Genomic DNA, 288,358 nt, shown 5'->3' on the forward strand with positions numbered 1-288,358 from the left:
GCTGTGCTATCCCAGGCTTCCACTGATATTGGCCTGGAGGTTTCCACACCTTCTGCCTATAAGTAGGATTGGCTTAATGACTCTACACAGGGCAGAAAAAGGTGGCTAAACCCTTTTTCCCTAATCCCTTTCTTCTCTTAAACAAGGAAATCAGGCAAGGATGAAGAGCATATTTTACTACCTAAGCCTCAAGCTTCTTCACTCTCACCTTCCATGTTGGGAAAGCCAAGAGGTACACATGTATCTCCCAAGTGTAGAAGGCCATTGTCAACCTCTGGCCACAAAGTGCCTCTGCTTGGTGGAGCCATCTGCAGCTCCTTTTCAAGGTGTACATTTTTACATCTCTGAATGCCAGATCTTAAATTGCTGTGGGCTAGGCCACCTCAGACTTGAGCTATGACCATGTATACCTTGTCTACCAAGCCCAGGTCTTGGCTGAGCTGCACAATTGAATTTCCTCCCCAGGGGTCATACCACCAATTACGGTGTCATGCATTCATTGCTTGCCAGGGATGTCAATGTCCACTAGTGGTCCAGGATTGCAATTCTCTTACGTCAACACTGGCGAGCTGGCTGCAGAGTATGGACTGCTTGCTCTTGTCAGCCTCTCTGTGGCATCCTGGGAGCAAGGTAAGTGCTTCTTCCCAGGTCAGACCCTCTCACTTTGCTTGCTGCCCATAGTTGATTCATGAGTGATTGCTCCACTGGTGCTCCTTGATCAGGCTCTTGCAGCTTGGTAAATGCTGCTCAGCCCTTCTCATTGGCTCATCCGACTTGGCTGTGCAATTCAGTTCATCAGACGTCCTCCCAAGTTCAAGGGCATGTATTTCACTACTGTGCAAACCAGACCAGCCACTGTCTTGATGATCAAATTTCTGTTCTCTTGGGGAAGGATGAATTTGAGCTGATCCCTCAAGCCAAGACAATGACAACCAATCCTGTTTTTTTGTAAAGGTGCATTCAGTGGCAGTTTCTGGCTCATGGGTTGGTGTATTTTGAATTACTATCTTATGAACAAGATGCCATTCAAAATGATCAGAGAGAAAAGATGCATTCGTGCTCAAGACTGGTTTCCAGTTTTGACCTGAAGGACAAGTGTTTTCATATCAAAATTTTATTTTTTTTTTGTCACAGACAGCTGCTTAGAACTGTGTTCGGGGGTCAGACATGACCGTACAACGTCTCACTTTGACTCCACAGGTCATCAGAAAGGTTGTGGAGGGTGCTTTCTTTTGGAGGGGGCATCAGCATCCTCAATTATCTTGGTGTCTCGCTGATTCTAGCATGGTCACAGGAGCAAATGTTCATGCTTCTTCTCAGCTTAGGTCTTCATTTAAAGCACATGTGTCAAACTCAGTTCCTGGAGGGCGGCAGCTCTGTACAGTTTAGTTCCAACCCTAATTAGCAGGATTGGAACTAAAATCTGCGGCTCTCCAAAAACTTTAGCAGTCAAAGAGTTTGACACCTCTGATATAAAGGAAAATGGTATACTTGTCCCCATGCAGAGCATATCTCTTTTTTTTTTGGATTGGAGATGGATTCCATTACTACAATGGCAAAAAAAGTGGAAATAAAAAATTTTTGTTGCTTTTGTAGGCAAAATCAGATGTAACAGATGTGACAGTACAGATCTTTGTTTATTCTCCACAACACTATGAACAAGAAACATTTTATTGAGCAACATCATTACTCTCAGCATTGTGCAAAAAGCAGGCTCCCATAATGATGACCCACACTAACGTCATCACTACTTTAACATGTCGTTTTTGACATGACAAAAAAAGAAAAAGGACTGTAGCAGAAATAACACTCCAGCTTAAAGCATCTTCTTGCTGTATTTAAAATCAAGGGCAAATGAAATCTACACAAAATCTTCACAATACATGAACCTCAACAACTGAAAATGAAACTGATTAATAACACACTCTAAATATAAACTTACAACCAGCAATTGTACAAATTGCCCACTATAGTCCCTATAAGAGCTTTCAGGCTTGTTGAGAGAGCCATAATTTGAAACAATGGGCTTGATGTGATTATCACTGTGTTACAGTCTATCTGCCCTGTGAACCACACACACCTCCTATCACTGTGTTTCACTGACTATAGAATGGTTTCATGTCATGACACTCACAATTTGTAGATGTATTGCGTTTTGCAAAACCTGTCATTGTTACAGTAAGTGACAGCGCAAAATGTATGTGGATATTGCTAAACAAATACTAAATGCTATTTTAATTAAATTATATATTAAATATAAATATAATGCATAATTGGACATTCCCACAATTGAGGGTTAGCCAGAACTAGACAATATTCGAAGTCATTTTTTAATGAATATGTCTAATTTCTCCAATTCTCTGACATTTATAATAATTACAATATATTGAATTTGGAGAAATCATGAGCATACTCATCACATCTCTCTTGAGACTCACTCAAAAATGTTGAATCTTAAGATGAACCTCCTTAATGTTTTGAACTATATTCAACAAATCGCTATTAACACCTTAAATCATATCATCCTAGAAAGTACTGTGCCAAAGCCCATGTTTTGTTCTGTGTCATTGTCCTCTTTTGTTCACACACTTTCCCCTCAGGCATAATTATTCACAAAAGATGGACACGATCTACAGCAGGAAAAAAAAGAGCTGTAATTATATTAACTTGGCTTCACCTACAAAACCTGAGATAAAGTTACAGTCTTCTTTTTTCCCACCACAGAACAAGGGCTCATTTTATCAAACAGCATTTTCAGGCTGAAATTAATAGGCCAGAAAATAAGTTGCTCTTGAGATTAATACATCCATTATGCGGCTTTTTCATAGCTCATTTATCCCAGCTTCTCTCTTTTCATCAGTTCAGTTTTTCCTCGCTTTTTTTCTGAGCATGACACATTAAAATAACAGTTTATCATGACATGCAGTTTTATAATCCAGAGCTAATCAGCTCATTTTCAGCCACAGCCAAAAGTACAAAACAACAGTGTTTATTTTATGCAGTAGACAACCTGATAATTCAGAGGTCTGCTGGACTAAAAGATTTTTGCATAACATGGACATGAACTGACCTATAAAAGTTGGCTTATATATATATATATATATATATATACATATTTAATAATGCATTAGTAAATATTGAACTATGATAAATAAATGCTGCACACACATCGTTCTTTATATTTACACTAATTAAACCTAACTCTAAAGTGACTGTTAATTGTATTCAATGTGCACTAATTTGTATAATCTATCACAAAATTCTGAATGTAAAATGCAATAATTTGATTTAATTCAATTTATTAATAGTGCTCTGATTCATGTTTATATGCGTTTATGTTTAGTTGTGTACGTTTGTTGATTTCACCCCTACTCTTTTGTTTGTAATGGTTTGCTCCACCCTTGTTTGACTGTTTAAGTTATATTACGATATAGAAAACGAAAGAAAGAAAGAAAGATGGAGCAACACAGTCTTTTGACCGGAGTTTATTGTTATGCTGATTGAAATTTCAGTAAACATCTTTAAATGGAAAGAAACCAGAGTCAATTTACTGCCTGAAAGATTTTGAAATTCTGACAGTACACTGAATAATTCAGGTTTACAATTTTGGTAGTTTTTTATACAGTCAAAGGGGTTTTACAGAGGGGTCTGTGCATCTCTATGACTTAATAATTCAGAAAATGCTGTAAACAATTAGAACAGGGTTTCTGCAAGTCAAATTTAAGACTTTTAAAGACCGTTTTAAGACTATGAAGAATGAAATTTCAGACATGTATAGGGTTAAGCTCTAAGGATTTTTTTAAAAAATTGCCCATTAGAAAAAAAAAAATTACTTACCAGATGAAAAAAATATTCAAATTCATTCTAGTTAATTTTTTGCTACATATTTTAAATAAAGTGTCAAAACAAGTATTAATACATTTTTTTTCAACATACCAAAAACATAAATAAAAATCTTTAAAAAATAATTGTATGCACAACAGGCACTTATATTATTAGTTATGGATATACAGTTCATCCAGAAAGTATTCAGAGCGCTTCACTTTTTCCACATTTTTATGTTACAGCCTTATGCATTATAGTTTTGCTTTTATTGAGATGTACTGTTAACAATTGGATGCATGTTGGATCGATTGGGTAGCTTTACATACACAAAGGAAAATTAAGACCCATTTAAAATTATTTAAGACCTACATGACAATATTTCAGTAAATCTATGAGTTTTTAAGGCCTAAAATTTTGTTTTTGAAATTTCAGACATTAAGATGCCGTGGACACCCTGTAGAAAAAAAATTAAAAAAAATCGAATGATAGGCAAATTATGTAATAGGCATATTTCTCAATCAGAGATATGAATAAAACTGTTAAACTATTAACTAATAGTTATTAACTATTAATTTTGACAAACAATATGTTATTTAATTCAAGGCATAAATTGATGAGTACACTTTTAAAAAAGAAAATTTTGGATGTTTTCTTTAGATTAGAAAACTAAAAAAAATAAAATTATAATAATAAATAAAAATAATAATAATAAAACTATGAAAAGTCAAAAAGCCTCAAACCTCTCTGGTTAATTGATATAACTTAAAGCTTGTGCTACTATTCATAACTTTGTTGTTGTTGTAGAATAGTAACACATTACGCAAGAGACACTTCTAATCATATGCCACTCTCCAGAGGAGATTTTAATCCTTTGGGATTGTTCAATAAATGAAGCGAGGTGCACATTTAAAGCGAATAACACAGGTGTCGTATTCAAAGAGGGAAAACAACTGACACAGCCTTCCCGGGGTGGATAAATATATCAACACTACAGAGCAGCTCGCTCGCTAGCTTTGTTGTTAATAAATTCAGACCCCATCAATCGCAGTTTGCAAGAGTGCCGAGGCTTTTTTTGGTAAGACACAAACCTGGAGAACAGTTTATCCATTAAGCAAATGCATTTCCTGTGGAACTGACGGCTGCTTTTCCGTTTTCAAATGGCGTGTGACATCATCCCACTGCTAAATGGCCATGGTTGTATTGTTGTCAGTGAAAAGGAGATTTTAAAATAAAAGCATGTATGAATGGAATGACGGTAAACAGAAAACCGTCCTTTCTTTTGAAACATCCTTGTTATTGATTAGACATGATGATGTATTGTTTGCAGCATGAGGTTATACCTGTACACAAAATGCCACTTGAGAAGATAAATTTTCCACAAAGACAGTTTTGAAACACAACAGTGCACCTTGAACACACTTAAAGATGAACAGATAGAGAATAAATTCATAATACACCTTCTTTAAACTAGTCTACGAGATGTTCAAGTTCAAGTCAGTTTCTTTTCAAGTGTCTTTCAGTTTGCCCATAATTGTACTGTAAAATGCTACTTAAATAAAAAATAATGTTATATGTATTAATATATATTATAGTTTCATATAAATGCCATTTTATTCATTTGTAAAAATATAACTAATGCATTAAATGCCAACATTTAATATATACAAGTTCAATTAAATGTATATTGATTAACCTTGGGCCGTTCATTCCACGTGTGGTGACCCCTGATTAAGCAGGGACTACGCTGAAGGAAAGTGAGAGAGTGAGTAATTAACCTAGAACATTCACATTAAAATGTCCAATAGGGCTGCACAATATATCGTTTCAGCATCAATATCGCAATGTGCAAATCTGCAATAGTTACAGTGCATCTGGAAAGTATTCATAGCGCTTCACTTTTTCCACATTTTTTTGTGTTACAGCCTTATTCCAAAATGGATTAAATTCATTTATTTCCTGTGTCACCTCTTGGTGATTCTATGCTCTTTGGCCTTATAATTTTAAAATGTCAGCAAAATCACCTGTGTCATCACTTTAGACATTACGCTAGAGCATAATTCAAGTACTAGCTCTAAAGTGACATTTGTGAAGTAGCAACGGTTTCTGTAGTTCTGACATCTGCTGCAGATGTAATAGTGGAAGAAAGTAGTTCCTCATACAAAAGGATTTTTAGACTCTGTGTTTGATTATCTTTTTATATACACAATTATGCAGGAAAACTGTTGCATAAATGCAATATCACACTTGTAGCAGTCCAATATGGCTGTATATTGTCACTGGTGGGACACAAAGGCACGCCTTTCACCAGTGCCAATATACAGCCATATTGCACTGCTACTCGTGTGATATTGCTCAATTCTAAACCCAAACCTACTTGATTACGAACCTTTCCTAACCCAAACCTATGACACACCTACTTGATAATAGATCACAGACACCATTAAGTTGTTTTGTGGTATTCATTTGGTGCTGTGCATAAAAATGATCCTTTATATATTGATAACATGTCCCTGTAAATATCATTAGTGTAAAACAAAACAAAACTTTTAGGCATCATACTGCCCCGTAGCCTCCATTTTACATACAAACTGCAGTAAAACGTGTTTAATTAACTTTTGCAGTTTCACAAATAATGTAGGCTAAATGATGTATTTACAATGAGCCTGTTTACTGGAAAAATACATGTATTTGCTAAAATTTAATATTTAAAAATATCTAAATATAAAAAATCTAATCTAAGAGAGTCCATTTACACCACAGTCAGAAAGCAACATCTCCACATGCATTAAAAGAACTCTGAGATTTTCCTCTCAGCTGTTCATCGATTCTGGTGCAGATAATGAATCCCAACCTCACAGGCTAATTTAATCACAAAAACGTGATTTAATCTGGAGGCCTGAACAAATAAGGTTCACGCCACTAAACAAAACAGCCGAGACTGATCTATCTCCCAGGCACATCCCTTTGGATACTGACAAATGATCTTTGAAAGGTACAAAACACAAGGCAAAGAACAAAAACACAACAGATTAGACTAACAATTAAAAACAAACCTAGATAATACAAGAATGCTTTTCATTTAGATTAAATAACCAAGAAATTAATAAGAGGTTAAATAAAATAAGATTCCAATACGATGCAATGAATGGAGGGAGATCAGACAGGATTAACTGATTAATTACAATCTAATTAATCTTAAATAATTTTGTCCTGTTTTACATTAAAGCCTGGTTTATACTTCTGCGTCGAGTGATCAACATGACCCACGGCGCATGCCTTGCGCATTGCATTGCATTTATACTTCTGGGCGCTGTTTGTGTTGCTCTGCAATAACACATGTGAAATGCTAGGTGGCAGTGAGATTTTTATGAGTTTCTTCACTGGTGTTTTGTTTTTTCTAAAGGCTACTTTAATGTACAAGTGGCTAAAACTCACTGATTTTGAGGCGGGAAATGGCGGACGTGCAACAATTTTAATCAGAAGGTAAATACTAAACAAAACTTTTTACCTCACCTATAGCTCCTTCACGGGACTCGACACTTGTACACACACTCCAACAGGTTCACGTGGCTCTCGGTCCCATCCACACTCGTCAGCGCTACCAAGCCGACCAATCACAGAGCTAACGCTACCTGTCATTGCAATGTGAAGTTACATTTTTTTGAGAGGTGCATGTCAGGGTCGGCGTCAGCCACAATGAGGGCTTTGCGACATCGCGGAGGCTGCGCCGGAACATATGCATGCGCTTGACGCAGAAGTATAAATCAGCCTTAAATGGCCTTAATTCCTATTTACTTCAATCAGAAAGAGATACAATGAGCTTATTGTGTTCATGTAGTATTGCACAACACTTTTGGTGGTCTTAAAAGTGGGATATGGCTAAGGTTAGTGACAAGTCTGGGGTGTTAGGGTAGGTTTAAGGTAAGGGATGGATCAACAGTGTAATTCTAAATGTAATTACAGAAATTAATTGCAGATTTAATTACAAGCATAATTTTTTTAAATATTAGAACAATGTAAAAACATGTACAGTTGAAGTCAGAATTAGAATCTTCTTTAAAAATTTCTCAAATGATGTTTAACAGAGCAAGGAAATTTTCACAGTATGTCTGATAATATTTTTTCTTCTGGAGAAAGTCTTATTTGCTTTATTTCAGCTAGAATAAAAGCACTTTTGAATTTATTAAAAAACATTTTAAGGTCAAAGTTATTAGCCCCTTTAAGCTACATTTTTTCCGATAGTCTACAGAACAAACCAGCGTTATACAATGACTTGCCTAATTACTCTAACCTATTAAGGCCACTTAATATACTGTAAAGTGGGACCAATCATTATTTTAAACATATGATCAAGCAGTATAGACAAGTTTACATGTCACACCTGTCTGTCTGTCCAATTGTGATGCGGTCTCATGGCATTTGGTATCTGCTGATCTTTGACTGCTGACTCATGTCTTCAGAAATTGCTTTGTCAAAAAGGGTCGCAGGTTTGTTCTGATGGGGTCGTGGTCTGCAGGGAACACAACAATGGTAAATGTAAATACCTTCCTACTTTTCCACTGACTGCGGTCAGACAGAAAGAAACACTAAGAACAGAAAACCAAACAGACATGGTCTTACATATGCTTATTTATTGCATGTATCTATACATCCTAATGGAATGCAGTGTAACATTCAGGCTAGAGATTGTGCCTTCAGAGGAGCAGATGAGCATAGATTTCAAACCTGATGTTTTACATATAAAGACATTGTTTACACTAGTATATTAGAGAAGTTCATACCAACCTGGTTCTGAAATGTGCCGGATAAGTTGAAACCTAGATCTGAAGTATTGCTGGAGAATCTTAATTGTTCACTTTCAGCACAAACAGGTTGTTTAAAGTCAGGACAAAGAGTCTTTCGTTAGTGGCCCTGAATCCCAGTACAGGGTCATTGGTGTCTAGATTGGCTACCTGCTGCTTGGCAACCTGACCAACCTGGCGACCCTGCTTCCGGTTGAAGAGCACCGTGTCGACCGGCGAGGGCTGGCGATAAATGAAGACGCGTCTGAGGCACTCACAAAGGGCAGCGTAGGAGAAGTCGGGGGCACAGGTGGCAAACTTTTTATCACGTTTTGAAGCCTGAACATAACCTAATGAGAGAACAGATTAAAGAATGAAGATTCACTGTATATGATGAGATGGGTGGAAAGACAAGACCAGATTTATCTCGCATTTCAACATAAAATGTCCAGGTAATGATTCGCATTCATTAAATAATTACTTTGTATAGCTTTATTTTATACATTCCTAGGGAATTAATTATATATTCAAAATCCATGATTCACAATATTATAGATAAACAATAAAACATTAAAGAAACAGAAAGATCCAATTCCTCATTTATTCCTCTTGTGATTTTAATGCAAGTGATTTTAATTAATGAATACAGAACACTTCTCTTTGAAATAATCTTTTATTCAGATAACCTTCTCTATAAGACTCAAATACTTCCTCGACTCCTATACATTCTAGCTGTTTAACATCATGTCCAAAATCTATAAAATGTCTTGCTACGGCCGTAGTTATATTTTGTCGTCATTTACTTGATTTATGTTCACTAATTCGCAACCTCAACTGATGTGATGACTTCCCTATATATATATATATATATATATATATATATATATATATATATATATATATATATATATATATATATATATATATATATCTTTTGGCACGGACATTTTAACATATAGACCACATTACGAGTAGAACAAATAATACAGGTTTATTTTAATATTTTTACCTGTTACTGGATTCAAAAATTCCTTAGACTTTACTAAATTCTGGCATGCGGCACTTAACATAAAAAGTGTTAAAAAATACTGTCAAGATTTATTAAAGATGCAGAGAACTACGTTGCTTTGATCTAGCAATTTTATGTATTTGAAGCAGATTCCCTTTCAGATGCAGCATTTATGTGAGAATAAAATTTAAATGAATTATGCAACAACACCTGTTAAAGGGATAGTTCACACAAAAATGAACGTTTACTCAACAGTGGTTCCAAAACACTTGGGGCCCTATCATACACCCGGCGCAATAAGGCACAAGACGTGTTTGTCTTGACGTGTTGCTATTTTCAGACCATTGCAACCTTAATTTTCACGTTTTCCGCCACGTTGTTTAAATAGCAAATCTATTTGCTAGAAAGGAGGTGTGTTAAGGCGCATTGTTGGCGCATTGCTATTTTGAGGCACTGAAATAGACAATTGACCGCAATTGACCAGCTGAAAGCAGGTCTAAAGTCCAGCACAGAGCACATTAGTTGTGCGACTCGGATACACATTGCTTAAAACACGCAGGATGTACAGCAATACGCAAATATCTTTACAAATGAAAAAGAATTAAAGGAATAAAATATTACAAAAATGATAATTTCTACATAAATATAAAAAAACACTTCCATGTTTTCTTCATCTCGGGGGGCTTTTTTCAGTTTATTCATGACAACTTGTTTTTGTATAATGTTATTATTATTATTATTAATTTTATACATATTTATATTTGTTTTATTAAAAACAAACTTAGATTAGTCCACCTGTAGGGTTTTGGACCATATGGGGCATAGGACGTGTGTTTTTTGACCACACTTCCTTATTATTGTTCATTTATTCAATTGCTGGAAATTAGAACTGAATTTAGAAATAGTTTTGAAACAAATCTTTCCGCTTAACAAACAAAATTAATTATGTAGGCTAATGGATGTCTTCAGTGGAGTGTACAACACCATTTCCTTATCCACCAAAGAGAGAAACAGAAAGTGAAAGTAAAGGCTGATTGGAGGAAGCTCGTTCTTTATCCTCGCGCAGATGGACTGTTTAACTGTTTTCTCGCTAGTGAAGCATTCAGTTTTTCCACTTACAAAGTCCACCATGTAAATAGCAAATGCGCCAATAGCATATGCTTAAATCACACCCATAACTCAAGAGAATAAGCACAACCCTGTTAGACCATGCACCGCGGTGCAAAGCGTATTTTTCAGTCCTTAAAATAGCAAAAGTGGATTCGGATACGCCCTTAATGCTTTTGCGCCATGCGCTTTAGAATCGTCTTTAAAAACAAATGTTTACCAGTATCAAGTTTCTTTATATTATATATAAATATAATATTATAAATATTTTTTATTCGTGTTCAACAGAATAAAGAAAGTTAAGCAGGTTTGGAATAAGCGAAAGGTAAATATACGATTTCACCCATTTTTAGTTTTTGGTTGAACTATCCTTTTAGCCCTGGTGGTAGTACATTTACTGGTATTTGTGTCAATTTTTTACATGGTAAAAAAAAAATGGCGCAAATTGGCACATATATTTCATTACTTTATATTAACATTGTAACTTAAAATGAATACAAAGTTGCATGTTCTTAACAAACATATTTACTTTCATTCCCTAAAGCTATTGACCTTATTTTTTAATGCGGAAGAGAGCTCCTTTTTGCGATTGTTTAGAACTTCCGATTCAGTTGCCTAGGGAGAAATGACTAGGAATAATAAATGGCAGAGAACGGTCAAACTACTAGCTCTACAAAAAGGTGTGTTGATGACTATACATAAAAATCAGACTAAAATAATTATAAAAATATCAGTTTGCGACAAAGCAGCATAACAAGCTGTTTTTAATGTCTAAAAATCAATGGAAGTGAATGACACCAGAAGTCTCAAGCCAAAAAGATTTGTGTGTTTAAAAATGAGGGAAATTCAACCAACAAATTGAATCTCCTGCATTTTGAGTACGTAAAATAAGTATAGACCAATCGGGGACAGCTTTACAGCAGAAGCGTGCTTGGATTTGTTTGACTGTTCTGATTGACAGCTCCTGCATTTACCGTTCACCACAGCATAGAAGCACAGAATTCCACTATATTTTTCTACTACATTTAGTGTCACATTTGATTGAGAGAACCAGTCATTAATCTGAGTGGACCTGTGGTACCCTGGGCATTACATACTTAGTCATTAATATCCCATCTTGCAACTGTATAGTTTAAAAATGATCGCAGAATCATGTCAGAGAGCAAAGACTTAACTTGTAAGTTAATTTACTTAAATTAATAGTGATTAGCTGATTAGCAATCATGAACAACTGGGTCTAATCGGGTTTGTTTTTTTCCATTTGGGTCCATATTTAAATTAATAGAGTTCAAGGTAGCACAATTATAGCATTTCATTGTGCTATATGGGTCCAGGTCCAACTTTCAAACAGGTTTTTTTTAGGGTATTACATTTCCATGTCTCTTTGAGTTTGGCCAATTACTTTGAAGACCCCTTGAAGATTTTTAACTTGCTTTGTTCAAGGTAGATTGTATTAGCCATTGTCGAAATGAGCTGCTGTGTTTGTGTTCATTCATTTGCACACTCACAGAACCTGCCATTCCTATCTTTAAAAGAGATTTACAGGTGTTAATAGGATTTTAAGGTGTTTCACAAAAAATAAAAAGGCCTTACCGAGTGCATTAAAAGTAGAAATGTGCTCCCAGATATTGTTGTCCTGACCAGGACGGGGCTGCCAGAGCAATGCATCAACGTCATGCCGTAAGCAGAAAGCAGGCGTCTCGGAGGGGTCGATGTGCACAGAGAAAAGAAACTGATTGCTTCCAAGGCTCACCTAAAAGTCAAGAAAATGCAAACCATTTTTTAATGTAATTTTTCAGATTTCATTGTCATGTGATCCATCAGAAATCATTCTAAAATGCTGATTTTGTACAATTAATGTTAAAAACTATTTGCTTAATATTTCTGTTCTAAGCATTTTTCAAGATTGTGTGATGAATGGAAAGTAAATAACAGCTTTTAAGTGAGAACAATAAGTCTATGGAAGAGTGCTTTCAGATTTCATTTAAAATATCCTAATTTGTGTTTCGAATATAAATGAAGGTCTCAATCGATTGGAATCACATGAGAGTGAGTAATTAATATAGCAGAATTAAATATTTTGGGTGAAGTAACCCTTTAATAAATGTGGTAAAACAACTGTCTATAGAGAATTGAGTGCTTTAGGATTTCATCTAAAATATCTCAATTTGTGTTCAGAAAATAAATGAAGGTCTCAGGGGATTGAAAAGACATGAGGGTGAGTAATTAATAACAGATTTTCCATTTTTGGGTTAACTAACCCTTTAATAAATGTGGAAAAACAACTGTCTATGGAGGATGAGAGAGCTCTAGGATTTCATCTAAAATATCCTAATTTGTGTTCTGAAGATCGACAAAGGTCTAAGGAGACTGAAACAACACAAGAGTGAGTAAATAAAAACAAAATAAATTTTTGGGTGAACTAACCCTTTAATGAATGTTGTAAAAAGTGTCTATGGAGGATGAGAGAGCTCCTGGATTTCATCTAAAATATTTTCATTTGTGTTTTGAAAATGAATGAAGGTCTAAGGAGATTGAAACAACATGAGAGTGAGTAATTTAAACAGAATTTTCATTTTTGGGTGAACTAATCCTTTAATAAATGTGGAAAAACAATTGTCTATAGAGGACAAAAGAGCTCCAGGATTTCATCTAAAATATCCTAATTTGTGTTCCAAAGATGAACGAAGGACTCAAGGGATTGGAACGACATGAGAATACGTAATTAACAACATAATTTTCATTTTTCTGTGAACGAACCCTTTAATGAATGTGGTAAAAATAACAGTCTACGGAGGATGAGAGAGCTCCAGGATTTCATCTAAAATATATGAATTTGTGTTTTGAAGATGAATGAAGGTCTAAGGAGATTGAAACGACATCAGAGTGAGTAATTAATAACAGAATTAAATTTGTGGGTGAACTAACCCTTTAATGAATGTGGAAAAACAGCTGTCTATGGAGGATGAGAGAGCTCCAGGATTTCATCTAAAATATCCTAATTTGTGTTCTGAAGATGAACGAAGGACTCAAAGGATTGAAACAACATTAGAGTGCGTAATTAATAGCAGACTAAAAAAATTGGGTGAACTAACCCTTTAGTAAATGCTCCCTTACATAATATATTTATATATATATATGTGTTACATTTCAACTAGATAGACATTACTTTCTTTATATTTAGACTTTTGTATCTTGTTCAGTACAATGATTTTGTATAATTTATATATTATGTACATTTACATAATTCAATTTAAATCATAAGATCACCCACAACTGAATACATTCACTCTGTGCGTTTGCCTCTAAGTCTTCAAATTGCATCTTCTCAATAGAGACGAAGGCTGGCAAGCAGAATGGATATGAAATGGATATTGAATTCTTTTGAGTCCATTTTTCATTGTGCGGTCTGCCTATTATGTCATCAATCTAGCAGAAAATGACATGAGAAAGAAAAAAGATCTCCACACATATTCTCATAAAAAGATCCAATCATGGTGCAACCATCTGAAATGACAGCAGGATTGAAGCGTCAAGAGTAAACAACAGCAAAAGCAAAGATGGTGGCAGCTGTATAAGCCAACCAGCATCATCGTCACATCCACATGATGTAATAGACCTCTCTTATTACAAATCACAGCCATTTTCTTGTTACACTGAAAAATCCTAAGTGTTATGGCTCCAATTCTCAGTAATGTTTGCAGCTCTGCTTTTACACTTCAGCAAATGGATTTTAGAACATTTCCTTTAAAATGCCATTCATGGAAGCTCATCTACCTCTTTTCACTGGACTAACTGCACATTAAATTCAGAGCAATATGTTTGGGCCGTTAATTATGACTGATGGCAGTCTCACATGCTCAAATGTCTCTTCAAATTGCCAGCACTGTTATTTAGATGTAAAATACAGCTGAAATTCTTCAATATGTCACTCTCTATAGATCAGCTTTTCGAATTAGATTTTCACTCGATTTGAAAAAACATGTTAGTTTCTAAAGAGAATAAATGATGAGACTTTATGTAATACTTTAGATGTCAGAAATTGAAAGCAATTCCTGGACACAGAGGAAATCGCAGCATTTTAACTGAACATCAGATGTAGAAAATACATTCATAAATCTTGAATTAAAATGTATAATTTCTAAAGTCTGAATAAATATTTAAAATTTTTATATGTCAATTATATAAATATCAAATATTACTAGGCATGATTAAAAAAATTAAAATTAAACACTAATAAATACAGATATAGTACTACAATTTTTACTGTGGATCAATGTTTTATATCAATTTGTAAACAGTTCTTTGCAAGTTATAAGAAATTCAGCATTTTATTTATCAAGATTGTAATAATATTGATCAAGAATTTATTTTAATAAATACATTATCAATTAAAGGTTGTCATGTTTTTCACAAAAATTAAGCCTTTGACATTGTCGACATTCACAATAATTAAAAGTTGTATAGCCTTATACAGGTGAGTGGTCTTGACAACCTGTAGAAAACACACTCTTATCTCTCTGACACTGACTGACACTTGCACCAGTTTTGAGCCTATAACACATATGTTAAGGCAATGCAAAGACATGATTAGACATCCTGCCGCGCTATTGAGTTTTTCAGGCATTTGACACAATTACCGCAAGATTCACGCAACTCTCTTGGTTTGATAAATCTGAACTTTGGCAGACATTATCACCCATTAAATGATTCTTATGAATTAGAATGTTGTTCGCATGAATAAGCATGTTGTTAGCATGTTTCTTGAATGGCTTAGCATGCTTCTAGCATGAATTAGCATGATATTAGCATACATGTATTAGCATGTTTTAGTATGAACTAGCTTGTTGTTATGTTAACAAATCGGGTGCTTGCTGTAGTAGGGGTGTGATTTTGACATAGCACCTGTTGTTGGTTCCCTGAAGGGAAATCCTCCTGCAGACACAGGACAACAGCTCATCAAACTGGGACCGGTTCAGTCGGAAGTACCGCTGAGCTGGCACAGCTTCTGGAGGTGTTTATCGACACCATTTTTCAGCCTTCCTAATTCACATAAAGCACAGCTACCCTCTTGATAAAATCCATGTCAGCCATTTAGCAACAAAACTGGATGACATGAATCTGCCTCTATTATGAAGTGAATTTCAGGTGCAAATGAAGCGAATTTGATGTGAAAATGAAGCGAGTAAGCTCAAAATGTTCACACGTCGAATTACTTTTGATGAGTAATGTAGTTACTTTGATTTATTTGTGCAAGCCGCATCTGGTGTGAACACCCCATTACAATCACTCCATGTCTAAAAAAAAAATAAAAAAACTTTGTGCATTCATGGATTGTGCTTCACAGAGGTGAGTGGGCTTGACAAACCACCTGTAGAAACACTCTTCTCTTCTATTGTATATATGCCGACAGCTAGCTTTCTGCAACTCTCACATGGTCGCCCACTGAAGCTAGTCAGTACCTGGATGGGAGACCACATGGGAAAGCTGGGTTGCTGCCGAAAGTGGTGTTAGTGAGGCCAAAAGGGGGCACCCAACCTGCGATCTGTGCGGGTCCTAATGCCCCAGTATAGTGACGGAGACTCTATACTACTCAGTTCGGATGAGACGTTAAACCAAGGTCCTGACTCTGTGGTCGTTAAAAATCCCAGGATGTTCTTCGAAAAAGAGTAAGGGTTTAACCCAGATATCCTGGCCAAATTTGCCCACTCTGTCCATCATGGCCTCCAAACCATCCCCATATCATAATTAGCTTCATCACTCTGTCTCCTCTCCACCAATCAGCTGGTGTGTGGTGTGTTGTCTGGCGCAATATGGCTGCCGTCGAGTCATCCAGGTGGATGCTGCACACTGGTGGTGGATGAGGAGATTCCCACCAATGTGTAAAGCGCTTTGAGTGTCCAAAAGTGCTATATAAATGTAAGGAATTACTATTATTATTATTACTATATGCAGCAGGCCCTTAAACTCCTTACTCTAGCACTTAATTCTCTGAGCACTAACAGTCCCTTTATAGAATTAGCACTTCTTGTGTGTATTGCCTCTTTTTATTAAATTTCTGAATGCCTCCTCAATTCTAAGCTGCTTTGGATAAAAGCGTCGGCTAAATAATTGAACAAAAATGTCTTTAAAACATTACATTTTCATGTTTCAGCACACAAACATCTCCAAATGATTCCACTAGACTATTTTTAGTGATACATCTCAGCAGTGAATGTTTATATCTAAATGTATTATAGCTGGCATTTCTATTATTGTCTCAAGAATTACACATATAATGCTGTAAGACTTCAGTTCTCTTTAATGCATTTTGTTGCCTACATTTAGGAGCAACATATCAGGCTTTAAAAGTGTTCCTACAGTATGTCAATTACAGTTTGCACTCATTTGATGATAAGTCGCCTACAAAGCCAACTCGTCACTGCACTGTAATTACGAGGGGATCCTGAAATGCGTTCCTGTATTGTTTATGGGAGCGAATGTACTGTAAGTGATCCCAGCGATGTGCGCATTTATGGCGTCAACCGCAGCACACAAAGCGAACAGGAGGACTGATAATGAAACACATCTTAAAATAAAAGACCCGTAAAACCTCTGTTTCATTATGTTCAGAGTTGCACTTGCTGGCGGCTGGTCTCTCGGCGAGAGGTCGAAATGTTTATGACTCTGCACAAATGGGCACCTAGCTGTGCCAGCACTGCTTCACAAGAACATCACACAGTCGCATGTTTAATTCATGAACACAGCGGTCGCGGAGAGCTCAACAATAAAGATTTCTTCTATGCTGGCAACAAAAAAAAAAAACTAACACAATTACATGCATGACAGCCAGACAAGTTTCCCTTTGTGTAAACAAAAAAATACAATTAAAGGGTCAGTTCACACCCACAACACAAATTCTGTCATTTACTCACACTTGTGTTCACTAAAAAAATTATTGGATTTACTACATTTTTTAAGGTAAGAGGTTGCAAACAATGTATATGGGCTGAATTTAAACAAATACATTACATTTAGTAATGTTTAACTTCATTTGTTTGTTTAAATGTGCCAATATAAATAGTTCACAACCACTTACTTTAAAAAATGTAGTAAATCCAATAAATCTTTCTTCCAGTGTTGTTCTGAACCAATTCAACACAAATTAAGATATTTAACTTTTTAAATATGTTTTAATTTGCAAAATGTCAGCCAATCATACAAAAGCTTGCATTTACTGCAGAGTTTACAATCCAATGAGGGGGTCAAAACAGGGAAAGAAAATAGGGTGTAATTTCTAAATAAGATTTTGATGTGATAAAAATAAATAAATAATTATCATATGAACTCTTGTTACATGAGAGCAATCTTCGTTGTTTTTTTTGAATCTCAATATGCTGCTCTGACACCCAGAAACATAAAAAGCTTGCCTCCATCTCCATGTCAGAGCACTTTTAGCTTAGCTTAGATCATTGAATCAGATTAGAGCATCAGCATCTAACTAAAGTTAGAATCTAAAAAAAGTTTCAATGATTTTAATATTTAAAGCTTGACTCTTCCGTAGTTGAAATTTGGATTTTGTAGTCCTGATCATGTATTCGCAATCATAATCTTTAAGCGCAGCAAGTCATTCCTGTTTGCATGAATTCTGTGCTCGTAATGTTGGACAGTTTATATCCTAAGTTAACAACTTAATTTATGTGGAAAATGAAACTAGTTTAGCTCTTTTATTGTTCCTTAATAAATAAGTTGTGCATTAGAGCATGCAAAATACACACAGAAGCACTAATATGTGATTGTCACAGATCAGATACAATAGACCGTTGTGAGAGCTATTTCTACAAATTTACATTACTGATTAACCTTTGCTTTTAGATTTCATAAAATAAGTGCAGTAGTGTTTTATGTGAATTTTGCCTTTTGCATGAAGTGCTTTTAACTAATGCTGCATTCCAAAATGTATCTGAAAACATATGGATGGGTCAAATTCTCAAATTATTGATTAATTAATAAAAAAATATTGTTCAAGTAATGAATTTAATTCCATTTTTCAATTCATTTTGTATTTGTCACATACAGTCATACACAGTATGATATGCAGTGAAATGCTTAAAGGTTCAAGACACCCTGGAGTACTTTTTTTCAGATTTTAACAGATTTGTGTGTGTTGAGCAGTTAAGACACGGCACCAGTCAGCTTTAATTGTGGGGAAAAGTGGATAATTTTGAGCTTTTATCAGCAAATTTCATCTTCCGGGTTTAAAATAATTATTGGGGCGGGATCAAAATCGGTGACGTAGCACGACTCTGCTAGTGGAGTAATGGCACGTCGGTTTCTCATTATTATTCATAGCTGAGTTTTCTTATCCTATGAGAAGAACCTGCTTCTTAATTATTCATGAGAGCATGTGCTTTCTGAAGGCAAGGCAGACCTGCCAAGCTGTGAGACCCAGTGACTGGGCGAAACCGCATCCGCATCTGGCACGGGTCGTATGTGTTTGTTTCCATGATTCACAGTGTTTGTTGCATGTTTTTCACCACAATGATATATTAATATATATAAAAAAGTCGTTACTGCATGTTTTAGTTGAATAGATTGAAAATAGATAAAACTCAACTGTTTAACTTGTAAAATGAGCCCTTTGCCAAAATAAATAAATAAATAAATGTGTAGTGTTAATGGTATTTAGGTATTCAGGTTTTAAGAAAACTTGCCCTGGCCTTAAAAACATATTTTGCTTCCCTTGAATAAAGTCACTCAAACAAGAAGAAAAAAAGACTTCCCTGAACCCAACATAGGCTCTTTCTGAAAACGTAGCCCTATTTATATTTCTGGAGATGTAGTCAGAGGATCGTATAGCTTCATTTTGTCTTTAAAACAAACACTAGGGGGCAGTATAATGAAGTTCCTTTTTGCGCTTACTAACTGACCACTTACCTCCGCATGGATGGTTTTTCAGCTGTTACCAGTAGCTCGCCATGTACGTCGGCGGATTTGAGACACAGAGCGTGTCAAACAAAAACAAAAGACAACAAATAAAACCAAAAAAAACAACAAATAAAACAAACAAGTAATTAACAGGATGTAGTAAAATCTGAAAACATGGTAAAAATCTAGAGGCTGTGAGGGCTTTTCTTTTTCTGGATTGCTTTTGGAAAAAAAAATGTTGGTTGGGTTTAGGAAAGGTTGGGTCTGTCTGTCGGTCAGTCAGTCAGTCGACAACGGTCTCTGGTGGATTTACGTGAGAACAGCAGTCATGAAAGGCACTTGTGAGAGAAATTTGATATCTTAAAATGCGGAATGATATCTGGCGGATTTGCAAAAACAAAAAGTGCAAAAAAAACAATGGCTCCTGGGACTTATTTGTCGATCTCACGAAATGTTTACAGGGGTACATTATCAGAAAGAGCCTGGGTTGACTGAACCACATGAATTCAAAAGTGACAAGTGACAGCAGAAAGGTTAAACATTAACTTAACCATACCAACTACACAAGCAGCTTCTGAACAATGCATATATAACAGTGAGAAATATGAAAATAACCATCCATCACCGCAAGTATTACTCTATCTCTGCTTATCAAAAAGCCCTTTAACCCATCTCAAACGGCTTTCGAGATACACCTCATTCGCATATACAGTAAATGTCAGCCCTCTCCCTCACTTGTGGCTCGAGACAAAAGATGAGTGCATGTCTCGAAGGAAAGGTGCCACTCGTCAGTAACACAAAAAAGAAATACAAGTTCTTTCTCCAGCTGAGGGACACAGACACACAATCCGAATCAACATGGGAAAGGCTCTTCTCACAACATAGAGAGAGGCAATCTGTGAGCGAGTGCACTCTGGAAAGGTCAGTGTGTTTCGCTGCATCAATGTAAGTGATTTAGAAGTGAGAGGAAGAGAGGAAATGAAAGAGAGAGGAGCAGGTGGAATTTTATTCTATGACAAAAAAAAAAAAACACATCTGAAAGCCTTTGCAAAATGGACTGCATGTATGCAGACAAAAGCAAAATTTTCAATGAGAAGAGCTCCTTTGAGGTGCACATAAAAGGTGTGCGATGATGATGATGATGCATAAAAAATAAAAATAAAACAAACAAACAGGAGCAAAAAAATAATAATTATAATTATTGCCCAAATTATTTTCACTGAATATCCATTTAACATTCAGCAGGATAACATATTTTTCTCAGACTTATTACAATTTATATGATAATTTCACTACTACTACTTCTATAAATAATAGTAATATTAATAGAACATTTTAATTGAAGTCAAGTGGATTTGAAAGCTTATTTATTTACTATGATGATCCAGATATAATTGTAAGAATAATTTCATATCCATGTCTTTCATGTAATTTATAATATTTTTTATAATATAATTATTATATAATAATAATCATTTAAAGTAATACTTACTTTCTAATGCTAACACTTTTATTTATTATGTCTATATTATACAATCACCAGCCTCTTTATTAGGTACACATTACTAGTACCAGGTTGGACCCTCTTTTGCCTTCAGAACTGCCTTAATCCTTTATGGCATAGATTCAACAATGTACTGGAAATATTCCTCTGAGATTTTGGTCCATATCGACATGACAGCATCCCGCAGTTGCTTCAGATTTGTCTTCTACACATCCATGATGCGAATCTCCCGTTCCACCACATCCCAAAGGAGCTCTATTGGATTGAGGAGCTGGTGACTGTGGAGGCCATTTGAGTACAGTGAACTCGCTTACGTTCAAGAAACCAGTCTGAGATGATTCACATTTTATGACATGACGTGTTATTTGGATGGAATTGGCCATCAGAAGATGGGTACACTGTGGTCATAAAGGGATGGACATGGTCAGCAACAATAATCAGGTAGGCTGTGGCATTGACACAATGCTCAATTATTATGCTAAACTAATGTGCCCAAAGTGTGCCAAGAAAATAGCCCCCACACCATTACACCACCACAACCACCAGCCTGAACCGTTGATACAAGGCAGGATGGAGCCATGCTTTAATGTTGTTGATGCCAAATTCTGACCCTATCATCAGAATGTCGCAGCAGAAATCTAGACTCATCAGATCAGGCAACGTTTTTCCAATCTTCTATTTTCCAATTTTGGTTAGCCTGTGTAAATTGTAGCCTCAGTTTCCTGTTCTGAGCTGACAGGAGTGGCACCTGGTGTGGTGTGGTGTTCTGCTGCTGTAGCCCATCCGCCCCAAGGTTCCACGTGTTGTGCGTTCACAGATGCTCTTCTGCATACCTCAGTTATAGTAAGTGGTTATAAAGACTTTGTCTTTCTAACAGCTCGAATCAGTCTGGCCATTCTCATCTGACCTCTGGAATCAACAAGGCACTTGCACTTTACTCTTTTTTGGACCATTCTCTGTAGACCCTTGAAATAGTTGTACATGAAAATCCCAGTAGATTAGCAGTTTATGAAATACTCAGACCAGCCGATCTGGCACCAACAACAATAGCACGTTCAATATCACTTAAATCAATTTTTTTCCCCATTCTGATGCTCTGTTTGAAATGCAGCAGATCATCTTGACCATGTGTACGTGCCTAAATGCATTGAGTTGCTGACATGTGATTGGCTGATTAGACATTTGTGTTAATTTGGACAGGTGTACCTAATAAGCAATACCTAATGAGCAGTTGGACTTTACCTAATAAAATGGCCGGTGAGTGTCCACACACATACTTTATTATTACTTCAATCAAAATTTCTTTTCTATTAATTTTTTAATCTTCTTTAAAAAATTATAATTATATGACCTTTTAACAATGCCTTTCTCTAGTTATCATGTTTGTTTACTGCATTTGACTAATTGGAAATTTGTCAAATTATTCACAAATTTTGTTCTGTTGTTGCTTTGATTACTCATGATCATCTGTAAGTCGCTTTTGATAAAAGCATCTGATTAAATGTAAATGTAATGCAATAATAATAAAAGCTTGTAAAAGTTTCTGCCAAATAAATATATGATAGTGGTAACAAATGTTTGTCTGTGTAATTTAAGTGCCATGTGAGTTTGAAACCAATTATTATGTTCAATTAACCACAAATGAGGATCCTGCTATAAATGGAAGGCAGCAGATCATGCATACAACAAATAATTTTACATAATTTAACAATCTTCCAAGCAGGGATCAGTATTAACATGTCATCTGTGAATGACACATAGGCCTGCTGTGCCATTTGTCATTAACTATACAGAATTCAAATGAATATTTAACATTCCCAAAGACATAAATTGTATTTGAACTGTAGTGTGCATTTACATATTTACATATAATTTAAATATTAATTTAATTATGAAAAATGCTATTCATTTTTGGTGCTTGGTAGCAGGTTTCTCAAAATCATTTGTGCTACATCAACAACATAACAACAAGCTAATTCATATTAAAACATGCTAAGAACATGCTAATTCATACCAGAAGCATGGTAACAACATGCTAATTCATACTAGGATCATGCTAACAACATGGTAATTAATATTATAACTAGAATTATGCTAAAACATGCAAATGCACACAAGATACATGCAAATCCATGCTTAAAACAATGCTAATAACATGCCACTTAATGCTAAAAACATGCTGGTTAAAAAGGAGTGCTAAAAACATGGATTTTTCAAGCCACCATACATTTTGTCTTCAAACTTTAATATCTAGATATATTCAATTCAACTGAAATAATAATTTAGGTAGAAGATCACACATACAAGGGATTTTACATAATATAACTATCTTCCAAGCAGGGATCAGTATTAACAAGTCATCTGTAAGACATATAGGCCTACTGGGCTATTTGTCATTAACTAAACTGCAGAATTCAAATGAATTTTCAACATTCCCAAGCACATAAATTGTTTTTAAACTGTAATGTGCAATTACATATTTACTTATGATTTAAATCATTGCTAGCAGGTTTCTTAAAATAATTTGTGCTACATCAACAAAATAACAACAAGCTAATTCATTATAAAACATGCTAAGAACATGCTAATTAATAGTAGAACTAGAATCACACGAAAACATGCAAATTCACACTAGATACATTCTAATAGCATGATAATTTACACTAAAACAATGTTAGCGACATGCTATTTCATGCTAAAAACAAGCTTGTTTAAAAGTAATGCTAATAAATTGGATTTCTCAAGCCACCATAAAGTTTGTCTTCAAAATTTAATATCTAGTATCTTCTATTCACCACAAATCATTCAGGCAGAAGATCATGCAAGTAACAAATAATGTTACATAATTGAACAATATTTCAAGCAGGGTTCAGCATTAACATGTCATGAATGACACACAGGCCTGCTGAGCTATTTGTCATTAACTATACTTTACAGAATTGAAATGAATATTCAATATTCCCAAACACATACTTTATATAAACTGTAGTGCGTATTTACGTATTTACATATAATTCAAATATTAATTTAATTTTGAAAAATGCTATTCATTTTTGGACCTCGCTACCAGGTTTCACAAAATAAGTTGTGCTGTATCAACATAACATGTTAATTCATACTAAAATATGCAAACAACATGATAATTTATGCTAGAAATTTGCTAAAAAATGCAAGATTCATGCCAACAACAGGTTAATTCATACTAGAATCATGCTAACAAGCTAATTCATTCTAGAAACATGCTAACAACATGCTAATTCATTCATGTTAACAAAATGCTAAATTCATGCCAACAACAAGCTAACTCATGCTAGAAACATGCTAACAACATTCTATTTCATATTAGAAACACGCAAACAACATGCTAATTCATACTAGAACCATGCTAACAGTATGGTTTCCGCTACATTCATTCTTCCATGGCAGGCTGCTATGCCAAGATTCATCCCGCCACGGCTACATTACAGCTTCGCATTCAAAACATTTGATTTTTTTAATAGCGGGTGATAATCGCACCAAAACGTACTAAAAGGTAAGTGAATTATAACAGCGCAAACTTTTCTGTAACCGTAGTAGTGCTATGCGTCATTTGTTTAACCCTTTAAGGTTACGTGCTGACTGACTGTTTGGCTGACTGTGACAGGTGCGTGATGCGTGAGGCCAGCAAACACGACGTATAGTCGTTTTACTTTATTTCAGGACGCATTAAAACTGGAGGCATTTACATAAACAAAGGCTATTACATGCTAATTCATACCAGAATCTGGTTAACAACATACTTCATACTAAAAGTATGCAAACAACATATCATACTAGAATCATGCTAACAACACGCAAGCTTATTTTATAATCATGCTACCAACAGGCTAGATTCATGCTAACAACATGTTAATTCATACTAGAATCATGTTAACAACATACTACTTCATACTAGAAACATGCAAATGACATGGTACTTCATAAAAGAATCACGCTAACAACATGCTACTTCATTCTAGAAACATGCTAATACCATCCTAATTTATTCTAGATCATGCTATCAACATGCTAAAACGATGACAGTGACATGCTATAAACATGTTAGGCAATGCTCTAAACATGATAACTACATGGCTGTCTAAAATTTGTCTTTAAACTTTAACACCTAGTGATTTAATCTAGTAATATAAATTTATTTTAGAACTTGCTGCCAGGTTTCTCAAAAACAATTTGTGCCATAATCAACAACAAAACATATTTATTCATACTAAAACAATGTAACTTGTTAATTCATACAAGAAACATGCTAACAAAATGCTAGATTAATGCCAACAACATGCTAAATCATACTAGAATCATGCTAACAAGCTAATTCATACCAGAATCATGTAAACAACATGCTATTTTATACTAGAAACATGCTAACAAGATGGTAATTCATACTAGAAATATGCTAACGGCATGCTAATTCGTTCTAAAACTAGAATCATGCTAAAACATGTAAATCATACTAGCTACATGCTAAAACAATGCCAGTGACATGCTATTTGATGCTCTAAACATGCTAATAACATGGCTTTTTTCAAGCTACCACAAAGTTTGTCTTCAAACTTTAACATCTAGTAATTGAATCTAGAAACATCAATTCAGTTTGGAACTCTCTACCAGGTTTCTCTAAATAATTTGTGCTATCAACTCTACTACTATTATTTTTTGCATTAAACATTAGGCATATGACGGTTTTAAATGATCTTTTAGCTTTTATCACGGTAAATTTGGTATCATCAAGATATGAACCTATGCTGCAAAAAGCTTAAAGGTTAATCAGCAAAAGTAAGACAAAAGCACTCGAAAAATGTGGAAAAAATATTAAAAAGCCTTTACTTTCATGGCTATTCCTAACTTTAACAGGTATAATAACAAAAATTACTAACTGTATTACTTTATAGTATATACACATGTTCAGAGTAAAGAAATGCTTCAACCAAATAAAATTGGAAAAGACTTTTAAATTACAAAAAGGTAACACTTTAAATGTCTCATTAGTAAATGCTAGTTTATGGATTAAAATCAACTATTACAGTTACTAGGTTAATATAAGTTAAAATACAACTGATTTTTATTAGCTTAAATCATTTTGATAAAATAAAGAAGACGACTTCGATTTTAACATGTTGTTAGGCATCAACTAAGAAATCAACATTACCTAAGATTAATAAAAGCTTTTGTAGTTTTCATTGTGAGATGAAATTAATAAATGTTAACTACTGAAGGCTTATTGCACAGTGTTATCATACAATAGCCCTATAAGTAGTCACAGAATTTTCAAATCAATATTTCACCACGTAGACCAGACTAACATGTGAATTTGTACAGTATTAAACTAACCAATCATGTCTCTAAACATTTGGCCCCATTATAAACACCACTAAAAGTTTAAACACTAAATAATTATCCACTGTATTCTGAAGTGCCCATGATATCAATATTCATTACCACAATCTATGAATAATGACATATGACTATTACAGAAAAAGTACCTGTGATTCAAAAGCCATCATTTACACACTATTCATAATCAGGTGTAATTAGTCACTCATTCTTTCCTGTATGAATAGGTCCAGCATATTCAATCTATATACTAAATAACTAGAATAACCTGACTTGATTAGCACAGCTGGCGCAACAATTAAAGTCATTATTTGAGGGGTTTAAAAGGGAAATTGATTAAACATTGATATTTGTGGCATGACAGACCTATTGAAATTCATCATAATATCACTGACTCGCTTTCAGCTGTTTCACTATAGACAAGTGATCCTTTTATGACTGCTTGTGAAAAGAGAAACAGTCAGAGACGTGGCAAAACATCAAGTGCAAGAATGTTACTCGCAGCTCGAGATGCAAACAGAGAAAAATCCATATTGCGGTTATGCACTCGCTCCATTACAGCACAGCTTAATTCAAAACGCATTACAGCTCAAGATAACAGCACCGATCCTGAGCATCATACCGATTTTAAAAAGACAAATTAGTTAGCAATAAGCAATTCAAACATTGATCCGAAAGAGGTTCAATCATTTTTGTTGCTTTTTATATAAAAATTGCTACCACAATGTTCACAAGCAGGGGTCCGTTCTCTGTTCCTAACTTAAACAATCTAATACGATTTGACTTGTAATCTTGATACCTTTTATTGTTTTTCAAACAAGTTTGCGAATCTGATTCAAATATCTGTATGAACTGATCTGAGATTACTGCGCGTGCTCTTGATTGTTGTGAAGGGTAGATTTATCAATCTTCGAAACTCTTATCAGCAATGCAGCGACAAACAGGTCGGCATCAAGACAGCAGCGTTATGATGCCATCACTTCATTAATATTCAATTATTAGCCAGATGAGCATAAAATGACATAAAATGAGTAGTAAATTAAACTGTTTGTTAAATGATACGCAATTTATACAGGCTTTACGCTTTGTCAATACTATTGTTTTGTAACAATTTATTTAGTTTTATTGTTAGTGCAGATTTTCTATGAGACAACTTTCAAGTTTCTAAATTAGAAATATATTAGAATATAGAAAAAAATAGTCTGCTTCTCCTGCACTTCATCAATACATAAGCATATTGGCTGTCAACGTTGCACACATATTATATTATTCAATCCTGTTAATTTTCCTTTTAACAAAAATAAATAACAATTTCTTAAGCCTTAAACTGACTGTTAAATTCATTTAAAAAAAATACCGTTTTAAATAATGGTTTACACTACACAGCATTGTTGGTTTACAAAAAAAAACAAAAAAAACAAAAAAAAAAACAAGATAGCAAATGAAAATAAATGAGAATCTGAAATATTTTAATGCATACTTGTAAATGAAGATGATTTGGTAACAAAATGTTTTATTTTGATTATGTTTTTAAATAAATTGGTCTTACACTTCATATTTTTTTTATTTTTCATAGTATTTGTATTTGCTCCGGTATTTTTATTATAAACCAACATATCAACCATTTGGTAGAGGTTGATATTTTAGAAATTATGGGATGTGTTGGAAAAAAATGCATTGAGTGTGTTAACTAGCAAGAATAGAAGTTAAGAAATGTTTTTCTTGGTGGGGCAGTTAAAGGGTCAATATCTATGTTCCTCTCCACCTACTTTTATGCTCAATTTGAAATATTAAAATGCTTAGTGGAAAGATGAATGTACAGTGCATCTGGGAAGTATTCATAGCGCTTCACTTTTTCACATTTTTTGTTACAGCCTTATTCCAAAATGGATTAAATTCATTTATTTCCTCAAAATCCTACACACAATACCCCATAATGATTTAAAATGACCCATAATTAATTAAAAATAAAAAACCTGAAAAATCACATGTACACAAGTATTCACAGCCTTTGCCATGAAGCTCTAAATTGAGCTCAGGTACATTCTGTTTCCACTGATCATTTTTGAGATGTTCCCGCAGCTTAATTGGAGTTCACCTGTGGTAAATTCAGTTGATTGGCCATGATTTGAAAAGGCATACACCTGTCTTTATAAGGTCCCAGGGTTTACAGTGCATGTCTAAGCACAAACCAAGCATGAAGACAGAGGAATTGTCTGTAGACCTCAGAGACAGGATTGTCTCGAGGCACAAGGCTGGAGAAAGTTACAGAAAAATTTCTGCTGCTGCTTTGAAATTTCCAATGAGCACAGTGGCCTTCATCATCCGTAAGTAGAAGATGTTTGAAACCACCAGGACTCTTCCTAAAGCTGCCCGGCCATCTAAGCTGAGTGATCGGGGGAGAAGGGCCATAGTCAGGAAGGTGATTAATAACCCGATGGTCACTCTGTCTGAGCTCCAGCGTTCTTCTGTAGAGAGAGGAGAACCTTACAGAAGGACAACCATCTGTGCAGCAATCCTATTGAACATCTCTGAGAGATCTGAAAATGGCGGTACAATGTCACTTCCCATCGCTCCAACCTGACAGAGCTTGAGAGGTACTGCAAAGTGGAATGGGCAAAAATTCCCAAAGACAGGTGTGCCAAGCTTGTGGCATCATATTCAAAAAGACTTGAGGCTGTAATTGCGGCCAAAAGTGCATCAACAAAGTATTGAGCAAAGTATTGAGCTATGACTACTTTCCGGATGCACTGAACATTTTAAAAATGAACATGATTGAATATTATAAATTACAGGTAGATTAAAAAAACCTGAGGATTCTCTTCAACTCATTGGACTAAAAATTTTTTATTTGCAAATGTTTTACGCTATATTCTAGTTTTGCGCATAATTCTAACTTGCATCTTTGGTTTGAAACACAGCTAATGAAGATATTGGCCATGCCTATAATCATACACTCTCAGAGATTGTACTAAATCTATGAAAGTATCTTCTCAAAATTCACATTAGTATCTAACAGGTCTGTATTGGCATCTTAAGAATTGGTAGTTAAAGTGTACGTAAAATAACAAATATGTGAAAAGATCCAAAAGTACCTTGAAAAGGTACACCCCCCCGTGACAGTTCTTGTACTTTTTATTTTAGTGTAGGTCACATAATAGTTTTTAAAAATTCAGATTTAAAATTTAATACAGTACTAGTATTACTAGTAGTACTAGTAGTATCTATCTATCTATCTATCTATCTATCTATCTATCTATCTATCTATCTATCTATCTATCTATCTATCTATCTATCTATCTATATATATATATATATATATATATATATATATATATATATATATATACATATATAAATCTGCAGTTGGTACATACTTTCAAGAGCACCTTCATTTGAAATTATACAATCTAATCCTGTTTATTTGAAATAAACCTGCTCCCAACCATGCTTGAACTTAAATTTTTTTTTTAGATATGAGAACAAATTCTAGATTAAAAATATAACTATATCGTGTCAAAAATTCAATAATCAAATCCAGCTATCAGAGTAATCCACATATAAAGAACAGTCCTAAAATCAGATTTTTTTCCCCGTACAATCTAGGTTGAAGTTACTTGTGCATATCATTTTTGCATAAATTAATGTGCCCTTTTATTATTTCCTTCATGCAAACCACAACAATCCAACAAGCCCATTAAATCAAATGGAGTCCTATATTTGCATCCTACAACCTTCTACTTCAATAGATGAAAATACTAGAAAATACTATCATGGCTTCTGTATAATGCCAACTATAATGTTCAGTTCAAGCTAATAACAAAACACTAGGCTCAGAAATGAACAGTGACTTAAGAAAGTGCCAACAAGAAAATAAAAAAAAGCTAATTCAAAATTTAACATTTTTTTTTTACAGCTGTCAAGATTAAAATAAAATGTGGAAATATAAATCTCAATTTGTATTATTTCAATGCATTTGTTTTTGTAACCGTGAGCATTATAACCAATCATTTGAGTTTCTGAACACAGCAGCAAATCATGTAAGGCATAAGATTAGCCGTCAATGAAAATGCTGGGGTTTTGTTTTCACACACTGACTGAATTCTAAACAAATTGTCTTATCATAAACTCAAAAATTTTTTGAATTTTGCAGCAAAAACGGCATATTCACTTACTATAGGAGAAAAATAGTTCACAGTCTGCACTTACAGTACTTAAAATAATAGTAAATATACAGTAAATCATCAAATTAATTTCTGAAAACTCCAAATGGGATGAATACAGTTTTGTCAATGCAAACTAAAAACCTAAATATGCACAGACCTCAATATAAAGATACATTTGCCACATGCTTTTTCAAAATATAACTAAATAATAATAATGAAAAATATACTTGATAAACAACAGACACCCTTGACTAATTTTAATTCTACCTACTTACCACATTGTTGGGCTTCAGAGTTGCACCATCAAAGTGCATCAGTGTGGAGCTGTCCTCCGGAAACATATCACAGTCCTCCAGTTCCTGTGCATTACAAGGCGGCTTGTCCTTCTCTGGGTTTGGATTCTATAAAATAAGAAACAAATTTGGAGTATTGTCAATGTCTTTTTTATTATTTATGTCTTAGTCATATTTCAAAGTATCCTAACAGGAGCAAAATAAGCCATTTTACATGTCAAAATGGGTGAAGCTGAAAACATTGAACTAATGAAATGTACAGACCAGAGTCCTGAACTAAGCCCGACTGAAAAATTTGTATGAAAATACTTCCTAAACTTGAAAAAATAAGAAAGTTCGCCATAAAGATATTCATATATTTACAAGTATGACAATCTAAAATAATGTAAAATACACAGAAGAACTCTATAAAATACAATAATTTGAAAAAAAAAAAAAAAACTGACCAGGTCCTCAGAAGTGAGATACGAGAGCCTCTGCTGGAGCTGTGATTTCTGTTCATCATTCATCAGATACTCTCCCCTCCGGTCCCCCAAAACCACCTCGGACCACAGCGGGCCTTCACTTCGCTTCTGTAGACTGACTTCCAAGCTACATACAACAACAGCAAAAAAATTACAAAGAAACTTTTGTCATAGTGTACGACAAATACAATAAGATAAATTATTCAGACTTTATCGCTTCTGAATGAATTTTAAATGACTTCCTATTACACAAATGACTAAATAAGAAATTTTTTGCTGCAAGTTGTTGACACAGTCTTAAACACAAGCTTCCCACTCTAAGCCAAATGTCAAATTCCCTGACTTTTACTGACTAAAAATCTGAATTTCCATGACCTATAAATCAACTAGTCAGCTGTCGTGTTAAGTAGTCCCTTCAGAATTGTGCTACGGTTGTTGAATTGAAAGCAAATCATGCAAATGGCTCAAAAGGAGCTTGCAATTTTTTTTAACTGCGCAGATTTTCTGCAGATTTTGGACAGGCAAGACCCTGTTCAAATTCTTTTTGCGTCATCTGCATAATTTTTTTGTCAAATAACATTATTTTTGCGTATAGAAAGTGCTCATGAAAGTTCTTCTGAAGTGTGTGACCCGCTTTAGACATGTCATGTGAAATTACTCCAACCGCATTCAGCCAGAGTGTATTTGAACAAGGCTAGTCTTTATATTTATCTTTAAAATGTAAAAATTTTAACATGATTTTTAATTGTTAAAGGGTCAGGACACCCTCGAGTACTTTTTTGACATTTTAAACAGATCTGTTTGTGTTGAGCATCAGTTAAGACAACGTTAGCACCTGTTACCTTTAATTGTGAATAAACCTGGATCATTTTGAGCTCTTGTCAGCCAATTTTATCTTCCAGGTTTAAAATCATTTTTGGGGCAGGATCAAAATTGGTGACTTAATGCAGATCTGTGCGTCCAGTGATGACTTGTCGATTCATTATTTATAGCTGAGTTTTCTTATCCTATGAGAAGACCCTGCTTCTTAATTATTCATGACAGCATGTGCTTTTCGAAGACAGACCTGCTAAGTTGTGAGACCGCAGCCGTGCACCTCACGCAGTATTTAGCTGTTCATGAAGGGTCGTATGTGTTTGTTTCCATGATGCACTGGGTTTGTTGCATGGTTTTTCCCACAATGCTGTCAGCCCGATACAGCAAAAATGTTTGTGTGCAGCAAGCCTTTTTGTTTGGTGAGCTGTACGAGAATTGGATAATGGCAGACTTTGTCTTTTATCAGTTGAGTCTGTTACCATTCAGACAAATCACCTATTCGTGCTATGTGTTCACTCATGTTTAAAATGTTCCTGGTTAAAACAGATAGAGACCTGCTGCACTGCTATACACTTTGTCTGCATTCAGACCCGGGGATTGAGGAGGAGAGAAGTCCTCCTCATTTATAGTCTATATACAAACATAATTATCTTTATAATGATATAACAAATTGTGGTTATGTGTATACTGTATATTATATGAAATTACAAATAACCTATCGTATATGTAAGCAGGTCATTAGATTATTTACTGTTTATTTCTTTGCATTTTAACTTTGTAAACTATAAAATCATGGGTCTCCTCACGTTTTGAGTCTGATTTTGTGATTGTGAGCTAACTGACAGTTGTTCGCCCTCTTTTTTTCCCCCTGCTCTGTTGGCCATACCCACTCCTCCCTCTGCTCAAAGCGCTCAACGGCCATCATTAAAAAAAAAATAAAAATCTGAGTTAGACTGGGGGGTGGGGGGTGGGGGTTGGTTCATGACCCTTTATGGAGATGTATGGTTATTTTGATCATTTTACTTGTTTATGTAAAAAATATGATGCAGCAGGCTTTACATGGTTAATCCAGTATATAATGGTGTTTACATGTAATTTATATACATGGTGTATCCAGTATATAAATTATATAGAATAATAGTTTGAGGTCAAAAATAGCAGTAAAAAACTACTGTAAGATATGGAAATGTACATTTTCACAGCAAAACAAGACAAAAATTTTGAAAAAAGTAATTTTAACTCTCAATAATTAGGTTTGTTTCCTGAAATAAATCCAAGAAAGACTGAACAGACAAAAATAAATAAATAAAAAAATAAAAAAATCAGCAGACAGTATTTTAACAAGTAGCCTGGTCACTGTGTTTGATTGCTGGTTGAATAAAATATCAATGAAAAATAGCCTAACCATAATAATATGCAAAGGAGTAAAACAACATATTTATATAATGATATAAAAAATTAATTTCGATAAATGCCAAGCAAACATCAAAATGACAAACAAATTCCCTGACATTCCATGACTTGGACAAAAAAAAATGCTTTACATATGATGTACATGATTTAAAACTCCATGATATTCCAGAAATTCCATGACCTGTGGGAACTGAATACAAAAGACTTTTATTCTATTTCTCCACTGAACTCTATGCGCAAGTAAAGTGCTATCAAGGACAGAACATTTCCAATTCATGTGAATGCATCTGATTCAAATAATTCTATTCATAAATTCAATTACATTGTATAGTCCTCATAATGAAAACCACTTTGGGTTTCCATACAAAATGCAAATGCCTGTTACACTGACTGCAAAACACAACAGACAGAAAACATAAACGCACGTCTAAACACTCAAAACAGAACACATACAGTTCCCGGCTCACTCACACACACACACTCAAGAGCATGAGGGGGCCATCCGGGGGCTCTTATTAAAATCAAGGATTTGGAAACAGAGACAAGAGGCCAGAGAACAATGTGGAGGAGGGGTTGTTTGCGTCTCTGGAGGCGGCGGTGAAAGAACAAGACGTGAGCTGACGTTTATTAGCCAAAGGAAAGACAGCAGATGAAGAGAAGGATGTAGAAAATTAAATGTGATCAGCAGCTAATGCTCTAATCATGTTTCCGAGAAAGGACTAGTTAGTAGAACCATTCGAATCTTGACAAAGTGTGTATAGAGGAACAGTGAAACCTCGCAACTCTCAAAAACATACAACAGTGTGGGCGGTTGTTCGCCATATGCGTTGCTTTGGCTCAGCGTTTGCCAAAATCTTGTGAATATCTACAATATATTTAGTTGTTAAGGCACACTGTGGTACTTCAACTGTTCATAAGTTTCAGTGACATTTCTTAAGTTATGAAAATTCCTCATTTCCTCACCCCACATTGTTCTGAATTAATATGGCTTATTTTCATCAGTGGGGAGATGTTTTTATGAAGATTGTCCAAACTGTTTTCCAAACAGGAATGAAAAGGCACATAAATGCCATCCATATGACATTAAATTAAATTGTTTTGGGATGAACTATCCCATTACTCACACTTAAGTGGTTCCAAACCACTTGTTCTTTTGTTAAACCCTAAAAAAGGTATTTTGAAGAAAGCTGAAAACCAGTAGGAAAAATAAATACTATGCAAGTCAATAGTTACAGGTTTTTTTGCTTTTTTTCTAAATATCTTCTTCTGTGTTCAACAGAAGAAAGAAACTGATAAAGTTTTGAAACAAGTAAAGAGTGAGTAAATGATGACAGAATAAAACTTTTGTTTCAACGGCACGTATTTGACCCCCTTTTCAAGATTTAAGATAAGTCTTTTGTGTCTCCAAAATGTGTCTGTTAAGTTTCAGCTCAAAACCCCAATTAGATTATTTATTATAGCTTTCAGAATATTGGAATTTTCAGCGCTGAGCACATTGTAGCCGTTTTTCTTGCCTGTGCCTTTAATGCAAACGATCTAGATCTCTCCGCCCTATGTCAGAGTGTGTCCTCATTTTCTACTGCGTCAGATAATCAGCATAGTGACAGGAGGAAGCAGAACTCACGTAACACTTGTGAGAAATACTACAGTAAGGACTTTCCCAATGATTATTTGATGTACTTGTTGTGGAGTTCATTCAAGCCTTTCTGCAATGATGAGTCACACACAATGTCATTACACAGTTCATGCACACACACACTATTATACACTGCTGTATGGATATTTGTTATGTTAATGTACAAAATAAACCTGATTTAATGCCCACAAACTGGGATTGAAGTGTCTTCTTTTATAATTGTACTGACATACGGTTGTGGAGATGAATTACAGCGATTTTACAGTCTTTACTTTATTGCAAACATGCACCGTTTTAAAAACTGATGATCACAATGAGCTGAACAGATCTTTTAATCCCAGTTGCTTTGCACACGTTTTGTGTTGTTGATATGATTTTACGCGTTACTACGAAGACATGTTAATACGAGGCTGTCAATCAATTCGGTGGGCAGGGAAAACCACGGTTAGGACACATCACGTTGTGGTGGGCTCAAAATGGGAGGCATTTGGATCCTATTTTAACATCAGGAAATTAAAAAAAAAGAGACTTATTGTGTGTCTATCACTCCAATATGACTGTGGACACACGATACCTACACACAATTTTGTTCAAATAGCTGACTTTCATCAAAGCTGCACTTTAAAATAAACACTTTTCAAAATTCCCCAAACGCTTTTGTCATGCATATTCTACAAACAGCAAAGAAACATTTTCATAAGGGCTGCACAATACTGGTAAAAATGCATTAATGTTGTTGATTGTTGTAATAAAGATATTTCTTGTGATACAGCTTGCAAAATGCTATTCTATAAGCTATTTATGTTATGATCATACTAAAATAAACAGGATAGTAAAACAAGATATTTTTCTGAGCAAATAAAAAAATATATATGTCAAAGTGCAAACATTTTGAATTAAAAAAACCATGAATGAGTGAAGACCTCAGCAAAAATTCAGATTCTTATTGGCTGTTGTCGTTTTCCACTGTTGTCTCCCAGCATTAGTGTTTATCTTCAGCTCTAGATTAAAAGCAGACTGGAGAAGTGGGGATAAATATAGTAAAGGCATTATCTAATAACCTATGCATGCAGCATACAAACGCATGGCAGATAAAATTTGTTAAATTTTTTGCACTTCTCTGCAATATGGATATTGGATATATCATAATAACGATACCTTCTCGATAGATTGCGCTGTTGCATGTTAATGCAAAATCATTTCAAAACTGTTAAGAACAGTTCAAAACAAACCGGTGGTAAATTCCACACATTTTTGCCATATTTATTTTTAAACAGAGAAAATCTTGCCAGAAAATAAACACAATCATTCCAAGCTGATCACAATTTCAGCTGAAAACTTACTGATGCTTTCGGTCATGGTTTTCTTGAGAGCCTCCCTTTGAATGTGCTCCTTTTCAGTTATAAAAACTAAAAAACTTGTTTTATATGTTCAAATTGTACAACAATTCAGGAGAGATCAGCATCCTTTGATCATAATGGAACTATGTACAGTATGTAGTGTATATTTTCACATGTATATTCCACCAACATTTAGTAGTGGTTTACAATACATGAAAGGAACTGTTTTGCTCTGTGATCCAAAGATTGGCAGTTTAGCATTTTTTATATATTTGCCTAATTTGTCTAAATATATCTAATGTTTTTAATAACTTCAGATTCTTTTTTCATTTTTATCACACATTCAAGACAGTGACAAGGTGGACAGAAAGTGTAAAAGCACAGTAAATTCATTCAAACTTATCTCGGGGTGTTTACTTAATATCCCGGGCTGTTTGTGTTTTATGTCAGTGTGTTATTTATGAAATGTATGTTTTATGAATGAGAATTGTAGTTGGTGGTTTGGTGAAACAAACGTTGTTTTGAGACGTATACTGTAAGAACTGTTGTGTTGGTCTACGTGAGTTTTGTAGGAGAGCTGAACTGTTTGGCCAAGTGTCATATTGGTTATACACACTTTGAATTGTTTTGAAAATGTGGCTTTCAGCACTTAAAAAAACTGTTAAAATTACGATTCAAAATCAAAACTGATGATAGAATTAGAATTTTTGGATTGAATAAACGTGCAAACACACAATATTGCTCAATGGAGATTCTCCAACATGAAAGATGCAGCAATAAGCTTCCCTTGTATTTCTTTTACCTCTTATCATCATTCATGGTCCAAGTGCTGGCCTCGGGGTCTACAGGAGCGAAGAGCTGCCCGTCCAGCAGTGGTGCGTAATCTCCTACTCTGATACGCAGGCAGTCCACGGTGAGCTTGAAGCGGATGTCATCTTTGGTTGTGCCTTCAGGTAAACGCACACACACGGTCACATCCTCTTCTGTCTGCTGCCAGAAGTAGATGGGATCTGTGATCAGAAGAAGAATGGAACAAGTGACACCTGATTTAAAGCAGATGTTTGCAGATGAAGGCCACAATTGAATTACACTGATATCTGGTAGACCTTCATATGCTTTTTTTCTCCTCTTCCTCCACTAAAAACAGGACAAGATATATTATGAATGACATGACGTCCTGAAAAAACCCAAAGGAAATTAGGCATGGGCCAGTATAAGATTCTGACAGTATGATAACACTTGGATAAAAATAATACAGTTTCATGGTTTGATGGTACTGTGATTACTGTTCTAAAATATATTCTTTTTAAATGTCGGAGTAAAAAAAAATCTTTTATATTTTATTTGAGAATTATTTATAATATTTTGGAACAGCAAACATGCCAGGTTAATAAGACTTGTGCTGCTTCATTAGTTTCAAAAACATAGATTTCTTTACCATTTAAAATGGCATATCTGAATATCTTTTCTGCTGGAGGTACTGTGGTCCTAAAAAACAAAAAATATTTATGTATATATAAAAAAAAAAAAGAAAAAAAAAAGTACACATTCCTTTAGGAGCGGTATAGCAGAACATTTTGGCGGTTTTAAAAACTTGACTTTTCCAAACCAAGGTATACCTTAAAAACGGTTATTATCACATGCCTAAAGGACATCTGTCATTATTTTCTCACTCTTCACTTGTTTAAATTTCTTTCTTCTGTAAAAGACGAAAGATATTTTTGAAGAAAGCTAGAAACATGAAACCATTGTCTTCTGTAGTGTTTGCTTTTCCTACCAATGACTACAAGTTTTCAAGCTTTCTTTAAAATGGCTTTTTTCGTCTTCAACAGAAGAAAGAAAATAAAGCTTTGGAAGCAATTGAGGGCGAGTAAATAGTGAGCAAATGTTAATTTTTGAGTGTCAACTATCCCTTTAAAATGACTATAGTTAAAGGTGCTGTATGTGCTGTAAGTTTTGAGTCTTCTAAAGCATAAAAATACTATAATATGTTTGCAGACATTTAAGAAATGCCAAGTTAACATTCTTGCTTATCTGAAAAACAATGGTGAAGTCAGATATTCTGCTTTGAAAATGTGTTACGTGCTGGAACATCTGTCTTTGTTTTGGTTCTTTTAACCCATCCACAGCCTCTTTAGTCAATTATACTAAAGTGATGCCCTCCCCTCCCTCGCCCCCTTCTGCGGTTGCCTTGATAGAAAACAGCTTATTTCATTCATTCATTCATTCATTCATTCATTCATTCATTCAGGTAGGAAGATTCTCAAAGCTTGCGTCCCATGAGTTCCACATGAGGTTATTAATTAGCAAATAATATAAATATTACGAATGTAAACATTAGGTGAGCAAGTTACATTGTAACCTCGTGTCCTAACAACATGCTTCGTAGAAGACACGAAGTGATGAGTAATTTGGCTGAACATGACAGAAATTTAAATACAGCCATTCAGAAGCACAGAATATGCACTCACTCATGAAATGATAAGGTTTATAATCTGATTCATACATATTAAACCTCTTTAACATTATTTAATGTAGATGAATCACTGATATGTGTTGGTTTGCATCATTTCACAGTTCTAAAGTTCAACTTCAATTGGTTTATTTTATTTTCAAAATCTGAGGTAAACTATCTACAGCTGCTTTCAGTAGCATGGCAATAAATGTCAAGTAAAATGGCATTCAAACTCACATTGTTAGCATTTTACACTGGTTAAAGCACTGTCAAAGTTTTCTGTTGTTCAGCTGTAAGAAATAGAAGCCATTTGTAATATATCAATTCGAGGAGTTGGTTAGAACACAAACTCCTTTTAATATGGAAAATACTCCTATCGTGTGCCGTTGCTTTTATTCAGAACACGATTTAAATCAGCCTTTAGGCTCGATAGACAGGCACACTCCTGTTGGTCCTCAATCTGGCAACCTGCGCTTGTGTTTGTTTTGATCCAGGAGTGCAATACCTAGGTTAACCACAGGGTGTTAAACTCACATACTGCACCTTTAAAACACTCAACAAAAAAAAAAAAAAAGCAAGTGATTTTGTTATGAAGGGTTGTCTGTCCAAATCCATTGTCCTTTCATAACATCATTCAGTTAAAGACAATATTTTAGCTGTAAACTTGTAACCATTGCCTTCTGTAGTGGTTGCTTTTCCTATTATGGAAGTCAATGATTACAGGTTTTCAAGCTTTCTTGCATGGTCTACTCCTTTCATAACATTATTCAATTATGTATGAAATTTAAGTATGATGAATTCTGGGAATTCTAGGTCATTGTGACACTATTGCAAAAAAAAAACACAAAAAAAAAAAAACACATGAAACCTGAATATGCCTGACGACCTGTGTAATTGTGTCTTTATTTCAGAATGACAGTCAGATATCGTCATGACCGAACTGAAATGAGTTTGTCAAGAGCATCTAACATTAGCTGACAAAAAGGTCTTTCTATTGAGTTCTGATGGTGTTTTGAGAGTATAGGAGCAAACCTAAAATTAAAGAATAGAAGAGGTCTTATCTTTGGGTGAGATTTGGTAACTGAAAGGTCATATGTTCAAACCTTCAACATGAAATGAACCAATCACTTTTATGGCTTTGAGAAGGGCAATAAACCTCAGGCTACTCCCATGTATCATTAACAAATTAGTAATCTGACACGCTGGATGACACCCAAGGCAATTGCAGACAATCTGATTTTCTGTTTTCCCAGCTGCAAGCAAAAATGATGGGCTAAAATCCACACGTGGCATGCAATTTGTAAGACTGGAGTCAATGCGTTTGATTACAGCATCTTGAGTTTTGTTGTTACAAGGTTTATTATTTATTTAAGTTATATAGGGAATATTATAGGTTTTATAGTGATGTGAAAAAGTGTTTGCCCTGATTTCTTATTGTGTTTGCATGTTTGTCACACTTTAATGTTTCAGATCATCAAACAAATGTAAAAGAAATCAAGCAAACACATCATGCAGTTTTAAAGTGAAGGACTTTGTTATCAAGGGAAAGCCAAAACCAAAACTACAGAGGCATGTTTGAAAAACTAACCCCAACACACATTGGTATTGGTGGTTTATAAGGCTAAATTATATGGCCCTATCCCAATGGGGTATATGCACAGCTAGTGTTTCTTCCCATACACATAAACTTCTGGTGAACGGTTAAAGTGACTATTTTCAATTTTATACGGCTCCTTTTACGGCATCGATGTTGTAATCAAAATATAATCAGTTAAATAGACTTCAGCATTCATTTAGTTGTTCTTGTTTTACACTTGATGAAAATCCATTTAATGCATATGCATGCGCCGTCAGGACCAGCAGGTTAGTGCAGAAACTTCATTGAAAATTAATGGAGTATAATAATTTTTCATATTTTAAAGACATGGCACGGAAAATGTAATTTAATGCAGTGCTTCTTGAACATTCGGAGACCCAGTTTATATTGTATATCAATTAGGCTGTAAAAATCGTTGATTTTTAAAGAAAACAAACCTTAAATGCACTGATTTTGTAATGGTTTACAGTTCACCGGAAGTGTTTGACCCAGTTTACTGAAAAATTTAAAGTCCTTCTCCATATACTCTATTTCAATGTGAAACACCCTGTTTAGTATGATTTAAATTTTTTTTTATTCAGAATTACGAGGAGACAAGGCATGTCCTCCTAAACCACTTTAATAGACTACAACCAGGTTATATTATAGAATGTGAGTCATACCCATGACATTAAACTACCAAGTCTTGTAAAACACCAAAACCAGTACACATACACGCATTGTTTGTTATGCCAGCCTGATCTCACGAGAAAACGCAAGTATTTTACATTTTGCCAGTTTAATTCGAAATTAATTATGTGAATACGAATTTGTACAAGTTCAGTCGTACGAAATTGTACGTTTTTTAAAAAGGAGGCGTGGCACCTAACCCCATCCCTAAACCCAACCGTCATTGGGGGATGAGCAAATCGTACTAAATTGTACGAATTCGTACGAATTAGCCACTAAATCAAAAAGTTACGAATTGCCGAGAGATTGTGTTGGTTATGCATGTCAAATTGTTGTCATATATGAGCATATTGGAAACATTTTTTAAAGTCCGCATGAACCGGAAGCTGTGACCATTTTTTTTCAAATTGTGAATCAGTTCCTAGCAAAATGGAATGTCAAATGAGAAAAGTGGTCGTGGCTTGTTTTTTTCTCACTGTTTCTGTTTGTTGTCATGGCACTGTCAAAACTGACAGTTGGAGGGGTGGGATTAAGTATGTTATCCACACCCAATACCTCAGACAAATTTAATCTGAGGATTTAAATGTTAATAAACAGGAAGCGCATTTTCAGATTTTAAAGGGCACCTAGGTTACCCCTTTTTTTAGATTTAATGCAAGTCTTTTGTGTCTCCAGAACGTGTCTGTAAAGTTTCAGCTCAAAACACCCATCAGATTTTTTTATTATACCTTTTATAAGTTTCTATTCTATACCTTTTTGCATTAGGTAGCGGTTTTGTTGTACAGCGCCTTTAAGGCTAGTCCTTATCACCCACCGTTTCTATGTGCCTTTCTGCGTGCCTTAATCTCCTCCCTCGGCTGTGTCAGACAACAGACAGACTAAAAGTAAGCAGATCTCACGTAGCCTTTGTTAGAAATACTACAGTAAGAACTTTACCAAAGAGTATTTGATGCATTTGTTGTGAGTTGCAACGATGAAGCACACACAATGTCGTTACAAAGTTCACGCACACACACAGATACATGCACACACATACACAGTGCAGACACACACAGACAGCACGTGTGTTTAGCTTTGCACTCGTTTTGCACACAAATGTGACAGGATACAGGTTAATCCTCACTGCTATATGGATATCTGTTATGTTAATGTACAAAATAAACCTGATTTAATGGCCACAAACCGGGATTGAAGCGTCTTCTTTTATAATTGTACTGACACGCGGCTGTGCTGATGAAGTAAAGCTGAAGTAAATCGCTGTAATTCATTACACACATGCACTGTTTTAAAACATTTTAAACTTGTAAAACTCACTCTTGATCAGTGAACAGACCTTTTATTCCCGGTTGCTTTCCAATCTTGTTGATATGATTCTACACGTGACTACCGGGACATGTTAATACACAGCTGTCAATCAATTCGGTGGGCGGGGCGACCGCACTCCTACGTCAAGTTGCGGTCAGTCTGATAAGCTGTATGAGATCATACGTTCATATAATTATCAATCACCTGTTTCTAAATGGTCTGTCTCTAAAAGTGAGGGGGACGGATGCCCCTCGTCCTGCCGGTTGCTACGCCCCTGCGATTTCAGTAATAATGACAAACTAATTACCTCAGACAAACACAGCACAGCCAAACACTGCAGCGGTTTTTACTTCTCCATAAACTTGCATCGGAGCTGCAGCAGTATTTGTCCGTTTGTCATCTGAGAAAACAGTTGATGCAAGAGACACCAAGGGAGCGTGAGCGCAAAGTCCATTGTAAATGCTCAAGGAAACCATGCACTCGCGTTTGTCACTTCAGGTCAGAATAACAACACATGTAAAAATTTGTTTTGTTGACAGAGATTAAGGTTTACTGTATCATTATTATTCACTCCTTAAAGTTTGCTTTGATTGTTCAGTATTTACACTTGACCATTGCACACTTTGTAACATTTTATTTATTAAGTTTAACAGTCTCTTTAACACTTTTGTTTATTTTATTAAAAAGAGATCAGATATTTGGTTTAAATATTTAAGTTTTTGACTATTTAAAACTATTTGCCTTCGTAATGTTGGTAAATTAAATTAAAGTCGTTGAATAACAAACAAAATCCTAATATTCCTAAATCGATTGTTAAAAAAATATTCAATAATTTTCGATACTGAATGAAATGAATCAAGATATCATGATTATTTTTTTTGCAATATCGCACAACCCTAACATCCACAGATGAATTGTTCACCACAAAACTAGCAAGTAACTAGCAACACAACTAGCAACTAAAACTAGCAACAAAATCAATATAGTTTTGATTTCATGTGTACTTCAAAGTAATTCAGTGGAAATCTTTGGTACTGTGGCCCCAGGCAAGCAGAATCTTACCAAAAGATTTCAACCTCAAACAACTTTTTTTTTTTGAGAAAAATATATTCAAAATAATGATTTCTTTTTAATTAGATTTGAAAATAGCAATTCTGTGCAATTTTACAACAAATTTCAATGGGGCTAACCCCATATAAAACCTATGCATTAAGACTGGTATGTCATTAAAGTTCACATTCATGTAAACGCAAACGCCCCAAAGCTTTTCCCAGTAGTGTAAGTGTGCTCAAATTCCCTTTAATAAATTCTTCATAACAGTTTGCAGCATTTGATCTCTTAGCCAGAAACCAAAGGTAAAAAAAGAGAGGCAGAGGAGACGAAATCCACCCACTCAGTCTTAGCTGTGCTGGCAAAACCTTATTACTGAAATTAGAACAATTTTCTCCAGCCATAATGCTGCTTTGGAGTGCACTGAGGAGTGAGTGCTGTATGCTCATTATCTTCTTTTGTTGCAGGTCTAGTCAACTTGTGCGCCAACTGTAATCTCGCAGAGCAAAACAGGATAAAGAAGAAAAGGGCAAAGAAGTTGTGTGACACAACTAAATCACTCCATGTGCACGAAGGTGTTATGACGCATTATTTTGTTGTTTTGTTAAATTAAATTAAAGAGATTGGTGTACTAGACATGACATGATTTGACGTGACGTGACACGACACACACTCCTAAATCCAACCCCAGCATTTATGAAAAACAAATAGAACATAGAGTTTAAAGAAATTCAGTATTAATCAGAATTTAGTTATTTCTTTACAGTCCAAAAACCAATCTCTACAGAGTGCACTAGTGCCCAATCATTACTGGTTAAAACATTATGAGCCATGATCCAAATCAACAGCTCAGAGGTAAATGACGATGTTGCAAGCAGTGATTTGAAGCAAAGAAGCAAAAGGGAAAAGACAAAGGTACAAGTAATATAGTACTTTAGAGTATATTACTTATTTAGGGAGTAGAAAAAGAGCAAGTCAGTTATATAATTTGAGGTGCTTCTAGCATATGATTGCCTTTTGCTACAACTCTGATTGCATAAATTTCATTGGGGGTAATGCATTCTTCTCCACACATTAAGTACATGCTTGTTTTAAAAGACTATTAGTTGAATACATTTTTAATGGAGAAACTGAAAGGAGTTTTTGACCTCTGAAACCTGAATTTGGTAATTATGTTGCCATTTGTAGCACTATTATTATTTATAGTACCCTACACCAGGGGTTGTCAGACTTGCTCCTGGTGGGCTGGTGTCCTGAAAGTTTACCTGGGCTAGCTAATCATGCTCTTACTACACTACCTGACAAAAGTTCTGTTGCTGATCCCATTTGTAAGAGCAACAATGAATAACTTAACTTCTAGTTGATCATTTGGAAAAGTGGCAGAAGGTACATTTTTAAGATGAATCATCTGTTGAACTGCATCCCAATCATCACAAATACTGCAGAAGACTTATTGGAACCCGCAAGGACCCAAGATTCTAATAGAAATCAGTCAAGTTTGGTGAAGGAAAATTCATGGTTTGGGATTACAAGAGATCTGCAGAGTGGATGGCAACATCAACAGCCTGAGGTATCCAGACATTTATGCTGTCCATTATATTACAAACCAAAAGAGAAGGCAAATTAAGTAAATTCCTTTTCATACATCAGCCTCCACATAAAAGAAAGCAAAGAAGGTGAAGGTGCTCCAGGATTGACCAGCTCAGTCACCAGACATGAACATTATTGAGCATATCTGGGGTAAGATAAAGGAGGCATTGAAGATGAATACAAAGAATCTTGATGAACTCTGGGAGTCCTGCAAGGACGTTTTCTTTGCCATTGCAGATGACTTTATTAAGAAGTTATTTGAGTCATTGCAGAGATGTATGGATGTAGTCCTCCAAGCTCATAGGAGTCATACACAATATTAATTATTTTTTCCACTGCACAATGACTTATTCTATACTGTACATGATTTCTGTTAAGTGACAAGACTTTTGTCTAAGTAAAGTCAGGCCTTACTGTCCTAATTAAAACATAAAACATAAAAAAAAAAAAAAAATCAAGGCATGATCATATTTTATTTTAGTAAACTAAGCATAATCTAGAGGTCTTTGCCTTTCATAGAAACCACTTCCGATGCCAAATAATCAACTAGAAGACAAGTTATTATTTGTTGCTTCTAAAACTTGGATTTCTAGAAACATTCTTGAATATGTGTTGAGGCCCAGTAGGAGCTAAAATCTGCAAGACACCGGACCTCCAGGATTGAGTTTCAGAAACCCTGCCCTACACTGTAAAAAGCGATTAGTTGACTTTACTTAATAATTTTCAGGCACTGGCTTTACTCACTTTCTTAAAGTAAATTAACTATGTGGATAATTCTAAAAAAAAAAATAAGTTAAGTGAACTTAACACTTTTTTTTAAAAGTAAAATCAATGGACTTACTTTTTACAGTGTAACATCTGTATAACTCTCAGAAATTAACATTTTCTGTTTGTTCAAACTACATTTAAAATGAGCTGAAATAACACAACATTTGTAGTTTTTTTTTTTTTGTTTTTCTAAATCTGTAAAAACTAAGTTAACGTAACTCCATGTTGGCCCAACATAAATCACTTGTGTAGAATCCAACAGTAAACAACATCATCTAGAAATCATCTATAGAACACTACAGCAACTACCTTGAAATACTTGCAATCTAAATTAATCATTTATTTTGCTATGGTCCAGGGTTGCCCAAACTCGGTCCTGGAGGGCCAACCCCAATTAAACACACCTGAACCAGCTGATCAAGCTCTTTCTAGGTAAACTAGAAACGTCCAGGCTGGTGTTTTGAAATAAGCTGTAGCTAAACTATGCTATAGTCTATGTTGATATACTGCATTGTCTTTAAACTATCAAACTGGAAATCTACTTTAAGCTTTCAAAACTGCTTCAAAATTTCTAGACCAGCCAACATTAAAGTTTTTTTTCTTTCAGAAATCAGTACAGTGATAAATTATAGAAATAGAAAATATAGAAAATGAGAAAATCATAAAAAAAAACCTAAAGATGCAACTGACACAATAGGCAACCTGTAAATATATAAAATATAAAATGATTGACATTAAAACCATAACTGCATTAACATACATCTGCCTCAAGCATTTACATCATATTGAAAGTTACGTTTTAATCAAGTATTAAATTATTAAGGTTTACTCTTAAACTGCTTAAAAAAAGGGTGAAAATGGTCATTAAACAACTAAACCTTGTCTATTTGGGTTGCTGTATGAAACTTCTATCAACATTTAATCATGTCATTTCTTTAGAAAAATAAATAAATAAAAGCTTTGAAATGACAAGAGGGTAAATGAAAGACAAAACATTTTTTTCAACCACCTCTTTAAGTGTAGCACACTCAATGTTTATTCTTTTAAAAATGGCTTTGTTTATAGCAGTGTGTGTGTGCGTGCGTGTATTACATAATTATTGATGTTTGCCAAAACTCTATTGATTCTGCATCATCCAGAAAGACTTCTTACACTATAATGATTCCCCACAATCTCTCATAAGAGCGTTCACCGCAAAAAACTTGGTTTGTTTAGGCACCCCTAAATCACTGCACCATCAACAGAATATCCATGCGGTGTGTGTGTGTGTGTGTGTGTGTGTGTGTGTGTGTGTGTGTGTGTGTGTGTGTGACCATTAACAGTCTTTTGTGGCTGAGCAAGGTCGACCTCTCTTTCTGAAACAAGCTAATGCACCTCCATTTTATCCGCCTACCAATGAAGTCTCTGAGAACTCTCAGCCTCTTACAATGAGAGCGAGAAAGAGGAAGAGCCGAGATCACTCCTTTATTCCACTGAAGGAAAAAAAAGGGAAACAAACGGCCTTTTAAAAGTTCCCACTCTCACAGGCTTTTGGATGACTAATACAGGTGAAAGAGGAAAAACAGGAAATGAGCCAAAGGACATGTTAAGAGTAATTAAAGTATAAATAATATTCTGTTGATATACACTCACCGGCCACTTTGTTAGGTAGACCAGTCCTACTGCTTGTCAACGTAAATTTCTAATCAACCAATTACATGGCAGCAACTCAGTGCAATTAAGCATGTAGACATGGTCAAGACGATCTGCTTCAGTTCAAACAGAGCATTACAATAGGTGATTTAAGTTGTAATGTTTCAGGCTGGTGGTGGTAATGGTGTGGGCGATATTTTTTGGCACACTTTGGGCCCATTAGTAATTTTTATATCTTTATATTTTTTATATCATGTTTATATACACTATGAACAGCACTAATTATTCTACACTAATTATTCTCTTTATTCTCTATTTCCACCTGGGGATACTCTTCCCGAGGCCCTCAGACTATGCAGAGTCACTGATTCGATCCAAGACCAAAGACGAGATGATTCCAAGGTTTTCATATCCTGGACCAGGTCGTATCCTGAGTAGCTACTGTGGTGGTCATGGAGGAGTGGAGAACAAGAGACTGATTCCTGTGACGCTCCAGAGACAGACAAGTCTTCGCTAAGGCCAGCTTCCAGCCTCCACCGCTGAGACTGCAGCTCTGCACAAGACTTTTGGCCAGCGGAGAAATTAAAATGGTCGTGCCCAACTGAGTCTGGTTTCTCTCAAAGTTCTTCACTTTCGCCAATTAGTGAAGGTTTTTTTTTCCCTCTCTGCTGTCACCACTGGCTTGCATGGCTTAGAGATCTGTAGATCTGTAGAGCTGCGCAATGTTGGATTTGCTCTTCAGTGTTTGGAGTCTCAGTAGTGATTAGTACCAATTGAGCATCGTGTCAACGCCACATCCTCCCTGAGTATTGCTGCTGACCATGTCCATCCCTTTATGACCACAGTGTACCCATCATCTGATGGCTACTTCCAGCACGATAACGCGTCATGTCATAAAGTGCGAATCATCTCAGACTGGTTTCTTGAACATGAGTTCACTGTACTCAAAGGGCCTCCACAGTCACCTGATCTCAATCTAATAGAGCACCTTTGAGATGTGGTGTAACAGGACATTTACATCATGGATGTGCAGCTAACAAATCTGCAGCAACTGCATGATGCCATCATGTCAATATGCATCAAATCTCTGAGGAATATTTCCATTACCTTGTTGAATCTATGACAGGATGGATTAAGGCAGTTCTGGAGGCAAAGTGGGGTGCAAACCGGTGGGTGTACCTACTGTGTGTGTGTTTGTTTTTTTTTTTGTTTCATTTGCTTTTGCTTAAGGATTTTGATCACTGATTATTTTAGTTTTACAAAACTTATCCCAACAATGACTGAAGCCACAAATTAGAGGGTCCTTTAAATAGCATGACTGAAAATGGTGGCTGATAATTTTCACCATTTCTAATCTACACACTTCTAGATTCCCATTGTTGCACATTTATGCTGTGTGATTGGCTCTTAGATCAATATAGAGTAAAAAAGTCCAGAGCTTATTGTTATTGACATAAATTCCATAGTGACTCGATACAATATCTTTTATTGGCACAGCCCTATTTTGAAGAATGTTAGGAAAAACAAAGTAGGAAAAACAAATACGGAAATCAGTGGTAACAGGTTTACAACATTCTTCAATACATAGAACAACAGAACAATAAACTGTCAAACACCATCAAATAAATTCAAACAAGTGGATGGGTGACTAAATGATGACAGAATTTTCATTTTTGGGTGAACTATCACTTTAAATGAGGGGAAAAAAAGAATAATATTTGACTGGTCCTCTATCGTCCGAACATGAGCACCTCTAATGAAGCAATATTTGCAATTAGCACTCTCCGACATAAAGAAAATGTCAACACTAATGAAAATGAAGTAATAGCTAATTTAATATGCCACACCAATTCCATCAAAGAGTATATAAATAAACTACCTTGATATGACCGATCATCCAATGCATGATAGCACGAAAGCCCTGCTATTAATTAAACCTCATTTTGTCACATTATAAAAGACATTTTGTACTAGCCATTGAATACTTGCATAAAACCAAACTGGGACACTTTACATAAACTGCCTTGCTAAATCTAAGAAATGAGCCCAACTGATGACCACTGCATTTCAGTCCTCATCAACATCTATTTGAGGAATTCGGTTTGAATGATTCTGTCTGATGTTTCTATGGATACAGCAAGCCTCTGATTCATTTCTATGAAAGTGTGCTTCCTCAAGACTGCAGCACTCGAGCCTTTCTAGGCTGATTGGATGACTACTTCAAATGTCTTTTCTTACAGGTTTTCTGAAGCCTAGAGCGCCGGAGAAATAGCACTTTCTAAAAGTTCAGATGAACATTCTAAAACTATCCAAAAGAGCTATAAAAGAGCTTTCCTGGTTCTCACCTGAGTTCTCCACCTCCATATCCTGAACAGGTGGTTCTTCGAGCGGAAGTCCATCCACCTCAGTAAAAGTGAAGGGTTTTTCTGAGGCTACGATAACGCCTTTACCCTGAGGCTCAACTGCAGCGTAGTGTGGGACAGACTTGCCCTTCAACACCCTCCTCTTTCTCACAGCATATTTCCTCTCCTCGCCTGCAAGAAAGAATGCATTTTTTCTAGTTTTTCTTTTAATATAATTCTGTATTTTATTTGTATATATTTTCTGCAATATATAGTCATACAATAAATAAAACTTTAAACATCTTAGTAAATCTGTGCACTGTTATGTGTTTCTGTTATGTTATTATGTAATATGCATGGGATTAAGATTTATTTAGATTTTATTTTCTAAAGATATCAGTAATTTTAATAAACAAAGATGCATGAAACGGTTACAAAATATTTCTATTTCAAATATATTGTTCTATTTGTTGTTATATTTTTATTCCAGTAAACCAGTTTTTGAATAAATATGATTTCAAGACTGGTAATTATAATGATTAAATGTTGATCATTAGCATATTATAATGATGTCTTAAATCACGTGACATCAAATGTTGGTGTAATGGCTTCAGAAAATTCAGCTTTATCATTATAGCAAAGAAATGACATTTTAAAACGAATTAAAACCAGTGGTGGATTGTAACAAAATCAATGTTCATTGTGACTGTACTCAATGAAGAGTTCAGACTGCGCGATTTTCAAAGTAGTCATGTCGCAAGATGTTTTCATACTGCATGACTATCTGGGGTACAGTCATGCAGGATGAATGACTAAAATGGATGATGCCACAATTTTAGTATTTCATCAAGACAAAAGGGACCTGGAAGAAATCATGAGTTTCCAATTAAGAAGTGTGTACAACTGGTTTTTAGATAATACACTTTCTTTACACATAAATAAAACAGAGGCAATTTTATTTGTTTCAAGAGTGAAATTAAAGAAAGATCATAGTTTTGCAGTTAGAATTAATGATTGAAAATTTGAGTCTAAAAAATTTGTAAATTATTTGGGATGTTTAATAGATAATAAATTATCAGGAGATGTCATGGCAAGTAAGGTTTTTACGAAGATATGTGGGAAAATTAGGTTGTTAGCAAGGCAAGCTGATCTGTTGGATGTTCATTCTTTAAAATGTTCATCTGTTGGCTGATCTGTTGGATGTTCATTCTTTTAAACTATTATCAGGAGCTTTGATTCAACCCCATTTTGATTATGCTTCCTCATTTTGGTATAGTAGCTGCTCACAGAGTATGAAGGAAAAATTGCAAAAGGCACAAAATAAATTAGTACGAATAATTTTTAAAAAATCATCCTAGAGCACATTTGCGCAGAGTTTTTTAAAGAATTAGGCATGTTAATTGTTAGTAAAAGAGTATGTTTTTTAAAACTGGGAATGGTACGTAAAATGTTTAATAATGTGGTTAGTTATTTGGTGAACTATTTTCAAATGGTGAGGCAACAGCATTCATACAGTACTAGGGGTTGGGATTTTAATATCTGTTTATTTAATTTTAGAAGTGGAACAAATTACCAATATCGATCAAGGAAATAAAAGGCTTAAGGAGGTTAAAAAAGGCGATCAAAAGATGGTTATTTGATGAGGATATTTTGTTTGCATGGTGGATGAGGATGTTTTATTTTATGCGTTATTTGATTGTGAATAGGGTTGCAACTGGAAGGGCATCCGCTGCGTAAAACATATGCTGGATATGTTGGCGATTCATTCCGCTGTGGTGACCCCTGACTAATGGAGGGACTAAGCCGAAAAGAAAAATTAATGAATGAAGGAAAAAATGCATTTATGAATTATTATGTTCCTGTTTTAAAATGTGGAGGTACTGTTTGTTTTATGCACCATCTGTATTTTAAAGCCATACTTTTTTTAGCCATGCTTTGTGTTTTTAACCTTGACAGTTTTCATATATAAATGTATGGGATACTTGTCTAAAATCTGTCAAATAAAATTCAATTCGATTCAATAGCATTTTGTTGCTGCGGTGTTTACACTGCCAGATGGATCAGTGACCGTGGGTTTCACAATACATGACTTTACAATAGAAAGAATCACAGACAACTTTGTCTCGATCTGCAAACTGCGTCTCACAACCAAACACACATGAGAAGTGGCATGGAAACAATGCAGGTCACGTGGTTTATCTTTTGTTATTAACTAAATAATGAGAAAGAAGCCTTTAGTGGCGTACAAAATGTACTTATTTTTGCTCAACTGACTTCAGAAGGGAATAATTCATTCTCCACCTTTTTCTTTATTGACCCGGTTGTGGTATTCCTGCCAAATTTCCACAAGTTTTTCCTCCATTTTTTCTTTGGTTCAAATAGACCGAAAAGAAGCCCTTTTAACCTCTCCCCCAGCTCCCGCTGGCCTGCAGCTACCCATACTAGTGAATGCTGCTCTCTCATTGGCTGTAGATGATTGCCAATGCTATTTCCAATTAGAACACATTTCACACAGCATTATTTTGAATCGCAGACAGGTCCAGATATTTCCAATACCAAATATCTCATGGGTGTCTGCGACATATCTGCGGTTCTCTCATATTGCGTTCTTGATAGTTCACACTGTGTTATTGTTAATCATGTAAACAAGCACCGATTTGCCTGTGATTTCAGGCATTTGTCTGTGATTTCTCAAAACCTGTCTACGAGTCAAAATCAGGGCTTAAACCATGCAGTCTGAACTCGGCATAAGCAGCTTTTTCAAATATCTACAATTTAGTACAAGTATTTCCATTTGAGAAGATATTTACTATAATTCACTACATTTCAAAGTCAAATATCTGATTTTTTAAAGGATCTAAATTAACATTTTTACAAATCAATCGTTCGTTTTGATGCAAGAATGGAAACAACATTTCTTGGTCAAATGTGTGGCAAACCACCAATCAGGGTACAGTGACAGGACAGTGTTTTGAATTGTTTTGGTTGTATGGTTATGTAAAGCATTATTGAAGTACTAGTTCCTGTTATAGTAAAACTGTAAGACAGTAATACTGTTAATCTGATATGGCCAATTTATTTTAATTTGGATTATTTGGATTCAATATGGTAAAACAAAATGTGTGTGAATCTATGTTTAGTACAAGACAAATGTTTCCAAAGACAAATGTTTAGATACAAGGTTTTAATCTAAAACTTTAACTGAAAAATTAAAACAAGTGAACTTCACTAAGAAATTACTTTTCTTGTGGCTGAGAATCCCCAAAAAAATCTTTGCAGTTCCACAATACCTGGAAAAGGTTAGTCACCTTTCCAAGTTTTAGGAACAACAAATAATAACTTGACTTCTAATGAATCATTTGGTATCACAAGTGGCTTATATGAAAGGCAAAGGCCACTAGATTATGCTTATTTTACCAAACGAAAATATGATCACATCTTGATTTTTAATGATTTAATTAGGACAGTAAGGTCTGACTTTGCTTAGACAAAAGTCTTGTCAAGTACATAAATAATGTACAGTATAGAATATAAAGTCATGGTGCAGTGGAAAAAGAATTAATATTGTGTACGACTCCCATGAGCTTAGATGACTGCATCCATTCATCTCTGCAATGACTCAAATGACTTATTAATCAAGTCATCTGGAATGGCAAAGAAAGTGTTCTTGCAGGACTCCCAGAGTTCATCAACATGCTTTGGATTCATCTTCAATGCCTCCTCCATCTTACCCCAGACATGCTCAATAATGTTAAATAATGTTCTGGTGACTAGGCTGGCCAATCCTGGAGCACCTTGACCTTCTTTGCTTTCAAGAACTTTGATGTGGAGGCTGAAGTATGAGAAGGAGCGCTATCCTGCTGAAGAATTTGCCCTCTCCTGTGGTTTGTAATGTAATGGGCAGCACAAATGTCTTGATACCTCAGACTGTTGATGTTGCCATCCACTCCGCTGATCTCTCGTACGCCCCATACTGAATGTAATCCCAAACCATGATTTTTCGTATCCACAAACTTGACTGATTTCTGTGCAAATCTTGGGTCCATGGTGGTTCTAATAGGTCTTCTGCAGTATTTGTGATGATTGGGATGCAGATCAGCAGAGGATTCATCAGAAAAATCTACATTCTGACACTTTTTCAAATTATCAACTATAAGTCAAGTTATTATTTTTTCCTCTTACAACTGTGATCGACAAGACTTTTGTTAGGTAGTGCATGTTAAAAGAGTTAATATCATTGGATCTGGAGAACAGAAAGTCACTCACTCTCCCCCTGGCCAGCAGAGTTATCCACAGTGATCCACTCCAGCGAAACTGAGAAACCGCTGCCTTTGGTATCAGATGGATCTTTCTGGACTCTCAGAAGCAGCACTTCAATGGTATGAACATGAGAGTGCACATGAGCCAAGCTGTGAACGATGATAAACGGGTCTCCAAGAGATTCACTGAACATCGGCTGGGAGGAAAACGAAAGAACAACATGAAAAGTATGTGGTGAACCTCATTTATTTATGTTGAGAAATAATATATGTTTTTCCATAGATAGTTAGTTCACTTCAAGAGTAAAATTCTTACACCAAAATTCTTGGTCACTCTTACCCTATTTCATGCCTAAATCATTTGAAATTAGTTTTTCGCCAGTTAAACAAATTTAGTTTAATGTCATTTTATTGCCATTTTTTTCATTTTGAATCATATCTGAGAGATTTCTGATCCTCCATTTTAAGTCCTTTCACTCCAAAGTGAGTAGTTCTAAATTATACATTAAAAAATGGCCATAAATTGCAAGAATGTACAAAACTGAGTGTGAATGAGCAGAGAACAATGTTCAGAACATTCAGATTTAGTAATGGATGATCAGACATGCTTGCTTGACACGTGAGAACCAATGAGATTAATTCTCTGAGGTCACCAAATGCATGGGCCATTTTTATTGTTTTATTTTTGGATAACAGTGAAAAAGACCTTAAAATACCGCACAGATTGCAATATTTTTATTTGAGTATCCTCAAAAATGACATACTTTTGTAAACTAAGGGAAACAAACAGGGTGTACTTTTTGTCATCTCAATTTCTGTGAACAAAAATCTCAGTGAACATCAGACTGCCTCAAAGACATGAAAAATACATTTGCAGGGTTCATACACGTTTAATACTAAAATTCCATGACTTTTCCAGAACTTTTAAGTACATTTTCATGATGTAATGTTTCATGTAATGTCCTACATATACAGGGAAAACAATGACGTTCAAATTTATTACAGCATATCATAGAACACGCAACAATCTATTTTGTTTAAATTTGTTTTATATCTATGTAAAATTGATTTTGATAAAACTTATACAGCACTAGCAATGTGAGAGCAAGTTTATGGCCAAGGACAGAAATGAAGTAAAGACAACTAACCTATATTCAAGTTAGGGCAACACTCAATATATCATTTCAGCATTGATATCGCAATGTGTGCATCTGCAATAGTCACATGGCAGGATATGCAATGTTGGGATTATAGTTTAATATAATAGACTTTATTCATAATGGAGTAAAAGTTTATCATCTGCATGCATTTTTAAAGAGATAGTTACTTACCATTTCATTACACCCTTCACTTGTTTCAAACATTTATGAGTTTTCTTTTTTAAACGAACACAAAAAGAATATAATTTAATAACTCCTATAGTACTGAAACAAGTGAAGCACTACTTGAGTAAAAAGTCTCTTTAAGGCCTGTAACTGTGTGAACATTTCAATATTTCACATTTTAAAACATCCAGACACAAGAATTTTTTTTGTAACTTTAATAAAGATTAAATAATATACAATGAAGACTATGCAGTATTGATTATTCAATATCAGTACCTGAGTAGTGAACACCTGAAAACTATAATTTACTTTTATCTTTGCTGTATTTTATTTATCTATGCTTGCAATTAGTAGAACTATTGTTCCATCCACTAAAGATGAATTTATAAATAACCTACCTGATCTTTCTCTACTTTGAAATGCACCCGCAAACGCAAATGACCTTGATGTAGTAACCAGTAGTATGGATGCCATCTTTACTAGCACTTTAAATACTGTGGCACCCATCAAACTAAAAAAGGCTAGAGAGAATAAATCTACACCGTGGTATAATAGTCAAACCCGCGCTCTCAAAACAGCAACCCGTGCCCTGGAACGTAAATGGAAAAAAACTAATTTAGAAGTCTTTAGAATTGCATACAAAGACAGTATGTCCAGCTATAGGAGGGCTTTAAAATCTGCCAGGGCTGAGCACCTCCGCCAACTGATAGAAAATAATCATAACAATCCTAGATTCTTATTTAACACCATCGCTAAATTAACAAATAATCGGTCATCTTTGGAACAAAACGTTCCACCGCAAATTAGTAGTGATGACTTCATGAATTTTTTCAGTGATAAAATAGAAGGCTTTAGACAGAAAATAGGAGATATTAAACTTTCTGCACCGCCTTATACTTCAGATCCAGTAAACACGCCTCTGAATCTAAATAACCTACAGTGCTTTAAAATCATAGAACAGGAAGAGCTAGACAAAATTATAAATAGCTCTAAATCAGCTACGTGTATATTGGACCCAATTCCAACAAAGTTACTGAAAGAATTGCTACCTGTTATAGGAGAACCTCTTCTTAACATTATCAACTCTTCTTTATCTTTAGGCCATGTTCCAAATCCCTACAAGTTAGCTGTTATTAAACCTATTATTAAGAAACCACAACTGGAACCCAGCAACTTAGCTAATTATAGGCCTATTTCAAACCTTCCATTTATATCTAAAAAACTAGAAAAAGTTGTTTCTGCTCAATTATGCTCCTTTCTGCAGACCAACAATGTTTTTGAAGTGTTTCAGTCAGGATTCAGAGCTCATCACAGTACAGAAACTGCATTAGTGAAAATAACCAACGATTTACTCTTAGCTGCTGACCAAGGGTGCATCTCGCTATTAGTTCTACTCGATCTTAGTGCGGCATTTGACACCATTGACCATGGTATCCTTATTAATCGCTTAAAGTCTACAGGTGTCCAGGGACATGCCCTACAATGGTTTAAGTCATACTTATCTGACCGTTACCAGTTTGTAAATATAAATGGACAGCCTTCACAAATCAGCCCAGTAAAATACGGGGTGCCTCAAGGATCAGTTTTAGGCCCTTTACTGTTTACAATATACATGCTACCCCTGGGAGACATTATTAGAAGTCATGGGATCAGCTTTCACTGCTATGCAGATGATACTCAGTTATATATTTCAACTAAACCTGACGAGACGTCTAATCTGTCCAAGCTTTTATGACTTCTAGGCTGGACTACTGTAATGCTCTGTTTGCTGGCTGCCCAGCATCCTCTATTAACAAACTTCAATTAGTACAAAATGCAGCTGCCAGAGTTCTAACCAGGTCTAGAAAATTTGATCACATCACCCCAATTTTATCCTCCTTACACTGGCTGCCTGTTAAGTTTCGTATTGAATTTAAAATATTGCTTCTTACATATAAAGCTTTAAATAATCTAGCTCCTGTTTATCTAACCAATCTTCTGTCTCGCTACAATCCAACTCGCTCTTTAAGATCTCAAAACTCAGGGCTTCTGGTAGTACCTAGAATAGCAAAGTCGAGTAAAGGAGGTCGAGCCTTCTCATTTATAGCTCCTAAACTCTGGAATAGCCTTCCTGATAACGTCCGAGGCTCAGACACACTCTCCCAATTCAAAACTAGATTAAAGACCTATCTGTTCAGTAAAGCATACACTTAGTGCACCACTTAGGGGGCTTCCACACAGGTTATGCATCTTGCTGATATACACTGTGAACATCAGCTACGCTAATTATTTTCTTTATTCTCCATTTCCACCTGGGGATACTCTTCCCGAGGCCCTCAGACTATGCAGAGTCACTGATTCGACCCAAGACCAACGACGAGATGATCCCAAGGTTTCCATATCCTGGACCTGGCCGAATCCTGAACAACTACTGCGATGGTCATGGAAAAGTGGAGAACATGAGACCTGTGACGCTCCAGAGACAGACGAGTCTTCGCTGAGGCCAGCTTCCAGCCTCCTCCACTGAGACTGCAGCTCTGCACAAGACGTTTGGCCAGCGGAGAAATTAAAATGGTCGTGCCCAACTGAGTCTGGTTTCTCTCAAGGTTTTTTTTCTTCACTTCCGCCTTTAGTGAAGTTTTTTTTCCCTCTCCGCTGTCACCACTGGCTTGCATGGTTCAGAATCTGTAGAGCTGCGCATCGTTGGATTTGCTCTTCAGTATTTGGACTCTCAGTAGTGATTATTAAACCACACTGAACTGAGCTAAACTGAACTGAACTTAAACACTACAAACTGAACTACACTGTTCCTATTTACTGTGACCTTTTATGTGAAGCTGCTTTGACACAATCTACATTGTATAAGCGCTATACAAATAAAGGTGAATTGAAAATTGAATTGAATTGAATTGCAATTTATTTGTTATATATTATTCAAGATTCACTCCTCTACAAAATCCTCCCAATCAATCCAAATGAAGCTGTTAAATCTGGTGAAATTGTATTCACATCCCATATATCACATATATATCACAGAAATACAAAATACTGTAATGTCAGATTTTTCCAATATCGCGCAGCCCTGATTCAAGTGTACAGATATTTGTTACACTAATTTCCATGACTTTTCCAAAACTTTGTGGGTTTTTCTGTTTTTCCAAAATGCCATGTCAAAATTCCATGACCGTATATCCAGGTTTTCCATGACCGTATGAACCCTATATTTGTATAAACCTTGAAGCTGATTTTCACATAACTTTGTACAGAAAAAAAACTCTAGCCATACTAATTCAGCTGTAAAAGCTTTGCATATTTACTCTTTTTATCCCAGCAATCAATAATATATTTCCAAGACACTGAAACAAGCACAAATGTAAAAGCATGTTAAAAGTTCTCTAGAGATCCACAACCCTTGCAAGTGATGCTTCTGCTTCTGAAATCTCATGATATGGTTGAGCTTTCATTTATTAATGTTTATGTGTAAGAGCTGAAACGTCCATCATATAGTCTACTTCATAAGACTTAAACAGCTCAATTGACATGGATTTACTCTTTTGAAGTTGAAGTAAAGAGTTTTGAGCGAACAGACTTTTAATGAAGGCACGAAAATCTCTCAGATTTGATTACAAATACGTTAATTTGTGTTATGAAGATGATTTAAAGTGTTTTTGAATGGCATAAAAGTGAACAGACAACGGCAGAGTATTAATTTTGGCCTAAACCAAAATTTCAAGCTGTCTCAGTCAGTTTTGAACAAACAATTAAAGGCTAATGACTTAAATCAACAGGAAATGTTGACGGTGGATTTTCCCCACCTCCCATTTAAGATGAGAACTCTCTCCCCTCTTGCTGGTGCGCAGGAGAGTCAGCTTTCCATTTCCATCAGACAGTGCAGCCCAAGTTGCGGAGGTCAGGCTCAGAGAAGCACACAAAGATTCAGGTAAGCTTGGAGTCTGACTCGAAATGAAACATCTCACGAGGTTTTCCCAAAGCAGTGTCCTGGGAAAACATAAGTTGGACACGTCAAATATTCAGAAAAAAAAAAAAAAAAAACCTTAACCATACCTATACACCATCAAACAAACGTCTGTTCACATCAAGAATGTTAAACGTGGCATAGAATGAAGGTCAGGATATAGTTGTGAGTGTAAATTCCAGGAGAAAAACAATCAGTCAATTGGAACAAAACACAGATTGTTAGGTTATACAAGGCATCATTAATATTATTGCTTCCAGTAGCATTTGATTGACCTTTTCCTAGAGAGATAATGATAATAACAATGTTTCTATAATAATAATAATAATAATAATTTCTCCCCTTATTTATAAGTTGACAAGTTGATAAGTGATGCTTATTTATAAGCCTAATTTTGAGTTTATAAATTTAATTAAAAAAATGTAAGTTTATAAATGTATAATTTCCAGTTTCGTCCACGACATCCCTCTGCCATCCAATGGTCCACCACCACCCCCTTCCCCCCTAAACCCCCCCTTTCCACATTCGTGCGTGACACCTCTATATCCTTGGGTAACATGCCAGATCCGTTACCCTGATCTGTTCCGGGACCTCGCAATTCCCAAATTAAGCACTGTTTATGATTGACCACAGTTGGTCCCACATTAGCTAACCCATGATTCACCAATCAGATGCTTCCTAGCTCACCATAAATAATTTCATACTTCAGTTATCTTCGTCTTGAAGAATCCCCACTTCCACCCCTACTCCTCCTCCCTTTTTCCTTGATAGGGCAGCATGGCGGCCCAGTGGTTAGCACTGTCGCCTCACAGCCAGAATGTGACTGGTTCAAGTCCTTACTAGGCCAGTCGACGTTTCTGTGTTAATTCTGCCTGTGCTTTCATATAGGTTAATCCCTCAAAATACATCACTGTTGGCCCCCTTTTGTCAAGTATAATTATAACTTAGTCTATATTTTCTCCACAACATAACATGAGCAAACTAAGTTACTCTAGAAGCTTCAGAGATGGCTCACTCACTCCTAGCTAAAATAAACCTCTCTTTAACTTCAGTTGAACATATTGTCATTTAACAAGGAATATGCTCAATTTGTTCAAATATATTTTGACAACTGAAGAATGATTATTTTGCATGTGTGTACTTTATCACACTGTGTGTGGGTTTGAGTATCAGGCACTGATATGAATTGAAGTGTCAGAGCAGACCTCTTTAATATTAATGACCCTTTCATATATGGTCAAAACCAACCATCTGATATAGACTTGGTCGATGTTGTGTCAAAGCTGGGGGTGGTGTTGGCATGGGGGAAAACAAGTCTTCCCTCCATTGAAAATGAATAGCAAAAACAGGAGTTGCAGCACAAGTTGTGCTTTTTTTAATCACCAAAAATGACACTGCTGCCTGATTGAGCATCACTTCCTTGAAATTACAACCTGATTATCTAATACCAAGTAATTTCTCCTACAGAATATTAACTCTTGCAAACAATAATCCACATAATAATGCTTGCAATTGAATTGAGACATAATCTGACAGGGATGTATTCTTTTGCAGTACGCAGAATTCTAGCATGAAAAAAACCATCATCAAACAAGTTAAATATGGGACAATTACTAAGTTTCTATGTAACATGGGACATTACCAATAACACTAAAACATAACCTGAAACTGTAGGTCTAACGTCTAACTGTACTCTGCCTGTCAGATCACATATGTTCTTTGTACCCTTCCAGAAAACCCAATTACAACACATTACAAGATTATGTCTTTATTTATTCTCCATGTAATTAAAACTCAGGTAATCACCTGCTTCACATTTTAGACATCTGTCAAATAGGTGAAACAAACAACACCATAAAAGAATAAAGGGCTCATATAAAAAGCAAGAACGTATGCACATTTGACACATACACGACGTGCCGGACAAAATGCTGTGCTTTATGAACTGATGTTTCATGAGTTTATTTGGCAGTATATAAAACTTAAGATTGGGATTTTTAAACTTATCATAGATGAAAAACGTTACACTGTAACTTTTTTCAATATTAAATCAAGCAAAAATATATTGTTTGTTAAAATGTATCTTGTTATTTTAACATGTATTTTGTGAAATTTACCACGCATGTTTGTAATGAGGCAAAAGACACAAGTGCACTATTGTATTGAAGCAACGAATGCATGTAAATGGCTAAATATAAGTGTTTAATGCTCATTTACACATTATGTCAGATCACTTGGCTTACTATGTGACTACCAGTAAACTTAATAAAACTCATTTGTTTATGCAGAGGCAGGACAGGACACAGTTGCAACTGTAAATGGACATTATCTCAATGTCAATGTTACGCAATAACTTTTTTCTATATTAAATCAAGCAAAAATATTTTTTATTTATTTAGTTTATTGTTTAAATTGAAGATCAAGTGCAAGGTCTCCGTACATTCATTCCAATGTATCGTTTTCCCCAAGGCACAAATGGTTGTGGCGTTTTTGTGGGCGTTCCTGGCCATGTGATTAAGTCTATAAGGACCAATTCCCAGGGTTGGAAATGGACCTATAAAACAGTTTATGGATACTTTTTGCACTTATCCTAAGTCACACAAACTTTCTATGTAGATATTAGAGACCAATTTAGCATATTGTATCAATGCATTCTATGGTACCTTTAACAGTTATGATAACTACATACATAAAAATACATACTACAATAAAGTTCTGTTTATTATAAGCAAGCCCTGCATTTTTGTCATCTATCACTTGAAATATTAAAGCTCTTTAAAAGAGGATGAACTCTGACTGGACGGCAATGTATGTATTTATTGTTCAAAAGCTAAAAATATCAAATAAAAAAATAATGAAGTGATTCCAGTATATGTGCAGTTAATGTTATAGTCATGATGTGCTATTAAAGACACTCACCGGCCACTTTATTAGGTACGCCATACTAATACCAGGGTTGAACACTTTTGCCTTCAGAACTGCCTTAATCCTTCATGGCATAGATTCAACAAGGTACTGGAAATATTCCTCAGAGATTTTGGTCCATATTGACATGACAGCATCACAGTTGCTGCAGATTTGTCAGCTGCACATCCATAATGAGAATCTTCCGATCCGCCACATCCCAAAGGAGCTCTATTGGATTGAGGAGCTGGTGACTGGGGAGGCCATTTGAGTACAGTGAACTCATTGTCATATTCAAGAAACCAGCCTGAGATGATTCACGTTTTATGACATGATGCGTTATCCGGATGGAAGTAGCCATCAGAAGATGGGTACACTGTAGTCAAAGAGGGATGGACATGGTCATCAACAATACTCAGGTCGGCTGTGGCGTTGACACGATGCTCAATTTGTACTAATGGGCCCAAAGTGTGCCAAGAAAATATCCCCCACACCATTAAACCACCAGTCTGAACCATTGATACAAGGCAGGATGGATCCATTCTTTCATGTTGTTGATGCCAAATTCTGATCCTACCCTCCAAATGTCACAGCAGGAATCAAGACTCATCAGACCAGGCAACGTTTTTCCAATCTTCTATTGTCCAATTTTGGTGAGTCTGTGCTAACTGTAGCCTTCCTGTTCTAAGCTGACAGGAGTGGCAGCAAGTGTGGTCTTCTGCTGCTGTAGCCCATCTGCCTCATAGTTTGAAGTGTTGTGCACTCAGAGATGCTCTTCCGCATACCTCGGCTGTAACGAGTGGTTATATGAGTTACTGTTGCATTTCTATCAGCTCAAACCAGTCTGCCCAATCTCCTCTGACATTAATAAGGTATTTGCACCCACAAAACTGCTGCACACTGGATATTCTCTCTTTTTCGGACCATTCTCTGCAAGCCCTACAGATGGTTGTGCATGAAAATCCCAGTAGAATAGCAGTTACTGAAATACTCAGACCAGCCCGTCTCGCACCAACAACCATGTCACAATCCAAGTGACTTAAATCACCTATCTTCCCCATTCTGATGCTCAGTTTGAATTGCAGCAGATCGTCTTGACCATGTCTACATGCCTAAGTGCATTGAGATGCTGCCACATGATTAGCTGATTAGAAATGTGCTTAATGAGCAGTTGGACAGGTGTACCTAATAAAGTTAAAGTTATTTTTTAATTTTATGAAAATAATCGTTTCGTACTAAATGGACATTCTCTTAGACATGATTAAAATGCATATTTATTTTACACCATTATTTGGAGGCATGCATAGTTGTTCAAACTGCAAGAACTAACGAAACATGCATTTTGCAGACTATCCATAAAAAGCATATGAATTAGGTTAGCAGTTCAGACAATTCAAACAAATCCAATAAAGCACTATAAGCAATTAAATAAATTAATGAATCCAAAAGTTAACATATCAAATGTATTCTTATTGTGAAACAGCTTCTTTTTAGCATCTATATTACTTTCTTTTGAAGGGCTTTTAGAGTCAACATCTTCACAAAGGTCTTTAAAAAAAAAGATCTGTAAAACAAAATGAGACAGCAGCGAATTAAACCATTTAGAAATAAAACTAATATGCATCACATGTTCATATTTGCATGTTCCTGAACTTCAAAGGCAGCAATTTGAAATGGATTACAGTGAACTTAATAATCATCAATTACACTTTCTATAAGGTGCAATTTTTCCAAAGAGCTGGGCAGCAATAGGCCTTTGGTTGCCATGGAGCTTGATGCGCACATTAACAGAGATCCGGCTCAGTTTTCACTTCATTCCCAGAAGTAAAATGCCCCCTGTCTAGTACCTTTGAGAGAACATAAACAGTCCCCAAGGAGGGATAATTGCAGTATGCTAACTGTAATTATAAAGCAACTGCCGCATTTCATAACGAGTCATTTCTTAACCCAGCATGTCAGCAGCAAGAACGACAAATATTACAATCAAATCATCAGCATAAGGTTTCAACTAGCACAGAGCAAAACCTACAATTAAGATGCAGCATTTCATCTTTTAGTTAGTTTATGCATGTCATCTGATTAGGTATGTGTTTCAATTAATTTCAGAAAGTAATGCATCAGAAATCAATCAGAAAAAATCCCTCAGTTAACACAAATTCAAATATATGTTTTGAAATTTATCCTTCAGATTTTCTAATTGACTAATAATTCATGCAATTTTGTCAAAAAAGTAAATCAAATATTAAAAATTAAATAAAAATAGTAACTTTATATAATATTAATAATAATAATAATAATAATAATAATAATAATAATAATGAATGGTAATTTCAACATGATAATAATTAGGCTAAATTAAATTTAAAACAAAAAATAGCAACTTTAAATAATAAATTTTACATTTAAACATAAAAACATGTACATTACGCAAAGCATTTAAAAGACTTATTAAATTATTATCAACATTTTTAAAGATCTTATCTCGTATAGGCTGAAATGAGCATGGACATTTAATTATCCAGTATCTACCATTAAATAACTGTCCGACAAACAAACAAAATAAATAATACATATAACTACATTACAATACAATAATAATATAATACTTAAGTACATTGTCAGCAATGGTAATTGCACTCTACCATTGGTCATATATAACATCACATTGGTACTGAAATTAGTGAAATAATAAACATCCAAAGAGACACATTTTATTTACATTTAGCTTTAAAAATCAGAAGGAAAACGTCTACTATGACAGAACTATAATCCAAGAGTGCCCTCTGCTGGTAGAGAAACAAACTGTCTGAAAATACCTATGCCAATGTTGTTTTTTAATCGAACCAAAAAAAAAATAAATAAACCCTTTGACAGTTAACATATGAATACATATTAAAGGATTATTTTTGTGATACCATTAAATGGTTTTACTAATAAATGATAGTTATAGGGAAAGGGTATGATTTTAGTTTATATTTTCTATAAAGCACAGGTGTAACATCCCTAGTCAAAGCCGTACATGAAAAAATTTGAGTTTCTGAAATGTTCATTCTTAAACTCATTTAACCCTTTATATTAGGGGTATCAAACTCACTTCCTGGAGGGCCGCAGCTCTGCACAGTTCAGCTTTAAGTCTAATTAAACACGCCTGATCAAACAAATTTACTGGATTTTCATCTGCGAGGTGTCAGCGAGCCACTTTGAAGCGTCGTTTAGCAGTTCACACAAAAGACCACTGAGCACCCACATATTTTCCCACAATCACAGCCCGATCTGTGGGTAAGCTCATTAATTAAAATAAATTGGGCTCAAAACGGGTTACAAAGTCAGACCTTACTGCCCTAATTAAATCATTAAAAATCTGATCATATATTTTTTTTTTGGTAAAATAAGCATAATCTAGAGGTCTCTGCCTTTTATATAAGCCGCTTCTGATACCAAATAAACAAATAGAAGTCAAGTTATTATTTGTTGTTCATAAAACTTGGATAGGCGACAAGACTTTTGTCAGGCAGTGTACATATACTTTGTTTTTCTTGCCTCACAGGTTTACATTTTCTAAAAAGCAAAGAATTTCAACATTACATTCCGTGTGCACATGAATATCATGGCAATATAGAACACAAAGTATCTTACACAGGATACATTGAATGTAACACTTAAATGCGCATGCAAATAGAATCAAGTCATTATGCACAGGCCATAAAGTGTTGGCAAAATAGCACATAAGCTTACCTGAGGAAAAAAATATGTATTTTTCCTGAAATATTTCACACTTGTTTATAGAAAAAAAAACTCCCCAAGGGCTTGAATTAATGAATTATTCCAAATTCACTAATTTACAAAGATTTCAAGGAACCATGTGTAAATGATATACATTTCCAACCCACACATGAGAAATAATGGAGTACTGTGCATTAAAGTGGAAACGTATTGCATAATTTGATAAGTTTAATCCAAATTACATTAAGAAACTCACCAGTGTGACTGTGAGATTAAGAACCCGGCCCTTGTTGTCCACAAAGTACACACTGTCTTCATACCAGGGGTCAATTTGGAGGTAGTTGAACATTCCAAATGCTCTGACATGATCCAGGGTGTACTGACTATCCTTCAGTTTAACCTCGGCCACAGCTTGAAAGAAAGAAAGAAAGAAAGAAAGAAAGAAAGAAAGAAAGAAAGACATTACTGATGGGGCAAATGACATCATTAATGATAGGACAAATGGTAGAGATAAACAAATGGTTGTAGATACACATCCTATGATGAATTAGAATGTCCTGAATAAAAAAGAAGCTTGGAGTAATTGAGCTAGATCACAATAAAGATGCATAAATCGTATAGATTATAAAAGGTTACATTTAATGTGGTGCATACGATTGTCAGTGCATTTCAAATTGTAGTTAACAAAAGTTAAGGATGTTTATGATTTTGTCAAACTAAACATTAAACAAAATCAGACAATATAAATAAATACAAGTTTGTTTGTTTTTTTTTCACCTGCGTCCAGTTCTACATTGTAAGCAGGAATAGAGTCCAGTGACAGCCTGTAACTTTCGAAATTGGGATCCAGCAGCTCCCTGTTTACATTCAATGAGCAGTTCGGTGAAGCCATATTTCTTAATATTATATTCCTAGGAAACAGTGCATTGAATTATAGCACAAACGCTCAAATAAAACCAAAATTTAACGTTGCAAGTAACAGGAAATAAGCTGTAAGTGTAGTGCACGCGCTTCCTATGTCCGAGCCGGACTAGTTTTCAGAAGGACCGACCGCACGGGGTTCTGGGAGATTGAGTCAGTAAGAGTTTTTCTTTTCTTCTTCTTCTTCTTCTTCTTCTTCTTCTTCTTCTTCTTCTTCTTCTTCTTCTTCTTCTTCTTCTTCTTCTTCTTCTTCTTTGGTGTTTAACGGCGGTTGGCATCCAACTTTAATGGTGCATTACCGCCCCCTTCTGTACTGGAGTGTAGACTGAATTTGGACAGAGATAATTACTGTACCCTATTATTTTGTATTCACCTCTCCACCCATTTCTTCTTTTTACTCTTTTAATACCTTAACTATACACATTACACTCTATATCATATTTGCTAACCAGTGACCTTTAAGGAATATAATAACTGTGACTTAATGTCTTTTGATGTTTTTCCTAATATATCATTTAGGGTGCCCCATTGAAACCCCATTTCCCTTAATTTTTCTTTTAACATTATCCTTTCTTTGTCATATTTTTTACACTCAAGCACCACATGTTTCACAGATTCAATAATATTACAATATTCACACCTTCCAGATATGAGTTTAGTAAGAGTTCTGAATCATAGCGAATGATTATAAATAAAGAGCATAAATATGTATATAAATAATCACGATATTAAAATGTGTAATGTATTTAGATAAATATGATCTAGTTAAATATGTTATTAAGCAATTGCATTTTTATTTTTTTATATAGGCTACTTTTGGATTGTTTGCATAAAGAAACTGTTGTAGTCAGGCTGCACTGTAGGCTACAAACTGGGCTACGTTTTGCCTCCCAAAGAAAGGCTTCGTTTGACTATTAAAATACGTATAGTAAAACACAGGTTAAATTCAAAGCTGGACATGTGAAAGGAAATGTGTAATGCAAATAAGAATTGTTTTCTCAAAACTTCGTGACTAATGCAATGTGTGGTTTGACATTTGAGCAAGAGGTAAAAACTGAAACTGACTCACTATTGTAAAAAACAACATCGTTTGGATGTTATAAATAACAAAAAAATAATAATAAAATGAAATAAATAAATAAATAAAATAAAAGCAAACAAACAAACAAACAAACAAATAAATAAATAAATAAATAAATGGAAAAAATAAAAATAAATAAATAAATATTCTCTTTCCTTGCACCCCACATGAAACAAATATTATAGTCATTTATAATAAATATTTATAATAATAATGTTTTTTAACCATATTGTAAAGTTCTTTGAAATAATACGTTGTGGTAAACTTATAATTGCTGTATGTGGTAATCAAACATATAGTAAGGCATATAAACAAAAACTACTCAATACTGTATATGTTTTCTAAAGACCTGGGGTATATCATCCTAAAATACAACTGTTAGTTGTAGTAAAAACCAAAGTATACAGCATTTATTGCAATTTATCAGTTTACCATAGCTTCAGCATGTGTGGTATCATTTGTTAACATTCTGCATTATCATTCAATTAAACAATACTTTTAAATAATTATTATACATCTTAGTTTGGTTCAACACACTAAAATATTTTTCCATTAATTACTATAGTAGGCTATTTGATTTTTTCGATTTGGGACTTGAGATTCCACTAGGCACATCTTGAGCATGTTTATAGGCTCAGGTATTATTATAGGCTCATAAATATCAGTGTGTGTGTGTGTGTGTTTGTGTGTGTGTGTGTGTGTGTGTGTGTGTGTGTATGCATATATATTTATTTATTTATAAATAAATGTATAATTTATATATTTATATATTAATTTATATATTTATTTATTTGTTTATTATTATTATCATTATCATTATTATTATTATTATTATTATTATTATTATTATTATTATTATTATTATTATTATTATTATTATTATTATAGCCTATATGTCAACCAGAAGTTGTGGTAGACTTTTTCATTGTCACTCTCTCATTGTCTGTCTTTTGATGATTGTTTGCCTTTTTGAAAAAAAAAAAAGAAAAGAAAAAGAAAAAAAAAACACTGATCTATTTACATTGCAAAACGAAAATAGGATATAATTTTTTTTTGTTCACATTTCCATTATGGAGACTGGTGAGTGTTCTAAAATGCATTAGATGCAACACTAATTTGACCACAAACAAATCATACCCTCTTAAGCTAACAAATGTTTATATACACTATGAACAGCAGCTAATTATTCTCTTTATTCTCTATTTCCAGAGTCACTGATTTGATCCAAGACCAACGACGCGATGATCCCAAGGTTTCCATATCCTGGACAGGACCGTATCCTGAGCAGCTACTGTGGTGGTCATGGAGGAGTGGAGAACATGAGACTGATTCCTGTGACACTCCAGGGACAGACGAGTCTTCGCTGAGGCCAGCTTCCAGCCTCCGCTGCTGAGACTCCAGCTCTGCACAAGACGTTTGGCCAGCGGAGAAATTAAAATGGTCGTGCCCAACTGAGCCTGGTTTCTCTCAAGGTTTTTTTTTTCTTCACTTTCGCCAATTAGTGAAGTTTTTTTCCCCTCTCCACTGTCGCCACTGGCTTGCATGGTTCGGGATCTATAGAGCTGCGCATCGTTGGATTTGCTCTTCAGTGTTTGGACTCTCAGTAGTGATTTTTAAACCACACTGAACTGAGCTGAACTGAACTGAACTTAAACACTACAAACTGAACTACACTGTTCCTATTTACTATGACCTTTTATTTGAAGCTGCTTTGACACAATCTACATTGTAAAAGTGCTGTACAAATAAAGGTGAATTGAATTGAATTGAAATTGAACAAATGGTAAGCCTATACGTTGTCCAGATTTATATAAAACAAACAAACAATAAATAAATAAATAAATAAATACATAAGCTGATTTTCAAGTAAAAAAAAAGTTGTTTTTCTATTTTTTTCTAGCATTCAATGTAATGTATTTTTCCCCTAAAATATCTATTTCTTTCATTAAATGCATTCATGCTAACTTCAAACACACATTCTAAAGTGACAGCTGTGTATTTGGGGTGAGGATCGTTGTAATAGTTTATTAAAAATGTCACAACCAATCCTTTATGGTAATTCGGTTTTTAAACTTCCACGGTTTTAAATTTCCAAACAAAAAAGTTTTATTTATTTATTTATTAATTTTTGTATTTTTTCTGAATGTTATGAATTTTATCAGATTACTTCTGTGAGATGAACGAGACTACAGCTTACCCCCCCCCCCCCCCCATCCCCCCCCCACCCCCCACCACACACACACACACAAAAAGCTATTCCGTCACCTTGACTTGTTCCAAACCATTTTGGCCATTTGGTGACCACAAAAGAGGTGATATTAACTAAAGTGGAACACCTAACCTTTGACTGCTAGTTGTTCTTACTATAATGCAATGGTTACAGGTTTCCAACACTCCTTAATATATCATTTTTTTGTATTCAATAGAAAAAAGAAGAATTATAAAAAGAAAGAAGACTCTAACTGTTTGGAACACCAAGGGCGAGTGTGATGACAGAATTTTCATAATTGGGCCCTGCAGTCAGGCCACCTGAGTATGATTGTCACGCTATGTGCTTTACTGTTGTGCAGTATTAAAAGAGTGTGTGTTTGTGTGTGCTCAAGGGCTGCCATCCTGGGATGTTTTTCTTTCTTCTTTTTTATTCGTGGTTGGCATATCAAGAGGCACCGCAAAATTGTCTTCATAAGTCATCATGTTCATGACTTTTCATGTATGTTCTTCAACCGTTTATTTAACGTATTTTGTCCAATATGACCTACATGGGGAAGCGTTCAGCCAATATGCATACTGCTAACTTTTGAAATATTTATTATGTGATAGGCTAATGTAAACAGTAAGAGGTAAGAAAACCTTAATCCAAATGCTGTGTTCATTTAGCGGCATTTCCAAAAAAAAAAAAAAAAAAAAAGGAAAAACTAAAAGCTTTGAAAAAAAAAAAACTATAATAGATTACTTAAATGAAAATAAACGCTGTCGTAATTAACACATTAAATGCACACAACATTTTAAAGCACAGAATGTGTCCGTCCTATTTCCGCAGATGGAGTGACTGCAGTGTGCGTGTGTGTACATGTATGTTTGTTTACTGTGCAGGAATAAATGTTATGAAAGGGAAAATTCGCTTATTTGAATGGGAAAGTGGCCCATTGTGTAGTAATCCCTTTGACACAGTGATAACGTATGTAGCCTATCTAGGCATATGCTAACATATTGCTGATATTTGGTTGTGTTTACCTAACATGTACTGTATTTGTACTTTCATTTTTCTGGAGATGTCCTTCATTATTGAAATTAAAAATATAAATTAAGGTAAAAAAATTATTAATAGCCTATGTTCATTTATCGCTTCACTATTCAAATTTGGTCATCATGCAAAATAGCTAATATGTAACTAAAGATGAAAATCATCTTTTCAAAGTATCACAAGGCATTACTGATGCCAATATAATAAAATATTATAAGAATTCTCCATATCTCCAGGTCAAATGTGCAAATCTTCCTCATTCCTTCTTGTTTTAGATTATTCAAATGGATTATATCTAAATGGCATCAAATTGTGTTTAATATGGTAGCCTACATTGAAACAGAATAAACGTCACATATCTTGACTGACAGCAATGTTTATGATCACCTGACACACAGAGGTGAAAATAGGAGTCTCCTTTTGCTACCCTGAGGGCAGACAGTATAAAATGACTGAACTATTCTTAACAAATGAGCCATTGGTGTCCAGGTCTCAGCAAACAGGTAGGCTCTGTGAGTCAGAATTATACAGTGTGTTTTTATATAGCAGTCTCTGTTGTTCTTTAATTTAATTTTATTTAAAAATTCCTTATTTACAAGTATTTTAGAATACTTTGTATTAATACAATTCTAAAAAGTCTCATTTTCTGTTGATTTTTTATAGGGTTGAGTAAATATCAATATTTATTTTATTCTATAAAGGTGTGATAACATTCCTCAACATTTAATTAATATTTTAAGGACATCTTTAAATTATAAATCTCCTGAAGTTAAAACTTTGGTATTGTATGAAGTTGACACATGTTTTGTGTGTTATTTATTTTTATTTTTTATTTATTTATTTATTTATTTGCATCCAGGCTTTAACAGAACACAAAAAATACAAACAAAAAAAGCTGACATGAAAAGCTAAGGTTCAGAATAGTTAAGATTTAATAAATCCCAAATAATTTTCAACCACAACACCTAAAAAGATTTTTTAAATGTCACCTCAAACTACATTTGATAGGTTTTGAATTAATAAGTATGAGTTAATCTGACTATACAGTTTAAAAAAGCTGTCTGTTGTTAATGTTTAATAAACAATGTATAACATTTATTCAGTGCGTCTAAAATGATTGGGTATTGAGTGAATGTTGGGTCAAATATGGACAAACTCAACATACCCAACATTTGGATTAAAATGTATATATATATATATATTATATAGACCCGTAGCCGTGGGGGGTTGGGGTGGTTCGAAAGACCCACCACCCTTACTGACAAAGTTCATAATTTGGCTTCCATACAAGCTCAGTTTTGACAGTATGCCATCATAAATTGTGAAAATAACCAATAGAAGAAGGTTTTAAATTTTTAATTATTCAAATGGACAAATTCTGACTGAGGAAATGAGCTGGCCGGTTTATAATTTGCCTAAATGCTACATATTTTAATTTAAATTTTAACAAATTTCTAATTGTTTTTTTAAATGATGGATGATAACACATTTTGTATTTTAAAAATAAGCATTTTGTCATATTTTTTTATTCAAAATTTACAATTCTTAAATGCACATTTGTTAATAAACACTTAGCACTTTGACAAAAATGTAGGAAATTTTTTGTTGCATCAAAAAGTGTGGTTATGATCATCCATCCGACAAGCTAATTCAACAAAAATTAGGGTAACACTTTATTTTAGTGGTCCATTTGAGCATTAGTAGACTTTCTGCTTCATACAGTATGTGTTGATATTGCTCCTTCAACAGACATTTAGCTGACAAGAAACTTTGCAAGTGTAATGGAGGCCAGCTAGTAAGTGCTGAGCAGGTAAACCTCACTCCTCTGAACTCTAAAGGTGTTCTAGCGACAGACACTGGAGACCATGGTCTTTAGCCTCCTTGTTAGAGAAACCAACTCCCATGCTGAAGTTCGCCGGTTCGATCCCAGCTCGGAGCGGGTTGAGTGGTGTAGGACCAGCGGGGTTACCCAAAGACATGTCAGCTTACACTAAGCCCAACCTAACAGTCTATTTATAATCTAATGAGAATTAGTTGGCATACAGATGCAATGTAATTTAAATTCAACAAATGGACCATCAAAATAAAGTGTGACCAAAAGTAGTGCTTAAAATCTAAATAAAAATGTTTATCTGGATTAATGCATCAAAGTAGTAAAATAAACATATTAATAATATTTATTTGTTATGGATATGTTATGGACATTATGTTATCATTGTTACAATTATCGTTCAAATAAAACAATGTTTAGTGACAGACATCAAAAATGTAAATATTTGCAATTTTTTTCTGACAGAAGGAACACAACGACAGGTGAATTGAAGCGCGTGCACTGAGTCTTTCAGGATGAGGCACGCACGCCGACAGCTTCATTTTCCGCTCACTGTTTGTATTCTACTGTTGAGTTCAGCAGGTACGCGCTAAATCATTTATTCATTCATTCATTCATTCATTCTATTTCATATACTTCCGTCATTCCATATACTTCAAACCTTTAAATTCATCAAATGTCTTGACAGGAGCACAGCGTGTAAACAAAGTAACCCCAAAATTAGGAAGCATCAATGGAGCAACGAGATTGACCATAGAAGGTCAAGGTATAAAAAAAACCCAAATTGGTCTATATGTATTTTTCTTCTGTATCTATTCTGTTCTGATTTAGGACATTTTATATTGCTGAAGCTATTTGAAAACACCTCTAATAGTGCCTGTGGCTTCTTAAGGTTTTGCTCAAGCAAGTCAGTTCAATCTCAATAATGACCCAAACTTTGGAAACAGTGTGACTCTGGTGTCCCATGTCAGATCCTTTCCCTGTGATGTCGAGAGAGATTCAAGTCACTCCACAAAGATCATGTGTTACACGAGGTAATGAATGAGATTTTATTATTGTAAATATAATTTTTTTTTTTTTACTTAGCTTACCCTAAGAAGAATTGTACACACTTATTGTTAAAACATTGTAAGTTAAGTTAAGTTAACTCAGTATACTAAATACTTAAGTTGATCTCAAACTTCAGCCCTCCTATTTTTTTAAATTCTTTTTTAAATATTTCTCATGTAATATTTAACATAGTGAGTACATTTTCACAGTATTTCATGTTTTTATTCTTCTTCTGGAAAATAATTTTTTATTGTTTTTTGTTTGTTTGGCTGGAATAACCAATTTTAAGGTCAAAATTATATGCTGCCTTAATTTTTTTTTTTCAATTATTGTTTACAGAAATGGTGGTTTATTCCACTGTGGATACCCCTGATAAATAAGGGACTAAGCCAAAGGAAAATGGATGAATGTTTACAGAAACCACTGTCGTCCAATAACTTGCCTGATTATTCCAATTTGCTTAGTAATAACCTAGTTAAGTCTTGAAATTGGACTTTAAGCTACTAGCTACTTTAAGCTACCTTGCAAAATAAGTAGAACAATATTATGCACTAAGACAAAGACAAAAGAAGTTGGTTATTAGAAACTAAACTAGTTATTAAAACCAAGTTTAAAAAATGTATTTGTTAAGCAACAATTGGGAAATATTTAAAAAAGAATTAAAGTTTCACAGTAGGACTAATCATTATGACTTTAATTAAAAATCCGTTAAGATAAACTAATCGTTAATAGTATTTCTACAGCAAAACAGTTCATTTTTATTTCAAATTTCACTATAGTAAAAAATCATATATGTTAGTATTATTTATTGCAATGTGACCTACTAACATAATGGCTAATGTAAATAAAAGTTAATAAATGCTTTAAAATGTGTATTTGTTAGTTGATGCATTTATTAATCAGTCCTTCCAGAATTTCACAGGACTTTTTCACAGGAGTTTGCGGCCTAAAATGACTGATTTTGCTGAAGCTTTTCTTAAACTTTGTGGCAATATTTGTGACATTATTTTGTGTTAATTTTGTGTAATAAAACAAACAAATAAATAAATAAATAAATAAATAAATAAAATGAATATACATGAACATACATAAATAAATTATATGAAAATAAATGAAGAAAGAAATAATATGAAAATAAATAAATAAATTAATTAATAATATGAAAATAAATAAATTAATACATAATATGAAAATAAATTATATGAAAATAAATAAATAAAGAATATCAAAATAAATAAATAATATCAAAATAAATAGATAAATAAATAAGTGTTTAGGTTTATGTTTCTCAAAAGCAAACAAACAATCAGTCAAACAAATAAATAAAAACATTGTGTTTCATTATAATTAGAGCTATGCCAGAAGATAACTATCAGATAAAATTAAAAATAAAATAAAATTAATTAATAATATGAATACATGCAAATAAAATAAATAAAAACAAACAAACAAACAAACAAACAAACAAACAAACAAACAAATAAATAAATAATATGAAAATAAATAAATAATATTAAAAATAAATACATTTTTAGGCTTATGTTTTTCAAAAACAAACAAACAAACAAACAAACAGTCAAACAAATACATAAAAATATTGTGTTTTATTATGTTCAGAGCTATGCCAGAAGATGACTATCAGGTTCAGGTCAGTGTGGATGGTGTGCCAGTTTCTTCCAGTCAGACTTGTTATGGATACCCGTGGAGTTACTGGTGCATGTTCTATGTAAGAAAATGTGCTTATTTGCAAAAATATACTCCTATTTACTTAAAATATTATAATACATTTATAAAAACATGCACTTCTTTCACAGATCCGATCATACCGTACACCCAGCATTCAAAGCATCCGTCCACTCTCTGGTCCCCCAGGTAAGTTTTCTTTATTTGATAGTTTTCTCATTAATCTGTGCTGCTGTGGCGATAAATTTTCTCACATAATAATAATGATTATAAAAAAATGAATGGACTTCAGGCACTGTTGTGACACTGCGAGGAAGAATTTATACCGATGTATATGGAAGCAACACAGACAAAAGTTCCAATGGCCTGGATGTGAGATTTTTAAGGTCTGGTGATTTTTAAAACACAATGTAAAAACATTTTGTATTATTTTTTGTGTCTTGACATAAAGTGTGTCTGAAACTGATTTTAATATATTATTTAAAGATCATACATGGGAGGCATGCCTTGTGAACTTCTAAAACCCAATTCAGATGAAAAGTGAGTAAAAGTAAATCACAATGAGGTTACAAACAAATGTAAATGATAAATGTAAAAAAAAAAAAAAAAACTGCATTCGTTTTTTCTCCAGGTATGGACTCTACTTGGATTCAGACACCAGCCAATGGGGATATATGAGCTGTAAAATTTCTGGAACATATATCGGTGAGGACTTGCCATTAATTAAATGTTCAGGAATTATTCATTCATTATAGATGTTTGTTGGAATAAATGTCATTGCTTTGGTTTTTAGGTCATCACAATCTTAGTTACATTCTGGACAGTGAATATGGGAGGTCAGATAAGTTTGATTTCGCTTTACTCAGCTCCTCATCAAAGTCTCTGTTGTTGTTGATAATACATATTTTTAGTTGAAGTCAAAATTATTAGCTCTCCTGTGATTTTTTTTCCTTTTTCAAATATTTCCCAAATTATGTTTTACAGAGGAAAGGAATTTTACACAGTACTTCCTAAAATATATATATTTTTTTATTTTGGCTAGAATAAAAGCAGCTTTTAATAAAGAAAGGTCAATATTATAAGCCCCCTTTAGCATTTTTGTTTTGATTGTCTACAGCATTGGTTCCCAAACTTTTCAGCGCCACAAACCCCAAAATAACAATGCCAGTAACTTGCGACCCCAATATTTTCTGAAGTGCTTATGAACATATAAACCTTGCACACAATGCTGCACACATACCAATAGGCACAAGTCTATTCATCGTTTAATTTTGGAGAACACCATTTGGAGACTATCCTCCATGTTCAGTTGCGGCCTGTATTTATCTTTTAATGTACATGAGTGCCATAACGATGTCATAGCGTTTAACCAGATGTCATAAAATCAATGTGCTGCATCTGACGTTATTGCTGTGGATTTAATATAATGTAATCTCCCCAGGGGTCACAAAAACCGAAAGGCTGATGGCTTTTTATTTTAATGTTTATTATTAACAAGTTGACAATGTTACTATTAACTACTATTTTGTTCTTCAGTAGGCTATGGATAAAATATGGTCATTCTAATAGTTTAATAAAATAAATTTTTGATTTTTGGAAATCACCAAGTGACCCCTCTTTATTGTCCCACAACCCCCACTTTGGAAACCAATGGTCTACAGAACAAACCATCAATATACCATGATTCGCCTAATTACCCTAACTTGCCTAATAAACCTAATTATCTGAATACTACTGTCTTAAAAATAAATATAGTGTCTTATAATTATTTAGTAAAATATTATATACACTGTCATCATGTTATTAGAAATTAGTTTTAAAGCTATGTTTAGAAATGTGTTGAAAAAAAAACTTTCTGCTAAATGGAAATTGTGGAAAAATTATACAGGGGCCAATAATTCTGACTTCAACAGTATGTGTTTTACATTTCTTTCAGGAGCTTGCCAGACTTTGGAGTTTTCAGCATCTCAGCACTGAACAAGCTTGCCATGTTCCAGACCTATGCAGGTGGGAAAAGCATATATTATTCATAAACAATAAAGCAAATACTGCACAAAATCTGATATTTTTGAAAAAAAATTGCATTTTGGTCTGTTTTAGAGGTGGCAGGAGTTTTTCCATCTGAGGGCAGCATGTTGGGCGGCACATTGCTGACCATTCAGGGACAAAACTTTGATGAGACTGACCAGCCAGCTATGGTCTCAGTAGGAGGTAACCATGATGCACTGTCAGTGTTAAATGTATACATTTACCTGATTTTTACTAAAAATACTTTATACATTTATTTGAGAATAAATAAAACTTTTTTCTCCCCTTAGGTAATGAATGTCAGATTCAGAAAGTATCAAATAACCAGATTGTCTGTATGACTCCGGCTTATGAAAGGACCAATATGACAGTGTTTCCTGGTGAGAACATTATCCTACATTTCATTGATGTAACAATCTCTGTTGTTGGCATGACTGTGGAATTTTGAAATCAACCTGAAAAAAACATCTTTTAGAGGGTCACATTTTATTAAACCACAGACTGTGATTGTCTTTTTTACGTACAGTAGCTGACCATTCAAAGTGCAACTTTGTTTATTAGAGGCCATCGCATAACTGACTACAAAACTGGAATTTTATCAGTTATTTTGTATGTTTCTCTTTGTTCATGCCATCAGTATAACTAATAAATTCTAAAATCAGAAATCATTAACCATTAATTAAATATTAATCATTGAATTATAACTAAAATGTGATTAAATTGACCTGTCTAATAGCTTTTGAAGGCATAATTTTACTTTAAAACTCATCTTGAGAAATTTCCAGTTCAAAATCAGATATATAGCAACTATTTCTAATATCTGCTACTTTCTTTCTACTAAATTGCGAATATTCAAAGCTGACTCATGTTATGCTCAGAAGAATTCTTTAGAAGATAGATAAAAAATGCATTAGAGGGACTTTATTAAACTTTAATCTAAAAAAATTTGCATTTTAATATACAATTTTAATATACATCTAATAGAAGTCGTAGCTAAAATTAGGCAAAATTTGAGCTTTCACTCTAAATCTAATAGACATCTAACAATAGTCCAAAAATAGACTTAGACAAACCTCATGGGTCCCATCATACACGCAGTGTAATAAGGTCAAGACATGTATGACGTGATTTGTTACTATTTTCAGAGAAGCGCAACTGTAATTTTCATGTTTTGCGCGACGTTGTTTAAATAGCAAATCCATTTGAGTCCAAAAATGTGCCATTTTGTGGACTCATGGGTGTTCTGGTCTAGAAAGGAGGTGTGTTAAGACGCATTGTTGGTACGTTGCAAGTTTGAGGAACTGAAATAGACTGCAACCAACTAAAAGCTGGTCTAAAGTCCAGCGCAGAGCATATTAGTTATGTGCCTATGCAGGTCCAAAATGCGTACACATTGCTTAATACACACAGGATGTACAGCATTTAATATAATTAAAATGTTAAAAAATTATAATTTTCTACATAAATATAAAAACCACTGCCTCCATGCCTTCATCATCTTAGGTGCTTTTTCAGTTTAATTATGACAATTTGCATTTGTATACTATTATTGTAATTAGCAGTATTATCACATGCATATTTATATTTGTTTTAATAAAAACTAGTTTAGATTTGTCCACCTGTCGGGTTTTGGAGACGTATGCATCACCATACATGTATGGGGCATAAGAATAGGACGTATGTTTGAATATAGCTCAGTTTTTTTGACCACACTTCATTATTATTGTTCATTTATTCATTTGCTAGAAATTAGAACTGAATTTGGAAATAGTTTTGAAACAAATCTTTGTGCTTAACAAAGTTGGTACAACACCAACACTGTTTCATTATCCATGAAAGCAACTGAGTAAATTAAAGAGTAAACGTAAATTAAAGAGAAAGTAAAGAGGCCAAATGTAGGAGACTCGTTTTTTATCCTCGGGCTGCAGATGGTCTGTTTAACTGTTTTCTCGGTAGTAAAGCATTCTGGTTTTTTTCACCTACAAAATCTGCCATGTAAATAGGAAATGCACCATGGCATGACGCAACTGATTCTTAAAGTGAATGGGAGATGAGACTCTTACTGGTTTGATGCTCAAAACACACCCATCACTCATTAAGAGAATAAGCACAACCCTGTTAGACCATGCACCGCAGGCGCAAATCGTATTTTTCAGTCCTTAAAATAGCAAAAGTGGATTCTGACATGACCTTAATGCTTTTGCATCATGCGCTTTAGACTTTGCGTCTAGATCGTTAAAAAAGAGCCTCATATGTGTAGTTATTCATCCCTGTTTATATAACTAGTTTTTTTTTAAACCATCTTTCAATGTTTATTAGATTTTTATCAAGAGGCCAAATTTAGCCTTATTTTAGCCAAGATTTATGTTTATACATCTTTTAAATGCAACAAAAGTGCTTACTGGCTTATTACATGTACAAATACATGTGTAAACAAATACACGTGTAATCATTACCCATTGCCTACTATTTATGCAAACTGAACATTTTCAGATGCAGCATTGTCTTTATTGTAATTTAATGAAGAGTATATGTTCATGTTTGAAGGTGGCCGAGGCTTTAAAATGGAGATGTGGAACAACTCTAATCCAAACCTTCTAGAAGATGTCCTCAAGTATAACTCTAGTAGGCCTGGATATTCTGTCCAGTGGGTGGATTCGCTGTCCTATTTGTGGCCTGATGAAATTGATTACTTTGTGGCACGATTCAGTGGTTTCTTTGTTCCAATGGAGACCGACAACTACTATTTCCGAATCAAAGCAGACGACCGAGGCCAATTATATTTCAGCAAAACCGGTCTTCCCCAGGACAAGGTATACCTAAATGACAGAAAAATTAACAAAATAAACAATTTCATAATTTCAGTGTTAACAAAATGAGGCTAGTAACTTGCAATTGTATTATAAATACAATATGATATCTTTATTGATTTTTAGTACTTTCATTGTTTCTAGTACTTTGAGGAATGTGAAGGAGAGTGGCTGCTAATTAAATAGAGAGCCAATGAAATAATAATGACTGATAATATTGTAGTCGGTGAATACTTTTTTTTCTTCTTTTCTTTAGATTTTTGTGAAGTTTCTGCATAGAAAAATAATTATGTGAGCTAAAATACCTTACATTTAGTGTGTCGCTTATCTGAATATATCATAACCAATATTTTTATGGTTTAATTAAACTTTTATTGTTACTAAAAGCAATTAGTGTGCTAATGTCCCCTCCAAACATAATTTTTGGCCACTATGTTATGCTATATTTATATAAAATGCAAAGAAACATTTCAGTTTTATCTAACTTCACCTTGTTTTTTATCTTCAACATTTACTTCCAGGTCAAGATTGCATATCAGCCTTATTATACAAATAGCTTCTTCACCTACAGCACCCAGAGGTCCGCGGTCATGCGCTTAGAGAAGGGAAAACCGTAAGTTTTAAATGGTGTTTAAATGTGTGATGTAAGTCCAATTGGTGTGTGAATAACTAGTCTACACTGTAAAAAGTAAAGGTGCTTCAAATACCCTGTTGAATACTTAAGGAACTTCAAAATGTACTTTAAGTGCCTCAAAGCTCTTTCTCTCAAAAAGGGGTTCCTTGAGGAACCACTAACAGTCTTTGCAGTACTTGCAGGATCTGTCTTCTAAAGGTTAGCACTTAGAGGAACCAAGAGTTTTTGTGACAATTAAATAAGACACTTGTAGAGACCAAAAAATGAGATGCATGTTCATTTACTTAATATTTACTTAGTTATTTGTGCATTTAGAATGATATGAAATTTGGTGTTTATTTTTTATTTTTATTATTATTATTATTATTTTTGTGGCACTCACTGTGAATACATAAGAATATCATTGATTAGAGTCTAAATGTTAACTTGCTAGCAGTTAGGAGACTGACTGGAAAATATGTATAATGCTAAAACACTTTTTTTTAAATCACCATAATCCAGTGGTGTTTAAAACATGCTGTATCAGATTTCCCTCTAGAGTGATGTCTGGTCACTGGTTTAATTTCTTTCCAATATATTAACGTTTAGAGACATAATCGACTCTGTGTCTTTTTAACCTTTAGTGTATTTGACAGTATATAAGCAAAACAATGCTAAAAACGGTTTTATTTTAATACTCTCGCAACGCGTACCATTTGAGAGCCAACTTTCTTGTTGTAATATTCAGATGAGTGTTCTCAAAAATAGTATTTTTGGATGTTTAAACTATAGAAATAAAAATATTTAATAGAGTTTTAAATTTAAAACTGAAGACAACTGGAGTTTTTCTTGCTAAAATAAACAAAAGGTCCTGTTTTTTTCCGACAAGACTCAGTCCTGGATCTAAACATATTGTCTGTATAATTCTTTCAATGTGCTGCAGGTACTACATTGAGGTTCTAATGCAGGAATATGCAGTAGTAGCATCAGTAGATGTGGGCTTTTTCAAAGAGGTCAGCCCTTTCACGGCACAGCAGACAATAGAATCTGTTAATGAGAAACAGCAGATTAACGCATACTACACAATACTACCTGAAAAACAGGTAAGTGAACTCACTTTAGGCAGAGTTCAAAGATTATCTACAGATAAGATGAAAGGAAGCCTTAGAAAAATCAGCACCTTCAGAAAAGCTATTCTGTCTGCACTATATCAGTGCATGTGTTTTTCAATTCTATTAATGCTGTTTTAGGTGGTTCGTTTTGATGGATGGACACCAGTAACTGCTGTAAAGGAGGTTCAAACTCTGAAAATCAGCAGTGACTGTTTTTCTCAGAGCACATGTGAAAACACATACTACTTACTAGGATATGGAAATCTTAAAACAGGTGCACAGTACAGTACAATAGCTCTAAGAATGTGTGTTTTAAGTAGCCAAAATATCAATTTTTAATTAATTCACTTCAAATTTTGCATGTTTTGTAATGTTTACTGTAGTTAATCACTTTGCATGTTTTAGGACCGATCCCCGTTAGTGCTTCAGCAATGGATTTGCAGAACACTCTGAATGACTTGTGGACGATTAAACCAGACAATGTTACCGTAACAAAGCAGGAACTGGACACTGAGTTGGTGTACAATGTGACATTCAACTCTAAAAGAGGTGAACTTTAAAAATAATCTCTGATTTCTTTGGCATTTTTGGTTTGCAAACAGAAACCTATGAGAAATGTAAAAATATACATAAAAGATGACATTTCTAAAGGCTATCATTGCAATTTTAAAATTCTCTCACTGAATAAAACAATTAACATTTCTAATAATATTTAAAGATGATTTTTTTATGTTGCTTGTGAATTTAATTTTATATTGAGTAAAAACTGAGTAATTTGCCAAATCAAAATGATGTGTTCTGACATTTTGGAAATGATCTTAGGTGACTTTGAGGATCTTGACTACCTGATCATCGACTCAGATATGAACATCACAGTAACTGAAGCTGTGAAAGGGAAGGCCAGCATGGAGACTTTCACACTGCTGTGGGCAGGAGTTCCATCCCTCCCTCTGCCTTTCAATGCTTCTGAAGCTGAGGTTATCTTTGGTTTATATCTCTTAAAATTAACCATAGAATGTGTACCAAACTTTTACAACTTTTCTTTAAATGTTTCATACCTATTCACCTTATTCTTTGGTATGAACGGATGCAGCCATTTGAATCTTTTTGGCTCAAGACTTCCGGCCTCATACCCTTCCATTCATTTTTAGACGTTAAAAACAGCTCGTTATGCTGCTTGATGTAGCAAACTGACATTTTCTTATTATATGATTCTGTTTTTTTTGTGTAATCATGCAAACACTTGTTTGTAGAGCAAGTAGTTTGACCGTTTTTTGTGGTTTATTATTCCCAGTCATTTCTCCCATAGGCAGCTAAATTGGAATTTCTAAAACAATCACAAAAACGAGCGCACTTCCGCATTGAAGAATAAGGTCAATATGATAGGTTTCATTTGTGTTTGTTTTGTTTTATCTATTAAAGGTGCGTTCAGCACTCGATATGATGATCACCGCTAAATGTCCAGCAGAGATTCCAACAGCTGAGAACAGCAATGTAAAATTTTTCAGAGATTATGAGACGACCACTACAGGGGTAAGCAAAGCTGCAAATTCACATGATCATACGGAATATGTTTTACATGCTGAGGACTATTTGAAGAGTTTAGATGGAAAATTCTCTAAAAGCCATTTAATATTTTCTTCTAAAATTTGCAACTCCTGTGTGCAGGCTCAATAATTTTACATTTATAGTGACGAATATGTAATTTTTTGGCCTTTCAAGTAAAAAAACTGAACAAAAAAAGTTTAGTAGAATATTTCAGAAGGCATTTAGCGTTTTTTTTGCATTGGAAATTTTCATTTTATATTTGATAAGAAATAAAGATTACTCACTCACTCACTCACTCACTCACTCACTCACTCACTCACTCACTCACTCACTCACTCACATTCAGCACTAAAAGTGGACCACAAAACCAGTCATAAGTGTCTTTTTTAAAGTGTCAGTTTTTATTGTGATTTAAACATGACATGAAAGCTGAATAAATACATTTTCATATAATATAATATGGTTTGTTTCTATTGTACAATATTTAGCTGATATAGAACTAATTAATTGAGAAATACATGAGAAATCATTGAATAAATGATTGAGAAAATTGCCTCAATTATGTTGTAATTACTAATCAAAAAGAGTGTTGATAAAGCAATGTACAAAATATCTGGTCCGTTTTGATGAATTTTGATGGTCCGTTTGTTGAATTTAATTTATGCCTACTAACTCTCATTAGATTATAAATAGACTGTTAGGTTGGGGTTAGGGTTAGTGTAAGTTGACATGTACTTGCAACGTTTCTTATAGTCAGTTAAATGTCTGTTTAGCAGCAGTATCAACAGATATTAAGCAGACAGTCTACTGATACTTAAATAGACTATCAAAATAAAGTGTTACCAAATATCTTGATGATACAGTACATGATCTTTTTTCTAATCCGTACTTTATCATAATGATAAAGTTCAATTAAATCAATTATTTTGAAGCTTACGATGCATTTTTGTCTATTGCAACATATTCCATAACTTTTGTGATCCAAGGTCACAATTAACCTACAATAGAATAAATAATGCTTTAGTTCGTAGATACAGTACTTCAAAAAAGGAAAATATTCATTGAAAACACACAACAAGCCACCACATTTATTATGAATTTTGTAGATAAATTATATGAATATATTAATTTTGCATATATAAAAACTTCTTACTTTTACCAGAGTTATTTGAACGCATCTGACTTAGTAATTATGACTTCCTGATTGATAAATATGAAAATCAATGAGAATTCAAAAGCACTATTAGTAATCAGTAGGGTCAGACAAAATCTGTGGAAATTTTTAGTTTTTTTCTGAGAGTTTTGTAAAAAATCTGCAGATTTATATGGATATTATTTTGGGAATATTGTAACTAAAATGTTAATAGATGAAATAAAAATTAATAGGTTTTTAAGTTTTTTTATTGGTTACAATGCATATCCATCTAGGTCCACTTATTTGGTAAACAAATCAAGTCTCTCATATAATATATCTACTAAAAGAAAATATTACTTTACAAACTGTATTATAAATAAATCAAATCAATTTGAATTAGTCAATAATATTTCTGAAATTAATTTAAAAACTGAATTTACACACATTTAAACAAGTAAATAAATAGATTCAATCACAGGCAAAAAACTTGCAATAATCTGTGTGGGCCTAATCAGTTTTTTTTTTTTTTGCAAATAATGTGACATTATTCATCATGATGAACATCGTTTTCTTCACCATTTTACCAGCTCATAGAGATTTCTCCTTGTAAAAACAGTTTTCAGGTGATCTAACCCGTAGAGGGGTCCTTGTTAATGATTCAGAAGCTTTCTGTGGACGCTGGTGTCTGAAAAATCCTGAGATTTTCTTCAATGCCAATGACACTACAGTATCCGGTGCCATCTATAACCCAATACTGCTGCAGCCATACATGTATAACTCTGTAAGCATCTCCAGACACCCTTACTACTTTTTATTTTCTCACATTTGAACTTTTTAAATATGAAAATATATATTTTATTTATTGTATCCTAGATCTGCTTGGCCTACAAAGGGAGTTTAAAGAATGAACTGGGAATATTGTTCAGTTACGTAACTGCAAACACTTACCGGGAGGAAAGCACATTTATTTCTGTGCAGTTTGACTCAACAGATGAGTACGTTTAGTTGGCTAAACATAAAGTAACAATTTTGCCTTTTCTTGCCTCTACTTGCGCTCTCCACAATGACAAGATTTAATCTAATCACAGTTAGATCAATGAAGAAACATATATGCTGTCATTTTCAGGTGGAACTACAAGTGTGTGGATCTTCTAGCCTCCATACAGACAACCTACATAGGCTCCAACTTTAAACTTCTACAGCTGAGCGTGTATGGGGTGGACAGCAACTCTGTTTTCTTCATTGATGCTGTTCAAATTGGACGTGCAACAGCGTTAGACTCCAATGGTGAATATAGGAATAAGCTATAGATTCAATTATGGAATGTAATTACACAGTTTAGTTTAACTCTGTTGTATTAATGCATATTAGTCTCAAATATAAAGAGTGAGTAAGAAATCAATTGTTCCATCAGCAGAGAACAAAATTAGTTCACATTTTCTTCCTCTTTAAATCTAACAGTACAATTATAGCATCAAAACAAACATTTAGGCCAAAAATACAAATAAAAATATATAATAATAATAAGATAAATAAAATAACATTATAAATAAAATTAGCACATATTTAATTACAAAGTTTAAATCAAAATTGATCAATGACTTTTTGGAACGGAATCATATGTCTTATTTGTTTATTTGTAATCATTATTTAAAATATATACATATATGTTATGTTATTTGATTTTGACTTTGTTCCTTTTAATTGAAAGTTCAATTTTCTCTTTCCACATGTTCAGTTATTCTCCACAGAAGAAGACCACCTGCTCTTGCCAGTTCAGGGCTTTTCCTTTCAAACATCACCATCAGCAAACGAACAAATTCTTCTCAAATCAGCTACGAGATCACAGCGACACCTTACAACTGTGGCTTTGGTGTCCCACTCTTTGAAATAGGTTTTCTGGAGGTGAGTTAAAGCTGAAATTCTTTAGTCTTTCTCTTGAAGTGTTGAAACTTCCTGATTTTTCTGATGTGTGGATCATGCAGATTACATTAAAATTTGCTCGTCTTGGTGTTGTTTAAAATGCTGTATGCCATTCTTCAAAATATGAGGAAAAAAAGAGAGAAAGAAAGAAATAAGACATAAAAAGGTCACAAAATGTGTCCCGTGTGACACATGCTGATAATTGTCAATTTTGACAACTGATGTTTGGATTGAAGTTATTGAAGAAAGTACATGAAAACTTTCATTTTAATTTGATGTAACTTTGATTTAAAGGGGTGGTCCAAAATGTATTTTTAACGCTTGGTTGTGTTTATAAGATGCAAAGCAATGTGTGCTAATGCTTTATTAGTAAAAAATCACGTTATTCTTTCATATATCTCACTTTGATTATATACAGCTACTAAGCTAACATGAAAACGACTGTCATATTTCCTAGTTCCTCCGAAAGGCCTGCCCTCAAGAGGCTCTGATTGGTCAGCTAACATAATGTGCTGTGATTTGCAGAGCGGCTCATTACCTTTGCACAACCCTACAAGCACGCGCTTCTGTGCAGTTTAAACAGAAGCTGTCAGCCATATCAGATTGAGCCTTAATCAGACAGAAAATGAAGAGCACACAGGTGAACCTCATGCCTGCTCTCTTTTGTGAGTTTGTTATTAGAGCTGTATAGCGCACGGAAAGCATCCACATAGAGAGACACTGAAAGCGGCCGCATGGAGAGACATTGCACTGTTTAAAGAGGTTTGACTGATAAATATGAATTTGTAGCTAAATTGTTAGCAGTGCCAAATAGCATTTCCTGTTGTTTTAGTCCTTCTTTACGTCCTCGCTACAACATAGACCTATCGGTAACGCTAGAAACTGTGCATGTGGTTGATCAATTTTAACAAATTAAAATACTTACAGGTTGTGACTCACAATCTACAGCCAAATCACAGCACAGCACTGAACTGAGAGAGATTCTGGAAGTTCTCAATTGTCAAATGCTAGCTATATAATTTTGTAATTCTCTGGAACATAATTAAAATTAAATTGTAAGCAGTACTCTCTTTGTATCATCCTTCGGAAGCCGAAATACAGAACAAGCTCTTTAGAAATAGCAGAGTTTGGACGGCATTTTAGCTTACTCTGCTATAACATTACAGCGCCTCTGGACATGCCCCTTCATTGTGCAGGGTGTGTGCGCGTGGTGAATGCACGTAACCTGAAGCGTTTGTGATCGCATTAACCCGGATGTATTTTTTTGTAGTCCATAAACTTTGTTCGCTGTATGCTAAGCTGACTGTGTAAAAGCAAATGTCTCCCTTTGCACTGAACTTTGAGCATATTACATTCAGAGATGTTGTTTATGTTCACACAGCAACATTACACATCAACTAAAGTTTAAAATATGACATTGTAGTGGAACACTCCTTTAAACTAGATTTTTCAAAACATTGCATGTGTTTGCTTTAGGCTGGGCAAGTATGAGTCAAAATGTCCAAAACAAATGGCCAGGCCATAGGTATAATTATCATCGAAAAAAAACAATACATTTTAATTAATTTGTAATCTGGCATTATGAGAAGAATGATACACAGAAAATGTTTATTAAACATGTAATATTGATATAAAATAGCATTAATATAATGAATAAATTAATCAATATATCGACTTATCGCACAACACATGTACATGACCTCAATCATTTTTGGTGATGCACTATACAATATATCGCCCATACATAAAAAAAAAAAATAATAATTTTTAGCTGATTGCACAACATCTCTATCTCTATTGGAGGTGTCAGTATGGTTAAAAAACACTATAGTATTTACATAAAATTACTATATTTTCATGTATTCTTTTGCTAACATTTATTATTATTTATTTACGATATGTGCTTTCACATTGCCTATTAGATTGTTAAAATGACTATAATTAAAGTGAATATTCTTAAGAATAAAATATGATGTGTTCTTTGAGTGTATCATGATGATATTATATTGTCATTATGGGATTATATAAAGAGTGGCATAAAATGATCTTAAAATTACAATAATATAGTTTATCGCAATATTTTGTGGTGCAATATGTCGTACAACAAAAAATAGATACCATGACAGGCCTAACAATGACTAATTTTGGGTAAAAAAAGAGTAAATAATGACAATTTTTGGATGATCTATGCATGAGTGCCCCCTGAATAAGCCTTCCATATTCTCGATCTTTGTTTTTGCTTGTATCCAATAGAAGATGCCAAGCAGCACAGGTGACCTGTTGATTCAACGCCAAGGGAATGCAACTGTCACCATTATTCGCCCTCAGAAAGCCAGTCCACCTCTTACAGGAACCTTTGACGTGGAGTTCAGTGGTCGAAGTGTCGAAGGTTAGCATGCAGCTTGAAGGTTTACCTGTTTTTCTAGTGGTCTGTGTTGGCCAGTTGAATGGCCTATCTGTGTTCTGTGTTTAATATCATATATGCATGTCAAAGGTAAACATGTTGATTTTGGGTTTACCTGTTACTTTCCTTTCTAGTGGCTGGATGGTGGTAATCCTGAAATTAACAGATTAGATTACTAAACTCTATGTACATGTACCAAAACAAGTGGTTTAACTGTTTTTTTGTGTGTGGTGTGTGTTTTCTCCAGGTCTGGCTGTAGATATCAGCGCTGCAGATCTGCAGTACGCTCTACAGGGGATCCCAGAGCTCGGCCAGCTGCAGGTGCAGAGATCAGGAAACTGTAAAGGATACACCTGGAACATCCAGTGGCTCACAATTCCTGGAAACCAGCCTCTGATAAAGGCAAGAAAAAGATCAGTGTTCTATAAGCTTAAAAAAGCTTAAAAGATCCCTAAATTGGGAGTTTGCAGGTTCAATAGGGGTTCTGCTGAAGGGATAATAAAAGAAATGTTAATATGAATTCAAACAAAAGTGTTTAAATATAAAATGTTCATCATTTTAAAAATCATATATACTATTAAAAGTTTGAAATATAGCATAATTCAACTTGAAAATGTGTTTACAACTCATTTAGCTTGAAAGAGTTTGACACATGTCAGATTGACAAACCCAGCAAAACAACGTCAAAAATGCAGATCTATTTTATGATAAAATCTTGACGTCCATTTGACATCCACACATGATGATCTTTTAACCCCCAAATTAATGGCAAAAAATATATAATAACATTTTTAATAATCTAAAAGCTTTTATTCCAAATTCTATTTTGTATTCCTTAGTATACTTTGTATCCCTTTTGGATCTTATGTCAAATCAAATTGACATCTAACATTGGCATCATAAACACATCAAATATTATTCGAGGATTCATCGATTTTGTTTGCTTTTATTACAAATTCCAAATTTACATTGATTTTGCATCACTAAAATGCACGTAAATTACCTTTATATCAAAACAACATCAAATTGACAGCTAACATTGGCAGCAAAAACAGGTCAAACATTTATTACAGGATTCATTGCTTTTTGACGTGTTGTTTGCTTTTAAATTTCAAATTTGCAATAATTTTGTATGACTAAAATGCACGTAAATTACCTTTATATCAAAACGACATCAAACTGATATGTAACATAGAGTCAAAAACAGGGAAAAAAGTCCTTAGTTCAAATGATTTATTGATTTTTGACACGTTGTTTGACACCATTGTTAAATATCAATTTATGTCATTTTGACAACAAGGTAGTCAATTGACATCAATTCAATTTGTAGTTTTGATGATTTTTTTTACGTTGGCAAAACATTCTAGACAGTATAAAGATGTTGTGTGATAAATGTTAACTAGACTTTACACTGTGGGAACAAAATACATTTGCTAAACAGTAATTTCTTATTGAGCACTAAATGTATTTTTATGATTTCTAAAGGATCGTGTGACATCGAAGACTGTAAACTTATAAAAAAATTGCTTTTGACATCAAAATACTGTATATCAAACTAATAATATTTCAAATGACATATTTTACTATTTAAACTACAAATAAATTAATCCACTATTTCAACAGCATTATACAATTTAGTAACTCAGAGTTTCTGAGCTATTTAAGTTTTTTTTTAATCTATATCTGTTTCATTTAACATTTTTCTTGACAATGTTAACCAGATCAATGCTTCCAATGTGATTGGTGTGAACCCATCGGTGACATCACGAGAGGTCGAGCAAGGAGGCCTCTTCAAACAGAAAATTATGGGAGACTTTTTGCGTGTGCCTACAAATAAACCACAGGTGCATTTCTTACCTATTGCTTTTACAGCAGAGAATAGCCTTTATCATGTTTGTTTATGATAGACTGGTAACATGAATGCAGACTGCTTTTAAACGCTTTTCCTCATGTAACCAGATACCATGTAGTCTACAGATTTCAATACTGCTTCAAAGTAGGTCAGATGAAGGATCTGTCTGCTTATATTATATGCACTATTCTGGGGATTTAGCATGAGTGGATTATGGTTAAACTAAAGATTGAAAGGTTAGTTTGTATTGCAAATGGACGGGTGTAGGGCTGCATGATATTGGGGAAAATCTGATGTTGCAATTTTTAATTTTTCTGTGATAAATATTGCGATATGAAGACAGTTTGACAGCATTATTATTCTGGGCAGTCTACCAATATTCAGGTACAGAAATTGAGAAATCACAATGCAAAAAAAATGCTTTTCTTTCTTTTTGTCTTGTTTCTAGTCCAAATATCAAAACAAATTCTTAGACCAAGTAAAAAATTGTTTACTTTTCACTGTCAGAAGAAATAAGTGCAAATTAAGATGTTTTTTTGCTTGTTCTAAAAAAATTATCTGCCAGTGCAGTGAAATAATCTTGTTTTCACTTTGAAATGTAGTAAATGTAGACATTCTAACTTTTTCTTGCATAACTCAAAAATACTATAATTCAGGAGTGCTTTTTCCAAACAACGACATAACCTGTGGCTGAACTATCATTGTAAGATGCATGGTTTGGGAAAAGAACGATGTAGTGATGAGTGTTTCCCAAAACCCATAGTTGCTTTGTTGCAGATCCATCATTTGAACCACATTAGTTATAACGTAAAACATCCATAACGACGCTTTAAATGGGGTGGAGTGCTTTAGAGAAAACCCTATATTTTTTTTGTGCAAATTGTATTGTTTTAAACACACACGCATTTAAAAAATGTAGTATCATTTTAATATTTTATTTTAATATTAGTTTTGGTAAAAACATGCACTCTGTTTCTATATTAATTAAAATATATATAAAAGGCACATACAGTATAGGGCCTGTATGTTTGCTTGACAAATAGTTTTGAGAATATTTCATATTCTATTCTAAAACATGAAATAGGCCCATGTGATATGCAGATACATTTCTTAATAAATAACCTACTGTAAATTAAAACCATTAATGTATGCTATATATTATTGTTTTCACAAGCTTTGGAGACATAACGTATATTTTAAATAATAGGGTCATGAGGGTCATGAGCCACTGCTGCATTCCAAATGGCATTTAATGTTTTGAAAGTCAGTACAGTCAATACTGTCAATACAGTAAAAATTTTTTAAAAATACTTTGAAAGCCAATTACACCTAAGAGAGATGACTTTAATTATTTATGTTTTTAACAGTTCCAAGTTTAAAAGTTGGAATGTTCTAAATAAATAGGACACCGGGGATAACAGGAAATAGAACAGAGCCAGGAACTATGCTTCTAACTATAGCTGAGGTATAGTTGCAAGCGTGTAGTTGCAAAGTTTGCAACACAGTTTGTGAATGTTCGTTGGAACGATGGATTTGGGAAACACCAAATCAATGAACTATGTTTGTAATGACGTAATTTGTGAACTTAATTGACTAACGATGGTTTTCCGAAAGGCACCCTAGACAGGACATTGCAAATCTTTACGATGTGACTATTTCGAATGCTCACATTGTGATGTCGATGCTAAATCAATATATTGTGCAGCCCTAGACAGGTGTGAATTTGTCAGTTGAATTATAAGATTATTGTGTATTCCTTATTTATTCAACAATAACCGATTACATACAAGTAAATTAGATGCTTAAGTCCTTCATGTCTTATTTTAATGTAATATTTTTTGTCTGCAACCATCTTAAGAACTGCTGATATCATTTAATATAAATTTAAGGTGTTATTGTCTTGTTTCTAGTTCAAATATCTAAAAAAATCAGAAATCAAGAAGCATTTTTTCAAAAGTAAAAATTGTTGTCACCCCCCCCCCCCCCCCCCTTTGAAATATTCCTTCAAATTTAAGCGACTTTTAATAAATCAAGCCAAATAATATGTGGCAAGCAAAATAATCTTGTTAGCCCATTGGGAGACTATTTAGCTTGTTTTGAGGGAAAAAAATGAAAACAAGACAATATTTTTTACTTCTAGAAAAAGCTTCTTAATTGTATTTATTTTTTTATTTATTTTTTGATATTTGGACTACAGACAAGACAAAAAGTAAGAAAATTAATAAGATAAATATTTTTTTCAGTGTTCATTTAAATTTAGTTTTCCATTCCAACTAATCTGAAGAGATATAATCATGATGATCAGATTTGATTTTGACTTGTTATGAGAGATGTTGGCTAATATATTATAATATATTACAGCTTTGAACTAACCCTCTAATGTAAAATTCATACAATTGTGAAGTGTTATTAGTCTTAATCTTATTATTAGAGACTCATATTTTTGTGCTCATTTTCTTTTAGGTGCAAGTTTTCATCAACGGTATCCCATCATGGTGTTCAGGGGACTGTGGTTTCACCTGGAGTGAGTCAAAGACTCCGACAGTGACTGGGATTTCTCCCACAGAAGGTGGAGTAAATAATCAAAACTCTCATAAAAAGTCTATTCTATTCGTGGTGGTTTTAGTGATTCATTATATAAATTAACTTGTCTTTCAGGATCCAGCAGTCTGGGAACAGTACTTACAATAACTGGATCTGGTTTTAAAGGTGGAAACATTACTATAAAGACTGGAGATGCGGAGTGCTCTATTCTGCAGGTCACCAGTAAGCTGAAACACTTGAGTGTTTTCAGATGGCATATCTGCTTTGCTTAAAGAATGTAAAACACATGCATCATTGCATTGGTTATTTAAGAAACACTGATGCTTCAAACGTGTTTTACATTTCTGTGTGATACAAAAGTACACGTTTTAGGAACTTTATGAATTGCTGCTAGTGCTATTGTGGTCAATTGAAATCAATTGATCCACTGCAAAAAAAAAAATGGGTTGACTCGAGTTAAAAATTGCAGGGCAACCTGCTGCAAAGTTTTTTTTGAGTTTGAACCCAAGCATTGTAGTTGACTTGATTTAAGTTGAAAAAAGCTGTGTAGCAAGTTGAATTACAAGTTGAGTCAACTTTTTTACAATGCACAAACATAACATTGATTGATACAGAGACCTTAAAATGACAAAAATAATACAAAGCATCATAGAAGTGGTTCATATTACTGTATTTCAGTTCTTTTAAAGTTGTAATCTATGATTTTTATGTGAAATAAAAAATTAAAAATCACTATTCACCTTTCTCAAAAAAATCGTACATAAGATTAGTAAATGATCTCTATTTTTCTCCATTATTTTAATGCACTATTTATGCAAACATAATTTGTATGTGTTTCAGATACATCTATAACTTGCCAGGTGGGTCCTGCTAGTGCAGGTGTACAGCCAGTCTCTCTGAGTTTCTCTGTGTTGGGAAATGCAAGATACCCAAATAACAACAGCTTTAACTTCACACACCTGTTAGGGGTGACTTCTATTAACCCCACAACAGGAAGTGTGGCAGGTATACAATTACTATTTTCTTCATAATGCACAGTGCAAAATAAATGTTTTCACATCTGTGTACACCAAGTATTTGTTGATTGTCTTTCATAAATTTAATAAATATCTATCTTTTGTTTTTTGTATATTAAAAGTTGCATAAGCTGAATAATGCGAACTGACACATTTTTGTCAAATTACAAAAATACAAACCATAAAAAACCTGCTATTATTTACAGTACAGTGATGTTCTGTATGTCTACACAGGAGGGACAGTTCTGACAGTGTCAGGCTATGGATTCAGTAACGATGCTGCAGTCACCATTGGCACTCAACCATGTAACATTATAGAAGTGGAACTTTTTCAGCTGAGATGCATAGTTCCTGCTGTAAGTAAAGAGTTTATTTACTGATAAAATCAAATATTTACCAAATTATACCAAATTGTACATTGACTACAAATGGGTGTTTAACAATACACTCATGCCACCATGCAGTTTAATGCAATATTATACTTCAGAACACAAAAAACAAAACTAAAGTAATAATTAAAAAAATCTTCTTTTAATTGTAAGTGTCACAATCACCCGTGATCCAACCCTTATAGATCGCTGGAGAACATTTACTCTCACTGGGACAACAATTATGTCACCATATGGACTACAAATCCTGTCATGCACCACACACTCACAACTGTTCTGGTTTTCCGCTGATTGCTAACACACACAGCTGAAGCTGTTCGGAACTGATTGCATGGACTTTAAAAGCAGCACAGACACACACATCAGTTGAAAACAAGAACAGGTGTGAGTATGTGGTGCATGACAGGATTTGTAGTCCATATGGTGACAGAATTGTAATTCCAGTAAAAGTGAATGTTCTCCAGCGATCTATGAGGGTTAAATTGCTGGTGATCGTAACAAAGTCACAGTAAAAGTACAACTAAGGTACAATTGCTAACTTTATTAATAAATCATCAGAAAAGCAGGGTTATCATAGTTCACTGAAACTAAAAACGTGCAATTTAACTTGAACTTAAAGAAAATAAAGAAAATAAAACTTATGTTTACAAATGTGAAGTTCAATCTACTGTACATCTAAATAATAATAATTATTTAATTAATAAATATTTGAATTAATTATTATATTAAGTATTAATTATTTAATTAATTGATTTATATTTTCAATCTAATAACATAACAGATTGCATTCAGTTTGGAATGAATACATCTACAATCTTCCTTATGTGAATTTGGTATAATTTATTTGAATAGCTCCTCCATTATTGCATAATTGTATTGCATCCTTGAAACGTTTACACATTAATCTTGTGTATGACACTTTAATCAGGGGTCGGAAAGTGATCAGACTGTAACACTGATTGCCGCAGAGATGACAGCAATATTCAATGGCTCCTTCACCTACAGCAACACTATGACAGCCTTAATCACATCTGTGAGCCCACAAACAACAACAGTATTTGGTAAGATATTATAATTTCTGCATTTGACAGAAGTTTTTACTTAATTCAGGGCACTTATTGCCTGGGAATCAAGTCTATTATCTTTAAATGCCACAATGAATCTGGGAGATTTTTTTAAAAATGTAATACTAGACTTGACAAACATTAACATTAACAAATACCCCAAATGAACTAAGATGTTCAAATATACTTTTCAATGACCATTCATCTTCTAAAATTGGTGTCTCATAGTTAGTCTTACTCTGTGTTTGCAAAAAGTCAACAACTGATTGTATTCTATGAGATTCAGTAAGCTGTAAACTGATACTCTGTCATCTGAATGCATTCCATTTTTAGAATAGTTCACTTGCGTTTATTCACGAGAAGAGTAAATACATAAAACCTCAGTTCGGTTCAGATGAGTTCAGACAGATTTAATCCCTTAAACATACAACTTGTTCAGTGTCTATAACCAGACTGGATTTGACTTTGAGTGACAGATAAATTACGCTATTACATAAAAAAAAAAAAAAATGCCATTGTGTGTGTGTGTGTGTGTGTGTGTGTGTGTGTGCATGTTTAATACTACATTTCTGGAGCTTATCTTACAAAATAACTTACAATAACGGTCCAAAATATTTGTATTTTAAATACAAATTAAAATACAATATTTTAAATACAAATTTTAAAAGAGGAAAAATCAAGATAAGTAAAAAAAAACATTCATGAAATTTTGTAGGTTGTAATTTTTTTTTTGCAATATTTAGCTTGAATTTAATTGTATTATCTTTGGTGTTTGGTGTTTGGTGACTAAAATATTTTAATGAATATATCTGTTTAATAAATCTGTTTTGTTTAAATTTGTTAAAAATGTAATTCACTGAAATGTCAACTCTGTTCTTATATTTCAGTGAATCTCTCACTTTTTAAAAACAATAATATGCTGAATATGCTGCTTTGTAAGGTCTAGTTTGAGGTTAGAACTCAACTGTTTTTATAATGCAATCTAAAACATGCCTTAAGTTTTTCCCTCATTGTAAATAAATTTATTTTACTAAAGAGATCACCGGAAAATTAAAATTAACCTTTGAGTTTTTTTTTCTGCTGTTCAACATCAAAGAAGAAATTCTGAAGAATTGAAGAGTTTTTTTTCCCCTTTGTGAAACAAATTACTTCTATTAAAGGGATAGTACACCTAAAAATGAAAATGAACTCATTGTTTTTAACCTTCTACTTGTTTCAAACCTTAAGCTTTAGTTTTTTTCTGCTGTTGAAATCAAAGAAGATATTTTGAAGAATGTTGAGGTTTTTCCCTTTTTAAAATAAATTACTTTTATTAAAGGGATAGTACAGCTAAAATGAAATTGAATTTGTTGTTTTCAACCCTACACTTGTTCCAAACCATAAGCTTTAAATTTTTTTCTGCTGTTGAACATCAAAGAACATATTTTGAAGAACGTTGAAAACTGCTAACTGCTGAATTAAAGAGAAACCCAAAATTATTTTTTTGTCATCATTTACTCAACCTTTATGAGTGTATTTTCTATGTCAAACATAAAGATGTTTAGAAAAAAATGGAAACCTGTAACCATTAGCTGCGTTTCCGTCCACCTATTTTGAAAATGTGCATAAAAAACATGCATATAACTGAGTAGGATAAACTTTTTATTCGGTTAGAAAAGAAGTGTATAAACTACGATAGAAACACTACAGAGTAAATTCCAGTATGTGCATTAAAAAAGTCATGTAATTTTGTTTTAAGAGATCATGTGATGATAAAAATGTGTGTGAATGGACAATCCAGCAGGCTGAGCACACTTTAAAACATCTGAAACGTTGTTTTGGACATCCTAAAACACCTTAACCATTTCAGAATTAATGTTAGTATATTATTAATGACCACCAGAATTGTTAAGAGAGTCTGTGCTCTGTGTCTGATGCCTTCAAATGCCACCATTTGTTCATTGCATGTCGGCATACTGTCTTCTGAGACGCAGGTCATTTGTTAAATAAAGAAAATGTTCACGCAGCTTCTCCTATTGCAGCAAATTCCATTTTTATTTTTGATATTTGGTGCCAGTTAATCAGAGAGTGATGATTTTGTTCTCTTTCACTCGTTGGATGTAAATGCTGCTTTATTCGCATGTCTTATATGCAATATTAGAGCTTTGCACATAAATTTAATTGGCATCTTTGGATGGAAACATAGCTATTGACTTGAGTATTTGTTTTTCCTACTATATAGGTCAATGGTTACAGGTTTTTCAAACAATTTGCTAAATATTTTCTCACATGTTAAACAGAAAAAGGAACTCAAAAGATTTAGAACAACTTAAGGGTAAGTAAAAATTGAGTAAATTAAAATTTTTTACATGAACTATCCCTTTAAAAACCTTAGTATTTTTCCCTGCTACAATAAATGTCAGTAGCTAAAACAGTTCAATCTCATTTTTGGGGGGGTCAACTTTATTTTTATTCTACAAAGAACAATTTTTAATCACAATTAATACTGCGCAAGATTCTATTTCAGACGAGTTGTGGAAGTTAGGAAAATTGTGTTGTGTATGTAACCTATTAAATGCATTTATTTGAGCGTGTGTTTATTTCTATTCTTTAAACTGCTGTTAGCAACAATTACGAGATGTACGTGACATGTACAATCGGTCAGAATAATTAACCCAGAAAAAAAGTGTCAGACCTACAATTACTGAATTCCAGTACTCAAAAAAAAAAAAAAAAAACACAGTTTAGCTTGTGTTTTGAGAGACACTGTAATGAAGATAAATGTCAAAAGACACAAACAAACTGGTGCAATCACATTCAGGTGTCAAGTGTCTCTTTCCATCCAATTGTTCTGTTCTGCTTTAACATCTTGATTACAGATGTAAACCCTCATATGGCCTCAAGACAAATTTTAGCTATTTTTTCCAGCTCTTTTGTACACGCGTGATCCTTCCACTGGCATTAGCAGATGTCACGCAATCAGAGAAGCCGGTTTGGCTGCAAGCCTCACAGTGACAATGAAATGTATTTCTAAACTTACTGATTAACCCCAGTGCTATTGGAATATTGGCTAATTTTACACTGTTTTATCTTGTATATTAATAAAGGGTACAGGAATCTTACCATCTTGGGGACACATTTTGGTGCGGCACCTAATGACATCTCTGTTCTGATTGGCGATGCTGAGTGTGAATTGCTACAGTGGACCAATGAAAGCATCAGCTGTATGTTACCCATACTTCCTCCAGCTGTGTACAGTGTCAACGTCAGAGTTGGAAACCAGGGTTACCCCTTAACCAGGTATCACATTCACTTGCACTTATTATGATCAATAAATTTAAATATCAGGTTATTGTTGTTGGAAAATGCAAATTTATAAGAGCAGGATTTGCAAACAGACTGTTGCAAAATAAGCCATTTTTTCTTTTCTTATTTAACAAATCTACTGTAATGAGTTACTAAGACACATTGATACGTTTTTTTAATGTAGTTATTTAGTATTTTTGGCTGATATTTTGTAAAGTATATTCATTTGTGGGACTTTCTCTTTCTGAAATTTGTGGGTTACTTGCAGAGATGGCAAAAGTACACACATCTTTTACTCAAGTAAAAGTACAGATACTCATGATTAAAATGACTCTGGTAAAAGTTGAAGTACTGACTACACTTTTGTACTCAAGTAAAAGTAAAGAACTACAGCCTGAAATATGTACTTAAGTAAAAAGTATTCATTACTATACATGTTTTAGTTTCACGGTGATAACTACACTGCACATCGTACAAAATAACCTGCTGGTGGTCAGCTCTTTAAATGGTGTAAAGTATCTCACACTGTTGTTTCTTAAATAATAATATTAACAATTAAAATAAATATATAAAAATTATATACTGTAAATATACATTTGACCATCCCTACAACTGTTCCTACCATTACAAATGCATGATCACATCCAGCATATTAGACTTAAATGTATTTTAATAAACACCAATGTTCGCAAATGGAAGTTAACACACTAATATCTAATAAGTCTATTGAAGAAAAGTCTATTAGATGTTCACTGACAGCCCAAATTTAGCATTGTTTTTGCCAAGAGGTCTATGTTTGGACATCTATTAGACATCTTTTAAATGCAAAACTGCTCAATGCAATGTCTTTGTTTTCACACATGCACTTCATTACGTTTTGGCATCCATGTAGTAAATCAGGCTTTACATTTAGCAGGAGTTGTGCATTTAGAATCCCCAGTAGCAAATAATTCTGGCCCGGATTTGGCATAAAGCTGGCATTCATCCGACACTGGCATACAGCATGTGGGACAAACATGCCCGGGTGTGGCAGAGGTGGCACCATCTTTAAGGCAGCACACAAGACATGGGCCAGATGTCAAATGTAGTATTTATTAAAAATTGATGTGAGCCATGTAAGTTTGGCCTATCTTCACCCACATTTAAAATACATTATTTTTTTTTTGAGTTTCCCAGTGTTGGGTTGCAGCTGGAAGGGCATCCGCTGCGTAAAAACATATGCTGGATAAGTTGGCGTTTCATTCTGCTGTGGTAACTGATTAATAAAAGGACTAAGCCAAAAAGAAAATGAATGAATGAATGAATGAATGTTTCCAGAATGTTGCAAAACAACTAATGATTTTAACCTATATTACATATATTTTAATAACCAAATGATTATTTTACAAATTATATTATTAGTAACTGCTACTAACCATTATTAACGTGTCTAAAGTGCAATGCTTCATTGATATGTCATTTTCATTGCAGTGGTGACACACAAAGTCTGTCTTCCAGACAATAGCCAAACATGGGCCATATCTTGCCCAGTTTTTGATTATTAACTTGGCTGAGACTTGGCCCAGATATGGTCCACCCGTTTTAAATGTTATCACTCGATTAAATGGGCATTATAAGTGGTTACCAGTTGATAGATATGGGCCAGTAAGGGCCTTTTGCACCTATACTGCTAGGCTCAGAAGGCTGTTGTCATCCATCCACATGGTTAATCAGATATACCAATAGAGAAAACTCCAGATCCAGATCTGTTTTTACATAACTGTGACGGTTGGGTTTAGGCTTGAGGTAGGGGTAAACATTAATAAATTACAATTAATAGGAAATTTAATAAATAATATAAATAATTCTCGCTAACTTCTGGCCAAAGCCGTATGTGATCTATAGTTGATTAACCATGTGGATGGATGATAACAGCCTTCTGAGCCTACCAGTAGGTACAAAAGGCCCCTACTGGCCCTAATCTATCAGCTGATAACCACTGACAATGCCCATTTATTCATTCATTCATTTTCTTTTCGGCTTAGTCCCTTAACCCGGGGTCGCCACAGCGGAATGAACCGCCAACTTATCCAGCACGTACACAGTGGATGCCCTTCCAGTCGCAACCCATCTCTGGGAAACATCCACACACACACATACACTTCGGACAATTTAGCCTACCCAATTTACCTGTATCGCATGTCTTTGGACTGTGGGGGAAAGCGGAGCACCCAAAGAAACCCACGCGAACACAGGGAGAACATGCAAACTCCACACAGAAACGTCAACTGAGCAGAGGCTTGAAAAAGCGACCTTCTTGCTGTGAGGCAACAGCACTACCTACTGCACCACTGCGTCGCCAATGCCCATTTAATCAAGTGATAACATTCGAATCTGCTGTATGGTCCATGTTTGGCCCTTGTCTGGTCCGGTCATGTACCATAATTCTCTGCGGCATGTGGGCCAAGCAAAAGATAAATGTGTGGGCCAGAGCGGGGCCAGAAAATGTTTGCTATGTGGGATGTTGTGAAATCAAGAACATAGGTTTTTTAAGTTATTGTTAATTTCTTTATTTCTTTTCTGCTCAGTCCTGGTGTTAATACCACTATAGAGTATGTTCTAGAGGTGACGGGTTTCTCTCCATCTGTGGGGTCGCTATTTGGAGGAACCACCATAACAATCGTGGGCTCTGGGTTCAGTCCTGACGTACAGGAACACAATGTCACTCTGGGTAAGACAAGACTATAGTAGGGAATCAACATTCTTCTAACCACTGAAATTCTTTGATCACAACATCATTCATGGCTCTTTTATGATCATTTTGAAATCATTTGGTTGTGTGGTCATGGTTTTGACTCTGTGGGTTTCATGCAGGTGACACACAATGTACAGTGACAGTCGCTTCAGATGATCAACTGGAGTGTGTGACCCAGTCTAGAGATAAAACATACACTGTGACGAACCAAGGAGTCCACTCCGGTAATCTTTCTTTTCTCCTATCTCTTTTTCTGTCACGCACATGCAATTTGCTGTATGAATAGATCAGAGAGAGTGAAACAATGGCTGTCAGCACAATTGCTATGTCATCATGTCAACAGCTTATCAGATACTAGAGCTGCCAGGAAAATGCAAGATGTTCCATTACATTGTTTGAGTAGGAAATGTTTTATTTGTTGTTGAGCTATATTTATTCTCACACATAATCCACATCAGTGGAATTTGATTAAACAATTCTGAAGAATCTTTTCTGAAGAATGCAAGTAGTTGCCATTCATTAATGTATATTCGGCCCTTTTTGAGTGTTCTCTTATTATTGTGCTAATGCTTCAATTGGAATTCACTGCAAAATATTGGACTTAACATGAGATTGTAAGTAATATAAATAAGTACAGTAAAATGTTACATGTACAATGGCATTTTCCACATGATGCAAAAATGATGTGAATTAAGAATTAAGAAATGCAACAAGGTTATGAAAGCGTACTTTATAGTAAATAAATAAAGAATCTAAAAGTAATAGAAAAGATGTTTAAACATAATTAAGCTGATAAAGGTGCTGTATGTAAGTTTTGACTCTTCTAAGGCATAAAAGTACTATAATATGTTTGCAGAAATTTAAGAAACATGGCAAGTGAATATTCGTGTTTATCTGAATAACAATGCTGAATTCAGATATTCTGCTTTGAAAATGTGTGTTACGTGCTGGAAAGTCTGTCTTTGTTTTGGTTCTTTTAACCCGCTCAATACCACCTTAGCCAATTATTTTTCAGCACCCCAGATAACCTTCGTGGAAAACCACATATTTTATTCATTCAGTCAGAAAGGATCTTAAAGCATGCATTCGTGACCGAAATGTGACCTATGGTGGACAGTAGCAGACTCCTAAATGCAGATTCAGAGTTCCACACGAGGTTATTAATTATCAAATTATATAAATATTACAAATGTAAACTTTAGGTGAGCAGGTTACATTGTAACCCTGTGTCCTAACAACATGTTACATGATGATATTTGCAGTGATAAGCAATTTGGCTGTTTGCACCAGAGGAAACACAACAGAAATTAAAAACAGCCATTCAGAAATACAGAATATGCACTCACTCACGAGATGGTATAAGGTTCATAATCTAATCAATACATATTAAACCTCTTTAAGATTATTATATGCTGAATGACTGATATTTGTTGGCTTTGAGTCTAAAGTTTAATTTCAAATGGTTTATTTTATTTTCAAGATCTGAGGTGAACTATCTGCTGCTGCTTTCAGTAGTATGGCAATAAATATCATGTAAAATGGCACTCAAACTCACGTTGTTAGCATTTAGCACTGATTAAGGCACATGAGGTGTACCTGAGGTGGTCATTGTCAGTTTTCTGTTCAGCTGTAATAAATAGAAGCCATTTCTAATATATCAATTCGAGGAGTTGGTTAGAACAAAAACTCATTTTAATATGGAAAATATTCCTTCTACCGTGTGCCAATGCTTTTAGTTAGAACACGATTTAAATCAGCCTTAAATCAGCCTTTAGACTCGATAGTCAGGCATGTGCCTGTTTGTCCTCAATCTGACAACCTGCACTTGTGTGTGTTTAGGGTCTTTTTGATCCAGGAATGCAATACCTAGTTCAACCACTGGTTGTCAAACTTACATACTGCACCTTATAGTAATTATGATGTAATGGAAATTAAAATCTTTAAAGGTAACCAAAAAACAATAATGGAAAATAATAAAATCCTTAATTAAACAGTCATGAAAAAGAGACATGGATATATATTGTACTATATATAAAATTGTTCCACTTGCATACAATTAATCACATCTCATGTGTTAAGTGTACGGTCAGGGTTATGCCTGGAGCCCCTCTGCATTAATAACCTCGGTAGGAGACACAGTGGTTTGGCGATGGGACGCACCAGCTTTTGTGCCCGGTCTGGCCTACAGTGTCTTCAGTGTGTCCAGTCCCAGCAGCACAGACTATGATGGCATTACTTTCAGCAGCGGAGACATACGAACTACCAATGGTACAAAAACTACAACTTCTTGTCAGTAAAGACACTGTTTATTTTAATTTACATAAATTAAGCAAACAATCAAACAACATATGGTCAACAGAATAAACAGCAAAAGTAAGTCCAAGCCTTTGCAGTTTAAGGAATAGCCATGTAATATTTTTTCCAATTTTTTCCAATTTTTATGTTACAGCCTTATTCCAAAATGGATTAAATTCATTTATTTTCTCTGAATTCTACACACATAATGACAATGTACAAAGATTTTTTGAAATTGTTGCAAATTTATTAAAAATAAAAAACCTGAAAAATGACATGTACACTCTGTCTGAGCTCCAGCGTTATTCTGTGGAGAGAGGAGAACCTAACAAGGACAATCATCTGTGCAGCAATCCACCAATCAGGCCTGTATGTTAGAGTGGCCAGACGGAAGCCACTCCCCACCTGGAATTTGCCAAAAGGCATCTGAAGCACTCTCAGACCATAAAAAACAAAATTCTCTGATCTGATGAGACTAAAACTGAACTCTTTGAAGTGAATGTCAGGCTTTACATTTGGAGAAAACCAGGCACCGCTCATCACCATGCTAAGACTATTCCTACAGTGAAGCATGGTAGTGCCATCATCATGCTGGTGGGTTGTTTTTCAGGAAGACTAGTCAGGATAGAGGGAAAGATGATTGCAGCAATGTACAGAGACATCCTGAATGAAAACCTGCTTCAGAGTGCTCTTGATCTTAGACTGGGGCGACGGTTCATCTTCCAGCAGGACAATGACCCTATGTACACCGCCAAAATATCAATGGAGTGGCTTCACAACAACTCAGTGATTGGCCTTCAGTGGCCCAGCCAGAGCCCAGATCTAAATCCTATTGAACATCTCTGGAGAGATCTGACTGTACACCGTCCCCTCCTATCCAACCTGATAGAGCTAAAAGGGTACTGCAAAGAGGAATGGGCAAAAATTCCCCAAAACAGGTGTTCCAAGCTTGTGGCATCATATTCAAAAAGACTTGAGGCTGTAATTGCTGCCAAAAGTGCATCAACAAAGTATTGAGCAAAGGGTGTGAATACTTATGTACATGTGATTTTTTTCACATTGTCATAATGGGGTATTGGGTGTTGAATTTTGAGGAAATAAATGAATTTAATCCATTTTGTAATAATTCTGTAACATAAAAAAGTGAAACTTTCCTGATGCACTTTAATAAAACATATACAGAATTAAATCTTCATAGCTCTCAATACCAAAAGCAAAGGTACTGAAATCTGACACAATCTGATTCCTCTCATTTTTTTAATTTGCTAAACTTTGCCACTTTCTAACCATTTATACTCCTGTCAAAGAACTGAAAAGGACAATAAGAGCAGGAAGACTGAAAAGGAGTAAAATCTGATCCCACTATTAATGCTGTGTTTGTTTCATTGTAAGGGTTTTTCGCCTACCGTTTCACATCTCCTGGAGTTTATTACTACAGCAGCGGTTACATTGACTCGGCCAATCAGAAGACACTGCAGGGCGTGGTGACTGTTATGCCTCTGGAGGAAAGCACTGTTGAGCTTCAGGTGTTTGTCACAGGAATACAGGCCTCAGTGAATTTAGGTACAAATTAATGTGTATTTCATTAAGCAGTTGGTAGGTAAACCCTAATTAGAATCACAATCATAATCTGTGTCCTTCTTATTTCAGGACAAATGGATTCATCTTATCCTAACTGTGTAGCCACCTCAGACTGTTACCAAGATCATCTGATATTTAATAACACTTCAGATAGTCTCTACTTCAGCTTTACGTCCTGTGCAACTCCCACTGTGGATGACATTACACCTGATCATGGCACCACACATGCCATTATCAACATAAGAGGATCTGGCTTTAGCAATATTACCTGTGCAAATGAGGTGAGCTTCAGTGATCATTAAAGGTGCAGTAAATTATTTTTTGGAACACCACACATGCATCTAGTGAAATAAAAAATGTAAATGTACCTGAATGTAAATTTTAGATGTACCTAAATCAAAAATGAAACATTAAAGTTTATAACAATAGATACACTAACAACAACAACAACAACAACAACAATAATAACAACAACAACAACATTAAAGCCGCAAGTAGCATGATGGGGGTTCAAGCATTTAAGGACTTTTAATGCTGATCAAGTCAGAATTGAAGGCTGATATTAAAACACATCCTCAATGGATATTATGTTGACACACAGTCAAAAAATGTTATGGTTAATTTATTATATCAATAATAATCTTTTGTGTAATGTTTTATACACACTTTGTGCCACACATGTGTCACATGTAGAAATTTGACATAAATAAAACAAAATGTTTACTACAAGGCTTTCTTTTGAAATTTATAGAAATTATAATCAGCTTTCAGTGTAATCATTATAGTTTCATAAGTTAAATAAGTTAAGTTATGATCTGATTAAGCTAAGTCTGATTTTAAATGCAAAAACAGCTTTTTTTCTATAAACTAGGTCTATCAGTAACTAATATGTGGTCTTTTGCTGCCGTCTAGTAGCTATAGTGATATTGTTGTAAATCTCAAACTCCTTTAAATTTTGTGTATTTGTTTAGAATATGCCACGTGTGCTTGAATAGCTGTGAGGTTTCGAAATTTCATTTAGGATTTACAGGCTTACACCTGCTAAGGCAAAAGTACAACATTTTAATAATTATTTATTTAGGCAGTCCAGAGATTTGTAAAATACTGGTTATACTGATGAAGTGCAAAAAACAAACAAAAACAAGTAAAACTAGTTTGCAAGAATGTGTTAGTATTACTATTTAGTATTAGTGATGTAATATAAATTATATCATAACCTGTTTGATTGACAGCAGATGTCTTTGAAAGAGAAAGAGCAAATCTACCAAATGATATGTAGATTAAGTGTATTTGTGAAAAGCTGTGTAAAATCAGGATTTTTTCTATTTTTATTTTATTTTGCTGTGAAAAAGTACAGAGAGCAGCAATAAGTGGTTGTGTGCTACCATCTAATAGCTAAAATGGTAATTGAACCACTAAAAAGCATAAAGACTACTGTTTTTAAGACCTTTTCTACTGTTATGGCATTGCACCACATCTTGTGCGATCTCTCCATACGTGTTTGAACCCCTAAAAATAAATAAACAAATCAGTATAGACATAAATACGTCTACATTTCAGATTGATTACCCTGAATATATATATATATATATATATATATATATATATATATATATATATATATATATATATATATATATATATATATATATATATAATGTATATAATATATAAATATGTAAATAAAGCATTCATCTTTTATTTCTACTGTGCTTTTTACAATGTAGATGTGTTAACATTGATAAAAAAAGAGAATAAAAAGCCATAACAATTTTTGAGATAGTAGGACATTCTAGCAAATCAGGAAGGCAGGAGAGTTGTGGTAACATGCTTCTGTAGTTCTTGTTAAATTCAAACTGATACAGTTCAGTGTAATACAAATGCCATTGGTTAAGTTCATTTTAAGTCAGTACAGTTTAATACAAATGTAACTGTTGAAGGATGATCCACTGAAAATCAGCTCCAGCATTGACTAGATTTACATTTTTACCAGACAAATTACACTACAAATTATGTAAATTACATTTGTAAGGGTCCATATATTAGTCCAATGACAGAAATAAAAGCGTAGGTGAAGGTTAAATGTGTGTAAGCCTTTTTAGCATATATGAAAAGAAATATTTTTATTTGTTAAAATTAATTTCTATTTGTTTCCAACTCTGAATTTAATCTGACTCCAATTTATAATAATTGAAATTTAGATTCATCTAATTCAAGTTAATTACTTTATAGGTTTCAATTTGGTTTAATTTACATCGATTAACGTAATAAATCTTTAATTTCAGTTAATAGTTCATTGTTTACCCGAAGTCACTTAGAGTCAGTATGCTGGCCATTTACATCTGCTTACGGACACATCCTCACCAGTTCTAGTTCTCAGATAAAGGATTTAACTGTAAACTAATTTCCTTTAAGTAACATTAGGCCGCCCCATGCTCAAGAAAGTTAGATTCACGCACTAGATTATATCATACTAAGTCAGTGATTGTCAGAAATCAGCAGGTCTCTAATGCTCCTGGCTACAGAATCCCACAGACACTTTTGCACATTTCCCCTAAATACTCAAATCACTATAAATTCATGACAATAAAAGCTTCACCAAGGCCCTTGCCTGGTCATGAGTTGATGTGAAAACCATTTTGCCTGGAGTGGAGCATCTGGCAAAGATCTTATCAAAGTCAAAAGTCAAATGAACTGATCTAAGGGAGATTTCAGAGACATTTCATATGACACCAAACATGAATATAGAGCCACAAGAAACACCTTATTAAAAACTGAGACATTCTGTGTGGAACTGCTCTGGTGGAGAAGGTAAAGTCCAGGGCAAAGAGGGGGGCTCAGGATGCATGATCGAGGCAACCTGAGCAACTGGTTTCCTAGCTGATCTTCTTCTCAGATTAGAAGTTTTAGTGCCTGGCCATTCTCGTGGTCTTGTCTCAAGTGGAGTTCCATAACAGTTCTCAGTGTTTAATATTATGAAGAGACTTATCACATCTTACACAAAAAAAAAAAAAAATAAATAAATAAATATATATATATATATATATACACAATTAAATTTATTTACTATAAATAAAAGCTCAATAATTAAAAATAACTTCAGAGAAAATATTTGAGTTACTAGAAAGAATTTATACAGTTAAAAGTTGTATTTTTTGTATTTATGATATAGGATTGGAAAAAGTGCCACCATTGATTCATATATGGTTTGTAATATGTAATGTGCAAGTATTTCATCAAACTTCTTTCCCGTTGAAAACATAGGGTAACGTTTGTAGAATTGTCAAGATAAGGCGAATAAGGCTGTAACTTGACAAAATGTGGAAAAAGTGAAATACAGTGAATGCATTCTGCACTTTGAGACTCGTAAATTTAATAATACTTTAATATAAGGAAGTTTGTTGAGTGTAATCACCCCCCACAGATATTTTAAATGAGCTGAAAATTAATCAACAGAAGTATGTCTGAGAGGACCTCCTTCAGTGACTTGTGCGGTTTGCCACAAATCAAAATGAAGTACAAAAATAACTAAATAATTCATTATCATACAGTTTATTGTGCTGTTTATGGTAATATTTACTGTAAATTTACCTAAAAATTATAAAAACAACTGAAACTGATCTTGTCTTATTTTTTATTTTGGCAACTAAAGGTCAAAGTTGGAGATATTCCCTGCAGCATCATCAACAGCAGCTCCACTGAGATCAACTGCCAGCTCAGTCCTGACAGCGGAGCACCAGTAGGCGTCCCTTTACCCATTACTGTGCAAGTCAATAATCTTGGCAATGGCATCTTGACCATGCCAAAAGAGATTGACCGCAGATTTGTGGTTCTCCCAGTGGTCGATTCTATCTTTCCAGTAGTAGGCAGCACCACAGGCTCCACACGTCTGTTCATTTCTGGTTCTGGCTTCTTCAGTGGCTCAGTTATGGTAGCAAATGTTCCATGCAATGTGGTTTCCTTTGACTATTCTCAAATGGTTTGCGATACTTCTCCATCTGTAGCTCGCAGTGGAGGTGTCACAGTTTCCATCAACTCCATATCTTCTACATGCAGCTCTGATTGCACATTTGAATATTCAGGCTCTGTCACACCGCAGGTCTCCACAGTGTCTCCTAACTCAGTTAGTGGAAACTCCACCAGTGTTACAGTCACTGGCAGTGGATTTGGGAACAATCCTGCTGATCTAATGATTTCTGCAGACAACATCCTGCTAAAAGTCACAGAAGTTAATGACAGCAGAATTGAGGTTTTAGTTGGTGCCCTTCCTGCTGGCACACACACTCTAAAGGTGGTGGTCATGAGCAAAGGTCTCGCCTCTGGAAGTGCCACACTTACCAGCATAGCACAAGCCAGCATCAACCCAACATCAGGCAGCGTTGCTGGAGGAACTCTGCTCTTGATCACAGGAAATGGATTTGTGGTGGGAAACACAACTGTGAAGCTTGGTAACTCCCTCTGCAAGATTCTAGATGTGACTCCAGACACAGTCAGGTGTTTAACGCCTCCTCGTGCTGAAGGACAGGTGCAGGTCAACATTAAGGTCTTTGATGTTGTGTATCCACCTCAAAATTTCAACTACTCCAGACAACAAACTCCAAACATCACATCAGTTACTCCTAAAACAGGTACTTTTGTACCTTTTGTTTAACCTTTTATGCAGTTAATAAATATAAATAAATTATTTATTTAGTGCTAAAACATGTATTTTTTGCAAACCCTGGTTCTCTATAAATATCCCAATAAAATATCTGAAATGAATGTCCCAAGAATAAAATATTGATGTATAATGTGTTGTAAAAAAATCTGAAAATATCTTAAGCTTGTACTAAGCTAAAACATATTTTTTTGTACTCAAACCCAGAGTTCACCCTGATTCCCTATAAATAACCCAATATAATTTCTTCATCTTTTTATATTAAAGACCCTTAAAAATTACATGAATACATTAATGATAAATAAAATAGATAAAAAAAATAAATAAATAAAAGCTTGTATTAAACTCAATCCTCATCTTAAGCACTAAAGCCATTAAAAGCATTGATTTCTGAAAAAAAATGAGTCATAAGAGCAAATATTCTAACTTGTTTCTGAGTTTTGGCCTACATGATAATGTCATTCTTGCAGCAGACTATTGCACTATTGAATATCACAACACATTGTAGTAACACTTTAATCTCCTCCTTGCAGGTCCTGTTGGAACACAGATCACCATCTCTGGTTTTGGCTTTGGCACAGATTCAGCACTTGTCTCCTTGAAGATCGACAGCGTGGCTTGTAACATCTCATCCATCACAGATACGCAGTTGCTGTGCACTGTTGGGGAACACGCAGGAGGAACCTTCCCTGTTTTGTTCAATCACCAGGTCAAAGGCTATGCCTTGACCCAGTCAGTCTTCAAGTATGAGCTGCTGCTTACAGGGGTCACACCAAATGAGGGTAATTAAAAACACTTTGTAAATTTGACTATTAGACAGTTTTGTCTAATGGACATCTAAGTATAGACATCTTGGGTAAACCAAGGCTAAATTTGGGTTGTCAGTGAAAATCTTCTAGACGTCAAACAAAAGTTCAAGGCTAGATTAATCATCAAATAGACATGAATTGTCTAGTTTTGTACTATTATTTACAGATTTATTAGATTTTTACTGAAGGGCCAAATTAGACTCAATGTTTGGAAGTCTATTAGATCTCCTTTAAACACGAAAAAAATGCTTGCTGGGTAACTAGACTCTAAAATATACTTTTTCTCTGTGTTGCTGTAGGGAGTTACGCCGGAGGTGCCGTTGTTGCCATTCAAGGCTCTGGATTCGATCCAAACATCACTAAAGTCCTGATCTGCAACAGAGAGTGTACCGTGCACCTGCAGGACTCCACATCTACTCAACTCAACTGTGAAGTCCCACCTAACAATGGCATGTTTCATTTTAAAAGTGTGACGTACATGTCTATAAATGTTCAGTTGGTGTAACAAAGCTTAAGTGTTTCTATGAGTGAACTTCCTGTACAAAGTGTTTTGCTCGAAAACAAATCATGCAAGGAATGCTTTGAGTGACAGAAGTCAGTAACAGAGACAATGAGAGAGCTCAGAAACTAGTCACAGATGAATAGAGATGAACTACCAGACAGTAAGTCTGTCTAGTTACTTTTGGCTTTCTGATGATTAATGACTTATTTAATCTCTTACAGGAAGTGAAGCATTGCGGGCCTGTGCGGTCATTGTGATGAATGGAGGGGATTCTGTAAACCTCACAAGTGGATATACTTACAGATCATCCCTGACCCCTGTTATTACCAATGTTAGACCACGCAGAGGAGGCACTGCTGGAGGCACCACGCTCACCATTACTGGCTCAGGTTTCAGGTGCACAACAGATCAGAATTACATTGTTGAAGTTGATTGTACTTCAAACAGACTGAATTAACACTGCAGTCAATCGGTGTTGACTAAATTAGTCTGTGTTATTTCAATTGTATTTATATTCTGGTATAGTTTTATCAATATCATTCAGTTTTATTTTTAAAAAATAGTTTAATGTTTTTAGAAGTTGATTTGTAGTTGTTGATTTTATTACACATTTATATTTATTATGTAACTTTACTCCAGTTGATACATGTAGTGGCTTAATTAAGCATATTTCAGATAGTTGTCATTATAAAATTTATTGTTTCAATTTAGATCATTTTTCATCTAATAATTATTTTATTGTATTGTTTTTACAAAAAAATATTATTATTTAAAAAAAGACCATTGCTGGTTAGTTATATATTTATTAGATTTATTAGTTAGATTAAATATTTATTAGCTAACTTACTAATAAAAAAGAAATGACCCACAAGTATCATTTATTTTAATTCAATATACCATATATATCCTATATATACGATCTTGTGAGTAATGCCTGCTGAAAATTCAGCCTTTGCCATTAGTAAAATAGAATATATATACATATATATGAATAAATAGTTTTCCATTATATATAAATAGTTTTTTTTAAATCATAGACATCCCTAATTTCCATTTAGTTTGTTGTTTTTTTTTATCTAATATTTATTAGACCTTCTTGTTTTAATAAAAGGTTTTAGCTGATTATAATAACCTCCAAGACCAATGTTGGTTTGTTTCCAATTTATGCTTTTGATCTCAAATGTGTTTGTGCAGTCAGTCAAGTAACCTGTGCGTGCATGAAGTCGAAGAAGGAGGAATGGATGTAAAACACCCTGTCCAAAATTTTACATTTGGACTGTAATATCAGTTCTACATGCTGCACCTTTACTTGATGAGATATCTCATCAATGGCACCAAAAGTTAATAAAAATTTCAGAACAACTATTGGCTGAAAGTGAACACTGGGCAGGTGCTGTTAAGCTTTGAAAAAACAAAAAGTACCATCTAAATACTGTACAACCAAAAGTATTATAATTTATACACTATGTCCCAAGTCTTCAAAGCCTAATTATGGTAAACATTTACAGAATGCTTTGAAACTAATATGAATTTCTCAGTTTTACCGGCATTCCTCTTTTCTGTTTTATTTATAGCTCAAATATCAGTGAAATCGCCATCACAATCGCAGGCTCTGTCTGTGATATCCAGTCCACCAATGAGACTCAGATCATCTGTGTGACCAACGCTGGGCCCAAATCTCAAGAAACTCAAGTGCGAGTCCAATTGGGGAACAGAGGAATTGCCAGAATGGTAATGTTAAATGCAAATTTATGTATATACTATAATAAAGTGTCTCTATTTAGCTATTTTAAAAGTTCATTTATCTGTTCTCTTTAAACAACTTCTTACTGAGGGCCTGTTTTGTTTGATCAGTTAGCTGGCGCAGTGATTGGTCTATTGTTTTCAATTGGTGTCAGAAACTAAACACCTATTGCCATATCTTAATTTCAAACCTTTTTATAAAACCAGCATAGAATTGTGCAGGAAGTAAAACTGAAATTACTCTTTGATATTTATAGAGCGTTCAGAATTTGTTCTTTTTATTATGTACTTTGTTCCTTTTAACCTACAGATCCTCTATATTACAGCAATAAACATATATTTATTTAATTATTTTAAAAAAAGAATAATAATAAAGGCATTTGTTGTCTAAATTTACTTTCACTAAATGTAAGGACTCTCTCTTCTCGCTCTCTACGTATGTCTCAGGATAATGCTTCCTTCTTCTACATTGACGTCTGGTCATCTCCCTACACATGGGGTGGTCTCTCTCCCCCTGAAGAGGGATCATTTGCTGTTATCACTGCTGGCCAGACCATTCTTCTGGACACAAGCACTCCAATCCTTAAGATGCTGCTTATCCAGGGTATTTTTATTTAAACATGTTCAACTTTTATTAAATAAAGCCTTGGTACACACATACAGTACTTCTCTAAATGTCTCTGGTTAGGTGGGCGACTGATATTTGATGAGGCAGACATTGAGCTGCAGGCGGAGAATATTCTGATCACAGATGGCGGAGCACTGCAGATCGGAACAGAGCAGACGCCCTTCCAGCACAAGGCCATCATCACCCTGCATGGACACCTGCGTTCTCCAGAACTACCTGTATATGGCACCAAGACACTGGGAGTCCGACAGGGCGTGCTGGATCTGCATGGTAAGCAAATTAACATTACCAAAGGGATAGTTGACCCTCAAAAAATTATTTGCTCATTTTCAAGAAGTTTTAAACATATAAGAGTTTATTTTTGCTGTTTTTCAAAAGGTATTTTGAAGAATGTTGGTAACCAGACACACTTGGCAGCAGCCATTGACTACCATAGTTGGAATAAATACTATGGAAGTCCAGAGCTGTTGGGTTACCAAGATGTAAAATATATATATATATATATATATATATATATATATATATATATATATATATATATATATATATATATATATATATATATATATATAAAATTTATGTTCAACCAAAAAAAAACTGAAAAAAGAAAAGAAAAGAAAGAAAAAAAGACTCATACAGGATTGAAATGGCATAGGTTTCCTCCGGGTTCTCTACAAACCAAAGACAAATATGGTGATATTTTATATTTGAAATTATAGGTGAATTGGACAATGTAAAATGGCTGTAGTGAGTGAGTGGATATCTGTGTGTGTGTGTGTGTGTGTGCGTGTGTGCGTGTGTGCGTGTGTGTGTGTGTGTGTTTGTGTGTGTGCGTGCGTGCGTGCGTGCGTGCGTGCGTGTGTGTGTGTGTGTGTGTGTGTGAGTGAATGAAAATGTTTCCCAGCACATACGTAGTTGCGCCAGAAAGGGCATCCACCAGTAAAACACATGCCAGAGTAGTCGACTCGTGATAAAGAAGGGAACAAGCCAAAGGAAAATGAGAGCAGTGTTGCCAACTATTTCCAATAAAAGTAGCTAAAGCCTGCCCAAAAAGTATCTAAATGTTGCCAGATGACATCACGCACTAATTTGCATATCAGTGACATAATCACAAAGTATCTGACAATCGTATAAGCCCATAATGTTTCTACTTTCTGAGGCGCCGTGTATTATATTATATTAAAACATTACATCCAGATGCACAATAAATAGGTTCTTATTATCAAATTACTTTGCGTGATGATGTCATTGCGTAATCGCAACTCAAAACTACATCTTTATGTAGTATGCAAGATAATTAATGTTTTCTCAAATTGACTGGCCATCTCAGAAAAAACATTATTTGAAATATGTCCATTTAGATTTGTATGAAAAATATAGTTGACTATTTAACACATTTGTGAAAGTGACAACAATTGCACCATTGGAATTTATTGCTACCTAAATTACCAACAATTATATATGTTGACAAATATCAGTAAATTAACTGAGCTAGCAATTTACTCTACTGAGTGGAGCCTGTAGCCACTGCTCTTTTGAGTCACTTTTTAAAAATTGCTAAAAGTAGCCAAATGAAGTTTAAATATTGCTAAATTTGTTGCTAGCTGCTTCTTGATCAAAAAGTTGCTAGGGTAGCATGAAAAGTTGTTAAATCTAGCAACAAAATTGCTAAGTTTATTGCTAAGTTGGCAACACTGAATGAGTGCATGCGTGAGTGAGTGAGTGAGTGAGTGAGTGAGTGAGTGAGTGAGTAAGTGAGTGAGTGTGTGACTGAGTGTTGTAACTTCTCAGAACTGCCTTCTCAAAACCTCAGAGATACTGATAACTTTGCATCAAGTAGTTCACAAACTTAGATACACAATCTTCTCTAAATGAGGTAATCCTCACAATTCTAGAGGTGACCTACATAGCATTCTTTGAAGACTGAGTTCAGTTAGAAAGAGCCTTAGGTGGGCTTTACAGTAGTTCTAAGTTACAAACACCATAGTAAGTAATCACTTCCCTCCAGTGAGAGGTTTTGTTACGAGCTCACACTAAAGCAGCAATCTTGCTTCTCCAGGAATCCCTGTTCCTATGACGTGGACTCGCCTTTCCCAGACTGCACAAAGCGGCTCCAGCACACTGACACTGATGGATGCCGTCACTTGGAAGATTGGGGATGAAATTGTTATTGCTTCCACAGGGCACAGGTATAGGATATTCCACCCACACCTTGTGAAACGGAACTTCATGTTTCAGGTTGATTTAAAGACATAGTTCACCCCAAAATAAAACTTTACCCACCCTTAAGTGTTTCCAAACCTTTAAGCATTTGTTTATTCTGTTCAATACAAAGAAGATATTTTGAATAAAAGCTGAAAAACAGTATGCCTTGACTTCCACAGAAGGGAAAACACATACTATGGAAGCCAATGGATAAGGTTTCCAGCTTTTACATAATATATTTTTTATGTTCAACAGAAGAATTAAACGCAAACAGGTTTGGAACAAGTGTAGAGGGATTAAATGATGACGGAATCTTTAGTTCTGGGTGAAGGAAAACTATCCCTTTGATGGAAGCAACGTACATTTGATTATATATCTATATGGTTGTGTATATAAACATAAAATACTGTATGTGTTAACTGAATCCATAGACACAGTCAGGCAGAGAATGAGTTGAAGAGAATTGCCTCAGTTTCAGCTGATGGTCGGACCCTCACTCTGACTGAACCACTGACAAACACTCATCTGGGTGTGTCTGTCACACTGCCTGATGGGACGGTTTTTGAAGCGAGAGCAGAGGTGGGCCTTCTTACCCGAAACATTGTTGTCCGTGGATCCAACAATGTGGAGTGGAATGATCAGATTAAAGCTTGCCCTGATGGATTCAACACAGGTTTGGATGATTTCCCAACAGTTGGCTGTTTTTATTTATTTATTTTCCAAAAGGTATGAATCTATGATTGCTCTCTCTTACAGGTGAATTTGCCACCCAGACTTGTTTCCAGGGTAGATTTGGAGAAGAAGTAGGAAGTGACCAGTTTGGCGGCTGCATCATGTTTCATGCACCACAACCAAACCAAAATCTGGCAATTGGCAGAATTGAATATGTTGAGGTAAATGTTAATTTTGTAAAAAATAATACCCAGTTTCCAAATAAACTGCATTACACCAATAACCACAATGGAGAACAGAGGGGTTACCTTGACTAAATAATTCATGTTGAATTTGCAATATTTATTTCATGGAAAGACATCAGATGTTTTCCATGAAATGAAATCTTGGCTTTACGTTTGTCATTTTCCTCTTTTAGCTCTTCAACGTTGGGCAGGCATTCCGTCTGGGACGCTACCCAATCCACTGGCATCTAATGGGGGATGTTCAATTCAAGTCATATGTACGTGGGTGTGGAATCCACCAGTCCTACAACCGTGCTGTCACCATCCACAACACTCACAACCTGCTGGTGGAACGGAACGTTATCTACAATATCATGGGTGGAGCCTTCTTTATTGAGGATGGCATTGAGACCGGAAACATCCTACAGTACAACCTGGCTGTTTTTGTAAAACAGAGTACTAGTTTACTAAATGATGATGTGACCCCAGCTGGATTCTGGGTCACCAACCCTAATAACACCATTAGGCACAATGCCGCAGCTGGAGGGACTCACTTTGGCTTCTGGTACCGTATGCATGATAATCCTGATGGCCCATCTTATGACCCCAACATCTGTCAGAAAAGAGTGCCACTGGGACAGTTCTTCAACAATACAGTGCATTCGCAGGGTTGGTTTGGCTTGTGGATTTTCCAAGAGTTTTTCCCCATGCGCACCGGCAGCTGCAGTGCCTCAACACCAGCACCAGCAATCTTCCGCCGCTTCACTTCCTGGAACAATGAGAAAGGTGCAGAGTGGGTGAATGTAGGATCGGTTCAGTTCAGCGAGTTCCTGATGGTCAATAATGAGAAGGCAGGAGTGGAGACCAAGAGGATCATCCGACAGTACGTCAGTGGATGGGGACTAGATGGAGGAGCCGCTGTGGTCAATAGCACAATCGTGGGTCATGTGGATGAACTTGGACTGGGAAGTGACTACTGCACCTATCGTGGTGTTGTCCTGCCCTTGGATGATGGTATGAGCATCATCAACACAAAGTTTGTGAACTTCAACCGTCCATCGTGCGCTGCAGTCGGGGTGGCAGAGATTATAGGAACCTGCATGTTCCGCTGTGGAGGCTGGAGCGCGAGGTTCAGTGGGATACAGTACTATCAGTCACCAAACAAGGCCTGGTTCAGATGGGAACATGAGGTGGCCCTAGTAGATGTTGATGGATCACTGACAGGTATTGGAGATTTTATTAATTAAATCAGGGGTGCTCAACCCTGTTCCCCGAGACTACCTTCCTTCAGATTTGAGTTTCAACCAATTTTAATAGGTAACTGTAATTATCAAGTGCTGTTCAGGTCCTAATTAATTGGTTTACGTGTGTTTGATAAGAGTTGGAGCTGAACTCTACAGGAAGGTAGATCTCCAGGAACAGGGTTGAGCACCACTGATTTAGATGTTTGAGACAAATTCATCTGTGTAACAATATCTTCAACAGTACTTTATTGTATAAAATGTGAGGACATTAGTAAATAATTATTTTATTTGTAAATAAATGTTTATTTTTTCCTAAAAGGCAATGTCAGCTACAAGGTGGTACCAACAAATAGTTTGCTCGACCCAAGACACTGCTCTCCAGGAACAGAGTGGAGCATTGGTGTTCCTGGTTCAGTGTGTGACAACACCATTAACTTCCACCGCTTGGTCATCGTCAATCCCTCACCACCTTCACTCTTGTCTAAAGATGTTGTTCTTACCAACTCTTATGGTAGGCTGAAATACTTTTGCTGAAGCCATGAGTCTAAGCAGTTACTGACATGTTTCGAGACGATGCATTACTGTGTATCAACCAAAAGAAAAAAATTGTTCTTAGGGGCTCTCCAAATTTTTAGTTTTTAATTAAACTATCTGCAGTTTCTAAATTGTGTCATGTGTAAGGCGGTGCAAAAATGTTATGTGTGAACAAAATAATCAAACACAACAGTATAGTGAATGGCTTCCCACCCCTTTAACTGAAGGCAGTACATATTTTTGATGTTATCTTATCTTACCTTATCTGACTCATTAATTGTAGGTTGGTTTTGGAGTCTCCTCTAATATTCTGATGAGTTGATTCAGGTGTGTTTGATTTGAAAGAGTCTTTAAAAAGTAGTGCTAAATTATGTAGTGCCTCCTAGAGCAGAGTTGTGAAACATTAGTTTAGTGTACTGTATGTTTGCATATATAAAATGCAGGGAAAACAATAGAGTGCAATGCAAAAGTACATTCTGCGTGAACGACCCTTTAGAATGTTAGGAGTTGTTAAACCTTTATCTAAACAGCTTTAAATTCAATTTACTGAAGATTTTGTATTTGTTGGGTTCAAGTGAGCTGTGATGCTTTGATGGCATCTTGTTTGATGCATTAACTCTCAGTGTCTTTTTTTATCTTTAGGTACATGCGTGCTTCCTTTTCTTAAAAAACTTGTGACTCACACAATGGGCTGGATGGTAATGTTGCCCACTGGTGAAACATACAACTGGTACTTTAATGGTGCATCCCAAATCACCAACATCTCATACAATGGAATGGTCTACGGATTCCGGGTATAGTCTAAAAGTTTAATTAATTATTATTAATAATTAATTATTATTATTTTTTTTAAACATGCAATACAAATCATCTTCTGCAGTACCAATTCATATTAATGCTAAAGGGCAAAATAAAACTACCTTATACAACTACTGTGCTTAGACTGTATATACACACATATACACTATTGGTTTGGTATACTACACTAGACTAATCAATATTACAGTTGTTCATATGGAACCTACGCATACATTCTTTATACTTATACTACTGTCTACGTACAGAAAAGTACACTGTTATTTCATTGTACTTACGCGGTACTTCGCGGGTTGTAAAAAGAAAGCGTTACCCATTTTTGCTGTGTAAATAGTATTAAAATGTTACCATTTAGTTATTTTAATTTCAAAAGGGTACTTTTTAACACATCAATATACTATGCTAAACCAAATGGATTTTATTTTATTTTATCTGTATTATAAAAACTCACTACCCACTATTTGAGATGTGCTTAATTTATTAACCTAAAGTGAAGCATATTTATTCTATTTAGATATTTCAGTATATATATACAGTTGAAGTTGGAATTATTAACCCCCCTGAATTATTACCCCCCCCCAGTTTATTTTTTCCCCAATTTCTGTTTAACAGCTAAATTTTTTTAATGCATTTCAAAGCATAATAGTGTTAATAACAAATTTCTAATAACTGACTTATTTTATCTTTGCCATGATGACAGTAAATAACATTTTACCAGATATTTTTCAAGACACTTCTATACAGCTTAAAGTGACATTTAAAGGCTTAGGTTAATTAGGTTAGCATGTTAGGGTAATTAGGCAAGTTATTGTATACGGATGGTTTGTTCTGTAGATTATCGAATAAATATATTGCTTAAAGGGGCTAATAATTTTGACCTTAAAATGGATTAAAAAAAATAAAAACGGCTTTTATTCTAGCCGAAATAAAACAAATAAGACTTTCTCCAGACAAAAAAGTATTATCAGACATACTGTGAAAATTTCCTTGCTCTGTTAAACATCATTTGATAAATATTTAAAAAAGAAAAAAAAAAATATATATATATATATATATATATATATATATATATATATATATATATATATATATATATATATATATATATATAAATTATTATTAACATTATGTTAACCTCTTCTTATTTTGAAAACTTTTTTTTTCCCATTATAGCCAGAAAATTATGTAATTTTGAACCACAACCTGACCCAGGCACCTGATCGGTTCCGCGTTATAGATGACAGAAATGGTTCTTCCCAGGCCCTGAACCCCACTGCCAATGTAAATGGGGACTGGTACTTCAACCAGACATCCAGAAATGTCTATTACATGGGTACAAGATTTGTTCACCTAAAGCATCCAAGCTATATTTGAAATTTTGCTAATAATTTGCTAATAATTTAATGAATTAATTTTTGTCCACAGTGTCTGGAAGAGACCGTTTGTCTAGCCGGAGGAGGAGGAACAGTGTGGACCGCTCACTTGTAGATAGAGCACTCGACTTCAGAGTATATCAGTGTTATTATCCCAACTGTATCCAGCCAGCCCCTCCACCCGTAGCCACCTCAGCCCCCACAAATGGCCGTAGACCTGCAAACTCCATGTATAAACTAATAAAAACATATAACAATAAACAAATTATTTCTTCACACAGTCAAATGATAATGAATCTGTTGACTTTTCTTATGATTAAATAATTTTTTGTGTTGTAGATTCTGGTCAAATACTTCATTTTGGAGGTCAAGCATAGAGAACAACTTCACTGTGCCACAAGTAGGCTCTGATGTGGTCATTCCATCTGGTGAGCATCTTTAATGCAGCTAATCTTAAACCGATACTGTAAGAGAAAGAACATTGTAAATAATTATATGAAAATATTTTCCAATTTTCTCTAATAGGCATTTGGGTGGTTGTGGATGTTGTAGTCCCCTCCCTGAATAAGCTAAAGATAGTTGGAGTTTTAGAGATTCCAGACACAAACAATGACACCTCCATGCAATATAACAATGTTGTTCTGAATGCCACATACATCTCCATTCAGGTAAGCTTGTGTCTACATTAAAAATTGCTCTTAATCTAGCTTAGTTGTAGTTCTGTTCATATGTCCCTTTTAGGTTTTATCATACCCATCAATCGATTATTTGACTAAAATTTGGGAACATTTATTTCATTGATTCAGTTTTACTTAATAAAATGAAAAAATTGTTGAAATTCTAATGATATATTAATCAAATGATTTTGCTCAAATTTATAAATGTGATTACTGTTCATGATTGTTCTTAAAGCAAAATTACAATTAAATTATTCTTTAATAAATGAAATCACTAAAGACTAAATTTAATGTGGACAGTTATTTTGTGGGTTACCATATAGCATGGATATATGGGTTTGAGATGGAGATTTTTGTTTTTTACATGCTGTGACAGTTGATGTTACATTCATTTGCACAAAGTAATTAATACTGCACCTTACTATAGCAGGGATCCTAGGATAATTAAACCAGCCTCTGATTAGCTAACCAAACATTTGAATATTTATCATATAAAAACATGTTCTAATGTATCCACAATAAAATCTCCTTACATTTTCACAAAATCAGGGTGGGCGTCTGATTGCCGGCTGGCCTGATGCACCCTTCAGAGGTCAACTACAGATCGTACTGAGAGGAAGCCATACCACACCAGACTGGCTGTTACCATCTGGACCAAACCAAGGATCCAAAGTGCTGGGTAAATGACCTGAATTTAACCAAATTAAGCATCAGGAATTGATTTTGTCTTAATTGCTGTCATAAAGACATCTTGAATCAGCTTGAAAAAGATGAATTGGTTTCCATCTAAAACCCTCACTGCAGTCCATAATTGTAGCCCCAAAATCCCATGTTTAATAACAAATTAACATATTTAAATATTTTAGCACGCATACTAGGATATTTCTCAATATCTTGCATGATTTAATAAATGTATTAATAAATATGCAAATAAGTGCCACCTACACATATTATTATCACCTACACATATCATTATCACATCTTAGCTAGGATAAAGCAATAAACACTACATAACGGCAAGTGGTAATATAGGATTATTTCAGACATATATCCTTGAACCAGAAACTTTGAATTAGAGCAAATTAGTGAGTTGTTACACAATATGTGCACGTTTCCCATCTCTATGTAACATAATGAAGTGTGATAACAGAATGAGGATCCACATGATTCTTTTTTTTTCTAATAAAAATGATGGTCAAACAGGCAGGCTTGAAGGCAGGAGCAAACAACAATATCGGGGGTAATCCAGAAGAGTAATCCAAAACAGGCTATAGGCTCAGGCCATTCAGCAAACAATCAATAGTCCAAGACAGAAAACAAGAAACTTGCTCAGAGAGTCCAGATTGGTAACAGCTGTAGTGTGTAATTAGCACAATGTATGATGGGATGTGTAGTCCGGCTCACAACCTTTATACTGCACATTTAAAGAAACAAGTTAGAATAAAATGAAAACAAACAAAACAAACGGTACATTATTTTATTTAAGCTTTATGCGAGTAATTTGTTTCTATTTGCACCTAAATTTGAAAATGGATTTGTCTTACTTCTCCCATTTAGTTCTTTAATTTTATTATTGTACACTTTTTCTAGTATTGCTCTTGTATGTCCATCAGTTGTGCCCTTGAAAATCCTTCATTCTGAAGCGCACTTCGAAGTGGCCAGTTTTCACCACTTTGGTTTGGAATAACACAAAATTTTGTGGTCATTTATGTTTTTACTCCAAAGTACCCTTCGGAGGGCGATATCCCATTTATGAATGGACACACCAAACCATTTAATTTTAGATACAGCTTTAAGGAGATAGATACATGGAGTTTAAGGAGTGAAAGCTCAGCTGCAATAGTGTTGACTGATGCATTTGTGCTTGGTTTCTCTTTTAGTGCATTAAAAAAAAACAGGCAGACATGTAAACAATGTTAAAATACACTCACCACAGCCTTTAAAGGTTCTGATTTCACTTCTAGGTGTGTTTGGATCTCTTGACCTGTATGGCATGCCACACAACATCTATCACACTAAGTTGGCAAGCACATCCCAGGCAGGGAACAGCTCTCTCTCTCTACAGGAGTCTGTGGACTGGAAGGTCAGAAGCTTTTTAGTGCCATCAAAAGGAGTTTAAAAGAGAATTTCATGAGGTGTGTGTGATGCCAATAAGAGTCCAATCTCCTTTTGAGAACTAGACTGCTTTTATTATCTTCAGGTTGGGGATAAGATCCTGCTGTCCACCACCAGCTATGACCCTTGGCAGACAGAAATCCGCACCATCACTGCTGTTTCTGATTATGGCCGCACACTGACACTGGACCAGCCTTTAACATATACACACATTGGTGAGTATCCTACATTAGTGTTTTCCAACTAGTGTTTTCACTTACAATTTTAGTTGTCAGAATCCGGAGTTTCTTTCTTCTGTTGAACACAAAATAAGTTATTTCGATAAATGTAGAAAGATGGTAGCCATTGTCTTACATAATATATTTTTTTCCTACTATGGATGTCAGAGGTCGCTTCAACAATTTTTCAGATAATTTCTTTTGTGTCAGAAAAAACCCTCATATTGTTTTAGAATTTTTAAAAATCTAAAACATATGTTTACATTTTGTTTAAACAACTACATTCTCAACTAAAAATAAAAAATGCATTCTGTGACAAAAACAGTGGAAAAAAAAAGAAATATATCTGTCTTTAAAGTAATAAAGAATATGACATCTTAATGTATCTGTTCATATAGGGGAGAGCTACAGTGTTCCAGGTACTTCAAGAAGTTATCAGCTTGCAGGAAATGTGGCTTTACTGACCAGGAACATCCAAATCATTGGTCAGGAGTATCCAGAAATGTTCACACAGTCTTACGGAGCCAGAGTGCTGGTGGGAACCTTCTTTGTTGATGGAATAACCTTCAGAGGTATAATATATATTCATCTTTATTCAGGAAAAAACTTAAAAAAACAGGTCTTACATCCAATGATTATTTGGTAACACTTTGGAATAATGGGCCATTAATTAATTTAAGTTAATGTGTCTACTAACATTAACTAAGTATGAATAAAGCATTGTAAAGCATTTATTAATGATAGTTCAATGTTAACTTATGCAATATTAAAATCCAAATGTGTATTTGTTAACAATAGTTAAAGCACCGTGGGTTAATAAGAACTAACATGAACTAATGTTTTTAAACTTAAAGAGCCCCTATTATACATTGAAAAGGGGCATATTTTGGTTTTGGGGGTCTCCAACAACAGGTTTATATGCATGCAAGGTCAAAAAGCACTTTCATTGTCTTATAATATGCATTTATTTTTACCTAATTATCCCAGCAACTCCCATATGATTTGTTCAGTGATTCATTTGTTCCCAAACCCCTCCACAGTCTGTTGCGATTAGTCTCAGCGCGAGACAGAGAGAAAGGCTCACCATATCTTATCAACAATTTTGAAGTACTCAGAGTGCATAATATATGTGTGAGCATACCTACCATCATTACCATTTTTCCCGGGAGACCCATATCCTGCCGCCCTCCTATTTTGTTATTTATCCTGGAAAACTCCCGTAATTTCAACCACTACCCCCACTGCCGACAAATCCCCCATTGTAAGTGTGTAGATTGCTGAAGCACTTGTCAGAAAAATGACAGGAACACAGCAAAAGGCTGGGGCTATAATGCTGAGGTACTTTTGCAAAAATAAACCTTAACCACTGACTCTTCACAGTTTCATCTTTGGGTAAAGAAAATAGTATAAACTTTCCCCTCACACTTCAAATATTACCCAGCTGAGCACAGCCTTTTTTCTTCTTCTTTTTCTTTGCTACTGTGTTTGCTGCTCTGTTTGTTTTCCGGGTTTGTGTGCGAAACAATTGGGCCGGGCTTAAGTTCCATATCCACATCACGCCGGCACGGCTAAAGACTCGTTACCAAGACGATTTATTCGAAGCACGATGAGTCGACTTTTTTGTAGATTAATTAATAGATTTAAACATGCCGCACTTTCAGATTTAAGCCTTAGCTTAATATTTCACTTCACTTAGAGCTGTGTTACACACTACATGAAAGGTCATTTTCAAAAACCCATAATAGGGGCTCTTTAAAACATTAACTAACATTAACAAAGATAAATAAATACTGTAATAATAAATGTATAACTAATAGTTTGTTCATGTTAGTAACCAACGGACCAATGTTTTAAAGTGTTATTATTCGTTTTTACTATTTTGCTAATGAAAAGCTGACAATAATTAAGTATGTGTGTCTAAGTAATGCATTTGCACATGTACAGTAGCATCACTAAGCTCATATTAATTCATCATCACAGGAAAAGCTCAGATCAGAAATGTTCAGTTTTATCACACTGGACAGGAGGGATGGAACGACCTGTCAGACCCACGATACTCTCTGGTGTTTTTCAACCTGGAATCGGTGAGAGAAAGCCTTGATATCTCCATTATAAATCAGCTCACTGTTACACTTAAAATGTACAATGTCTAGCTTATTGTACAATTGTACAATCTTTTTTTAGGTGGCTGGGGAGTCATACATCAAGGGATGTTCGTTTCATGACGGCTTTGCTCCTGCTATTGGCGTTTTCGGAACAGATGGACTGAGCATTGATGACAATGTGATCCATCACACCGTTGGAGAAGGTGCAGATTCACTGGCAGCAGCTTTACTGTTTAAAGTTAACACAAAATGAAAATACATTCATTCTGCCGAGATGGAGCACAACAGCCTCTCAGTCAAATAATTTAGACTTTTTAAAGCAGATTATAGCCACACACTGAAATCTACTAAAAGGTGAGTGCAGTATAATAGTGTGAACTTTAGTGCAATTGCAGTAGTCCTTCTTTATATGTTATCCTTATGTCCTGTCCTGAGAGGGCTGGACATATGGACTGTGCAATTGCCTGAGTCCAGCAAAGTTAGGATAAAACTTGCTCCAAGATCAAAGTTTCCATTGTTTTATTTTATTAATAGATAAAAGTCTATGGATTTGCATACAATAACTTTAACTTGCTGGAGTTTATTGCTGTTACAAATGTCTCATTCTGCATGCAAAAGGCTCATAATTGCTTGTCCATTCTGTTTTGGAGGGTTTCATATATATAACTGGGTTTCCTCCAGGTGCTCCGGTTTCTACCACAGTCCAAACACATGTGGTAAAGGTGAATTGGGTAAACAAAATTGGCCGTAGTGTGTGTGTGAGTGTGTATGGGTGTTTCTCAGTACTGGGTTTTGGCTGGAAGGGCATCCACTGTGTAAAACATATGCCGTAATAGTTGGTGACTCCTGATAATCAGGGACTAAGGTGAAGGGAAATTAATGAACATGGTCTCTCCAACATGTCCTGGGTCTTCCCGTGGACCTCCTCTTATTGACATAAGCCTAGAATACCTCCTTATCGGGAGGCGTCCAGGAGGCATCTGAAACATATGCCCGAGCCACCTCAACTGGCTTCTCTAGATGTGGAGGACAGCGGCTATACACTGAACTCCTCTTGAGTGACAGAACTTCTCTCTCCATCTCTAAGCGTGTGTCCTGCAACCCTGCAAAAGAAGTTCATTTCAGCTGCTTGTGGTTGAGATCTTGTTCTTTTGGTAATGACCCAAAGTTCATGACCATAGGTGAGAGTAGAAATGCAGATTTACCTGTAAATCGAGAGCTTTGCCTTTTAGCCTTCATCTCTCTCCCTCTCCCATTGTGGCAGTTTAAATCTTTGCAAGTAAATATCTTCCCAAGTTTGTTTTCACAGAGATGGTTGATTATTTTCATTTTTTAATTCCTCAGACATTGGCTACTAATGTATCCTCACTAATGATACTACAGTTGTGTGAGTGCAGGAGGAATGTTCCAACAGGACGATCGTGTGTGGAAATAGGCCTGCCAAAAAAAAAAACTCTAGAAAAAACACTTCTACAGTGTCAAACCATACATAATTCCTCATAGAATTGCTATTTTCATTTTCATTTCCCAGGAATCAGAGTCTGGGGAGACAGTAATGTGGTTCGGAGGAACTTGGTTACTTTGACACTGTGGCCTGGATCTTACAATGGCAGAGCAGAGGATTTCAACTTTCAGTGGAATGCAGGAATTGAGGTACTGTACTACTTACAGAATGAAGTCAGATGGTAATGTCATGTTACTGTGTTAGAATATGCTATTAAATAGCTACCATTTTCATGTATGTAATGGTACATTAGACACTAATGCACGTATGTTACCATGTTGAAAATCATGGTAGTTCCACAGTACTTTTAGAACTGCATGCTTAAAAGATTAATACTATAAAAATATAATGTTGTCTGCCCTAGGTGAGTGAGGCCACCAATGTGATTCTTCAAGGAAATATTGTTGCTGGGTATGAACGAGTGGGATTCAGAATTGATGGAGAACCCTGCCCAGGTACAATATATGAAGCAAAAGAGATTATCAAAAATAAACACTCACATACACACAAAATAAACATTTCAACAATACTGTATGTCAAAAGGAGTTTCAAATCCAGTGGCACAGTGGAGTCAGAATGAGGCACATGGTGGGCTTTTTGGACTCTACATGAATAAAGACGGTCTTCCTGGTTGCTCCCAGATCCAGGGCTTCAATGTCTGGAGGAGCTTTGATTTTGGCATTTATATTCAAGTATGATAACTGATTCATGCACATCCTACTATTGTATAATACCCATGTGTTCTATTGGTCAAAATGTGCTAGTTCTACAAATGCATTGTGCTGATCTATCTAGCATTGTTTTAATGGCTGTTTTCTGGCTTGCAGGTATCCATGAGTGTGTTGATTTCTAATGTAAGCCTGATTGATAATGGAATGGGAATCATATCTTTAATTTATGAACCTCCCGCGGTCAGCCACATGTATTCTGACAAAACCGTTCGTGTGCAGGTGAGAATGCACTACAGTATATACTGTGGACACTATACATAAGTGGCCAAAATTATTACACCTGACAGATCTGAAAATACTGACCTCCAAAACATGCTTTATTATCATCATGTTCATGAAATATGCAGATTGTTGCTCTGAGCACAACAAATATAAAATAAAGTGAGTCATACTGTTTTAATCCACTTTTTACTTACCTACTATGTTGTATGTCCAGCAATTACTGCACATCTTTTTGGCACAATGTTAATATTTTTCCTCAGAACTTCAATAGTAATATGTTATTACTTTTGAAGTTCTGATGTTATATCTTATACTATAAGATATACCAAATCTCATAGTATATGTTAGTTATGCTTAGGTTTTTAAAATAGCTGTTATGTCCAGTGTTGTGTTTGTATTTATAAATAATTTACGTAGCTGTCCTGCGAAACACGACATATCATTCCTCTGTATGTCCACACGTCTAGCGGAATGACAATAAAGCTTGACTTGACTTGATTTATCTCATATGTTCTGCAAATAAATCCAGAACCTTTACTTTGAGTTCTGTGACATTGTATGACGTTAACAATTAAAAATGCATAGCTTGTTTTAAGTATGGATAATTACCTAAATATTTTTATGATGAGTTAAATTGCTTATAGTGCATTGCACATATTTCATTCAGTTTATGGGTATTGTAATGATCACTTGGACAAAATCAACTGACATCTATGTGTTCTAATTATTTTGGCCACCACTGTATATCTTTTAAAGTTGAAAATGAAAAACATTCTCATATCTGATTACATAAATCTTCACAAATAATCTGTCCAGGGTGCCCTGATTGTCGGCAGCAGCCCCAACTTTAACTGTTTAGACAGTCTGTCCACGACTATGACCTATGTTTCAATGAGTAGAGGTCATGGGGCTCCACGTCCCCCCAACGGTACAATACAAACATAAGATCATAATGAATGCATTTATTTCATATAACTGATTTTTTTTTTCTTGCATGCAATTCTAACTGCGTTTTCTGGTTGTAACAGGTGGCAGGTCTGGAGTTTGTTGGCCAACATTTGAATCTGGCCATAATCATGCACCACAAAAGCCTCACCCTGGATTAATGAGCTACAATGCAATAACTGGTCTGATGACTGTCTCTGGTAAATCACATTCCCTCCAAATGTGTGTGCTAAGTAGCCAATATAGGTCAATAAATCAAAGATGTTACTCTCCAGTTTGCCAGTAACTGTTTTATTATTAATTTTCATGACAGTACATGAGATTGCCATTGTTTAGTGTTTAGATTATCATTTTAGATTGAGATTTACAGCATGTAACTAAAGTATAAATTGGTATAAATTGGCAAACTAATATATATATATATATATATATATATATATATATATATATATATATATATATATATATATATATATAATATAATATAATATAATATAATATAATATAATATAATATAATATAATATAATATAATATATGAAGAGTTCAGATGCAAAAACCTCTAAGTGCCATCTGGAATTTTCTTCTACATTGAGCATCTTTCTCAGCCTATAATGTTTATGTTCTGTTATTTCATGTTAAAAGTGATGAAAATAACCAATTCTTTGCCAGGAAAGAGAAATTGCTGAATCAAGACAAAGGAGCCTGAGAAAAATGCTAATATTAGAAGAACATTTCAGATAGCACTTAGAGGTTTTTGCATCTAAACTCTTCATATACTGTTCGGTTTACACTGTCTATTTTGTCTGCAGACACAACGTTTGTTGGGTTCAAGAGTGTGTGTTCAACAGAGACAAATTACATGTTCATGACCAACCCAGGAAATGAAGATCTGCAACATCCAATCAGTGTTGAAAGGATAACTAAGATAAACAGCACAGTGGACTGTCTAGCATTCATTCATCGGCCTGATGTTAGGTAAACCAAAACATTACAGCCATTGTCAACGTACAATGTCAGTTTCACACTGTTAATCATTTTGTTTTCTTTGGGGCAATTTGTCCCATACATCTATATTCATTTATCCAATTTTTGAAACTTATTGTTTATTTTTTGTCAAGTAACTATCCAGTAGTAACATTTTCAAAAAATAAGATACTATTTATAAGTGCAAAGTGCTTGTGTTCAGCAAGGCGAACCCATCGGACTGTGTGGACATGGACTGTGATGCAAAGAAGAAGTCTTTGTTGAAGGACTTGGATGGCAGTTTCCTGGGAGCTGTGGGAGCAGTGGTGCCCGATTCTGAGTATGAGTGGGATGGGAACCCTCAGCATGGACTGGGCGATTACCGAATCCCTAAAGTCATGCTCACTTATCTCAATGGCAGCCGCATACCTGTCAATCAGATCTCCCCTTACAAAGGTACAGTACGTCTGAGTGCTGTTCATTATTCACAGTAATCTATAAGAAATCACATGACGTGGCTGTTTTACCTGTGCAGGTGTGATCAAAAATAACTGTACCTACATGAGCACCTGGCAGAGCTACAAGTGCTTTGGGCTGAACTACAAGATGCTGGTGATCGAGAGTCTGGACGCTGACACTGAAACCAGGCGTCTTTCACCTGTCGCCATCCTGGGGGACAAATATGTGGATTTGATCAATGGTATGACTCTTAACTCCCTTAAAACCTATTGTTTTATGCATATTTTTTGTGTATTGTGCATTAATGCATTTTAAAATCCTACTTTGAATCTTTGATCTCAGGCCCACAAGATCACGGCTGGTGTGCTGGCTACACATGCCAGAAGCGAGTTTCTCTCTTCCACGCCATTGTTGCCACCAGTAAATCCTTTGACATCTATTTCACCAGCACAACACCACAGAACTTAAGACTTATGTTACTGAATGCTGCCCCTACAGAGGTTAGTCTAGAAGAATATTTATACTGACACTATACTGACACAACATGTCTAGGTTTTATTTTATTTATTTGGTTTTATTCTTACTTATAATTTAAGTTTTTCTATCATGCCTTGCATTATTTTATTATAGAGCCCCTATTATGTATTAAAAAGGTCACATTTCGGTTTAAGGGGTCTCCAACAACAGTCTGATCAAAAACACTTTCATTGTCTTATAATATGCATTTATTTTTACCTAATTATACCAACGACTCCTTTATGATTTGTTGAGCGATTCATTGGTTCCCAAACCCCTCTTTAGCGCGATGCTAATATGCACTGATTGGTCCGATGACCCAGTCTGTTGTGATTGGTCAACTAAAGACTCGGCTAAAGACTTGTTACAGTGGTGATTCATTTGAACCACTATGAGTAGACTCTTTTATAGATGAATCAATAGTTTTAAACACGGTCAGATTTAAGCCATAGCTGGATATTTCCCTTCACTGTGTTACATACTGCAAGGTCATTTTCAAAAACCCATAATAGGAGCTCTTTCAATACCCACACTGTAGTGAAATAAATGAGAATGCAAACCTGCAATAGTTTTTATATTCAGTTTTTTTTTTAATAAATAAAAACAAATGCAGGTTTGCATTCTCATTTATTTCATTACAGTGTGGGTATTTAAAGAGCCCCTATTATGGGTTTTTGAAAATGACCTTGCAGTGTGTAACACAGTGAAGTGAAATATCCAGCTAAGGCTTAAATCTGATAGTCAGTATTAAAGCAGATTTTTGACTGTACTTGTTTTTTTTTGTCCTCAGTCTGTCAGAGTGGCTGTATTTTACTCAAACCCTCAGCGGTTGGATGTATATGTTAACAATAGTTTGGTTGGTCCAACAAATGCTCAGTGGAATGCCGGCAAAACTGACTACACACTGCTCGGGCCAACTTATACAGGTAGAAGCTATAAGAAAATAATATTCCAACCTGAACAACACATGATAATTGCTACTTTACCAGTTGTTCTCTCTGCACTCCTCAGGCCAATATGTACCCAGTTTCAATGCCAGTCATGGCTCCAACTTCTTTGACCAAGACTACAAAATGATGAACTTACTTCTGCGTGGCTCGGATCCTGTACAAATCCGCACCTCCCCAGTTCTGTTTGTGGCCTTCAACCTTCCGGCCATGACTGAGGCAGAGTTCTTTGGGGCAAATTTGATCAACAATCTGGCTGCATTCCTGAAAATTCCACCCTACAAAATCCGAATCACCAACATTATCCGTGAGGGAACTAATGCCAGACGACGGCGCTCGACAGGACTGACAGTGCAGGTGGAGATCAGGGAGCCGCCAGTTCAGACGACCACCAACAGCACCACAGGTGACAACAGACAGCTAAATTGTATTTAAACAAGAAATTATTAATACACAACAGCATTTAGATCACGTCATTTAGTCAGAAATTGTATATTTATATTCTGTCTGCAGAAGACACCCAACAGTTTGATGTCCTGAAGAACATTGCTGATGATCTGGGTCGTGCTGCTGTATCCGGAAATCTGAGTCAGTCCATCGGGTTCAATGTGTCATCCATGGGTATCATTCCTCCTCCACCCTCATCCAGTGACCCAGCCTGGAATAATGTAAGATGTTAATCCACTTGTTTTATTTGTACAATATATAGCCTATATATCTAGTGTTTTATATACATGTACACTTTAAATATGGGTCAAATATGTACAGATCCAATAGTTTGGATCAAAAAATAAGTTAAAATGCAATTTCTAAAATGAACCCAATGGTTTTGTTTGTCCATATATCATCAGTAGGCCCACACAGAATCTGCGCATGCAGAAATCTGCAGATTTCCACAGATTTTAGCCCATTATTGAATCTATGTATTTACTTGTGTAAATGTGTGTAATTTTATATTTATTCAGCTTTGAAATTCATTTCACTAATATTATTGTGATATAATAATAATAATATTAAAATGTTGATATGATTTATTTACAATACAGATTGTAAAGTAATAGTTTTAGTAGATATTATAAGAGACTTGCTTTGTTTACCAAATAAGTGGATATAATTGGATGTGCATTGTAAACATTAAATAAAAGTTAAAAATGTATTATTTTATTAGTAACTAAATAGTATTTAGATACGATACTCCTAAAATGTATTTACAAAATTCTCTGCAGAAATAGCAAAAAATGTCTGCAGATTCTGTCTGCCCCTAATCATCAGTGATATACGTCATATAAAAATCTTTGTTTAATATGTTTTCTATATGTAAATGAAAATAAAACTTGTAAACATAATTTAATGCAGACACCAAAAGCAATAAGCACAGGTCACATTACATCGAAGAAAGTGAGATGAACCAGGGAATAATTAACATTAATTATGACACAACATAACAAATACACTCTAAAAAATACTGGGTTGTTGTTATGTTGGATCAAATATGGACAAATGCATCCGCTGGGTTAAAAAGTTTAATTTATATTTAATTGAAAAAAATTAACCCAACATTGGGTTTTGAAAACCCTGCATTTTAAGAGTGTAACAAAACTAAGAAGCAGCCCCTTCATAGATGACTGCTGCACACATATTTAAATGTAACAGCAGATACAATTGCTGAGATTTGGTACTCTCTTATCACTGATCGGCATCCCTCATTTTATCATTCCAGTGCTCACCTCTAAGTCTCGACTATAGCAAAGGTGGCTCTTAGTCCCACTCAACTCATACATCATTTTGAACATTTTTAAAGAAAATATGGTATTTAGTATTTTGTGATAATCCGCTGTTTATTGAGCAGCTTATCCTGGATCCTGGGTTTCACAATGAATTTTAAATACATTTAATATCAGTTATTTTGTCATCATAGATTAATAGCCAATAGTGGCTGTTCAATAAAGTGCACACCATGCTTTCTTTATTTGAATCTCTTTATCTCTCTCTCTCTCTCTCTCTCTCTTTCTCTCTGTCAGGTGGCCACTCAGGAAGTTACCCGTGCTGATCAGCAGGTGGAGACGGTCAAGACTGTATCGTCATTGTTGGTGGTGGTTCAGCCGGAGGCCGGATCATCCCTTGGACTGCTCAATGTTCAGCCAAGCATCATGGCTCTAGATGCAGCGGTGAGACAGAAACCCGTTAAAACAAATAAATAATAAATAAAAATGCTGATTAGCTATTTTGGCGGTTCATTCTGCTGTGGCGACCCCGAAATAATAAAAGGACTAAGCCGAAAAGAAAATGAATAAATGAATGAATGATTAGGTATTTTATTAACTGAAGCATGGCTGGAGGTTTAGAAAAGTTTCTGCTGAGCTGGTCAACTAACTCCTGCTCAGGACCAGCACATGACCAGCTAAGAACTATGCTGCCTCCCAAATGGCACACTATACATATTGCAATATGTACGTATGCACTTACAAACTCAACAGTACAGTATATGTATGTAGTGTTGTCCCAAATGGAACACTAATGGTTATTTTACTAAGCGGAAATTCAAACTGAATTTTGTTTCCCTGATGATGTTTCATAATTGCCATATTAGTGAAATAAATGATCAAACTACCACATAATACCTGCCATGGGTATAACCGTTTTCCCCATCGGTAGGCTCTATAATCACTCTCATAGGAGAATTTTGCTTTCACAAACCAAAATAAAGTAAGTTATCCAACATGTGCAAGCAAAGCTACGACTGTTGAGTGCGTGAAGAGTCCATCATTACACACTTCAGCTGCATCTCAAATGGCACATTTTACACTATGAACTTATGCACTATGTACGTATGCACTTACACACTCAACAGCATAGTATATGTATGTAGTGTAGTCCCAATTGGAACACCAATGTTTTATTTACTAAGCGAAAATTCAAACCGTTTCCCTGATGACTTTGACGGTTGCCAAATTAGCAAAATAAATGACCAAACTACCAAATAATACCTGCCATGAATATAACTGCATTCACCATTGGGAGGCGCTATAATCACTCTCGTAGGAGAATTTTGCTTTCACAATCCAAAATAAATAGTTATCCAACATGTGCACCCGATAGTTCTGCCCCTTCCGCTACATGAGCAAAATTTCAGTTGTTGAGTGCGTGAAGTGTCCATCATTCCACACTTCATTTTACCGGTTGAATGATTGTATCATCCGGGAAATTAAAGTGCACTTTTTATTTTTAGAGTGTTCAGTATGAATGCACTACTTACACTATTTATACTACAAAATGGCGTAGAATAGTGCATACGTATGCGATTTGGGATGCACCTTTCATTTTACCGGTTCAGTATATCATCTGGGCAATTAAAGTGCACCTATTATTTATAGAGTGTTCAGTGTGAACGCACTATTTATCCTTTAAAATGGCGCAGGACAGTGCATAAGTATGCGATTTGGTACGCACCTTTCATTTTAACGGTTGAGTGCATCATCCGGGTAATTAAAGTGCACCTATTATTTTTAGAGTTCTCAGTGTGAACGCACTACTTACACTATTTATACTACAAAATGGCATAGAATAGTGCATAAGCATGCAATTTGGGACGCACCTCTTGTTTAAAATACCAAATATCAGTTACTGTGCAATTACCGTGCTTCAAACCGTGTCATATTTCTTTTTCAACAAGAAACAAAGCTTTCATTCAGAAAAACTAAAGCTGTAGTTTTCAGTTGATAACTGGTAGGAAACTGAATACCAAGTTATTACAGCGAATTGTTTGTTGAAACCGCTGTTCCCAGCAGGTATTTTTTTTTAGATGCAGGACACTTGCTTGAATTTAGATCTATTTTATTCTTGCTTCCAAAACATGTTTCAATATTCCACACCAAACTACTCCACAAAGTTTACGCAATAATGTCCTCCAAAGAAGCATTTGAAACTGTCTCTACCCACTGGCGTGCTTCTTGCTGATTAGCTGATATTTACTCCCCTACAGTGCAGTGACTAATATGCCCCATAGGTGGCAGCATAACAACTGGCAAAAAAAAAACACAGACCTAAAAATAAAAAAAAAGATAAATAATACATAGATTCCCAAATTCAGTGCTCCTACATCTGGCCCCTGATTGGGGATTCCACAATCATAATAATATTTCCAGATTTTAAGGAGTCTTAAAATACCTTTAATATAATACCTTAAAGTTACAATTTACATTGAAAAGGAAAATAATAATAATTGTAAATTAGAACATTTCACTAGTTCTTAATAGTGCTAATTCCCCTTTGTTTTTTTTTTTTAATTTAGTACTAGAATAGTACTAGAACATGGCATTGAATTAAAAAAGTGCATCTTTTTCATGTGCATCTGTTTCCAGGGTGACTGTGTGTCTGTGGGAGTGACGTCTCTGACCCTCTCAGCTGTGCTCAATGATGCTAATGGCAATCCAGTTGAGGGGCTTTATGGAAACACAACCATCCCGTTTAGTGGCTGCTGGGCAAATTACACAGACTTAGCCATCTATACAAGCGGTAGGTTGTTTGACCACTGTTCAGTTTTCCACAACATAAAAAGTACTGCTGTATATACAATACTATCTCTCTGTACTTCTTCAACAGGTGAGAATTTGAAATTGGCCTTTACTTTAACTGAATGGAAGGCAGAGTCCAGATCCTTTACTCTGAGTTCACCTACAACACCATCTAGTGTTGACGTCACTACACGTGATGATTTTCCCAGCATCTTTGACTCCAGTCCAGCCATCTCAACACTGTCTGTGTATCTGCTCATGCTGCTCTGTGCACTACTCCTCCTGCTCCAACACTATGAGTGATTAGACCAGTAAAGAGATTACACATACATTATGCTCATAATACATATTACATTGTCTTCTCATTATTTGACACTATCTATACTCTTCGGTTGTTTTTATATATAATCACCTTCTGTAGGGTATCTAATTTTGGGTTAACATAACTATTTACTGATTTAACAAGCACATTCAGAATAATAACAATACAAATAAATCTATTCCTATTGTTTCACTTTGTAATATACATATTCAAATGCTTTGTATGCTCAATAAAATCATGTGCTGGCATACTTTTTTTTTGACTGCTTTTGTTTGTCTTATTTTTGTTATTCCATCATTTTACATCGATAATTTCTTGAAGTATGAAACAATTTAATAATTTTCTTTTTAAAGCGACCTTGGACAAAATAGTCTGACTAAAATGCTTCATTTAAAGGGATAGTTCACCTAAAAATGAAAATTCTGTCAGTTCCACATCCTTCATTTGTTCGAAACCGATTTGTGTACTTTGTGTACAAGTATGCCCAATAAAATCCAGTTCTGTTTTAGTTTTCCGACTGCTTCTGTTTGTTTTATTTTTTGTTATTCAATCATTTTACACTGAGCATTTTGAAATATGAAAATAAAATGAAGATTACCTCTAAAATCATTCACTTTTAAAAGCAATATTAAGCTAAACAGTCTGAATAAAATGCTTCATTAAAAAGTAATGTAATGTATTTGTCATTTACTCAATCTTCATTTGTTAAAAACAAAATTTTTCTTTGTTCTCTTGAACATAAAATTAGATATTTTGAAAAATGCTGATAGCTGAAAGTCAATGGGTGCCAGCAACCAGCATTATTTAAAGTGTTTTTTTTTTGTGTTCAACAGAAGAAAGAAATGTATAAAGATTTAAAAGCACATTCAACAGTTTTTTTGTTATTTATTTATTTATTTATTTATTTATTTATTTATTTATTTATTTATTTATTTATTTATTTATTTATCTTAAACGAATGAACCTAAACCTTTAACTTTAAAAAAGAAGAAAAAACACCATGAGAACCACTAGATGGAGTCCTTAGCACTCAGTCCTCACACTTAAACTTACAAAATTGTGAGAAAAAACACAGTAATTTAGATTCAAAACCTAGAATATAAATTACTAAGTAGTTAAATACTAAATAGCTTAATGACCTTATTTATTAAGATACAAAAAGAAAATATAGGAAATATGAACTTTACAATAAATATCTAACATCTTTAAAATAATTTCAGCACATAATTTCTTCTTCAAGCAAAGTTAGTATTTAATGTAACCTCCACCTCTTTCTCAAAGTTTTCTAAAGTACAGTTACATTGTACAGTATGTTACATCAGGGGCGACACGGTGGCTCAGTGGTTAGCACTGTCGCCTCACAGCAAGAAGTTCGCTGGTTCAAGTCCTGGCTGGGTCAATTGACATTTCTGTGCGGAGTTTGCATGTTCTCTTCGTGTTCGCGTGGGTTTCCTCCTGGTGCTCCGGTTTCCCCCACAAGTCCAAACACATGGGTAAGCTAAATTGGCCGTAGAGATCGGGTTGGCTGGATACGTTGGCAGTTCATTCTGTGGCGACCCCTGGTGAATAAAGTTTTCTCGCCAAATACTGCAATAGAAGTGCCTTTGACATCATCAAAGCAAAAAGGCTGTTTTTGTAACATAAGAAATACATAATTTTTTCGCTGAAGTCAGGTTACTGTTTACTATACTGTAACATGCAGTTCATAGCCTGTAGAGGAAGAATTAAGCAAAACAAATTTATTCTAAAAGCTTCCATGTGTTCGGGTTTGCGGTCCAATGAGCAATATCTCGGTCTTGTCTGTTTTCTAGTTAAATTTCTAGTCATTTAATGTTTATATCTTTTAGATATTATTAAGTTTGACAGTTTGCTATAGACTTGATTATATAACTGATCATCACATCATCACAATAGCAAATGAAAACTAACTCTGTTTTCTAATGATATTGCCAAGGAGCAGCATATATCAAAAACAGCAGGGGGCCTAACAGATTTTTGTGTAACTCCACACTTGGGTAATTTTCTATATTTAAAAGAACAAAGTAGCACCGGTCAGACAGGTACAGTAGGATTTACTGTAAACTGTGTTAGTGCTTATCCCTGAATGCCAGTGCAATTCTGTAAACGATTAATGAGTATGGTGTGATCTATTGTGTCAAACACAGCACAAAGATTAAGTAAAACTAAGCCAAGCAGCAGATCATTTGATATTTTAACAAGTGCAGTTTCTATGGGGCCTGAAACGTGACTGTAATTCGTAATCATTAGTTTTCAAGATAGAGCGTTTTCAATTTTAGACCTAAACAGAGATCTTGGTCTGTATTTTGCATGTCATTTAGGATCCAGGCCCGTAGTCAGCATGGTGAAAGCTGGTTATTTTATCTCAAAGATTGGAACTTTTTTTCTATTTAACTATGAGGTTTAAATACTGCATTTTAGTGACAGCACTATTTTTTGCTTAATCCCTTTATTAATCTAGGGTCGCCCACAGCGGAATGAACTGCCCAAGTTATCCAGTATCCAGCATATGTTTTACACAGCAGATGCCCTTCCAGCTGCAACCCAGTACTGGGAAACATCCATACACACTCATTCACATGCATACACTACGGCCAATTTAGTTCATCCAGTTCACTTATATGTTTTTGGACTGTGAAACCAGAGCACCCAAAGAAAACCCACGCCAACATGAGGAGAACATGCAAACTCCACACTGAAATGCCAACTGACCCAGCCGGGACTCGATCCAGCGAACGTCTTGACAGTACTAACCACTGAGTCACCGTGTCGCCACATTTAACTTTTCAACTCTCTTGTAAAAAGTACATTTGAAAATTCATGGATAGCAACAATATCCTAATTAGTATTAAAAATCATTTTTAAATACTTTGAAATTAACTTTTGATGCTTCACACCTTTTTTATTGGTCATTTTTTTCTTTCAAAAATAAGGTCCAAGAATAAAAGTTACTTGTAAAGTGTTTTCGCTATTTAACAACAATACAGTAGGTCAGTAGTGAAAGGTGACGTCACTTACATCAGATTTATCTCAGATTTATGTCTTAAAGCCTTCTTTGATGAGTTGTTTTCACAATTTATTATAGCATAGCAGTTAAAATAGGACAAATGAGCTCATGTATGGGACAAATTCTGGACCTCTGTCAGTGAGGGGTGGGTCTTCAGAACCACGCAAACCTCTCTGGCTATGGGCTGGGATCTATTTTTTTCTTAATTTCATGTAGGGCTTAATAACTGCCATATTTGAGAGACTTGGTACATAACCTAGTTATAATGCAGAAAAGATAGTTCATGCTTTTATGACTTCTTGGCTGGATTACAGTAATGCTGTGTTCGCTGGTTGTCCAGCATCCTCTATTAACAAACTTCAGCTAGTACAAAATACAGCTGCCAGAGTTCTTACCAGGTCTAGAAAGTATGATCACATCACCCCAATTTTATCCTCCTTACACTGGCTGCCTGTTAAGTTTCGTATTGAATTTAAAATATTGCTTCTTACCTATAAAGCTCTAAATAATCTAGCTTCTGTTTATCTAACCAAACTCCTGTCTTGCTACAATCCAACTCACTCTTTAAGATCTCAAATCTCAGCGCTTCTGGTAGTACCTAGAACAGCAAAGTCGAGTAAAGGAGGTCAAGCCTTCTCATTTATGGAATAGCCTTCCTGATAATGTCCGAGGCTCAGACACACTCTCGCAGTTCAAAACTAGATTAAAGACCTATCTTTTTAGTAGAGCATACACTCAATGCATCACTTAGCAGTATGATACATGAATGTGCTCCATGCAGGTTTTTGCATCTCGTTTATATACACTATGAACAGCAGCTACGCTAATTAATCTCTTTATTCTCTATTTCCACCTGGGGATACTCATCCCGAGGCCCCCAAAGACTATGCAGTGCCACTGATGGGATCCAAGACCTGTGAAGAGATGATCACAAGGTTTCCATAAACCTGGACCAGACCCTATCCTGAGCAGCTGCTGTGGTGGTCATGGAGAAGTGGAGAGCATGAGTCGGATTCTTGTGACAATCCAGGGTCTTCGCTGACATCCAACGTTCTCCAGCCTCTGGCACCTAGACTGCAGCTCTGCACAAGACCTTTGGCCATAGGAGAAATGGTCATGCCCAACTAAGCCCAACTTTTTTATCCTTCACTTTCACCAATTGATGAAGTTTTTTCCTCGCCGCTGTCGCCTCTGGTTTGCATGGTTTGGCTGCGCATCGGTGTATTTGCTCTTCAGTGTTTGGACTCTTAGCAGTGAATATTAAACCACATTGAACTGAACTGAACTGACAGGGTTTCAATTCACTATAATCTTCTATGTGAAGCTGCTTTGACACAATCTACATTGTAATAGTGCTATACAATTAAAGATGAATTGAAAATGAATTGAATTGAATATAATAGCAGTTAATAACACAGTAATATAATCTACTATAGATATGCAAGCATTTTTAGGGCTTGTTAAAGTGTTTTAGACAATTTGTTTGCGATAAATTTTGCTATGTGCATTCAAAGCTACATATATTAACTCACAAAGAGGTTTGATTTTGAATGGAACAATTAATGTGCGTTGAAAGAAGTTTATACATCTTCTGTCATGTCATTACTTATGTACAGGCTATGCAACTTGATTTGTATGTTTGTGATTGTTGATGGAAACTGCATTATTATGTTTCCTGCCAGGTCTCAATTTTCTGCTGCTTCTGCAAGAGCCAACAGTATAGATACAGATAGTAAGCCTATCACTGGATCTGAAAATAAATCCTCAAATGTTTATACAGATTTCCACTTTAAATTGTCTGAGTTATTGAAATAACTTCCTTTAAACTGTAAATGATCAGTGACATGTTTTTAATATTGTACAACACTAAATCAGAAAAAGTTGGGACAGTATGGAAAATGAAAAGATAAGAAAGTTAAAGTATATTATATATGATAACTAAAAATATTTCATGTTTTTTTCTGGTCAACTTTATCTCATTTGTAAATATACATAATTTCCTGTCATTCAGATCTGCAACACATTTCAAAAAAGTTGGAACAGGAGCAATTTAAGCCAGTAATCAGGTAAGTTAAACAATGATGTGATTTGAAATAGGTGATGTCTTCAGGTGATTGTAAATATGATCTGGTACAAAAGCAGCATCCAGGAAAGGTTTTTTAGGAGCAAAGATGTTGGCCAGTTTGCCAACAAGTACATGAGAAAACTTTTGAAATGTATAAAAACAATGTTCCTCAAAGAAAGATAGGAAGACATTTGGATATTTCACCTTCAACAGTGCATTAAAGCCTAAGCTGAACAACCGTGCATCAACGCTGCATCAAGTATTGTCATTCATCTATAAGCGATAACGCCACATGGACTCAGGACTACTTTAGCCAATCTTTATCAAGTACCACAATATGTAGCTACATCCACAATTGCCAGCTAAAACTGTATTATGCCAAAAGGAAGCCCTATGTTAACAATGTCCAGATGAATCAGTGTTTCAGATATTTATTTATTTTTTATTTGGGGGGGATGCCGTGTGCCCCGGACTTACCAGCAACAAGACTTGCCAGCAACAAGTCCTAAAGCCAGGGTCTGTAAAATCTGCAGGACACCAGACCTCCGGGACTGAGTTTGCGAACCCCTGCTTTAGTGAGTCTGGTGCAGAGGTGGGCAAACTCAGTCCTGGATGGCCGGTGTCCTGCACAGTTTAGCTTTAACACACCTGAACATGCTAATCAACGTCTTCAAGATCACTAGAAATCTATAAGCAGGTGTCTTTGATTAGAGTTGGAGCTAAGCTGTGCCGGACACTGGCCCTCCAGGACCAAGTTTGCCCACCTGGTGGGTACTCCAGCTAATGACTTATAACACTAGTTGGTGTAACTTGTAAGTTCCATGATGAAGTTCCACCAAAACTCATATTTTTACATGAGAGAATTGAAAGGGTAAAGGGTAAATAAATCCAACAAGAGATTTACAGTCAAGACACATTGTTATATACATTTTAAAGCAGTATTGCTTGGCTACTTTTCTATTGATAATGGGCAACAAAACTTGGATCTGGTTGCCATAATTAGCTGACCTGTGTCTCACCTGGTTGCCCACTGACCTCATCGTTGCCCAAAGTTGCCTGGCAACATTGCATTAAGGACATCAAATAATTTCATAATCAGGCATATTCACTTTGTATATTCAAGTTGACATTATACAGGACAAAAGTACATTATTTTACCTGTTTTTTTTTTTTTTTTCTTTGTGCGTGTGTGAATGTAGAATGTTAGGATGCTGGGAAATAACATCTCTCGATCCTGAAAGACAGCAGTGCCCAGCATCACCTGACCTACAAAAGTGAAACAATAAAATGTTTCCTCTTGACAACCTGTGGGCAGGTATAAAAAGACTGAGCTCTTAACAAATGAGCCACTGATAAAGAGAGCTTTAACAGGTATGTGAATCAAAATTATGGTCTGTATAAATGTTATATTGTATTATAACTGTATTGAAATACAACAACAGAAAACTATGAATTTTTAAGTGGTCTCATAATTTTACCTAAAAACTGTATATGTACTCTAAAGATGCTATGATGTTTTAATGCAGCATTGGGTCAAATTCGGACAAACCCAACATTTGGTTATTTTTTCAATTCAAATTAAATGACATGCTTGTCCATATTTGTTCCAATGTTGGGTAAAAACAACATTTTTATGGTGTAGCAGGGTAAATGTCTATATTTATTACATTTTGTAGTTTGAAAACCATTATTTAAACTTGCTTTGTTTTAACCCAGCATTGTGAGTCAAATATGAACAAACCCAGCTGTTGAGTTTCTATTTGACACTGGTTAAAGTAGGCAAGCATTTTTAAAGTGTTATGCTCTGTTAAACAATATTTTTAAACCATTAAAGTTATTATTATTTATTTATTTATTTTTTTTTTTTTGTTCCGCTTTTATTAATTTTCAAAAGAACTAAAATTACCTCTTGAAAACCTGTGGGCAGGTATAAAAAGATTCTAAACAAATGAACCACTAGCTTTAGAGGTTTCCAAGAGCGCTTTACCAGGAACTGTTTGTGTCAAAATCATAGACTGTAAAGGTCAAAATGGTCTAGTTTTTCTGGATTTAGAATTTAAAGTTACACATTTATATTTATTTTTATTTTAATGTAAAATAACTTTAGTTTTATGCTGTAAACTACAAGATGCATTTCTCCCAAATTTAATAATAATAAAATTGTCGTAAGTTATTGAATTTAGACAACACAATATCAATGCTTTAACTTCAAAAAAAATAAAAGAAATAACCCTGATTTTACAACAGAAAAAGCTACAGATTTTCTTGTGTACTCCCAATTTTTAACTATGCTGTTTGCATTATTCGATTTATTTATTTAGGATTTATTTAAGGTCTTTGTTTAGTACATTTTAGCTTGAATAGAACTCTAAAATTTCTAGGTTGTCATAGCCATGACTTCAAATTAACAATCCTGTTACATTCTGGGAACTTTGTTTTATATATTAATATTAAATACTATGTATATATATATATATATATATATATATATATATATATATATATATATATATATATATATATATATATAAATTAATTTTTTGTAAAATTTAATAATGCAATATAAAACGAAGTTTCCAGAATGTTGCAGGATTGTTATTTTAAAATCATGAGTATTTTTTTGGTTATTTTAGGTACTTTGCAACCATAAAACAAGGTTCCAAAGTAGTTATTTAAAACCAACCTTTGACCTCCAAAAGGTTCTCTATCGAAAGATGCTGGAGGTCATGGTCTTTAGCCTCTTTGTTAGAGCAACCGACTCCCATACAAAGAAACGCAGGTTTGATCCCAGCTCAGGGGTGCGTTTCAGAAACAACGACATAACTTGAACTATCATAGTCCCATGCATCATTTGGGAAACGAAAGATGTAGTAATGAGTGTTTCCCAAACCATAGCTGCTTTGCTGCAGATCCATCGTTTGACCCATGTTAGTTGTAACGTAAAAACTCCATAATGAATCTCTAAATGGGGTGGACTAAAAACGCCTTTAGAGAGAAAAAAAACCAAATTGAGCAAATTATATTGTTTTACAAGGACAAGCATTTAAAAAATAATCGAATATTAGTTTTGGTAAAAACATGCACTCGCTTTCCGTATTGATTGAAATATATGTAAACAGTCATATAGGGCCAATGTTTCCTTAACAAATGTTATTGAGAATATTTCATATTCTATTTTAAAACCTAAAAAACACAACATAATTATAATCTCATATATAAATCATTAGGCTAATGGTTGTAATTTACAGTAGGAAAAAAATACTAATTAATAGTAATTATTATTATTATTAATTTATTAATATTGTTATTATTATAATTATTATTATTATTATTATTAAGTAGGATATTGTTATTGTTTTTTTAAAGTCTATTTTTACAATTTGACATACAAAATGGCATACATATTTTCAAAGTGCACTGTGAAGGGAGCTCAATTGTCAATATGAAGATCGCAAAAACTGAACTGTAAAAATACTTTGAAAGCTAGGAAATTACACCTAAGAGAGATGACTTAAATGCTTTTTTCCCCGATTCCAAGTTTAATTGTTGAAATGTTCTAAATGAGTGAGGCTTAGGGGGGATAACTGAGAATAGAACACAACCATGAACAATGCTTCTAACTACAGCTCCAGAGGTGTAGTTGGAAACGTAAATTTGTCACAAAGTTTGTAAATGTTTGTTGGAGCGATGGATTTGGGAAACAACAAATCAACAAACTATGTTTGAAACAACAGAACTTCAGTTGCTATCAATGGTTTTCAGGAACACACCTATAGAGTGGGTTGGGTGCAGTAGGACGGGTGGGTTACATTTACATTCCCTTAAGTCAAAAAACGAATGTTGTGAACAATAGATCAATACCAGTAACTAATTAACATTTAAAAAGACATTATATAATAAAAAAAATCTTTAAAAAAAAGAGAATATTCTGGAAACCAAAAATCAGCATTCTCAAAACATTCTGGAAACAAAAGTTGTTAGCAGGGTATCCAAAGAGTGGGAGATCATTCAATTAACATGTGACATAACATTAGACCAAACTAATAGTATTCAGCAATGAAGAAATTTATTGAAAATTCAAATAAAATGTGATTTTCTTTCATAATGAGTCAGCAACCTAAAAAAAGAGCTACAATCATATGAGCCGTCATGATAAAAATGGCTGTCCTTTTACCCAAATACTAATCATTAATTTTAAATGTTAAATATTTTTGTAATGGATGTAAACTGTCAATACAAATTGTATGTGTATATTGTTTTTACAGAAAGGATACTTTAAGAGGCGTTGTTTTAAAGTGTGTGCACTGTGAGTCTTTCAGGATGAGGCATTTGCGCCTGCAGCTTCACCTGACACTCACTGTTGGCATTTTTCTGTGGAGTTCAGCAGGTAAGCACTGGATTTATTTATTTTAAATTATATATTAGGCTGCTGCAGTCATTCTTAGCATTTGCATACTTTCACATCACTGTTGTCACCAAATACGAACATATTTACACAATATGAAAACACTTACTAGTCTCCATTCTGACAGAGGCACAGAGAGTCGACAAACTGATGCCTAAATATGGAAGCCTCAATGGCGGGACAAGACTCACCATATGGGGTCAAGGTATTAAAAAATATTTATTTTTTTCAACATTCTGTTCTAATTGAGTACATTTTTGTTTTACAAACCCAGTTATTTAAAAGACATTTAGTGAAATGCAGTGCATTTTTTTTCTTTTATTCATTTTTAAAAACTTTAGTTTGTTCAAAGAAAATATCTACAGTGTTTTCAACTTGAAAGCATTCTTTAAATATATACACATTTTGTTTTTGATGGCTTCAAGAATCTCCTAAAGAATCGGGGCAGAGATTAAATTACAGGAAAAAAAATATATAAAAAAAATATATATATATATATATATATATATATAATACTCACATTTGAGATTAGGGTAGTGCGGTGGTCGTTGGTTCAAGCCCCGGCTGGGTCAGTAGGCAATTTCTGTGTGGAGTTTGCATATTCTCCCCGTATTCCCGTGGGTTTCCTCCGGGTGCTCCGGTTTCTCCCACAGTCCAAAGACATGCACTATAGGTGAATTGAATAAGCTAAATTGTCCGTAGTGTATGAGTGTAAATGTGAGAGTGTATGGGTTTCTTCCATTGTTGGGTTGTGGCTGGAAGAGCATCTGCTGCATAAAACATATGCTGGATAAGTTGGTGGTTCATTCCGCTGTGGCAGCCCCTGATTAATAAAGGGACTGAGCTGAAAAGAAAATGATTGAATGAATGAATATTCAGATTGAACAGCAAAGGGTTCTACAATTGTACAAATGGTACCAGATATCATAGAAAACACCTGTTGCTACCTCAGTAAATAATGCCCTGCTATTTTGTGGGCCACAGTACCTACAGTATAGGTTCTGCTGGTTATTAGTTGGTTGACCATAATATTACAGCTCTTTGGAGTAATACTGTAAAAGAATAAGATAAGCTAGAGACATCAGTCTGGGTAGAGCAAAGCAGGAAATCTGAGCAGAATGAGCATGACCTTTGAGCCCAGCTCAATAGCATTGCGTAAAAAAAATAAAAATAAAATAACACTTTATTTTGATGGTCCATTTGAGTATTAGCAGACTGTCTGCTTAATATTGGTTGACACTGCTCCTTTAACAGACATTTAACTGACTATAAGAAACTTTGCAAGTACATGTCAACATACACACATTAACCCCAACTCCAACCCAAATCTAACAGTCTGATAATCTAATGACAATTAGTCGCAATGTAACTTAAATTTAACAACAGACCATTAAAATAAAGTGTGACCAAAAAAAATCATGCCCCATAGGCTCAGGAGTACTTCAGAAAACCACTGTCAATTAACACAATCTACTGCTGCATCAAGAAATATTACCCATGGTGAAAGCTATACATTGGTTTTATGCAGTGATGCTGCTGGGCTCTCTGGGCCAGAGTTAGTCTTGAATTGTCAAAAAAATCGTTCAGTGGAAAAGTGTGCTGGATCAAATGTGTTGACGTTTCAACTTGTGTCTAGGGAATAATAAACAAAATCTAGAAGAAGAAAAAAAAACATGTCAACTTGTTTCTGGGAAAAACAGATGTCAAGTTCTAAGTCTTAAGCCCACTCCCAATTCTACGCCTTAGTCTTAGTCTCCCCATTCTCTTTTGCTTGGAGGTGTAGGGAAAAGTGCAAGACAGTGCTTTTTTTCTGGATTATACTACAAATGAAAGGGTATAGGAAATTGTTCTGATTACACCAGCTACAGGCTGCAAAAGCAATCAAGGAAACCCCCAAATGTGACATTTGATGTTCAGTACATCAGTTACTGTTGTAACTGATTTATTACATTTATTTATTACACTGATTTAACACATTACATGTGTTATAGTCATGATTTTTTTTTCTTCCAAACACAATTTTTAAAAATTGCTCAATTGTGCTAATAGTCCCTTATAATAACCCCTGCAAAACTATTCAACAACATATTTTTAATTTTGATAACATTACCCAGAATAGGCCATTCTGTCAGAAAATGGTGGTAGGAAATCAGTTTTATACAGCTTTTCTGGTATAACCTTGATGTTTTCTTGTGATTACGTCTATGAAGTTAGCTGAAGCATTGTAACATGTCAGTTTGACCAATTATGTTGCTTGTAAAACTTGCATGTAAAATGATTAGCATCCTTCCAAACAATCACACTTTGTAATGTAAGTAGTCTTCCAGCATTTCTGGAGAATGTTGTAGCCATCAAACCTAAAATTACTTAGCATTTACAGAATAAGATCTATGTAGTCAGTGAAACACTGGGGATATTTTATTGTGCCTTTGTTAATTAAATGAAGCTTTTATTCATATTTTCAGTTTATTCCATTTTACAATGTGTCACATCATTTTTTTGGAATCGCTTGTGAAATGTATCTAATAGACATTTTCTTTTCTCAGGTTTTGCGCAAGCCAGTCAGTTCAATCTCAATGCCAATGACCCAAACCTTGGCAACAAAGTCACACTGGTGTCCCCAACCAGATCTATTCCCTGTGATGTTGACAGAGATTCCTCTAACTCCAAGCAGATCATGTGTTACACAAGGTTATCAGTCAATCAATCAATCAATCAATCAATCAATCAATCAATCAATCAATCAATCAATCAATCAATCAATCAATCAATCAATCAATCAATCAATCAATCAATCAATCAATCAATCAATCTTAATAATAGGTAGGCGGTAAACCAGTAATAAATGGTGTGAACTGTTTAAGTGTTAAACTAAAGTGTTACCAATTATTGATATGATATTTAATATATTATATAACTAAAATAAGAAAATATATGTTTGCAATTTAACTAAAAAAATTACAAGCCAATAGTGATTTCATTCTGGCTTAATGTTATGAAATGTTATGGCTCATGTTTCTCAGAGAAATTATTGTGTTTCATCATGTTCAGAGCTCTGCCGGAAGATGATTATGGGGTGCGGGTCAGTGTGGATGGGGTGCCAATACCTTTCGGTAGCATTTGTAATGGAAACACATGGGATTACTGGTGCATATTCTATGTAAGATGGACTTCACTGTGCTTACTAAAAACAATAGTACATATTTCTCAAAACGTTACAGTTTATTTACCAAATAAAAATGCTCTGTATGTTTTTACAGAGCCGATCATTCCGTACACCCACCATCCAAAGTATTGGTCCACTCTCGGGTCCCCCAGGTGAATTATTACTACTATGTTTCTGTTACTTGTCATTACTCTATAATTGATCAAATGATACCTTTTATTAAACAATAATAAAAACTAATCAAATGCATGAATTTTAGGGACTGTGGTGACAATGCGAGGAAGAATTTTTACCAATGTGTATGGAAGTATGAGCACAAGTTCCAATGGCCTGGATGTAAAACTTTCAAGGTCCCAAAATATTTATTTATATATTAATATTTATTTATATACAAATTATATGAGGAGGCATGAGGTGTGCTTGAAACTGTATTTTATTTGAACAGAGCTTACATGGGAGGCATGCCCTGTGAATTTTTAAAACCCAACTCAGAGGAAAAGTAAGTTTATCACAGTTATGATGACAATAAATATATCTATCTATCTATCTATCTATCTATCTATCTATCTATCTATCTATCTATCTATCTATCTATCTATCTATCTGTCTGTCTATCTGTCTGTCTGTCTGTCTGTCTGTCTGTCTGTCTGTCTGTCTGTATATATATATATATATATATATATATATATATATATATATATATATATATATATATATATATATATATATATATATATATATATATATATATATATTTAATAATAATAATTTAGTTTAATTTAATATTTTTTTATATTTTTGTCTTGTCAGGTATGGCCTCAATTTGGATAATGGCGAATGGGGATACATGAGCTGTAAGATGACTGGAACATATATTGGTGAGGATACATCCTTATTAAATGTTCAGTAATTATTCACTCAATAGACTTTTGTTGGATTTAACATCTTTGCTTTGTTTTTCAGGACATCACAACTTCAGTTATATTGTCAGTGGTGAATATGGGAGGTCAGATAAGTTTAATTTTACTTTACTAAATTTGACAATAAAGTCTGCATGCTAGGTTGAAGCTACAAACACTTGGCTTAATTAACAGGAGCTTGCCAGATTTTGGAGTTTTCAGCATCTCAGCATTAAACAAGCTTGCCATGTTCCAGACTTACGCAGGTATGAATAATTGTTTATTCATTCATTCATTTTCCTTTGGCTAAGTCCCTTTATAACAATTCTTCTTCTTAACTAATTCGAGAACTTACTCTGACAACATCAGTTAGTTTTGAAAAACGTGCCTTGTTGGTCTGTTTCAGAGGTGACAAGGGTTTCTCCATCTGAGGGCAGCATGTTGGGCGGCACATTACTGACCATTCAGGGACAATACTTTGATGAGACTGATCAGACAGCTATGGTGTTAGTAGGAGGTAACATGATGCACTGTTGTTAAATTTCTGACCACTGACTATGACCCAGTTGCCTTGCCATTACAGTTTAGTGCATAGCAACGTTTCTCAGACGTTTTTCAGGTTAACTAGGCAGGTTAGGGTAAGTTATTGTATAACAATGGTTTGTTCTGTAGACAATAGAAAAAATATATTGCTTAAAGGGGCTAATAATTTTGACCTTAAAATGTTTTTAAAAAAAATGAAAACTACTTTTATTCTAGCCAAAATTAAACAAATAAGACTTTCTCCAGCAGGAAAAATATTATCAGACATACTGTGAAACATCACAGGAAATATTTAGGAAATATTTAGATAATTTGGGAAATATTTAAAAAAGAAAAAAAAATTAATAAATCAAAGGGGGCTAAAAATTCAGACTTGGGCTGTTGGCAACTGCTGACTTGTTGCCCAGATAGCCGGAGAAACTGACATTTCCTTACAAGATCTGGTGTCAATACAATACAATAACAATACAATGTTTAGTTTCAGTAATTTCACTTGAATGGCATGGAAATTATGTATTTTAATAACTGACTAATAACATTTGTATTCCTATCCAATGAAATTCCTGAAGAAAACAAAAAATTGGACATTAAAATGTAAGAGAGAGAAAATAAAATGTTGGATGGCATTTTTTGCATCTCAATTTTGTATGTACACTTTTACAGATGCTAGGTTACAGTACTTGACTATTAACTATTAACTGAAAACTCAACCGTAGGGATAAATGTTCAAAACATAATAGCGCAGCCTTAACCTAATTGTTGGGATGTGCATATTTTACCCAAATCTGGATTGAAATAACTGATTTGTTATTAGCATTATTTGGATTGTGTGTTGTATTTAATATGTATATGTATTTTTCCCCCTTAGGTCGCGAGTGTCAGATTCGCAGCATATCAAATAAGAAGATTGTCTGTGTAACTCCTGGTTATGAAAGAAGAAATACGACAGTGTTTCCGGGTAAGAGCTTTATCTGAGGCCAGCTCTCTTATAGTGATGTAATATTACTGTAACTATCTGTGTTTAGTCCTGGCATGATTCCATCACGGTGAAAAAGACCATTACATAGCTGACTATAAGTGAACTCTAATTTCAACAATCACTTTGTATTTCATCCATTCCATAAATCTATCTAAATTAGATTACTTTGAATAAAGCATACAGGTATTGAACATTATTTAATATTCTATTTCAATATTGGTCTATTAGTAGTGTAGGTCTTCTCTACTATATACTGTATTTAAAATGAACATTATTATCATCTTTGTAGGTGGCAGAGGCATTAAAATGGAGAAATGGGATATCTCTTACCTAAACAATCTAGAGGATGTCCTGAAGTACAGTTCCAATATGTCTGGATATTCTGTCCAGTGGGGGGATTCTCTGTCCTATGCGTGGCCCAATGGATTTCGTTCTTTTGTAGCACGACTGAGTGGTTTCTTTGTTCCATTGGAGACTGACAATTACTATTTCCGAATCACATCAGTAGGTCGATGCCAGCTATATTTCAGCAAAACTGGTCTTCCCCAGGACAAGGTGCGTTTTTAAATTAACAATTTCAGCAGTTATCAATGTAAGCAATTAAGTAGAGATTAGAAGCTCATTTCAAAATATCGTCACCAATAGACCTAAATTCAAATCAGTGTTATATATATGCATGTTATGTATTGAAATTTATTGTGATGCTTTTTTTTTTTTTGCAAAGTAATATAAAAACATATCTACTGATAAACTGTAGTTTTCCCCTTTTGCCATATAATTACTCACCCTCTGACTATTCAAGATTTCTGTGATTTAAAAGAATTATAGAAGATTTTTACCTGAATCTGTGGTTCTTTGTGATTCTTATAATAAGTCAATGCTTACCATCCTTTTGAGAACCCAAAAAGCATATACAAGCAAAACAAAATTAACACCCAAAATGATTGTGTTTATAATGACAGCACAAGTGTCCATACAAATAATGACATATACTGTAAGTGGGTGCAAACTCACATGTACGCTTGCGCTATTTGTTCAGAACAGGACAGAAAAGAAAAACATTTTACACTGTATAATGTTCTTCATCATGCAACAGGATGCTTGTGTTTCAGATTTGACTTGTTTTTTCAATAATCTGTACCTGACCTGAATCAACCTTAATCATTTGTTACCCAGAGCCAAAAAATATATATATTACTTCCAATTTGAGCTGATATCAATGGCATTTAGCTTATTTTCAACCTCAACTGGACCCAGATGTAAATTCATTTGACCCTGTTGCAGCCCAACTGTCAGTATGGAAAAATCCTGATGTCCTGCTGACTGATTTGCTTCATTTATGTACTTATTTATGACAAGGCATCTTTAAATGATTGCCTCTGCGGCAAGTTATAAAGTTTTACTTTATAAGACCTCGATGTATTCTTAAGAGCCACATTTTATTCTTGTTTTGCATGTATTTATGAATCTTTTATTACTTTTGGACTCTCAAAAGGTAACCATTAGTTTATTTATTTATTTTTTATTATCACCTCCACAATTAGACATTGTTAATGCCATATTTTTCCCCCTATAAAATACAATGTAACAAAATGCATTTTTTACACCTGGTCACTTTTTTCTTTCAGGTCATGATTGCATCTCAGCCTTATTACTACTATACAAGTTTCTATGGCTATAGTAGTCAAAAGTCTGAGGTCATGCGCTTGGAAAAGTTAAAACCGTAAGTGAAGGTTTTCAAACACAATAATCAGAAACTCACATGATCTTGTTTTTTTATTTTTATAATTGTTTCATAATCCACATTTACTATACAGTATTTTCCAGTAACAAAAGTCAAAATTATATTGTGGAGAGAAGCAACACAAGTAGCATTGGTAAATAAGAGTGCTTTCACACTTGTTCAGCTGAATAGTCTAGCTGCTGTGCGTTCAAACTTGAACCTGGTACAAATGAACCTTCTAAATTACATTTCATAATGGGCAATATGCACGGCAAGTGTTTTCAGTCACCAGTAAACTTCCGGTGAAATGTTGATGTGACTATTTTCGGTTTACAACATTCATTCATTCATTTTCCTTCCTTTTAGTCTCTTTATTCTTCAGGGGTCGCCACAGTGGAATGAACCGCCTTATTCAGTATATGTTTTACACAGCGGATGCCCTTCCAGCTGACAATTTAGTTTATTCAATTCACCTATGCCTAATGTCTTTGGAGTGTGGGAAAAACTGGAGCACCCAGAGAAAACCAACGCTAACACACAGAGAACATGCAAACTCCACACAGAAATGCCAATTGACCCAGCAGGCACTCGAATCAGTGACTTTCTTGCTGTGAGGCAACAATGCTAACCACTGAGCCACCGAGTCACCAACAATATTGATAATTTTATTTAAATAAAACATTAACAGTCTGTTAAATAGACTTGAGCATTCTTTTAGTTGTCATAAAATGAGATAAAAGGCCATTTAAATGCAAGTATCATCATGATGAGCAGGTGAGCACTGAAACTTCATTGAAAATACTGTGGTAAAATTAACTTTCATTTCCAAATTATTTTAAAGACATGGTGCAGAACATCTGAATTTAATTCAGTGCTTCTTGTCCGGTATGAGAGCCACTTCATATTGTTTCTCAATCAAGCAGTGAAGATCATTGATTTTTTTACCAACTAGAACTTAAGTGTGGCAATTTTATAATGGCATAATTGGAAGTGCATGAGCTGGCATATACAAAATGAAACGTCCCTGTGCATAGAGCAAATTTCTTTTAGAAAAAAATGTATTGTAAAAAAGGCTACCAATTGCCTTAAATAAAACAAGGTGTACAGTGTAAACACATACACATTTTACATCAATTGTAAATACATTAATACAACTATTGACATGCCTCTTATTTGGCATCAATCAAAATGGGAATGTGCTTTGCACGTCTTGATGTTAACCCTATATAAGTTGTAATCTCACATTTCAGATCAACTTAACTTACATTGATTAACTTACATTCTGGAAAATAAGGTATCTTAAACCTTTTTTTCAACTGAAAATTCTCTTAATGTGCTACAGGTACTACATTGAGGTTCTTGTGCAGGGATATGCAGGATCAGCATCAGTAGATGTGGGCTTTTTCAAAGAGATCAGCCCATTTACAGCCCAGCAGGCAGTCGAAGCTGTCAATGAGAAACAGCAGATTAACACATACTACACTATACTACCAGAAAAACAGGTTAGTTCAAATATCATCTAATATAGAGGGATGGCTGACAAGTTCATTTTCTGCATTGTTTCTGCACAAGCTCAGTAGGTCTCATGGATGAACTCCTCTATATGTACAGTATACTGTATGAACATTATTGTTTTTTTTAGGTGGTTAATTTTAAAGGATGGAAGCCAGAAAGTGCCATCAGAGAAGTTCAGATTTTGAGATTCAGCAGTGCATGTTTTTCTCTGAACACCTGTGAAATCACATACTACCAACTTGCATATGGAAATCTTACAACAGGTAGTTCTCAAACGAATATGTGTTCAAAGAAGCCAAACCCCAAATTTATTCTGATATTTTTTTTTGTGTTCACTCTTTATCTCCATGTTTAATGCAATTGCTTTTCTTGCTGCAGGGCCGATTCCAGTTAGTGCTTCTGCGATGGATTTGCAGAATGCTCTGAATGACTTGTGGACTATTAAACCAGACAGCGTTACAGTAACAAAGCAGGAACTGGACACTGAGTCGGTGTACAATGTGACATTCAACTCTAAAAGAGGTGAACTTAAAATAATAATAATAATTCATTGACTAAATTCTCTGGCTTCTGACAATAAAACATATGTGCTTTAATATTTCATTCACTTGAGTAATTGCCTATACTAAGGCTGTGTTTATGATACAAGTGTGTTTTTATTTTAAATGGCGTTTACTGCATTTCAGGCAAATAATCTCCATCCACAAAATGCAGCGTGCATGATATGACGATTGATGTTCACTGGTCATTCACATATTTTTCCAGCATTCATACTAGACTTCTAGCAGTTGTGTAATCACTGATCATACCAGACCAGAGGCTTGACGAAATAGAGAATGATATACAATATTCCAGAAGACCACTCAGACAGAGAGATTGTGGATAGTTCGGCCTACAATGCTTCAATTTGTGGGTCAAAGATGTTGTAGTAGTGTGAATGCCTGACAAAACAATACATTTAAAGGGCCATGAAACCCTTCTTGTCTCAGCAGGGTGTTTTCACACCTGTAGTATGAAAAACGTCAGGAACGTGGGTGAGTCCAGCTCTGCTTAGGTGGGAGTGTCTAGTGGCGAAAGAGGGAAGGGTTTGCATAAAAATGGGAGTTTTCAGTTCAAGCATGCGCTGATTTTTAGAGGCAAAACAACACGCAGACGCAGGAGAGAAAGACAGTGACTGTGTTTACATGGACAGTAATCAAATTTTTTGGCAAATCATTAATTTGTCGAGTGCAGTTCAGCACTTTCACTTTCATTCAGGAAAATTTCATGCATGCCCCAATGACAAACAAAATATTGGATGCGAGGAACTGCTGAAAGAGTGTTGTTTTAATGGAATGTTTGATACCGCACGGCGAATGGGAGAAAAAAAAAACTCTGCATTTCTTTGTAACTTAGAACTTCTTTGTAAAGTCAGAAAGCCATGTGTGTATAGACTGTCCTGTCACAAAATGCGGTGAAAATCCTACACGACGGTAATAGTTTGATTAAGGTGTTTTGCATGTTTACATTCGGAGAGCAGCATTTACAGACGCTATTTCAGTCCATAATATTGTAGTGATATTAACATACTGAAAACTTAGTAACTAAATCATTTTGACTGAGGTATGTCTTTAAAAACTGAAAGAGTACTGCTGACCATACTAACTAACTTTGCCTCTGAATAAACATAAACAAAGAACACTGATCATTCAGTTACCAAATCTGTAGAGACAGGACAATCAACACCAACTGGAACAGTTTTTTTTACCATTGCCAAATGCGAAAAGCTCTCGGGTGAAAAATGTACCTTACAAACATATTTTTGTCGCATGTTAGCAGACCACTGTAATCCTCACATGAGTCCAGCTGCGCTCTCAAAGCGGAAAATTGAAAACAAAACCTTTGTTGCAGCACATTTATAAATGCAACACTGATGACCCGTGTCTCCAAACAATTCTTCTTCTTGCACTTGTTTGAATTACGGTTGGCAACACGACGTGGTGTCTCTCTGCTGTCTGAAAACTGTAATAGGTAAAAACAGTCTTCGAAGCTATCATGAATATTAATGAAGTTGCACCTCTATTGTTATACAATAGAGCACGCTGATTGGCGGTCTGGAAAGACTTGAAAGTCTTTTATTCATGAATTAATGCTGAAAGCTCAAAGACGTCACTTTGTACTTGTAAGTACAGATGTCTACATGCTGGACTGCACACAAGGATCTCATGGTCGTGACGTAGCTTCAAAATTTGAACAAATTTGCTCAAAAAAAGGCAAAAACAATCAATTTTCACTTTTGAGTGAAATATATGTGTCCTAATAGTGTTTTTAGTGTCGTAAATGACTGTCAACATCTCAAAAAATGTGTTTTAGTGTTTTGTGTTTTAAAATGAAAATGCACTGGTGTAAATGGCAGCTAGATGCCATACTTGGTAAACAAGGCAAACTAGCTTAAAACCACAATACTATAAAAATGCTGATGGGAGTAAAAAGTTCTATGGCCGATCTATCAAGAATGTGCAAATCGAAAAAGCAGCAGTTTATGACCATGCAATTTACTATGTGAGAAATAATGTGGCTGTGGAATTAACATGTTCAGATAACGTCATCTTCTGGCTTTTCAAATAAATTTACAGTAGTGAAGAAGCTTTTGTCCTTCTGTTTTAGCCATTTCTATAATAGCAGCAAATTGACTACCACATGCCTTTTAATTAAAAATATACTCTGTTTTAAATAAATTATTTTTGATTATTTTTAATAATTGATTATTTTTGAGTTTTGATGCAAGGTGGATGTGATTTTGCCAAGTAGGATGTGATCGAATGGACCACTGACTGAAAGTACCCCTGCTCAAAAATGTAATCCATACCTAATCCCTGCCCTTAAACCTAAAATCCTAACTGTAAACTTTATCCAAAATCAGAAGGGATAAACATTTGGACAACAACGATGTAGAAGAACATAGCTCTAACTGTAAACCTGAACTTAACATCAACTGTAAACTTATCCCTCAAATTTGATTGACTGAGTATCAATTATGTTGATGTATTCTACATGGTGAAATAGCATTAACCGCTGAAGCAAGATGTTAGTAAATCTGGCCCACTACTACTACGACTACTAATTATAATATTAATAATAAAACTAATAACAATAATTTTTAGCAAGAAATCAACATTTTCATATGCACGTTTTTATTTTTTTTTTAAGTAAAATAAGTTGAGATATAATTTATGGTGAAATATATACATTTATAGCTATTGCAGTATTTTCATTGTACACTTTTACAGTAAAATAGTGTTCTCAATTTAACAATTTATCATGCCTTGAAATGTGTGTATGTGGATCTGTCTTGTGCTTAAATCTTTTTTGGTACAGTTTATATTTTTAAAAGTTGATATTGCTTGTGAAGTATACCATTTTTAAAAGTATTTTGGAGTATGTGTTCTGACATTTTTGGAAATGATCTTAGGTGACTTTGAAGATATTGACTACCTGATCATGGACTCAGATACAAACATCACAGTAACTGAAGCTGTAAAAGGGAAGGCCAGCATGGAGACTTTCACACTGCTGTGGGCAGGAGTTCCATCCCTCCCTCTGCCATTCAATGCTTCTGAAACTGAGGTTTATCTTTGGTTTATTAGCCTTTATGTTATTGTTTAAAAAATATTCTCAATGCTTTTTTCTCCAAAGTTTCTTTTTTACATGATAGGTTACATCTCAGTTTTTTTTATGTCTTTTAAAGGTGCATTCAGCACTAGATATGATGATCACCGCTAAATGTCCGGCAGAGATTCCAACTGCTGAGAACAGCAACGTGAAATTTTTCAGAGATTATGAGACGGCCAGCACATGGGTAAGCAAACTTGCAAATGCAGATGATCATATGTGCTCTTCATATATTTTACACATGAAAATTTTCCGTAACTACTTAAGTTATATTGAAGTCAACTTTTTAAAAAACATCAGTGCACTAATGTCACCACAAGTCAAAAGGTTTTTGGAGTTGGGGACATGTTTGTATGTAACTGGGCTAATTAAAATTGCTAAATTTTATGTAAAATTCTATCTGATAAGTTTGTTTCTTCTTTATTCTTCTTAAATATTTGCTGTGATAACGTTAGAAAGGGTTGTAGTTTAATTTAGTAGAAATTGCTGCCATATAATGGAAATAGGGGTGTATCGATACACCATGCCACAAATCGGTACGGTTCACGCTATCAGGTGTGGCTATTAGTGGCTAATTCGGATGAATTTGTACCATCTAATTCAAAAAATTTTGTACGATTTGCTCATCACCCAATTATGGTTGTGTTTAGTGGAGGGCTTGGGTGCCACGCCTCCTTTTTAAAATCGTGCATTTTCATACGACTGAACTCGTACAAATTCGTATTAATTAGCCACTAAACTAACAAAACGTAAAATACTTACATTTTCTCATGAGATCAGGGTGGAGTACCAGGCTTCATATCCTAGGGAACGTATCGAATTTTGTTGTTGTTGTTTGTTTTTTTGGTTTGAATATCGTTACACCCCTGGAAAATAAGTAGAAAACACTTAAAATAAACTTTGGAAATTCAACAATAGCCTACTATTGGAAGTGTTTAAAATTTGTGCAGGAATATCAAATTGTATTATTCCTGCTGTTTGTGTATAATGTAGGGCATTTTGTATAAATATTTGAACTGAATTACAGTTAAAGGTAAAATCTTGTCTAGAGCCACAAATTAGCCACCAGCCCTGGCAATGAGCATTCTAGTGATTATAGATCAGTGGTTGAAATATTCCTTTAATAAATTCTGCAAAATAAAACATTACAAAGTTTTATCACGGTAAACAATATTTTGTTCAACACCTGAGCTTTTACCGGCTTATAGAGTTTTTTCATTTCTAAAGCAGTTTTCAGGTGAACTAAGCCGCAGAGGAGTCCAGGTTAGTGATTCAGAGGCTTTCTGTGGACGCTGGTCTCTAAAAAACCCTGAGATTCTCTTCAGGTACTATGACACTTCATCATCTGGAGCGATCTATAGTCCAATTCTGCTACAAACATATGGCACTGTAAGCACCACAAGTCATCCTAACTAAATATATATATATATATATATATTTAAAGACAAAAGTATATTAAATACTATACTTATTTAAATTCTAGCTCTGTTTGGCCTACAAAGGACATCTGAGAAATGAATTGGGAGTATTCTTCAGTTATGAAACAGCAAATACATACCAGGAGGAAAACATACGTGTTTCTGTTTCGTTTGACTCAACCGAAAAGTAAGTTTAAACTCCTGAAATAAACTAGCCTAGGATGTATCTTTATTAGTCAACTACATGTAGTCTTATTAACTACACTTATAAAGTAATATCCACTTTGTCATTGTCAGGTGGAACTACCAGTGTGTGGATCTCTTGGAGTCCATACAGGCTAAGTTTGAAGGCTCCAAGTACAAACTTCTACAGCTCAGTGTGTATGGAGTGGCTGATTATTTCATTGATGCTGTTCACATTGGACGTTCAGCTACAGATCCTTATGGTGAATAAGATGTTTTTATTTTTTCATCAGTGAAATATATATTTTGGAACAGTCCTTTTTATTAAAATATGTTGGGTTTTCTCTCTCCACATGTTTAGTTATACTCCATAGAAGAAGACCACCTGCTCTTGCCAGTTCAGGGCTTTTCCTTTCAAACATCGCCGTGACAAAACAAACAAATTCTTCCCAAATCAGCTATGAGATCACAGCGACTCCTTACAACTGTGGTTTTGGTGTTCCACTCTTAGAAATAGGCTTCCTGCAGGTGAGTTAAATTTGAAATCATTCTGTTTTGAAGGACTGAAGTTCCTGATTTCTCTAATGAGAAGTATGGTTGGCAGGGCCAGACAAAATATGCAGACTTTTTTTTTTTTTGCTGTTTCTGAGCAGATATTTATAAAAAATCAGTAGATTGATGCGGAATGATTTTGAGAGTATAGGAGCTGAAAACCCATAAAACATACATAAGATAAACATGAAAACATGTAATAAAATAAATACAATCAAAACTATTTAGAATCAGTTGTTTGGTAAACAAAGCTACAGTTCTCTTACTCTCTCTCAAAGCTATAATACACCCACTAAAAGAAAGAAAATATTACAAAATATATTGTACCTTATTTATTTAAACATTTGCATATTATTCAATAACATTATTGATATTGATATAATTAATATAAAATCTGAATAAATATACAGTTGAAGTCTTACTATTAGTTGAAATTATTTGCCCCTGTTTATTTTTTCCCCAATTTCTGTTTACTGAGAGAAGATTTGTTCAACACATTTCTAAACATAATAGTTTTAGTAACTCATTTCTAATAACTGATTTATTTTATCTTTGCCAGTCAGTAAATAATATTTTACTAGATATTTTTCAGGATACTTATATACAGCTTAAAGTGACATTTAAAGGCTTAACTAGGTTAATTAGGTTAACTTAGCAGGTTAGGGTAATAAGGCAACTTATTGTATAACGTTGGTTTGTTCTGTAGACTATCGGAAAACAAAATAGCATAAGGGGACAAATACTATTGACTTTAAATGGTTTAAAAAAAATTTAAACTGCTTTTGTTCTAGCCAAAATAAAGACTTTCTCCAGAAGAAATACTGTGAAAATTTCCTTGCACTGTTAAACATCATTTGGGAAATACTTAAAAAAGAAAAATTAAAGATTTTAAAAAAATATGTTTTGAAAATTAAAGGGGGCTAATAATTCTGACTTCAACTGTTTATTTACAGAAATTTACAGTGGTAAATAATAATAATAAAAAAAACTGAATTATGTTTCCTCAGGATTTATATACTTTCTTCACCAAGTTGAATATACTGTTTCTGCTAAAAGTTTTTTTTGTAATGACCCCACAATGTACAAAAGATCTGTAAAAAATGCTGTAAAATTTACTGTATTACTGGCAATTTTAGTTACCTGTAATACTGTAAAATTTACAAATGCACTGTAAATTAACAATTACAATTGTGCTGTAGTTTAGCAGTACAGCACACTGTAAACTAGTACAGCACAATTGTTCATTTACAGTGCGCTTGTAAATTTTAGACATTTTTTCTTTAAGTATAGTTAAAGGTTTTTTGTACACTGTGTGTAACTATTAGCAGATACAGAATATTCAACTTAGTGAAGAATGCATATACTCATCTGGTATTTTCAGGCATTCATGTCACAATTTGAATTTTAGGTTAAACTTGTGTGATTCTTGTTGAGCTGGAGTAAACCATCACATTACACTGCAAAAAAAAAAAAAAAAAATGCTTTTCTTACTTAGAGAGAGGCCTAAGCCTTCCATATACTCAATCTTTGGTCTTAATTTGTGTCCAACAGAAGATGACAAACAGCACAGGTGACCTTCTGATTCAAAGCCAAGGGAACGCCACAGTGACTGTTATGCGTCCACAGAAAGCCAGTCCTCCTCTTACAGGGACCTTTGACGTTGAGTTCTTTGGTCGACATGTTGAAGGTTAGCATACTGGTTGTTTATCTGTTGCTTTCCTTTGTTGTTGCATCACCATGCAAGTTAGTGTATGAGATTTATTATTGCTGCACAACATTTACTTGATGTGGGATACAGTTAATCATGTTTCAGTTCTGAAATTAAATAATTGTTTCACTCAAAAATGAAAATTCTGTTATTAATTACTCACCTTCATGACTTTCAACCACCTGAGACCTTCGCTTTATCACCAAATCAAAAATGAAGATTTTTAGAAGAAATCCTAGAGCTCTCTTCCTCCATAGAAAGCAGCAGTCCAGAAACATTCAAAGTCCATAAAGGAACCAAAAACATTGTTAAAACATTCCATTATATGAAAAATGACTTTATTCGCCTAGTCTCTTTGCCAGATCAGATAAAGGTGTGCATTTAATATGACAATACACCAATTGAGTGTTGTGCTTCTCTACTTGTAGTCAACACGCACCATGCAACCAGATGTGGAAGAGAAAATATATGCAAACAAAGTCTGATTTACAGTCTGATTAACCACTGAAATCACAGGGAATGTTTTGATGTTTTTGATTTCTTTGCTGGATTTTAAATATCTTGTCACAATTATCTGTGGATATGTGGAGGATGAGAAAGCTCTCAGATTTAAAATTTAAAATATCTAAAATAAAATATTTTAATTTGTCATCTAAAATATTTTAATTTGTCATATATGCTAATAAAATCATTTACTGTACAATACAATATTTTCAATATTTACTGTATTTTTGGTGCACAAAATTGTTCTTGGAGCTTCGTGTGATTACAGTTGAACCACTGAAGGGACACCTTGACAATGTAGTTGGTTCCTTTTCTGGACTTTGAATGTCTCGTGACAATTATCTGTGGGTCTGTGGAGCATGAGAGAGCTCTCGGATATCATCTAAAATATCTTAATTTGTCTTCTGAATTAATCATGTAGTATATTTCAACCTCTCAAAAGTGGTTTAACTGGTTTTTCATGTGTGGTGTGTGTTTTCTCCAGGTCTGGCAATAGACATCAGTGCTGCAGATCTGCAGTATGCTCTACAGGGGATCCCAGAGCTCGGCCAGCTGCAGGTGCAGAGAACTGGAAACTGTAGAGGATACACCTGGAACATCCAGTGGCTCACAATTCCTGGAAACCAGCCTCTGATAAAGGCAAGAAAAAGTAAATTGGGGTTCCCTAAATGTAGGAGGAACCACTCATAAGAAATGTCAACAGAAATTTTAAACAAATATTCTCACATTTTAAACGATATACTTAAAATTAATTACTATGTCAGCCTAAATATATTAGCAACCCACTTTTACCTGAGATGCACCATACAGCCCCTGATGATAGTATTAGTTGTAGTATTTAATTACAATATTACTATAGCGTATTTGGATCAGAAAAGTGAAGCCTTTGTCAGCAAATAAGATTTCAAATCTTGGGTTGTTAGTGTCTTTAATGACTCACAGTAATAGTCTTTAATGACTTATGTAAATGTACATTTCTTCTGTATGAATTACACATTTTTGACAATGTTTACCAGATCAATGCTTCCAATGTGATTGGTGTGAACCCATTGGTGACATCACAGGAGGTTGAGCAAGGAGGCCTCTTCAAACAAAGAATTATGGGAGACTTTCTGCGTGTGCCTTCAAATAAACCACAGGTGCATTTTTTACCCATTGCTTTTAATACAGTGGTTACTGTATTCTTGTGCAATGCATTGACCATATACTATACTGTATAGCAGTTTGTTTTAAAGGCTCCTCCACATAATAGTGCTTAGGGTAAAAAAAAAAAAATCTCACAATGTTTATTTGTTAAACGAGATATATATAATCTTACTTTATTTTAAATTATTTTACTTATTATTTCTTTAACAATTAGTAAAATTAAAGAAAGAGTCTGTAATAAATTAATGCTGGAAGCACAGTTGGCTTTTGAATAAAATGACAAAAATATAATTAACCAAGTCTTGAAACAATACCAGTTGTGATACATTTGTTTAGGAAGTCTACTGACCAAGATTATTATATTTTTGCATTTTAAATTATAATTCTTTTAATAATATTTTAAACATTTTGTCAGTCTAGTTTAGCAGAGATAACAAAGCACGTCCAGTTTTGACCAGAGCAAAGTTTAGTGTTTGCACAACTTACATTAACTAAGCAAACCTCTTAGTAATAATATAAAAATAAACAAGACTAACTCCAAAAGCATATAAATGCAATGAATTAAAGTAAAGATTATGAAGGATAAATACAAACTTCTTTAAATGAAAGTTTACTGTATGTGGCAACACATGCCTAGTTTATTTTTTTAGGCAAATAAATAAAAGATAGAACATATGTTTTACCACATTTATATAGGATATCTATATTTTGTATGTAATAATGCTCTGGGCTGGTGTGTTTGGCTGTGAAAGCTCATCTACTAGTACTTCTGTAAACAGCCACAGGTCTGATTGATTTTCCACCACAGAATGACTGCTTATTAATTAATTTATTTTTTTTTGGAAAATTATTATATTATTTTAATTAGTTTAAGCTATTAGTTTCATTTAGTTTTTTTATATTCAATATTATTTAAAAAAAAAATTCAGTTAAGAAAAATGTTTTGACCATTAGTTTCATTCTTGGTTTTAGTTTTAGTTTACTACCTTTTTATTGACAGAGGAGTATATTCATGTGCTCATTTATTTATTTATTTATTTTTTTTTTCAGGTGGAAGTTTTCATCAACGGTATCCCATCATGGTGTTCAGGTGACTGTGGTTTCACCTGGAGTGAGTCAAAGACCCCAACAGTGACTGGGGTTTCTCCTACAGAAGGTGGAATAAATGACTAATATGGACATAAAAGCTATTACCACCATTCATGATTATTTTGTTGGTTTATTTCTATGAACTCGCATTTCAGGATCCAGCAGTCTGGGAACAGTACTTACAATAACTGGATCTGGTTTTGATGGTGGAAATGTCACTGTAAAAACTGGAGATGTGGGATGCTCTGTTCTACAGGTCACCAGTAAGCTAAAACACAGACATGTCTAAAAATACTTTTTTCTCAGATGACAAGCTGCGTTCAGAAGGCATGTCATGTCATTATTGGTCATCATTTGTCAAAAAATATGAACATTTTTTTCTCACTTATTTTGTTCTATCTGTATGACTTTCTTCTGTAAAACACTTGGTCAGACATTTTAAGACTTTCCTTTCAATTACCATTTATTGATCCAGAGGTTATAATATTTAACTAAACAATTAAACTAAAACATTTCAAGGTTACCCTGTTCCCTGACAAGGAAACAACATGCTATTATGTTATGGGAATGTCTGAATCATTGCGTAACACAGTCCATTGTTTATTCTCCTGGTCATATGATATTGCAAACCAAATGAAAGTTTAAATAAGTTTATGAAGTGAAACCTGAGAACAGCATTATCAGCTTAAACTGTTTAATGAAGCTGCACACACACACAATGAAAGTGATTGATGCATTGTCTTATTCATAAACTGTATACACATATTTTATTTATATAATGCACGCGATGATACTTTTAACTTTCTCTGATTGTCTTGTATTTTGCATGCAGGAGGCCCACAAGTCCCAGTTCATTACATGGGCTAGGGCTTAAAACACAGATTGCCCTTAAAACTCATGAGTGGTAGTAGGGAAGCATTGTCTCTTAATTGACGAGATATCTTGTCAATGACGAGATGAAATTTATAAGCTATTACACCTCAGAACAATGTTTTATGTGTATTTTTTAATTATTTTTTGTGGCAAGTATCTGTAATAAGCAGGATAAAGTATGTCTAGGCGGTTGTTAACGAAGAATAAACATCTAATCAATATTTCTGTATTTCAGATACAACTATAACCTGCCAGGTGGGTCCTGCTATAGAAGGTGTACAGCCGGTCTCTCTGAGTTTCTCTGTGCTGGGAAATGCCAGATTTCAGAATAACATCAGCTTTAACTTTACACACTTGTTAGGAGTGACTTCTATTAACCCCACAACAGGAAGTGTGGCAGGTACAGTATATGTACAATTATTTAGAATTTGATCCATCCTTCACTCCATCCGTCCACCCGTCCATCTATCCACCCAATGATTGCCTTGCTTGTTGTTTAATTTTTATTTTTTATAATTATTTTCAATTCAAAATATCCTAAATAATTTGGACACACACATTACTTCCATTAAAAAACTACTTGCCAGAGTTATCCCACAATCTATTATGATTAATTCTTTATTCATGTTCTGCATGTCTGCACAGGAGGCACAGTTCTGACAGTGTCAGGCTATGGATTCAGTAACGATATTGCTGTCATCATTGGCTCTCAACCATGTAACATTCTAGAAGTGGAACTTTTCCAGCTGAGATGCATAGTTCCTGCTGTAAGTAAAGAGTAATGTCTGTATCTTTTCAGGAATGGACATTGTTATTATAGTTAAGCTTGAAATTAGATGTGTGTAATGGGGAAATATTAAAAAAGGTATTTTATTTTAGCTACAGTAGGTTTTGGAAAACATTAGTAAAATTAGTTTAAACATTTACTAAAATAATTAAAATAATTAATAATAATAAAATAAATTGTACAGACATATTTAAAGTGTTCAAAGTTAAGAATTAATAAAAATTACATTCATTCATTCATTTTCTTTTCGGCTTAGTCCCTTTATTAATCCGGGGTCGCCACAGCAGAATGAACCTCCAACTTATCCAGCACATGTTTTACGCAGCAGATGCCCTTCCAGCCACAACCCATAACTGGCAAACATCCATACACACTTATTCACACACATAGACTATGGCCAAATTAGCTTACCCAATTCACCTGTACCGCATGTCTTTCGACTGTGGGGAAAACTGGAGCACCCAGAGGAAACCCACACGAACATGGGGAGAACATGCAAACTCCACACAGAAACGGCAACTTACCCAGCTGAGGCTTGAACCAGCGACCTACCCACTGCGCCACCGGGTTGCCTAAAAATTACATTAGTATTTATTTATGCTAAAGTAACAATGGAATGGACTTTTTCCACTACATACAGAGTAATGGTAACACCAAAATTATGCTGTAATTAATCAGCTGAAAGCATGAACATCAATTAACATTATCCTGTACAATACTGTATCTTTGAAACTTTAATGCTGTAATCTTGTGAATGACATTTTAATCAGGGGTCAGAAGGTGATCAGACTGTAACGCTGACTGCAGGAGAGATGATATCAATATTCAATGGCTCCTTCACCTACAGCAATACTATGACAGCCTTAATCACATCTGTGAGCCCACAAACAACAACAGTATTTGGTAAGATATTGAAATTTTATGCATTTGGCAGATTCTTTGACCTTACTCAGGGCAAACATTTTGTCTATGTATTCATTGGGATTTGAACTATTTACTTCAAAGCATTAAAGAAGCTCATTTTAATACTTTAGAAGCATCCTTTTAATACTTTGTAAACATACTGTACCCAACACTCAACTCAATTTATTTTAATAAGAGCACTTTCAACCAACCACAATGGGTTTCAAAGTTCATACATGCAGGGAGCCGAAATACAAAAACTCACAACACGTGATTAAAAGCTTAAGAGAATAAGTGTGTTTTCAGTGACCTTTGAAGGGACTTTAAAGTAGGAGATGTTCTTAAGGAGAGTGGAAGATCATTCCAAAGTCTCGGAGCTGCTACTAAAATAGCTCCATCACCTCAACATTTCAAGCCTGATCATGGAACTGTCAAATAGAGTCGATCCTTAGAGCGAAGAGTACAACAGTACTTTGTACTGAACTCTTAACTGGATCGGTAACCAATGTAGAGAAACCAGTACAAGTGTGGTGTGCTCTCCTTATTTTGTGCCAGTTAAAAGCCTGGCAGCTGCAGACAAGAGAGAGAGAGGCCTGACTCACACCCAGATACAATGTGTTGCAATAACCCAGACAAGAAGAGATGAAGACATGAACAACCTTCTCCAAGTCACTGAAAGAGAGAACTTGGCAATAGATCTAAGATAGAAAAAAAAAATTTTAACAACCGCATTAATTTGGCAATCAAATTTAAGCTCAGAGTCAAAAATAACACCAAGACTTTTTACAGAGGAATGTATTTTTCCAGGTGACAATGCCCTTCTGTCATTAGTATCTGAACCTTTTTGATTAAAAACAACAAATATTCACACTTGTCCTCATTCAGTTGGAGAAAGTTATTTGCTAAACAACATTTCACATCAGCCATACAATTAAACAAAGCCTAAGGGAGGATTGATCCCCAGATTTTATTGTGAAGTAGATTTGAGAATCACCAGCATATAGATGGTAATTTATGCCATGCTTTTCAAAATTTTCTCCCAACGGAAGTAAGTAAAATGGAAAGCAAAACAGGACCCAGTATCAAACCCTGCGGAACCCCGCACATTAATTGTGTGACAGAAGAACAAGAGTTGAACAAATAATCCCCACATTGCACCACATTCTTAGATACAAGCCATGTCACTGGGGCAGTACAAGTGCACATTGGTACCTTTAGGGTACACTTTTGACCCTTTTAATGTAGGTACAGATTTGTACATTGTAGGTATTAATATGTACATTAAAGGTACAAACATGGAATTTTTAGGCACAAAATTTTACCTTTTGAAAAGTCACAGCCCTAATGACAGGTTTTTGACAGTGTATGGTTGATTTTTTTTTTCACTGTATGTTTGCAAGCAGTCATCATAGCACAAATACACGGTATATTTTATTTGTAGAATAAAGTTGCCTTTATTCAAAAGAATGTTGAAAAGGATGACTCAGATTTCAGATCAGTTAAAAATTTAATCTATTCAACATTCAACTTGTAACGATGCATAATTTAAGGTTCTTAAAAGTTTAGTCTGATTAGACATTGAACATGCAATGTTGTATGTATGTGCAAGTCTAAGAATAACTTTTGCCAACTGTATATAAATGCAAAATCTTCTTGGCAACACTAAAATCTACTCTGAAAGCTCACCACTCTTGTCACAACAATTTCATAACCAGTGTTGTAATTATCCCCAGTACTTATTTATATTGTTTGAACTTTTATTTTGGAATAAAGGAGAGAGGATTCTTACTATCTTGGGCATGCATTTTGGGGAGGAACCCAATGGCAGCTCTGTTCTTATTGGTGATGCTGAGTGTGAATTGCTACAGTGGACCAATGACAGCATCAGCTGCATGTTACCCACACTCCCTCCAGCTGTGTACAGTGTCAACGTCAGAGTCGCAAACCAGGGTTACCCCTTAACCAGGTCTAATTTACAACTATACTTCATAAGGTCACCTGTCCACCAGAGCTTTTTTATCTGAAAAAACTAGATTGAGAACACAATCTGTGCAAAAATGCCAATTTTACCAATTAATACTACCAAAGACGATGGAGGGTGCTACTAACAGATTCACTTAAATGACAGCACAGTGCAGAACAATATTAAAGAGCCCCTATTATACATTAAAAAGGGTCATATTTTGGTTTTAAGGGTCTCCAACAACAGGGTGATATGCATGCAAGGACAAAAAAACACTTTCATGGTCTTATATTATGCATTTATGTGTACCTAATTATCCCAGTGACCCCCATTTGAATCTTTCAGCGATTCATTTGTTCCCAAACCCCTCCTTAGCGCAAAGCTAATCTGCGCTAATTGGTCTGATGACAGCCTGTTGTGATTGGTCAACAGTGTTCAGCGCGAGACAGAGTGAAATGCCCAGCACTGCTTATCCATGATATTGGTATATAAGTAGTCACAGTGCATAGTGTATGTGTGAGTACACCTGCCAACACTCCCGTTTTTTACTGGAGTCTCCCATATTTCAGACCCATCTCCAGCCACCCACCAATTTTCTTATTATCCTGAACCCCCCCCCCCAGTCCTCACCATTTTGGTACGGTCTGTGAAACCCACGGGTCGCCAACATTGATATAGGATCCAATCACAGCGACCACCCGAAACACGTTTCATAGTAGTTACTAACACCATAGTACACACAGTACTCGGTTCTCAACAGTGTTATCAGGGATGGCGCGTCCATAGAGGCGACCTAGGCGCCTTGGACGGCAGAATAGTGAGGGCGATGTACGCGAACCCCCCGGTCCTCACTTTCATCCACGACACCCACCCCCTCCCGGTCCTCACTTTCATCCGCGAACCTTGATCGGCATTCGCCTAGAGCGCCAGTTCAGCTTGCTCCAGCCCTGAGTGTTACTCAGACACCTCACCCCGAACCTAACCCCCTCGGTCTCCCAGATTTTCAGGGACAGATGTTGGCAGGTATGTGTGTGCAGTTAAACTCCAGTATATTGCTCTATTCTTAACCACACACTTTCAGTATTAATCCACACAGTGGCATAAGCTGAACTATTTTGAACCTTGACCGCTGCACGTGTGTAAGAACACTGACGGCGGCCATAGCAACGCATTTAAGTTCGTTAACAAAGTGGCATGCATCGTGTTTTCAACATGGCATTAGACGCGATATAAGAATATAAAGAATTAACCAGATACGGCACACACAATTACAAGTAACAAAACACAATTAAATACATAATTTGCAAGCTATGGAAAACAAAGAGGCAACCATGGTAATACACTTACTTACACTTGAGAAATGATCCACTGATCCATGTCCCAGTGCCTTACATCAATAGTCTTTTCTGATCCTTCCTTTAACAAACGGCTGACGAATGCCCGTTGTAAGCGTGTAGATTCCAAAAGCACTCAAACTGCACAAGGCTGGGGCTATAATGCTGAGGTATTTTTGCAAAAATAAACCTCAACCACTGATTCTTCACAGTTTCATCTTTGGGTAGAGAAAATAACACTAACTCTCCCCTCACACTTCCAATAATATCCAGCGGAGCACAGCGTGACTTGATTCAACTGGCGTCTGCTACAGTGTGTATCTAGCCTTTTTTCTTTGCTACTGTGTTTGTGGGCGGGGCTGCAGGTTTCAATTTTCCCAGGTTTGCATGTGCAACAACTGGGCGGGGCTTAAGTTTCATATCGACATCACGCCGTAACGGCTAAAGACTCGTTATCAAGATGATTCATTTGAAGTACTAGGAGTCAACTCTTTTAAAAATGAATTAATATGTCCACTTTCAGATTTAAGCCATAGCTGGATATTTCACTTCACTTAGAGCTGTGTTACACACTACATGGAAAGTCATTCTCAAAAACCCATAATAGGGGCTCTTTAAATTCTTCTTGCCTGGGAAGAACAGTGATTATGCAGTGTAAAAAAAAAATGTTTAATGCCTAGTCCAGTGTTGGGGAAATTTAACTTTAAAAGTAATTTTTTACATCCTAAAAATAGTAAATAAATATGGCACTTGGTTTCTTTATTTTATTAAGAAAAGTGTTACATTACCTGGTCTCGACTTGCTTGTTAAAAATATAAATGGTAATACTTTTTATAGTTATTAGGATAATAATATGAGGTCATTATAATTATTTTTTGTGCTTTTTTGAGTGTAACAAAATGAATTTGTCATTAAAATTCCTCAATAAAATGGTCAATACTCTGTCAAATATTTTTTAAACATCATAAGTATTTAGTGAAGTCTATTTATAATCTAATATTGAGAGGAGCACGTGCTTATGAATTTCCATGGCTGGTCCCGCATTAGCAAACACTGATTCACCAATCAGACGATTCCTAACTCACTATAAATAACCAGAGTTTCTTACCACAGTATCTTCATCTTGAAGAATCCCCCTCCCTCCCCTAATCCTCCCTTCTTTTTCTAGATTGGGTGACACGGCGGCCCAGTGATTAACACTGTTGCCACACAGCAAGAATGTCACTGGTCAAAAGTCCTTACTGGACCAGTCAACATTTCTGTGCTCGCGTGGGTGTCCCCCGGGCTTCCCGGTTTCCTCCCACAGTCCAAAAAGACACAATATAAGTAAGTTGACCATACCAAATTGGTACAAGCTCTTAGTAAGCAGTATAGCCATCCCTATAATCTGTCATTAGCCAGAAATAATTCGGGGGAGTTCATTGAGATCTACCTGAGCTCAAACTCCCCTCTTGCCCTACTTACGGGCAGGAGCCCAGGGCTTGAGGATCTTATAAGCTCAGGGCTCTCTCCCGGGACAAAGCTTTATTATCAATCATCTGCTAAGTGTGAACTCTTAAAATGACATTTTAATGATATATTCAATTTGTACCACTAGACACTTTTATAATGGCCTTAATAGTTGTCTTGGTAATGTCATGACAAAGACAAAAATGTTTGTTACGGTCAAGTTGTTATAACAATGACATCTCAAACAATGTGACCTTTGCAATTAAAATAACAACTGATGAATGACATTTAATGACAGTTGTCATAAGCATTCATAAAATATCCTTTATATTAAAAAGCAATGCATTGCTTTACTGCTTAACTAAAAAAGTAATCTGATTATGTCTGACTACCCCACACTGGTCTCATCACACAGCTGCAGTTTTATAAAAAAAAAAATGCAGCATTCCTATTGTAAACAACCTTACAAATAAACAAAAAAGACCTCCATTAGGGTAAAAAAGCTTTAGTGGACACAGCCTCATTAAAATGTTCATGCTGCAGTTGCAGAAGATGTAATGTAATATCATAAGAGCCAGATGAACTAACAGAGGAAAGTAAAGTTACTGCAATAATTAAAAAACTACAATAATACTTGGTAATAAAAAGCTTGGATTTTTTTTTCTTTCAGATTTCTTTTCAGATAAACAATTTAATGGAGAAAAATCTTTAATTTTCTTGCAACCAGATTTATGTAGTTTGTGGTCGTCAAGACGCTGATAGTTGCTGATCTCACACCACTTTGCTCTGTTTAGTTAATCTGGCCTTAACTGTGACTATAATTGTGTATTAATCTTTTTTTATCATTTCCAGTCCTGACATAAATACCACCATAGAGTATGTCCTACACGTGACAGGTTTCTCTCCATCTGTGGGGTCGCTGTATGGAGGAACCACCATTACTATCATTGGCTCTGGGTTTAGCCCTGACATGCAGGACAATATTGTCACGTTGGGTACGGCAAAATTAGAATGGATAAGAAATGCATTGAGATTCTTTAAATGTCTAAATCTACAGTGAAATACTTTCATTTAAACATCTTTCACAGCTCTTCTCAGACCCCAGACATATCCATATTGTTTATAGTATTTGTTGTACATTCACACAGGTGACACACAATGCCGGGTGACAGCCGCTTTAGATCATAAACTGGAGTGTGTGGCCCAGCCTAGAGATAAAACATACACTGTGACAAACCAAGGTTCCCATCCTGGTAATATATTTTTTTTTCTGTCATGCACACAAATTGAAAATTAAAGCCATAAAATGTGCATTTCTGCCTACAGTATGCTTGTTTGCCACCTTGCATATAATTAATCACATCACATGTGTTCAGTGTACGGTCAGGGTTATTCTTGGAGCCCTTCTGCATTAATAACCTCAGTGGGAGACACAGTGGTTTGGCGATGGGACGCACCAGCTTTTGTACCCGGTCTGGGCTACAGGGTCTTCAGTGTTTCAAATCCCAGCAGCACAGACTATGATGGCATTGCTTTCAGCAGTGGAGACAGACAAACTGCCAAAGGTACAAAAACCTCTTCATTTAACACACTGATAGTTAACATACATGTATGTAGGAAATTCCAAAATATACATCACTGTGCTCACATTCACACATCAGTGGCGTTTATAGTTGATGCATTTGTCAATTATTTTAATTATTTTCTGAAAATTGTCTAAAAGACTGTAGGGGGCAGATTGAAAAATAGTCCAATAGCTGAAGTAGCTGAAGTAGTAGTTTGGCAGAACAGATTCAGAAACTGTTGTTAAATTTCAATCTGCAGTAACAAAAAATCTTTACAATAGAAGGATTACAGCTCGTTTTAGAAAATTGTGAATACTTTAAAATTTAGGCATTTTAATAAAACGTGTAAAGTATTATATTAATTTTCATTAATTTCATTCTATTAATTCTAAAAATAAAAATCATGAAAAAAATTGGTTTGAATGTAAGAACATTTTTATCACGGTAAGTTTGTATCCTGTATGTAGTTCATTTGTCTTGTAAATCTTTTGTGCTGCCCTATTTTTATTTTTATTTTCATTGATTTTTTGTCTTGCTTTATGTTACTTATCTTTTCAGACAGGAAAAACTTTGTTACTGGCCCCTTCACAAAAAAAAAAATAATAATAATCTAACCAAGATTATATGCAAGTTATATGCAATTCAATCCAGCAAAGTGGTCAGAGTGTTACAGTACACTGCTGCTGAAATGCACTCACCATGTTACTTTCAAACTCTGGTTATTCATTTTAGATTTATAGTTATTAATGTGACTGTGTGTACAAAGACCGCTTTTTCGTGCTATGTAGTTTTAATATGGTATTTTATGTAGTGTTTATGTGATACTGGACCACAGAAAAAGTCTTATATAGTTTACCCCCAAAAATTTAAATTCCTTAAAGGAACTCACTCCTTTACTTGTTCCAAACCCGTTTCACTTTCTTTCTTGTGTTGAAAACAAAAGAAGATATTTTGATGAAAGCTGGAAACCTGTAACTATTTTTTCTACTATGGAAGTCAATGATTACATGCTTCCAGGCTTTTTCAAAATATCATATTTAGTGTTCAACAGTATAAAGAGCCAATTTAGTTTATTCAATTCATCCATAGTGCATGTCTTTGAACTGTGGGGAACCGGAACACCAGGAGGAAACCCACATGAACACAGGGGGAACATGCAAACTCCACACAGAAACACCAACTGACCTAGCCGGGACTTGAAACAGTGACCTTTTTGCTGTGAGGCAGACAGTGCTAACCACTGAGCCACCATGTCGCCAGGCTTCATATTGTCTTTTTAAAAGCAAAATATATTTAAATGCACCTGGTCCAGATCCAAAGCATTTTATTTTTGAGTATCAAACTTCATAAAGATTAAACTCGAGGAGGCTGCTCTCTTATTAACAATAATGCCCAAGCAATTAAACATCATTCGCTGTGCAAAGACTAATGCAATGTGCTATTTATATTCCCATGAATGAATATAATACAAAGGAACAAAATGTGACCCTGCTATTCATGTTGTAATTTGATGCATGCATTTTGCCATAACTGTACACATATTCCTGTAAAGGAACTAAAAGTAGCAAAATAAGAGCAGGAAATCTGATGTCATTTTGACTGAGGAGGAGTGAAATTTGATCCACTATTAATGCTGTGTTTGTTTCATTGTAAGGGTTTTTCGCCTACCGTTTCACGTCTCCTGGAGTTTATTACTACAGCAGCGGTTACATTGATTCGGCCAATCAGAAGACACTGCAGGGTGTGGTGACCGTTATGCCTCTGGAGGAAAGCACTGTAGAGCTTCAGGTGTTTGTCACAGGAATACAGGCCTCAGTGAATTTAGGTACAAGAAAGTATTTTATTTAAAAAATGAAACTTCAGTAGTAAGCCCAGTCAACTGCATTTTTCGTCAGTCAATTGCACAAAGAGCCTTTCAAAGTAAACTTTATTTCATAGCATGCTAAACACAAAAGAAAATCTCATCCTTATCTATGTCTCTCCAAAAATGTTTTTATACTTATTTAAAATAGTTAAAATAGTTATAGTTTACAGTTATATTTTAATCATGAACTTATACACTCTTCAAACTTGGTGTTCATTGTATTGCCTGTTTACATGCTGTAGTTTATTCACTCTCGTTCTTTTTCTGCCTCATTTTTCAAATGTGAAACACCATTCTGATTTAGCCGTGACTGACACCTTGTGGACAAATAGAGCAAAAATAAGTCCATGTGATAGCCGTGCATATATTGTGTATGTACTGTATGCACACCCTAGCATGTGCATAAAAATGTATACTTTTTGTCTGTGGGTTTGGGGTAAGAATTGGTAGTTACAATCATCATAATTCTCATTTGTGTTCTCAGGACAAATGAACTCATCTGAACCCGAGTGTGTGGCTACTTCTGACTGTTTCCAAGATCAGCTGGAATTTAATAACACTTCAGATAGTCTCTACTTCAGCTTTACGTCCTGTGCGACTCCCACTGTGGATGACATTACACCTGATCATGGCACCACACATGGCATTATCAGCATAAGAGGATCTGGATTTAGCAATATTACCTGTGCAAATGAGGTGAGCTTTAGTGGTCGATCATGAGTGAAGACATTGAAAAAGGAATTAAATTTAGTTATCAATTTAATTCATTAATTAGAATTGATCATGGCTGAAATTACACAACTATGTCAATATTTATCCCAGATTTACCCAAACAGAAAATAAACATATGGATCTTTTTTTATTTTTGGCAACTAAAGGTCAAAGTTGGAGATATTCCCTGCAGCATCATCAACAGCAGCTCCACTGAGATCAACTGCCAGCTCAGTCCTGACAGCGGAGCATCAGTAGGCGTCCCTTTACCCATTACTGTGCAAGTCAATAATCTTGGCAATGGCCTCTTGACCATGCCAAAAGAGATTGACCGCAGATTTGTGGTTCTCCCAGTGGTCGATTCTATCTTTCCAGTAGTAGGCAGCACCACAGGCTCCACACGTCTGTTCATATCTGGTTCTGGCTTCTTCAGCGGCTCAGTTATGGTAGCAAATGTTCCATGCAATGTGGTTTCCTTTGACTATTCTCAAATGGTTTGCGATACTTCTCCATCTGTAGCTCGCAGTGGAGGTGTCACAGTTTCCATCAACTTCATATCTTCTACATGCAGCTCTGATTGCACATTTGAATATTCAGGCTCTGTCACACCACAGGTCTCCACAGTGTCTCCTAACTCAGTTAGTGGAAACTCCACCAGTGTTACAGTCACTGGCAGTGGATTTGGGAACAATTCTGCTGATCTAATGATATCTGCTGACAACATCCTGCTAGCAGTCACAGAAGTTAATGACAGCAGAATTGAGGTTTTAGTTGGTGCCCTTCCTGCTGGCACACACCCTCTCACAGTGGTGGTCATGAGCAAAGGTCTCGCCACAGGTAGTGCCACACTTACCAGCATAGCACAAGCCAGCATCAACCCAACATCAGGCAGCGTTGCTGGAGGAACTCCGCTCTTGATCACAGGAAATGGATTTGTGGTGGGAAACACAACTGTGAGGCTTGGTAACTCCCTCTGCAAGATTCTAGATGTGACTCCAGACACAGTCAGGTGTTTGACGCCTCCTCGTGCTGAAGGACAGGTGCAGGTCAACATTAAGGTCTTTGATGTTGTGTATCCACCTCAAAATTTCAACTACTCCAGACAACAAACACCAAACATCACATCTGTTACTCCTAAAACAGGTACTTATTTAAATAAATTATATGAACTCAGTGAGGTTGTGAATGTGGAGTAGTGAGAAAATTATTCTGTTAAGCGTTAATCTGTTCAGCATAATGGTAATGGTCCTGACAATCTCTGCAGTCCTAATTAGCCACATTAACTAGCTTTATAAGAAAGATTTGGGCATGATTTGTGCAACTTTAGTGCAATAGCAAATAGTTTTGGCCAACAGAAATGTCATAAGAACAAACAAAGATTCACAAAATACAAACTCGTTGTAGTAAAACGTTAATCTCCTTCTTGCAGGTCCTGTTGGAACACAGATCACCATCTCTGGTTCTGGCTTTGGCACAGATTTAGCACTTGTCTCCTTAAAGATCGACAACGTGGCATGTAACATCTCATCCATCACAGATACACAGTTGCTGTGCACTGTTGGGGAACATGGAGGAGGAACCTTTCCGGTCATGTTTATCCATCAGGTCAAAGGTTATGCCTTGACCCAGTCAGTCTTTAAGTTTGAGCTGCTGCTGACAGGGATAACTCCAAATGAGGGTAATTAAAAACACTTCCTTGTTATTATAGATAGACTATGTCAAATGTTATTAAACAAGACAAAATCTCTAGTTATATGGATTGTTCATTCATGGATAAAGAGTGCATTTGGCTGTAAGGAACATTCATTCTTTCATTCATTCATTCATTTCCTTTATTAATCTGGGGTCACCACAGCGGAATGAATCGATAACTTATCCACCACATGTTTTACGCAGCGGATGCCCTGCCAGCCGCAACCCATCTCTGGGAAACATCCATACAGACCCACTCACACTCATACACTACGGACAATTTAGCCTTCCCAATTAACCTATATCACATGTCTTTGGACTGTGGGGGAAACCGGAGCACCCGGAGGAAACCCACGTAAACACAGGGAGAACATGCAAACTCCACAGAGAAACGCCAACTGACCCAGCCAAGGCTCGAATCAGGGACCTTCTTGTTGTGAGGCGACAGCACTACCTACTGCGCCACTGCGTCACCTGGAACATGGACATTTTTTTTTTTACTTTTAGACAATCTGTTCATATAATCTTGGTTTTGAAGTGCTTTTCCATACTTACTCTCTCATTCATACAGCATTGCAATGTAACAAGACACTGTAATATACTTTTTCTCTGTGTTGCTGTAGGGAGTTATGCCGGAGGTGCTATTGTTGCCATTCAAGGCTCTGGATTCGACCCAAACATCACTAAAGTCCTGATCTGCAACAGAGAGTGTACGATGCACCTGCAGGACTTCACATCTACTCAACTCAACTGTGAAGTCCCACCCAACAATGGCATGTATTTTTTTTAATGCTGTACATGTCAATTTTTCAATTACTGTAACATAACATGGATTAAAGTATTTCATCACTGAGATCCTAAAGTTTCAATCAACAAAACTCTTTTGTAACTTCTTGCAGGAAGTGAAGCATTGCGGGCATGCACAGTCATGGTGATAAATGGAGGGGATTCTGTAAACCTCACGAGTGGCTATACTTACCGATCATCCCTGACTCCTGTTATTACCAATGTCACGCCACGTAGAGGAGGCACTGCTGGAGGCACCAGACTTACCATTACCGGCTCAGGTTTCAGGTACATAACAGATCAGAACTACATTGTGCTGAAGCTGATTGTCCTTTAGCCATGCATGGATACAGTGTTTATTTTGACATTATATACTGTACCAGTCATATTTAAATAATATTTTAATAACTCATCCAGTCTGTGTGAATTCTGCAGTCTGTATGGATTCTAATGCATCAGTATAGTGATGGTACAGTTTGTTTGTTTATTCCTTTGTTTCTTCCTTTAAACTTGGCTTGCTAGTGTCAACATACCAACAGCACATTCAGAAACTCTGACCGTGACTACATAAAAATTATGAAAGCATGTGAGCAAATATCAGTATATGTTACTGTACTAGAATTAGCACAGACATATACAGTATTACAATCATTAACAGAAATGATATATATCAACTGAATATCCAGTCCAGTTGAAAGTAGTAGGTAAACACTCTTGTGAGGACTGCCAGGTTTCTCTCCAAAATAAAGCAGGCTTTTCTTATATGGGGACTACAGGAAGTCTCAAAAGAAATGTCCTCCAAAAGAAAAATCCCAACATAATTACCATAAATAAGTAAATAAATACATTTATAAATACTTATGATTGAACAACTCAGCAGATTTATCAGTGTGTCTTTGACACTGAAATTAAACTAGGGCAAACAGGATGTTGTAGATACAGTTTTATGCAAAAGTTTGGCCACCTCCTAATAATTTTCATAATTGCAGGCCACAGCCTGCTGGCCTTTCAAATCAGCAAATTCATTTGGATATACTTTATACCCTAGGGAAAAAACAACATTTCAGTTCTGACAAAACATTTTTTTAATCAACAGATGTAATGCAATTTAAGTCTTAACAAAAACAAACAGGTGCAATCAGTCTTTTGTAGAGCCACCTTTTGCTGAAATAACAGTGTGTACACACTTTTCAAAGTCAAGTATAATCCCTGAATACTTACTGAAGGCATTTTTTACCATTCTTACTAGCAAAATTTCTCCAGTCAGGTTTGATGAGTGTCAAGCTTTTCAAATCAGTCCATAGATTTTCGATGATATACAAGTCTGGGGACTGGGATGGCCATTCTAAAACATTGTGTGCCTGAGCTTGAATTCCTTAGTAGATCTGGAACTGTGCTTTGGATCATTGTCCTGTAGAAACATCCAATCCTTCTGTAACTTAAGCCTCTCTTGAGTGATTCCTGAACATTGTCCTCCAGAATCTGCTGGTACTGGGTGTAATCCATGCGACCTCTGACAAGGTTTCCAGTACCTGTGCTTGCCACTGAATTGTGAAACGATGCACAATGACATTATTAGCAGCTAGATGTTCCAGGAGCTCTTTGGAGGCGGTCTGTGGTTTGTCTGTGACCTTTCTAATCATTCTTAGCTTTACCTTTCAGATAATGTTCTTGGTTTATCACAATTTGCTTTCACAAGAACTGTTCCTGTTGCCTTTAATTTTCTTACTGTATTTCTGACTGTGGAGATAGAAACATAATTTTTCTAATTCAGGTTGATGAATTATCGTAGTTTTTAGGTTATTAGAAAGTTGTTTCAAGGTTCCCATGTTGATATTTTCTGGTTCACAATAAGAAAAAGCACAACTAGCAATCAGCTTTCTTAAATATTCTACTTTATGGTTGGTTGCACCTGTGTTAAGATTGTTAAGGTTGCGCGAATGCGGCAGACCGGAAATCCAAAGCTCGTGCAACAAGTTTTCCTGTTCGTTAAGTTGGAAAGATCAATCTTGGTAAACTCTAACCTGTAAATTGCATTTTGTGACTGTGTGGGACCAAAGATCAAATTGAAGATCAAAAAGATGACCTCTCAGGACATAAATATAAAATATGGACAAATCACATGTTTTTTTAATGTCTAATCATATTGTTTAATCCCGCCACTTTTTGCAGCGCCATATGACAAAATTTTGCATGCTCAAACTCTAGTGTGACCGCAGCGTTACTCAAACCAGTCTTGTGTTGTAATCAGTCAGCATTAAGTGACTACAGGTTTTGAAATACACATAAAAGGGAGGGTGCCCAAACTTTTGCATTTTTCAATTTCAATTTATTTTTATACATCTTAATATTGCTACACTACGCATTTCTGGCTGAAAAACATGACATTATCTATTTTTCTCTAGAAACTAAATGGCATTTCACTGTCTTCTCTTATAAAAGAAAAAGAGCAGACATAGAGGGGTGCCCAAATTTTTGCATAAAATCGTACTGTCTATAGATCACTAGTTATATGAGTTATATAATCTTTTGGTCCTAATGTGGTTTTTAGTTGCTTATTTTAATATTATATTTCCTGTATATCTAATGTAAAAATGTAATGAAAATGTTTTTAATGTTTCGTTCATAATAATCCTGGCAATTACATGACAATTATTTTTATAGATGTGTCAAAAAAATTACCCACAAATGAAAATGTCAAACATTTGAAGGGTTTCTGAAGTACTGTATAATGTAACACTAAAGACTGAACTCATTTCGCAATATTACTGTTTTTCTGTGCATGCTTGTAAACATTTAACACATAGACCTAAAACTTTTTTTGTAAAAATAACTTTTTTTATCTGCTTTTTAAAACAAAAACATTAAAATAATAATTCATTCACAAAGGAACATTCAGTCAATCTCACGTCACTCTATACCTCTAACATAAAAAGATGCATTTAGCACAATCGCAGGGCAGCTAATGCTAAACCCTGAAAGTGCTGCTGGCAATACACAGCCTAGCTTTTAAAGAAAAGACCATAGAATTACAAAAGTAGACCACAGATTGTACACTATATATATTAACCCTCAGGTGAGCTAATGATTACAGAATATTTTCTCTTCTGCTTTACTTGTAGCTCAAATGTCAGTGAAATCGCCGTCACAATCGCAGGCTCTGTCTGTGATATCCAGTCAGCCAATGAGACTCAGATCATCTGTGTGACCAACGCTGGGCCCAAATCTCAAGAAACTCAAGTGCGAGTCCAGCAGGGGAACAGAGGAATTGCCAGAATGGTAATGTTAAATGCCATTTAATTAATGAAGCAACAATAAAACGTTCCCAATTAGTTTTTTTTTTTTTTTTTTTTTTTTGTCTGTGATGAAAGATATAACCAAACTCATCAAGCTAAATCACAACCACAACAAAAATTTAACCAACTTAGCTTAACTTAGCTTTAGCAACTTGGAACTAAGGAACATTCTACAGACTATGTAAAGGGAAAATAAAGATGCATTTTAATTCCAGATATTGTATTGATGCTTTCTAGCTATGTTCAGAATAGTATGCTCTATTCAATTTTAAATTGCGGCTATAGTCTTCGACTAATGCTATTTGATCAATAGAAACAATTGCTGTCAGATTGCTTTGATGATTTCAAACATAACACTCAAAGAGATTGGAGCTATACTTGCAGAGCTAACATCCGTATGTGCCCAGGAGCCATTATAAAGATGGCTGCTGAGTAAAATGACTTGCTTTAAAGAAACTTTAACCTTTACAGACTTTTTAAAATAAAACCATCTTATGAATTCTCTCTCTAAGGATAATGCTTCCTTCTTCTACATTGACGTCTGGTCATCTCCCTACACATGGGGTGGTCTCTCTCCACCAGAAGAGGGCATGTTTGTTGTAATCACTGCTGGCCAGACCATCCTCCTGGACACCAGCACTCCAGTCCTTAAGATGCTGCTTATCCAGGGTATTCTCTTTTATACATGTACTACCTTTATTAATTAAAGCCTTGATGCACATATACAGTACTTCTCTAAATGTTAGTACTTCTCTGGTTAGGTGGGCGACTGATATTTGATGAGGCAGACATTGAGCTGCAGGCGGAGAATATTCTGATCACAGATGGAGGAGCTCTGCAAATCGGAACAGAGCAGATGCCCTTCCAGCACAAGGCCATCATCACCCTGCATGGACACCTACGCTCTCAAGAACTTCCTGTGTATGGCACCAAGACACTGGGAGTCCGACAGGGCGTGCTGGATCTGCATGGTATGCAAATTAACAACACCATTAGAGGATTCAGACTCATGTTTAGTAAATTTGATCAAATAAATATAACCACAATCATCAGTTATTGGGGTTCCAGTGCTTTAAGTCCATCAAGTTTATTTGTTCAAATATATTATTTAGTTCATAAGCACTTCAACCAGGGATTAAAAAATTCTCAAATTATTAACATTAAATTATTATTATTTTGTCACTTCATATTATTTTTGTCACTCACCAAATACATTTATATTTATTAAAGGAAATAAAAAACAATTATTGCAGTTTCAAAAAAATTATTAAGCAGTACAACACTGGTAATAATAAAAATCCAATGGGCTTATTAAAATTATTTCTGAGGATCTTGTGCCACTAAAGCATTGAATAATAACTGATGAAACTTCCATTCTGCAATCTGAGAACTTTCACAATAATAATGTAATTCCTTATGGTATTCCTTATTGATAAATAAATGATATCTGAAAATAGATTAATATTGGTGAGTATAAGAGACTTTAAAAAATGTACTTTATTCAGTTTACAAAGTCAGAACCACTGTCTTGTTTCTCCAGGAATCCCTATCCCTGTGCCATGGACGCGTCTCTCCCAGACTGCACAAAACAGCTCCAGCACACTGACACTGATGCATGCTGTCACCTGGAAAACTGGCGATGAAATTGTAATTGCCTCCACAGGCAACAGGTATAGATTAACCACTTTATTGACCACCTAGATTTTAATCAATTTACAAAACATTTATAATTTATGACATATAACTTTTAATCTGATTATTAGATTATTAGATTTTTTAGGAGAAGAAATATTAAATTATATACTTGTTGATTGATTATATACAGTACAGTGTATCTGGAAAGTGTTCATAGCACTGCATTTTTTCCACATTTTTTTATGTTACAGCCTTATTCCAAAATTTTTTTAATTCATTTATTTCCTCAAAATTGTACACACAGTACTCCATAATGACAATGTGAAAAAAGATTTTTTGAAATTGTTGCAAATTTATTACAAATAAAAAAGTTAAAAATCACATGTACACAAGTATTCACAGCCTTTGCCGTGAAGCTCTAAATTGAGCTCAGGTACATTCTGTTTCCACTGATCATTCTTGAGATGTTTCAGCAGCTTAATTGGAGTTCACCTGTGGTAAATTCATTTGATTGGACATGATTTTAAAAGGCATACACCTGTCTATATAAGGTCCCAGGGTTGAAAGTGCATGTCCATGCAGAAACCAAGCAAGAAGACAAAGGAATTGTCTGTAGACCTCTGAGACAGGATTGTCTCGAGTCACAAGGCTGGGGAAGGTTACAGAAAAAATTCTGCTGCTCTGAAAGTTCCAAGAGCACAGTGGCATCCAAGACCCCCCCCCCCTGGAATTTGCCAAAAAATATCTGAAGGACTCTCAGACCATAAGAAACATAATTCTCTGGTCTGATGAGACTAAAATTGAACTGTTTGGAGTGAATGCCAGGCGTTATGTTAGGAGAAACCTGGCACCGCTCATCACCAGGCTAATTCCATTCCTACAGTGAAGCATGGTGGTGGCAGCATCATGCTGTGGGGATGTTTATCAGCAGCAGGAACTGGAAGACTAGTCAGAATAGAGGGAAAGATGAATGCAGCAATGTACAGAGACATCCTGAATGAAAACCTGCTTCAAAGTGCTCTTGACCAGACAATGACACAAAGCACACTGCCAAAATATCAATGGAGTTCTTCACAACAACTCGGTGAATGTCCTTAAGTGGCTCAGCCAGAGACCACACCTAAATTCTACTGACAATGGTGTACACCGTCGCTTCCCATACAACCTGATGGGAAAGAGGAATGAGCAAAGATGAATGGGCAAAAATTCCCAAAGACAGGTGTACCAAGCTTGTGGCATCATATTCAAAACGACTTGAGGCTGTAATTGCTGCCAAAGGTGCATCAACAAAGTATTGAGCAAAAGCTGTGAACACTTATGTACATGTGATTTTTCAGGTTTTTTATTTTTAAAAAATTTGCAACAATTTCAATTGTGTGTTAAATTTTGATGAAATAAATTAATTTAATCAATTTTGGAATAAGGCTGTAACATAAAAAATGTGGAAAAAGTGAAGCGCTATGAATACTTTCCGGATGCACTGTATGTCATGTACTTATATGTACGTTATACAGTATGTGTCAGTCCTAATATGAATATATCTAAAATACTGTATATTTTAAATGAATCCACAGACGCAGCCAGAGAGAGAATGAGCTGAGGAAAATTGCTTCAGTTTCAGCTGATGGTCGGACCCTCACTCTGACTGTTCCACTGACATACACTCATCTGGGTGTGTCTGTCACACTGCCTGATGGGACAGTTTTTGAAGCGAGAGCAGAGGTGGGCCTCCTTACCCGAAACATTGTTGTCCGTGGATCCAACAATGCGGAGTGGAATGATCAGATTCCAGCTTGTCCTGATGGATTTGATCCAGGTTTGGATTTGCTTTTACTTATGTGTGAACAGATTTAACATGAATAAAAGTCATGCAATTGGCAGTTTTATTAACTTTTTTAAATAATACTAAATACATCACTCAATGTTCAATTTTGCTGACAGGTGAATTTGCCACCCAGACATGTTTCCAGGGTAGATTTGGAGAAGAAGTAGGAAGTGACCAGTTTGGCGGCTGCATCATGTTTCATGCACCACAACCAAACCAAAATCTGGCAATTGGCAGAATTGAATATGTCGAGGTAAATTGATATTCTCTTCAGGCTGATAAGCCTGTTATGCTTTAAGCTGCGGTCACACTACAGTTTGAGCATGCGAAATTCTGTAGTATGGTGCTGCAAAAAGGGGCTGGATTAAGCGAGATGATTAGACATTTTAAAACGTTTTGATACTCGATTGGCAGTCAAGTGATGCGATTTCGCAGGTCAAAGTTCACCAAGCTTCTTTGCAACTGGGAAACTTTTCGCATGACCTTGTGTTTCCAGTCTGACTCATTCCTGTGCATATGAATGGAAGTCTATGGGAAGAAAAGTTTTATCGCAGTTTTATTCTGTGATAACAACCACCTGGATGTACTTCATCCCTTTCATATAATATTTTTTCAATGACGTGATCTGATCACTACAGTAATTAAGAACAATTTGTGTATTATGTATTGCTTAAGAGTTTGTGCTGTCCTCAAAGTCTTCACAGGTCTTAGATCTGACTTGGAGCTGCACACTCTAGAAACAGAGAGCAAATAAAGAGAATTAGCATAGCTCCCGTTAATAATATTTTATGTTCATGTGAAAGGATGCATTTGATGTTTAGTTTATTTATGAGACATAGGGAAGACCTCTGAAAGACTTTTATTATCTGAAGCAGTGCAAGTATAAGGTCCGGTTGAGTTTTTACCATGGAAGTGAAATGAACCCAAAATGACTATGACTATTCTTCAAAATATCCTTTGTGTATGTGTGTGTATTTGTTTGTGTTCTACAGAGGTTAAAAATAATTTTAAACATGGAGCTTAAAGGAAAAACAACATGGAACATGGAAAGTTTTACATAGTGCTGAAAGGGACTTATTGTGCAAAATTCTCTTCAATAAAGTGTTTAAACAAAGATGTTGATCCAGAGTGTGAGTAATCAACTAGCCAATAATAGCAAATAAATCCAACATCTCCTATTTTATGATCCCCATAAATCATAAACAGTATGAGTAAGGGAGGTCTGACCTTGAGCGAGTTACACAGCCAGTCATTTCTGTTTAACTGCATTAGCAACTACTTAGTACTTACAATGTCTGCACTAAAAATTATTGCAAAAATATTTTGTTGACGTACAAAAAAAATAGTTTATGCACAGTTAAATTTATGTGCACATAAGCAGAATATCCACAGAGTGGAATATTGAGCTACATGGAATTTTTACCATGGCACACATGCAAGCAAGTTGACAGTGCTCTCCATCGCTCTTGTGCTTTGGTCGTCACAGCAACACACTGCCCTTGCACTGCACCACCCATTTAAATAAATTGGTTTCATGTCACATCACTTTTCCTTCTTTGCACTGTACAGTGACTATGGCTAGAGAGAGAACCAGTGTGCGGTCCGGTATTTTGAGCTTTCTTTTGGACAAAACTAAAAATACAGTTAATTTATTGGACATGTTATAAAAAATGCATAATATATCCCCTTTAAATGATATCTACCATTAAACAAAATATTTGCAATAAATTTCAATAATAGCATTATGTTTGTTATTGTCCTCTTTTAGCTCTTCAATGTTGGACAAGCGTTCCGTCTTGAACGCTACCCAATCCACTGGCATCTGATGGGTGACGTTCAGTTCAAGTCATATGTGCGTGGATGCAGTATCCAGCAGTCCTACAACCGTGCCGTCAGTATCCACAGCACTCACAATCTGCTGGTGGAGCGGAACGTTATCTACAATATCATGGGTGGAGCCTTCTTTATTGAGGATGGCATTGAAACTGGCAACATCCTACAGTACAACCTGGCAGTGTTTGTAAAACAGAGCACCAGTTTACAAAATGATGACATAACTCCAGCTGCATTCTGGATCACCAACCCCAATAACACCATTAGACACAATGCCGTGGCAGGAGGGACACACTTTGGGTTCTGGTACCGCATGCCTGATGATTTCAACGACCCTATTTATGATGCCTACATCTGTCCAAAGAGAGTGCCTCTGGGACAGTTCTTCAACAATACAGTGCATTCGCAAGGCTGGCTTGGCTTGTGGATTTTCCAAGATTTTTTCCCCATGAGCACCGGCAGCTGCAGCTACTCAACCCCAGCACCTGCAGTATTTCGCCGCTTCACTTCTTGGAACAATGAGAAAGGTGCAGAGTGGATGAATGTTGGATCGGTTCAGTTCAGCGAGTTCCTGATGGTCAATAATGAGAAGGCAGGAGTGGAGACCAAGAGGATCATCTGGCACTATGTTAGCGGATGGGGACTGGATGGAGGAGCCGCTGTGGTCAACAGCACAATGGTGGGTCATGTGGATGAACTGGGACTAGGAAGTGACTACTGCACCAATCGTGGTATTGTCTTGCCCCTTGATGATGGTATGAGCATCATCAACACAACTTTTGTGAACTTCAACCGTTCATCATGCACTGCAGTCAGTTTGGCAGAAGTTGCTGAAAGCTGCTCACCTCGCTGTGGAGGCTGGAGCGCGAGGTTCAGTGGGATCAAGTTTTATCATTCACCAAACAAGGCCTTGTTCAGATGGGAACATGAAGTGGCGCTAGTAGACACTGATGGATCACTGACAGGTAAAAATAATTACACATTATAGTAATTTGATGCTTAAGAGAGGGGGGGGGGTCTTCATTGTATTAGAGATTTAAATAGTGAAAATTATTTGATTTGTTAATTTTTTTAAAGGCAATGTCAGCTACAAGGTGGTGCCGAAGACTAATTTGCTCGACCCAAGACACTGCTTTTCAGCAACAGAGTGGAGCGTTGGCGTTCCTGCTGCAGTGTGTGACAACACCATTAACTTCCACCGCATGGTCGTCTACTATCCCTCATATACACTTTGGGCTAAAGATGTGATTCTTACCAATTCATACGGTAGGCTGAAACAATCTGTGACTTACCCATGCATTTGTAACCCATGTTTTTATACTTTGTTCATTTTTTCTGGTCTTTGTTTATTTTCTTTTTGGGAACATTAATTTAATCAAAATGAGAAGCCAGAAAAAGGCTAGCAGAATAAAAAAAGAACACAAGTCTAACTTTTGACTTGTGCAATGCTTGATTTTGATTGGCTGATGTGCATTGTAAGGTGTGTAATTATTTTCAGAGAAACACATGGTTCTAAAATAGTTCTGGGCAGGTCTTTTTAGCGCATTATATCTCCATATCAATCAATGATTTCAGTTGTTTTAAAGCCTACAACGGTCAAAAATCAAATCAAAACAGAAGGTTTTTCATTATATGTTTAAAAGCTGTTAGTAGAGGACAACCTGACAGATGACTCGAAACAAATTAAACATTATGTTGTGGTAACCAGAGTATAAGTGGACTAACTGATGATAGGCCATTTAATTATTGAAGATTAATGCGCATCTCTGGCCACTTCACTTCTCGTCATGGCTGCATCAACGCACCCTTGTCAATAATTCCTTACATAACATTGTGTGACATGTCTGATATACTGCAATGGATGCAAGATGTGGCTTAATGGTGCCTAATTACATATTAAAGCCAAGAATTTTTTTTTAGTTCTTTAGAACATTTGAGGAATGATCTGTTTGTTACATTGAAGTGAGCTGTGATGGTTACAATGTACCTGAGCTGGTACACTTACTCTCACTGTCATTGCTCTCTTTAGGGTCATCAGTGCTTCCGTTCCTTTATACATTTATAACCCATTCATATGGCTGGATGGCAATGCTTCCCACAGGCCAAACATACAACTGGTTATTTAATGGTGCCTCCCAAATCACTACCATCTCATACTATGGAGTGGTCTACAGCTTTCGGGTAAAGTGGACACATTACATATTTCAAACAAATGTATTGTTCATTCAAAGGAAAATTGTCAACATGCACTGACACTCATTTTGTTCCACACACATTTACTGTCATTTACATGTTCATAACAAGTAAAGTTATATAGAACATTTCTAATTTTTATATGTCCTGAACCTCTCATTAAGGTAGGTAAATGCTTTATTTCAATACATGAAGGCCCATTTAGAGTGTGTGTAAATGTTGTTACAAAGTTATAATGTAAAGTTATAATGTATTTAATGTATTTTTTTATTATTGTAATAAAAACTGACCACTTTGTTAGGTACACCTTACTAGTACAGGATTGAACCCCCTTTTGCCTTCAGAACTACCTTAATCCTTCATTGCATTGATTCAACAAGGTACAGGAAATATGGCTCTGATATTTTGGTCCATATTGACATGATAGCATCACACAGTTGCTGCAGATTTGTCGGCTGCACATCCATGATGCATGTCTCCCGTTCCACCACATCCCAAAGGTGCTCTATTGGATTGAGTTCTGGTGACTGTGGAGGTCATTTGAGTACAGTGAACTCATTGTCATCTTCAAGAAACCAGTCTGAGATGATTCGCGTTTTATGACATGGTGCGTTATCTTTCTGGAAGAAGCCATCAGATGGGTACACTGTGGTCATAAAGGGATGAACATGGACAGCAACATTACTCAGGTATGCTGTGGCATTGACACAATGCTCAATTGGTACTAATGGGCCCAAAGTGTGCCAAGAAAATATCCCCCACCATTACACCACCACCACCAGCTTGAACCGTTGATGCAAGGCAGGATGGATCCATGCTGTCATGTTGTTGATGCCACATTCTGACCCTATCATCTGAATGTCGCAGTAGAAATTGCTAGTTTTCAGACCAGGCAACATTTTTCCAATCTTCTATTGTACAATTTTGGTGAGCCTGTGCAAATTGTAGCCTCAAGTTTCCTGTTCTTAGCTGACAGGAGTGGCACCCGGTGTGGTCTTCTGCTGCTGTAGCCCATCTGCCTCAAGGTTTGACATGTTGTGCGTTCAGAGATGCTCTTCAGCATACCTTGGTTGTAACAATGATTATTTGAGATACTGTTGCCGTTCTATCACCTCCAACCAATCTGGCCAATGTCCTCTGACCTCTGGCATCAACAAGGCATTTGTGCCCACAGAACTGACACTTACTGGATATTTTCTCTTTTTCAGCCCATTCTCTGTAAACCCTAGAAAGGGTTGTGTGTGAAAATCCCAGTAGATCAGCAGTTTGAAATACTCTGACCAGCCCATCTGGCACCAACAGCCATGCCATGTTCAAAGTCACTTAAATTACCTTTCTTCCCCATTCTGATGCTCGGTTTGAACTGCAGCAGATCGTCTTGACCATCTATACATGCCTAAATGCATTGAGTTGCTGCCATGTGATTAGCTGATTAGAAATTTTGCGCTAACAAACAGTTGGACAGGTGTACCTAAAAAAGTGGCTGTGACCATTGTGTGTATAATTTGCATATATTTTCATGTATCAGATTTCTATATTTAGTATTACACTAATAAATGCCTTCTTCTGTTTGACAGCCAGAGAATTATGTTATCATAAACCACAACATGACCCAGACACCTGACAGCGTCCACATTATAGACTATAGGAGTGGTTCCCCTGAGCCCCTCAACTCCACCATGAATGTAAATGGAGACTGGTACATTAATCAGTCATCCAACAGCCTTTATTACATGGGTAAAACTATTCTCTTAACCCAAGACATGACCTGTGGACTTTGAAAGGAACACATATATTGCTCAAAACTGCTCAGTACATTGCAAATTACTGTTATTAGAAGATTAGATGTTTTGTTTTTGTCTGCAGTTTCTGGAAGAGACAGTGTGTCTAGCCGAAAGAAAAGAAACAGTGTGGACCGCTCACTTATAGACAGATATCTGGCCTTCAGTGTGTATCAGTGTTACTATCCCAAATGCATCGAACCTACCTATACACCCCCTCTTCCTCCTCCTGAAGTCAGTTCAGGTCCTGACACCCTGCAAACACCTGCAAATTTCACCTATGTGTAAGTTACCATACACACCCACAGCATTTTGTTTTTTATAGAATATCACAGAAAATACTCTGCTGTATCTATTGACCTTAATATAAGATGACTTATTGGCTTCAGTCGCTGGTCCAATGCATCCTTCTGGAGGTCAAGTCCTGAGAACAATTTCAATGTCCCACAAGAAGGCTCTGATGTTATCATTCCAGCTTGTAAGCATCTCTACATTTCAAGCCAAGACAAAAAAAGCTATTTGATAATGTTATTTTTATCAAACCCTTTAGTAATTTAAGAATATCCTTTTGTCTCTCAAAGACATTTGGATGCTTGTGGATGTTGTAGTCCCCTCCCTGAACAAGCTGAAGATAGCTGGAGTCTTAGAAATTCCAGACACAAACAACGACACCTCCATCATGCAATATACCAATGTTGTTCTGAATGCCACATACATCTCTATTCAGGTAAGAACATACAGTAGGTCAAATTAAACCTTACTTCTATACACGTCTTCGGATCATCCCACAAACTAGGATCAGACTATCAGTTATAGGATCAGTTACCTGTGAAAGACTCTAATACATTGTCACTCAATCAGGGTGGGCGTCTGATAGCCGGATGGCCCAATGAACCCTTTAGGGGTCAACTACAGATCATACTGAGAGGAAGCCATTCCACACCAGACTGGCTGTTACCATATGGACCAAACCAAGGATCCAAAGTGCTGGGTAAATGTCAACACAGGTTCATTCTGAAAACATTTATACGTTTCTGGAGATCGCAAATTATGTTGTCAGAAGTACGTTTGGCTGCATTTCGTCTTTAAAACAAACACTACGGGGCGGTATGATGCCGTTTCTTTCCGTGCTTACCAGCTGACTGCTTACCACCATGTAGACGGCTTACCCGCTGTTACCAGTTTGTCCAGTTAGCTTGCCATGTATGTCAGCAGACTTGAGACACAGAGAGGAGTTGACCACGTTGACAGGGATCAAGTCTGGTGAAGAACAGTTTCAGAAAGCTGGTTGGACATAAACAGAAGCCAAGAAATAAAATAAACAAGTAAATAACATGGTAAGAATGTGGTAAAATTTGAAATGTAGTAAAAAACAGGTAAGGATTTTTTGTTTTTTGGGTTTATTTTTGCCTGATTTGTTTTCTGGATTGCCGTTAGTTGGGTTTAGGGAAGTGGGTGGCTGGGTCAATTGGTGCCTTTGAAAACACTAATGGTTGGGTTTAGGGAAAGAGAAGGGTGGGTCAGTCAATCGATCAGTCAGTCAGTCATTCAGTCAATCAGTCAGTCAGCAGGCGCTAACGGCACTTGCCAAAGAAATTTAATATCTGAAAAAGAATACACAGTGGCCTCTGGTAGATTCGTGAAAACAAAAACTGAAAAAAAAAAAAAAAAAAACATATTCCTTGGACGTATTTTGTGATCTCCAGATGTATATATATATATATATATATATATATATATATATATATATATATATATATATATATATATATATGGCTACGTTTTCAGAATGAGCCTGGCTTGGTAAATGAATATAGATATATATTTGTACAGTCATGATTAATCATGATTAATCACACCCAAAATAAGTTTGTATTGACTTAATATATGTGTATGTGTGTGTTGTGCCTATGGTATTTAATGCGTACATCCATGTATATTTTTCTAATACAAATTATTTATAAATACAAAATATATAAGTAAATATTTTTGTGTTTGTATATACACAGTATGCATGCATATATTATGTAAATTCAGTATACATTGATGTATCGGCCGCTGATATTTATTGGCCAATATTGGATACAAAAAGGGCAGATACCAGTGGTTTATTAATTACATTGAGGCAATGAGTTGCATGTCATTTCTCAAAGCAAAATCATTAAATACTACAACAAAATCAGACCTAATATGTACAAAATGTCAGATTTGCTTTGGGAAAGAATATAGTTAGCACCAGTGTTGGGGGTAACGCATTACAAGCAACGAGTAAAGAAATGCTTTACTTTTAAATAGTAAGTAATATTATTTGAGTTACTTTTTTAAAGAAAAAATGTAATGCAAGTCATTTTTTAATTTAGTTAATTAAAAAAAAAAAATCCTGAATCAAAATGAACGTAGTCACGTTAAATCATACACGCAATGAGAGAGTGCAGGAATTGACACAAAGGAAGATGACAGAGTCTTATGTTTCTGCAATAGAAAATTCACTTTATTTTGAACACATGGAAGAAAAGGAAAAGAGAAATATCTGAATGGACAGTGATTTTACTTTTAAATAGGACAAAAAGTACAAAAGTAGCAAATGCATTGCTTTAAACTTTCATTACTCTGTATATATGGCATGTAGAGCTTAGGAAGTTCTCAGAAGATAACATTATCCTACATTAATTTTTTATGAGTTTTTTAAAGGTAAATAAACATTATACAGTGTATTGTTAGTTGCAGAGCTCCTCTATTTGAAAAAAAAGAAGAAGAAGAACCCAGCAAGTTCTGAAAGAGAATCAATTAATCATCAAAACTCAAAAGTAACGTAACACATTACTTACCATAAAAAGTAACTAAGTAACGCAATTAGTTACTTTTGTGGGAGTAACTCAATATTGTAATGCATTACTTTAATTTTCCCCAAAACTGGTTAGCGCCATTCTCAAGCGCTGACACAAAACCATTGGTTAGTTTGGACTAAAACATCTTGGACAAAAAAATAAACTGACTGCAATTTAGTGAGTCAATATCTTTCTGGTGCACCAAAATCAATAGCCTTCACATAGCAACAGCACTGGCTTTATTTCTTAAGTTTTTGAAATAAATATGTTCCATTAAATGGCAAATAGAAGTTATTGTTGTTCAAAGAAAAAATGAATAGCAAAAATCACCTTTGAAAACACTTTTTTTAATTCTGACTTTAATTTTTAATTTTAATCTAACTTTTTTTCTCTTTTTAAATTGTTAGACAGTAGAACGTAAAAGCTAGTATTGTTTAGCATGTTTGTAACCGGACAATATCAGTACACAAATAAACTCAAAGTTTTTTTTTAAATCAGTATAGTATTGGCCAGTAAAATCCTATTGGTGCATCCCTATTGTAAATGCAAAGTTTTATTTTAGATGTGATTAATCATGAATAATTTTTGACAGTACTACAATACTGTAAATCAAAATGTACATATATTATCAATAAACATATCTGCGTTATATACATTCTATGCCAAAAAAAATGGGTTGTCTTCCAGGTGTATTTGGATCTCTTGACCTGTATGGCATGCCACACAATGTGTATCACACTAAGCTGGCGAGCACATCCCAGGCAGGAAACAGCACTCTCTCTCTACAGGAGTCTGTGGACTGGAAGGTCAGAGAGCTAAAAAGACCCAATGAAAGCTGCTTGTGTAATGTGCTCTTGCAAGCTTATTTTTTGCTCTGAACTGTTATTATTTTAATAAAGCAGTCTTTTATTATCTCCAGGCTGGAGATAAGATCCTGTTGTCCACAACCAGCTATGACCCTTGGCAAACAGAAATACGCTCCATCGTGGCAGTCTCTGATTATGGTCGCACACTGACCCTGGACCAGCCTTTAACATATACACACATTGGTTAGTCCACCTAGATCCACTATAGCAATAATAAGCATTGTGGTGTATTGATGAACTGTTCCATGAACATATCAAATATAAAACTAATATGTGATATTGAGGGTTTTTTATTATTATTAGTTTTTGAAAGAAGTTTCTTTTGCAAACCATAATGATGTTTCAATGTCATTTTTTTATCAATTTAATACATGCCTGCTAATTAAAATTATTCATTTAATTCGAAACATCCTACAAATGCAATTAAATAATTGTATTATTGAATGTATTGGCACTAATATTAAATGTATCTGCTCATATAGGGGAGAGCTACAGTGTTCCAGGTACTTCAAGAAGTTATGAGCTTGCAGGAAATGTGGCTTTACTGACCAGGAACATCCAGATCATTGGTCAGGAGTATCCAGATATGTTCACAGAGTCTTATGGAGCTCGAGTGCTGGTGGGAGCTTTCTCCGGTTTCAGAGGTAGAAACTTTAGTAAATTCTCCTAAATCAGGACAAATAATACACAAATATATGTAGGTATTAATTATGAATAAGGCCCTCTATCACATTTAGTCTGTAAATATGAGGAGACTTTGCTGAAGATACAATAAAGAAACATTTTAAAAAGAGATAATCTACAGTATATGCAGTTTGGAGAACAAGGAGATATCCAGGAAGAAACTGGAGTCTGAACTATGGAAACACTTTGGCTAAATAGACAGACCTATCATTGGAACATGGGATGACAAACATGCATCCACAATATAATCCTGACACAAATATAATTTATGAGAGAACAACAGTGTGTATTGTTTTGTTGTTTATAAATAATAATTGAAAAAAAATCACTCTTAGGCTTCTTCTGGGCAATTTTGTTTGAAGACGTTAATGTCACAATAATATTAATGTATTTGTACTATGTGTCCCTTGACTTGCTAATAATCCCGTTCCAGCACAGTTTATGTAACACATTTTCATTAATTCTATCATACTTTCAACGCAGGAAAAGCTCAGATCAGAAATGTTCAGTTCTATCACACTGGACAGGAGGGATGGAACGACCTGTCAGACCCACGATACTCACTGGTGTTTCTTAACCTGGGATGGGTGAGTAAAAGACTTGATGCAGTACTTGTGCATCCAAATAAAATTTAAACATGTTCTTGTGAACTACTTACAGTAGAGTTACAATGTCTTTATTAGGTGGCTGGTGAGTCTTATGTCAGTGGATGTTCTTTTCATGACGGCTTTGCTCCTGCTATTGGCGTTTTTGGAACAGATGGACTGAGCATCGATGACAATGTGATCCATCACACTGTTGGAGAAGGTAAAGATTGATAGGCAGCTTTACTGTTAAATGTTAACTCAAAACAAAAATACTATTAAACCAAAGGTAATCACTCATAGACTTGCTATTTTCATTTTAATTTCCAAGGAATCAGAGTCTGGGGAGACAGTAATGTGGTTCGGAGGAACTTGGTTACTCTGACACTGTGGCCTGGATCATACAACGTCAGACCAGAGGAGTTCATCATTGAATGGAATGCAGCCATAGAGGTACTATTTACAGAAAACATCCAAATGGTAATAGGACGGTACTGTTCTAGATTAGAACATAGCATAGAATTATTGCCATACACATTTAGCATGGTATTTAGATTGTAATTCAAGACATTTCACATTTTGTTTGTGAAAATAGAGAGAAACATACATTAATGCTTATGTTCCAGGTGAATGAGGCCACCAATGTAATTCTACAGGGAAATATTGTTGCTGGCTATGAACGAGTGGGATTCAGAATTGATGGAGAACCCTGCCCAGGTATACACAGTAAGGTTTTGTTTCAAAAGAGGAAATTAAAGAAATACTTTGATAGACAATGTTCATCCAGATGTGTTAGTCTTAAAAACTGTAGTAACACTTTGTCATTTAAATCATTTAACATGTTGGAAGGAAAGATGAGTGTGCAACAAGGAAAGGGTAAAGGTGTATATACATGTATATCACCATTTCTCACTAAATTTCCAAAACACATTCATACAAAGTTGAATTAGTTTAGAATTTAAGTTGTATAAAAACATATTGAAAATGAAGGGAAGCTGTAAAAAGGCATGTAAATCTCAGATAGCGGCTGAAATCTCTCAGTAGTTAGAAACAATATTAGATATTTACAATATTAAAAATTAATATTAGCTGCTTCAGTCCCAACAACTACGTTGCCAAGATTATGAAAATTAAACCAGTGTGGAGATTTTAGCAAAACAATGATCCCACAGTCATGGAAACGCTTAGCTAGTTTCAGAAAAGAAAATAAAGCTGCTAGAATGACCCAGCAAATCACATGACCTGGATCCAATAGAAAATAAAAGCAAAGATCAGAGTTGATAGACGAGGCTCACAGATTAGTTGACTTTGTTGAAGTATGGGAGGAAAAAATCTGAGCAATGCATCATTCTCTATTCTCTGTAGAAGAGGCATCTTGAAGCTGTCAGTACTAAAAAGCATTTTATACAAAGCATTAAATGCTTTTCAATTGTTCAGTACATTTTCTTGTGTCATTCCATTATTATAACACATAATGTAACTTCTGGGAGAAAAAAAAAGTTTTATTTACTGTATATGTTTGGATTGACTGTCAGCAGCACATTTAGAAATATACTGTATTTACCATTAAAAATTATGTCTTGTTTTCTTTTTTTTGTTGTTGTTTTTTTTTGTTGTTGTTGTTGTTGTTTTTAACCTGCTTTATATAAATGAATCCAAAAATACTGTCTGAGAAACATGTGGTAACATTGTCTTGTGTAACACTAATATATTTCAACAATATCCAAAAGGGTTTTCAGAGTCTGAGGCACAATGGAGTCAGAATGAGGCGCATGGTGGTCTTTTCGGACTCTACATGAATAAAGATGGACTTCCTGGTTGCTCCCAGATCCAGGGCTTCACTGTCTGGAGGAGTTTTGATTTTGGGATTTATGTTCAAGTATGATAAATGATTTATGCACATTCCACTATTATACTATTCAGTAATAACAAAGTCTTTTGTCTTATTGATCAGAGACATTAATCTCTAGTTACATCACTGCTGTGTATAAGTCTGGTATAATTTTTTTATCAATATTTTCTCCTCAATTCCAGGTCTCCATGAATGTGTTGATTTCTAATGTGACCCTGATTGATAATGGAATGGGAATCATGTCTTTAATTTATAATCCTCCCTCGATCAGCCACATGTATGCTGTCAAAACTGTTCATGTGCAGGTGAGAACACACTAGATTTCTCTTCAGTCAAAGATAAGAAAATATTCATTTGATAAATGTTTTTATATATCTCCAGGGTGCACTGATTGTAGGCAGCAGCCCCAACTTCAACTGTCTAGACAGTCTGTCTATGACTATGACATATGTTTCACTCAGCAGAAGTCACAGGGCTCCACGTCCCCCCAATGGTATTCTGTGTTATAGAGTCATCCATTCACTACTGAATACATGTGATTTGTTTTCTGAACTTTTTCTAACTGCATTTTCTGAATGCAACAGGTGGCAGGTCTGGAGTCTGTTGGCCGACATTTGAATCTTACCATAACAGTGGGCCACAAAATCTTCTCACTGGACTGACCAGCTACAATGCCATCGCTGGTTTAATGACCATCTCAGGTAAATTAAAGTCAAGTTTATTTATATTTCAAGAGAAGCACGTGCTTATGATTGAATGCGGTTGAATGCGATTCACCAATCAGATGATTCCTAACCCACTATAAATAACCAGAGCGTCTTACCTTAGCCATCTTCGTCTTAAAGAATACCCCCTTCCACCCCTACTCCTCCCCTTTTCCTTGACAGGGTGGCACGGTGGCCCAGTGGTTTGCACTGTTGCCTCACAGCAAGAATGTCACTGGTTCAAGTCTTTACCTGGCTAGTTGACATTTCTGTGTGGAGTTTACATGTTCTCCATGTGCTTGCATGGGCTTCCGCTGGGCTCTCCGGTTCACTCACACAGGCCAAAAACATGCGACATAGGTAAATTGACCAAACCAAATCGGCACCTTTGATGAGCTCTTAATCAGCAGTATATCTCTCCATAGCAATTCCTAATCTGCCATTCGCTATAACAAGCAGGAGAGTTCTTGAGAACTACCTGAGCTCAAACTCCCCTCTCGCCCTGCAAACAGAAGGAAGGTCCGGGGTTAAGGATCCTATGAGCTTAGGGCTCTCTCCCAAGACAGCATGCCAAACACGCTTTATAATCAATCATCAGCAAAGTGTGAACTGTTGAAATCCTTCAAAATCTGTATGAATCTCAAGTTTGATGTCATTTTGCAACCAATCAATCAATTAATCAAGTCAGTTAATCAATCAATCAGTCAGTCAGCCAATCAAAAAAATATAAATAAAAATGCCACTTTCTGTTCCCAGACACAACTTTTGTTGGATTCCAGAATGTGTGTTCAACAGAGAGAAATTACATGTTCATGACCAACCCAGGAAATGAGGATCTACAACATCCAATCAGTGTTGAAAGGATAACCATGATAAATAGCACAGAGGACTCTCTAGCATTCATTCATCGGCCTGATCTTGGGTAAACTAAACTAGCAGTGCTAGGATGCTTAATAAGACACAATATAGAAAGGCAACAGCATGTCACCATACATTTCCTGTTGATTAGTCATAATAGAACAGTAGTAAAGTGTATAAAAAAACAAGCTATTTATGATTATTAGACTATATAATTTTTATTTTAATAGTATATATTAATATAATATCATATATTCTATAAATTAGCAATCAAAGTAATAAAAAACTATTTCTGTTACAATAAAATAAGTAAATAACAAAAAAAACTATAGCATGATCTGAGAATCTGGGTTTGGAATACCATTTGCTTAATAGATTTGAAGCTAAACACTAAGCTAAACATGCTACTAAAGATACTAAAAATGGGTGAAAAGCAGTGCATTCTAATAAAGGTGGCTGATTCATTTGTTATCAATTATTGGATCTTTTGAATCAGCAAGGTGAACCCATCAGACTGTGTGGACATGGACTGTGATGCTAAGAAGAAGTCTTTGTTGAAGGACTTGGATGGCAGTTTTCTGGGAGCTGTAGGAGCAGTGGTTCCCCAGTCTGAGTATGAGTGGGATGGGAACCCCCGGCATGGACTTGGCGATTACCGAATCCCAAAAATCATGCTCACTTATCTCAATGGCAGCCGCATACCTGTTAATCAAATCTCCCCTTACAAAGGTACAGTACGTCTGAGTGCTGTTCATTATTCACAGTAATCTAAAAGAAATCACATGACGTGGCTGTTTTACCTGTGCAGGTGTGATCAGAAACAACTGTACCTACATGAGCACCTGGCAGGGCTACAAGTGCTTTGGGCTGAACTACAAGATGTTGGTCATTGAGAGTCTGGACGCTGACACTGAAACCAGGCGTCTTTCACCTGTAGCCATCCTGGGGGACAAATATGTGGATTTGGTCAATGGTATGACACCCCTAATGCCTATTAAGGTCTAATCCCAATTCTATTTTTATGCTGCTGTTGCAGATGGTGTATTGTAAAATTTTTGTACCCCTTGGTTTCGAGCGTGGTCCTGAAAAATCTGTGTCAAGGGCTATCAAGCACTTCCCCTTAGCCTTCACCTTCAAGCTAAAGAGAATTGGGACACCCCTACCCCTTCACAGGAATGCGCGAAATGAGGGGTAATTCTAAAAGGAAGAGAAAGGGAAAGTACTAAGGGGTAGAATTAGGTTTGGGCCTTTATATCTACTTTTTATGCATCATATACTCAATGTATAATACATAAAATGCTAAATTCTGTCGTGAAACTCTACGGGGCACCCAGGCCGATTAGTCTCCAATCTGCTTCCAACCACATGGTGCAGGTGATTGGTTGCTGTCACCTCAACAAACAATGAGTTTTTATGAGAATTAAATGCCTGTTGTTTTTATCAATAAAACTTTAAAGTATAGTAGTCAATATGTATTTGACAACTTTAAAGATCCCATGAAATTGAAATAAAGTTTTGTAAATGTTAGTATTAGTATTATTAGTAGCTACTTTGACAAATAGACCCTTTTCACATTTCCGGGTTTCTCAGTAGTGGAAGACGTCATAGCTGGGTAAACTTGGGCAGCGAATGGGAGAGTACAACAATTTTTTTTTTTTACAATCCTATTTGCTGAAATAATAAAAGAAAAACTTCACAATGGTGTCATCAAGACTTTCAGAAAAAAAAAAATAGTGTGAGACTAATAACCGCAGCCAGAGGAGAGAATAACGTCAAATTTACTCTCAGCCCCATAGACGCTGCATTAGAAACACCTCGCATAAGTGGTAATTTGTTTTTTTGTAATTTGACGCAAAGAGGATATAATACATACAAAAATGCATTTAAATGTTCATTATTTTTTTTAATTTTAAAAACTTTCAAGGATTCAAGATTATGATGACCGTTAAATGCATCATAACAGGCTTGTGAAAAGGGTCCATCTACATTGTAAAAGCACTATAGAAATGAATTATTCGTTTTAGGATATCTGTAGGCTAGTGTGCTCCAAAACAGTGACAAAATTCATGTCACTTCCGTCCAAATGGATCAACGGTTTTATTCACGTCACCTCAAACTAGTTTCTCATTAAATCATAACCAATCAAATGCTCTCTACTGTCTGACATGCCCGCCCCCTTCAAGACACTTTTCATTTGCTTTTCATTTGATGCTCTTGAGCTCAACCACTCCCACTGGCAGAGCGGTGATAAAACAAAACTCTATTAAAAAGAGAAGGAGCTGCACTATGTCCCACCCATCTCTTTCGATTTCGGTTGAAATTACGTCAAACATTGAATAAAAATGCATTATTTCAAAGCACTTCACAGGATCTTTAATCTCTCCAACTGGTGTCATGACAGAGCTATATATATTTACATACTGTAAGCAGAAAAGGTTTCATTGTGTATTAATACATTTTAAATTCTTTGAATCTCTGATCACAGGCCCACAAGACCACAGCTGGTGCTCTGGCTACACATGTCGGAAGCGAGTTTCTCTCTTTCATGCCATTGTTGCCACCAGCAAATCCTTTGACATCTATTTCACCAGCACAACACCACAGAAACTAAGACTTATGTTACTGAATGCCGGACCTACAGAGGTTAGTCTAGACTATGATGTCACAGTATCTACATATTGTGTTATATTTATGTTTGATATCATTTATAATGTGCATCATCAAACATTATGAGTTTAGGCAATATTTAAATTTGAGTGTTTTATTTACTATTTTACATCACTGTACACTAATCTTCCATTGTCCTCAGTCTGTCAGAGTGGCTGTATTTTACTCAAACCCTCAGAGGTTGGATGTATATGTTAACAATAGTTTGGTTGGTCCAACAAATGCTCAGTGGAATGTGGACAAAACTGACTACACGCTGCTTGAGCCAACTTATACAGGTAGAATACAGCACAATAATGCACAATAATACAATTTTCTAAATGAATATTTAATGTTCTGTGATTGGTGAATGGCTTGCTAAACTCTGCATTTGATTCTCAAGAAATAGCTTAATACATGCCTGTTTTGTCAACACTTGATCCTCAAACACTAGCACTCTACATTACACTAGATTAACTGAGACTTGTCACAGCATCTACAAATTGTAATTCCTAATTTGACAGTTACTGTAGTTATTTAATAGCTGGATGATATATCTACTATCTGCTATCCTTAGGTCAATATGTACCCAGTTTCAATGCCAGTCATGGATCCAACTTCTTTGACCAAGACTACAAAATGATGAACATACTTCTGCGTGGCTCGGATCCTGTACAAATCCACACCTCCCCAGTTCTGTTTGTGGCCTTCAACCTCCCGGCTATGACTGAGGCAGAGTTCTTTGGGCCAAATCTGATCAACAATCTTGCAGCATTCCTGAAAATCCCACCAAACAAGATCCGAATCACTAAAATCATCCGTGAGGGAACTAATGCCAGACGTCGGCGGTCGACAGGACTGACAGTGCAGGTGGAGATCAGGGAGCCACCAGCTCAGACGACCACCAACAGCACCACAGGTGACAACAGACAGCTATATTGTATTTACACAAGAAATACACAACAGCATTTAGATCACATCATGTTGTCTGAAATTATATTTATATTCTATTCTCAGATAACACCCAACAGTTTGATGTCCTGAAGAACATTGCTGATGATCTGGGCCGTGCTGCTGTCTCTGGAAACCTGAGTCAATCCATCGGCTTTAATGTGTCCTCAATGGGTATCATTCCTCCTCCACCCTCATCCAGTGACCCAGCCTGGAATAATGTAAGATCAGCTCATGTGATCAAACACACCAAGATTACATTTTATAATGTTATGATGTCACACAGCATTTGGGAGTTTAAATTAAACTGGGCAATTGATTGTTTCTGCCCTCTTGTGTATTAAAGCCCCTACAATTCTGTTTTTTGTTTGTTGGTCACTGTCTGAGATATTCAGCTGATTATTGCATGAACCTGAACTTGACTTGAGAACTTTATATTAATCAGCTATTACAATTGACTGGCTTTGCCTTTACAGTGAGTTTCATGAAGAAGGATCCCTCACCTGTTACTCACGCTACACACTGCTCCCATCCCGCTTTGCCTCAGTGCACTCAAACACCCTACCTCTGTGCTCCTGGCTGTTCTGATAGGTCCATTCTAGGTTTTTTTTTTCCAGTGTCTTTGGCCTTTCTCGATGGTCCTGCCAGTTCTCATCTCCCACTGGTTTCTCAAAGATTTACCACCCTGGTTTTTCTGTTCCATGGTTTCCATATCAATCCTGGTTCTGTGCTTCTGCCTGTGCTCTTGTCCCACAGGCTCTGCTTTGGCTCTGCCTTGGCCCTGTGCTCCTGTCTGTTCTTCTGACCCCACACTTCTTACTGGTTTCCAGTTCCACTGGTTCTGCCCTAGTTCTGTTCTATTGCCTGCTTTGCTCTCTGGCTTCACCCTGATTTACTTTTCTGCCAACTCCACCCTGGCTCTGTGCTCCTGCCTGATTGCTATGTCCATTCTGGTTTCTTTTTCCAGTGGCTCTGCCTGGCTCTATGGTCCTGCCAGTTTTCCTCTCCCCCTGGCTTCTCAAAGATTTCCAACCCTGGTTTCCTGTTCCATGGTTTCCTGATCCATCCTGGTTCTATGCTTCTGTCTCTCTTCTTGTCTCACTGGCTCTGCGCTGTTTTCCTGACCCTTACATTCCCCACTGGTTTCCAGTTCCACTGGCTCTGCCCTAGCTTTGTATTATCGCCTGCTTTCCTTTATGTCCTCACCCTGATTTACTTTTCAGCCAAGTAAGTGAGTAATGCGTATTTATATAGCACATTTACTGTGTACTGTCTGGCCATACACCCAAAGCACTTCACAATCATGAGAGGGGGTCTCCCGACTTTACCACCAGTGTGCAGCATGCACTTAGGGTGACAATGAGACAATGGCTCCAGTGCACTCACCACACACCAGTTATAGATGGAGTGGAGAGACAGTGATACAGCCATTTCGATGGATGGGAGGTCATGGTGGGTAAGGGCTGACGGATGAAATTTGGCCAGGACACCGGGGTTACACCCCTACTATTTATGAGAAATGCCATGGGGTTTTTAAACAACCACAGAGAGTCAGGACCTCGGTTTAACGTCTCATCTGAAAGACAGCGCTCACTGACAGTACAGTGTCCCCTTCACTTTACTGGGCCATTAGGACTTACACAGACCGCAGATGGAGCACCCTCTCCTGGCCTCTCTAACACCACTTCCAAAAGCAACCTAGTTTTTCCATGTGGTCTCCCATCGAGGTACTGACCAGGCTTAGCTCTGCTTAGCTTCAGTGTGTAACTGGTTTTGGGCTGCAGGGTGATATGGCTGTGGCTCCACCCTGGACCTCCACCCTCCACTCACACTGTAGTGAGCACTACAGTGAACTCTACAGTGAACACACCGCAGTGAACACACTACAGTGAACATTTGCTTTTGTAGGCTTCTAATGCCAGCTCAGCCATGGCTCTGTGCTCCTGCCTGCTTCCCTGTCTATCTTCACCCTAAATTATTTTTCTGACAGCTCTGTCCTGGCTCTGTGCTTCTGCCTGTCCTTGTGTCCAACCAGCTTTACCCTGGTTTTCTTCTTCCACTAGTTCCCCCCTGCCTTTGTGCTCCTCTTTGTTCACCAGTCCTATCATATTCACCCTTACTTTCTTTTCTCCAGCTCCACCCTAGTGCTGTACTCCTGCCTGTTCTCTTGTCCCATTAGCTCCATCTTGTTTTCCTCTTGCACAGGGCTTGCCCTAGTTTCCTGTTTCACTAGCTCCATTCTTGCTCATCCTAGCTCCTGCTTGATGGCGTACCCTGCCAGCCCCTGTCCTATTCTCCATCACATAGCTCCCCATTACAGTTTTATCTATTTGTCAGTAATACATGTAATTTTTTTTCTAATATAATTTTGTGATGTTGAAGTGATGTTCATTGTTCGTGTTCATCTCTGAATGTCTTGTTGAACAGTTTTAGGTTATATGAAAGAAGGCATATTGTTGTAATAGATAATGATCCAAAAGTAGTTGATAGTTGATGGTGACGCATATCAAATACCTTTCTTTATTTTAATTCTCTCTTTCTCTCTCTCTCTCTCTCTCTCTCTCTCTCTCTCTCTCTCTCTCTCTCTCTCTCTCTCTCTCTCTCTCTCTCTCTGTCAGGTGGCCACTCAGGAAGTGACTCGTGCAGACCAGCAGGTGGAGACGGTCAAGACTGTATCTTCTCTGAAGGTGGTGGTTCAGCCGGAGGCTGGATTGGTCCTTGGACCGCTCAATGTTCAGCCAAGCATCATGGCTCTGGATGCAATGGTGAGAATTCATTCAGAATACTTGGAGATTATTAGGAAATAAATAGCACTTAGTATTGAATGGAAAGTGCATCTTTTCATACGTGTCTGTTTCTAGGGTGAATGTGTGTCTGTGGGAGTGACGTCTCTGACCCTCTCAGCTGTGCTCAAAGATGCTAATGGAAATCCAGTCGAGGGACTTTACGGAAACACAACCATTCCGTTCAGTGTCTGCTGGGCAAATTACACTGACTTAGCCATCTATACAAGCGGTGGGTCATCTACGTTACATTTTGTTCATTTTTTCTGTCATTGTTGCTTGTAATTTAAGCATTTACAACATTATCTCTCTGTACCTCTTCAACAGGTCAGAACTTGAAGTTGGCCTTTACTTTGACTCAGTGGAACGCTGAGTCAAGATCCTTTACCCTGAGGTCACCTACAACACCATCTAGTGTTGGCAATGGTTTTGCCAGCATCTTTGGCTCCAGTCCAGCCATCTCAACCATGTCTGTGTATCTGATCATGCTGTTCAGTACTCTGCTCCTCCTGCTCCAATACAAGGAGTGATTAAACCTATGAAAAGATTGCATACTGTTCATTTTTAATATAACACATTACATTGTCTGTCAATGATTTGCATTTATGGGCTTCTATTTTCTCATATGATCATCAACTGTACTATGCCTTAATGATTAATTCTGTACACAATCACTAATCACAACTGTTTAACAACATGTACAAATTTCTGCATTCAATTTAAGCTTTACAGTATAACCATATCAAATAAAGCATTGAACTAGACTCTTCAGATTCATGTTTTTTTCTTTTTTTTTTACAAACTATAAACAAATGTTTTTTGTCCATAACACAGTCGTCCGGACAGTATTGTACATCATCTTTTTGAAAAATAATTATCCAAAACCACCTAACCCTTCCTTGCAAGCACAGGACATCAACATGACGTATTCCAAAGTCATGGGGACATTAGAATTTGTTTGGAAATGAAAATCAAGTTGACATCAGAACCCAACATCAGGCTGATGTCAATGTCCAACGTCCAACCTAAAATATCAAAGTCTAATCATGTAACACCTTGACGCTGTGTGGACGTTACCACTATGACATATATCAGACGTTGGATTTTGGTCACTTTCCAACACAACCTAATTCTAAATCAACCAAATATCAACATAATTTCACGTCGTTATTGGACGACAAAATAATGTTGTCCCCAGACATTGGTTAGACATTGAATTTTGGTCACCTGACGTCAAGACCTAAATCTAACCTAATATTAATGTCTTATGATGTTGTGTGCCTGCTGGGTTGTAACATGGGTAGAAGGTTTGGCTAAGATAGATATTCTAATAGATTTTTTTAAGATCCCGTTTGTGTTGAAACTGCACATTGTGAATAGAATAGAATGGAATAGAATAGGTATTACACCACATTTCTCAAATGATGGCTGACCCAGGGACATTTTTAATAAGCAAACAGTTAAATTATTAGAAAAATAAAACCATCAGGGACACACACGTTGAGTTTCCATGCTTTACGGGGACATAGACGTAATGAATTTTGTACTACTACTTCATTAATTCATTTTCTTTTCGGCTTAGTCCCTTTGTTAATCTAGGGTTGCCTCAGCAGAATGAACCGCCAATTTATCCAGCATATTTTTTACGCAGCGAATGCCCTTCTAGCTGCAACCCATGACTGGGAAACACCATACACACTCTCACATTCACACACATACACTACAGACAATTTAGCTCATCTAATTCACCCATAGCGCATGTCTTTGGACTGTGGGGGAAACCGGAGCACTGGAAAAAACCCATACGAAGGCTCGAACCAGCGATCTTCTTGCTGTAAGGCGATTGTGCTTCCCACTGCGCCACTGTGATGCCATTTTTTGTACTATACAGACTGTAATTCTTTACCCCAACTTTTACATTTTCAGGATACTACATTCCGTATGACTCATGAACCATTTCCTTATGAGGATCAAAAATGTCCCAACAAAGTCGAAAATGTGTGGTATCACTATAGATATTTGGTACCCCGTAGTACGGACACACAAAAGACGTTGCACACGAGGACCACTAGAGGGAGACAAAGTCGATAGCGCTTCCAATAGTTCTCACACTCACTAATTCTTACACCTGCAAAACTTTGACAAGAAAAAAAAAAAACACATTTTTGTTAAATCGACTGTTTTTCTTCTTCTGCATATTCAGCATGCAGTTAAAGTGTTATGAAATATATTTTCATAACACATCCTTGTAAATAAACCCATAAGCATAAAAATACAAATCCCATATCTGATATGCTAATATATACAAATCACAGGCATACAAGTTCATTTTTTGGATTTCACAGATATAAAAATCATGCAACAAATTTTTCAAAGTTTGTATCTTTTATTGCATGTATTGTCGACCTTCAAAAGTTGTTTTGTTAGACATTCTTATGGTTTATTGTAATTATCCTGCAAATATAGTAAAACGGCGATCTGAAGCAGGACTGGGAAGATTGACAGTGGGTAGGAGCAGTGGTGTAGTCCTAAAAAAAAGGTGGTGTACTATTGCACCCAACTCACATTTTAAATGAAAGTAGGCAAATAAACGACGAAAGTCAATGTTTCTTTGATTCATTAGCTATATATATATATATATATATATATATATATATATATATATATATATATATATATATATATATATATATATATATATATATATATATATATATATATATATATATATATTAACTTCCACGAAAGGAAAAACAGCTTTCTTCAAAATATCTTCTTTTGTGTTCAACAGAAGGAAAAAAGACAAACCAGTTTAGAATAAGTCAAGGTTGAGTAAATGATGAACATTTTCATTTTTTGGGGGGAAAACTATCCATTTAAAAAAAAAATAAATAAATAAACAAATTTGTTCGTTTTAAAGGTAGATGCTAATAGTCTAATCCTATTCAATGATTCATGTTTCGCTAATAGTGCCCCCAGCAGACCCAAAGATTGGCTGAATATATAACGCTGTGGTTGAACCCAACTGTTAAACTCTAACTTGTTAAAAAATATGTTTCAACACAGCTATCAAGTACTGTATGTTGTTAACATAAACTGTATATTAAAAAAAAAAATGAATAAAATCAGGAAAACAAAAGCAAAACACACTTCTTCAAAAATTTTAAAAAGATACAGTATGTAGCTTATTTAATAATTTTAATATTGAAACTTTCTTTACTGGCTTATTACTTTACATTTAATAGGTTGCTTCAAACATCAATCAGCCATTATGTTTGATTGTCACATTTGTGCATGGTTGTTTCAAACCAAGCTATTGGGAGTCTGTCTTCTGCTGTCGCTATTATATACTAGTAGTTTTCCTTTCAAATCGCAAATTTTTACGCATTTAAGTAAGAATTTGAAATAATACATTTAAAAATGTTTGACTAATATGGTAGGGTTGTATACTAAACTAGCAGTATTCCACTGTATTTCGTAGACAGGCATAGGCATTTGAGTTCTGAATGAGCCAAATAGGCTCAACACACCCGTTTACTGTAGTACAAATCATTTTCTATATTCAATAAATTTTTTCCATGTATTAAATAATTAAAACGGCCACTTTATAAATTAAAAATGGCATAAATATGAACGTATAAAAATGTACAGGCTATTTTACATATTTCACTATCATAGTATAAGTCATAATAAGAAAAATAAATAATATGATACAACACTGGACAGAGGAGATGCCATAAAGTCTTGTTTAGATTGAGTGGAGCTAATAATGTCATGACGGTACTTAAGGAGGCAGTTCTTCAGAGGAGCTGCTCTCAGTCTGCTTTCCTCCACACACATGTGATGTGTTCGTGTTTTTATCCAAGCAGGTCCTGCTTCTTTTCTTGTGCATTTACAAGATGTGTGCCTGCGGGATACTTTTGACTTTTACTCTGCTTTTGCATTTTCTGGGTGTTCACTCAATGAATCCCCTGTTTCCAAGCGCATCCAGAGGCATGAAAGTGTCCAAGTCTGTTCCTGCTGAGGGCAACAGGAGAGCCAAATACGGCAAGAGTTTGCTGTCAGCATCACTGTTATCCGGAGACCTACAGTCCAGAAGGGCGATCAAGGATGCGATCGAACCTCACGATTACATGATTTCCATATATAAGACCTTTTCAGCGGCTGAAAAACTGGGACTGAACGCGAGTTTTTTCCGCTCGTCTAAAGCAGCAAACACCATAACGAGTTTTGTGGACGAGGGTCAAGGTTAGTTGTTTAAATTTTCTACAAATGTTTTTTCATTTATTAAATTTTTTTCTGTCAATGCCAATTTAAAACCAGTACACAAGCGTTTGAAATCACTGTGGCTTACTAATACATAAGAGTAGAAATAACTCATAAAGGAATATACTGTCAAATGTGTCAGTGAACAGATAGAAGCAAAGCATGTTGCATAATATGTCCTCATGTTAAATTACTGGGGGAAATCTTCAAGTATACCTTTCCCCTTATACTAAAAACAATGACAACAATACATACAATATACACTTTTGTTTACAATCTTGCATAAAATAAGTTGTGTTTGCATCTATGTGTGTATAAATACATGCACTGTCCATTTCAACTATCAGTGATGGGAAAAATACATTGAAATGTATCTAAAAATAAAATGCCAAATACCTAAATTTTACATGTTTCAAAATGAATTTTGTATTTTAAAAATACTACAAAATACTTTTACAATGGAGCATGACATTTTTTTCATAAACCTTCTCTCAATAGAAACTGACTAGTGAAGTAAACAATGATTGATAACGACAGCATTTCTCTGAGAAAGTTTAAGTCAGCTTCTCTGCCAACTCATTCACCCCTAATGTACATGAGGAGGTATTCATAAAAAAGTAACTTGTGTAAGTTTTATTCATAAAACTTTATTCATAAAACTTAGTTTTATTCATAAAACATGTTTTTTCTTTGGTTTTAATATGGATTTTGTACAATTTTCCTACAGAAAGTCATGAAATCTCATGATTGTGAAAATTGCCCCCATCCCTTAAGACTTATTTTTCAACATTTTTGCAATTGAAATCATGATTTCTGAAAACTACTCAAATGTCCAGTTTTAGTAATTTCCATAAATGATTTATTATTTTTTATTTTTTGCAACTGTACTCTTCAAAACACAATACAAAACACAATATCTCAAAAAATTAGAAGTTATTGACCAGTCGACTGGCATAATTATTTAATATTTTTGTCTCATACTGATTAACTATGTCAAAATTTGTAATTGACTATAAAGAGCACCTGTAGATTAGCTACTGGCATTTGAAACAGCCAATTTATTTTTTGCATTGCCACTGTAGGACTTTTTTATGTTGTTTATCTTATTCAGATTTTGACCTGCTCCCGAATTTATTGCTACTATTTGTCTGTTATTTTCTTTATATGTGATGCATAATTTCCATCACATATGATCTAATATTGAAGAAGCATTGATCAACTTCTTCAATATTAATCAATTGTCTAGTCTGATCTCAAGCCTTGGCAAATAACTGAGAAAGCACCAATCAAGGCTACTTTTTTATGATGTCATCATGTAGGCTTAGAAAGTATTTCACAATATTTGAAAAATACTAAATTACAAGGCACTAGCGTATTTTGACACAAAATATTAAGCCATTATTATAAACCCTATCAAATACAAATTACAAAATACAATTTTCTAATTAAAATATGTATTTGAAATACGTGTATCATAAATACTGGCCATCCCTGTCAACTATTTTTTTTGGAAATATGTTGGACTTTTCACAATGTATTATACATTATTATTTCTCCAAAACACTATAAAATAAATAATTAGCAAATACTAATACTAGTATTAGGGCGATGCAGTGGCGCAGTAGGTAGTGCTGTCGCCACACAACAAGAAGGTTGCTGGGTTTGGCTTAGTTAACGTTTCTGTGTGGAAATGTTTTGTGAGAACAGTTTGCATGTTCTCCCTGCGTTTGCGTGGGTTTCTTCCTGGTGCTCCGGTTTCCCCCACAGTCCAAAGACATGCGGTACAGGTGAATTGGGTAAGCTAAATTGTCCATAGTGTATGAGTGTATGTGTTAATGAGCATGTGTGGATGTTTCCCAGAGATGGGTTGCGGCTGGAAGGGCATCCACTGCGTAAAAATGTGCTGGATAAGTTGGCGGTTCATTCCGCTGTGGCGACCCCGGATTAATAAAGGGACTAAGCCGAAAAGAAAATGAATGAATCAATCAATACCAGTATTTGAATAAATAATTGGAACCTAACTTTCAAAACTTGTTCAGCATAATGGAGGAGACACAAGACAGAAAGAAATGTCAACATAAGTCACCTTAATTAGTTAAAAAAGAGTGCTCAAACTCCACATGCCATACTTGACATTGTAAATAGTGTAGATGCAGAGCTAGTGTCAACAAGCATCTGTTTTCTTTGTTTCAGATGATCATTTGAACTCCCCGCTCTGGAGACAGAAGTACTTATTTGACGTATCAACGCTTTTTGAAAATGTGGAGATCCTGGGTGCTGAACTAAGGATTTACACAAAGATTTCCGGAAGCTTCCGTGCATCTGAAGCCGGTCCTGTGGAGATACAGCTGCTCTCCTGCCAGACTCGCACTGTCCTTGATTCACAAACTTTAGATCTGGAGGATGCACATAAACCAAAATGGGAGGTTTTCGACGTCTGGGAGATTTTTAAGGAACGTCAGCACCACTCACATGGCACCCGCTTCTGTTTAGAGCTCAAGGCCACACTGGATAATCCAGAGAGAGAAATCGATTTGCAATATCTTGGATTTCACAGACATGGACGCCCGCAATTGAAGAAAGCCATACTGGTTGTTTTCACTAGGTCAAAAAAGAGGCAAAGCCTTTTTTATGAAAAAAGAGAGAAGATCAAGCTATGGGGTCTGGATAGTATCGGAAAGGAAAGAAGATCCCATTTGAAATCCCGCCGGAGTAGACGAACTGCTCTACCCAATCGTCATGGCAAGAGACATGGCAAAAAGTCGAAATCTAGATGCAGCAAAAAGCCACTGCATGTCAATTTCAGAGAGCTGGGTTGGGACGACTGGGTCATCGCTCCATTAGATTATGAGGCTTATCACTGTGAGGGCATGTGTGACTTTCCCCTCCGATCTCACTTGGAACCAACCAATCATGCCATCATACAAACTCTAATGAACTCAATGAACCCAAGCAACATGCCGCCCAGCTGCTGCGTCCCCTCCAAACTCAGTCCCATCAGCATCTTGTACATTGACGCAGGGAATAATGTTGTGTACAAGCAGTATGAAGACATGGTGGTGGAGTCCTGTGGCTGCAGATGATCAAACTAATGCTCAAACTTCCTCATGTGTCTTCACAACTTATGCTGAAATGATGTACAGCCATTTATTCAACAGGAGTTATGAATTTGGACTTGAATAGCAGTCCCTCCAGGATTTTGATGAGACATTTTATATATTTGCAGTCTAACATGGCTTAAAATTTGAGTGGACTTTTCTCAAAAAGTATGCTATTATTTGCTTCAGTTATTCTGTTTTGCTGAGAAAATACACACAAATCAAGAACCATTGAGCAAATATAGGAAAAACCAAATACGATTTCTCATATTTTATTTATAGGTTATTGTGTTACTGTACAAAAAACATCCTTACGTCACTTTTAAGGCATGTTGTCACCAAGAATGGTCCATTCATTATTAGTGTGGTTTATAGTACCGTCTGCCACTTTTAATGCTTGCACTCTTTAAAACAGGATAAATTCTGATTGGCTTTGTGTGTTTTTACCATTCATTAACTAAAAAAACATGTTGTGGAACTGATTACAGTGATATTGCTCATCTCTGCTATTATCATAGTCATGTTGTGAAATTCACTACTCTTTTAAATATAAACCAATTTAATACTTCATCTCTATTGTCATCATTTGACAATATCTAAATTAATTGTATAAACAACAACTAAAATAAGACACTTGATTCACTGTATGGTATGGTGCATTTTAGTTTGGTATAACTCACTTTTGGGGGGGGGTTCACTGTGTCCCATATTTACAGTAGTATCTGGTTCTTTTTTTATATTTCCACCACAGGTGAGGTTCCAAGCAAACCATTCTGTTACCAAAAAATTACATATACACACTGTTGATCACCGATTGGTCCAAGAGAATCATCACTACTCATTCATTCATTCATTCATTCATTCATTCATTCATTTATTCATTCATTCATTTTCATGCATACATTCATACACATACACTACAGCCAATTTAGTTCATTCAACTTGTAGGGGAAACCGGAGCACCCAGAGAAAACCCACGCCAAGACAGGAAGAACATGCAAACTCCACACAGAAAATCCCGCTGACCCAGCCAGGACTCTTGCTGTGCAACTTTCTTGCTGTGAGGAGACAGTGCTAAGCACTGAGCCACCATGTCGCCCATATCGTCACTACTAGCTTCAATAAATTTGCGAAACAAGACCCAATATATTAGGGGCGACGCGGTGGTGCAGTGAGTAGCGCTTTCACCTCACAGCAAGAAGGTTGCTGGTTGAAGCCTCAGCTGGGTCAGTTGCCATTTCTGTGTGAAGTTTGATTGTTCTCCCCGCATTCGCGTGGGTTTCCTCCGGGTGCTCCCGTTTCCCTCACAAGTCCAAAGACATGCAGTAAAGGTGAATTGGGTAAGCTAAATTGTCTGTAGTGTATGGATGTGTATAGATGTTTTCCAGTGTTGGGTTGCAGCTGGAAGGGCATCCGCTGTATAAAACATGTGCTGGATAAGTTGGCGGTTCATTCCGCTAAGTCGAAAAAGAAAATGAATGAATGACCTAGTATATTTAAATAGTCTGCAGCAGCCACTGCTGTATTGTTGGTTTGCAAGGCTAAATTGGCTTTGTACCATCACAAAAAAAGACATCTGAAATGGCAGCATTGTGTAGAGGAGGTCCAGATGTTCCTCTCTTTGGTAGATGAGAAGTGGATGGGGACAAACTGAAATGAAAAAGTTTTCAGGAAGTCATGGCAGTAGAGGTGGCACAACTTTAGTAATAATCCCACCTGCTTTAAATGGTAATAAATTGAACCGAAGCAAGCCTTGCTGACCCAGAATGCACTATGCATTGAAAAAGCAACTTTAGCAACCATATTTATTCTTATTATCATGTGCAGGGATATGTTATCTGTCATATGTTATCTTTAATTTCTAGTGTCACAGACAGGGCATAGTTTAAGCCAGGACTGGACCTTAGTTACATTAGTGGATTTCAGTAGCTTTAAAAAAAATGACTAAGAAAATAACATTGGTTTGTACCTTGAAAAAATGGAATGAATGTGTGTTTTTGTTTTCAGTTAAGACAGCTCAAACATAAATTTTAGTTTAGGACTAGCCTTAAACATTGTCTGTGAAAGAAGAGGATAATGCTAAAGCAATTCACATATTGGATTTGGATTGTTAACAGTATATGTTTTCTATTGTTCATCAACTGGATACAAATGTGTTGTTAAAGTTATGAAAATAATTCAAAAGTATTGTTTCTTTTGTCCAGTTATGATTGTGGTATGGACTTTGCAATTCATTTAAGTTAATAGAGAGTTTTAAAACTATGTCTTTATTGTTATATTTATCATTCTTGGTGTGAATGGACCTCAACTTTTGTCTCACTGGGCATTTTGTGCTTTAAATTCTGGATTTATATAGTGGTATTTTATGGACTGATTTGTAAATAAATGATTTTCTTTCATTGTACAGATGCTACTTTTAATTTATAATCAGTTCATTTCTTTTAAAGTGTTATCACCTATTCATTAATAATATTTCACACTTTTTATATATATATCTACCTCATTGTACAAATGATTTTACCATGTAAATGTCTTACTTTGAGAAAATGACATGAAAGAGTCTGTAAATATTTAATATTTTATCTGTGAATCACATTTTTTCTCCAATAAAATAACTAAAACTGAAATATGCTGTTTTGTTCATTCTTGTCATTTTTACATATGTTAACATACGAGTGCACAATAAAAGGCTTTAACGTGTCAATAAACAAATGTGAAATTGTTTGCATGTTCTCCCTGTGTTTGTGTGGGTTTCTTCTTGTTTTTCCACAAGTCCAAAGTTGTGCTGTAGGTGAAATGGGTAAGCTAAATTGTTCGTAGTGTATGTGTGTGAATGAGAGTTTATGGGTGTTTCCCAGTGATGGGTTGCAGCCGGAAGGGCATCCCCTGCGTGAAACATGCTGTATAAGTTGGCGGTACATTCCTCTGTGGTGACCCCAGATTAATAAAAGGACTAAGCCGAACAGAAAATGAACTGTAAATATTAAACAGCACATCTGTTTGGAACATTCATAATAAGAAAGATTTATTGAGCAACAGCACAGAATACTGTATATCTGAAGACTAGAGTAAAGATTCTCATCATTTAAGAAATAGAAATATAAATTTTAAATTCTAATAATATTTAAAATAATTTTCTCTTTGCACAAGAGATTTCTTTACAACATATAAAAAATTTAACTTTTTAATTAGTGTATGTAGATGACACCCATCCCCCCCCCCCCCCCCCCATTAAATGGAGTTAACTTCTTAACAAAGGTTCGGCAGCAGAACCATGCCTCACTTGCCTTCTTAACCAATAGCCTACTCCCTAAAACTTATTAAAGGCAGACCAGGTCTCCTGCACTGTTCTCGTTCTCTCAAAACCACCCCTCCCTCCCTCCCTCTATTTCCTTGCTTCCCATTCCTTAAAACCCTCTCTTCTATCTTAGGTTGAATCAGGGGGTCTAATCATTCTACCAAAATATTAGACAATACCCCCACTCTGAGTCTCTGGACATCATCTTAGGACGCTCAAACAACCTACCTACAGTACCTGTTCACTATTTATGATCTTACTTGCATTCCCCTTCATCCCGCTGTTCCCTTTAGATGTCTATTAGATGTCTATTAAACACACAATTGTTTGCTGGGAAAATTAAACAGGTTGGGATCAAGTGAAGGATGAGTAAATGATGACATCATTTTAATTTTTGCATGTAATATCCTTTAGTGGTTGCTTATTAAAAGTATATAAATAAAATGTACTTTTTATTATTATTATTTATTTTTTATAAATAATTGTTGCTGGTTGCTGGTTCGAGTCCCGGCTGGGTCAGTTGGCATTTCTGTGTGGAGTTTGCATGTTCTCCTTGTGTTGGCGTGGGTTTCCTCCGGGTGCTCCGGTTTCCCCTGCAGTCCAAAGACATGCGCTATAGGTGAATTGGGTAAGCTAAATTGGCCTAGTGTAAGTGTGTGAATGAGTGTGTATGGGTGTTTTCCAATACTGGGTTGCAGCTGGAAGGGCATCCGCTGTGTAAAACATATGCTGGATAAGTTGGTGGTTCATTCCGCTGTGGTGACCCCTGATGAATAAAGGCACCAAGCTGAAGAAAAATTAATGATTGAAGCTAAATATACAAAATAAAAAAGGTAGATTACAGACAGTGTCCCTCATTCTTATCTTTCTACACCGGTACTGGTCTGAGTTACTCAGAGAGAATGCTGACTGACAAGTGGGAAGGGAAAGAGTAATTCAAAACTGCGTCTACTCTGGGGAAACACCCGGCACCCTGCTTTCATTTATGCCAACTGAGATACAAAGATCCATGTAATCCTTGTACCTTCCCTGTAAAGAGCTGAACGGAGATAATTGCAGTGTTTAGCAAAGGTGAAAATGGGGTCAACAGACACTCAACACAACCTTCCCTGGGTGGGCTGTGTGTCTGCGTGAATAGAGGAGAAACACGTACACACATACAGAGACACACAAACTCACATCTATTGGTAAACGGAGAACAGTTGAACGGCTCTGACCCTGGTACCAAAGTTGCATTCATTCTCTGTCTGGGAAAGGACAATGACAGAAACCAAGGATGCTAACTTAAGATTAGGCTTGCTTTTACCCGGAGGTCAAAGGTCAAGCATCCTTTTGTCTCTGGTCACTGTGTGCGTTTAACACATCCAGTAAAGAGAGAGGAAGTAATCAACGCGGCAGAACAAGGGAAAGGAATGTGCGTGATGCTATTACACCATTTCTATGTCTCTCGGACACATTGTCAGTACGGTTCGCCCATAAAACGCATAAAGATATAAAAGACACAGTGGCATGCAGCTGCTGGACAACAATGGGCTGGAATGCTGTGTGTCTTTTAAGGACATCTGTGGACTGATCTAATGCGGTGATTTAGTGAATGTTATCAAGTTTTATTATCTGTTTATCATCATTAGGAAAATACAGATAAGTCATGGGGGTGTTTAAAGGGGTGGTGCAGAGTGTATTAAGGCTTTTCAAGATGCAATGCAATGTGTGCTAATGGTTCATTTGTAGAAAATCGCATTATTTTTTCATATATCTTACTTGTATTATATATAGCTACTCAGCTAACATGAAAACGACTATCATATTTCCTAGTTCCTCCGAGAGGCCGTTCTGAAGAGGCTCTGATTGGTCAGCTGTGATTCGCGGATCGGCTCCACGTCACTAGGAAAAGCATTATGTCTCTAGCACGCGCTGTGCCTCTGCTGTACAAATACTGTCAGTCAGCGTAGCTGTTAGCCGTATCAGTTTGAGCCTGAATCAGATAAAAAATGAAAAGGACACACCTGAGCCACATGCCTGCTCTCTAAAATAAAATTGTTCACATATATTCATATGTAAGTAATATGAAACATTTACATATCTATTGCGAGTTCGTTATTTGAGATGTATTACGCAGAGAAAGCGTCAGCATAGAGAGACACTGCAGTGCTGCTGAAGATTGTAGGTGTTTACAGGGGTTAGTTGGATAAGAATGAATTTGTAGCAAAATTGTTAACGGTGCCAAACAGCATTTCCTGTTTTTTACATCCTTGTTTACATCCCTGCTACAACATACCAATAACGCTAGACACTACGCATGTAATAGATAAATATTAACGAATAAAAATACTTACAGGTTACTCCTCCTTTGAGGAGTTTTTAGCCGAATCCAGCACTGAGCTGGGAGAGATTCTAGAAGTTGTCCTTTGTCAAATGCTAGAGCTATATCTTCTTTATAATTCTCTGGAACATAATTAAAATTAAATTGTAAGCACTTCTCACTTTGTGTCGTATCCTTTGGAAGCCCAAATACAGAAACAGAACAAGCTCTGTGGAAATAGCAGCGTTTGGATGACATTTTAGCTTTCTCTGCTATAACATTACAGCGCCTCTGGCCACACATCTTTGCTGTGCATGGTGAATGCGCATAACCTTAAGCGTTTGTGATATCACCCGGATGTAATTTTTTGTAGTCCCCAAATTTCGTTCACTGTAGGCTTTGCTTTACATGCAAAGATGTTGTTTATGTTCACACAGCTACATTACACATTAACTAAAGTTTAAAATATGATATCATAGTGGACCACCCCTTTAAGATGATGGTGTACAAGTCACATTTTACTTTTTTTATTAAGGAATTTTATAATTTTTTATTATTCTAAAAGTTAATCTCCTATACACCCTCTCCTCAACAGGAATCAATGGAACCCCATTCATCGATTGGTCACAGGGGTACCTCAGGGATCAGTCCTTGGTCCCCTTCTATTTCAATTTACACCACATATCATTTTCATTGTTATGCCAATAACACACAGCTCTATCTTTCATTTCAGCCAGATTAACCAGTAGTAGCTGCACAGATCTCAAACTGGTTGGAGTACTGGGAAACACCCAAACAATTTCACATTCACACACATACACTACATACATACTAATTCACCTGTACTGCATGTCTTTGGACTGTGGGGGAAACCAGAGCACCTGGTGGAAACCCATGCGAACATGATGAGAACATGTAGAAATATCAGAAAATATCTCAACATACAGTAAACAAAAAATCCATACCTACAGTACAGCTTAATTCACAACATAGGCTCGTTCTGAAAATGTAACCCTATATGCATTTCTGGAGATTAACCCTATATGCATTACCACAAATTATGTAGCCAGAGCTACGTATGGCTGCATTTCATCTTTAAAATGAACACTACGAGGCAGTATGATGCCGTTCCTGTTCTCACTTACCAGCTGACCGTTTACCTCTCCAGGGACGGCTTTTCCGCTGTTACCCGTTTAAATTAGTATGTCCCAAATCGTAGTATGTTGAAAAGAGTATGCCTAAAGGCTCGTACACATCGGAATGCTTTTCGTTTGCGTTTATCGTCAGCGTTTTTTGAGATGTTTTTCCAGATTCAAACCCAATCGATTTTCACTGGCGTCGAGCAGAAGATTATGCAATATCACTCCTTGATGTTAGATAGTGCTACAGAACTTTAAACTTCTGACACCCGCTTGTAACACAGAAGAAGAAGAAGAAGAAGAGAGAAAGTTGACACACTTGTTGTTAAAGTTACTGGCGATTCGAACAAGCATGGATGGTTCAAGTAGCAGCTCTAGCTCTAGCTATGAAGAAATGATTATTGTTCACATTACAATAAGCAGCACCACATTAATATCACCTCTGGGAATCTTCTTCAATGTTTACTTGCATTGACAGATTTGCGCTTGAGCACCTCCAAGTGCTGTTTACTGTAACTTCAGCAGCTCCGTGCACGTGATCAAAAGTGCAAAAGGGATTGGTGGAGAAGGTTTTGAAGGTCAAAACAAAAAAAACGAGCATGAGGCATTTCTTTAAAAATTATGTTTTTGCCCCTTTTTACCCCTGTTTTGCCCGTTGGTGTGTACGATCACATTGGCGCCCTTTATTTAGTTATAAGGCGTTAAACATCGATGGAAAACACAAGCAAAAAACGTCCCGGTGTGCACAGACCTTAAGGTTCCTGGATGGGCTATTAGGTCTGGTAAAAATTTTAAGTGTAGAACAGTCCATAATCTAATTGCTGATACTGCCCACAGTACATTGCGCATTGGACGTGAATTCGATTATAACTACAAACACAGGTGAAAAGTGTAAATAAACTACAAACATGATCGACACGCAAGACCAACTGTCAAGAAGAGAGGCTTCGGAAAAGATGTTTTTGTGACTGTTAATTTATATCTAGCCAACTAAAAATATTTAAATATTAATATCTAGCCAACTGGAGATTAACTTGCTGCTACCTCTCCAATTAAATATGACGGGAATGTGGATGATGTGTGGATGATTGACAGGGCTCATAAGCAACATAACAATCTGTTAACGAGGAAGTAGTATGTCCCAAAGCTTGCATACTCTTCTGTTACACACTCAAATGTATAGATATTTTTCCTTCACAAAAAAGTACATACTTTTAGGGCGTAGTATAAGTATGTGAATTGGGATGCAGCGATATTGCTTAGTGAAGTTGTAGGTGATCTTGAAAGGTCATTTTTTTGTTTGTTTATTTTAATATCACTGAGCAAGGCATTGTGCCAAAATATCTGTGTTTTGTATCATCGAAGAATGTAAAATAAAACTATACAATAAGCTATACAAAGTAATAATTTAATAAGTTTGAATCATGACCTTCTGAATAATATTCATTTTAATATTCCAATTCCTTTGTCTTTAGTTTTTATTAGCCTAAATTTCCATATCCTAAATAGCCGAGTCCATCATGATTTAGGGTCTCCTTGAAACATTTTCACTGTGCTGTGATAAAATGCTGGCGTTTTTGTAAAATGTTTGCGATGTGAAAAAATGCAGTGCGTTTTAATTGTTTATATTGTGTGAAAGTGCAGCGTGTTTTCAAAAAAATGTGTTTGTGTTGTGAGGATTTGCAGCTCATGTGATGTCAAACTGATGAAGATCTTTTCTTAATTTGTAAAAAGTTTTTTGTTTTGCATGTGTTTTCTTAAATTGCAGTATGTTAAGCTCTCCATATATTCTAGCCAAATGTTATTTATCCAGCTTTTAGGTGATGTATAAATCTCAGTTTTAAAACCTTGATACTTAAAACTGGTTTTGTGGAACATGTGCAAACTATTTATTTAATGTAGCAGGTGCATAAGGTAACTTCTAACAAATTCTCTAAAGTTCCAAAAGTGACTAGAAACCATATAGATAGATAGATTTCATGTATAATTCAAAGCAGTGCTAAAGCAGTTGTGTTTCTGTTAGACTCGTTGTGTTATAGATTAGATAAGCTTAACCAGTGACAGATATACTGCGACTGCTCTGTTTGTCAAGATTGTTTGCACTAATTGGGATCTTTGTCTTTGTGTGTTTGAGGAGACGCCATCTTGACAAAAAGTCAAACGCTAGTGACCTAAATGTCAACTGAGCGGATGGAGAGCCGAGAAAAGACATTTGTAAAATCAACATCAGAAAGGAAAGTGGAACGGTGAGTTTAGATGGTTGGGCAACACTGAAAGAATAGAAGGCTACAGGTTAATCTGCTCTACTTAGCCTCTGTACACAATTGGCTAGTGAAGGATTAGCTTGGTTAACCCAACACACATATTCATCAGAGATGTTAGTAGACTGTCAGATGATCCCATAACACTTGATCGCAATGTCACTGACCAACATTAGCTTGTTGTCGGGTGTACAAAGACTTCATGGTGCTTGTGTAAAAAGAAAAAAAACATAATTTACATTTTAAAAAGTAGTAGGCCACAGTTATTATGCAAAATAGACCACAAAAAAAATCTACAACAAATATTAAGAAGCATGACGGTTAAATTAAGTAAGGGATGAATTACAATCAAGTGGTTATTATCGCAGAAAAAAAGCCTGACATAAAGGGGAGTGCTGTTAAATAATCCTGAAAGGCTTTATTCTGCAATAACAACCCCCTGGGTGTACTTTATCCTCATTATTTATTAGACTATTTGCTACAAAAAAGTTAGAATACAATTAGAAACAAAATATTATTCTGAGCCATAACCGTCTATTAATTCTTTAAATTCAAAGCTGACAGAAACAAAAAAAAGGCTGGAGCAGACAACCCAGTGTACTGTACAGTAAACATCAGGCCTGTGCACAGACCCTTACAGGGGCAGATGCTGAATGGGGGGAGGGGGCCGGGCGATCGCAAAATGAAGAGGGGGGGGGGGGGGGGTGATTCTAGTCGATTGAGCAAGAGGGGCACCTCAGCCAATGAGTGCAAAGGGGCAGTGGCACCCCAGTGCACGGCCCTGGTAAACATATTCACTGAGTCAAGTTGATTCAAAATTCCCGGACGAGCTTGTGTTATTAGTTTGAGCGGCTGTTATTTGGAAATAACACCTTGGAACTAACCAATCCAAGTATTCCAGTCGTGTAAAATAATAAATAACAACAAATTATATTGAGCACTGGAGCATTTCAGGATTTTAAATAAACAAATTAGTTTAACCTTCACAGTAATAAATTAAAACAAATAAATATAAACTTGTTTACATTGGTTACATCATATGACAAATAGGTAAATGCAACTTATCTCACAAACACAGTTTTTCATACATCTCACAGTGCAATGGATACAGTTAATGGATACAGATGAAGTCAGAATTATTAGCCCCCCTGAGTTATTAGCCCCCCTGTTTATTTTTTTTCTAATTTCTGTTTAATAGTAGGAAGTATTTTTTTTTTCTACACATTTCTAAACAAAACAGTTTTAATAATTCACTGTTATCAACTAATTTATTTTATTTTTGCCATGATGGTAGTTCATAATATTTTACTTGGAATTTTTCAAGACACTTCTATACAGCTTAAAGTGACATTTAAAGGCTTAACTAGGTTAATTAGGTTAATTAACTAGGCAAGTTAGGGTAATTAGGCAAGTCATTGCATAACGATGGTTTGTTCTGTAGACTTAAAATAAATATAGCTTACAGGAGCCAATAAGTTTGACCTTAAAATGGTTTTTAAAGAATTAAAAACTGCTTTTATTCTAGCCAAAATAAAACAAATAAGTTCTTTCTCCTGAAGAAAAACTATTTTTCAACATACTGTAAAAATTTCCTTGCTTTGTTAAACATAATTTGGGAAATATTTAAGAAAGAAAAAAAATCAAAGGGGGGCTAATAATTCTGACTTCAAGTGTTTATAGTGTACAGGGTGATTCAAAAACCACAACTTTGAAAATTAGTATTTTATCAAAGAAACATGATGGAACATTGGGTAGTTAATCAATGTGAAGAGTACTTCAAGTTTTTGTTCATAGATGTTCAATATGACCAGACATTTGAGTGACGTCAACCTAATACTCAAACTCATTCCACACTCTCTGTAGCATCTTGGGCGTAACAGTTGGATATCTGCAGCTTTTCCTTCTTTTAGTTCCTCATTATGAAATTTCAGAGCTTCCTTAAACTGCCGACAAATAGAGCTTAGCTCTCCTTTTCTTCTTTGCAAAGTCAACCTGTGTATATATATATATATATATATATATATATATATATATATATATATATATATATATATATATATATTCTGAATGATATATTGCAAAAGAAAAATTTAATTATGCAATTTGAAATATGCAATTTTATTTCCACGATGGAAATAGGCTTCCATAACTGCAAAAAAACAACAACAAAAAAAGATACAAAAATAAAAAAAGGTTTTCTCTAATTTATAGTCCAAATATCAAAAAAATAAATAAATAAATAAATCTCCAGAAATAATGTTTAATTAATTAGTGGGTTTTTCCTTAAAACATGCAAAATAATCTGCCCATGGGGTAAATACAATCATGTTTGTTTCCCTTTGAAAAAAGATTTATTTACTTAACCCCTTATTTTTATAAATTAGTTAATTTATTTATTCATTTGACTTTTGTTAATCCAGTGGTGGAAAGAGTACTGAAAAATCATACTCAAGTAAAAGTACCATTACTTGCCTAAAAATGTAGTGCAAGTAGAGTAAAAGAATCTGTTTTAAATATTACTTAAAGTATATGTAAAAAGGACAACATTATTTTGATGTCCGATTACTACACCAAAATTTTAAACCAACATCATATTGGCATCAAATACTTATTCATCAGGTATGGCAACCGAATTCCAACGTTTCATCGATGTCATAGTGGTAACATCCACACAACCCTAAGCTGTAACATCATTAGACGTTGATATTTGGTTTGTTTTAGGTTGAACGTTGGACATTGACGTTGGCCTGACGTTTAGTTCTGATGTCAACACGATTTTCATTTCCAAACAAAATGCAACGTCCCCATAACGTTGGGATACAACGTCAATCTGACATCAGGTTGATGTTTTGTGTCTGCTGGGTGTTTAAGGCCATTTCGGTCATCATACAGTAAACATCTGTCATCTTCGCATCAGTGACATGCATTAAAACATGCATCTCTGGGTCAATGCGTATAAAGATATTGGACATCTTGTACACTTTTAAGGCTTCCAAACTGTTTGCTGCAATTATAAATCGCCCATGTCTTGAGGTAGTAGGACTGATTTTTCTAATCCCCATAGACAAGAAAAAATAAAGTAGTGGCTGCACGTTGAAGGAAAGTAGTGGAGTAAAAGTACAGATACAGCACTAAAAATGTACTCAAAAGTAAAAAGTAAAAAGTAAAAGTACAGGTTTTTAAAACTACTTAGTAAATTACAATTCCTGAGAAAAACTAATCATTTACAATAATTTGAGTATTCGTAATTAGTTACTTTACACCGCTGATACAATCTTGTTTTTGGTTTAAAATAAGACTTTTACTTAACCCATTGGCTGATTATTTTGCTTGTTTTAAAGTAAAACCCACTTAATTTTGACATTATTTCTAAAACACAACAATACTTTTCACTTGTCTAGAAGATGCGTCTTAATTCATGAATAATTACTGTAGATATTTGGACTAAATAAAGAAAACCAAAACTCTTAGTAAGAAATACTTTTTTAATAAATACGTTTGAATAAAAATATGATGTCAGTTGAATCAGGTGCATAAGCTGACCAAGCTGAAGATCCAGCTTATCTTTGGACTGAAGTCTTCAGAAAAATCAATGTTTCTGTTAACAAAACTGCTTGCTGACCACGAGTCAAAAAAAAAAAAAAAAGATTCTGAAGGTCACAACGAACCCTGCAGATTTGCACCATCTATAAGGGGATAAAGCGATCCAGAGATGTGCAGATGTTTAAAAAAGGTAGCGCTCAGGAACATATGGCTTTGGTTGAAGCTACGCCATTGCTTCGCATTCAGGGTTTAGTTATATGTGGATTAGGCTACTTAGCGGAGGAATCAGAGTCCATGCTAGACAGGTCTGACCCCGGCTCATGTGTTTTGACTGAATGATAATCAGACCTCTGGACTTCTTTTACACATTAGAAGCAGAGTTGATATGACAGGGGCTGCAGTGTTCCTTTACAGTGCTTCATTGGAGAAAATGTGAAACAGATGAGGCGAGTCTACAGTGAGGCTTTCTCTCGCCCTTAATTAAAAGTGCCTGTTGAGGACGTTTGGAGAGAGTTCGGCTCCCAGATCATTGTGGCATTTGCACATCAAAAGGAAATGACACTGGACACAGGGTTACCCATTAGCAGAAGAGTTTTATGCAAAGATCACAGGCTTTCATTTGGCAGTAATGACCTACAGATCATCTATCCCTAAACGTCCTTCAACTTGTCACAACAAGGTCCAATTGCAGGTAAAAGCAGCAGGTTAACCAGCTCAAAGTCTGTGATGTCATGGTTAGTGGGCATAGTTGTGCAGCTTTGTAATGGCAATTCTTGACACAGAACTCTTAACAGTATTTATGGTACAGGTCAAAGCATATGGATTTCCCTTAGGATTTGGTTAAGCTCCTTAATCTGCAAACCAAAAGTCACTTTATTTCTAATAAAGAGCTGGATTCTAATGAGCTGCATTGTAACTATACAAAGAAATACTATTGAGCCACTTGCTTTCTTTGGAGTGGAATCCTGGCTTAAAACTTGTTAATATTCCACCTAATGCTTTATACTGTACAAAATAAATACACTATATCAAAACAGCATCAGGACACCTGACCAGCACCAGTGCTAGACTCTTTGTTACAGGTTCCCTGTTATTAAGATAATGAAAAAACCCAAAATGACCCCAATCCTTTATTCTGTTCTTTTGGAGCACTTTCACTAATATTAATTAAAAATACTTTGCTGAAATATTCATTCATTCATTTATTTTCTTTACAGCTTAGTCCCTTTATTATTCTTAGGTCGCCACAGCGGAATGAACTACCAACTTATCCAGCACATGTTTTACGCAGCAGATGCCTTCCAGCTGCAACCCATCTCTGGGAAACACCCATACACTATAGACAATTTAGCCTACCCAGTTCACCTGTACCGCATGTCTTTGGACTGTGGGGGAAACCCACGCGAATGCAGGGAGAACATGCTAACCCCACACAGAAATGTCAACTGACCTAGCCGAGGTTCGAACCAGCAACCTTCTTGCTATGAGGCGACAGCACTACCTACTGCGCCACCGCGTCACCTTTGCTGAAATAGTCAGTAATAAAATAAAAACAAAATTACAAACAATAGAATAAATACATTAGAATAAAATGCACAGGTTAAATAAACAAGTTATTTAGCCTACTTGAACTAATAGACTAATTTTGTTTTGATCATGTCTGATACTTATTTTACATAACATTTTTGACTGATTTGCAGTTTACATACAGTAGAAAGAATGACAGCGCATCACTTTAAAGAACAGAATTGTGGTGTAGTGTTTTCATAATCCCCAAAGGCTCTGTTTCTGTCTGTTTACATCGGTTGATGCGGTGTAAATTGGCCTATTGGCCAATCTCCATTGTAGTTCATCCCAAAGGTGTTTAATAGGGTTGCGATCAGGGTTCTGTGTGGGTCAATCAAGTTCTTCCACATCCTTTGAATATTTACTGACCTTGTTTTAAGGTACAGCCACGCTGAAAAAAAAAACTCTTTCCTTGTTTATAATGGTACACTGAGGCATTAAGATTTCCCCTACTCCCTAACGCCTGAATTCTGTTGCCACAATGCAGTGAGGGGTAATATTGTACTTGAATGTCAAACTTCTCATTCAGATTGCCAAACAGAAAAGCGTGATTTTCTTTCCACAGTACACGTTTTTACTGCTTCTGAGTCCAGTGATGCATACTTTACACCCCTCCATCCAATGGCTGGTATTGTACTTGGACTTAAACTTAAACTCTGCCTCTTCATTCTTTTGACCAGAGGACAACTGACTCCCGCTGACTAAGCATGATTTCTCCCAGGATTTGTTTCTTTACAGCATTGCCAACAAAGGCTCATTCTGATAACATAGCCCTACTTACATTTCTGGAGGAATTGCAGAGGAACGTATGGCTGCATTCCGGTTTTGAGTCTGGCATAGAACGGTTCCAGAAAGCAAGAAAAAAAACAAAAGCCAAAAAATAAAACAAACAAGTAAACAACTTGTTTGAATGTGGTAAAATCTGGCTGCTGTGAGGGCTTTTCTTTTTCTGCATTGCTTTTTAAAACACAGTGGGTTGGGTTTAGGGTAGCGGGTGGGCGGGTCAATCTGTGCTTTTGAAAACACTATCAGTTGGGTTTAGGGAAGAAGGAGGGTGGGTCAGTCGATTGGTCAGTCAGTCAGTCAGTCAGTCAACAGCGGCTTCTAGTGGATTTATGTGAAAAGAGCAGGTACCAATGGCCCTCACAAAAAAAATTTTGAGATCTCAAAAAGTGTACACAATGGATTCGCAAAAACAAAAACTGCAAAAAAAACTTACCTCCGGGGATGTTTTTGGCGCTCTCCAGAAATGTATATAGGGGTATGTTTTCAGAATGAGCCTGGGTTCCAAATCTCCATTATAGTTCATTCTAAATATGTTTAATAGGGTTAAGGTCAGGGCTCTGTGCGTGCTCTGTGCTCAAGTTTTGTTTTCGTTTTTATAATGGTACACTTGAGATTGAGGCATTGAGATTTCCCTTACTTCCTAACTCATGACTTCAGTTGACACAATGCAAAATGAGGGGTAATATTCTACTTATATTTCAAACCTCTCATTGAGATTGCTAAACAGAAAAGCATGATTTTTTTTCCACAGAACAAGTGTTCCCTGCCTTAGAGTGCTGCATACTTTACGCCCCTCCATATGATGATTGTATTTAGACTTTAGCTCTGCCTCTTCATTCTTTTGACCAGAGAACATCTGACTCCCCATGACTAAGCATGATTTCTCCCAGGATTTGTTTCCTCATTTGTTTCTGCCACCTGATAAAGTTTGAATTTCTTACCTCTCTGCCTTTGGCATACTTGGTTGGGGTTGGTAGAGCTGTCCAACAGTGAATCGAATCTTGTTTACATTGACAAATAGTACCTGACTAATACTTAGCTACAAAATGATACTTGAATTCACAGAGAATCAGAATGAGCTTTTTTTCAGGATAAGTTATGAGGATACTGCTAAACGGGCTATATCCAGGATGCTAATTAGATGGGAGATTGAGGGGAATTGACCTCTCTAATTAACGCTAGATCTCCCCTGAAGGACATCAAATCAAGATGTATGGGGGTGTCAGCCCTTTAAAAGTAAGAACTAGCTTTGTTTGATTTTAGCTTTCTTAAATATTAAGAATTAAAAATGTTTAATATAAATATATATTTGATCCCCCCCCCCCCCCCCTTAACGGTTAATATCACTGTTGATGCATTCAATCACGCTAATCAATAGTAGGAAAAATATCATTCAACAGTCTGAAACTGGCAGTTGTGGAGCACTGATTGACATCTTAAGTATTCACAAAACACGTTTCTTGTAAGATAGGTGTTTATATTTGCATGTAACCTAAAAAAAGAAAGCACATAATTAGACACATAATTTGCTAATTTGTTTAGTTTGACTTACAGAAACCTCTAAAATAGTCACTAAATATCTCTCAAAACATGGGAAACATACACTTTATTAATAAATTAGATGTAATTTAAATACATAAATTTGATTTACTAAAGCATGTATTACCAAACTACTACTGAAAAAGTCCCCCCCCAATCGTCAATGTATAATTTGCACACTGGCTATATCTACTGTGAAGGGACAGTTATATACAGTAAAATGATACAGTAACTTACTATGAAAATAATTTACTATGAAAATAATTAACTCGCTGACAGTAAATTACTTTCCACCTAGTGGAGATTTCATTAATGATTTCTAATATTCTTTTTATTCATTAAGGATTCCTGAAAGATAATCTATCCCAGTTTTCAGAAAACTCAAAAACTCAAAAAACTTTACATTAATAAATGCATATTAAAACATTTTAAAGAGATTCTGTAGATCACACTACACTGATGTATGGAATAATGGTTTCTCATGCTAATAAAATAAATATTTGATTGTAAGCATATTAATCCAAACATATACAAAGCTTTCCATATCATACAAGAATTTTCCTGCACACAAAAGTGCCATTTTTAAAAATGCTACCAAGAGTCCGTATATGAGCTATATTAGCATCTATGGCCACAATTATAAAACCCTTTGATCACTTCACGAACCTTCAAGATGTTAGCATGAATTACATGCCACGAAAGTAAAACGGAACTTTATGGTCAATAAAAATCAGCAAAGTGTTCATTGATTGTGAAACCCTCAGTCCTCTAGAGGAAACCCAAAACCTGTCCCGTTCAACTGGGCCAGTCTAGTGTCTGAATCCGGGAGAAAAAGGAAATCTGTTATGACATGAACAGGGTGGAAAAGGAAGTGTTTTTGCATTGAATTAAATAGGAGGAGGGGTATTAGGAAGTTTGATTTACCTGAAAGCACAAAAAATAAAGATCCGTATGAACAGAAATACATTAGTGCAGACAAACTCTTCTGTAAAAACAGCTTTTGTCAGGTACTTTCTTAAATCCAGGTGTGAAATTCCATGTTTTGTTTTGTTTTTTTGTGGCAGAATAATTTTTAAAAGCATGTTGTTTTATATATATAAAGGCCATCATACATTTAAGCCTCTTCAGTAATATGAATCACATTACACATAATGCAGAACAGCATCCTTTTACCGATAAAAATGCACCGATAAAATAAAAAAGAAGAATAAACTAAAGAACACATTTCAGCAATCTTGATAGGTCAAGAACACACGAAAAACATGCTTCCAATTACAGCTAGCAAACTGTCTGCAGGAGGACGTTATTAAGGAAGTGTACGGAGGATATGATAAAGAGTACTTCATAATCTTGGATAAAACATCTAAGGAATTAAAATAATCTTGTCTTAAATGGATAAAGCTTGAAGTATATGAACTTGCTTGATAAGGCTTGAAAGCTTGTGGGATGTTTTACATACCACCCTCTGTTTTAGATCTCATACTGATTGTGTGACTGTGATGTTGTTTTATTTAAGAACGCAGCTTGAGCTGAACTGTTCCTTGCCCTGGAAACGCTGTATGAAACATTTATTTATAGTGGTTTCAGATACTTGTTACTAGGTTACTAAAGAAATTATTCAGAATCCACAAATTGTACAGAAATAGCTTCTGTTGCTTCTTCACATTTCTTCACACTCAATTTCTATCACAATGCATGTTATTTGTCTTAAAAATATTATGTATTTTTGGAAGGAACTTTTTTGTGTGAGTAAAGGGGTAATAAAGCATTACTAAATAAAATAAAATAATAAAATAAAATAAATCTATTAAGCACAAGTAATAATTAATACAATTAATCATACAATTAAGTAAATATTACAATTACAAGCTGTATGAATTATGAATTGAAATTAATGTATAAAAAAACCTTTCCTTTGTATAATTCCTTTTTTTATCTAAAAGAAGGTTTCTAAATGCCCAGTAGTTTATGATCTTTTAGAGAAAACAATGATCAATGATTTTTAAATTTCGGACCATTTATCAGACAAAAATTCAGAAAACTTGAAATATACAGTACGGAAGGTAATGAGAATTTTTTCACTCTTTGTTATATTGCAGCCATTTGCTAAAATCATTTAAGTTAGTTTTTTCCTCATTATACACAGCACCCCATATTCACAGAAAACTGAAATATCACATGGTCCTAAGTATTCAGACTCTTTTGGTGTGACACGCATATATTAAACTCAGGTGCTGTCCATTTTTTCTGATCATCCTTGATCATCCTACACCTTCATGTAAATCCAGCTATGTTTGATTATACTGATTGGACTTGATTAGGAAAGTGACACACTTGTCTATAAGACCTTACAACTCACAATGCACAGATCTGGCCAAGGTTATAAAAACATTCTGCTGCACTTATGGGTCCTAAGAGCACAGTGGCCTCCTTAATCCCTAAATGAAAGACATTTGGAACAACCAGAAAACTTTTTAGAGCTTGCCGTCCGGCCAAACTGAACTATCAGAGGAGAAGAGCCTTGGTTAGAGAGGTAAGGACAACCCAGGCTCATTTTGTGAATTTACCTCTATGACCTCTATATACATTTCCGGAGACCGCGAAAATACATCCCAAGAGGTACTTTTTTTTTTGCAGTTTTTGTTTTTGCGAATCCACAAGAGTCTGCTGTGTACTCTTTTTGAGATCTCAAATTTCTCTCACTTGTGCCATTCGCACCTGCTTTTCTCGAGTAAACCCACCAGAGGCCGCTGTTGACTCACTGTTTCACTTACTGACTGACCAATCGTCTGACCCACCCTCCTCCTTCCCTAAACCCAACCAATTTTATTGATTGACACTCCCCCCCCCACGCCCCCACTTCCCTAAACCCAACCAACAATTTCAAAAAAAGCAATCCAGAAAAAGAAAAGCCCTTGTTTGATTTTTACCACATTTTCAGATTTTACCACATTCTCACCCTGTTATTTACTTGATTATTTTATTTTTTGGCTTTTGTTTTAGTTTTACCTGTATTCTGGAACTGTTCCTCACCGGACTTGAACCTCGTTGTCGTGGTCACCTCCTCTCTGCGTCTCAAGTCCGCTGAACTGGTTACAAGGGGAAAGTTGTCCACACTGAGGTAATTGGTCAGCTGGTAAGCACGGAAAAGAGCGTCATACCGCACCATAGCTTTCGTTTAAAAAATTAAATGCAGCTGTACATATCCCTGGCTACATAATTTGTGGTCTTCAAAAATGTATAAAGGGCTACGTTTTCAGAATGAGCCTATGTTGGGTAAAGAAGAACCCAAAGATCACTGTGGCTGAGCTCCAGAGATGCAGTCTGGAGATGGAAGAAAGTTGTAGAAAGTCAACCTTCACTGCAGCCCTCCACCAGTTGGGGCTTTATGAGTTTGATAAAAAAAAACACCTGAATGACTCCAAGATGGTGAGAAATAAGATTCTCTGGTCTGATGAGACCAAGATAGAACTTTTGGCCTTAATTCTATGTGGTATGTGTGGAGAAAACCAGGCATTGCTCATCACCTGTCCAGTACAGTCCCAGCAGTGAAGCATGGTGGTGGCAGCATCATGCTGTGGGGGTGTTTTTTATCTGCCGGGACAAGATGACTGGTTGCAATCGAGAAAAAGATGAATGCGGCCAAGTACAGAGATAACCTGGACGAAAATCTCTCTAGCATCCTAGGGACCTCAGACTGGACCAAAGATTTACCTTCCAACAAGGTGCAGCAATTGGCTGCAATATAACAGAGGAGGGTGATGTGGTGGCACAGTAGGTAGTGCTGTCGCCTCAGAACAAGGTCACTGGTTTGAGCCTCGGCTCGGTCAGTTGCCGTTTCTGTGTGGAGTTTGCATGTTCTCCCCGCATTCACGTGGGTTTCCTCCGGGTGAGCACCCGGTTTCACCCACAGTCCAAAGACATGCGGTACAGGTGAATTGGGTAGGTTAAATTGTCCATAGTGTGTGAGTGTGAATGAGTGTGTATGGATGTTTCGCAGAGATGGGTTGCAGCTGGAAGGGCATCCTCTGCGTTAAACATATGCTGGATAAGTTGGCGGTTTATTCCGCTGTGGCGACCCCGGATTAATAAAAGAGACTAAGCCGAAAAGAAAATGAATGAATGAATTACAAAGAGGGAAAAATGTAAGGGGGTCTGAATATGTTCCATACCCACTGTGTGTATATATCTATATATATATATATATATATATATATATATATATATATATATATATATAGTTTTTGCTTTTTAAACTCAATGTGATTTCACATTTTTGTTGGTTAAATAGGCTATTTAAATTTTACAGTAGGGCTATACATTTTGCTCTCAAATGTGCAGTAGATCTCAAAAATGCAACATTCTAAAACAAAACATTCATTCAAGTCCTTTAGTCATCAGGGGTCGCCACAGAGGAATAAATCCCAACTATTCCAGCATATGTTATACACAGCAGATGCTAAAACCAAACAAATATATCCAAAACTTCTATATGTCCAAAAACAAGACCAAATGAATTTGAATTTGATGAGACAAATGCATTACACAATACTTACGAAGCGCACAGAGATTCATGCGTGCGCACATGCACACTGCCAGAGCAAAGACACAAACTATTTCGCATGCTAGACTGACCACAAGGTTCAGGCTCACCCAACTAACCTCTAGGTGTTGATTGCTCAGGGAGACCTGATCCTGGATCAGGGAGGCTATTCCCATGAAGATTTAAGTATACACTTGAAAGCCACTCCAACAGGTCGCTTGTAGAGGGTCAGGAGGTCAATTGCCTGGTGGTGCTTAATGGTAGCAAAAAAAAAATCCTCAGTCATCTTAAATGGGCCACAGTGAAACTTGTGGTCTGCGACTTGAGGAATGCAAGGAATTCTGGGGGTTAAAGCAGTGCCATGAGGTGGCAGACACCGACACGGGGCTCTGAAAGTTGGATATAATGTCACCACCTCACCATCACTCAACATTAGCCATCACTCTCTCAACACCTTGTGCCCCGCTGAGGGAATTAACTATTGTCAGTTTACAAAGGTTAAAATAAATCAAAGCCAAGACAAAACAATCAATAGTTGACTATTAAAATCTGCTGATGTAATTTGTTTCATCAAAGAAGTGTAACTAAACTGCAAAAAAAATTAAAAAAAAGGATTTGTCTTGTTTCTGGTCCAAATATCTAAAAATGCTTAAATCAAGTAGCATTTACTAGAAAAGTAAAAAATATTGATTTGTGTTTAAATAATAGGTCAGAATTAAGTGAGATTTTCTTTAAAACAAGCAAAATAAAATGGGGTAAATAAAATTTACTTATTTATATAAAAAGAAAAAAAATCTATTTTACCTAATCTTGCAGACTATTTTCTTGTTTTAACTTAATTTTTACTTCTTATTTCTGAAAGTAAAGCAATATTTGAAGAGTTCAGATGCAAATGCCACTAAATGCCACTTCCGCAAAAAATGAGCTAATGACATTGAGCGAATGTTTTAGGTAATACATGTTCAACAAATATTTTTGCTTCAAATCATCTGAATCGTAGCGTCAGCACATTCAGAAATAACAAAAGCCTCTAAATGCCCCTTGCCTTTGACAGCAGAAGTCGCTATGTACTGAGAACCAATCAGAAGGTGCAAATCGAATCATATGTTTTCAATGATATGGCGGCTTTTATTCCACATTCGATTTCGATTTTAAAAGATGGAGTTCGATGAATTGCATGAGCCTGTCCGATTGTCACTGAATGGCAAATGAAAACGTCCCTTACCTCAAAACTCTGTGCATTATAAGAAAAAGAAAACTCACTGTACAGTCGGAAGTGTAGCATGCATCCATAAAAGAATGTTTACATAGTGACGCTACTTTGAACGAGTCCGATTTACTGTACAATAAATGGCAACTGTTTTCACATGGATGCTATGTGGATAAACAAGAGACGAAAAAGAGACCAAGACATTGAGTATGGTGAGATTGAATAAATGACTGCTGACAGACATCCCCTTTTTGCCCAGTAGGCCTACCTTGTGTTTTATTTGCTAATTTAAGCTATTTTTATTTTTAAGATAAATATAATGTATAAAACTTTACATTATTTATATTACATCATAATACCTACAGTATACGTGTGATAAGCTTTTTATATTAATGGACAATGCACAGATAATGATGTTTTATGATGTTTTACACTACATTATTTGAATCTAACAAGCTTAGTTTACAATATTTACAATGTTTACATTGTTCGACTTACATAAAATCTAAATCCCAAATATTAGAAATGACAACATGATTATTAAGATTTAATTAATGCCAATTTTATGTTATTGATTAACGCACTTATTTGACAGATTTCATTCATTCATTTTCCTTTTGCGTTGTCTCTAGTTTATCTGAGGTAACCACAGCATAATGAACCGCCACTTTCTTGACAGAGTTATGTATTTCTAATTTTAGGTGGTTTGTGTAATGTGTTTTAATGTTTGGTAAAATAACTTGTAATTGCATCTAGTGATTTAGTGAATTTACAACTAATTACCCTGTCTTGTCCCAATAGGTGGATTTAGAGGTTTTTGCAAAAAAAATAAAAAATAAAGTTAAAGTGGATTTAGCTGGTTTTGATGCAAAAGAAAATCGACCTTGTTAAAAACCAAAGAATTGTCTAAAGTGGCATTTTTGAAAAAAAAAAAAAAAATACTAGCTTATCTACTACTCTTATCAGGTAGTAGATAAGCTAGCTTACTACCTTATCATTATCTATAAAATTAAACTTCTGAACCTAATTATATGAGCCTGATAGAAAATGCTCATTTACAAAAAGAGGTCTCCTGTTTAAAGATATTTGGACTAGAAACAAGACAAAAGCATTTTTTTTTTTTTTTTTTTTTTTTTTTTTTTTTGCAGTGTAAAATTTAAATCTGAGCCACTGAACTACTTCAAACCCGAAGTAATTGACAAAAGTTGAGCTCCATTTTGGTTCGAGGAGGCCTGCGTACAAAACAGGCCCTCTGGAGGATTACCTAATGTTATTTTCACCTCTGCTATTTGAGTGCTTCTAAAAGCTGTGAAAACAAATGTCATCATGCAGCATGAGGGCCAAATATTATAATTATTTTCCAGTGAAAATGACAGAAATTATTTTGAAGTGCGATCATAAGCAGTCCTTTATTCAGCCTCTCATGCATTCCTACAACGGAAACGAAACATTCTAGAACGTACCTTTCAAACTCTTCCTTTGACATGTGATTCTTCTTCTGGATTGCACTCACCTGGCCAGTGTGTTATTTCCTCCGTGAGCTTAAACTCATGATCTAATGACCTGCCTTTGGTCCAAAGTCAACACTGAGCAGAACTTGTCAATCATTTGATCCACTTCATTGGCATCGAGGCTTGATTGGGCACAATTAGGCCTCAGAAACAAATGACATCAATCTGCCCTGGATTTCCATTGAGGGAGGCTGATTATTTGCTTTAACCTGGAAGACTGATTTCATTTTCACCCCTCTGTGTCCCCTGGAGGATTAACAAACAGTGGAAAACATGTACGGCTGACATAAGATCCTTTGGCCTTAGCTTGAGAAATTTTCGAACGCAATTTGACCAAATCTTAAGGGAGTCCAACCGCACAACAATTTTGGCACAGCCAGCGGACTGCCTTGAGATTTGTTAGAGTTTTTGTATGGTCTGTGCAATGCGGAGGTAACAATTGTCAGTTTCCTGTATGATATGTCTACATTACACAGGCTACTAAATTATGAATTTCTATTCAAACCCAGAATAGTTGTTGAAGAGAGAGAAAATAGAGAAAAAATAATAATGTTATTTTAATAATTTGAAAGAAAAAAAAACAAATGTGGAAACTCATCAGATTTCTTTCTTTAACATCTTTTGCATTATATTAACCAACTGCAATGTTTGAGTAAAATGTTTATTATTATTATTATTATTATTATTATTATTATTATTATTATTATTATTATTATTATTATTATTATTATTATGTAAGCTATTAATGCCATTTCCTCCAATTATAAATAACCGGGAGAATGTGGTCAAATCTAAAAATCTTGTCAAGTTAACTCACCATGTACATTGGTGGACTTGAGACACAGAGAGGAGTTGACCATGACAACGTGATTCAAGTCCGGTAAAGAACGGTTCCAGAAAGACAATAAAACAGCAGCCAAAAAATAAAATAAACAAGTAAATAACAGGGTGAGAATGTGGTCAAATCTGAAAAGTGTGGTAAAAATCAGGCAAGGGCTTTTTTTTTTTTTGGACTGCTTTTTACAACTGTCGGTTGGGTTTAGGGAAGTAGGTGAGCTGGTCAATTGATGCTTTTGAAAATACTATTGGTTGGGTTTAGGGAAGGAGGAGGGTGGGTCAGTCAATCGGTCAGTCAGTTAGTTGACAGCGGCCTCTGGTGGATTTACGTGAGCAGAAAAAGATCTGAAAAAGCATACACAGCGGCCTCTGGTGGATTTGCAAAAACAAAAACTGCAAAATAAACCTCCTTGGATGTATTTGGCACTCTCAGAAATGTATATATTGGTACGTTTTCAGAATGAGCATATATGATAGTTGCGTACAATAGGTTGACAAACATTATTTAATTGTATTGTAAAATGCTCGCAAAAGTAATTTCATATCATGTAATTGAATGAAATGAATTTCATACATTAGCATTTGCAAAGAAAAGCATTGAGTCTTAACAAAACAAGCAGGGAATAAACAGGAATGATGAATTATTATGTTCACGTGAATCACATTATTTTTGTAAAATGAATTATGTTAAATTAGCAGCCCTAATTTAGAAGAAGAAACAAGGAGAAAAACAGGTTAAACCTTGCTAGCGTCTTTGCAAACACTCACAAGTTTAATATTTATTTACAGGGAATTACTAATGGACCGCGGACCATTAACTATGTGGGTTTTATTTCCAACCACGCAGTGCTATGAAAAGGCCAGCAAGAAGCTCTAAACTCAGGCTGTGGCACTTTTTCAGTCAGACAGCGAGACTACATTTACAATATTGACTCTCTGGCTGTGTTCTGTTACAGTAAAGAGGACACTGCAGGGTTATGGCAGAGACATACCGGTGTAACTGTGAGTAAACACAAACATGCAGGACATTCACATCTAGCTCTGAAATCTGGACAGAGTTGCCTGAGGACAAACTTTATGATGACCAGAAGTGTATACAGTATGTGTGTGTTGATCATTTACCATGTTTACAGGTAAAAAAACAATTGCATAATCAGAATGAGCTGGGCATATTAAATGAATAAAGTTAAATATACATAACAATTTAATGGGATAGTGCACTCACCCACAAGTAGTTCCAAAGAATAAGACAAGTGGGTAACACTTTACTTAAAGGGATGTTCATAAGACTGTCATGAAGCCTTTATAAACATGACATGACATGAATATCGTGTAATGAATATGCATGTACAGAATATGACAAAGTGTCATTTGCTCAGTTATACCATTTTAAATGCAAAGATGACTTTTCTGTTACAGTATGACAACCTGATATAAACAAAATACATTACAACCTGTCTGTATCTCTGTCATGACAACTTGACATTACCAAGACAACATACAGTAACTTGTCACTTTTCAGTGGAACAAACTGTATTTGTCAATAAAATATCTCATTAAAAGTGTCAAATAATTTAATACGTGTGTCATTAATATTTAATAACATTTTAATGACAAATTCAGCAGGTACCACTGTACTAAAGTTGAGGTCAAGAAAATGATTAACGACGCTGTCACAAAATTCATGACATAATTATTATGCCTTCATGATAATCATGTTTATGGCAGATTTATGACAAGTTATATCTTGGTAATGTCAAGTTGTCATGACAAATCGAAAACAGGTTGATGTGCAGTATTTGTTTATGTCAAGTTGTCATAACAAACAATGTCATCTTTACATTTAAAATGTTTTAACTGAGTGAGACACTTAATGACAGTTGCCATAAGCATGCATAAGATCTTATCTACATTCATGAGATGTGTCATGTCATAAGTATAAAGGTCTTATGAACTAACTTGCATGCTCTTATGCTACCGACTTTTGTTCATCTTTGGAACACAACTGAACACAATCTGAGAGATTTCCAATAACACATATTCAATAACACATATTTCTTACATGAATTTAATAACAATTTAATGATTTAATCCAAGTATTATGAAGAGATGGTGACGCAGTGGCGCAGTAGGTAGTGCTGTCGCCTCACAGCAAGAAGATCGCTGGTACGAGCCTCGGCTCAGTCAGTTGACGTTTCTGTGTGGAGTTTGCATGTTCTCGCTGCGTTCGCGTGGGTTTCCTCTGGGTGCTCCGGTTTCCCCCACAGTCCAAAGACATGTGGTACAACTGAATTGGGTAAACAAAATTGTCCGTAGTGTATGTGTGTGAATGAGTGTGTATGGATGTTTCCCAGAGATGGGTTGCAACTGGAAGGGCATCTGCTGTGTAAAATATGTGCTGGATAAGTTGTCGGTTCATTCAACTGTGGTGACCCCAGATTAATAAATGGACTAAGCCGAAACGAAAATGAATGAATTATGAAGAGACATGATCACTTTATGTGATTATTTAATTTTAACACTAGGGATACATCGATTAACTAAGCTAAACTGACCATAGTGTATGAGTGTGTGTCTGAATGCAAGAGTGTATGGGTGTTTCCCAGTGTTAGGTTGCGGCTGGAAGGGCATCCGCTGCGTAAAACAAATGCAGGATATGTTGGCGGTTCATTCCACTGTGGCAACCCCTGATTAATAAAGGGACTGAGCCGAAAAGAAAATGAATGAATGAATGATTCTAATATTGATAATGATATTGGTCAGTTGCAATAAGTACTTTATAGTAGTAGCTGTTTTTTCTCTCCATTAAATGAACTTGACAAAATATGGATTGAATCTGTTTAGCATTTAGGTTATTTATACTATTCAATAATTCTTTTGACAGCAATAACTTTTATTTGACATATAATAGATGACTAATTTTACAAATATACTCACAAATAATGCAAGTGCTGTTGTTGTATGTAAATTGTGAATTTTGCTGCTCCAGATAAAATAATTCATTCTTTCATTCATTCATTTTCCTTCGGCTTAGTCCCTTTATTTATCATCAGGAGTCGCCAAAGCAGAATGAACTGCCAACTTATTCAGTATATGTCCTTTCAGCCGCAACCCAGTACTGAGAAACACCCATACACTCTTGCATTCACACATACATTGCGGCCAATTTAACTTATTCAATTTACCTGTATCGCATGTCTTTGGACTGTGGAGGAAACTGGAGCACCCGGAGGAAACCAATGCCAACATGGGGAGAACATGCAAACTCCACACAGAAATGCCAACTGACCCAGCCGGGGATCTAACCAGCAACCTTCTTGCTGTGAGACAACAGTGCTAACCACTGTGCCACCACACCGCCCAGATAAAATAATATAACATAAAATATTCAAGACATTTTAGCCTAAACACGTGCCAGCGCTTGATCATAGTGCACACCATTTTGTTTTCTTGATGCAAATTTAGACTCAGATAAGATATTTTGTACAAATTATATTTAGTTTTTTTTTTAAGTATTTTAATAATTTTGCTATCAGAATAACATATTCATTATTATTACTTAAAAGATGTTCAACTCATTATATATCAACAACAATAATTTGAATTTCATTGCCAATATGTCAGTAATTTAAATGCTTTTCAGATTTTTCTAGTTCTGGAGTATCTCCACCTGCAGTATCCCCCACTGTGAGTGTCATGGCAGAGGACGAAATTTCCAAAGTCATGATTTAAAAACATTTTAGAAGAATAAATCCCTTTCTTAAGCGGACATTTAAATCAAGAGTTTTATTTATAAACTAATTTCGAGAAGATCATGTGCTTATGATTGCTTGCGGCTGGCCAGCATTATCCAATTTATCTTTCACCAATCAGATGACTCCTAAGTCAATATAAATGCCCAAGGTTTCATACCACAGTCATCTTCGCTTTGAAGAATCCACCTTTCCACCCCTACTGCCTCTCCTTTCCTAGATGGATGGCACAGTGGCTCAGTGGTTAGCACTGTTGCCTCACAGCAAGAACGTCTTTGGTTCTGTTCATTACCAAACCAGCCAATGTTTCTGTGTGGCGTTTGCATGTTCTCCCCATGCTCGTGTGGTTTCCCCTGGGTCCCTCTGTTTCCTCCCACCGTCCAAAAACATGCAACTTACAGTAAGTTAATTAACTAATCCAAATCGGCACCATAGATATGCACTTCTTAAGTAGTTATCTCTTAAGAGAAATCACTATCTGTTCATTAACTACTACAGCAAGGGAGTTCTTGAGATCTGCCTGAGCTCAAACTCCCCTCTTCGCCTTGCAAGCTCGGGGCTCTCTCCCGGGACAGCATGCCAAACAAGCTTTATAACAATCATCAGCTAAGTGTGAACTCTTAAAAGCTTTAAGATGAGATTAATCTGAAGATGATTTTGACTTGAAGCATGATATATACAGAGCTAAAAGGAAATTATCAGTCTTTTAGTCTCTCTCTCTTGTGTAAATGTGGTATTTTAATGTTTGCTTTGCTTTTGCATTCATGGAGTTACTGTTGGTAGTTTCCCCTAAACGGTAGAGTAATATAAACATGACTTCTGTTGATTTATTCGTTTTGTTTCATGCCATCCTGATAATCTTGAGTAAATTAAACTGTAAGCAAAATTCTTTCTTTTTCCTTTCATTTCAATACTCCACAAAAATGCAATGGGAAAATCTTACATTCCTTACAAGAAGATAATCTTTCAACATAGTGAAAGAGCAATCTCTCAGATTTCATTAAAAAAAAAAAATTAATTAGATGATGACATAATTTTCATTTTGGGGTGGATTAACACCATATGTCAAAAGTGTAAAAAAGGATAGTCACCCTAAAATAAAAAAAATCTGTCATCATTTACTTATTATGTTGAACACAAAAAAGATACAGTACACTGAAGAATGAACAGCACTGACAGCATAGCATATTTTTGTTTCTACTATGGATGTCATTGGTTGCTTTTTCCCCAGCATTCTTAACTATATCTTGTTTTTCATTCAAAAAAGAATGAAATTCATAAAGTTTAAAACCACATAAGTGTGAGTAAATGTTCATTTCTGGGTGAAATATCCATTTACTTTTAGTGCGCACGATTAACTAGATAACAAGTGCACACTAACTCACATTTTGCTTATGCAGTACCATTTGGTGAAACTTTTACGTCATTCACACTGAACATTCTTTAAAAACCACCGGTCAGACACTCTGTGTTTATTAGGTGATGATGCTCAGGTTGAGAACAGGAATGATGGTGATGAGCATGTCTCTGGGCTGTATGAGGGTCTGTGTGTGGGTGCACTGACCCAAGGTAACCCGCGGCTGTGTTCTGAACTCTACAGGAGAGGTGGATTAGAGCTGCTGATCAGAAGCTCAGCTGTAAAAGTCCTAATGAGCTTCAGAGGCAGTGGTAAATCAAAGCGAAAAACACCTAATGAGTCAAGTGCAATATATGCCTGTCCACACATGCAAATACTTACTGTATAATGCATGCAAATAAATACATACCTTTAATACAGTTGAAGTCAGAATTATTAGCCCCCCTGAATTATTAGCTCCCCTGTTTATTTTTTCCCCAACTTCTGTTTAACAGAGAGAAGATTTTTTCAACAAATTTCTAAACATAATAGTTTTAATAACTCATTTCTAATAACTGATTTATTTTATCTTTGCCTTGATGACAGTAAATAATATTTTAGTAGATATTTTTAAGACACTTCTATACAGCATAGTGACATTTAAAGGCTTAATTAGGTTAACTTGGTAGGTTAGGGTAATTAGCCAAGTTAATTTACAATGATGGTTTGTTCTGTAGATTATCAAAAAAAAAAATTGCTTAAAAGGGCTAATAATTTTGACCTTAAAATGGTTTATAAAAAATTAAAACTGCTTTTATTCTAGCCAAAATAAAACAAATAAGGCTTTCTCCAGAGGAAAAAAATATTATCAGACATACTGTGAAAATCTCCTTTCTCTGTTAAACATCAATTGGGAAATATTTAAAAAAACCTTGCATGCAAAAGCATGCATTATTTTCAATAGTATCTGGATGCAGCCTTTATTATGCAAGCTGAGATTGCATCATTCAGTGATGCAATGTCAAACACAATGCACTCAAATGGAGCGATTGACGTCACTGTGAGGGGTAGGGTTAGGGGTGGGGTTAGGTGAGTCCAATTAAAAAGCATTGGATGCAGCTCAGATTGCACTGCACCGAGTCTGCAGCTAGACCCCTCTGATTATTTTGGCTGTGAATTATTATAATATTTCATATTTTTATAAATAAACGTAAGAATAACTTTTCCACTGTTTGCAATTTTTCAGGATTAACTGGAGCAACCAAAGCAACCAGAACAGAGTTTTCATTTATACATTATAATGTTACAAAAATATATATTAGGGTTTTAAATATAGTGAAAACTGATTTTTATACTTATATTTATACATATTTAACCCAGCATTGGGTTAACACATTTTTTTGTGTTTAAGTATTACATAAACTGTTTTGAATAAATAAATAAATAAATAAATAAATGAATAAATGAATAAATGAATAAATGAATAAATGAATAAATGAATAAATGAATTTCTGAATGTTATTGTTAGATGTTAGATTTTTGATACATACCACCTGCATCTCTCCAGCTTTACCAGCAGAGAACTGGATGTTTGTGTATGGGACGTGTGCTTCTCTCTTCTCCTCCTGGGGCAGGCAGACTCCAGAGCACAATCAATCTCAGATATTCTTTTATTCTCTGCTTGACCCCCACTGCGACAATACGGCCCTGTTTGCCTATTCACCTGCCTCTGTGTTGAACCTGATAGCACTTCAAAGTTCCACACTGGAGACAGTAATTAGAAGCTGTTTTTTTTACTAAGCATTAAAGGCTGCATTTCACAGGTAAAGCATAAAAAACACATGTCTGTATGTTGGGAAAAAAGAAAAAAAAAACAATAGAGCATGCAAATGATAAAGAACAAATTAATTCATAAAATAAAATGTATATAGGAGATTTTTATTTATTTATAACCAATTTCAACTGTGGTCTTGACTTAGAACATATCATTGCAGATTTCAAGTACATGTTTTTGTACACAAACGTGCTTATGCACATCATTTTGAGATGTTAAGCATGATACAAACACATGAAAACAAGCAGGCTACGTCACTGCAGCAACACATTTACTAAATCTCGTGAAATAATTAATTAAGCATGGGTTATGTAAATAATATTTTTACGTGTCATTATAATATTGTTGTCTCGCTGTAACTCAATTTGTTGACGATTCAATTTCATACTGTTACAGGGAACTGAGCTTAGAGGGAAGCGCAAACCTCTCACACGCAAACAAACGCATTATAATGGCGCCCCCTAGTGATGAAACATCAAAAACAACTTTATTTTGCACGCTTTTTTAATACATGTCACATTTTATACAGTTTACATTTATACACTATAACACAAATCCAGATCTTAACAACAGATTCACAGAACATCCTACTATATATACTGTAAGTATAATAAGTATATTGTATTATTGTATATTGTATCGTATTGTACTGTATTCAATGTCTGTATAATCAAGACTTTTTGCAAAACTGTATGTTCACTTAGATATACACATCACCATATAGTCTTCATGCAGGCCTCAATCAGAGACATTTGTTCACCACATAGGCAATGGAAAAACATTTTGGTCTGCTAGATCCAGCTTTGACAGTACTGCACACCTTGCTTTCACTTCCTTCTCATTCATTGTCTATGGTTGCAGAAAGAGTCACTGGATTCAAGCCAATGAATTGGGTTTAAATGGGGTCACAGCTTAAGCATTTTATTAGGATATATTTTTCTATAGGATAGTTCACTCAAAAATGAAAAAACTGCTGTTAATTACACCCTCATTCAAATACATGTTATTTGACACCAGTCTACAAGACTTGCATTATAAAATAGCAATGACCGAGATCTTTACTAAAAATAATCTTTAATGTTGTATTTGAGAAAGAAATATGATTTTTTTTTTACTAAATTCGCATTTGTCTTTCAAACCTTCGTCCATATGCAAAATACGTTCACATCTGATTGTTTCAGGTCTTTATAATACAGTTTCAGTTCTGAACTCTGAACAACACTGCACATGTTTCATTAATGGTCACGTTGTTCTAATTTGCGTGTTCTAGCATTTTTTTCTTCTTCTCAGAATCCAGTAGTTGTCTAACTTACGTTTCTTTTGTTTGACTATTGGCTATTACACAAGTCTTAATATCTTCTTTTAATTGTTACTAGAACAAAATATAAAAAGCACACTTGGGTCAAACATATATGTTATGGGATCTGTGATACTGTTCACAACTAAAGAATGGTTGTTTCTGCTTCTGCACTAACAATAAAAAGCGTTATCTTTGTATAATAAACAGCTCACACTTATTAGGAATCAACTGGGTCATTCATTTTTTAAATTCATTTGCTTTACATAAATCAGATATGTTGCACAAAAACACCAAGAAAAACAATTATTATTTATTTACTTTGACTGAAGATTATACTGATTAAATAATGTACAAATATTTTACATCTGTATGTATCTCAATATTAACCTTGATTTTTGTTCTCATTTCAGCACCTGAATGCATCTATCATCAGAGGATCATCTGAGGTTTGATCAAGGGAGATTTTTGTTAAGCTTTTTTTCACTGTGTGAATACTGCTTTACCACTTATCTCATGGTAAATCTGACAGTAATAAACTCCAGCATCTTCAAGCTGAGCTTTACTGATGGTCAGAGTAAAATAAAGACCGTTTCCTCCAGAGTTTAGGAGGAAACACTTTAGGAGAGTTTAGCATTTAGGGGTTCCCTCTGGCTTCAGAAGATACCAGGAGATGTAGAAATCGTTAGATGTTGCAGCAGTTGGAAGCCTGTAAACTACAGTCAATAGAAACTGTTTGACCGAGCTGAACTAATTTAATAGGTTAAGTAACAGTAACCTGACCCAAAGAACCTGTGAAAGAAAGAAAACTCTTCTGAAGTCAAACTAATAATAATGCATGACAAACAAACAAATAATTTGTTCACTTGATTTACCTTGGATGCAGTAAAATGCCCAGATGAAGAGAATTATATTGGCTTGTGTTTTAGAGAAAACAGTTGTTGGTAAAAGTGTTGTCAGCACTTTAAACACTGTCAGAGCACTGAAGCATGAGCTGCCAATGCAAAATATCATTACAGTGGAAAAATCCTTCCTCAACTGAAAAGCCTGATGATGGTGAGTGTAGCATGTGTATATTTTAATTATGATTTATCATTTGTTGTTAATTATCATTGTGGTTTAATTAATACTTTTATTACTTTTTCAGATTGTGAGATTTTGAAAGTAAGTGCTAAAATTATTGAAAACTATAAAGATGTAAACCTGATCATAGGTAGAGATACATTTTTATTATACACTTTTATTTATTGATTGATTGGTTTACCTTTATTATTTTGTTATTTGTTGTTGTTGTTTTATTATTTTTTAAATACAACATTGGTGTTTCTATACAGTATGTAATAGAGAAATGGAAATCTGACAAGAGAAAAAAAGCAGTCTAATAATACATAAGATAATAAAAACTAAAATAAGCAGTCAACAAAAGCAGTCTAAAAAGCAAAGTACATTTTTATGGAGCAAAAAATAAATTAACCTGTAAGTTAATGATTGTCATAATTAGTATTTTGCCCTAACAAGAATTTTTCTAGTAGTACATTTGGGGTTGGATTTTGCATCTTTATCAATTTTATTATTATCTTTATGTTTATTGATTTTCTTTATTTATTTCATCTATATTATATTTATTTATTACGTTTAAAATGGCACTTGGGTTCTTGTAGGCGTCAGTTTTAGTGCAGGAGGTTTTTGTACAGCTGATGATTGGGTTTGTATCACTGTGGTACACATTTGGTGGAGGCACTCGACTCTCAGTTGGAAGTAAGTACATCTCTTTCTATTTCTAAATAAAACGAATATTTATTTATGTATTTATTTATTTATTTATTTATCTATTTAGCATTAAAATGAATACCCATAAACTAATATAAGAATAAATATAAATATAGATCTGTTTTGTTTCAGATGCACACTGTCTTAGTTCTCTTTCAGACAGTTTTCTTCTTCTTTTTAAAAATTGTATTACAAGGTATTTTGTCTATCAGAGGAGTAAATAACGTTTAAAAAAATTATTGTAACACTTTACAATATGCAGAACACAAAGGTAAATGTTAGTTCATGTATTTACTAACAAAGAACAAACAATTAAAAACACAATTATTAAAGCATTTATTCATGTTTGTACATGTTAGTCAATGAAAATTAAGTTGTTCATTATTAGTTCATGTTAACCAAGCACAGTGTTGGATTTTAATAATGCATTAGTAAATGTTGAACTATGATTATTAAATGCTGTATACCTTGTTGATGAAAAGCTAATGTCTTTATGACTATGTAGTCTTTAAGTCACCTACAAATGTATTTAGAAAATAAATAAATAAATAAATAAATAAATAAATAAAAATGTATATGTGCAATATTGTATTATGTTAATAAAGATATGACAGCACAGGATTTAAAGAAGGGCAAATTATCTTATTGTTTTATACAGTTTTTAATGACTATTTCTTTTTTATTAAATTATTGATAAACAGTTGTTTGATTGCTTCTGTTTTTAACTTTGTCACTTTGAATAGAATAAAAGTGTCTACTAAATGATTAAATGTTAAATGAAATGATGAATAAAAATATTCTTAAGGAAAAGGTTCTAATAAATGTGACATGAAGCAGTAATGTGTCTAAAACAAACATAAAAGTTCACAGAAAATAGTAAATAATAATAATTTTGAATAAATAAAAGATAGAAACCCCAAAAGTTAAGAAAAATGCATACAATATTAAGAATAATATAATAAGAATAAAAAACTTCCTTAAATCTAATTTTAGAAGTGTGATTTCTGGTCAAATGTGTTTTTACAGGCTGTTGCACTGGAGATGTGCTTGATTAACTGTCAATCTGTTAAAGGAAAGCGAAAGAGAATGGCTGAATGAGCTGTTTTGTTCAACTCCCCCCTCTCTCTCTCTAGCTGCGGCTCGTCCCACTGTGGCGGTGCTTTGGCCCTCCAGAGATGAGCTGCAGAAGGGTCCGGCTACAGTGCTGTGTGTGGCCAGTAAGGGATTCCCTTCTGACTGGACGCTGAGCTGGAAGGTGGGCGACAGCAGCAGGAGCTCTGGTGTGAATGTGAGTCCCAGTGAGCTGCAGGAGGATGGGCTGTACAGCTGGAGCAGCAGCCTGAGCCTCACTGAGAGTGAGTGGAGCAGAGCCACGATAAGCTGTGACGCCACACACCCGTCCCAGTGAGCCACACGATACGTGCACAGCAGTGCCATGATTAGTACCACTGAACACACACACATGCTCAAACTCATACAAGCTGCCTTAATCAATTAGTGTTTAAGTATTCATCTTTCATGCTGTTAGTATATTGTTCACATTGCAGCGCTATAAATGTTTTATCGGTTGTCGTTTTCTTTTCTTGCTGCCAAATAAAAGCATTTTGATTTAACTATGGTTATATGGATGTGTGATTCTTTGATTGTTGTGATTATGTAATTAAGTATGATAACTGGTATGGATATAATTTACAAAAAAATGAATGTTGATAATATCAGTTACAGTAAAAATATATATTAATGCTAACATGGCATCTAAATTATCAAATTCTAAGTAATGAATGCATTTAAACTCTTAAACATTTATTTGTTTGTTTATTTTTTACATATTTTGTAAATCAAACATAATGTACATTATCACATTGACAAAAAATATCACATTTATGTACTTATTATTATTTAAGATTAAAAACACATTAATCTAAACAAATCTATACACATGAAATAAAACATTCACAAAGCTGTAACGTTCTCTTACGAAACACCAGTTCAAGGGCACATAAGATGCATTAAAGAGAAAACAACAGAAGACCATTTCAGAAATGATTGCTGTAAAATATGTAAGGAAATTTAGCAAAAGAAAAAACATATCGGGACAGGAAGAAGAACATTCTGCTTTATTTATCTTCTTTAAACTAAAGCAATAAGCCAAACACACATGATCAGTGTTATATTACATTACTTACTGTCATAAATTAATTATGAAACTTATCTCTGCGATCTGCCAAAAAAAATTCACAGAGCTGCCGCTGCCGCCTGGAGCTTCCAACATTTTTAAACACGCACTATCCTTTTACATAAGCTGTCGATTTGACTATAAAATAAAAATTTTCTCGCTTGAAAAAACTCTTAAAACTTGTTTTTGTGGCATAATTTATGAGTATTTTTTAATTTTGCGGATTCCCGTCCGCCATTAACAGACCTCATTGGTTTCCTGTGCAGAGCATACGAGTTGCTGTGGTAATTATACACGTTTGGGAGAAGCGCATTTATTTCGAACTGTGATCAAAAGCATGTGCGTGCTGTTTATACCTGCTAATATTACGATACGATTTCATCAATCCAATCACAGGTGGACAAATAAGACATTTCCAGTCACACCTGGAGTGTGTTTCCAGTCACACATGTTTCTATTGTCAGTTCTCTGATGAGGGAGGATCTGTATGTATATTGGCTTTCTCTTAACCTAACCTTTAATACTGCGAAAGCAGGGCTACCTATAGCTGAATTTCTGCAATTTACATTTCATAATCAACATAAATCTTATTAAAAGTACCATATCAATTAAATACACTTAAGGAATATGTTATGCATTGGCTAATGAAATTAAAATTAACCAGGAAGAAACCCACGCAAACGCAGGGAGAACATGCAAACTTATATTATATTAGATTAGATTAGATTAGATTATAAATATTTATATATGTAAAAGATTTATTTTTAAATGGTTAAATGTCCCATGGCACATATTCTTTCAAATTGAACAATTTAATTTAATTAATTCATTAATTAATTTTCGGCTTAGTCCCTTTATTAATCCGGGGTCGCCACAGCGGAATGAATCACCAACTTATTCAGCACATGATTTACGCAGCGGATGCACTTTTAGCTGAAACCCATCTCTGGGAAACATCTATACACACTCACTCACTACAGACAATTTAGCTTACCCAATTCACCTGTACCACATGTCTTTGGACTGTGGGGGAAACCGGAGCACCCGGAGGAAATCCACGCAAACGCAGGGAGAACATGCAAACTCCACACAGAAATGCCAACTGACCCAGCCGAGGCTCGAACCAGCGGCCTTCTTGCTGTGAGGCAACAGTACTACATCATCCTATTTAATTTCAGAACACTTATTTTCAAATATACAGTCCCATTATGGACATATTGTTGTGGAAGTCCAAATGACAAAATGCTTGAGTTTTATCCATCCTGACAAATTAAATATTACACTTTTCATGTTATACGTGTACTAAACACTCACTCACTCAATGAATAAATAAATAAACAAAAAACAAACAAAAAATAAATAACACTTTGAAAAATGCTATGCTACAGTGGAATAGATTTTTAAAATATTATATATTGTTATGGATGCATAATTATAATAAACACATAAACTGTGAGGGCTTGTGTGTGATGTTGTGTTTGTTCCTTTAAGCTCTTGCATCAGAAAATGTCAATAATCTGACCAAGGGTTTTTGTACGGCACATTTTCACTGTGTGAACACTGCTTTACCACTGATTACATGGTAACTCTGACAGTAATAATCTACTGCATCCTCAAGCTGAGCTTCACTGATGCTCAAAGTGAAGTCAAGACCATTTCCTCGTCCACTGCCACTGAATCGAGATGGAATTCCTGAATTTTTTTCATTTGTATAATAAATCAAGAGTCTGGGAGCCTCTTCAGGTATTTGGTTGTACCAAGATATAAAATATCGGCCTTTAGAGTAGGTGCCCTGATCATTTTTAAAAACCACAGTATTGACTTTACACTCAATAGAGATGGATTGACCAGGCTTGACTGATTTAACCTCAGACTGAGTCACCACAATTTGTCCAAAACAACCTGTTTAGAACAAGAAAAACAGCTGATTACTATATATTACATTATAACTTAAATATATTCTAAACAGTTAAATATAATAATGATTGTGATGGTTTTTATTTTACCTTGCAGGCTGTAGAGCATCCAGATGATGAAGGAGATGAAAGTCATATTAGCTGATGGATGATGTTGTCAAGAAAAGGAACCCATGAACTGACATATGAATGTTTTCAGAGCACTGATGATGTCTATGCAAAACAGCATATTTGTATGACCATTGTATGAGCTATTTTACAATCTTTAAACAAGGGGCTGTACATTGAATGCAGTTTTTGTCAAAAAACAATAACTAGGTGTAAAAAAACGAATAGCAATAATTATGAAAGTGTTTTGCATTGTATGTTTTTGTAATGATTATATTTTTGTGTATTGCATGATTCACACAGAGATAAATATTTTTTTTTCACTAGTAACTTATTTAGTCAGCAAAATGTGACATTTATTTTAAGAGATTCATTTGACTTTCAAAATGCTCATGATTTTACTACAATCAGAATTATTGATTTTTAATTTTTTGGGGGATTACAGACATAAGAAAATATTTTTTTGGTTAAAAACTTCATTTACATTGAATGGTAATATACTAAATAATGTATATGTAAAATAATTTTAGCCCTGTGTTTAAAAAGGGTATGCTAAAATCTTTTTAAATGGTGTTTGATAACTGTGTGTGTGTGACAATGTGGATTTGAATACTAACATCATATATTGTATAGGAAATAAATCTAGAAGAAGCTTACCATTTCATTTATTAGTTTTGGTGAATCTAAAATGGCTATTAAAGTAATCAGACTGTTGAATAGTGTTATTGTTGAAGGAAAAAAAAATCTTAGTTACTGTTTTGCACAAAGTGATTCTCAGGTTCTTTGTAGTGTCTGATTGATGGAGGTTTTTGTTTGATGTTGTTTCACTGTGTGAACCTTCCAGTGTAAGCCCCCATACAGTAATAATCTCCTGCATCCTCAGGCTGGACTGCACGTATGTTCAGTGTAAAATTAAGTTCATATCCACTTCCACTGAATCGATTAGAAACTCCAGATTGAAGTCGACTTGTTGTATAGATCAGGAGTTTCAGAGCTTCTCCAGGTTTCTGCAAATACCAGCTCATGTCATCATCAACTCCACTTGTCCCAGTACAGCTGATAGAGGCAGAATCTCCTGCTTTAACAGACAGAGACTCAGGAGACTGAACCTCTTGATGAGACACTGAGAGAGGAAAAACAAAACAAACAAGAAATAAAATTGAAATGAATCCATAACATATAATTAAAAGCTTAACATTTCTGCACAAATGTATAGTAAAAAATATGTCACCACAATAAAAATCTGAACCTTGAGTGAGCAGAAAAAGTGTCTCCAACATTAGAACAAAAAAAATCATTGTTGTGTGTGTCTGTGTTTGTGCGTGTTGATGTCACACACTAATAACCATCAGCACAGTTTTAAGTGTTCAGTGTTCAGTATATGCAAAACACTCTGAACTCTAAATTACATTCAGATGCATCTTGGAATTTAGCCTGTAAAAAGCCAAAATCTAAATAATACATTTTATTAATAACTACATTACTTTTTGTTATCATTATTATTACTTTTATCTGACTGAGCAAAACTAAACCATGGTGCCGTATCAGTGTTATTGCGAGTTTTAGTGTTCTGTCAGCATGATTTAGTGCAGGAGGTTTTTGTACAGCTGATGATTGAGTTTGTATCACTGTGGTGGACGTTCGGTGGAGGGACTCGACTCTCAGTTGGAAGTAAGTAAATCTCTTTCTATGCTGTGTTTAGGAATATAAAATTATCTTAAAAGTAAACAAATAAATAAAAAAATTGTATATTTGTACTTTTAGTGTGTTTGCAGAGTTCGAGTTTCAGCTCCAAACATTTATGCTGAAGTTTAAATGACTGGTATTCACTGGATTTATATTAGCTATGTTTTAAAATATTATTGGCGATGCAGTGGTATAGTAGGTGTCGCCTCACAGCAAGAAGGTTGCTGGTTCGAGCCTCGGCTGGGTCAGTTGCCATTTCTGTGTGGAGTTTGCATGTTCTCCCCGCATTTGTGTGGGTTTCCTCCGGGTGCTCCGGTTTCCCCACCAGTCCAAAGATATGTGGTACAGGTGAATTGGGTAGGCTAAATTGTCCGTAGTGTATGTGTGTGAATGAGTGTGTATGAATGTTTCCCAGAGATGGGTTTCAGCTGGAATGGCATCTGCTGCATAAAACATGTGCTGGATAAGTTGGTGGTTCATACTGCTGTGGCAACCCTGGATTAATAAAGGGACTAAGCTGTAAAGAAAATAAATGAATGAATAAAATATTATTTAATGAAATATCAATGTAAAGAAGTCACTTTTCAGGTGTTTTTGTTATTTGTATAATCAAATGTCGTTAGAAAAGCAAAAAAAAAAAAAAAAGATTAGATTCATTTAATTAGGGTCACAATAAGATTCCATTAGTTAATGTATTTACTAAAATGAACAAGCAACAAACAATCTATTTATTACAGCATTTGTTCATATTTGTTTACATTAGTTAATGAAAATGAAGTTCATTTTTTTTTCTTGTTAACTCACAGAGTATTAATTGATGTTCACAAGAGCGACATTGTATTTTAATAATGTATCACTAAATGTTGGATTGTGATTAATAAAGTACATGCGAATTAATAATTAATACATTAACATTATAATAATTATTAATAAATACATTAACTAACATTAATTGGACCTGTAACAAAAAAAAGTGTATTCATGAAATATGAAAATTCTGAGTACAAGTCAATTCTGAATATACTGTTACAAATGTTTAGATTTAAATAAATATAAAGATAAATTCTTACATTTGTCCTTCATTTACAGACACATTAAATGCATATTTAGCCCACAGATACATTTGAACCCATTTACTGCCTATACTCTACCAAATGGTTGACCATGTTTTGAATAAATGTTTTAAATAATGACTGTTAAAATCATCTAAAGAATGACTATTTTAAATAATGGTTTACACACAACATAATCATGTTGCACTCCTACATTTTATATTGGTTTTATTGTAAAAATTGCATACTTCAAAAATAAAAATGATTTAGTATTTATTCATTCCTTTTTTTTTCGGCGTAGTCCCTTTATTATTCGGGGGTTGCCACAGCAGAATGAACCGCCAACCTATCCAGCACATGTTCTACGCAGCTGAAGCCCGTCCAGCTGCAACCCATCACTGGGAAACATCCATACACACTCATTCACATGCATAAACTGTGTTTAACTGTGACAATTTTAGCTTACCCATTTCACCTATACCACGTCTTTGGACTTCTGGGGGAAACCGGAGCACCTGGAGGAAACCCACGCGCACACAGGGAGAACATGTAAACCCCACACAGAAATGCCAACTGACCCAGCCAAGGCTTGAACCAGCGACCTTCTTGTTGTGAGGCAAACATGCTACCCAATGCGCAACCGTGCAGCCCGATTTAGTATTCAAAAATTTTTTATTTTAATTATATATTTATTTTTTTTAATAAATTGTTCTTACACTTCTTATTTTCATATTTTTCATAGTATACGTACACTGTAAAACCCAATAAGTTAAAGTAACTCAAACCATTTGAGGAAACCAATTGCAACAAATTTAAGTTTAAAAACGAATCCAAATGAGTACTGTGAACTTAATCCATTTGAGTAAATGAAGCAATTTGAGCACAGTAAAACCCAATAAATGAAGAGAACTCAAACCAATTGAGTACTGTAAAACCCAGTAAGATAAGACAACTCAAACCATTTGAGTTAAAAAAAGCAAATCTACATGCGTACTGTAAACTTACTCACCATTTGGTAGAGGTTGATATTTTAGAAATGATGGGAAATACATTGAGTGTGTAAACGAATGCAATTTAAAAATGTTTTTCTTGGTGGGGTAGTTAAAGGGTTAAAACCAATTTTTATCATGCATGTGAATATATAGTATCTTATAAATAAATAATAGAAATAGAGATGCATATATTTATTAATATTAATTTAGATATTCTGTTTCCTATGGTTAACTTTGCAGGTTAACTCAATAAATTATTAAATCCCTTCATTTATCAGGGGTCACCACAGCGGAATGAACTGCCAACTTATTCAGCATATGTTTTATGCAGCAGATGCCCTTCCAGCTGCAACCCAGCACTTGGAAATTCCCATACAAACTCAAATTCACACTCATACACTACGTATACATACACCCATACACTTATAGTAATGTATGTTGTAGGAGAATCAAAATAAAGTGTTAAGATCGTAATTAGATAATCTACTAATGCTTTAAATATTAGTGAGCATGTGGACCATAAAATAGAGTTTTATTTGATTGTGTAAATACTGCATAAAAAATATGTGTACTGATACTGAATATAAAAATTTAAATCTGATTGCTAACTAAATATACAAATTTCCTGTTAGTAAAATAGGTTGTTACGCACTGTTGCACTGGAGATGTGCTTGATTAACTCTGAATCTATTAAAGAGAAGTGAAAGACTCTCAGAATGACTGAAGAAGCTGTTTTTTTCTGCACAACGAAACTCTCTTCATCTCCATCTCTCTCTCTCTCTCTCTCTCTCTCTCTCTCTCTCTCTCTCTCTCTCTCTCTCTCTCTCTCTCTCTCTCTCTCTCTCTCTCTCTCTCTCTCTCTCTCTCTCTCTCTCTCTCTCTCTCTAGCTGCGGCTCGTCCCACTGTGGCAGTGCTTTGGCCCACCAGAGATCAGCTGCAGAAGGGTCCGGCTACAGTGCTGTGTGTGGCCAGTAAGGGATTCCCCTCTGACTGGACGCTGAGCTGGAAGGTGGGCGACAGCAGCAGGAGCTCTGGTGTGAATGTGAGTCCCAGTGAGCTGCAGGAGGATGGGCTGTACAGCTGGAGCAGCAGCCTGAGCCTCACTGAGAGTGAGTGGAGCAGAGCCACGATCAGCTGTGACGCCACACACCCATCCCAGCACACAGTGAGCCACACGATACGTGCACAGCAGTGCCATGATTAGTACCACTGCACATACACAAGCACGCATGCACATACAGGTTATAGACATGCTTAAACAGTAATTCACACTCTCAAATGTTTGTCCATATTGTTTTCAAGTTTGCTCTGTTCTATTTTAAAGCCTTTCTTCCCACATTTGTAAACATTCTTTGATTTAGTTGTATTAAACAATTATTTTGCAAAATAAAAGCTTTTTGAATCATTAATTGGGAGTGCATTATTTGTTTCATTCTTTGTTTCATACATTATGATCAATTGTATGGCATAATTGTTTGACTTTATTTGTTTATGTAATTCATTCATTTTCTTTTCGGCTTAGTCCCTTTATTAACTTGGGGTCGCCACAACTTATCCAGCATATGTTTAACGCAGCGGATGCCCTTTCAGTTGCAACCCATCTCTGGAAAACATCCATACACACTCACTCACACACATACACTACGGACAATTTAGCATACCCAATTCACCTGTACCACATGTCTTTGGACTGTGGGGAAAACCGGAGCACCCGGAGGAAACCCACGCGAACACAGGGAGAACATGCAAACTCCACACAGAAACGCCAACTGATCCAGCCGAGGCTCAAACCAGCAACCTTCTTGCTGTGAGGCGACAGCACTACCTACTGCGCCACTGCGTCGCCTTGTTTATGTAATATTAGCATTTATTTATTTTTATTTCAGATTGATTAATTCATGGGATTTAATAATTCAATCAAAATTAATGTTGAGTATCTCATTAATATATTTAAGTGGAGTCTATACAAATATAAAGCATTTCTAAATTGAGTATATTTATTCTTATGCAAAGTCTAGTAAAATCATTTCTCTACAAGACCTGATTTGTATAAATATATATACATGTTCCTCAGTTTATCCACTGACTGCATGTTTTTTATTGAAATTTGTAATATTTCATGAAACACAAATGCAAACATTTTCATTATATTTGCTATGATCACAATGAGCTTTCCTTTATCATCTTGCTTTCTTCTGTATTTTATAAATTTTTAGTTATTGTAGAAACTTTATTGAGACTTTCTGATGTTTATTAATAAAATGTGTGGAGGCATATCAGTTCTGAACGTCATCATTTCAGCAGACTAAATAGTCTCTGGGAATCTGTTTGTTTGTGCATAAAGCAAAGACTATCAGTGACATGAATAATGATCATTGAACATCAACATCTGCAAAAGCTTAAAACTGCAGCTCTGAAACTCAACCAAGGAGGTTTTTGTATGAGGTTTTTCGCTGTGTGAACACTGAGTGTGTGCTGGTTAAAAAAATGTTGACTCTGAAAGTAATAAACTCCTGAATCAAAGTAAAATCTATGTGGTTTCCACTTTCACTACCACTGAATCTAGAAGAAACACCTGAAGCTCTGTCTGATGTGTAAGGAATCAGGAGTTTAGGAGTTTTTCAAGGACTCTGATGGAACCATGATATGCAGTACTGAGTGGTGTTTGTTTTAACACAGTACACTGCAGTTTGATCTTCAGATTGAGTCACAATTTGTCCCACAAAACCTGAAGAGACACAAAATGCAAATAAAATGCTATATTGCTAAATTAGAATGACTATGCATGTTATATTTTGCCTAATAATTAACACTGAAGAAACCAAATTGAAGATCAAAAAATTACAAGTTAAAATTACAATTACATTTTAATATTAACATAATATTTACTGCATGCTGAGCATAAATATAAATGAAACTTTTTCAAGTACATACATGAACTGAATCTTGTGGATTGCTTAAAATCTGTTTTCTGTAAATCAGCTGATAATGTGAATTTCTCTATATTTACACCAGGTGCAGACTGAGAGTGTCCAAATAATGACAGCTATTACAATCAAGTTTGTTTTTGAATCTGTTATGATGAAGAAAAGCTGTCAGTCCTAAAATCATAAAGTCACAGATCTATAAAGACCTCCAGAGCACTGAAGCATGAGCTCCAATGCAAAGTGTCTTCACAATGTTCTTTCTAACAAAAAGAACAGCTCATATTGTAAATAAACATATTTAATGTATAGTTGTATAATGTAATTGCTATAGTCCATTATCCATTTATGTATACTTTTTCATTTGGCTATGCCAGATTTTTACATATACGACAGTTATATAATTATTGATTATTAATACTATAGATTATTATTATTATTATTATTATCATTATTTATTATTATAATGATAATAATATTTCTGAGTAATTAACTGTGTTGTTTTCCTGTACACTGGGATTTGGGCACTGAGCAGAGTTTAATTCTCAAAACCAAATCTCCCAAACTAAAAACATCAAATCATGCTTAAAACTGACCACTCTGACACCAGAAACTAAACTGAGCATTTTTCTGCTTGTGCTGCAAAAATTACATCTGTGTCATTTACTGTAATATAATTTCAAAATGAAAAATGTCATCAAGGTTCTGAAACTGGTAGCCGATGTTATGACTGTAAAAAAACTGTGAAGATATGGATAAAAAATAAAGTGTTAACCAAAAAAAAAAAAAAACTGAACACTCAACCAAGGAGGTTTTTGTATGAGACTTTTGCACTGTGTGAACACCCAGTCTGGTTTTGCAGGTGCTGCTGTTTTACTGTGTTGACTCTGGCAGTAATAAACTCCTGAATCTTCAGGCTGGACTCCGCTGATGGTCAGAGTATAATCTATTTTTTTTCCAATTTCACTGCCACTGAATCTAGAAGAAACACCTGAAGCTCTGTCTGATACATAATAGATCAGGAGTTTAGGAGGTTTTCCAGGAATCTGATGATACCACGAAATGCAACGCTGAGTGGTGTTTGTTCGAACACAGTTTATTGCTGGTGTATGTTTACAGTGAATAGTGACAGTCTGATCAGGCAGCACAATTTGATCTTCAGATTGAGTCAGAATCTGCCCTATACAACCTGAAAAAGTAGGAAGACAAAATAAAACTGTGCACATATACATTACACATATATTTTGCTCAAAATATTGAACTTATATTATGACAATGAATTAAATTTACTGATAACATTTTGTTGATTCCACATACAAGGATCATAAAATCAGATTTTTATAATTAATGCATGTAAACTGTTCACTGAGACAAATTCTAAATACTTGATTTTAGCATTCATTTATTCTATAATTCTAGTTTTCTTTAACAAAATTAATTTATATATACTTACTCCAGGAGCAGACTGAGAGTGTCCAAATAATGATGGCTAATACAGTCATGTTTGTCATTTCAATCTGTTATGAGGAAGAAGAGCTGTCAGTCCTAAAACCATAAAGTCTCAGATCTATAAAGTCCTCCAGATCACTGAAGCATGAGCTCCAATGCAAAGTGACTTCAATGTAAATGTTTCTGAGAACAAGAATCTCCCACACGACAAACCTTTCTTTATTCTTTGGCAACCTAAAAATAGTAAATAATAAGTATTACTATTGCTAATAATAATAATAGTAGTATTAGTAGTAGTAGTAGCACTAATCTCAGTGTCAGATATAAACAATGATTGTTTAAGTTGTTGGTATTGTGAATTAAAATAAATATGAGTTTAATTAAAAGTGCTATGTATTTATGTATGAACACACTTTATTGCAACTGTACATATCACTCAGCCACAATTTTTTTACCTTCTAACAAGTTTTGTGTGATACTGAAGCGATGTTTGCACAATACAGTGTGCGTTACCAACACCAACAGTCAACTATTAGTCCATTATCAACACAATTCATAAAGTGCGTCTCAAAAAATAAACCAAACCACTGACAACGATTTTAATTCTGAAAAAATAATTTTAATAATAACACACTGACCTAAAAAAACACTAACAGCAGACAGCATTACAGAAAAAAACACCTTTTTAAAAGTTTGAATAAAATGTCATGTACATCAGTATGCACTTTTATGTTTACCCCCTTCTCTTGAACGTGCTAAATAATGTAATGACAATGAAATAATGCTGCAATTTGTTGCAAATGTAAAAACGTTTTTCTCAATCAATTCGACATGCATGTTTTAAAACATTTGCCAAAATGTAAGTTAGAGAGGAAAGTTTTGCAACGTACAACAAAACAATTCCTGTCATGTATTGCAATCTACTTCAAAATGTTGGTACATGTATCCCACGTTTTGGACCAATTATATAATATCTTCTCTCTGTTTGGCACAGAGTCGATTATTTATTTTTCCAGACTGGAGTGATAGAGGCATTCTTACTTAAGCAGACATTTGGGGGGGAAGATGGCATGCACTCCTTTAGTGATCTGAAGGCACAATATGATCTTCCAGGGACATCTTTTTTCTTTTATTTACACATGAGATATGCAGTGAAAGCTACAGTACTTTGACATTACAAGTAAATACGAAAGATCTAGTATCTGCTCTGTCTCTATCCTTTTTAGAGGCATCATACAAAAACTACCAATTATGAACATCTGGCATAAAGAATTGTGTGACAAACTCTTATACAAATGTTGATGATTTATGCTGAGACTCTAAATGGACTAACATTAAACTTAGCTCAAAGTACTCTACTCATCAGCTAATTCATCACAAAATGATTCATAGAATTTACCTCACTCCTGGGAAACATCTCTTAATGAAACCAACATTATCTCCCAATTGTAATATGTGTTCAGAGGATGTCAAATGTTCATAATGTCCCTGTCAACAGTACAAATAAATACAAACATTTGTTTTGGGAATGTGCTGAAGTAAATAACTTTTGTGAAAATGTGTCACTGACCTTGATAAGCTATACTAGAATCAGACATACCTGTACTATGCATGTTGTCCTTAGCTTTTTTTTTTTTAATGATGATCCCTCTTTGACTTTTCTTTATTTCAGAAAAAGATATTATTTTCTGCTCTAACAGCAGCTAAAAAAATGTTAGCTTTATGTTGGCAGCCTCCACACTCCCTGGACCTGAAACACTGTATGTACATGTATATATTCTTGGACATTGCAAATATGGAACTGTCTGTGGCAAGGACGCATGCCGCTTCTACAAAAACTATGACTTCATGGATATGTGCAATAACTAAGATAAAAGATATGCTATTGTGATTTTTTTTTCTTTGCATTTTATTTAACCTATGTGTAAAAGTCCAATGTATTCACTTTTGTTAAAAGTGTTCTTGTAAAAAGTTAAATGCAGAGGTAAAAAAATTTATTTATATGTATAGTAACCTTTTTATTATTATCATTGTTTTTGTTGTTATCTCTATTTTGTTACCTTTTTTGTTAAATTATTTATTCTTTTCGCCAGAGGTAGGTGGGGTGGGTGTTACGACCACGGTCACAACATTAAATGAGGGAAAAACACAAACGGATCGGTCTAGGGGTTTTATTAACTGAATAACCAAATATAAACAAAGTGTGGGGAGAAAACAATAAACGAAGGCTGAACACAAAAGGAGCACAACTCCACGTCTGGACGGCCGCTCAAATCCCCGTCTCTGAAGTGCTGCTGCGCGAGCTCTTAAATTGCTGGCATTTTGACTATTGACATAACTATGAAATACAATTTCCCATAAGACTTTTTTGAAAATTATTTTTTAAAATTAATTTGTTAGTATGTAGTAAATGTGCTGAAAACATATCGTTTTTGTCACTTGAATGCATTTTGTGCGAAAGCAAAGAAAAATGATTCATAGTTTGATCTGCATAGACTTCGGTTTGGCTGATTGTATGAATCGGTTGGAAAGCATGGCTTCAGTTGTGCACAATGCTTGTAGCAATTTAAAAAATATTGAGAGTGCATTACTTTTTTCTTAGAAGAATATTTAAACATGTATTATTTATTATATCGTTTATTAACCTTTTATTATAATCATGGTTTGTCTTTTTCCAGATGTTATTTTTTTATGAATAGAGTTAAACACCACAAAAAGTATAGAAGTCACCCAATCTCTCCACTGACTGAATTTTTTTTTATTGAAATTAGTAATGAAGTACTATATGTGGCACAGGAGAATGGAGACCAGAGCTGTGAGTATAAAGACTGCTTCTTTAAATTGATGGCAGGTGAATGGTATGACCAACAAGAGTCTATAGCAGTAGAGATGTAGACCAGATGATGCGGAGGGACCAGAGAATGAGATAGAGCCAGGTATACGGAGGGATCGGGAAACAGACAACCAGACAAAACCAGGACGGAATCACACTTGGAAGGAGAGATGAGGAATACTGGCAATAACAGGGAAATGAGACAGGGACTTATACTATTAGATATAGATAGATAACACTGACTGTAGGAGTTAGTCCTTCTGTCCATTGACGATGCCAGACCCCGAATGGCGTGAGGTGCAGGTATTTATGGGGCTGGAGTGATGGCTGGGGATAACGTGCAGGTACAGGACTAATCAGAATTCAGGTGATGGTCTTCGGAGTAAATGGGGTGACTGAGCAGAGAACCTAGCCTGGCTGTTACAATATGTTTTCATTATATTAGCTTTGATCACTTGTGTGATTTCTTTCATTGTGTAGTTTAGTGTTATTTTATTTGACTTAGAGAGATTTAGAGATTTGATTTAGAATTTCTGATTATTCTTATTATTAAGCAAATTGGTTGGAGTGTGTTAATAATTAACATCATCAGTTCAGCTGTCTGAAGAGTCTCCTTGTATCTGTGTGTAAAGTCAGTGAGGTGAATAATGATCTTCAACTCAAAACTGCAGCTCTGACAGTTCAACCAAGGGGGTTTTAGTATGAGGCTTTTTAACTGTGTGAACACAAAGACATTGGCCCCAGGGACTCGCTTGTTATGTTCACTCTGACAGTAATAAACTCCTGAATCTTCAGGCTGGACTCTGCTGATGGTCAGAGTAAAATCTGTGTGATCTGCATTTTCACTGCCACTGAATCTAGAAGAAACACCTTCAGCTCTTTCTGTTACTAAATAGATCAGGAGTTTAGGAGTTTCTCCATGAATCTGATGGAACCAGGACATGCAACGCTGAGACTTACTATTCCAACAATCCACTGCTGGTTTATGATTACAGTGAATAGTGACGGTCTGATCAGGCGGCACAGTTTGATCTTCAGACTGAGTCAGAATCTGCCCTACAGAACCTGAAGAAAGAAACAAAAAACACTGTAAAATAAAATGAAATACTGTACAGAATGAGCACACTTTTTCAGATTTTTGCCCTGCATGCATGTTTATATATTGCACATCACATGGAACTTAATTGATTACAATGAATATTTCAAAAAGGTGAAATATAATAATAATAATAATAATAATAATAATAATAATAATAATAATTTGTTGGCTTCACATGCTCAGATCATAAAAACAATATATGAAACAACTAAAAAATACATGAATGCATGTAATCTGCAGACTGAAACAAATCTAAACGCTTGATTTCAGCTTCGGTGGATTGCATTCATTTCTAGTTTTCTGTAAATTCGCTGATTATATTAATTAGGAATTTTTTTATATTATACTTACTCCAGGAGCAGACTGAAAGTGTCCAAATAATAACAGCTATTATAGTCATGTTTGTCTTTGAATCTGTTATGATGAAGAAGAGCTGTCAGTCATAAAATCATAAAGTCACAGATCTATAAAGACCTCCAGAGCACTGAAGCATGAGCTTCCAATCCAAGTGTTTCACAATGTAAATGTTCTTTCTCAGAACAAGCAACTGTCACACTGCCAAGAAACACATTTTAACTGGTAATTTCAACCGTATAAACCTTTGTTTTTATTTTCTGGGCAGCTTCAGAGCTTTATAATAATAATCTCAGATCAATAAATATAAACAACGAGGGCTTTATGAGTTATGGGTTTACATTTAAAAAAAAACCTTTTAAAAAATTACACATTGCTTATATCAATATATTTAAAACAGTGGTCAAATATAAAATTTTCTAGAAAGTATGAAATTGTGTATACTGAATTTTGTGAGCCAGCTAAGTTGGAAATATAAGAAACCAGAAGAAAAAAGAAGTTGGGTAAGGGTCCAATAAATGCTGAAATAAAAAAATAAAAGGTATGATAACTGCTAACATAAAGAAAGAGTGCGCATATTATAAACTGGTATCTCACACCAAGGTTTTTTTTTTTTAATCTGTGACAGGATTATGATATTATACTTAAATAATTATGATAAATGAATATGACAAATAGCACTTTGGCATAATAATTAATTGTTGTTTAAGGCCTTTATTAGCCCTAGGATCGTAGAATGCAGGAAATATTCGAATTGGAAGTTTTTTTTGTATTTTTAGTACTTTAGATCAAGGAGAAATATTTTTTAATACTTTGTTGAGCTCATAACTTGATATGGTGATGTTTTGTTGGTGTTTCTTGATATTAATATTTGTTTGTTTAAACTGTGCTTAAAAACTATTTTACTATAATTAATTATTTTTAAAAATCTGCTTCAGGGATAGTATACAGGTACATCTAAATCAAGTTAAATTATTTGGCTCCAACCAGAACAATATAGTGAATTGTACTGTTCATATATCGGGTTTTGTATATTTTTGAATATTTTACTACATTCAAAGATATAAACACTGAATAGTGAACCTGTAACACTACTAGATTGTGATATTAAAAATAAATATATTTTCTAGTAGCCTATGCAATACATTTTTAATATATTCAGATAAAACAAAATATGTGATGGAATATGCTATGAAAATCATATTTCTATTCAGCAATCTAGTTTAGTCAGTCTGACTCCGAGCTCACAAAGCAATTCGTTTTTCAACCAAAAGAGGGCGCTGCAACCTACACTGATGACTTAGTGGCACATGGACAAGAGCATTAAAATAGATCTTCATCAGTTTTAAAAGTCTAAAAAGTAAAAAAAAAACAAAAAAAAAAATGTAATAATGAATTAAATTACTCATTCTCATGTTTCCTGGGATATTTGTTTGTTATCGAAACACAAATTAAGTCAGACATTTCATCTCCAATGTCTTATGTGTTCCAAAGATGAATGGAGGTCCCTGGGGCAACATGGTGATTTATAGGCTAACAGGATTTTCATTTTTGGGTGACCAAATCCTTTAAGGTTGTCCCATAGTAATTCTTTTTGATAAAATAAGGAAATATGACACAATCTGTTTTTAAACACTAACGTTAGTTTAAACGTCCAAGACACGTCCTTCCTTACCGACACTAAGGTTCGGGGTTAGCTGTATAAATGGTTTAAATATTTTCACACATTCTAGCATATCAAACCAGACATTATATAATAGATATTATTCCGAAAATTATAAACTCAACAAAAACGGATATATTTGCAGCCTCATGAAACCAGATGGCGCCAGATTCCACCAAAATAAAGACCACGAACTTACTCCATCTCTAGTTCATGGTCCTGTAGTGCATGTGCAACGTGGCAGACTGTATTACCTATAATTTTCAAGGCTCGTTGGTCTAGGGGTATGATTCTCGCTTAGGGTGCGAGAGGTCCCGGGTTCAAATCCCGGACGAGCCCAAGTTTTAGTATTTAACTGATGTGGCAGATTTTAGTTTATGCTGTATGTACACTACAGCAGAAGTCAGTACTGAAACGCACAGAACTAAAGTATGAAAAGAAAAAAGAAGTTATTTAAATAACTAGTGCTGTAAAATAATTAGTTACAAATAATAATGTATGTACTAAAATGTATTCATTACATTCCTATAAATAAGCTAAGTTTCAACGTAATATTTTGTAATGCAAATGTTAGCCTGTTTCATCTAGTTTGAATTATTTGGAGATTAATTTCCATAATCTTACAAACATTCTTGACATCATATCAATAGTGAGAAAAGACAACAGTAGACATCCTTAATTTAATACTGTAATATATACTCTTTATAAAAAGACATTTGTGACATAAAAATGGAAACACGATATAAGCTAAAAATATTTCACACTGGTACATGTTGAGAGGGAATATGCATAATATGCACAACATCTTCATTCTGTTTTGGAGCGCACCACATTTATATAGTAATAGATGGTATTTAATACAGTGTTAGATCTACTACCTCTCTTTAGGCTTCACATACTTAAAAGAGCGTGACTGTTTGCATGTTTCTAATAGACAAAGCTGCATATGAGCCAAACATACAAATAAAATAATCTCTACACAGTCACCAATTTCACAAAACCGTACAATGCATGGAGGGAAAGGTAATATTTCACATGCACGTTGGCGTTTCATAACTGTGAGCCAAACAACAGCACAAGTCTGATGAAAACAAGCATCATCCAAACCCTTTGAGCTTGATTTGGACAGAGCGAATCCGCTTTCACACTTGCATATTCCAGTTTGAACATACTTCGTAATCAGGCATCCTTGTCTAACTTGCAGAGTCGAAATTGTGACTTAAAGAAACACTCCATTATTTTTGGAAATAGGCCGCTAGAGTTAAACAGTGGAGTTTAACCATTTTTGAATCTATCCATCTGATGTCTGGGTCTGCCAGGAGCACTTTTAGCTTAGCATAAATCATTGATTTGGATTAGACCGTTAGCATCTCAGAATTTGATAATTTTCCTATTTAAACCTTGACTCTACACCATATAATAAGTCCAAAAGGAAAATAAAAAATTGCAATTTTCTAGGCTTATAAGGCTATTGAATATCAACCTATTCAATTTTTTATTTTACATCTTAGTACACTGTGCAACTGCAGAACAGTCATGCTTTGAATAGGAAAATTAAAGAAACAATTTTTTTTGAGTGAGATGCTAATGGTCTAATCTGATTCAATGATTTATGCTAAACAAAGCTAAAAGTGCTCCTGCCAGACCCAGAGATCTTCCGAATGCATTTAAAAACAGTAAAACTCTACTGTTTAACCCTAGGGGACTTGTAAAATAAGCCTATTTAAAAAAAATGGAGTGTTCCTTTAAAGCTAAACAACATGATAAAAAAGCCAACCGCAATCCCTGACGCCGAATGCGTAAAGCTTGTACTTTTTGTAACAATTTACAAATGATTTACGTACGAAGCGATAATGAAGTGATAAAGAAGCAATAATGTAAAATAAGGCAGAGTCGTAGCTAACATCTGAGATGAATAAAGCGTTTCACATAAGTTAAACAGCGTGAATCGTATGCAAAAATGAAAAAAAGGTGCTTGTGTGGTATCATAAAGTGTTTGACAATCGCAGTGTGCGTCGTACACACTCTCGTCCTAGGCGCGTGTGGTTCTAGCTCAGCAGTATAACAGTCAACTGTCAGAGTTAGCATAATAAAACCATAGCTTAGTCTTGCTGGGCCAGTGTTGGAAGAGTAACAAGGCGGAAATCGGGACAGACAGGAGACTGCTGAAGCAGCGCCGCAGGTAACCGTATACCCGCTTTTACTGCAAAGCTGGCAGAAGAGATAATCTCCTCACCGCATTATGTCACGCAGCCTCAGAGGATTATAGACACGCCTGGGAGACGTGACTTCGCAAAGTCCTCCAGCCTGTGTGTGTGTGTGTGTGTGTGTGCGGGATCCCGCGTCCCTTCAGGTGCCTAAGTCTGGGCCTGGCCTGGCCTGTCACTTTTAGGGGTTTAACATGGCTCAAGAACAGCACAGTGATTTGAAAAGGCAGTTGTTAAGCTTCTAATAGCTAGGTACGTTCGCGAAGTAACACGACCTGGAAACAAATAATAACCCTCTTGAATTGTGCTCAGGGTGGGATTCGCCATACTGAAGAGGCCGGGGTCAAGTTTCAGTGGCCCTTTAAGGCCCGAGTCAAGTTTTTTTTAATGGCTCCGAATATAAACTATGAACAATCGATTACACCAGGAGTAAAGCATGTGCCTCCTGATATATCTATCTATCTATCTACATATATATATATATATATATATATATATATATATATATATATATACATACACACACACACACACACACACACACACACACACACATATACATATATATATATATATATATATATATATATATATATATACATATATATACATATACATATATACATACATATATACATACATACATATATACATACATATATACATACATATATACAGTATATACATACATATATACATACATATATTCATACATATATACAGTATATACATACATATATACATACATATATACAGTATATACATACATATATACATATATACATACATATATACAGTATATATATATATATATATATATATATATATATATATATATATATATATATATATATATATATATATATATATACTATTGCAATTCAGTGGATTCAGTGGTTTCTAAGTGATAATGATGTGCATACTTATCAACAATTAGGAATGAACAGATTGTGATTATGGATTGTTAACCTTTGTGAAGTAAATTCTAATACTAATTTTTGAGTTAAATCACATATAAACAAGTTTACAAGTTTATATATGATTTATATATCATATATAAATTTCGAAATTTGGCAAAAATTTATTTTAAAAAGTTAATAGTTTCATGTTTTGAGTCTCTTAATACACAAGGATGACAATTTTGACACATTACGGCAACTTAAATTTTTGAATGAACTGTCCCTTTAGGCTACGATGGAAACACTTGTCTGACTAATTGTCTGAAACTAATTAAAAAACTAATATATTGATTGAAATCCACTTACAAAACAAGTTTTTTTTTTACCTCATATAAACTTAAATTAATAAGATATGGCTGTTGTTGCTCTTTCCATTTTCTTTTTCGATCAACAGCATGCGACAGGTAATGTTGACGGAGCTTAAGTCATATTTAACCTAGAACATTCCTTTAAGGCAAAGCTTGATTAGAACTCCAAACGTAACTAACTCTTATGCTGGTAAAGCATTTAGCGATCAAGTATAATTTTTTTTTTGAAGTGCAAGTCTGCTACCCCTTGTGGCTAGTCTCTCCTAGCTGTGATGTATTAAAACTGGGTTTTTGTGTATTTTTTTTGGCTGTCACCGAGAAAGTGTCACCTCAAATGGTCATAACTGCAATTTTCCACTGTACTAATCCTATCATTGACAAAATGAAACAAAGGTGAACGGTAGGAGGAAGGCAAATGGGTAACAGTTGTCGCGGTAAGCTCAGGATGAAGCGGATCACCTGTGTTCAGCTCGAGAGTGCAAAATGTTCAGGTAGGAAACAACATAATACATATCAATCGTCATCAAGTAACTCTTTGCAATTGCAAGTCCTTGCAGACACACCACACAAAATGACTGTCCTGATCTGATCAGTTTATAGGGGGAGGGGGTGTTTAGTGTCATGTCCTGAATGATGAAGTCATCTTGAATTCATTGAAAGCTTATGATAATCACCACAGAGACTGTTGAAAAACAAAAAACACAGGCACCCTTGTCAAAACCAAAGGACAGGGCATCCTGGAAAGCTGTCCCATAATTATTCCCAAAAGTTTCCGTGCTAATCCCAGAGCTGTGAGAATGACTTGTTTTCATGCCCGTGGGTTGCGTCAGCTTATTTATGAAATAAAAAGAAAACAGAAATTAAACAACAAAAAAAAAAAGAAATAAAAATCCAGTTTTTTCAGTTACATCTGTGTGTGTGTGTGTTGCTTGCAGGTTTCAGGAGGAGGGGGGTCATAAGGCCACCACGGTGCAGGGGTGTTTGAGTTTGCAGGGCAGGATCCCCCTGTTGAGCTGGTAAAACTCTACCAAGTGGATCAGGTCGGTGAACTTGGTAGAGCCGTCATCAAGGCTAAAAAACACCTGGCCATCCTCCTCAAACTGCAAAAACAGACAAGAAAATGCAGAGAATAATTATTCGTATTTAAATAATACTATTATTATTAGTGTACTTGAAATTTATGATAAAATATTTAATACAATGACATATGGACATAATTGAATAAGTCTAATGAATTTGACACTAACTAATACATTTTCAGATATAATACTACTAATTTACATATTAATTTATATTTTCTAAAGTTATATTATAATATATATATTGTATAAATATCAATCTATTTTAAATTAATAAAAAAAATTGATATACAAAAACAAATGCATACATATTTAATAACACATCTATGTAGCATTTATAGCAATAATAATTAAAATTATAAACTTAATATACTTCATATAATCACTGATGAGGTATAAATAAATGAAAAAACTATTTCCAATATTTTGCATTAATGTTTTTTTAACAAATCAGGGCTCAGTTCATGTAGTAAAAAAGTGTTTTTGAACTTCACATATTTACCAGCAAAATGCATCATTAGACCTGGATAAATTTGCTTTGACAGAAAATACATTTTACCCATCTTTATGTGTAAAGCAAAAAAGCATTTCATTTTCGTCATTTAAACTTTAGTTTTTAAAGAGCTTTATACGGGGCTAAAAGCTAAGGATTTTTTGTAATGGCCAGGTTGTTTGATTTTTACTCGCATCATCAAAAAATGTAGTTAATTCTTAGCCACATATTTAAAAAAAAAAGTGTGTCAAAACATGCAAACTACAGTTGTATGCATACTGTTTTTTTCTATATGATGTTTATTTTAAAAAATAATGACATGTTTTAAATACATGGAGAACAATTAAACAAATGTTACCGTAATGAGGAAATGTTGCTACATACAGTTAATAAATACACTTTTATCAAAAAGTTTGTTGGTGCAAGTGAATGTTGCCCCGTTTACCAGGGCGTAGGACAATTAAGACCAGTTTAAAAGATTTAAGACCTACAACCCAATATTTCAGTAAATATAAGACTTTTTAAGGTCTAACATTTTGTTTTGTAATTTAAGACATGTTAGGACTTTAAGACCCTGCGGACACCCTGAATTTGCTCCATTCAAAAAACTCTTAATACATGCATGAAGATCATTTGAAATCAGTGTTTATTAGTTACTCACAGGTAAAATCTGGAAGTGTTTAATCTTCTGATGATGGCAAAGAGTGAGAACGAATGCTTTTGGGTTGCTCTGGCTGTCTCTCAACAGGAATAACCTACAAGACAAAACACTGATTAATTGCACGGTCCTCTTTCAAAACAGTAGATAATATTGCTTATCTTTGAGAAAAATACCATACCCATCAACTTGGCCCTGCTGCATAATCATCCTGTGGGATTCCTCTCTCATAATGCGGCCGTGGAACCATAATTGTGTCCTGTGAATCACTGAGAACAAACACAACAAGGACATTATTTGAAAGAAAATGCTAATTGCCAATTATGGCAAGACGCTCCAGCCAAAACACTTTTTTTTCCTCCATTCACCTTTAAGTTTTTGGTATCTTTGGCTTTTCATTAAGTGCTTTTTTCTGCATAATGGGAAAATAAAATGTCCAAAATACACCTTTAAGTGTTTTTCTTTAGGCACACTTTATCAATTTATGCCTGCACGTTTGAATTAAAATATATATTTTTTACAATACATTTTTTAAGAACTGTTTTATGAGTTTTTCTACTCCTCAGCTCCGACACACACTAAACTTCAGTTTTATTAATATCTACATTCTGAAAAAAATTACAAAGAAATGATTACAAATAAATATACATTATTACAAACAATATATATATATATATATATATATATATATATATATATATATATATATATATATATATATATATATATATATATATATATATATATATATAAATAACTGGCTATTTGCCAAATAATTTCTGAATAAACGAGTGATAAAAGATATATATAAAATTCCATGAGATAAAAATAATTGTCTGTTTAAATATGTCTAAAATTAAACAAGAATTTTGAAACTTCCATTAACCAAGGTTCAGAATTAGGAACTAGAAATTTATGCATATTAATCAATATTTAATAAAATAAGGAATAAAAAAGTTTCTGAATACAAAATAATATTTATATTTGTAATATATTAAATCAATTAAGAATACCTCTTGCCTCAATGGGACTAAACAATAATAATAAAAAAATATATATAAAATAAAATAAAATCACCTGAACTTAACGGCGAGGGATGTAAAGGACTGGGGCTTCCCAAAATATTCATTCTCTGACTCCGCTTCTGTACAGAGATTTAAAAAGTATTAAATACACATTTACAATAACTTAATAACTGGCAGACTAATAAACTTGCACTCTAATCTAAGCACTCACTCTCCAGGTGTGTCCCTCCTCCATCGCAGCGCTCTGAGCCTCCACCGGGTTGTCAATCACTCGACCAGTCCTTCCAGAGAAATCCATCGCAACCAGCGAGTTCTCGGACACACTCCGCTGTAAATCAAAACAGTCCCACTTTAGAATAAGGCTTAACTTTTTCATATTAGATTAAAGGGATTGTTCACACAAAAATTTAAATGCTGTCGTCATTTACTGTTCCAAACCTTCTGTTGAACACAAAGGAGGATATACTGAAGAATGTGGTAAAAAACAAACAGCCATTGACTTCCACAGTATTCTTTGTTCCTACTATGGATGTCAACGGCTACTTCTTTACAACATTATTCAGAAAATCTTGTTTTAGGCTCAACAGAAGAAAGAAATTCATAAAAGTTGGTGTGCTAACATAGGGAGGTAATTGTTATTTATGGTTGAACTATCTCTTTAAAGTGCCTCTATTTTTCTTGTTTGAACATTAACTTTCATGTTAACAAGTAATGCAGCTGTTTGCTTAGATCAATATAGTTACGGTCTCCCAAAAGAAGCAACTGATTGTCTGAAAAAGGTCATCAGTAATTCCAGTCTAACTTCCTGCACAAACTTACGCAGGTTTGGGGAAACAAAAATTGTATAATATCAGTCTGTGGTTTTAATTGGTTAACTGCAAACAATGTGTACTTTGACCCTCTAATAATGTAGTTGTGCTTCTGATGGCCTCATTTCTAGACACAGGAAAACAGATATATTTCTGTTTGTATGATGGTACTGTTTAGTATAGAACATTATGATTCAGTACGGGTTAGGCTTGTATTTCCACTGCCAACAGTACCAATACTTGGTAAGGATGAAATACGACAAAGTTGAGATCAAGTGACAATTCTTTGTAAACCAACAGACCCTTTTAACCATTTTTCTGGGTTTCTCGGCAGTGGAAGTCATCATAGATGGGTAAACTTTGAGAGCAGTTAATGGGAGACAAACATATTATACCACAATATACTATATACCACAAATATAGTTTTTGCATTTTATTTAGCTTAAAAAAAACTCAACAATAGTGTTTTTACAACTTTCAAATAACAAACAAAAAAAGCGTTACACTGTAAAAAAAAATGCTGGGTTCCACACAATCGATTTGAGTAGGGACAACATGAAGGTTAACATTAGTTTTTACAAAAGTAAAGTGTATTGAACATAAAACAATTAGGTTGTCGCAAAAAAACACTTCAAGAATTGTGTTGGTTCAGCTTATTTTAAATAAGCAGTTTGAACAAACAGCAAACATCATTTTGAGTGCATCCTATTGGTTCTGTACTGTTGCATTAGGTATTCTTAAGAAAGGGTGCCAAAAGTGGTACAATATGGTTTGCTATTTAAGTACTGTTGACAGTGGAAATGGAAGTAGATACGTACCATACTGTACTGAACCCTACTGCTCAGTGGAAACAAGCCATATGTGATAAAATGCTAAGCAAGGCTCTAGACCTGCAATTTAAATATGGTAACAAGCATTTTGTTTAAAGTAAAGCTCCATTTTGGTTGGGGGGGTTGCTGTTTTCTAGGCTAATACAGCAAGGAAGTATACTCTCATTCCAGCGTAATAATCAAGGAGCAACGATCAGCATATATTTTTTTTTCTTTAAGACACAGGTGTCAAACTCAGTTCCTGGAGGGCCGCAGCTCTGCACAGTTTAGTTCCAACCCTAATTAAACACACCTAACTAAACTAATTAAGTCCTTCAGGCTTGTTTGAAACTTACAGGCAAGTGTGTTGAAGCAGGGTTGGAACTCAACTGTGCAGGGCTGCGGCCCTCCAGGAACTGAGTTTGACACCTTTGCTTTAAGACAATAGGTAGAACCTAACAGAGTGGGCCATCTAACCAATCAGAGAAGAAAAGAGAGACCAGATCTTTGAACAAACAGTTTGAGACTTGGAAATAAATTAGAAAATGTTAAAACCTGTAACAATTGACTTCCAGGGCATTTTCCCCTCCTTTATATATGTTTGTGAATGAATTTAATATTGAGACGTTTCATTGTAAAGAGTCCCATAAATACAGCTTTACTCTTGATCAGTTGTTAAAAGCACAAGGAATCATTTAGGACTACAAAAACCTGAAGGCATTATAAACATAAAAAAACCCTTTTCACACTTGAAAAGGTTAAAAATGGAGCATTTTTTACCTTCACTTTGGGGTGAAAAGAAGTGTTTAGAACCATGTTTGAAAAGCCTTGAAATCTATAACCAAAACTTACACACCGTTCTTAAAAACAGCTTAGTCTGATCAGCAAAAAACACTGAAGGCTTAAAAAATTAAACCCTACAGCAACCACTGTGTTCATGCGTTTTCCCTGCATGAATGTTCCCAATGCAAATCGGCGTAAAGGAATCTATAGTCGCACACTTCATTAGCACACTGTTCATACGCTTATGAGCAGATTAAGCGAACTCTCAGCAAGAGCGTTCCTCAAGAGCACACCAGGGTGCATATAATACCAGGTGGACTCAGAGAAGCATGAACGCAGCACATTTAACCCATTGACTGCACTGGCTGAAAGATCACCATCTTTCTTACCACAGGTGTGGTGAAGTTTGATATGGTCTTCCTCTGGTGGGGGGTCTTGTAGTTCTGATATAGCAGAATTCCAAACTGAAAAGAGAAGGTGTTTTTGTGTGAGTTAACATGAATGGACAAGTGTGCGTGTGTGGGTGTGAGTTTTGGGGGGTGGGGGTTCTCCAAAGAATTCACATTTTTTATTTCATTTCATTTCTTATTTTATTATTAGTAATGTTATTTGAGTATTGATATTTAAACTACTATTAACTATTATTATTAATTGCTGTTGTATTTTTTCTAATAACATTTTAATAGAAAAGAAAAAAATACAATATTATGCAAGCTGAAATAAGCTTTGGAAGAAATAACTTCACAAATAGCTCACTTATAAATATGTATCTTTTATTATTAGTTTTTTTTAATTGTGTAGTGTTATTAGTACTAATTGTGTTTCATAATATTGTCTCTTAGCAAACAATAAAAAATAAAATAAAACAAGCTTAAAACAAATGTCACATTGTGGATAATAATAAGTTTATTATCATCATCATGATTATTATTACTATACATTACAATTTTTATAGGCAGTACAAAATGGTATGGGTTATTCACTTGTGGTTTTACTTCAAATTAATTAATACATTTGACTAATTAAAAAAAATAAAGGACTCATGAAACTAATTAAAATAGTCAGTAAAGACATTTATAGTGCTACAAGAAATTCTATTTTATTTCAAATAAATGCTGCTTGTCTAAACCCATTTATTTATTCATTCATTCGTTTGTTCGTTCATTCATTCATTCATTTCTCTTCAAAATAATTAATTTATTTCACTAATATTAAAAAAGTCAAGGACTGATGAAACTGATATAGTCAGTAAAGACATTTATAGTGCTACAAGAAATTCTATTTTATTTCAAATAAATACTCTGCTAGTCTAAATCCATTTATTCATTCATTTATTCCTCTTCAAAATAATTAATATATTTTACTAATATAAAAAAAATTAAGGACTCATGAAACTAATTAAAATAGTCAGTAAAACATTTTTAGGGCTACAAGAAAGTCTTTTTTATTTCAAATACATGCTGCTAGTCTAACCCCATTTATTTATTTATGTATTTATTTATGTATTTATTTATTTATTTATTTATTTATTTATTTATCTGGGTTATTTTATTTATTTATTTCTCTTCAAATTAATTATTACATTTTAACAATTAAATAAAATTAAGGACTTATGAAACTAAATAAAATAGTCAGTAATACATTTATAGGGCTACAAGTAAGTCTATTTTATTTCAAATACATGCTGCTATTCTAAACCCATTTATTTATTTATTTATTTATTTATTTATTTGTTTGTCTGGGCTATTTTATTTATTTATTTATCTTCAAATTAATTAATACATTTTAATAATTAAATAAAATCCAGTACTCATGAAACTAAGTAATTAGACAGTAAAGACATTTATAGGGCTACAATAAATTCTATTTCATTTCAAATAAATTCTGTTAGACTAAACCTATTTTATAATTAATTAATTAATTAATTAATTAATTAATTAATTTCATGAATCATGAAATTGATTAAAATAGTCAGTAAAGACATTTATAGTGCTACAAGAAATTCTATTTTATTTCAAATACTGTACATGCTGTTAAATTAAACTGTTAGTTTTATGAATTTATTATTATTTATATGCATCATTATTTACTTATTATTAACACTGGGGGTGGGGGAACAATTTTTTTAATAAAAATATTTAAACAAACAATAATAATGAGAAATATTTCTTAGCATGAAATCATTTTTAATGCAAGAAATCAGGACAATGTGACACAGGAAACTGGAGTAGGACCTCATAAGGTGGTAATAATGTCTCATAATGTTTTGTCAGTCTACCTTGAGCAGTCTAAAAGCAGTCATCCAGCATGTGCGGCTCTGATCATCCTCTGCACAAAGCATCTTCAGCTCCTTCAGCTCAGTCCTGCCCTTACTGGGCTGTCAATCAAAGAGATCTACTGTCAAATCAAGGCACTCCAGTTAATAAGGACTAGCATGCACTGTACCAGGTGAGGCATGGGTAGTTATTTAGACAGGGGTATCATTGAGTTGGAATTAGAGCCAGCCATGCCTCCTCTATTCTCAATGTCTATGATTTTGTACTGACCGTGGTCCTGCTCACCTTAATGCAGAATTGGTAGTCTGTGGGCGCATTGTGCATCTTTCTGCCCGTCATCACAGTGAAGATATTGCTCTCCTCCAAGTCTGACAGTAATTGCAGGTGTCTTGGTTCCTAAAACACAATTATAACTTCATTATAACCCCCAGCTTACACAGACAGTCCTACATAATGACAGCAGTGAACACTGAAATTTGACATGCATCTTTAACTATAACAAAACAGATCTTGGATGCTTTTTTTAAATTATTGCCAAATCATTTTAGCTAATTTCGGAGCGTGTCAGTGACCATCAGCCTGTCATACTAAGCAGAACAAAGATGGTTGCTGTTTCGCCACAAGATGGCAACAGAGACCACATAATAAGCCCTTAGAAGAGAAAAACTCAGCATAGTTTTAAACTACAGCTAATCAAATTATTATAGAACAGTTAAGTGACTTTCTAGGTCGATCTCTCTTTTTTTGTGTGTTGTAGTGCTGTATTTATACTATAGTCTGGTAGTGTTTCTGGCAGTGTTTGTGGGGTTAATTACTGTGATATCCCATATACATCAGAAAAATACTGGGAAATGTCTCTAGACTGATGGCATTTCATGCTGTTCAGCATTATAATCTTAAAATGTGAGCAAAATCACCTGTTTTGTCAACATTTTAGATATTACACTAGAGAATCATTCAAATACTAGCTCTAAAGTGACATTGGTAAATTAGCCACGTTTTCTGCTGTTCTGACGTCAGTTGCAGATGTGAATGGATAGCAGAAGTAGTTCCTCATATAAAAGGATTTTTGAGACTCTCTGTGTTTGATTTTATTTTTTATACACACGCGATATGCCATCAAACTGTTGTATAAATGCAATTTCACGCTTGAAGTAGTGCAATATGGCTGTATATCGTCATTGGTGGGACACTAAGGCATTTGACCTGTGGCCCCGAGCCAATGCACGCCTCCCACTAGTGTATATCAGCCATATCGCACTGTTACGCATGTGATATTTTGTGGTTTCAGTTTCAGGTAACTACAACAATTCTAATTAACAAATTAACAATATCAAATTTAACAGCCTAAATTGAAAAAAAAAAATAAACATAAAATTAAAATCTAACAAATACTATAAAAAAAAATCTAAGAAAATACCTTTGAGATTTGTTCTACAAATATAATAAATATTACATAAAAAAAAAATAGAAAAGCGTGTATTATACTTTTTCTAATAAATAGAGAAATTACCATGAATGGACTTGAAACAGGGCAGAATGATATATTAATCTAATCATTTACTTTTTATTGTTTTTTTTCATTATCATAAAACTTTAATTTCAGTTGCAAGTTTATGAATCTCAGACTTTAACATTTTTAAGCTAAAACATTTTTCACTAGTAACATTTTTCTGTAAACACACACCATGTGCTGCTCCAAAGGTTTAAGAAAAAATGCAAAAAAATTCAAATAAATAAATAAAAAAAAAATCAACAATTGTCAACAGTTTCAAAAACCCACCAGAAAGCACTGATATGTTCATAAACACATTAAATGCAAAACTTATGAATTAATATCACAGGAGAATCTTGCCTTTGACATTCCTTTAGTGGAGTAGTAGAGTCCAGAACGACGCAGGAACATGTAGAGCTTCTTCCAGGACTTGCGGCCCGTCTCTTTCATATAAAGGAAGCCCTGGATCTCTGGACAGCTGCTGGAATTCAAGAAATTCTGTGCAGAGGGGAAACAGAAAAAAAAGTAGAGAGGACCATCTGGAAAATGAGTTCTTCAAACCTGGATGCCTTCCATGCTTTAAAAACGCAGCATTTCTGCTATCACAAGACATGAGTGTGCATTTCAAAAGCCGTTTGAATCCACTTTGCTCATTCGGCAAACACACAGTCATGCAAAGAGTGACGCACGCAGGTAACAATGTAGGCTAATCCAGATTTTGCTGTGTCACAGATGCATTTGCGTGCGTTCCTCACCTGTAAAAGCTGGGACTGTGGGATAGAGCCATTCGATTCCTGACACCAAGCCACCATCTGCTCCGGAAAGAAGTTCTGGGAGTAGAGGAGAGAGGAGGATAGGTAAGAAAAAGACCGTCTGCACTGAACATTTGCCAACAGCACACATGAAACGTAATGGAACAACTCATTCTGTTCCATCAAACTAAAAAATCATTATTTTTTTAAATTGCTGAGTTTATATGATTAGTAACAGGAAGCCACATTTAGTTAAGGTAGAGTTTAGGTTCACCTTTTTTTTCACTGGGCCAATATGAACATTTATCCTCATTCAAGCTAGACTGAACAAACTTTAAATTAGTGCTATTATCAGAACAGAAACTTTCATTTTAATCTAATTATTGTATATGTTAAATTTCACTGGGAAATTACCCCCTTAAAATATGTAGAGTCAGTATGGTGTTAAATAAACTTCTAAAGGTAATTTAGAAGCAATTTAGTACAGCAATAATTATTCATAGTTCAACATTTACTAATGTTATCATTTATTAAAATCCAAGGCTGTACTTGTTGACATTAGTGAGTTAACACAACCTAACATTGCATGTATTTTAATTAACTGACATTAACAAACATGAATAAGTACTAAATAATAAAAATAAATAAATGAATAAATAAATAAATACATTTGTTAGTGTGTGACATTGTTAGTTGTGTGTTCATGTAAGTAAATACATTGGTTAAAATTAACCACATGTCCTGTATTGTAAAGTGTTACTGAAACTAAAAGATGAATATAAATATAAATATAAATGAATGACTAAGTCACTGAGTACTTTATTAGATTCAATCAAATGACTCATTTAACAATTAACAATTCATTTATTAATGAAGTAAGAAGTTCAAAAGAATGACCTATTGAATCATTGGTTCAATTGATTTGTTTAAAATAGAGATTCATTCAGAAAGGAAACACAATTAACAATTGTGTGTTGATTGAACAGTTCTGTTTTTAAGGTAATGTTTTCACAAAAGCAGAAACAGACATATCGCATCTAAAATATAAACGAATATTAACTTCGGTCACACTTTATTTTAATGTACAATTCACTCTAATAATAAATCATTAACTAAGATTTTTGGCTAAATAAACAACTAATTAGCTGCTTATTATTTGTAAGGTAGAAGTTAGGTTTAGGTATTGGGTAGGATTAGGGAGGTAAAATAAGAACATACTTTATAACTGCAAATATACAGTTAATATCTTTAATAATATATAAGCCAGAAGTAAATAGTATAAATTGTTACTTAAGTGTTTAATGAAAAAGGAATAATTTTATTTATTTTTATTGCCAGAAGTAAAATAAAATGTCACATCAGGCACTTCATATTTCACCGCAAAAACAACCAAATAGTTGGACTGCTTGTACGATAAATTTACTTAAAGAAATACGTTTTCTGCTCATGATCGAGCTTGTCGACATAAAAGTATAAAGTTATTTACATTTATTTCAAATTTGACAAAGCAATTATTTGTAATAAAAAGGCAGAACCATCAGTGTCAATAGCTATGTTTCCATCCAACGATGCAAATTAAATTTATGTGCAAAACTGGAATATCGCATAAAAGATGTGCGAAGAAAGCAGCGTTTCTATCCAATGAGTCAAAGAGAACAAAATCGTCACTTCCTGATTAACTGGCACCAAATATCAACAGTAAATAGGTAATTTGCTGCGGTAGGAGAATCTTTTCTTTTCTTTTCTTTATTTAATAAATTACTTGCGCCTCAGAAGACAAATGCTGACATGCAATGGATGCATGGTGATGTTTGAAGCCCTGAGACGTAGAGCATAGACGCTCTTGATTCTGGAGGTCATTTTTAACCTAATAACACTAATACTGAGATGGTTAAGGCATTTTAGAATGACCAAAACAACATTTCAGATGTTTTACAATGTGCTCAGCCTACTGGTTTGTCCATGCACACACATTTTTATCACATGATCTCTTGTAAAAAAAAAAAAAAATAATCACATTACTTTTTTTTAATACACATACTGGAATTTGTGTGGTAAAAGTGTTTCCATCGCACATCTTTTCTTATCGAATAAAAAGTTTATCGTACTCAGTTATGCACATACGTTTTTATAAATCATGGATGGAAACATAGCTAGTGTTAGCATATTTCACTCTGAATTAATGGCTATTGATATTGGTTTACACTAAAATAATTCTAATAAAACTGTAAAGAAAAATAATAATAATAAAAATTAAAAATTAAGAAACAAAATTGACCACAAACTAAACTGAAATTAAAACGAAAACAGAAAATCTTAAAATAAAAACCAATTCAAACTATTAATGAAAAAAACTGCAATAGTTAGGGTTAGGGTTAAACCACTCTTTTTAAATTTCAAATATTTTTTGATGAATTGGAACTAAAATATAGAATAGTGCTTTGTTTACGGTAACCCTGATTTACATAACTTCTGAAATAAATCAAATTTAACTTACACACTAATGCAGCATCAATCAATTAAACAATCGAAACATACAATCTTTTTAGGTCATTAATAAATGTAAACCAGCTCATCAAACTAATCAACAACCTATTTTGTTTTTTACCACCAGTAAATCAAAGTCCCTTCACTAGTTGAGTTACATGAACATGTTAAGAAGAATGTAGGAATTCAAACAGGCATAAGCTGAAACCCATCTAAAGCTAATTTAGGCAAGTTGTGCCGAGCATTTTCCAAAGCCAGGGATTACCAAGAGCAGGTTAAGTGTTCTGTCAAATAGACTCGGACTAACCGGCCCACAGACTGCTCAAATGCTAGCGCGCACACACACACACACACGCACACACACACGCACACACGCACACACGCACACACGCACACACACACAGTACATACCGTACTAAAGCACGGGCTCAAATCAGATTAAGCTTTTGCATGAACATTTTTTCTAAGCGCATAAAACGTCCGTGGCTTAGAGAGCAGGATAAAATGTTTCACAGCATTCACACCGTAAGGCGCTTATATGACACAGGTTCAAATGTAGTTGTCGGAATGCTGTCAGTTAAAAGGTGTCATGTCTGGGTTTGTATATAACATAGAAGTTCTAGTAAATTAAAATTGTGTCAGCATTTTAAATATAACTATATTTGTATATAACTATATATAAAAGCTGTTTTTGAATGGCTGGAAATTAATTCAACCAGTGTTTTTGTAACATATCGAAAGCAGGAATGCATGGCTATATTTTATGAAATGTTTTGTTGGTCACATTTTACAATAAAGTTTCATTATTTATTGTTAATATATTTACAAACATGAACTAATAATAAAGAAAACGTGTTCAGCATTTATTAAGAATCATACTTCCAAACTTACCAAAGCATTATTAAAATCCAAATTCATGATATTTGAAATTAGTTAATGCACTGTGAATTAACATAAACCAACAATGAACAACGTTGTTCCATTAACTAATGTTAACAAGGTTAAATAAATACTAATAATAGTAGTGTTTATTGTTTGTTCGTGTTAGTAAATACATTAACTAACATTAACCAACCAAACCTTGGTTTAAAGTTAAGTTTTAAGTTTCGTTTTTCAGTGTAATGTACTGAAATCATCCAAAATTATACACTTAAGTGTTTCTTTTTAATTAAAAGCATGAGATACAACCTCAATTGGCTCTTATGAAATATATTTCTTCTTTTGAACACAAAACAAGTTATTCTAAACAATGTTGGTAGAAAAAAACCTATGGACAGTGTTTGGGGTAACGTATTGCAAGTAACAAGTTATGCAATAATAGTACTTTTCTAAGTAACGAGTAAAGTAATGAGTTACTTTATAAGAAATAATACTTTTTACATTAATAATACATTACTGTTTTGAAAATGTAACGCGAGTTACTTTTTAGTTTGATTAAAGTTTAGTTTTTAAATAAATTGCTTTCAATGAGAAAATATTTTGAAGGCATCGAAGAAAAGGAAAAGGGGACTGTCTCAGTGGACAGTGATTTTACTAGAGACAAATAGTACAAAAGTAGCAAACACGTTGCTTTAAACTTTCAATAAGCAGCATGTAGAGCTCTGGGGTCAGGAAGTGCTAGATTACATTATCCTAAAATATTTATTGACATAAATATATATTTATGTGTTTTTTTTAGGTAAATGTAGGTGTGTTGTTAATTGAAGAGCTCCTCTATTAAAGAAAAAAAACATGTTCTGAAAGAGATCAAGCCTCAGCCAGGTAATACAAAGTAACTCAAAAGTAACGTAACACATTACTTACCATAAAAAGTAACGCAACTAGTTATTTTTTTGGGAAGTAACTCAATATTGTAACGCATCACTTTCAAAAGTATCTTTCCCCAAAGCTGACTATAGAAGTCAGTGGTTGTTTTTTCTTTCATTTTTTTTATTTTTTTTTATACAAAGTATGTTTGCTATTCTTAATGCAATCAATCAATCAACTGGAGAAGTATGGTGATAACTGTTCATATTTTACCCTCTTCACCTGCAGTGGCTTGTCTTAAAGGATTTATAGCTTGCAAGTCATGAATCAAGTGTTCTTAGTGGATTTTTGGGGATAAGCAGACTTTAATTTCAGTGGATTTGGTTTGAAGTGGTGGTCCTGAGTGGGTGGGCTGTATGGGACAGGCTTTTCCTCTCACCAGTGGGTTTCTGAAGAACTCATACTTGGCGTAGTTCTTCCTGAAGAGGAACTTGCTCTCTGGAGGCATGCAGGCCTTCACCGACACCACCAGCTCGTGATCTTCCAGACACCGCTCTGGATTTAAACACAGATGACAACAGAATGCTGTTAGTTTACCTTAAATTGCTAAATAGTTCTTATCATGAACATGAAACCATTCATACGGCACCCCGTGATGTGGCAGAAATATGAACAGTGTCCAGAGTCGTAGCTGGGTGCTGCGGACACCCGCAGACTGTTCATACCCTGATAGAAATCTATGTTTAGAATTCTAAAATGCATGATGCTACATGGCACATAGCTGAACAGTGCATCTGGTGTGTGAACCCCCTAAAGCCACATCTCCAAAAAGGGAAGATATGGTATATATTTTAATAGTGCATTAAATACAGAATTATAATATTTATTTTAAGTAATTTTATTGTATATAATGAAAAACTTTTTAATCTGCTGTTAAGTATCTTAAAGCTATATTTAAAGTAATGCATTTGACAGAAGCATTTAGCTAAAAAGATTTACAGTTAAAAAAATGTTAGTTATATTTAGATCTGTGTGTGCATTCTAGTTACTTTAATAATCTACTAATCTAGTTACTCTAATAAGAGTTAAGTATTTATGCTCTAATAACTGCTTCTAAGCATTAAAATATTTAAAAAAACATCAAGTAATTTATTGTTAAATATTTAAATGCGGGATGTTCAGATCCGATCATATGATCGGAAATCGGGCCTGATCATGCGGTTTCAGACTCGATCAGGAGGACACATCTATAAATCTTATAACACATCTATAGTTAAGCGGTGGCTAGGCATTGGCCGGTATAAGATTCTGACATATGATAACCTTGGATAAAAATATCACGGTTTCATGGTATTGTGATTACTGCTTCAAAATAAGTTCTTTTTAAATGTCTGGGTAAAAAAAAACGTTTTTCCCCATTGAAAAGAATATATTTTATTTCATTAAACATTTAAAATATTTTGAGCCAGTAGCCTTTGATGTAGAGGTTCCTTTTCTGCTGAAGATACTGTTGCCGTAAAAAAACAAAAAAAATAGTTGTAAAAAGCATGTATAAAAAACAACGCATTACTTTGAAAAAGTAATAATATTTGAGTTACTTTTTTTGAAAATGTATAGCAACTTACTTTTTAGTTTAATACATTTTTAAATAGTTGTGAAAACATGTAAAAAACAAACAAACAAAAAACCTACATATACATCATAGCAATGGTATAACAGAAAACTATGACGGTTTTAAAACCTTGACTTTTCCAAACCGCGGTAAACCTTAAAACCGGTTATCGTCCCATGTGGATGTCCCGGAGGCACAGAGTTAGACCTCTTTCTTGACTTCACACAGAAACAGCAACACGTGCGGCATGACATCACTTTGTGGCAGAGGCACTATTGGTTAAATGCTGTAGAACACGAAAGCAGATTGAAGTGAAAAGCGCGAGTATGTCTGTGGTCTAGAGGTGTTATAAAGTTGATGACGACAACATTTCCATAGCAAACTGTGATATATGAAAACATAAGTTGAGGTGCTATTTGTGTTCATATTAAATTTTTTTTATATACACTGATGAACTAAAGTACAAAAGTGAAGGATTTATTTTATTTAATACTTGATTGTTCAAGCTAAAAGTGCTCTGTTTGTTAACAGAGTTGTTGAGTGTTAAAGTAAGGCGAATTAAATAAAATTAAGGAACATACCGGATCGGTTTCATCACTTTGCTTTATTCTTTTTTATGTATTATACAAGCATCGTATCAGTTTTGGTATCAGTAGATACTCAAAATCAAATGACTTGGACTCGAGGGCAAAAAAAAAAAAAAAACTAATTGCGACATGCTATTTTAAATGCTACATTTAAATTCACAAATTTGGGAGAATCTTGCTTTCAATGTGTCTTCTAAATCCAAAACCCATGATCTTTGCACTCCTAACAGCATACTGTACCAGTTAAATGATGAAATTGGCAAATGAAGTTAAAGAGCCCATATTATACATGAAATAGGGTCATATTTAGGTTGTAAGGG

The 288,358-nt window shown here is 35.1% G+C and overlaps 5 protein-coding genes, 1 non-coding gene and 1 gene segment (V, D, J or C); 4 read left to right on the forward strand and 3 right to left on the reverse strand.

Annotated features, from left to right (window-relative positions):
* Positions 1-8,441: 8,441 nt before the first annotated feature.
* Positions 8,442-67,289, reverse strand: nudcd1 (NudC domain containing 1). Its single transcript, XM_056480248.1, is given in 11 exon segments — positions 8,442-8,956; positions 12,316-12,475; positions 30,945-31,070; positions 31,409-31,553; positions 37,434-37,641; positions 50,043-50,231; positions 54,306-54,495; positions 59,418-59,553; positions 59,555-59,601; positions 66,462-66,616; positions 66,983-67,289. Coding segments are annotated over 11 exon segments (1,758 nt in total). The 5' UTR covers positions 67,098-67,289; the 3' UTR covers positions 8,442-8,669.
* A 6,470-nt stretch (positions 67,290-73,759) lies between these two features.
* pkhd1l1.1 (PKHD1 like 1, tandem duplicate 1) lies at positions 73,760-138,217 on the forward strand. The gene is made up of 76 exons (XM_056480020.1): positions 73,760-73,864; positions 73,971-74,048; positions 74,175-74,316; positions 75,950-76,058; positions 76,147-76,204; positions 76,308-76,401; positions 76,502-76,555; positions 76,647-76,720; positions 76,809-76,851; positions 77,952-78,022; positions 78,116-78,226; positions 78,334-78,423; positions 80,591-80,856; positions 81,375-81,466; positions 82,410-82,569; positions 82,717-82,852; positions 82,984-83,127; positions 83,401-83,555; positions 84,001-84,111; positions 85,878-86,042; positions 86,135-86,256; positions 86,388-86,548; positions 87,000-87,166; positions 89,438-89,573; positions 89,836-89,990; positions 91,310-91,432; positions 93,904-94,009; positions 94,099-94,206; positions 94,825-94,989; positions 95,235-95,356; positions 96,318-96,450; positions 99,540-99,732; positions 102,306-102,448; positions 102,592-102,696; positions 104,552-104,740; positions 106,160-106,330; positions 106,418-106,629; positions 110,001-110,976; positions 111,539-111,787; positions 112,114-112,263; positions 112,538-112,712; positions 113,891-114,047; positions 114,507-114,663; positions 114,748-114,957; positions 116,747-116,876; positions 117,324-117,565; positions 117,649-117,785; positions 117,983-119,012; positions 119,352-119,543; positions 120,209-120,360; positions 121,556-121,715; positions 121,808-121,985; positions 122,095-122,183; positions 122,281-122,423; positions 122,982-123,111; positions 124,397-124,515; positions 124,633-124,762; positions 125,164-125,337; positions 126,746-126,849; positions 126,950-127,073; positions 128,402-128,523; positions 128,739-128,829; positions 128,918-129,066; positions 129,202-129,324; positions 130,144-130,255; positions 130,356-130,472; positions 131,084-131,249; positions 131,461-131,693; positions 131,773-131,937; positions 132,039-132,196; positions 133,003-133,138; positions 133,224-133,565; positions 133,673-133,827; positions 135,181-135,327; positions 137,521-137,674; positions 137,762-138,217. The coding sequence occupies exons 1-76, from the start codon at positions 73,798-73,800 to the stop codon at positions 137,974-137,976; spliced, it is 12,624 nt and encodes a 4,207-aa protein (XP_056335995.1). The 5' UTR covers positions 73,760-73,797; the 3' UTR covers positions 137,977-138,217.
* Positions 138,218-147,405: 9,188 nt separating this feature from the next.
* On the forward strand, positions 147,406-208,380 carry LOC130246863 (fibrocystin-L-like). The gene is made up of 76 exons (XM_056480018.1): positions 147,406-147,472; positions 147,618-147,695; positions 150,037-150,181; positions 150,542-150,650; positions 150,751-150,808; positions 150,916-151,006; positions 151,102-151,155; positions 151,467-151,534; positions 151,620-151,662; positions 151,751-151,821; positions 151,962-152,072; positions 152,967-153,056; positions 153,367-153,632; positions 154,706-154,800; positions 156,143-156,302; positions 156,443-156,578; positions 156,694-156,837; positions 159,767-159,921; positions 160,043-160,153; positions 161,197-161,355; positions 161,450-161,571; positions 161,682-161,830; positions 161,929-162,095; positions 163,671-163,806; positions 164,816-164,970; positions 165,348-165,470; positions 166,528-166,633; positions 166,722-166,829; positions 167,675-167,839; positions 168,085-168,206; positions 168,997-169,129; positions 170,903-171,095; positions 174,728-174,870; positions 175,024-175,128; positions 175,252-175,440; positions 177,095-177,265; positions 177,789-178,000; positions 178,183-179,158; positions 179,445-179,693; positions 180,331-180,480; positions 180,607-180,781; positions 183,616-183,772; positions 184,302-184,458; positions 184,551-184,760; positions 185,330-185,459; positions 186,999-187,240; positions 187,366-187,502; positions 189,018-190,047; positions 190,160-190,348; positions 191,112-191,263; positions 192,853-193,012; positions 193,142-193,340; positions 193,446-193,534; positions 193,638-193,783; positions 193,918-194,047; positions 196,572-196,690; positions 196,804-196,933; positions 197,233-197,394; positions 197,918-198,021; positions 198,118-198,241; positions 198,350-198,471; positions 198,645-198,735; positions 199,749-199,897; positions 200,053-200,175; positions 200,252-200,363; positions 200,455-200,571; positions 201,331-201,496; positions 201,929-202,161; positions 202,241-202,405; positions 203,918-204,075; positions 204,242-204,377; positions 204,656-204,997; positions 205,096-205,250; positions 207,648-207,794; positions 207,891-208,044; positions 208,140-208,380. The coding sequence occupies exons 1-76, from the start codon at positions 147,406-147,408 to the stop codon at positions 208,340-208,342; spliced, it is 12,600 nt and encodes a 4,199-aa protein (XP_056335993.1). The 3' UTR covers positions 208,343-208,380.
* Positions 208,381-211,711: 3,331 nt separating this feature from the next.
* Positions 211,712-215,179, forward strand: gdf6b (growth differentiation factor 6b). Its single transcript, XM_056480262.1, has 2 exons — positions 211,712-212,060; positions 214,272-215,179. Exons 1-2 carry the CDS (start codon positions 211,712-211,714, stop codon positions 215,159-215,161), a joined length of 1,239 nt encoding a protein of 412 aa, XP_056336237.1. The 3' UTR covers positions 215,162-215,179.
* Positions 215,180-253,422: 38,243 nt separating this feature from the next.
* On the reverse strand, positions 253,423-253,928 carry LOC130247090 (immunoglobulin kappa variable 4-1-like). The segment is given in 2 exon segments: positions 253,423-253,778; positions 253,883-253,928. Coding segments are annotated over 2 exon segments (402 nt in total).
* A 14,292-nt stretch (positions 253,929-268,220) lies between these two features.
* trnap-agg (transfer RNA proline (anticodon AGG)) lies at positions 268,221-268,292 on the forward strand. Its single transcript has one exon. It is a non-coding gene; the product is annotated as a tRNA-Pro (tRNA).
* Positions 268,293-271,062: 2,770 nt separating this feature from the next.
* On the reverse strand, positions 271,063-286,414 carry LOC130247103 (growth factor receptor-bound protein 10-like). Its single transcript, XM_056480292.1, has 11 exons — positions 286,279-286,414; positions 281,610-281,684; positions 281,215-281,352; positions 279,645-279,755; positions 279,362-279,460; positions 277,473-277,547; positions 274,894-275,010; positions 274,735-274,801; positions 273,839-273,926; positions 273,661-273,754; positions 271,063-272,527 (listed from the first exon to the last, which is right to left on the reverse strand). Exons 1-11 carry the CDS (start codon positions 286,345-286,347, stop codon positions 272,381-272,383), a joined length of 1,080 nt encoding a protein of 359 aa, XP_056336267.1. The 5' UTR covers positions 286,348-286,414; the 3' UTR covers positions 271,063-272,380.
* Positions 286,415-288,358: the final 1,944 nt, after the last annotated feature.

This window comes from Danio aesculapii, chromosome 19 (genome assembly GCF_903798145.1).
Source record: "Danio aesculapii chromosome 19, fDanAes4.1, whole genome shotgun sequence".
Taxonomy (NCBI): domain Eukaryota; kingdom Metazoa; phylum Chordata; class Actinopteri; order Cypriniformes; family Danionidae; genus Danio; species Danio aesculapii.

Coding starts and splice junctions, on each gene's coding strand:
- LOC130246863 (XM_056480018.1), top strand. CDS start 147,406: ATGAGGCATTTGCGCCTGCAGCTTCACCTGACACTCACTGTTGGCATT. Junction 147,473..147,617: donor TTTTCTGTGGAGTTCAGCAG/GTAAGCACTGGA, acceptor CCATTCTGACAG/AGGCACAGAGAGTCGACAAA. Junction 180,481..180,606: donor TGAAGTCCCACCCAACAATG/GCATGTATTTTT, acceptor AACTTCTTGCAG/GAAGTGAAGCATTGCGGGCA.
- pkhd1l1.1 (XM_056480020.1), top strand. CDS start 73,798: ATGAGGCACGCACGCCGACAGCTTCATTTTCCGCTCACTGTTTGTATT. Junction 73,865..73,970: donor TCTACTGTTGAGTTCAGCAG/GTACGCGCTAAA, acceptor ATGTCTTGACAG/GAGCACAGCGTGTAAACAAA. Junction 114,664..114,747: donor TAAGATGCTGCTTATCCAGG/GTATTTTTATTT, acceptor GTCTCTGGTTAG/GTGGGCGACTGATATTTGAT.
- gdf6b (XM_056480262.1), top strand. CDS start 211,712: ATGTGTGCCTGCGGGATACTTTTGACTTTTACTCTGCTTTTGCATTTT. Junction 212,061..214,271: donor TTTTGTGGACGAGGGTCAAG/GTTAGTTGTTTA, acceptor TCTTTGTTTCAG/ATGATCATTTGAACTCCCCG.
- LOC130247103 (XM_056480292.1), bottom strand. CDS start 286,347: ATGCCTCCAGAGAGCAAGTTCCTCTTCAGGAAGAACTACGCCAAGTAT. Junction 281,685..286,278: donor AGTTCTTCAGAAACCCACTG/GTGAGAGGAAAA, acceptor CTCTACTCCCAG/AACTTCTTTCCGGAGCAGAT. Junction 275,011..277,472: donor CAAACTTCACCACACCTGTG/GTAAGAAAGATG, acceptor TTTGATTTACAG/CGGAGTGTGTCCGAGAACTC.